At 39.0% G+C, this 272,270-nt stretch overlaps 6 protein-coding genes and 1 long non-coding RNA gene across 7 annotated transcripts; 2 read left to right on the forward strand and 5 right to left on the reverse strand.

Annotated features, from left to right (window-relative positions):
* Window positions 1–5,801: 5,801 nt before the first annotated feature.
* On the reverse strand, window positions 5,802–23,795 carry LOC128358916 (BTB/POZ domain-containing protein 10-like). Its single transcript, XM_053319319.1, has 9 exons — window positions 23,668–23,795; window positions 14,470–14,615; window positions 14,299–14,424; window positions 13,895–14,216; window positions 13,223–13,325; window positions 10,177–10,297; window positions 8,680–8,877; window positions 7,784–7,894; window positions 5,802–7,174 (listed from the first exon to the last, which is right to left on the reverse strand). Exons 1-9 carry the CDS (start codon window positions 23,793–23,795, stop codon window positions 6,645–6,647), a joined length of 1,785 nt encoding a protein of 594 aa, XP_053175294.1. The 3' UTR covers window positions 5,802–6,644.
* A 3,751-nt stretch (window positions 23,796–27,546) lies between these two features.
* On the reverse strand, window positions 27,547–29,447 carry LOC128359492 (parathyroid hormone-like). The gene is made up of 3 exons (XM_053319986.1): window positions 29,437–29,447; window positions 28,639–28,701; window positions 27,547–27,799 (listed from the first exon to the last, which is right to left on the reverse strand). The coding sequence occupies exons 1-3, from the start codon at window positions 29,445–29,447 to the stop codon at window positions 27,547–27,549; spliced, it is 327 nt and encodes a 108-aa protein (XP_053175961.1).
* A 14,642-nt stretch (window positions 29,448–44,089) lies between these two features.
* On the reverse strand, window positions 44,090–44,968 carry LOC128358914 (phosphatidylinositol N-acetylglucosaminyltransferase subunit Y-like). The gene has a single exon (XM_053319317.1). It carries the CDS (start codon window positions 44,927–44,929, stop codon window positions 44,717–44,719), a length of 213 nt encoding a protein of 70 aa, XP_053175292.1. The 5' UTR covers window positions 44,930–44,968; the 3' UTR covers window positions 44,090–44,716.
* Window positions 44,969–45,073: 105 nt separating this feature from the next.
* On the reverse strand, window positions 45,074–47,767 carry LOC128358913 (protein preY, mitochondrial-like). Its single transcript, XM_053319316.1, has 2 exons — window positions 47,521–47,767; window positions 45,074–45,218 (listed from the first exon to the last, which is right to left on the reverse strand). The coding sequence occupies exons 1-2, from the start codon at window positions 47,709–47,711 to the stop codon at window positions 45,074–45,076; spliced, it is 336 nt and encodes a 111-aa protein (XP_053175291.1). The 5' UTR covers window positions 47,712–47,767.
* A 13,091-nt stretch (window positions 47,768–60,858) lies between these two features.
* LOC128358906 (polypeptide N-acetylgalactosaminyltransferase 18-like) lies at window positions 60,859–218,637 on the reverse strand. The gene is made up of 11 exons (XM_053319309.1): window positions 218,388–218,637; window positions 136,002–136,209; window positions 135,669–135,835; window positions 129,616–129,802; window positions 108,226–108,423; window positions 105,089–105,203; window positions 95,194–95,379; window positions 92,796–92,933; window positions 85,801–85,896; window positions 73,408–73,575; window positions 60,859–61,005 (listed from the first exon to the last, which is right to left on the reverse strand). Exons 1-11 carry the CDS (start codon window positions 218,635–218,637, stop codon window positions 60,859–60,861), a joined length of 1,860 nt encoding a protein of 619 aa, XP_053175284.1.
* An 11,627-nt stretch (window positions 218,638–230,264) lies between these two features.
* LOC128359545 (uncharacterized) lies at window positions 230,265–230,722 on the forward strand. The gene is made up of 3 exons (XR_008321437.1): window positions 230,265–230,345; window positions 230,440–230,507; window positions 230,604–230,722. It is a non-coding gene; the product is annotated as an uncharacterized LOC128359545 (long non-coding RNA).
* Window positions 230,723–231,709: 987 nt separating this feature from the next.
* LOC128359493 (uncharacterized) lies at window positions 231,710–240,292 on the forward strand. Its single transcript, XM_053319987.1, has 5 exons — window positions 231,710–231,797; window positions 231,912–233,696; window positions 236,154–236,242; window positions 237,242–237,352; window positions 240,203–240,292. The coding sequence occupies exons 1-5, from the start codon at window positions 231,710–231,712 to the stop codon at window positions 240,290–240,292; spliced, it is 2,163 nt and encodes a 720-aa protein (XP_053175962.1).
* Window positions 240,293–272,270: the final 31,978 nt, after the last annotated feature.

Here is a 272,270-nt window from a genome sequence, read left to right on the forward strand (position 1 = left end):
CAGTCTCAGAAGAGAGAGCGGCGCACCTCGCAAAACCCCCACCCCCACCGAAGTCCACACTGCCGTTTACACGCTGCTCTGATAGGCTAATCAGCATCCAGTAACGTGTTAGACTACGGGGGGGGGTCTGGTTCACAGGGTCTCCACCTGCTCATCTTCCCTCAACGGACACATTGAAGCACCTATACGCCCGGACTGTGTTTTTGGGTCCTCGCTCACTAAACTGATTCTCCTCAATAGGAGGGCTGACTCTGGATCAGTGCTCTGATTCAGCAAAGTATCTCTCTGCCTTTTGTGATATGAATATTTAACAAAAAAAACAAAAACGGAACTGCAACATGTCCTCCATCAGTAAATGGGCTTGATTTGATTTAGCCCCCACCCCTCTCTCTCCCACCCTAGAAAATAGGAACAGGCCCCCTTCTAACTTTATCTAGAGTGGGAGAAGTAAAAATAAAATACCTCTGTTTAATTCTACTGCAAAAATGTATGTGGATTTAAAAAATCTGCAGTTATTGGTGAATTTGATGCAGATGTGCTACAGCTACACATAACTGTCAATGCAAAAATACCTTGTTAGTACAGAGGGCTATAATTTAGATGTGGGGGGGGGGGGGGGGGGGGGGGGGGTTGTAACGGGGACAGAGCTAATCCACATCCCCTCATCACGGAGGGACGGCCACCAGCGTGTGAATGGAGTTCTTCATTTCAGCGCCCCCCCTCCCTCCTAATGATTATCCTCAACATGACCTCTTCACCTCGCCGGCTCGCTGCTGCTCTCAGAACTTTTTTTTCTTTAGTTGAGTTTGATGAGAGGCGGACGAGTCAGGAGGAGCGTCATCAGTCTCACTGTCTGCCTGTATGGAACAAACATGATGCATTGAAAATATACTGTAAGTGTGAAGTATTATAGGAAAGGATTCAACCTGAGAAGCACTGCAAGAAACATATTCAACAGTTTTATATGATGTCCAACTGATATTGTTTTTTTGGGGGCTGATGCTGATCACGATGTCAGGGATTTTTAGAAAAAAAATCTGATATCAATATATCGGCCGATAATCAATGGAGAATATATACATTTTTTTCCAGTGATCCCTCAAAGATATGAAATGAAAGCAGTTAAAATAACATCATAGCACTGAAACATCATTTTACTGGAAATTGAATGATTGTAAGACTTTAAATTTAAAAACAACAAAAAAACGCATGTATGTATATTATATTATATTAATTTCAAATTAAGAAAAAGGATTGAAAATACATTAAATGCTGCCTATGTTACTTTAAGAAATAAACAAAAAACATACTGCAGCCAATACCGATATATGATATCGATTAATATCGGCTGATCAATATATCAGTCGGGTTCTAGTCTAAATTAAATTCAAAGTAATGCTTTTGTGTTGATCCCAGGTGGACTAGCAGTCACTTAGTGGAGGAGTCTAGGGATCCAAATAAAGAATAAATATTGAAATTGAAAGAAAAAAAAAGCTTAAGATTTAAGTTGCATTTCTGAATAGTGCTTGGTAAAGGTCAACACTGCATTTTGGAAGCAAGAAACACAATTAGGCATACCAAAATCTACAGGGAATGCATTAATATATAAGTATTCCAAAAAAAAAGAATTGTGGCCAAATTTTGTGTATTTTGTGTGTGTGTGTGTGTGTGTGTGTGTGTGTGTGTGTGTGTGTGTGTGTGTGTGTTGAAATGTATACTGCAGTTATTCTGAAAGATAAACAACGAGCAATGTTTGGAAAAGACTTTTTTAAAACCAGAACGTCCCACTTTTCTGAAGGTGACACTAGAAGCTTCAGTCTCCTCTAAACATCTGGATCATTTTTCTTTTGTTTTGATAGGAAAAAGAATGTTTAACTCGTTCCTGTAACAGCAGCTCAGAGACTTGAATGTGTTTTAATACACAAGAGGCACAAACTAAGTTAATGTCACTCAAATATATATATATATATATATTTTTTTTTTCCATACGGGCAGCAAATTTTTATCACTTAATTTCTTGACATCAACCTGTAGTACCTGAACATTTGGCATCCCCTTTTTAAAATGAGATTCTGTTCAGTGGGGATGCAAAATGTTGTGAGTCAGAGAGTCACATCTGTATAAATCCCCCCGGTCAATGCACACAGCTGGACCGTAACCTGAAACCAGACTGTTCACATTAAAACACCTGCCAAGCTCAAGCTCCACCCCTCTCGTCGTCCTCCTCCAATCAGGCAGCAGCTGGCGAGGCCCCCCCCCCCCTCATCTGTTCTAGTGGTTTTTCTGTTTCAATGTTTTTATGCTACACACTACAATAAAGTGTTCCCCTTGTTGATATACCCTTCCCCACCTGACAATAATGTATCAAATCTTTAAATATTATCATGTTAAGAGTATACTTTATGCAAATATATATGAGTATGATGAGTGTATTGTATGTATCAGCAGTGAAATATTTTTAAAATAAAATTATTTGTTTCTGTCATCTTCTTTTTCAGTTTTTTCCTTATTTTCCATTTATATCCAAACCTCCACAGTGTTTTCCTCAGTGGGCGAAGGTCTGCTCTTCCTCTGCCTCCCTAACTCCTGATCTACTCCTCCAACCAATCAGAGCAGCCCGGTGGTATTTTTAAATGATGTTGCCATCCAGCTGCAGGAGCTGAAGGAAAAATTTAGGCTCCGCAGCACATCCGCAAGTCTGTGTATTAACACATTAACACACCAGATGCCTAACTGCAGGTCAGCAACAAAGATCTATTTTATTTATAGGTGCTGATATTTCTAATAACTGATGATGTTGCCTTCATATATTATTTAACTTGCAGAAATGGAGAATGGGGTTAAAATATGATGTATACATGTATAATTCATTTTTGTAATGGAGCATCTCAGAAAGCATGGGTGTATACTTTGAACTCATGCCTGTCACAAGAACTTTTATTGGATGATATATTATCTCAGAAAAAATCACAATAAACAATATTATTGTCACTTGAAAATCATTTTATAGCACTGATATAATGATAATAAAACAACATAATAATGCAAGGGGATGTGAGGGCTGGGATTGGAGAGTGGGAGCTACACTTCTGTAAAACCACAGACTGTCATTATGGGCTGGGAAAGAGTTATTCACCTTTAATTCCATAAAATTAAGGAGGAATGGAGGACACTACTTGCTTAGCCAATGTGACATGAATAGTCTCTTAGCTGCTAGTGTGAAGTGTGGCACTACTGAGGTAAAAAATGATCAAGGTCATGTCCATGTATCATATAAGTCCATATATAAACATGATGATATTGATAATTACATTATTGTACGATACATCGATAACATAATTGTTGTGACTGGCCAAGCATTGAATAATAATAGTGGAATACACAGCTGAACTATAAACTCTGACTTAATCGACTTCTAGACTCACAGGAATCCTTCTATCATGATTTCTGTGTGATGTGATGATAAAGCAGTGATGCGTGTAAAGCTGCATCAGTCGGGATGCAAAATATCTGAGCTGAGGAGCTGAGTCACTCCTATCAGATCAGATTAGATACACCATCCATCAGCCGTTTCACTGCTAATCACTGCTCGCAGATGTGTGATCGGTAAGTACTGTGATGCTTGATGAAGTACATGCTGTCACTCTTAAAATGAGAAATTAAACACACACACACATTTCAGTTAAATATAGGAGTTATACAGCTAAATAACTGCCAAAGTGAATCCAATCGACACTAACTGAAAGTGTCAGAGTGCTGAGTCATCTTTACTTAATATTTCACCTGACTGTCATTTAAATCATGATTTTGCAAATATTCATAAGGCAGTGTTCATGTCTGGCTGCTTGTATTTAAGCAATTAAGCTTGCAAAATGTTGGGCGTAACACACGGTAAATCAATCAGAGTGTCATCTCCCATTCCCTTTAATATCCAGGCGTGCTGTCACCTTGGTGGATTGTAAATTTGATGGTGGATTTACCAGGGTTGGTCACGTGACCACATTGACAGTTTCATTGATCATTACTGCGATTGACTGATTCTGATACATAGTGGCACGTCATTGTGACCTTTTTTTAATATGTGGATGTACATCATAATAAAAATTCACATTGTGGTCCTTTTATTAATGATGTTTTGTGCTGCTGCATGCCCGTTTGTGCGTAACAGGCACAGAGAGCCCCTACATCAAAGTAAGGCTATAGCTTTACTTTGATTTGATCAATGTGTGGATGACTCATAAAATCACAACAACTGATTAGTCTACATTTAAGTAATTTAGATTAGATTAGATGATTAGATTTCTTTATTTGTACCCGCAGGGAAATTTGGCTTGCAGTGAGAAACATTCATACAAAACAATACAATAAAAATGAAAACAGTAACATAGCTACACAATTCGTCATCATCCCCATCATCATTCCATGCGTCATAAAGTGCATTATATATGTAGGATGGCTACCCTAAAAGTGCATGGCATAAAGTGCATAAGTGCACTCATCATCAGGCTATAGCCTTACTACAGCCCCTACATCTAAGTAAGGCTATAGCCTTACCTTGATGAGATCAATGAGTGAATGACTCAAAATCACAACAACTGAATCACAAAATCACATATAGCCTTACCCTGATGAGATCAATGTGTGGATGACTCATAAAATCACAACTGATTAGTCTACATCTAAGTAAGGCTATAGCCTTACTACAGCCCCTACATCTAAGTAAGGCTATAGCCTTACTTTGATGAGATCAATGTGTGGATGACTAATAAAATCACAACAACTGATTATGCTACATCTAAGTAAGGCTATAGCCTTACTTTGATGAGATCAATGTGTGGATGAGTGTGTTATATGTGGAATTCGGACCGGACAAACATCTACTGTAGAATAATTTAATACTGAGGAGTGATTTCCACAGTTATATCTGCAGGATCGAGGTGCATTAATGAACGGGCTAACCTGGGCTACAGCCCCAGTGCCTCCACCATGGGTGGGGCTCTAAAAATTGAGAATAATTATGTGGGCAAATGAACACTCGACCGTAATGCACATGATGCTGCACTACAGTGACATCTAGTGGTAAAAGTGATGGGGTTAGGGTTAGGGTTGGCTCATTTGCAAAAAGTGAAATGCAGTTAATGGTACATACAATGGTACAAATAAATGGCACAGAGCCATAGATGACCTTGTATTGAGTTTTTATAGGCAAAATATAGTGTGTCAAGCACTTAGGGATGGGGGGCTCATAAAGTCCTGTAGCAGGGGTGTGGGGTGGGGGGCTCATAAAGTTCTGTAGCCCAGGGGCCTCCAGTGATGTTAATGCGCCCCTGGGCACAGTGTCTGTAGGAGCATATTAAAAACAAAGTCAGAATCAGTCAATGGCAGTAATGATCAATGAAACTGTCAATGTAGTCATGTGACCAATCCTGGTAAATCCGTCATCAAATTTACAATCTGCCAAGGTGACAGCAAACCTGGATATTAAAGGGAATGAGAGATGACACTATGATTGGTTTACCGCGTTATGCCCAAAACACGCCTATGATTAATGAGGGGACTTAAGTCCGACCCTTTTAGACCATACGCCTGGCGCAGTGACCATTTGTCCGTCATTAAAATAGCAAAAGTGGATTTGGATTCACCCAAAAGCCACTTGCATCACGCGCTTGACGCCATGCGTTATAGATCATTAAAATGGGGCCCTTATAGTCACAGTCACAAATCTTTTCCAGTCGAAAGCAGAAAAAAACAACAACAGGATTTCAATAAAGAAGGGATCTGGAATCAGGAAGGTGTTGTGAATAATATTTATTTTAAAAAACAAAACATCGTGTTCAGCATCTCTTCTGACATCCTGTGTGCTCGCAGCAGCAGCAGTGATAGACCTGTGCGGTGTCGAGTCAGGACTCAAAACAAGACATGGAAACATGGAGTCAACGGTAAACTGAAAACTGGAAAATAAAATTAAACAGGAGGAGTGAAACATTGCCTTTATAAACTCTCATTTTCATCTGGTACGCTGGGAAAAAATCCTTAAATTCTCTTACTGGCCCTTTGAATATATAGAATTGACCCCAGCAGCAACACACACAAACACACACACACACACACACACACACACACACACACACTCTCACACGTAACGCACACTTCTTTCTAATATGATTTTTACTTTCCCCTATATAGAATCACACTCTGAGCTCTGCTTTGGTCGGATAAATAAAGACTAAAGTGAACAGAGGAGGGTGAGGAGGCCTGACGATGTGCTTTGTCCGTTCTTCTCTGCTCCGCGCTTCTCGTTTCACTGGGGCGCTGCAGCAGAGGTGCAACGAAAAGGCAAAGTGGTGTTTTGCCACACGGGAGGAGGAGGGGGAGGGGGAGGGGACTGTGGGGGACGAGGAGGGAGGTGGAAGTCTGCGTTCATACTGACAGCAACGAGTGTTTTAAATTTGAGCTGAAAGGTTTGTGTGCTTATTGGCTGTTAGAGGCCAATCATATCTGTGCTTCACTGTCACTGAATTTAGCTCCATGTAATGATGTACAGGAAGGAAGTGCTTGTTGCAGGCAGTGTGGACGCAGCTTCTTCTTCTTCTTTTTTTTTAGAGGGGAGGGGGGGCGGGGGGGGGTTAAGTGTGCAGCCAGTCTCATGCAGAGGGGGACGGTGTGTCAGGGTCTGGCTCATAGTGGTAGGTGGCCTGAGTGTAGCTGCTGCTGCCGTGCTGCTGCTGGTTGTTGTGGACCAGGCTGTGTGAGGCCTGACTCTGGAGGTCCTGAGCCTGCTGGAGGCTGACGGCGTCGTGCGCCTGCTGAGCCTGCTGGTTCAGGCCCTCGTAGCCCTGCGCCAGCTGGAGAGCAGCGCTCTCCGGACTCGCTCCCGCTACTCCCGGCCCCGGCTGGTGGGGGTCGACGGCGCCGGGCTGCGGTGGAGTGTCCAACTCGTCCACCTGCGGCCCCGGAGGGTGCATGTCCACCAGTTGGTCCTGGGGGATGTCCGCGGCCGCCGCTGCCAGGTTGGTCGTGGACTTGGACTTGACGCACTGGAAGTCCACGTGGCGGCTCTTCCCCTCCTCCTTCTCCCAGGACATACGGATGAAAGGGCGCTGCACATAGTTGTAGATGACTTCTGGGCGACCTCCGGGACGCCGCTTCACTTTCTCTTTATAAGTGGGGTATCCTGCAGAGGGAGAGGGGTCAACATCAGCACAAACACACAGGAAACACTGCTCAGGTTTAATATTTCATTAAAAACATCTTCTGAGCAGAAAAACATTTAGTTGGTGTTCCATAGAAGCTTTTTGAGGTTCAGCCATTAAGACTTTTACAGGCTGTTGACATCATTCTGTGTCTGTGTGTGTGTGTGTGTGTGTGTGTGTGTGTGTGTGTGTGTGTAGAATTGTAACCATGCCAAATCTTATTTAACAGCTCGCTGCAGGTTTCACACTGAGGCCCTGAAGGGAATTTCCAGTATTTTTCCAAACAAGTGAAGCTGCTTCCATGACCTAAAGTGTTCCTCCTCCTCCTTCTGTTTATTGTGTTTGCAGCTCAGAGAGACTCTCACAGGCCAGCTCTGTTTTCTTTGCTACTGTGGAGTTGAACAGCTGGACACAAACATCTATAAAAAGTTGTGAAATAATTGAGCTTGGAGCTATATTCTTGTAAAAGGATCCATTTATAAAGATAACTACTTTCCCCCAGAGAATATATCAGACCTCCTGACTTTAGAGATTCAAGGAGCGGGGTTGTTAAAATGCTTCTAACTTCTAACAGCTTTTGGTTTTCGTACCTTCTATTCCCAGCCGGATCTTTTTCAGTCCTCTGTCCTTCAGCACTGATTTGGCCACGTCTCTGTTCTCGATGTACTTGAAGAAGCGGTACAGCTTTGTGCTGTAGATGACTGTTGGGGCAAAAAAGACGCACATTTAATATATTAACCCATCGTCTGACCTTTAAAAAGTGAGCCTTAAAGGATAAAGCGGATAGTATTCTACATTTATGTGGTTAAACACTTCACACATATATCATTTCTTTTTTTATTAACTAAATCATTTAATCTCAAACAGCTAGATGCTATACTTTGTAGCAAACATCACTATAACAGGAAACGGTACATTTGTTGAAGGACTATTTTCAGCGGTGGATGAATACATATTAGCTTAGCTGTAGGCTACATACACACATCATTTAGTATAAGAGTTAATACATACACTATAATGGACTTAAGCAGCTTCACACTCCAGCTTCCTCCCACAGGCTGAAAACATGTAGCTGAGGTTAACTGGTGACTAAATTGCCTGTAAGTGTGAATGTGTGTGTGTGTATGTGAACGGTTGCCCTCTCTACATTTATTATTTATATACAAATACACATTCTACACCTTCACAAACTACAATTTCTCATGATTTCTTTCCCCAGGTTGTGAACATCACTTTACAAACTCAAATCCTTATTGACCCTCATTCAATCCCATAGTCCAGCATCTGCTATTAGCTGTGTAGAAAGTGAGTGTAATCTATAAATAGTCGTTCTTGTGATGTGAGGACTTGGCAAGTGTGAAGCGTTCAGAAGGTGGTCATGTCACAGTAACCTGTTTCCACCTGCTTCATGCTAACTGGAGCGTGTGATGATGAGTATCGGGTCATTGTGGGCGTGGAATTCAAAAACAAAACGGCCGCTTCTTACTCTGCGAGTATTCCTCTCCCATCTGCGGAGGGTACTCTTCGTCCCAGTCCACCACGTCGTCGTCGGTCAGCACCACCACGTGACACTCCCTCTCCCCGCTCTGAGCGCTGGCCACCATCAGCGGCAGCACCATCTCCTCCAGGTAACACTCGAACTGACGCCGCGCCCCGTCGTTGGACAGCTCGTGCATCAGGGCGCCTGAGGAGGAACAAAAGAAGAACTGTTCTCATCCCCTCCTTCAACTGTTACACTTCAAACTAGGAAAAAATACATCATTATTATTACTATTATTATTATTATTATTATTATTGTCTAGAGAGTTAAACTAAATTAAAACTTTACTGAACTTAAACTAACATGAGTACAGCTGTTGTGACATTGTGTGTCTTGTAAATGAACCAAATATGCAATGCAAACCATTCATTAATGAACCCTGACATCAATGCTGGTTCTGCTGTTTTTCCCCCACAGTTAAATACTGATTATTGTGATTAGGTGCAGTTGAGTTTCCTGTAAACAGTAACACCAGCAGTTTACTTCCATAATAATATAATGAAACGTCTTCTTCTGCCTCTGCACACAGCTCTGACTCTAAAACTAATACTTAAGCAGTTCCACAGAGCACCTGTGTGGAGCTGCTTTTACATAATGCATGTGTTTAAGCTGTAATCCTGAACAGTCAACATGGTTCACACATGCTGCTATACTGTGGCTCTATTCTGAACACAGACACTTTTAAAATAAAAGGTCAAACTAAAAACACAAAAACCACACAAAAGCAGGAAGTAGTGACTGATAACCCTTAAACAAGAAACCACATCCCTTTGGTACCACACTGAGAGAAGAAAAGGCTCTGCTGGTTTTGTGCCTGCATAACAAGCATTAATTCTCACTGCCAATCATGACCTACTTAGAGTCCAACACACACACACACAAATACACACACACACACACACACACACACACACACACACGGAGAGTGAGAGTGAGCCTGCTCCTCCCACACACACTCAGACACACAAACAAGTAGCATCAGCATGCATGGTTATATATATATATATATATAATACAACATACACACACGCACACACGCACAGGTGACAAAGTGACACAGTGTGATGTCACAAGCAAACAAGCTACGTCCCACTTCCTCAATAAACCAATCAGGTTGTTTACATTAATAATGTAAAGAGTTGTGTGTGTATACTCACGGTACGCAGTGATGTCAGCGCTCTCTAATAAAGAATAAAACAAGTGGAGTCTATTTCCCCCTTCTCTCTCTCCCTCTCCCTCTCCCTCTCTACCTCTCTCTCTCTCTTTCTCTAGTGTAGCCATACAGTAACAATGAGACTGTCTGTGCTCGCCACTCACCGCGCTCAGCATGTCAACAAAAGTAGGAACTCCATCGGCCAGCGGCTCGGCGTGTCTCGGTAACTGGACAGAGCTGCCGACTGTGTGTGTGTGTGTGTGTGTGTCTGTGTCTGTGTGTGTACTCACTGAGGTCTCTGCACTTGATGGTGCTGTAGCTGAAGGAGATGCAGAGGTAGTCACATGCCTCCCTCAGCTCGGGAATGGAAACGCCGTCAGGGCAGCGGATTATCCCCGACTTGTAGTAATCCTGCCATTTTCAGTGGCGCGCACATGCACACACACACACACAACACACACACACACAACACACAGATGAATAAACAGGCAGGCAGTCATACACAAGCACAGGAGGAAAAACGAGACGCCATTATTGATGCTGCTGCTCTTGCTCAGGCGGCACACACACACAAAGAGAGAGAGAGCGAGAGAGAGGGAGAGGGAGAGAGAGAGTGAGAGAGAGAGAGAGAGAGAAAGAGAAAGTGGGAGATGGATGAGAAAGAAGTGGAGGAGGAGGAGGAGGAGGAGGAGGAGTGGAGGGGAGGGAATGGAGAGTGAACAGAGCATAGAAAGCTAAATCCGGCGACGTCACAGGCGAGAGAGTCTGAGAGCAGGAGCAGGAGGGGGAAGAGGAAGAGGAGGGAGGGAGGGAGAGAGAGTGATGAAAGCAAAAGCTAACAAACGTCACTTTCCCTCCACTGCTCTACTTTCTGTCCCCTCACCCTCACTCTGTGTAGAAACATGTCCGATGAGACGCACGCTCTGGGTGCACTTCCTCCTCGTCCTCTCACTCTCCTGTATAACTGACTTTATTTAATGTTCGCTCAAAGCCAAAGTCCATTATGTCATAACCACAGTAGAGCAAGAACCAGTTTGGGCCACATAACAGTAAAAACTCACTTTCAGGAATATATTGTGGCCTCGCTGGTGGGCGAGTTTTTGTTTTCCTATGAACAACACCTGAAGCTGCTGTTTGGTCACTTCCTGTCAGCGCTAATGAGCGAACACCTTCATAAACAGTCTGTGCAGCTGTTATATCCAAACACTTTCAGTTTAAACTAAACACAATTTGACAGATTAGATTAATGATTTGCAACCAGACTGGTTGTAAACGTTCTCAAACTGGGCCACACGGATACGTTTGAGTGTTTCCATAGCAACCACACATTGGCATACCCCGCTACTTCTGCGCTTACACATTAAGTCCAGTTCTATTCAGAACTACTTGCAACGCGTCAGTCTACAAAAAACCTGCGAAGATGCTGTGTCGTTTCCATGGAAATGGGACTTCTGTACTTCCGTTTTAGTTGACTGGCTTTTAGGGCTTTTTTTGTAGTTAGATGTAATTTGTAGCGTTTACACATGATTGAGGATAGTGATCATTAAGTTACTTACTACAGTTTCATTTCTAGTATTGATGAAATCGATAAAAGAAAAACAAAAACATCCAAAACGCTGCTGTTCAGATCAGCTGATAGTCTGCTGACTTGGTCGACTGTTTTTGCTGTCAGCTGATTGGCTGTTAAAACACAGCTGCAGCTTTTTCTTGCAATGTTTTTTTCTCGTGGTGAAACTTAAGTCTGATGTGTCATGTTGTGCTGATGGTGTGATTAGAAAAAAAAAAATAAGTGAGCAAAACTATAAAAACATCTGACACAACAAGTTCTGTCATTCTTATCCAAAACTGCATTTGAGATAACAGTCTCGTCATGACGTCACGGACGGGCGCAGCGATTGAAGTGTGACTGCATCATGTGATGTATGGAAAGCTCCAGAACAGCTGCTAAATGGATCATGTGGTTTCCAACTCCTCTTCTGAAGGTCAGGAAGTTACTTTGATCTTAAACTGTTTAAGCCAACAAGGTTCTTAAAGTGGCCAGAAAAATAGAGATCTGAACATCTACAGTTCTGTGACGACTGGGCAAACTATTTGTTGGTGAAGATAATGTGATGTGTTCAGAGGCTCCAGAGCAGCCACTACATCAGGGGTGTCAAACTCATTTTAGTTCAGGGGTCACATACAGCCCAATTTGATCTTGAGTGGGCTGGACCAATAAAAAACATTGCATAATAACCTACAAATAATATATAATACATATAATATATGTTATAACCTTACCTTATAATACACATTCTAGGGTTACCCTGGTTAGAGATACTGATTAAATGTGTCCAAGTACAAACAAAGGAGAAATGTGTCTTTCAAATCTGAATCACATTGCAAGTCAATTATCTCATGTTGAAGTCTTTAGAAGAATAACGATATACAATAAGTGAGAATTTAAAAAACTGGAATTACTTTTCTGCAATTTTCACACTTTGCCAAGGTATCCAGTGGGCTGAATTGGACCCTTTGGTGGGCCGGTTCTGGCCTGTGGGCCATATGTTTGACATCCCTGTACTAAATGGATGATTTGAGATTTTTTCTGCCATTTTCCATTATATCAGAGAAAATCACGTCATCATAATTATACGACTAGTTTCTAAAGTTTTAGTTTCTAAATGTAAAAACTACCTCAACTTAGAATGTTTTATGATAAAACTGGATTTGGATCTAGTCACATGCCATTACTGTTCATCCCAGACTTTCAAACCTCATATCAGTTCATTGTAAAATAATATCAAAAATGTTGGACTTTGTTAATCATGTATCCATCAAAATAGTGAAATCAAACTCAAAGTTTGGCTGTCAAAGGCTGTACTTTTTTTTCTTTTAAGACTCTTTCGGGACAGAGACATTCTACAGATGCTGCTGAAGAATCCAAACAGCAGGAGACTGAGCTGACTCTCCCTGTCAACAAAAGCTGCAGGAGAACAACGAGCCAATCAAACCGATAGAGAAGAAGGTGGAAGAGAAGACTGGCAAGAAGGAGGAGGAGGAATGACACAGATAGAGAGACAGATCATGAGTATTACAATAACAGGAATGGAAGGAGAAACGAGAACACTGGAGAGATATGATCTACATTTCAGAAGGTTTTTGAGAGGAAAAGGAGACAGAGACAAGAAGGAAGAGAGGGAAGAAGAAAAAAATAGAAGGTGTAAAAGAGTGGGTGGAGGAGCTGAGAGAACATAGGGTTAGATAGAGAGGATAGAGAGGAAAGGGAGCAAATAAGAGTGCAACACTGGGAACAAGTGAAAAACATGTGATCTGCAGCTGGAGGCCTGGACTCACCAGGATGGCTCTGAAGACGGTGGAGCTGATGCCGTCAGCCACCTCGAACTCTCCTTTTTCATTGGGTCGTGTGAAGTTGTTGTCCCGCCCAGAACCAAACATCCTGAAAACAAACGACAGATGAAGAAAAATCATAAATCAGGTGCCTGATTGGCTGTTATGAAAGCTGATGGAGACATACAGATATCAGGCTGTTCTGATGAGACATTCAGTGTAATAAAACTTTATAAACAAACTCTTGACTGGACCTCTTGTAGAAGGGATTAACAGCCCCGCAGCTGCATTTTACAGGATGACGATCAGGTCGGCTTTAACAGGAAATCTGATGAATGCTTTGGGACGTTTAAAAAAAAGAGGGACGCTCTTCTTTCAGCACAAATACAGCTCAAGCTTTTAGTTTCTGGGCACCTCAGATGGTAGGATGGAATGAAAGGTGACGAGCAAGAAAAAAAAAACATCCATAAAGGAGGAAATCTTTTAATAAATAATACTTTAAAATAGTTGAAATGATAACTGTGCCATTCAGATTACAGATAGGAAGCCAGTCATTTGGATCATTTCATAAAATCACAGATATTAAACTCAGTCTCACTCTGACTCAGTAACAGTGCATCTCTGTGTATCAATGTGGGATATGTGTGTGAAGAGGAGACCCCATCAGTGAATCATTACCTGCCCAGCATGGTGTTGGGTTGAGCTGTGAAGATGGCGGGATCCACCACGAATCTGGTGTTGTCCACAATAAGCGTCACTCTCTCTCCCACTCGCTGCCCGCTGCGGTGAGCCTCTTTGCTGCTGAGGTCGTAAACGTAGATCATGTCGCACGGCCCCTGGCCCAGGATCTTGGGGTGGTGGTCTCCTCCGAAAGGACCCAGGGACCGAGGTATGTGTCCCCCGATCAGAGCTCCTCCGACGTGGGGGTAGGGCAGAGAGACCCTGGGAGGTCGCGGGCTGGAGGATCTGGAGGACGAGCCTCCGTCGCCGCGTTCACGGTCTGTGGGAGAGAAGAGGATTGTGTTAGCTGTTGCGTTCTTGCGTTTATCACTTACTTATTACTAGTGAAGTGAATTCTTTACCGTATTGCCGGGTGGGGGACGTGACGTTCCTGATGCAGGGCGTCAGCTGGCTCTCTCCTCTTTCGTGGGAAGAGTCGCGGGAGCGGTCGCTGGAGCGCCGCCGTTGCTCCCGGTGATGTTCTGCTCCTGCTCTCGTCCCGCCATTGGCACCACCGCTGCCACTGCTGGCACCACCGCCGCCGCCACTGGCACCACCACCACTGGCTCCACCACCACCACTGGCACCAGCTCCGTACAGACTCATGGTGCCGACCTGCTGCTGCTGCTGCTGCTGGTGGTGGTTGCAGTCCAACACTGACAAACCACACTGCTGCTCACTGCTGGACAGATTAAAAGGACACACACAGTCAAATAAAGTGATGAGGATGTTGAAATAAGGTTGCAGATGTTTTTTTATAGTTAGTATTTGTAAAGTAAAAGCATGTCATTCGTTTATGACTATTTCTTGTTCCTTGGTCAACTTGTTTCCACCTGCAGCTGTAATGTTGAAAACAAATGTACTCATAGTGATGTTAAAGTTGTGATGACTTCTTTTGATATAAATAATAATATTGTAAATAAAAAGTGACATTTCTATGCTAAAATGTGTGTGTGGGTGTGATTAGGTTAAGAGCTGCAACTCACAATTATTTTCATTATCGATCAATGTGTCAAATATTTTCTCAATTAATCGATTCATTGTTTGGTCTTTAAAATATCAGAAAATAAATCAAATTGAATGCCTTGTTTAGTCTTGACCAACAAGTCCACATCCCAAAAATATCTTGTTTATTATCAGAGAAGACTTAAGAAAGCAGAAAACTTTCACATTTGGGAGGATTCTGATACATTTTTCTTAACGGATGACTCAAAATGATGAATCGGCAATCAGAAATGTTAATGCAGATTAATCTAACAGCTGGAAAATAACTGATGAATCGTTATTTAATTGCAACAATTTCAAGCTTGCCGCTGTTCCTCCTGCGGTAGAATCTTCTCCCTTTTCTGACTACGGATCAAATCTTGAGCTTTCTTTGTGTGACTGATAATATGAGATGATAAAGTGTAGACACAAAGGGTGAACATTACGAGATGAGGAGTCATAACAAGCTAATATGAGCCATTTAATTGCCTAAACGCGCCAGTGGAGATAGCAGGATCCCCCCTTCCTCCATCTATTATGACTGAAATAAAGAAAACTACTGCTGGACACAGAGATAATCATTTCAAAGCTTTCAGACCAAGACTAGACTAACATAATCAGACACATAAACAAACATCACAGTGATATTTCACTGGTTTACAGTGTTATTGCTTCAGTAAGGCAGTTTCATATGTTCACAACTTTAAATCTGAGTGAGATGAGACTACTAGTAATCTTATGATGAGATAACGTACTTGGTGCATCCACACACACACACACACACCCACACACACACCCACACACACACACACACACACACACACACACACACACACACACACACACACACACACACACACACACACACACACACACCACACACACACACACACACACACACACACACACACAGCACACGGGGCAACGGGTTCGTTTTTTGGGCGCTGAGCTGCAGAACGAGAAAGAGGGGCAGCACAAAGTCTCTGCAGTCACCTCATGTGAACTCCTCCTGGAAGCTCAGTGCTGCAGAAACAGGGCTCACACTCACACTCACACTCACACACACACACACACACACACGGCAGCAGCAGCAGCAGCAGCAACCTCAGCTTGCAGCTACAGACGCAGCAGTGGCTCAACATCCATTAGAGAGTGTATCCATGTGAAACGTCCTGAGTGAGCAGAACTGCCTTTAAAGTACAGGACGACGTACACAAGTGACCTCAGCTGTTTACTTGCTTTGCCATGCTGCTATTTTTTTTTCTTTTTTCTTTTTTTAGATGTTTTTTCTGACTGATGGGTAAAGAAGTGCTCCATCTCGCCTCGGAGCGGCTTGGGCTGTAATTCAGTGTGGGTTTTTTTCCAATCCCTGAGAGAGCTGTTGTTATTATATCTGAGGACTTAAACACATAAACACTAACACTACTTTGTGCATGCACTAATGCACTGGAACCATGCACGCACACATGATGAAATATGGACTAAAATTAGACACATTCTGTTCTGTTACTCTTTTTTAAATGCATATACATATACATATGATTTAGCTACTATATTTTAATACATTAATAAAACACAAGTAACTCAATTGCCTATGTGGCCACAGGTTGTAATTCATTAACATACATAGAGTTATAAGTAATGTGTCCAGTCTGAAATAAGAGTAATGATATATAGAGATGAGTTTGAATGGTATACTATAGCTAAAACCAACACAAAACCACATCAGATATCTATAACAGAATTTGATGTAGGAGTACTGATCTGATAACTATAGTATCAACACTGGTCTAATGTTGTTATTGCCTTTTAAACTGACATGCAGATTCACACATCCAGCAGATACACAGCAGCATTAGCATTCATTCTGTGTCTGTCCACCAGATCCACTCCACTTTTGACAGTCATTGGCCTGACACTTGAGAGAAATGTCAGGCTCTTCAGCTGCTACATGCTGCACTGTGTTCAGCTAGTTGATAACTTTGTCTGCTATTTTGGTTGTGGACAGGTGTGATATAGTCAGTTTTTGGAACTCTTTCGCTGTCTGAGAACTGAAAAGGCAAAAAAACCCAGACTTCCTGTTGTTTTCCTGTCGACTGTGCACCTTTTATCCTCCCAGGTCAAAATGAACCCGGTTTGGTTTGACTGTTTATAAAGCATGAACAGAGGTGGAAAGTAACAAATTACATTTACTCATGTTACTGTAATTGAGTAGTTTTTTTGTGTACAATGGGATCGAACAGAAGCGTTAACTAGCATGATACAACACCTTAACATTCAGAAAGTATTGCAGCCTATGACAACCTTGACTCGTTTTGATGTATAGATTTGCAGTATGACTGTTGGTGAAGAAAAGGATGGTTTATAGAATCCATCATTTATACCACCTTCAATTCAATGGTTGTATTGTTTAACAATGTTTTATGGGATGGTCTGCACTAAATCCCACCAGTTAAAAAGTAACTAAGTAACTCTAAGTACTCTGAGTAAAGCTACTTTTTACTTTTACTTAAGTACATTCTAGTACTTTTCCTTGTACTTAAGTGCAATTTCATCAGAGTAGTGGTACTTTTACTTGAGTAGAATATTTCTGTACTCTTTCCACCTTTGCTAACAACAATGTATTTATTTCCCAGTGAATTTCAGTGCAACTACAATTAATATCATTGTCCTATGTTAATATTATAATGTCAGCTTTTATATAAACTTGTGGAATGTCTGTGTCAATATACTTCAGTCTGAGCAACATGACAAGCAACAAAAAAACAAGCAGCCTCTTTATGTTGAGAGCAGACTTCCTGTAGCTCACTTCAAGTACAGACACTGCAGAGCTTCAGTCATACGCACCATGAAGACTTTTACCTTGATAACAGCTTTAAGTCTCTGCAGCATTAGTGAGTATTCACTCTGATTAACTCTCAACTTCATTCAACAATTCAAACTTATATAATCACTGTTTAATTCATTAAGAGGTATCATTTATCTTCCTGTAACAACTTGTCTCTGCTGTGTGTTTCAGGCTGGATCTCTGTCTCACTTTCTGAGTCTTACATAGTGAAGGTTCAGCCTGGTGAAGATGTTACACTGCAGTGCAACTATCCAAACAAATATCCAGCTGACTCTTTCTGGTGCAGACTTGTCAACAGAACCAAGATGGTCTGTATCTCTGCTATTACCGGTGCTAAGAGTGAACTTAAGTACTGTGATGGTTTTCAAAGTGGAAAATTTGAAATGAGTACCAACACCTCTACTATTTCTCTCAAAATCAAACAAGTGGATTTATCTGACTCTGGACTGTATTACTGTGGAATCTACATCAAAGGACTTCCAGTTTTCCATGAGATACATTTAAATATTGAAGGTAAGATTACTGTTACTGTAAGTCTTGTATTTTGTTTGGTACACACTATTTACTCATTTATGTTTATCCTGTTAATATATTCCATAATTATCCAACTACATATAATGCAACAAAGTGGAAATTTAAACATTACCAAACAAAGATAAAAACAAATCTGTCATATCTAAATGTATCTTCATGCCATTAACCCTGTAAAACCTGAACCATCAAATAATAGCCAGAAAATTCTAATTCTTTGAAACTGTGTTTATTTGACTTTCTGACAAGCACTTTATTTCTTGTTTTTTTAAACAAACAATAATATGAATACAGTGTTTTTAAAGCCCTTCCAGGTCTGCATAAAGATGTATAGATACATGACCTTCTATACCTGCTGTATCTCATTTGATACACACATGTGTAACATGAATTAATATTATAAAATAAACTACAAAATATTTAGTCATTCAAAATGGAATTGTTTAATCTGTGTACTTCATGTATCTGATCTTATATATAAGGTTTCTCACAAAAATGATCACACTGATGATGTAGAGCTTTCTAAAACTCATGTATCAAATATGATTCACTAGGTGTTACAGGGTTAGACCCCACATATGAACCAACTGCTGATGTGGACGACACATCTAAAGGTAAGATTTGCAGATGTGGAAATGCACATAAACATTTGAAAATGAAACATTTCTAACTTTTTATTTTCCATTTCAAGTCACTTATGGTAAAGTTTAGACTGGCTATTTTGTTTGGTACCCACTATTTACTCATTTATGTTTATTCTGTTGATATATGTCATAATTATCCAACTACATATGCAACAAAGTGGAAATTTAAACATTACCAAACAATGATAAAAACAAATCTGTCAAAACTAAATCAAGACTAAATGTATCTTCTAACCCTGTAAAACCTGAACCATCAAATAATAATATGATTCACTAGGTTTGTTAAAGCTGAAGGTTTTGCTTTCCCCGAGTTGGTTGATGCAGAAGAGAGCACCTCTGAAGACAAGAGTTGGTTCAAATCACCTCTTTTATTTAACGCTGTTTGCAAAAAGCGGAGATCACTCTTACATCGAATAAAAGTATTCAAGCCCTTCACCCCGAGAGATCTGCTCTCTTTCCCTTTTGCTTCTCCTTTTGTATCATCCTAATTTCTACACTTCCCTTTCCCTTATTAGGAGATATTTTGCTGTTTAAACTATCACCTATTTCGGTTGCTTTACTCCTTAAAATATTACATTATTCTGCTGCGTATTTTAAGATCTGCACATCCTGTTTTACACATATTTAATATATCTAACAGCTGTGTCGCCCACCTTTTGGTCTCTCCCCACATTGCCTGGCACTTTTCCACACTTCCTTCTATTGTTATCTATAGCGACACAGCTCTGCACCCTGTCTACAAAGCTGAGACTTCTTCTCCACTGACATTTTAATATACATTTCTTCAATGCTTATTCAAAGATTATATAACAGTTCTGTGTGTATAATGGATTAATATTTATGCATAACATAGCAACCCTTCATGTTACAGGGTTATACCCCATCAATGGATCAGCTGCTGATGTGGACGACACATCTAAAGGTAAGATTTGCAGAAGTGGAAATGCACATAAACTTTTTTTCCCCATTTCAAGTCACTGGTAAAGTTTAGACTGATTTAATGATCTTTCTTGTAGAAGAGTCTGCTGGAATAACAAAGCTGACGAGTGTGATCCTGGGCGCACTGACTGTTGTTCTTATAATGGTCATCATTGGTCTGCTGGTTAAAATCAGGAAACTTAAGACAGGTACTTTATGAGAATGATTCAATCTACATTAATTGTATCATTGTGATGAAAAAACTAATTGTAGCCACAATGTGATAACAGTATAACTTTCTACTGACTGATCAGACGTATTGTATCTGTCACTTAGCTACGACTGATGAGCAGTTTTGTGTAGAATCATGACAAGTGAATATTGTTTTTCTCACAAACTCAGCTGTTTGACATGTAAAACTGTACGCACTCTTATTTACAGAAGCTGGACTGTGATCGGCACAACTTTAAGAAGCGGGAGGCCTGCATCAGAGAGAGAAGTGGAAACTCAGGTTTTACATTCTGCCAGCAGATAAACACAAGAAGCAACTGCATCAACCGCTCACAGTCTAACTAATTCTTCTTTAATCTGCTGTTGGACTGTTGTGTGGGGAGTAATACACACCATCAACTTATCAATATATCAAATCATCTAAACAACTTTTATTTAGACTAAATTGTGTTGTGTTGTTGAGTTAACCACCTGATTAAATTCCTTTTTAATTCTTCAATGTATTGTTATTACCTGTTATTACCTGTGCTAAATGCTGTAAATATACTTATTAATATACTTATTAATAAAGCTGATGCATGCTTTTAAAACTCATTTGAAGAGATTTGTCACTGACCCATCAATGTGTAAGCAGTACATGACTCAAGTGAAATGAACCTAACAACCAGAAGTGGAAAGTAACAAATGACATTTACTCACATGTAATTGAGTCGTTTTTTGTGTACTTTTAAAGTAGTTTTGAAGTACTGTACTTGGCTACATTTTAAATCACATAGCTAGCATGATACAATAAGCCTCTGACAACCTCGCAGCTAGCAGGCGGCATTTATATGTCGCCATGAGAGAGCAGGTGTGATACAGTGAGCTTTTGCAGCTCTTTGGGTGTGTCTGAAAACAGTGCAGTGTAATTGTGAGCTGAAAAGGCAAAGCAACTTCCTGTTGTTTTCCTGTCGACTGATCCATTTTGGTTTGACTGTTTATAAAGCATGAACAGAGGTGGAGAGTAAAGTAGTATTTACTCACGTTACTGTGATTGAGTAGTTTTTGTACGTACTTGTACTTTTTGAAATACTTTTAAACATCTGTAAATTTACTTTTACTTAAGTGTGTTTTGTTTCTACTTCGCTATATTTAAAACCACATCCGTTACTGAGTAAAAAATTGCAAAGGGGATCGTACAGAAGTGTTAACTAGCATGATAAAATCATCAAATATTAAAAGGCTGTGCTGCTGATATAAGAAAGAAAAATAATACCAAGCCATTATTATTTCATCACATTGTGATAAATAACATTATGTCACTGTGCTGATTAAAGAATCCATTTCACCTCCACTGCGACAATGTGGCGGCCTATCTGATCAATAACATGGAGCTCGTAAGGCAGAAACACATCCAGGTCTCAGTAATGAAGAGAGCCGTACTCTCCTGAGAGGAGCTGTTATAAAATATGATGATGACCGGCTACTGTAGGCGATGGCACCGGAGAGATGGGAAATGGGAGCGAGAGAGAGACAGAGTGAGATAGAGAGACTTTCTTTTATTATTTTATAAAAAGGGAGTTGGTGACGTGCAAAGAGCGCGAGTGCTGCTTTCTAGCCTGCACAGCACTGACCTAGCTCACTGATGCAGCTTTTATATACTGTTCTACCATAAATACATCAGAACACTTCTTAAACCTCTGAGCTGTTGAGTATTGAATAAGAAATCATTAACTTTGGTCATGTGTTTCCAGGCTGCCTCTCCAGACACTTGCTGACATGACACCAGGCTGGACGTCCGACTAGCTGCTGGGAGGACTGACTGACTGACTGACTGACTGACTGACTGACTGACTAACAGACTGATTGAGTGGCTAATTGGCTCACTGTCTGGTTGGGTAGACCCAGACAGAGCAGACTGAGACGTAGCAGGGACAGCTAACTGATGACAATAAAATAATCAACACCACAGCGGGAGGACTGCGCACCGCCTTGAATTACGCCCCAAGCTTCACCCACTCAAGGTCACAGATTTGTTTTTGTTTGACGGCGTCCCGTCTTCTACAGCAGACATTCACAATAACCTTTATATGAACACAAAGGGAAAAAACATGTTTACAAAAGGACATAATGGTGTCAAATGTAAAAAAAAGAAAAGAAAAAAAAAGTAAAGAAAAAAACAATGCATTTACATTGCTAGTGTTACTCTAAAGAGGCAGTTCAGATGAATCCTTGAGCATTTCCTTTTTTCTGTTTATAACATGTCATCTGCACTGGAAAGCTGCAGGATGTGGAAATGTCCTTGAAGACAGGGTCACCATAGTAGCTGAGGGGGGGGGGGGGGGGGGGGCTGCGCGCACATACAAACATACACACACACTTTTCCTCCTGTGTGTTCAGATGAACCTTCTGACACGGACAAGAAAACCTCCCTCAGTCTGCTTTACAGACCCTGCCTGTGACTGTAACTGCATTCAAGGCTGTGTACAGAGAGGCAGAAAACATCAGTGAGAGCTGCTACAGTGTAGCATGTATGGTTATATAGTGTCTTACTGTCTCATCTTTCCAACTGCTACAATGAAATGATCTACAGATGATAGATTACAATAAGTTGTGTGTATTTACACTTGTGTCTATCGTGGACTAGAGCCTGACATAGCATAAATCCATGTTTCATCTCCAATGAGATTTTAATGCTTGGCAGGAATGGGATCATAAAAAACAAAAGCCAGGTTTTCCAGCCAAACAGGCAGGCAGCCAGTGGCCTGAGCAGCAGTGTGAAGGGAACAAAGGAACTGAGGAGGCGATATTTCACTCAGGGCAAGCAGCTTCTCTCATCTTTCACACGGCTATGCAAATCTTCAGCAGCCAAGATTTTACACTGGTAGGCCAGGAAGAAAAAGAGAGAGAAAGGGGGGCCGAGGGTAACATTTCATTTGCCCAATTTCCTGTTACTAGGAACCACCTCCCTTCATATCATGATTTGTCTTTTCTTGTGCTGAATGGGTCAACAGACGCCTGGACGTAGCTTTAATCTGTTAAATACAAGTCCAAGTTCACCATCACCCATCAGAGACACCATAACTCAAACAAAGATGCAAGGTGCTTTGGCAGTCTATTAAAAGCATGAGGTGCAGAGCCCCAAGGGGTGAGGGTCCCATCTATTATTTAGGGGCTGCTGACACCGACACACTGATGGGGACAGGCAGTGAAGCTGCTCTGTGCGGCAGCCTGGGCTGAAATCCAGTAAAAAGCAGGATAAGAAGGGGAAATACCTCTCTATGATGTTTAAATTAATAGTCAAAGAAATCATGTGAATCAAAGAAAACATGGAAAATGCTCTCTGTGAATAAAATAGTAATTTCTCTTCACGATTGAAATCATTGATCACTATTTACTCCCTGCTGGAATCAGAATCAGAGTTCCATCACGGATAATACAGTCAGTGATTTTCTTTATGGGCTACTACAACAAAGCTTTTTAATGACAGGAAATGATACCAAGAGCTAGATACACAACGCGTTAATGTCTCATACAATGACCCAGCTAAAAAAAAAAAACCTTCGGCGCTTTTGATAAGCTTTAAGTGCACCTACCGGTCGGTATCGGCGGGCCAAGTGAAGACAAAGCAGCAGGGGATGAGCTGCGGGATGACAGTGGCACAAAAGCCTTGCGCTCCTCCGAACAAAGCGGGCTTGCCGGCAGCCTCAGCATCCTCGCTCATTACTTTCCAACTTCATCAGCATCGTTTCACACACTCAACCTCCGGACCTCAACTCGCTAGTAAAAATAAATTAAAAATCCAACGTCACGAACCCAGAAAGCTTCTTTAAAAAAAGAAAGGTGTCTATAAGGCGATGGGGGGATGCGCACACCGGCTAGCCATTCAGAGTCACCGGAGGGACCTTAAACTGTGAATGGCCGCGTGCTTGACTGAATCAGAGCGATGCTGCCTTCACGAGCTCCTCGTAAACGCCCACTTCTTAGTACTTCGTGTACTGTAAGTGCGTGACGTTACCCGTTAATTAAATTACATATACAGTATATAAAAAAACAGATACGTATATCATGAGCTACAGGATATACACAGCGTAATTTACCCCAGCACCAGTTTAAAACGTTGAGGCTATGAAATGAACTGCAGTCCATAACCTTGTTACATATCCTCAGAACGACGGGGGAAAGGGGGTATTTTGTGCCAGGGCATTGGTGCAACACACACACACACACACACACACACACACACACACACACACACACACACACACACACACACACACACACACACACACACACAAAAACACTATCAAAGATATAATAGCGCTCTCGTTTTCACACACTCAATTTCAAGATTCCCCACCTCACTTGAAGGCAGCATCAAAGAGGCACTCCACTGCTCAGTCTACATAACCGCCTGGGTCAATTTAATCCATATAGTTGAACAACAAGCATGCAAAAAAAAAAAAAACTGCTATGACTGTATTTTGGTAATATATATATTTTTATATGCACGTGTGTGACAAAATAGCTCCACATGGCTACCCACATGTCTTTTAGGAGATTAAAATATTAGTAGGTGGTGTGACTGCTAATCAGAGACGAGCTAGAAATCCCTTCAGGAATATCATTCATCTCTCAAATGTTCAAGACTGCAGTTGTAAATGCAATTTGTCATCATTTTATAACTTAACTGAATAGTCACGGGACAGACTATAAGAAGCAATTATTTTAAAGGACTCCTGAACGCCTCTAGTGTCACCTTCCCCTCTTTTACACAAGATGAGACACTAAAACTATACAAGGCTGAGACATAACAGGTGTTTAAATAACTAAATAAATACTGCTATCATACACGGATTAGATTACATTCAGTAACGTCTTAAGAGTACAGCAGAGATCAAGACATTACACAGACAGACACCATCAAAGCATAACGACCCATTTTTTCCCCCAAAGGTCAACTCTGAACTACATTTCATGCTTCAAATGGAATCATGTATAGGTCACCACCGGCATTACCATAGTTTTAACATTAGGGGTAAGGGTCACCAGGCAGTCCGATAATGCACTTGAAGCAGGATTAAGGATAGGAGCATCTGTCTGTACCATACCTCCTGACTACTCTATTTGTCCACTGGACCACAGAGGCTGAAGTTTTGTTCTATAGCTATATCATCTGAAGTTATTTTCTGAATCTTGGTAGATTTGAATCCCATTTCCTGTATTTTATACATGCATTAGAGGACAATGGTGATACAAAATCCATGAAAAATAATTAACTTGGTCATAATGAAAGTATAGTAGCACCTACCTAGACTGGTGAAATCTGGACTGAATTATTTCAGAGAGGACAGAGTCTCATTACAACAGTTTCAGAATGGTGAAAGCTTTATTCTATTTGTGAAAATGCAATAAAGGAAGATTTCATTGTTTTTTTTTTCATATGTAGACCAATTTAGACCATGCAGGAATAGATGAAAAAACAGTGATCATCTGTGGAGATGACATTGTATGTTTAAACAATAATAATAAACAAATTTGAAAGTGTGTGTGTGTGTGTGTGTGTGTGTGTGTGTGTGAAAAGTAGGAAAAGTAGGAGAGACATGCCCCCCTGTCCCCAGTGGAAATTACAACCCAGTATATATGTAACAAAAGTGACAAGAGTCCCCATGTAGGCCTACAGAATCGAATATTTCATTCACCATTATGTTCATACCTTAGTTTTATATTCCTTTTAGTCATTAAAAAAAACATATTTTACCAAGTATAATACACCTCTACTGTCCTGTCACTGTCATTCCATCAATTAACCATCTATTCTTCATATTTGTTGTAGCCCTTGTTTTGCTTTGCAAACTAAAGGCGCTTTTCCACTAGCTATACAGTTCTAGCACTACTCGACTCGGCACCCTGATTTACAACATGGAAGAAGGAAGGCTAACAACATGTCCAGACAAGCCAAACTGTGACCAAATATAGTCACCAAGCTGTTACTGTCTTTAAGTTAATATCTACACCTATACATCCCTCATTATGTTAGTGAGCTACATACAGTGGAACACAAAGTACATGTAATGCTAACGAACTCCTCTCTCTCTGGTTTGTCATACTAGACAAACCAACTTTATAGCCACATTAGAAGACTTCAGTCAGTGTAACAATATTAACTTCCACTCACTTTTTAAACCTAACATGAATAATGTTGTTTTAATGCTGGTGAGAACACTGGAAGAACTATACTGACACATGTAACCTCAACTCTTTTCACTGCTATTGTTAAATGCATTACTGCAACAGTAGCTTTTACAACAAGTGTGTGTATTAACCCGGTAACTGTGTTTCAAACAGGAGGTCACTGGACATTTAGCTTTACAGGGACTTTAAAGCGACTTAAGAGGATGTGAGACTTTTTGGCCAGCCTGTTAAATTAAACCGCTAAACACCTCGACAGCCGTTAACGTTAGGCGGCTAACGTTAGCTTAGCTGGCTCCATAAACGAGAGTTGGATTTTTTTATTTACCTCTTCGCGTTACATTCCGACTTCTTGTTCGGCTGCAGAAACGGGGTAGTGGTACAATCAGCCTGGACACGTAGAAGGCAAAAAACGACAAGAGTTTCCCTGGAAACACTGTAGCTGTTACATGGACTCCTTTGTTTTGGTTGGGAAAGCGGAGGTCACGTTAAACATATCGCGAGAGAAGCTCATATTCTGCGTGCACTATCATACACACAGACACGCGCGCGCACACACACACACACACGTTGACACACATCTTCTGTTTGTACAGGTGAAAGAACAAACCAATATAACCAAGTTTAATTTTTTAAAATTTTAATTGATTTTTTAATTCATTGATAATATACATGCCGAGCCTGCTTATAAAAATATAACGGTAGCCTATGTTTTAAACATACATATACAAATATACAGCTTATTTTTATGTTGTTGAAGTGCATAGCCTACTATTAAGCCTAACTATAGATATCCTTTTTGACGTTAAACAGCCAAACTTCAAGTAAAATAATTAGCTTTATATATAACCTATAACCTACTGTATAAAATGAGAGGTCTATTTGAAGTACAGTAGTGCCCGTTAATGAGGGCATTTTCCGATTATAAACAACATTGTTGGTCCAACTCTTTATCTCCTTCGGTTTAATGAAGGAAATAGCTTAACACGTGGTTTACAACACCACCGTTTTAATAAAAGTGCTAACACTACAGGGAAACACGATTTCCCTTATCTGCTTCATAAATATAATTTACATTTCATAAATAAAACCAAATAAATAAAACGAACAAATCAATTCATAAAATGAAAGTACAGTCTAATAAAAGAAACATTCGGGCATCTAGACACGCTTAAAACAAACATATAAAAATAGAAAGTAGCCTAAAGTTCTATTTAAAAAAAAAAAAAAGATGTTGGAAATGTTGCCGGACAGCTGCGATTGTCAAGTGCGATCAATCATAATCACGACTGTTTAGAGCTGAGGAGCTTCTCCAGCAGGTTTAAGGCGTACTGGATCTCCTCCGGTGTCAGGTCGCTCAGGTCGGGTAAGTCCTCGGGAAGCAGTCTCCTCCTCGTCCGGCCCGCTTCCCCGCTGGCCCGGGCCGGGGCGGTGTGGATGCCCCGGAGCCTCATCTGTAGCCACTCCCGACGCTCCTGCATCTGCTTGTGCTGCCCCAGGTTGTGCATGAGTTGGACCTCACTCACCGTCCTTTTTCTATACACAGAAGAACCATGACATACATTTATTAAAGGACTATATCATTTATGTATAACATGTTGTATAATTATTCAAGATTACAAAAACAGGATGTGGTGATAAGATGAAGAGTTTTACACAATAAAGGTGATCTTAATGGTTGTGAAATAGGAAGGGGATTTACCTCAGAGGACGCCCTTCACAGAGAGTGGATAGGTGTAGGCCCAAAATGCAGAGTGCCATGAGCACCATTGTACAATCCTGACTTCGCATGATGACCTTGATGACCTGTTCAAATGTAAATGATGTTTTCTTGTAAATTAAAACAACTTAATCTATTGCAAAAACATAGGCTTTAAAAATGTCATCACTAAATCTAAATGTCTTACTATGGATTATTTGATGATTTATGACAAAAATCAATTCATTTTTTGGTCTTAACTGTGTGTGTTATCTTTTTCTTAAAAATCCATATAGTCTCTTTATCCAATACACACATATCTCTCAATAGCATCCAAAAAGTATTTAATTAAAATAAATGAAAGGAATAAACTTGAGTTGAGGTGTGTTTTAGCCTAATCTACATCCCTAACTATATAAGGTAGAGTGAGATACGGTGAGAACATACCTCTGGTGGTGTCTCATCCACAGCCTGATAAAAGTAAAAGTTTTTGGAGCAGCGTTATAGAGTAAAGTCTGGTTGCTGCTTCTATCAGTTATGATAAGCACTGGACTCCAAGTCCCTTTTATAGCCCTTGGGCCCAGCCATTGATGAGCTGCCTTCATTATTGCTGTTGATGTCACACCTCCAGCCACTGGTGGGGGGCAGGACAGGAATGACAACACCTCCTCTGAGCTTCAGGCTTTCACCATCGTCATACCAGACCAAACTAATGGCTTTGCATGCTGAACCCAAATACCTTGACACCCACCCCACAGGCAAAAACTCTCACGTACACACACACGTGCGGCAAACTTTTGTAAGAACACCTGCATTTCACTAACAAAATCTATCCATGCTTTAATATATCTGTCTAGTCTATTAGTGCTTAGTGACATTTTGTTGCACCTGTGGTACAGTGTTTCAACAGATCAAAGCTTAGGTAACCCAATAAATGAGCAACCCTATTTCTTGACCCCAAAACTTTACTTTCCCAAGGACTTTTTTTTTCAGAACTACCCCATCACATTTTCAATTTTACATGCTTCTCTTTTACCCCCCCCCCCCCCTCTTTATCTCCATGGACTGGCCAAATCTATTAGTCCACATCTGATGTGACCTTTTTTTTATCTGACTCCCAGCCGGCCTCACAACAATAGCGCCAACATTTGGATGGATTTATGACTCTCATTGACCATTAGCAAGTCTCCCTGGTTACATAGGCACTTTGCTCAAGAATTAACATGTTTTAATGAGTTTGCCTCCCAAAAAAGATCTTTTACATGGACATGACGTCAGAGAAAACATCCTGAATTAAAGAGTAATTGGGAGTTCAAGAGGTGAGTCAGTGGGTGATGCCGTTGCCGTCACAGTCGTCATCATGAGTGGTGTGTGTGCGTGTCAGAACATCTGGACACTACTTGGATATATTTTAAGTGCAATGCTTGTTGCAGTGAGAAAGCATAAGGGTAATTCCACACAAGAACACATTTACCTCTTATCCATTGTAGTAACCAGACATTAGAGTTTGACCAAGACTATTTTTTAAAGGCCAATACCAATATCAATATTTGAGAGTTTTGAAAACATGGTAATAATGTATCGGCAGATAGTCTTTTTTTACATGAACCTAATGAACATTTTAATGAGGTTAAGATATGTAAAAAAAAAAAAGAAAAAGAATTGTAAGTGCTCCCCGGAGGACACGCTGATACCAGTATATTGGTGTGGAAGTATGTTATGTGCAATAAGCTAATACTGATATTCCCCAGGCTCATTGGTACAGCTCTATAGTACTAGGTATGCAGATGCTTTTTTTTCTGCACAGTTTTTATATATATATACATTTGAAAAACAATATTTTCACCAAAAACAATGTCTAATTTATTTAGATAGTTCATGGCCCTTGTTGTGGACTATTTTCCCAATGATTACTGTTGCTGTTGGGTATTCAAATGGCATTTTCAATGCTTAGAGCACAGCAATTGTATTGTGATGGTGATGTGTTTAGGGGTAAATAAAACCTAAGATATCTGCAGGGCTCCATATATACAAGTGGAATGTGGAAAAAATTCTTTGGGATGCATGATTCAAGTAAAGTAACAATTCATGGTTTTAGTAAAAAACATCATAATATTAATTACATTCAATAAGACACTGTTTAACTTGTGAAAGTGGTTTCTGCTACTATAAAAAATATAAAGAGACAAAACTTTTAGAAAATGTCCTGGAGCATGTGACTGTCTTATATTATGTTTTATTATATGATTTTTTAGGTCTCTGGCCTCTCATCCACAATCTATGTTGTAATCTTTAAAGAAGTGATGTGTGGCATACAACACTGCATGTCTCTCAGGCAGGATACTAACTGCTTAACAAACCACATGTTGATAAAAGCTTCCTGTAAGCATTACTGGTCATCTTACACAAAACTGTAATAATTACATTAACTATTGGTTAACCACCACCACCCCAGTTTTCAGCTGCAGGTGTCTCAAGGGTGATGGATCCATGAGACCAAACAGCTCATGTTGTAGAGAAGAACTTATTATGGTCGCACAAGCCACACATTAGGTAACCTAGAGGGTATGGAGTTTTCTAAATGTAGCAGGAGCTGGGAATGGCTATGTCATGACACGAAGGCTCTGTGAACACCACACTCCTTAATCAGTATTGTAACCAATTAGAAGTTTATAGTTGTTGAAAATGAGCCACAGTTGTGGAATGATGTATCTCATCTCACCACTGGGGAGACACACGTGTTATTTTATCTAAGAAAATTACTTATACTTGACCTTCTCTGTAGTGTGTATCCCTGACAGGTCCAAACATATTGATCATCACCCTCGGCATCAGTGGAAAAGGTAGAGTATGACGCTTTGCTGAGCAGCTCAAATATTTATGAGTAACTTTTAGTTTCATCTGAGTGGAGAGGATAACAGAAGCTCCTCTGATATTTTAGTAGGACATGAAAATAGTGATACATTTAAAGAAATGAAGAGTTGGAACTCTGGGCTTTACTTGTGAAATCTTTCAATTTTAGCATTTTGAAGCTGTGAATCAGCCATCAAAGGTTTTAGCATGACAGGAAAGCATCAACGTGATCGAAGTTGTAGCCAGTATTGATTATCCTCTAAAGTCACATTGCACCTGTTAATACATAAACAGATGGCTCAAGTTGACAGCAATTAAAGTTGTTTACATACCAGCTTTACAAGATTTACAGTGATCGCTGGGGCTTTTTAGAGACACTTGCTTTCCCGTGATACTATTACGGACTACGGTGGCCACGGCCTGTTTAGATGACACCCGCTGAACATATCGACCTCTGACCTTAGGTTAGGATCCTAAACCTTGTCATCTTCATTACCTCATGCTGCCTCAATGTGTAGCATGTTACTTATGGCATGCAAAGGCAACAAGGTGCGTGGGAATACAACAAGGCAGATTTCAAGTCAAAGTCGGTAAGTCCACAACAACACAGAAAGACGGCCCTATTACCAGAGAGGCAACATACAAGACTCTATCATTTTTTTAATAAAGATTCATCTTCATACCTAGAGCCACTGCGCTGAGTGGGGCTGTAAACAAAGAAATGTCTGACCGTTAACATAACATTCACATCTATTGCAAGTCAGGTGCATCAGTAAGTCAAGCTGGTCCCCAAAACTTAAGAATAGTCACAGGGGAGAAAATAAGGAGAAGGGGACTGCTATTTCAGGTTAGGCTTTGACTTTTATAGAGGGTGACGGCATGTCCTGAGACGGGTGACAGAGGAGATGAATAACATCGCACACATGCTGCTCTTGTCATGTCACTCGAAAGAAAGTGTGGAGAGAGCACTAGCGCTGGTCTTGACAGATGTAGGTCAGGATTCAGGGTTTTCTTTCAGGATATGATGAAACATTTTAGAGGAAAATTACACATGAAGACTTAAATACACTGATACACCTTATCAGACACAGGTAGGAACATTAGCATTCATTTGCAATTGTGTTTATGGCAACCTGATGACCACAAGTCCAGTTTTCCCTCTCCTTTTAGCTCTGTTTTGAATCTCCTGAGAAACGTATCTGGCTCTTTTGGCCCTAAATGCTCTAGTAATGGCATTTAGCGCACAGTGAGTTTAACAGAGCTTTTTCGCTGACTGAATGAGGTTGATAGGGATGGCGTTTGAAGGACAGAAATCCAAAACAAAGACCTAAAAGAGGATAAAACTCTGTAGAGCTGAGGAGAACTGCAGAGTTAGGTGATAATGATCTGTGGGTTTGTTGGCATCTGCTCTATTGTCAGTATAAAACTAATGGTCAGGTTGAAGTATGATGGGAGAAATACATCTTTAAACACATCTGCACACCTGTATACCTAAACTGCATTTACATCTGAAATGCTTCTTAATACATGTAAAAACTGAGAATAACTTGGGCAAATACATATTTAACAAAATCACAGTTCACATAAATGTAGATTTTCCCACAACATACTTAACAATACTTCAATATGACAATATGTAGGAATCCCTTACAACCCATTGTGATTGGCAGGATTTACAATGTGGGGCAAAGGGTCAACTTTAACAAGTGAGTGAGATCATGTGCCTTTCAAGAAGTTCATTCCTCCCTCCTGACCCTCTTTTCCCAGAACTACAGACAGGCTTGCCCTGCCTCCTAAGGTACTAAGGCACTCATCATTTAACTGCCACCAGACACCACACCAGACCATTACTGCTGCATGAATTCCTCCCACTCAACTAGACTGATTGCTTTGATCAGGCAATTTGCACATTCTACCAATTCAATTGATTTCACCAGAGTGGATCATCAAATGCAAAGAGACACATGGCTTATATAGCAATTTGAGGGGCTAAGTGCTGAAAATGTAGGTTGCTACAAGCCATCAAACTCTCTTCTGGGCTTCACACAGCTTCTTTTTAAGTATTAACTGTAAGTCTAAGGCTAAAATGCATAAACCATCCATCTCAGGAGTTTTGTTCAATTTGCAAACATGCTGTCTGAATGACAAAATTATCAAAACTGAACAACAAAATAAAAATCTTGGGAAAGCTTAAATGAAAATGAATCAATCATTCTGCCCACTACAAGTTTTTGGTGCACCCTACAAGTTTTGGCCAGCTTGTCCGAGCTTTCATCACATACAATCCTTATCACAGGAAATAAATCTTGTGTAAATGGCAGTCCTTTTGTTGAGCTCATGTCAGCAGTGACTAATAGACATTAAGAAGCCTTTATGAACACCAAATTCTCAAGATCAGTGTCAAATTTGAAAAGCAGTCGAATAAGATTAACCCTTAAACAGACCTTACTAGTTATGTCATTTGCACCTCAAGTAAGGAAGGAAGGAAGGAAAGAAGGAAGGAAGGAAAGGACGGAAGAAGGAAGGAAAGGAGGAAGGAAGGGAAGCAAGGGAGGAAGAAGGAAGGAAAGGAAGGAGGGAGGAAGGAAGGAAGGTAGGAAGGAAAGGAGGGAAGAAGGAAGGAAAGGAGGGAGGAAGGGAAGGAAGGGAGGGAGGAAGAAGGAAGGAAAAGAAGGAGGGAGGAAGGAAGGAAGGTAGGAAGGAAAGGAGGGAAGAAGGAAGGAAAGGAGGGAGGAAGGGAAGGAAGGGAGGAAGAAGGAAGGAAAGGAGGGAGGAAGGAAGGAAGGAAGGACAGATGAAGGAAGGAAGAAAGGACAGAAGGAGGGAACATTTACCCTAACAGCTGAACTTAGATCTGAGGAAGGAAGGAAGGAAGAAAGGACAGAAGGAGGGAACATTTACCCTAACAGCTGAACTTAGATCTGAGGAAGGAAGGAAGGAAGGAAGGAAGGAAGGAAGGAGGGAAGGAAGGACAGATGAAGGAAGGAAGGAAGGAAGGAAGGAAGGACAGAGGAAGGACCCGGGAGGACAACACGAAGGTTAAAGAGTCTGTATCTCCTGGTGCACGTTGTCTGTTTAAGGGTTAATCCACCATTTACCTCAAGATTACCAACTACTGGATGGATGAAATTTGGTACAGACATTTATATTCTCTAGATAATGTTTTCCTCTAGCACCACTGTAAGACTGGCAGTTTTGGTTTTGAAAGAAATGTTTGAATCATGGATGTCTCATAAGAGCTGGGTACTGGACCAAAAATGGTATCCATTCAGTCTTATGAGGACTGCTTGGTTGGCGCATACGATAACCAAAAAAAGTTTCTAGTTTCTGGGTTTACTTCTACATTATGCGGCTCACTGCAGCATTATGCGCAGTTGTGTTTCTCCCACTGGCCCCACCCACGAGTTCCTGCTCAGCTCCTGACTTTACATTGTGATGACATCACAGATTTTTAAATTGCTTTTCTCGGCTCGAGAAAAGTTTCATACATATAAAACCTCCCTGGATCAAAAATTCATAACAAATGGTATTGCAGAAAAAACCTTCAGCTTGGTCAGTTTAAACTTAGGGTTCTTCTCAACATGTATTTTCAATTAAAACAAAAGAAATTCAAGAGTCAAAAAGACACTGAGTTCGGTAGAGTTCAATGCAGTGATAGATTTACTAAGTACACCGGGGCTAGTCCATATTTAGTACAGACATTAACATTTCCACAGAATGAAATATGATACACATTTGTGCCATAAAGTATGCTAACATTTGCTAATCTAACATGTTGAATATGGTTAACATTTTACCGGCTAAACTTCAGGATGTTAGCATTGGCATTGTGAGCATGTCTGCATCACAATTTTTGCATTTAGCTTAAAGCCCCGCTGTGCCGAAAAGTCCAGCCTCAAAGAATGGTTGGGATATTGCTAGCATAGTTGCTTTAGCTATTTGATTATCACTTGTTGTATTTTATCACAGTTTTATTAGATGTTTTCATATAATAATAAAATCTGACACAAATGAAATGTTGACTTCATAAGCAAACACACGTCCTTTCCCTCCCTCCTCTATCTCTCTCTGAGCTTTCATGGTTTTGTTATCTAGCTATCGTTCCATGATCACCATAGCGACAGAGAACTACCCACATACGGAAATGAAATGCCCCCAACAGGGTGCATTCATATGAGGGACATTGAGAACAGTGAGATGAGGGGTTCACAGAGATCTCATTACTGCTCCAAACATGATAATGGTTTTTGGAGATAATACAATATCTCTGTAATAGTCCTCAAATGAGCAGCTTTGAGATCATAATGGGGCATGTGTGTACTATCTCCGCATTACCTCCTCTTGTTTGTTTGGTAAAATACCAGTGTGCAGCCAGTTTTCTTCCCCAAAACACAGTGCTGGCTTGACAAGTGAGTTGAAGGGGTCGAATTTTCAGCCCCTGGCAAAGTAGTTCCTGAGTCATATGTACTAAACACTCTATCAACCCCCACGATGTTTTATAGTCATTTAGTGCTGCGGGGCAACAAAGTCTTACTCATAACCTCCTTAAACTCCCAGTGATACCAAAAATAGCTTACAATTCTGAGCCTCCACAACACAATGTCTTTCTACAGTATGGGAAAGATTTTAGGTTTGTTTGTTGCTTTCTGGTTGCCCTTTTCTATTTCTATACAGAGCCAAGGCTAAGAACGTCTACACACAAATGCATTTTTTGTCTTTCAAGTTTTATCTGTTTCACATCTTACTGAACATTTAGACTTGAACCTGAATTATTTGACCAGCTAGTCGCTCACTAGCTCGGATAGGGTCCCAGGATCTGACCAAGAACCACAGTGTTCCCTGTGTGTGTTGTCTCTAATAATGGGATAAAATGTCCCCCACAGCCCCCTAAAAAAGTCTGACTGGTGGATGGTTGATGTTCAGAACTGATTAAATACCTGTAAGTAATTAATTCCACTGCTTTTTATTAAAAAGATTATAACACAATTATTTTTTTTATGGGGTTTATAAATCACAAACCCATTGTTGAACACCTTGTGGAACAGATATCAACTTAATTGTGTCTAACCACTCAAAGGCAAAGATCTTATCTGAAAATCTCCTCTTACACATAAAAAATTACATACATTTTCCTCAAATGTTATGATTACATTAAAGGTGCAGTGTGTAGGATTTAGCAGCATCTAGCGGTTGGATTGCTACAAACTGAAAACAACTCATCTCACACTCCACTTCCAAGCATGTAGGAGGGCCTACAGTGGCCGCAAAACTTGCGAAACACACAAGGCCATCTCTAGTTTATCTGTTCTGGCTACTGTAGAAACATGGTGGTGTAACATGGTGGACTTATTTTCAGGTGATTATACACTAATTAAAACATACTTATGAATGCGATATTCCATTTCTGCAATTCCACTAAATTCTACACCCTGCACCAGCACTCACAAAGCAAAGCTGGGGTAAGTCACAACCACTGCTCATACTTTCATTTCATTCACTTTATCATAGCAAGATCAAGATAAGTCCAAACACTTGCTAGTGGAACCCAGATGCTGCAACACACAACTCATTAATGTCAAAAAGGGGGAAAGGGGTTTATCCTCTCTGGCAGCTCTCAGCAAATTTCATTCAAGTTCATTTATCTGTTTTAGCAGTTAGTGAGATATTCCGCTGTGAGTTAAAAACAATGAAAATACTCCCTGAATTGACAGGATAAAAATTGGACAGCCTACTACTCAGGTAGACAAACACTGCTTACCAATTCAGCATCATTTAGGCTCGCACGTGTTTAGTCATGTCTAATAAAGAGCTGAGTCACAATGTGAGTCTCTGACTACCAGCTTCTGGGCAGGGCAGTGTATACCTTTGCTTAACCTGACCTCTGACCTCACAATTCAAAGACCTAAGACTATAAACTCAAGACAGGCATCACTACAAAAGTTCTAAAATTTAAAGACCCCCTTAAGACATTTTTATGACTCATGCTCTGCTTGGAATCATATGAAATAAATGTGTGTCCGATTCGGTTTTTACACAAAAAGTTCAGTACACTAGTTAAAAATCAAGTCCGTTTTCAGTTTATGTTAAGTGGAGACTTCAAGTTTCCATATCACCTGTGTAAATTTCATCCTGGATCAGGATTGACTTTGAGACTAGTTTTGATGTCACCCAAAGATTTTGGGTGAGCACAGAGAAACGCCTTCATGCAAATGAATGGGAAAACAGCCTTCAAGCATCAAACTCTGCACATACTGTACATCATTCTGCACAATGAACAGGCGGAGGGGGCTTGATTGCTTCATGATTGCTTCTCAGAATGTGAAATCTCTGAGGATTTCACCGTTGGACTTCTGCAGGCAGGAGAAATATAGCACCCTGGATGAATGAAGTGTCAAAAGAAGGAGGAAACCGATAAGAATGGTACCAATCTGCAAGTCACATAATGTCACTCAACACCTGAATTATATGTGCGAACTGACTAACACTGACTTCATGTTTCTATTACATCCTGTTCTCAGCAACAATCAGTCTCAGTGCTGACAAAGACCTCTGAACTGAATGAAAATATGTCTGATAACTGACTCGTATTTGCTTAGATTCATTTTTTTAAAAACACATTTAAAAAGAGCATGTTTTATATGCCTTCTGGGAGGAGATGATGTCCCCAAGTTGGATGGCTCAATCAGGTTATTTAAGATACCGTAAGTACTGCAGGTTTGGGAACAGAAAACATCCCATAGAATTTACTTGTGTTAATACATTAATAAAACTGGTGTTTATTAGAATCCAGCTTCCAGGAATCCTGCACACCTTAAAAACCCATCTCATATCTATAAAAAAAAACAAGACTCCTCAAACTAATAAGGGTAGAGGACATTCTTGTGAAGAATAAGGAGGTACAGGTGCAGCACAGGATTGCTTTTTGTCAAACTAATGGGACAGTTGGACAGAAATGGGTCACAGCATTGCTTAGAATAAATTGCCGGTCAGTCTCTGTGATGAAGATGCTGGTCTGTGATGTGAAGTACATTTATACCTTAGTCCTCGGTAGCCTTCATAATAACCCTAAAAATATTAGGTTAATGTGGAAAAAAATACTTTAAAAATGCTATTGTTCTGGCAAAAATGTTTGGAGTATGGTTGTACTTTCAAGAACGATACTACTGATTTACAAGTATCCATTTACTACATGAAGCAGGGACTTAAGCTCTTATTTAAAAGGAAACATCCTCTGGACAAAAATTTGATGAATATTCAATAATAGTGAGCTTGATGGTTTGTTCTTGATCAGGAAAAAAAGCAATTTGACAAATAATTAATTCCTAAGTCCATTTATTTGCTGTTTTCCTGATGCCTTCAGCCAAATCTCATGACCTTCATCAGCAGTTTTTCAGTTGTCATGGAGATCATCACACAGCCAAAAAATTATTTTAAAATAAATCCCTGCCTGCCAGCTTGTATGATTTAAAAAAAAAAATAGAGGCAGGAAATGATCAAATCTTAATAGTTTGCTCTGTTGGAGGGTTTCACAGCAAACTCGGGGGCCCGTTAAGCCCTTTCTTTGCTCATAGAAATTTAGGAGGTTTTAACTGAAAAACAGACAGAGAGACAGAATGAGTGATGGATGGTGAGAACAGGAGGTATGCTCATGAAGAGGATGGGTTGTGGACAGGGTTTGTGAAAGCAGCTTTTTGCTAGTAAGGCATAAGACTGACTGAGCAGAAGATGTATCAGATGTCTTTATTTTTGTATTTACTTTATTTTTTTTTGTATGTACTTTTAAAGTCAGAGATACTTTGTATTTTCATATGGAAGTCAACTTTACTGACTACAGTCTTATGAATGCCATACGGTCTATTGTTTGTCCTCATTCATGATCCCATTCAGAGTTCTGGCAGGAGCTGATGGTATAGTGCGACATCTAGTGGTCAGCGTGTGAACAGTTGTTGAAACATGAACTGATCATCAAATTAATTAAAAAACCTTTCAGCCGAAACACACGCAACACATTTCCATCAGAGGAAATGACCCTGACATTCAGCAGCTTGGGGGTTCAATGCTTCACGTGTTATGAATTGTTTTTTATTGAAGTGAACTTATGAGAGGAAGAGCATGAAAGCCACCACCTAATAAATGTATATGGGTAATGTCTCTTGAGTCATTCATGGTCGTACTGTATGTAGACAATTGTTTTAATTTGGTAGAAAGTTGCATGTAAAGCTTGTATTTTTTGTTTCGTTTTCAAGAAGTTAAAAATATTCATCTTATTTATAAAAGCTAGTTGTGTCGTTTTAAAACGTGATATCATGTTTATATTGACCAACTACGCAATGAGTGGGTCTATTTGGATAAAACATTGGACACTTTAAATCTTATAAATGTATGTTTGTATTATTTCTCATCTGTATTAAATCTTAATGGCAAAATAAAGGGTTTGCTTATTTTCCCTCAAATGTCTAGGTACTCCTTGACTCTTTAATATTGCGACGTGCTCTCTGTAGTTGTCAGAAATCGCACCTTTCGAGAAGCAGTGAATGCAACATGAACTCGAGGCGGCACAGGCGGTCTCTTTGAAGCTGACTGCTGGCTGAACCAACTTTTTGAGGTAATTATTCAGTTTTTGCATACAATTTTTTGTACAAAGATATATCATATTATAGCATATAAATAGGTCAAAACAAGGTGTTTTATATAACGCTGTAGTCGCATTTATCAACCGCGAAAATATGCAGCAAATTAAGTTAAGCTAAACCTTCATGTTTTGCTAAAGCTATCATTCATATAAGTACTAAAAGCGGTTTCAGCTGAGACTAGCTCGGCTCGTTAAAACATTTAAAAGCTACAAAATGTTGTAAAAATGCACAGAATTGTAAATCCATGCAACTACTTGCACTGCTCTAACTTGATACATTGTTGCCCTTCACATGTCGAAATGTTGCCAGTTTTCTGCTAGAAAAGAGAGGGGTTTCACCATTTTACTGCCACATTCTACACCTCATGACAAGTAAGTGTAATTAAAATCATATTACAGCTATCAAACATGAACTTTTAATAAGTAGACTAAAAAGCACATTTTATGAGGCTATGCTGCTGTTGCGTGTAGAAATAGTAGTCTACTTTAGTCTTTGAAACCTGCATATGCACACACTGGATTTAATCTGGAATTTATACATAATGTGTTATCATAGATATCAATACTATTTTAAAGTCAGTAGAGCTGTAAAAGCTATTTTGCACATGTTCCATGGGGAGTATCTCATCCCATAGTCTTTACCTCACTGAGTTTGTCTGTACAGAGGCAGTGCACATTCACCATGTCTGGCTTTGATGTGAAACCATGAAAATGATCAACTAAATTGTTTCCAAATACAGAAAACAGAGCGAAATGATATTTCAAGTAATCAAATAGATATAAATAGATACTACGGATGAATATTGACACATTTATATAAACAGACAAGTGACAAGTCAAAAGTAAAACCTGACTCAAGTAGAGGGGAAACATATTGAATGTAGTTTTTTTCCCCATTCAGGACACGAGTGGGTCAGTGAAAGGTTTGATGAGTATGAAAGTGATGTGAGTCAGGTGTGACGGCCTTCACAGTCACCAGGTCTTAACTCAGTTGTACATCTATGGGAGATTTTGGAGCTCTCTACCACAATCATTGTCAAAACACCAAATTAGGGAATATGACGCTCATCCCTCCTGTTCCAGAGACTTTTTAGTATAGTCTACGCTAAGCTGGTTCGTAGGCTCGTGGTGGAACTACACCATACTAACACACTTTCTGTTGGTTTTTATTTTTCTTACAAACATGAAAATATAAGTTTGAAGCAAGACAGGTAAGCCACCATGAAAAAGAAATGAAAGCTGTACTAAAAAAGCATCGATTAAATAAGACAGCAGAAGTAGAGTAGAAGTTCCCAACGCAACTTCACCTACTTCCAAGGTGCATAGAAAAGGAAAAAAGTCTAAAAAGGTCAAAGCTCCAGCAACACTTGTAGTATACAGAACAACTTTACTGTTGGTCCAACATTTCAGTACGGTAGTGTGTAAGGTAAGTATACCATATTAAAAGGGCACAGTTTAGATTTAAGCTACTTCTGTACTAACTCAAGTATCACCTCTTAAGTTGCACTTTTCTGGTGTCACCCATGTTTCTTATTGGATACTCCCATTGCCCTTCCTGCCTGTCTAGGATATTGATTGGTCTGAAGTCACATGAACATAAACACAACCCATTTTGGTAGATACTCCATTGGCTGACACATCTGGATATATATATTATTGGTTATTTTTTCAAGCTTTTTGAAATTGTTTTCTACTTTCCAACTACCCTATAAAAAACCCCACATTAGTTAGTACATGATCGCTTTCAATTTATTTGTATTTATTTATTTTGTTTATAAAGTTACAATACGTTGTATTATTAAGTTAGAACTTATGACACATTAACATTTTGCTTTGGCCTCAGTGTTTGTTGGTCTGCTACATATACGTTTACTGTAAGAACAGAAAGGAATAGTTCATTGTTGAGGTTTCCAGGCAACTGGTGGAGACTCCAGCAAGTTACTGAACCTGGCCAAGAAATAGTCTGGTACATAATCCCGAGTGTAAAACTACAAAGTCACAACAAAATATATCATGTTAATTCATGAGTTTTAGACATTAACTTTTCGACAGAGCCAGACCAGCTGTTTCCAGTACTGTATGTATGTAGCATGTAAAAACTGTGCTCCGTCTTCTCTCGGTTGCATAGACTCATGAGTGACTGCGAGGAAGCCGACTTCTGGGAGTCTTGGATTTCACCTGGGAAAACAAAAAGAAAAAAGGAAGCAAAGAACAATAACGGCCAAAAATGTAAAAACAACGCGACAAATGACATCGTCCAGAAGAAGAAGAAGAAAAAGAAAAAATTCAAAGAAGCGATGCAGAGACAGAAAGAGAAGAAGAAAGAGAAGAAGAAGGAGAAGAAGCAAGAGAAGAAAAAGAAAATGGCTCTGGATTTAGATGACAGCTTTGTATCTGAGTGTGGCAGTACCGCAGCCTTACAAGCAAAACCTGAGGCGTTGAACCTGAGAGGCAGCACTGAGAAGATAAAACCTGATCCACTGACTCCAGACTCCAAGAAGAAAACCAAAAGAAAAAAGAAAGTGATGTTTGATTTATCACCCGGCTACATCAAAGTCAAACGTCCTAAATACGTCCCTTCGTCTCTGCAGTCATCCATTGAAAGTGTCCTCTTGGAGAATGACGTTGTGAAAGATGTCGGGAGGTGTTCACCGATCACAGAGACAGGACAGAACCAGGGTCCGCCACAAGCCTCCGACTCTCAGTGCAGCTTTGACAATATAAACAGCCAGGACCTGTTCATCACCCAGAAGACCTTTAGATCCCCCTCCGACTCTTTTAGCGGTGAAGCAAGCTATAAAGCCGTTATTACGACTCCGCATATACTCATGCTGACGGAGGGGTCGCAGAATGAAAATGGGACTCCCAAAGAGAAGAGAGAGTTAAACACGAATCTCACTGAGGAGAAAGACGTGCCATGTCCTTCTCCTTCAAGGCCCAACGTGGAGAACCCTCACCTGGACGAGCCGATTGTGGTGACGTCGTCCCCTGATGTTGTGAAATCCAAGAAGCAGGCATTTTCATGCCTTTCGTACACACACGAGCACCCACCGCTTCCCTTAATATCCACGACGAGCGCCTCCACCCAGACGGAAAACTTCTTCACCACAGAGCTCTCCTCCTATCTCAAATTCCAGCAGAAAAGCACATCAACTCTAATCTCTGTCGACGTGAAACCTTTGGACCTGAGCCTGCCGCAGAGGGCGAAAAAGGACCCAAAGATCTCAGCTACCAAGCTCAAAGGTGACGAAGAGAAGAGCGTTGGCTGGAAACCGTTGTGTCTGCTGAAGGAAGTGAAAAGTGACAGAGGTGCACGGCCGTCCTGTTCTTCGGAGGCGAGGAAGGAGCCGTGCGGTCGACAGCGACGGTCCGTCAGGGCCAAGAGTAAAGGTGAAAGTCCCCCGAGCCCACAGTCGGAGTCTGAGCCCAAGTCTACTGACACCACAACTTCCAGCGAGGACTACGAGCACCTTTGCCGAAGCAACAAGGTGGACCTGAGCCAGGTGACACCACACAGCATCTCCATTTCTTTCTGGAAATTTGGACGTTTGAACCAAGACTTTGACCCTGTTGAATTTATAGAAAAAAATACACATTTGCTTCATCTGATCTTTTTTTCCCCCCTCAAACCACTTATATATCTCAATTAAATTCCATGTCTTAGTGATGTAAGCATAATCTTGACATGAAGGTAATTAAAGGAAAGATTCAGATTCTTTCATTTGTCCTAAAACAACAGTCAAGACCCCAAATGAACATTTAAACAGGTTTTTCTTACTTTGTAGTGGCATAGTCCCTCTTTTTGTTACTATACTTCCACCACAGCTCAACAGGGTAACACTGTCAGAGGAAACACAAAGAGGGAATTTGGTGCTAAAAAGACCTTAAATATGACAGATATCCACTTGATATGACTAACTCAGACATGCTTGAAAAATGTCATATCATGGTTCAGTAAGAAAATGACTTCTGGTTTGTCTTTTAGGTCAGAGCGGTCCAGATGAGGCTCAACGAGTCCTTCTTTTTCAAGACAAAGGGAGAAGGACCGTCGCCCAGAGCGGAGTCCCCGCTCATGAAACTGGCTCAGGGCAGAGACGCGAAAAGTAGGAAGAGACACTAACCTGCAGTTATCATAAGGCAACCACATTCTTCTTAATTTCCCCCCTCACTACACCATTTAAATATATGTAGCATGAGTTCAGTGTTTTAGTAACTCCCGCTGAAGATCAACAGCAGAGATGAACAGCAAGTATGAGATGAGCAAGTTAATATAATTCCAGCCAGTAATGCTGAAGCTCATATTTGAGAGTTGAAGGTTTGATGTTCAGTCCTTGTATGATGCACAGTGGACAGCTGCAGCTCTCATGATGGATGCATCTTTCACTATGAACTCAAACGCTGCCCCAAAATCAACTTCACTGCAATTCAAAAAACACATTCCTTACTGTATGAATGACAACTTTCTATATTTGAAAATTGTTTGAATTTTCCAAGTTTGACTTTTATTTAATGTTATAAGAATAAGGTTCACTTGTACACAGTTTTGTGTATGATGTACTCATTTTAATATGTTTCAGATGTCTTTTTTGTACGTTATAAACTATGACATCAAATTGTAGTTCATGGCAGTATGAAGACATTTGTATCAATTAAACTTTATTTATTATAAAGGGAGTGGTTGAGTTATTGCACCATTATATATAGCACATTTTAAATAAATGACATGTTACATTTTCAGTTGTTCACCCTTATATTTCATTTCCCATGTGACAGTAAATATTCCACCTGAAGCATCTCACTGTATTTATGTCAACTTGCCAACAATTTGTCCAGTAGCCAACTGTAACTCTGTCATTTGCTTTTAAGCTTGTTGAGTACAACTGAAATGGGAAATATTTATTCATAGCTGCTACTTACCATGCAGATTAGTTGTCCTCAAGATGAAAAACTAACAACCACTTAAACATGTATTATATTAAAATCCTAATTAATAAAGTTGACTTATTTTAGTCCTGCCTGGTTTAGCAATTCTGTGCATTTCTATTTGGATCATCCAGAGAGAGAAAGCACTCTCACACACATCGGCACATTTATGAGGATTAATCTGATGTCTTAAAAAAAGAACACAGAGTAACAGCTTCTATTAAATGAAACTATGTAAATAACAGAACGGGCCAGCAGAAACACAATACAGTGTATCACCAATAGATGCTTTAATGGTATCAAAGTGTTTCCATTTATTTAGCTTGAGCAGAAGAGTCGGGATGACCTAGTTGTGCCTGAAGAGCTTGATCCCTATCCAGCTCCACAGGTGGAAGAAGACGTAGACGGGGATGGTGACGGGCAGCAGCAGGCTGTAGAAACACAGACTGTTGCTGCTGGTGCATCCTTGAGGGAAGTTATCGTCCACCGCCGCAGAGTAGAACAAACCGAAGAGAGACACTATGGGGACCAGTCCCACCATCACAGACAGGGAGAACATAGCTGCAGGTGCTACTGTGTTAAATAAATATCAGGTTACGTGTGGCTAAAACGCAGTACAGCTTTTTCCTCTATGGCAACGCAAGCAGGACGTGTTTGCTTTTGTCTTGCTCAGTCTGACAGCAGTTAAACACCACAGGGCTTTCTATTCTTCTGTAGGTTTGGTTGAGGTATCTGCGTCTTTGTGTAGGAGTCTGGCTTCCTGAGGGATCATGTTGGGGATGCCGTCGAGGATGGGGTACGCGATGCCAAGCTCCTCGTTGATCAGCTCATTGGTCTTGGCCTCGTACCTGGAGGAGGACGAGGACAACAGCAGCACAGCTCTTTACATCTCTATAATGAAAAGCCATTTTCCCCACTGTGATGTTTGTTACATAAAAACTGAGGTTATCATTTTTCCTACGATACCTGAATACAACAACTGAGACTGACAATTTCAGCCATGTAATGTAATTAAATATCTGTTATCAAAAGTGGTGTCTGGTCCAATAAACCTGAAGCCTGCAGCGCTCATACACTGAGAATTAAAATTAAATGGACATATTCACAGTCTAGAATGTTTAATTAGGGAGAGAGATTAGATTATTTTAATCATTTTAAAGTAGTAATTGTGTTTTCTTGTGGAATAAAATACACACGAGACCCACATTATTGAAGTATTACATTATCGAGTAATTTCATGTCTTAATACATGTCTGAAGGGGATCTTTAACTTCCTGTTGTCTGAATCTGCACGGTCACAAATATTTGTGTAACACCGGTTCAGTTATGGTGCAAAGTCATGTTTAAAAAGCAGCTTTTTGAACCTGACTTTTACACTCTGCTTCAATGTGTGTACTGTTGTAGACACTGCAGTCATCTAACTTCTGGTAAAACAACAGTTAGATATGAATAACCCTGCAGTTAGCTTCTGATTCAGGGTTAAGGGGAACGTTAAAGGGAAACATAAATGATGATATTTAGTGACTGATTCTCTGTTCTGTTTTTCACTACTTACACTTAGTAAGTCTGGACTACTGTAATTCACTATTCACATCTGAATGATGCAGCAGTGTCTCATCTACAGTTAGTACAGAATACATCAGCAAGGCTTCTTACAAACACTCGATGTAGAGAACACATCACGGTCTGTCCTGGCTGAATTACACTGGCTTTTCATCCATTACAGAATTCAATTTATTAGTTATTAGTAAAATTCAAATTTTACTAATAACTCTCAGATCCATACATGGTCTGGCTCCACTTTACATCTCTGAACTCCTCACATTATTCTGCACCAAGATCCCTCAGATCTGAAAATCAGATGTTGTTACACATTCCAAGATCAGGGCTTAAAACTAAAGGAGACCATGCTTTTATTGCTGTTGCCCCAATACTGTGGAACAAACTGCCCCTTCAGTATCAGATCAGCTGAGTCTGTGCCTCATTTGAAAAAGATTTTAAAAACACATGGGAACAGACATTTCTGTAATATTGTATAATTTCTGCTTTTTGTTGTTTTATTTATAGTTTAATGTTTCATCTATTTATGCTGGATTATTGTTTTTATTGTGTTTATTGTGAGTATGTTATTCTGTCAATGTTGTATTGTATGAAACTTCAGTTTTGAAGGTGCCATAGAAATCAAGTTTGAAAGTGTTAGACACCTTAGTAAAGCCTTACTCCTTACATACTGTTCATATTCTACACCCTTCTAGGTCAATTTTGACCCGGTCTAAGAATCCCCTCATAAAGAGTGTCTATACCAAATTTTGAAACCACAAACCTGTTTAGAAAGCACCAATAGCCGATCTGAATGGTCAATAAATGTGTGATTAAACCTTGATTAATATTTCAGAGAGCAGAGAGTGTCTTTGGTTTGTTTGTTTTTAGGATTTACACCCATCGTTTTTGGATTAGTTTATATCCTATTTTACCTAAGACATTAAAATATGACATAGTAATAAATATTTAAATGTATTTTATTGAAACCGAAAATGACAAGAACCTTATGGAATCTGGATCATAAAAAGAAATCCTCATAACTACTATCTTTTTAAAATTATTGACTATCAATTTAACAACCATACATGTCAATAGATTTGGGTCAAATTTGACCCAGAACAGCTTCAACGGACAAAAATGTGTAGCACCTTTACAAAAGTATAACATTTTAAAATATTTTCATTTCTATGCATTTGGGACCAATTTAGGAAAAGTCATCAGATTTCAGGGTAGATGACATTTGGGGTGTTTTTACAGCTGTCACATTTGACCCAAACAGTGTGTAAGGATTAAACGCACTTTCAGATTTGACCATGTCCACATTAGAAACCACTATACTTAAACCTGTCAAATCTGGACCAGATTAGATTACTAAAGAGACTCCAGTCCAGATAGTCTAATACACTATTAAACTTTAAAGATTGATTGTGCTCGGGACAAAATGATGTATTTAAACTTAAGAGGTGGACAGTGAAGTAGCACTCTGCTCAGCGTTATACACACGGCAGTAAATGAATGATTTGACATGTGAAACCTTTACTTGACCCTGTGTGTGTGTGTGTGTGTGTGTGTGTGTGTGTGTGTGTGTGTGTGTGTGTGAGTGTTTACCTGAGCGGCTTCTTGGACAGCGGACACACCAGGAAGTCCAGGAGGGCGGCGTCAAAGGGCGGCTGCGCTTCGTCCTTCACGTCCGCAAAACTCCGCGCGGACACGGAGGAAGCTGCCGGAGGAGCACACTTCACACTGCGGTGAACACCAACTGTCTGTGTCAGCAGGCGACCCACAACACCCCGAAACATGACCGAACCGGTTCACTTAGCTAGCACAAACTCTCCGACAGAACAGGAAGCGCCTGTGTCTGTGCAACACAAATACAGGTCCCCTTCCGGTGAAGTGGGAACGGCTGTCATTAGTTCCGCATGTTGACTTCTTTAGCGCCTTTACTCATTTTACTAATTCGACGCCGTTGTAATTGAATACTGCTGATTTTTTATAAAAGCTATTATATTGTGTTTGTCATAGTCTTAAATATAACTTAGAAGGTTGTTTCAACAGTTTCCTTATTTGTCCGCATGGTGGCAGCGTTGCACCGCATCTCAGTAAAGGTAACTGTATCTGCAGGCCAGGATATGAAACCAGACTGTAATAAGACTTTTTAAAAATTGCATTAATTTCATGCGGCAGACTTTAAAAGACTCTTCAACCCTTTGCTTTCATTAATAGATTACACCTTTTAAGCAAGGATTATAGAATGTGTTGGTCCATTTTCTCAATAATACAATGAGATACCATATTAATAGTATGAAGAGGAAGAAACTCTTAAAGTTTCATTTTTTGGGCAATTTCACAAAAGCCACTGTTTGAACTGTGGTTTCATTTAAGCCCCATAGACGTCTTGAACATGATTTCCCAGCAGGTTATATCTATACAATATTAAATATTTTCAGAGAGCCCTGTGCCAGCTCCAACAGAATGCATTCCCCCATCCATATGGCTGAAGATATTGCTCTGAGACTTTCTTGGCAGGGCCCCAACTTGTTTTAAAACTGCTTCTAGCTGTAATATATCCCACTGCTTGGTACATGACAGACCTGCTAATATAGTTTTTTTTTCTCCTTTGTGTTTTGTTCTCTTGCTGCCAAGCCTTGAATACAACAGTGTAGCACAATAGCTGTGTACCTTTTTTTTTTGTTGGGTCCGTTTAACTCATGAGAGTTATCCATCATCTCTGACGTATTTTACAGAGCACTGAGGCTGAAATAATACTGAAAGAGGACATGTGCAAGAGTCATGCTTTCGACTTTCTAAAGACATTTCAGATTATCTGGTGCAGACTTAGACATTTTCCCAGTAAAAGTTAGACAACGTTAAGAAATTTCTTCATTAAAGTGACAAGTGCAGGGAATAAAAGAGCTGTCTGGTGCATTCTGAGGAACATCTGGACATAATCAGCCAGCCATTGCAAGTCCTCATGCTCTGATCTAATTTAACACAACAGTGGTCTTGGAGTGCTGGTGAAGTTTCATGGTGGTGAAGAGAAAGATGTTAGAAAGGAACATTATTAATACAAAGAAAGCTTAGGTTGATAGATACATCTCTGATTTTTGAGTTGATTTTCAATACTGAGAGCTGAAGTGAAACATGAACTTTCTGATTCTGCTTCAGATGTAAGAAACCCTAATTTAAGCTTCCTATTGTCCTTGGGTCAATTTTGACCCAGGAAGACGTCATTTCGGAATGAAGTTGGCTAAAAAGGTCTAACAGAATTGGGTGATAATTTGTACCTTATGCTTTATAAACAGTTAAACCAAACCACATGGTCAATGGGAAGACAACAGGAGGGTTAAAACAATCCTCACTTGACAGAAAGAACTGCAAGAAAATATTGGCAAAATGACTACAAAGCCACCATGTTTGATATAGTTTAATACATTTGAATATGAACTGTTTCAATCCATCTAGCAAATAAAAAAGAGTTATAAAGATACATATTTCTGTTTCATTTCTTGCAGTTGTAAAACACATTTGTAACACAACTAAAGTAGCTTATAGTATTTGACTTAATTAAAAAGTAAAAGGCTCATTGTAGACAAAACTAAATCAGAACTTTTACTGTTCTTATTTTTAAGGCAGAAGTAAGTTTGAGAAAAAAATTGTTGCAATGATCTATTTAACGCATTGCTATGCTTATTACAACTTCAAGCTGTTGCGAGCTGTTGAGTAAAGAAATTGTTGTGCAACTTTGTTAAAACTTTTACAATCATTAATTTTAACAATCATTTTTGTACTTGATGCTCTACATGCACCTTCAGTTGTATGTAGTGGAGGAGCGATAAGCAGATAAATAGCACAAATATGAAAATGAAAGTCTCTCCAAATGAACACTCATGTTACTCTGTATTTTTCTGGATGTGTAAATAAGCGTCTGTTTGTTTCCAAGTTCACCATGTCAGGAGATAATGTATCATTGTATTGTTTAAAGCTTGTTTCCGCTGCCCCCAAGTGGCCAAAATAAGCAAATGTGAGTTTAAAATCACCAAGAGTTGAAACTCTAATAGGAAGTTATAACTTATGCTCATTTAACAGATATGAATAGCCCAGTAGCAGGAAATGTTCCACAAGAAACCTTCAAGGACAGACTGTTAAGAGTTATAAAAGCTTGTGGACTGGAGGCTAACTTGAAGGTAACAGACGGAGGGTAACAGGTGACAGAACTGTGCGGCTTTCACATTCCTTATTATAAGTCGTGCTCTCTAAATGATAACCTCCAGCGGTTCTGTATTAGACCAATAAATGAAATGGAAATTAGGTCTATGTAGCACACAGTGTGGGACTGCCAGAATCATGCTGCTGCACATGTTTGATGGATGCTGACTTAAAGATGACTGTGTGAATCACTGCTTTGGTCTGATTGACTGACGTCAATGACACATAGCAGAACGCAGTAACTTAGGACGGTTCTGGTTGGTCGCAGTGTCCTGAGTCATGCGTTTTGAAAGAAAACTTGACTCAGAGTCCGAGCCAAAAAGGCCTCATGCTTCCCCAAGCGACAGCACGGCCCCCTCACCAACAGGCGGCTCGTACTTGGCAGGGAAGTAAGCGGATCCCTGCCAGGGTTGTTACAACACTAATAACTTCGAAGATTTCTGGGCAGGGAAAAGGATCTCTCATAATCTGTCTGCCATCAACACAAATGCTGCTCAGTGCTTCCCCAGCAATGCCTTAAAATTCCTCAGGGCTTCAAAGATGTATGCACAAGGCCTCTTTTCCCAGTTTGGGAGTTTGCGTTATATTTTTCAACCATGATGTGGTTTCTGTATGCATGAAGATCCTCAGAGACAAGTGAGATGATACACACAATTCACAGCAACTTCTTATTTCATGCTTCTCTATAGTTCCCTCCATGTGGGAGAAAGAGGCGTGCTTGGAAAGCAGCAGTGCGGGCGGGTTGTTGTGCGCTCAGCGGCAGCAGAAGCAACCAAACCGAAGAGCTTTTTCCTAGCACACAGTAGTGTCTCCTGACAGGTTTTTCATCAAGCCACCTCCTCACCAGTGATATCTGACAGAGGTTTCATCAATCCCAACACCTCTGCTGGCCTTTTCAGAGTCATTCACCTGTACTCTGAGAACCCACCCGCTGACAGCGACGCCCACAGGAACAGCAAGAGTTCTCGGTGATGACTTCTTTCATTGCTTCAGGCTGGCTATGTTTGTCAGGGTTCGCCCCCCTAAGTTTGTATTGAGGAGACGCCTTCTTGAGTCAAGAAGCAGTGACAGACTCGACAGTATTTCAACTGCATGGTGATGATATGTGATGCTTCTTTTATTCCCCCCTCACGCAGCTGTCATAGTGCACAGACAGGATCCTACATATTTGTAATGATAGAGTAAACTCTTCACACCTTTCTACTGGCTGCCCTGCATAATAGAATTTTCTCACTCATTAGTCTAATTACTACTGACCCATATACTGAGTTTATGATAATGTCTAATTATCCCTCCTCAGTTTCCGCCATATTAACAAAGTAAAAAACCTTCATTTCCTCATTTTATTATCTCATCTTGTTTGCAGGAATCCACTTACAAGTCCATTTCACACCTGCCTGAGGACTCAGCCAGCTGAAGTTATGTTTGCCTAACTGCAATGATACTACTTAAAATTTCATCTCTTCTCTACACACAGAATTAGAATAAAAAATGTTAATATGATGTACTCTTCAGTTCCCTCCATACGGCCGCAGGAGTTTATCCCACGAAACGAAGAGTCTTTTTTTTTGTGTGAAATTGAATGGCGAGTGTGAATTCAATGTCATTTCATTCTGAGTTGAGTTCTGATGGTTTCCTTACTGAGCGTAGGTTTTATCCAATTAGAAACAGGAGATTAGGCTTTTTTTTCCTGCCAGGAGAGCTTTCATTTCCATGCTGAAATATTGCTGATGCAGCATTTGCTGCTTAATCTGATAATCAGATCCCCGAGGACTTCCTTCTGCAGCTTTTTCTGTCTCTCATGCATCCTTAATCCTCCTCTGTCTTGCCCTTTCTTTCTCTTTCTGCACCCTTTATCTTCTCCCCTCTTTCCCCTTTTTCTCCCCCCCTCTCCCCTCTCTCTTCCTCGCACACTTCCGCCCTCTTCCAGTCAACATATTCCCCTGCCAACAAAGATAAAAAAAAAAAAAGCTAAGCTCTCTGCTAATACACCTGATTGATGGACAGGCATGGATCCAATGAAGCGTTGCCCTTCAATTAGGCCTCTGTCGTCACCTGGCAACGGTGTTAACGAAGTGTACCCTTCAATTAAGTCTCAGCGGTTACTCAGCAGAAGCACGAGCCAATGAGACGTGAGCAAAGGTTGACGCTGCATCATTACCGCTCCCTTCAAGGCCCCCAGAGTGCCTCGCTGGCTCTAATCACTCATTCACTCTTTAGGGCTACGTTGTTGGCTAGCGTGTATGTGTGTTTGTGTGTGTGTGTTTATTATCGTGCATGCTCACGGCTCATTTAATGTGCGAGGTTTACAATGACTTTGATGTCATGAGTGTCTCAGAGACTTGTTTATGAGGTGTTCATGGTAACTCCCCCCAACAACGTAGGTGCAGGGTTAAAGCTTTTATGACAAGTCATCCATGGAAATGCTTTATCGCTTTTCGAGACAAAGTGTAAAGCTGTTTTGATGTCCGGGCATATTCATGCATCATCGTAATCCTTTAAAAGAAGGCACTGCGTTAAAGGATGGATTCCTCTTTAGTGAAGACGCACTCTCTCCATAATGGCATCTATTAAAAGAGGAGGAGGCAATGGAGGAAAAGTGAATTAGAGAGAGGGAAGGGAAAGAGGAGTGAGAGAGGAGGAGGGAGGGGACAGTAGAGAGGATAATGACTAAGTGAAGGAGGGAATGAGTGGGACTGAGAGAACAAGAGAGTCCAGCCAGCTCTCAAGTGGACTAACGAGATAGTAGCCGTTGCCTTGAGGGTGATAATTAGTGTATCGTCGGAGGCTGCGAGGCTGCAGAGGCCCACACATCTGCCATCAGTTTCACTGAGCTACAGAGCACAAACTGCACCAGTATGGCTTGATTTCTTTTCTTTGGTCTGAAGTATTTTCACCAGTGTTACACTCATCAGGGTGGAAGATATTCAGGAGCATTCAGAGCGTCATGAGTAGCTTGAACCCTGTAGGCTACTGAAATCAAGACGAGTGACTATGTTTTTAGGGTTTGCACCTTTATTTTTTATTTTTCAATTAGACGCCATCAACTAAGACTGTTTCTATTTCTTTTGGTATGAGTCCAAGTCAGCTCTCAAGAAAAGTCTCAAATGATTTAAAACAAGTCCAAGCTGAAAGCCATATCAAAGTAAGCCTCATGTCAAGTCTCCAGTCAGTTGAAACAGTCTCTCTTTTTTAAAATATATATATTTTTTAAATTGAAGTGAGTCAGGGTCTGGGCACAGTGCATACAACCTTTCAACATAGTGAAGACAAAGCTAAGATGTTCAAGTCTTGTTACAGTTAGTCTCAAGTCAATTGAGACTAGCTGAGTCTTTCTCAAGTCAAGGCTCAAGTTAATTGAGACAAATCAAAGCCAACAGTCAAGTCAAGTTTCAAGTCAGTACAAGTCTTGTCAAGGTAAGTCTCACCTGAGACACGTCCAAATCCCAATCTGGTAAAAGCAAGTCTCAAATCAACTTTTAAAAAATGTTTTCACTTGCGTGTACTGGTCTTTGTTTTTGTTCCTTTTTTTAATGTTGTTCTCGGTCTACACTTGTTCGGTCTTATTATCAGCTTGTCAATCAACCTTGAAGCACTTTGAACTACACCAACCTGTATGAAGTATAAATACATTGAGTCCTTGTCAAATTAGACAACTCAAAGTCACGTCTCAGATCAAGTCACACGTCAATTAAGACAAGTCGAGGCCGAGTCAAGCTTTCTGAAAGTTAGACCAGGTTACAGGTCTTCATAAGCAAATTAAAAACAGCTCTGATTCTTTTTCAGGTCTCTGAATGCCATCAAGATGACACAACTTTTTTCCTTTCAAACAGTGTTCTTTTTTTTTTTTTACATTGCTACGACCAGATCCTTCTAATGCATTGGTGAGCCTTGGCCTTTCTCATTCTCTCCTTTATATTATTATTATATTACTGGATTTTTACCAGTTCAAAACTCGAGACCTGAATAGCATCAAGTCTAAACTAGAATCCAAGTGAAGGCTCAATTCTTCAGTTTTGTGAAGCTTTATAAACTTTTTCTAAAGGTCTTTTAAGGCAGGAATCTTAACGATATGAGCAGTCAAACACATCAATGGACTTTACAGTTAATTATTAATAAAAGCCCAATATTCTTCCCATATCTGAAAACTGACATAACAAGTTTATGAATCAGAACATGTACCCACAAGAAAATGAAAACACTATAAGGCGTATATATTTAAACAGCCAAAAAACAATAATAAAAAAAAACAAATCAAATAACTGAACATGAATTAACATCAATTTCCTCATGCCCCTAGATATAATACTGATAAAATGATACATTCTACTATTAACAGTGATCTGAATATGTACAGTTTAATCAGTAACATGGTGGAATACATTCACCTTTTATAATGAGATCACCATAAATCCATTACATGGAATAGTTTGCCCCCAACAGTGCCTTACCGCCTCTGATCTCATGAATCATACTCAGCATCCACTTCCGTCTCATTCCCTTGTTGTAAAACAGCAAAATAAAAAAGCACAATGTGTATGTATGTGTGTATTTGTGTGTGTGTGTATATGCAAATGACGCCTTTTATGAGACAGTGGGAGAGTAAACAGCAGCATTACTGGGATTGATGTTGAGTGCCATCTCATCCATGTTTCATGACGCCAGGATTCAAGTTCAGCAGAGACCCAAACACTCAGGAAAATGCCTCTGCTCTTATTTGGCGACCTACATCTCAGAAGCAAATACATATAAATAAATAAAAACAGATTTAAGAAAACAAACAAACAGATGCAGCCAAAGCACGCAGGTTAAATCAAATTTCAGTCATTTCAGATGAAGTGAAAATAGGACTTTACAACTTAGCAAATACTTTGTCTACTGTGATTTTAATTTGTATATTTATGAATTGTCAAGTATCAAAATCACTGAAATATGTGCTATCATTGAGTGTTTGCTGAAGTTGGCCAAAAATTGTAAAATGCATCAACTGTGTTTTCCCTCATTACATTAACAGAATCTATCAGTAGGCTGTGCAGTCTCACACAGTGGAGTAAAGTCACACTACTAGTACTTCTGTACACATGTGTGGTACTTGTGAGTACTTTCAGCTCTTTCATCTACAGTAGCTACTTCACTACATTTTACCTTCCTGTTGTCTTCCTGCTACTTTTAAATCCTCCTGGGTCAATTTTGACTGGTTTGACTGTTAAATAAAGTATAAATGATCACCCAAATCTGTGTTAGACCTTTTTAGGAAACTTCATTCCAACTTATTATCACAAGTTTTGCACTTATTTTTGTAAATTAATTATTTAACTAAATTTAAAATCAGAGGAAAATAAATTGATAGATTATGGATTATAACAAGCTGGTGTGGTTTGACTGTTTATAAAGCGTAAAGTGCAAATGATCAATATTATATTATTACACTTGCATGTATGTAGTATGGAATGGTTGCTGTGATTTCTGAGCAATTTGACAAAATAAATAAATATTTCTGACATACAACACAAAACAAAATGGGCCAAATTTGACCCGAGGACAACAGAAGGGTTCAGTAGGAAATGCTGTACATTGGACCGTACCGTTGCCCGTCTTCGTCAGCTGTAGCTTTTATTATTACTTTGCAGTTTAAGATTTCCCATACAAACCATGTGATCAGTGTATAAAATATGATGCACTGCCCAACATTTTAATTAGATAAAATTCACTCTACCTTGATGATAAATTGGTACTGACACATTAAAACATTCATTAGAATCATCTAATAATGTAATATGATGATGTGATAATGTTTACTTTTAATTTTTTAAAGCTGCACCACCCACTATTTTCATATTCACAATTGATCAGATGATTCATGTGTAAGGCTCAGAGTGATGAAGCCAAAGAGGAATATCACCCAGCTCTGCACTTCTTCTCAGCTCAGTGTTTTAGCATCTTCAGCTGATCATTTTGGTTTTAACGGCCAATTTTACTGTGTTTGCTTCACTCTCACCGCTCTCCAGCTGCAGCAGGCAGCTGCTTTCAGCTAAAACGTCCTGATAAAGCCATTCTGCACTATACCTGCTCAGCACCGAACAGCAAAAACTGACGTTAGGGACCATCTGCTGAAGAAAGCTGAGCATCTAGAAGTTGTTTCCATCAGGAAATCAGAACAGAGCTAAAAAGAGAGTTGATATTAGGCTTAAATGTGTGTGGTGACTGTAAATGAATGCAAATGCTGTTAGTTATGCTGCATATGTAAACAGGAAAATGTTTGCTAACAATGCAGACTTTATAAAGTGATGATACAGTATGTCAGTATTAAAAATAAATGCAGTTTCACACTTTTCTAACAATGTGTACTTTTACTGGTTGAATGCAAAAGCTTTACTTATAATAGAGTATTTTAAATGTGTAGAATTCTTAATTTCACCCAGAGAATATTCTTTGTATGCAACAATATATATCTTTATAATCATACATAATGTGGGTTTAGATGATGTGTTTTAGCCTGTTGACCACTGGTTGGACATTCATTATTGGCAGAGGTAAAAAAAGAGACAGTCACACATGGGACACATTTTTGCCATGATCTGTTTTTACTGTTGGTTCTTATAAATATCAAGTTTTAAATACACTAATAAAATAGCTTGGACATTTTCAGCTTCCCATAAATTGAGATACTTGTAAAATTTCAGGATCTACAAACCTGAGCCACAAAAAGAACAGAAGATCAACAGAAGGTTTGGTAACAGATGCTACACAGTAGCCGATAGGAGACACACAGTTCCAGTCCTCCACAAGTCACCACTGCATTATCACTACGTTATGTATACCTCAGTGGGCTGCCATTTGAAAAAAGGCAAACTTTTGAATACATAATAGCCGGATTAATAATGAATAGGTTCATCCTGTTTTCGTGTTGAATTATTGATAGAGATTGTTGAAAGCTGGGACTTTGAATAATTGGGAGATTGATTACAAAGCAGTTATATTTAATTAAAAGCGTTATGACAGTGCGTAACTTTTGGAGACCTGTAAATGTAGGGCACGTTATTTAGCAGTACTATATATGCAAATGTCAAATCAGCAAAAAGCAAAGTTTACTCACACGGCAAACATACATCCAGACGCTCCAACATCTCAGCCGCAAACACCCAGTCTGTATTCATGTAATTATGTGCATGCAAAACAGAGGAATCTGGCACCCGAGGACATGTAATTAATCAATATGGGACATTTTAAGCACAGAAAAAGATGTGAGCAACATAAATAATATTTTGCAGAGAAATTATCATCATGCAAAGTAATTATTTCTCTGCAAAATTATCTTTTTTTGGGCTAAAATTGTCTCAAAATTGAGGCTCAAATGTAACTCCATAAATCAAACCCACACACGTCGAATATTGATTAATTACACGTCTTTCTGTGCCAAAGTCCCTCTACTTTACATGCACATAAATTATATTGTGTAGAGAAATCATTACACAAATATATTAGTCTTTGCCTGATAATGATTTCTCACAAAGTATCTTTTTCCGTGCTGAGATTGTCTGATTGCGCTCAAAATTGAGGCACGAAAATGACTCCATAACTCAGACTCATGTGTAATCTTGATTAATTACAAAACTTTGGGTGTCAAAATTCCTCCCGGGTTGATCCGAGTGAGTAAGAGAGAATGTCTGCATGCTCCTCGTGGTTAGCTGTAGAATGGAAATGTGCAGAAATGCTAGTTTACCTTCTCACAATACCCCCCTCACCCCTTTTATTGAATTTGTGCAAGTTATTACCCAGTGAATACTCATGATTTAGAGTTTTAAGGGAACTCAGCATTTACAGAACAAAGCAAAGTAATAGGGCACAAACACACACACACACACACACACACACACACACACACACACACGCACACACACATACTGGTTTTCCCGCTCAAGGACACAGCAGCACATTTTTTAAAGCAAAACACCATTGGTTGCTTGTCCATTATTAGATCCCATCCATCTGCTATGGATGATAGAACATCCATCTATCATGTTCAATTCATTCTCTTTATGTAACTCATCATCTGATTCTACTCTTTGCACAATTCAGTCGTGACGTCCTACGTTTTCTCTGAATAGCATTTAAATCCTACACAGGAGGGGCTCCACCTTGCTGCAGATGCGTAGGTGGAGAATGACAAGCTGTGGCCCATTTAAGGGGCCGCCTCTGATGTGAGATGTGTCCTTTAGAGCATTGAAGGCTGATCTGTATCTGCACCTCCTCCCAAAAAAATGAGGCAACAGAGGATTCATCATAATGTCACTGGGAGATCTGCCCACTAGCTATTGGTGCATTGGTGCTGTCATAAAGTCAGCAGTATGGAGTTTACCAGCGAGAAGTTGTACTCAGTTAGCCTGAAAGCAGTAAACAGCAGCTGCAAACTCTGGCACTTTGCATCATACAAGAGTTTATGAGCTGTGATTCTTTAAGGATAGTTTTCTATATTACAACTTGGGCTTTACTTTAGTAGTTTTGGCCAACATTTCCTTCGGGAACAAGCTGACAAAGCTTAAAAGGACTCTGATCATGGAGCTGTTTGTGAGACAGTTTACCCAGATCATCTAATGTGTGTGCACATAGATCAAGCACATTGAAGACTCCCTCTGGCTGAACTGTCTATCTGCACTTTTTGAGACTTTTAAAATGTTTATCGGACTAAATGGATCAAACTTTGATCCTAAGAGTGTCACTTTGGGGCGTTATTGACAGAAATATGTATTCATTGTTTTACTTATGCTCCTTCTCTAATGATTCTGTCCAAGAAAACCTCTTTTGGAGCCAGTGGACACCATGTGACCTGCAAATCTGACTGTGGCCACTAGGTCAATGAAAAACTAAGCTTGATTAACTTGGTGCTTTGTTTCTTGCCCTGTTTCATCAGTTAACTCTATTAAGGTTACAATTTCTGCTAGAAATGATGACCAAATCTATAAAAACAATAATCTTATTAAATCTGACTCAGTTTTGAACTTAATTGGTTTTGGTGGTTCATGGTAAACACGTGTACTGTGTATAGATGTAACTTCGATTTTTCTATCATATTATGTATTTTGATTGGAACAGTGAGGAAGAACATAGAGAAGAACATATTCAAGGACAAACAGCTGTATTTCTGTCTGAACACAGCCATGCCCTTTTTTACATCTTAGTAAACACAACTCCGTTACGTGATCATTATCCAACAAGGATGAACTCTCGGTCGTGGATTATGAAAGGAGGACTTCGAGGAGGCCCCTGAAATAGGATTTTTTCATTTTTCAAGCAAGACCTTTTGCTCTATTAAAGCTCCTGCATAGCCATCTTCCACCCACACAGAATTTTTTCAATTATTTTGCCTGATTAGACATCTTCTCAGTACTGTGTGGGCGTATACACACTGTATTGAATTGACGTGTTCCTATTTATTCTACCTGTTATGGCAGAGCAACAACAGCTTTGTTTCTTTTGAATATCTGAGGGGACCTGTGTGGATTGACAGAAATCGAAGGTGGATTTTTCCTTTTCACTCCTTATTTCTCATTAACACAAAATTTGAACCAGCAGATTGTACATCACTGACCCGCTACTCTGAATTAACATCAGTGTCAGTGTGGAGTCTTTGCCTGCTTTTAAAGGACTGATGTACTTGCTTTGAAATCAGTCCTTGGCAGGAGTTCTTGAGGTATGCTTCATTTTCTTCAACACTAACAGTTTCCACTTCACTTTCACTCTTTCAGGTTCGTTTAAGATGTGTCGATGCTGCGAGTTGTGTAATTCGTTGGTGTTACAGGAGCGAGCAGGAAGTCCTGAAATCCTCTTTTGCTCTCTCTCTGAACCCACACATATGTGGCGCGTGCCAGCAGGTTCGACAGCTCTGCTTCTGATCAAATTAATTCCAAAGCACATTCCTAAAATATGTGAAAGATACTGTTTCAGTCACTGAGCCTGTTTAAATCACTCAGTGGTTATCCTCCATTTCACTCTGATACTGAGGTAATCTCCAGCATCGCTCCTGCCTACACTCTGAGTCAAGTGGTATCTCATTGTAATACCTCAAAGCCTGTCTACCTCCATAGATTTTTGTGTTACAATTCATCTAGTTTTGCATCCTAAAATTGTTAGATTTTCCTGGAATGTGGGCAGTCACTCACCTTAATTTCCCCCTCTGCACACAAACGTATTGGAACCGTGCTCACCCAATTTGTTATGGTGATTGTGCGATGAGACTGAGGGAGAGCAGGCGCTATCTTAAACTGCGGCCGGGGACCCACAATACGTCACAGGCCTGCTCCCGCTATAACCAGAGTGGTTACGTGATTTCACAAACCCGTCCCCTGGAACAAGCCGCTATATTTCTCATTTCAATTGCAAAATGGGAAGTTTTAAGAGCCCTGACTCCATCTGTGAGTGTCTCCTCTCTCAGGTCGTTGGTATAAAACGGTTATTAGGTTACTGATGGTCCGTGTCTGATTGAAGCACATCTTTTCCTCTGCAGATTCTCGTTAAAAAATAGGTCTGATATCGAAGCTCATTTTTTGGACGCTTAGTTCGCTGCTTAGGTCAGCATGTTAGTCCTTTTCAAACTAGACTCTAATTCCTTTTACATGCTCCACATCTCAGTGACAGTCGATCCATCATCTGGTTCAATTCGGTTTTTGCAGTTCGCAGCAGCTCGTTCGCTCGAACTGGACTTGTACGTTACGACAGAGGTGTTGCAGTGGCCAAACTGTCTCACTGAGGCAGGACAGTCAGTATGTTAGTGATGGTCCATTTCTGATCGGTGCAGTCCTGAATGGCCAGCTGGAAACTGAACTCTGACTGTCTACTCTCCACCAACTCCAGACAACGCTGAGACTCTGTGTTCTGGATGGAGCCACCCTGAAGAGAGAGCAAGATAGAGAGAAAGAGAGAGAGAGAGAGAGAGAGTTTACAGTTACAAACACATTGTTATGTTATGGGAAAACATTGAATGAGACTGTCGAAGAAGGCTGCTCCACTTGGCATTGTGTTCCCTCCACTGAATCTCTATTGAATCCATTATTTTCAGATACTGGCATGTCTCTGAGTACATTATTGTACTTATTCAATGATCATTCATAGATGAAGACAAAAAGGCTGCTGTAATGGTGTAATCAAACCCAAGCAAATGTTTTTGAGCTGTTATAACATATCTGGAACAAACTTCCAGAAAATTGCAAGTCTGCTGCAACTCATCACATTAGTTTCACTATTTAGTTACCCTTTTACCACTTACTGCTCCACCTGTGGTATGCTGCCACTATGTGAATAACTCCCACACACAAATTCAGAACATGTAGTATTTGTACCATATGTATGGGTGTATTTGATGATTTTTAAGTGATTTACAGTATGGACCAGAACAACCTCAATTCAGTTAAAACACTATTGGCTACAGAGCCCTAATACAAAATTGAGCTGAACATAAAATAAATACATCTAAAGTCTAAATCTAAATATATACATCTACAGTCACACAACAAAGTATGGAGAGGAACATAGCACGTATTAAGTGGTACACCTCCCATTAACTGCACTACACTAAAATGCAGATATAAAACTTAAACAGACCTCTGCCAGCCAATCAATAGTCTGCAATGGTGCAAAAGTCAATAATCTTTGTAACTAAAGTTTCAGTATCTTTCACACCATGCATCCATCCAGCAGCTGGATGTACGCTGTAAAACTTATGAGCCGGTTTACAGTCTAGCTACAAAGGCACATCATCTGTTAGCCAGTATATATTTGACCTTGTGTTTTGAATTTCACAGCCTGTAATCACAAATTAGAACCACATTAAGTAAGTGTACACACATAGCAACACAGTACTTTAAAAGTCCTACTTATGAAAATTGGGAAACCCACAGAAACTCTCACAAACTCAGGGTTTTTGTTAAAGGAGACAAGCTCAAGGCAGTGTCTCATTTTAAATACCTTGGAATCATGCTAGAGTTGAATCTACTGTTTAAAAAGCATGTTAAAAAGGTGACTGACCACTACTGTCAAATTCAACCTGGAGAATTTTAAGCATATAAGACCAAATCTACGAACAGAAGCAGCCTTGATCTTCTCCGACATAGCATACTGTCTTACAAATTGGCAAGTAAGACAGCCCTGAAACCAACAGAAACTAAAAACATTTGACCAAAAGACCAAACTATCATTGCCGTATAGTACAAAAGTACAATTTATTTAATTTTGCAGATGCCTGCCTCATCTTTAAGGTCTTACATCAGCTTGCACCTAGTCCATTAAGCCAGTAAACTGAAGGGGAGATTACCAGAGAAGACTGTCTTATACAATACAGATGTAGCAAGTTTGGGCAAACAGCCTTCTCAGTCAGAGCCAACCGCTACTGGAATTGTGTACCTATTGAATTGTTTTATATATCTCTGTTACTTCTATAATGTATTTATGTATGTTAATTTTATTGTAGTACTTTTTGACATTAGGTCACTAATTTGTGCCTGCCCAGAAAGTACAGATGAAAATGAGCTCATTAGCTAACTCCAGCACTAGTACACTGATGTGAAAACTAAACAGTTGATTAATGTGCACTGTCCTTGGTAAATTAAAACGTAAATAAATAACATAAATGTATACATAACTAAATAAATGATTAAGTGCACAACTTATGGAGCATGCCAACATAATGACAATGCTGAATAAATAATTGGAGAAACATAATGACTGAATATGCTTCAATGAAGAGCAGAGGGGCACAAAGAATGGTTTGATGAGTATAAAACTATGTAAATTATTTGCAAATATCAACATGATTTTAAAGGGCTGGTGTATGGGATTTAGTGGCATCTAGTGGTGAGGTTGCAGATTGCAACCAACTGAATACCCCAAGCTTTACCCTTTCAAGCATGGAGGAGAACTATGGTCGCTGTGGAACTCATGAACAATGAAAAAGGCACTCTTTAGAGCCAGTGTTTGGTTTGTCTGTTCTGGGCTACTGTAGAAACATGGCAGTGCCACATGGTGGCCTTCGTGGGACCCACTTCCAATGTAGATAAAAATGGCTCATTCTAAAGTAACAACAACTCAACAATTCTTAATTTCAGCCAAGTCTGTTCTGCTGAATGCCACTATGTTCTGCACACTGGTCTTTTAGCCCGATCGAACACCTAAAGTACAGAGTTTGTGTCAGTTCTCCAAACAATTAATGAGAGAACATTTTTAGAAAGAATTGTGTCCCTCCTTCAATTTATGACCTGGAGCACTGAAGCTGTACTGGAGGCTCGTAATGAAACAACATCTTATCATGAACCTCATCACAGTTTGATATAAACTTATCTGAAAAATATTTCACTTCTGTCATCCATCACCCTCCAAATAAATATTTGCCTCCAACTGCTGACAGAACTCTAATAGAAACACATGCTCCATCAGCTTGAAATAAGGAAATGTGTTCACTTAGAATCTCTTTTTATGAAGTGGCTTATTTAACAAAAAAATTATGTTATTGAGTATGTTTGGTGAAAGATTCAGGAGATGTGTTTTATTATTAAACCGGACTGCAAATAAAATAATTAGTTGGAAAACATTATCAAGCTTTAATAGTTTTTACCATTGTGGGGATAAAATACTAATGTAGACCAGCCTGGTTAAGATCTTATGTGCATTTTGGAATTGTTCATTATTTGTACAAACATTAGGGATATGATGTCTACATGGAGCATGAGAAACCAGGTTATTCATATCCCTGTATCCAAGATTCTGATCATCTGTGCCCTGTTATGTCTTGACTCCTCAACATCTCAGCCACTATATGTTCTGTATCATCAAAGAACATTGCAATAGCATCCTGGTTTCTATAGGGGTACTCCAGATTCTGAAACCAGGATTTCCATGAGCAAACCATGAGTCATAATCCGGATACTAGTGCTCAAATGAATGCATTCATTATGTCTTTCCCTTAAACAGTAAATACATGTTACATACAATATGGTCAGGACACATTAGATAATATTAATGATTGTCTTGCAATATATTCGCTTTGGTTTCATTGCAAAGTTAATTAATTTTGTTCACATGGATTCAATGGATGCTCAGTATTTATTATGCACTATTGTATTGTATTTAGATGTTTTGGCAATCTGATATGTGTTCCAATAAAGCAGATTAAAGTTAAATGTATTGAGATAAAGAGAGAGCCACATGGTGTATGAATGTACAACATGTGTGTGCATTAGTGTGTGTGCCGTATTTGTTCAAAACAATGTCACTTTGAATAAAAGGCTTGCTTTACTGTTTTTCAATATAAGCCCCTACCTCTCCATTGTGTGTGTGTGTGTGTGTGTGTGTGTATACATCTTAGTTTCTTGAACAATAGGCCGGCACCTAAAGTAGGTCCTTGGTTATATGGCAAGAACAGTGATATGTTATAATGAGCCGGAGCCCTGGCAGAGGAGACTAAATCCATTTGAATCAAACTTGCTGTGTGCTTTAGGAGGACTTCTCTGCTTTAAAATCAATATGCTTTAGATTTCACACACACACACACACACACACACACACACACACACACACACACACACACACACACACAGTTGTGCTTCTATTGCTTCAGAGGTCATTACATTGACTTCCATTACTTTCCTGGAGCTTTATCCTAATCTCTGCGATAACAACTATGTGCCTAACCCTAATCCTTACTTTAACCTTAACATAACCCTAAACTAAACTTAACTTTAAACCAAGTCTTAGACCTAAAATCAATTATTTAAATTGAGGGGAATTGCTTTTTATTGCCATTAGGGAGGTGAGTCTCCACAACATGGCTGTGTGATAACATGCTGAATACCCGAGAATACACAGGCTGAATCTTTTTGCTCTTCTGAGTTCTATTTGAGAGTGGTTGACTACAATACAAATACAATAAAAAACAGACGTGAGCACAACAGTAACACAGTCACGTTCTCCTTATGGCTTTCACTTTCTGGAAAGGATGTCGATTCTCTAAGCTTGATGATTGCGTGCGCTGCTGCCTCTGCACGGAGCACTTTGCCCACATGGGGGCTGGCCGGCATGTGTATGTGTGATTGCTTGATAGAACAAAGTGTCCACACACTGGTGTCACACTAACACGTACAGTACATTCACACATCGGAAGGACAGAGAAGGACAGAGACAGGGGGAAGGAAAGGGTTTATATCTGCAACTGTGAGAGACACATATTGGTTTTTTGGACAGATATTGGACAGTTAACCTCTTATTAACATTGATCGCAGGCTAATCAGTGAAATACTAGACCATGCTGTGTTAGGAACTGAGTTAAATCTTATTGGATTTCTAATGATTGACCGATTGAACCCTACTTACAAAGATCAAGTCTTTATAAGAAACACTTTCATGTGAGGCAGGTATATTATGCCTCTCAAAATCCAATCAGCAAGTAAATTATCTTTTCAAAGAAGGATGAAAGGACCTCACTGACAGGGACATAAATGTGTGTTTCAGCAGTGAAATTTCTGGAGGCTCTGTCACTCTGAACATGTGCTCCTTAAGAATTGATTTATGGTGGATCAGAAAAGTGTTTTAGTTGTTATGAACGGCGTGAAAAGGCGTCTGTCATAGAGAATGGGGGATGTGATTTTGTGCAAATATGGAAATAATGCACATTTGCAACAGTCTTTCTGGCAGGCATTCATAGTGTTGCGCTCTGTTGTTCACATGAAAAGCAAATGAAATATTTGTGATCAATCATGACATGAACTCAGTGTGATGTGTTTTCTGTTTCGGAAAGTTACAGAAATGGCCTTACACAGCCTCCCATATCTGATAACAAAAATGTAAGTTGGAGGAGGGGGTTTCCGAAACTATTCAACTATCTGAGTTTTCTAGCCTCTTTACACTTGACAAACATGGACTGAATATAAATAAATATAAAGACAGACATAAGTAGGTGTCACTCATTGGTTTGCATTGGAGCTGGTTTGAAGTCCATGGTTACAGCTTATTTTAGGGCACCATCTTTTCCATATGGAGCTAGGACCTTCCAAATAAGGAGTGAGGGGTGTAACACACCCTGCTACCTCGGGCTTCGCATTTGGGCTACTTAGGCTAAATTGAGTCAGCAGAGCAGGTATCATAATCAAGTAACAGTAAACTTAGTGAAATATCGGGGAGAACAGCAGGTGAGCCAACTGTCAATCGTAGCTGTCAATCAACGGCCACATGGCAGACATCAAAACTACTATAAGTACTATAAGTCTTCAAATCTTATTAGTGGAGCAGTCATTTCTAAAACGACCACCAGCAGAGGGCCTACATTTTGTGATTGACACCAAATTCACTTGATCTAGTGTCTAGTGTCTACTGGTGACATTGTAGTTTAAGTTACTTACACACTGGCTTCAGCCTCAAGCCATGCTGCTTATGACCATACATTCCTTCCCCACTCTCTACATGCACTGAGGAATTCACCCTAGTAAAAAACTTGATGTAACATAGCCAGAAAACTACTAGGTGTGTTTATAAGCCACCGTCAGCTAACACATTCCTCATATACATTTTAAAAGGTGATAATATTCTTCCATATTAATTTATAGCCATTGCCTTTTACAGCCTTTTTTTACTGCACTGCACAAAATCCTCCACAATCCTTGTAACGTCCATCAGAAACAGCATGTTTTACTGGGTTTGACATTTTCAACTTTTACGCTGCCGGCAGCAGTGGGCTGCAAATGGGACATTATTGCTGTAGGGACTTGTCAGAGTGGACATCACTGATGGCTCTCACTGCATATTGTACAGCAGAGGCCGACTTAGGATCCATTAAAGTAATCGCAATGATCTTTCTTACCTCCTGCGCTGGAAACCCAGTCAATTGGCTTTCTCTAAGTGTACGACCTCCTGAGTGACTTCCAACAGTGTGCTTAAAAGTCTGTGCTTTACCTCTTGCCTCCCCTGTGGAGTACAGCTCAGACTACACAAGCTGATTTAGAGCACATGCAATCACACACACATTCTCATCCCCTCCATTTTCTCTCTCTTTATATTTTTTGGGCATTTTTTTGCCTTTAGTAGAGAGTTGATAGTGGAGAAGCAGACAAGCAGACAAGCTGGAGTTGAACTAGTGATGTTATGTGGCATGAGCTGTAATCATTTAGCTACCGGGGTGCTCCGTCATTCCCTCCATTTTCAATACACACAGACAAATATTTGGGATATGTCCAGCACCTTTTCCTCAATTCAGCAGTGAGCCTTCTTGTCATTCTGCCGAGTGCAGAGTTGGACCGCACTATTGATTCCCCGCTATTAAGGCGGGAACACTAGTTAATCAGCCGGTCAGACGGCCAGTCAGCCAGAAAGCCATCAGACAGCCAGTCAGCTGGTTGGTGACAGACAATATGTCAGCCAGATGCTCAATCACTAAGTCATTCACCTCAAAGGTTGTGGTGAATAATAGCACCGCATGAAGACGAAGGGTGTAGAATACTGGAGCGGCAAGCATGAAGTGCTTGTGCAAATGCATTTCTTGCTGAGATACACCCATTTGAACTTCACAGAAGTGGAGCAGCAACAGTGAGGCACACCCTCTCCGCACCAACTGAGGCGTCACAGATTCCTTCCATTTGCCACGATTAAATTATGAGTGACTAATCTCTATTTTTTCTCCATATGCAGATAATAACTAAACAACAAAGCAAAACACAACCGCCCCACAATTGGCATGGTTCGGTATACAGCATCACGGATCAGTGGGGTATATAAATATGCTGTGTGCTTTGTTTCTAGAATTTACTTAACATTTAGTTACAGCACTTCTTATTGTTGCATTATTCATGGATATTTGGGCACTATTGGCCCCACATGGCTGTGTGTTTTGTCACTTTGTGAAAACAGCTAGCAACTGTTAGTAGTAGATGGCACTGAAATGCACCACTGATGAAGCTACACCAACAGGCCAGCAGCATCTTTAATGCCAAGACAGACCCAACAGAAAAAGTGAAGATATTGAGCTGCTCACAGTGAGGAACTAGAGCATTACCAACCTTTTCTGGTTGGTTTTCCCGTCCACAAACCTCACACAAAGACAAACTGACAAAGTTGGTGACAAGCCAGTGAACATAGTGGAAATAGATTTTTTTTTTTGTTAGTGGAGACTAAAGGCGAGCTACAAGGAGAATTAATATTCGACCCATTTTCGTCATTCATATCACTGAATGATAATGTCACACATTGCTGCTGAATGTGTTAATTGCAACAACACATTTGCCATAATAATAATAATAATAATAATATGGTGTTTTCCACTTTGTTCCGCTGCCCCAGAGAGCCAGGCAGCTTGAACATGATATTATTACTTCAATAGCTGAGTACACTTCAGCATCCACATCAGATAAACAGCAGTCATCTCATCACAAATGTTAAACCCAGAGGGCACATAGAGCCTCCAATAGCCCCCACGTTTAACTGTCACCAACAGTCCACCATAACTGCTGGGTTTAAAGTACACTAAGGTCTGGTTCAAACAAAGTGTCATCCTTGAAGAACGTTATGTTTATTTTGAACAAATAGTGCTTTCTCCATAAATGTGACAGTTGACATTAATCTTTTCACTGATGCCAGCTAACAGGCATATCATTGTAACCGCAGGCTTGCTGTCAGGAGGACGTTGTTGTGAAATGTCAAAAGCAGCATTTTAAATTGTTATTTGAATCACCTTGTCTACTTTGAGCTCTGCAACGAAAAACTGAATTAATGGCGAAAATTCAACCCTAGTTTGGTGTTTCATTGTTTCCACCCACATTGAAAAGCCAGAATCTAGATTTATAGCATACACTCTTTCAGACTGAGCACCACCAACCAATGGATTTGGGATTTCACATGGCAGTCCCAAATCCCCCAAAATACCTCAGCAGTATTTACATATTAATACAATATTTGTTCAATAACCAATACCATCCCAGCTACTGTAAATATTTTCCTCCACATGCTTTTTATTGACTTTAAAGATGACATATATTAATACTCTTATGAATTATGTGCTCTTTGAGCTGAGTTCAGCTTCTCTGTGTGAAAAGACAGCAATGCAAAATACCTCTCATAAAAGGTAATTGGCAAACTTCAAGAATTCATGAGGTAGGAAATATAAGATTTATTCTGCAGGGAAAGCACTTCTGAGATATTAAACTTCAAAGATTTGACAAACCAGTTGGAAAACCAGTTATGTATCTACTTTATATTTGAACCTAGAGGGTTCTTTTGATATAACACTGCACAAGCAGAAAGTAATATTTGCCGATCACAAATACATCAATAATTTGATAACACAGTCAGGTGGAACATTCTAATTAAATGTTTCAATTAAATGTTTCAGAAATGTTATTGACATAAGCAACATCTTTATTTGCAGACTCTGAGGAAAACAGGAGCTTTTAGAAAGTAGTTGCTGATCAGGGAGGTTATTATTTCTCATTATAATGAACTGAACATGACCCAACACTAGTGAAAAACTACACTGAGATGTCCCATAAAAAACTGTAATTTAAATAGCACCTATCCTGTGCTAGAAAGGCATAATCATCTAAATGATACATAAGAAAACAATAAGATACAACAGCAGAGCAGCACAGGAGTATGTAAGCCAAGTAACCTAGTCCTCATTAGCTGTTTTGTTCAGTGTTGCCTTTCACCTCACAGTTTGGATTTATACTGATCAATACCAAGAATTGCTGTTTCTCTTGATGTCGTAACTTTGATTGCATCTCCCAGGTAGCCCGAGAAGTCGACCTGCCGCCAGTGATAGGCTTCGGCTTTGCTCTTGTGTCTGTGGCGAACCTAATGAACGGTGGCGATGTGCTGAGCATTTGCGAAATGAAACTTTTTTATTGAGCTGCCTTTAATTTAAGTGGCATCCATAAAGGCACAAATAAAAGTAGTCCAGCAAAGTAAACATCCGATGTGGGAAAATCCACTTTTATCACAAAACACTACCTTCTATACGAGAAAATACCACCTGCTGTCGGGCAGATTTTTGTGAGGCAATTTCTTCCTTTTGCTCTCTTCTCTTCCACCACTCTTCCTCGTTCTCTGTCTATTGATGGCTGGTCCCTCAGGGTCACACTCAGTTCAATATTGTAAAAGATCTACTTATCAATAATTCACGTATACTGACTGCCCGCTTCACATGAAATGCTACCTCCCTCTGCCTCTCTGTCTCTTCTTCACTTCATTTCTCTCCAGTGCTGCCTCTCTCCCATCACTCTCCTTTTCTTTACCTTATTCTCCTCCTCTGTTGTTCTCTCCATCTAATCGCTCACCTGCTGTTTTCCTTTTTAGCTCTCACATCTTGTATCTTTCGGTTTTCTTCTGCCTGTCTCTCTACACCTTTCTTCTTTGTATATTTTCACCCTATGTGTGTCATTTTTCTGCCTCCTTACATTTCACTTCTCTCTATCTGTCTTTTTTGAGGTAGGGAGAACCTCTGACTTCAAAAACCATAAAGCTTTGTGTCAGCTCCTCGACCTACACTCATCATGGTCTGCCTACACCGACATCCTCAATTCTACGAAGACTGGAAATGAACACCCAAAAAATACAAACACACACATGTGTAAGAAATCTTCAAGTGAAATATTTTTTCCTGCTTTTGAATGGAATCTGATCCTGTCTTTATTGATCCATGTGACTGTTTTGATTGGTAGTTGATTGGCTAATTAATTACTGCAACTATCAGTATTAGTGTCAACATTTTTATTAGTGCTTTACAAAACTGAAATGAAAGTTGGGCGTGGGGTCGCTGAGTTTTACAAATATGTCACCTCCATGGATCAAAACCTTCATAATAGAGAGAGTTATAATTGATATTTGCAGTTTTATAGAGTCTCTTTTATAATGGTTGTGAAAAAATTCCCAATACATGGTTTTAAAAATGAGTGAAAAATGAGAGAAAAAGAGAGCGATAACATGAGCCAACGAGTGTTGGCTGAAAAGCACAGATCTTTTTTTTTTTTTGTAAAATCTGTCTCACTCTGAAACATTGATGGAAATTATTCCCTGATTTCAAAACACCATCTATACACAAAGTAGCTTTTAGACATGCACATTTTAATGATATTGTTCTAAAAGGTTTATATTATACCAATTTGATTCTGAATGTTGTTTTTATCACTTATTAAAAGCAGGTTACAAATTGGTCACAGATCACAGCACAGATACTTATTTAGAGTATCACTGATGATTATTTTAATGCATCATTAGTGAAAGAGAAGAAACAGTGTAGCACAAGCCAGAGGTCAGTACTTTGCTTCTACTTGGTATGCACATTATAACAACTTGGCCGAAAGCATGTTCTTTCCAGTTTAACTTTAACAAGTCTGACCCAAGAAATGTGATCAAAATGTTGAACTTGCACTCGAGAGTTTAAAAACCAGTGTCAAACTTCTCTGTTTTACTTGACCAAGCAAAATAGCTCCTTGCCAAATGGTCACCACTCACCCTATTTCTAATTGGGTAGGTACATTTTGTCAAAGTAATGCTGCTGCCAAAGTTGCCTTATACCTCAGTTCCTAGGAAAATCCCTAATAACCCTATGGACAGACATCTGTCTTTAACCTCTACCCATAAAGGATCAATGTCAGTTCTGTATTCTTTTATTTCAAACTTAAGCTGCTCCCCCTTCAACTATTACAATACAACTGCATGGGAACAAGAATTTAATTTTTTAGATGATATTCGGGTCTTGGCCCATACCAAGATACATTTCTCCTCTATGTGCGCATCATGCACATTTACAATTCAAAGTAGTACGTTGTACTCATATTTCCCAAACAAAACTCACTAGAATTACCTCGGAGCTGGATCCTATCTTTGATAGATGTAAACATGCCCCTACCTCACTCTAACAGGAAAAATGTAACTTTGGCAGGATGTATTGTTCCATGTTGACATTCAATAAATAAACCTTGGAAAGAGAAGAAAGTGTTGAACTTAATGTATTTCATTTCACTTTGCTCCATCCATCCTGAATCTCTTATGCTTTCAACATTTCATCTGCTCTTTTAGAGAAAGCTGGTAGTTCAACCTCAGGCCTTATTTGACTTCTCCCCCAAACTTTTTATGAAGAAAATTGAGTTCTCTCTTCAAAACCCCCATGGGTATGTGCCTAATGGGTTTCATCTCTTTGACTTCTGACATAAGTTGGAAGTGAGATTTCTGATTCTGGCCAGTACTAATTAGAGGAAGAATGTGCTGCCAGTGTGCCCAGTAGCTACAGATACTGGAGAGCTGAGGGATGGTGAGGTATTGGTCTCTGAGGACAGTCCACGATGGGCGAGAGAAAAAGAGGAAGGGTCTATATCATAGTTATAATTTATTCAGTCTGAAGTCTGTGACAAAACCAGCACACACTCGCACACACACACACACACACACACACACACACGCACACACACACACACACACACACACACACACACACACACACACACACACACATCCACATCACTTTTGGAGACATTACATAGACTTATATTTATATCCTGGAGGCTAACCCTAACCATCATCATAATTACCTAACCTTAACCCTCACCCTAACCTTAACTTAATTCTAATGCACTGACCTAAAATCAGCTTATTCCTAACTAGGGACAAGGCTTTTGTCCCCAACTGGACAAACCATCCCTAATTAACTGGCCCTAAGTCTGAAATTTGTCCTCAAAAGTACCCTATGACAGAGAATACACACACAGAAGTGAAAAACTGCACACACACAGAGCAGAAATGCCTTGGGCATGAATACAGTAATGTGTCTCCTTTATACTAATTATCCAGCTCCCCCAACTTATCTGTCACATTTTAAGACAACATTAAAAGTGTGAAGATTAAAAATAAGACAGAGGGTTGTTAAAAGTCAGAAACTGTGGATGTGTGAAAGCTCATTATCCAACTGGAGTAGATATTACATTAAACAGTGGAAGAATGATCCATGCTCTAAAAACCAGACGAGGTGCCTCTTAAGTGTCTGAAACAAAATGGAGAGGAAGACATGTGAAACCTACTCAGTTCTAAAAAAAAGCACTAAAACCATGAAGCTTTGGTCCAGCAGACAGGAAACAGCAGGAAGTTAAAGCCACATACAGAATAGCAATTAGCAAACCACTGAGATAAAAGGCTACATCTAAACGGAGAATGTGAAATAGCCAACACCTGTGCACTGCTGGAGTTTGTTGTCTTTGTTTATTGAGCTTTCTGGATGTGATCGTGCAAACTGCCTTCCTTTGTTTGGCTGTTCTCTTTTTTTTTTACCTGGCTGAATGTCCAAGTGAGCTTCATGTGCTTGGTAGCTGCGTAGCTGCACTCCAGAAGTCTTGGTCTGCTGTTCACGTCCACCAGACACTTGTTGTCGTCGTCATCAATCGTCGGACTCAGCACTCCCAGGTGAAGCTGCTGGGAGCTGGTGAAGTACACGTTCTGCTGGGAAACAGAAAGAGGAGGTGAGGAGTTGGGATATTTCATGCACGTTTGTGATGACATACCCTTAAAACAAAAAAGCAAGCATAACACAACCACATAACTTTTAGATGTGTCAGACTGAATGTATTACCATGGTTACCAAATGATCTTGCATGATACAGTATATAATTAACTCAGCTTGTATCTATTAATTATGAAATTGCCTGAATACACACTAAAGAAGGGTGTCTTGCCCAAAACTTCTTCTGCGTAGCAAAATTAAAAAGTCAAATTGGACTGCTGTCCAAGAGAGAAGAAAAGGCCATGATCAACAGATCCTCCTGGAGAATCCAACGTAATCAATATTTCCAGTCGAGAATGAAGTAATGATGAAGTTATCTCAGTTGTTTCCTCTAGGAAGGTAGATTCCTTCACCATGAGAGAGTCAGTCACAACCCGTCTCCTCTGGTAAAAAAGTTTTCAAAACTCAAAGTGCATTTACACCACAGGTTAATAATCCGTCAGTGGCAACCTTTTGTCAGCTAGTGGAAAGAACCTAACCTCTTAGAGTCAGAGAGAAAAGCTTTATCTGAATAATGAGAACTTCGGCACAGGCCATGCAGATACAGTAAAGGTGGAACCATAGTGGTCCAGGATAAATCTTCATAAATAAAAGAAACTGAAGAAATTGAGATGTGCACATTCCTCTACACCCAGACTCCACTTTAGTTTGGTTATGAAATCAGGATTAACTTGAAACAGGCCTTATGAGAATGGACAAATCAGTGGGGAAGAATATAAATAAATTATTCAAAACAACCCAAAGCGACCTGTCATATACACACTTTCTGAAATCCATGAGGACTTGTTACATGCCCCCATGCCAACCAATCGTTTCTTAAAAAGGATCTTTAACTGAGCCACTCTCAGTGTGTTGACTCATATATCAAAGACTTGGTATATGCATTGCCCTCATATCTCAAAGACACTCCGGACTTTTTGAATAAGTTGAAAGAGTGTCACGTGGACTCTAATGACCTTCTATGTACTATGGATGTCTCTAGCTTGTACCAGTGTTTCCTCTGGGATTTCTTTCAGCAGCAGTGCTTTGAAGTTATTTGACTATTTTCAGATGACTTTGGACCATCATTATTACATATTACAATATTTGGACAAAAAAAAGGACAGGTTATAGTTTTTCACTGGACACTCATACATTATCAACAAATATGCTCACTGAGTAAAGTAAACACTATGTCCTGACATCCTAATTCAGAACAGGATAAGAATGGATTAATATTTCAATATGAATTCATATTTTATTTCAAGAACAACAACAGGAATGTCTATAATAGCAAAGTCACTCAGCTGGCATACTAGCAAACTAAGAACAGTTAAGCTACATACATCATTTGCTATTGGTTGTGGGCAAAACATGTTTATGCCTTTTGAACAGCTGATTTGATAGTACTTATTGACTCTTTACTCACAAAGGTTTGATTACACTTACAATAACAAGTGTAGTTGTCATCAACTTGCTGCTCAAAGTGGAGAAAGTATGCATGGTTTGCGTTTGTCATGATTATTATGTACAATGTGAAATTTCAGTGAGAGGTCTTTCAACTGATTACCTAGTGAAGTCTAGGAGACCCACTTACTTTTGTTCTCAGATCCCAAGTGGGTATCGTCCAAGTGGGTATCGTCCTTAGCATGATTGTATACACTGTTATTCTATGATTAAGGATGATCAATTCATCCATCCAAAGTCTGGTGTTCACATTATGGTTAGAGGCAGAGTCACATGTAACTAAATATGTGGTTAACCTGCTAAAATGCCCATCTAATTTCTATTATGTTGGGAAAACAAGAGTTAAAAGGTAGGGTATGTGAAGACAAGTGCTCTATTTGTTAATCGTGATGATACATTATCAGTGGCTAGACATTTTAACTATAGTACATGGGCATTTAGTCAGTGAACAATCCTTCTCCAAATGGAGGCGTATTGAGTACACTTCCTTGGTATTCTCATTTCTGATGGGATGAAAGAGGAGTGTTTTGTGTGTTTTAGTAATCTACATCATGATACTCCTGCCTGGAATGGTTGCGTCTCCCCTTGCTGGGATGTACTTGTTGTACCAGTGGGGGGGTCATCTATAATTAACCCCACTTGTGTCTATTGATTGTGAGATTGCCAGAATACACGCTGAAGAAGGGCGTCTTGCCCGAAATGTCCGTGTGGCTATATTAAAAAGTCAAATTAGAGTGCTGTCCAAGTCTGTTTTTTATGATTAACTACACTGAGGATCCAGCATCCAGCCTTCAAGGTCTAATTGTGAGTTCATCTCCTTGTATCTTGTTTTTCTATGATAAAGTATCTGTCATTTAGTTTGGTTTTATGATTGCTTCCTTGGCGGTTCACAACCAGCAAATGATAGTATTGCTGTTCATCGTATGAATTCATGTTTTATATATGAATTCACAAACCTACAGGAACTGTCATCATGAAACCTTGTGGTTGGTCCATTTTGCTTTGACACAACAAAACTGATAAACAGCTTTCACACCAGCTCAAACAAACCAAACCATACAAATTTAGTTGGAACCATTTGGTTTGGTTCTAACTGAATTTGTATGGTGAACTATCCAAAGTACCTCAAAACCACTAATCCACTTCATACAGTTCATAATGAGATTTTTGCTTGTTGTTGTTGTTGGTTTTTACATTTTCCATTAATAGCAATACTAATGTATGATAAAAATGATTATACAGATACGATTAGTAACATTGATAGCACAGTGACACAGATGGACCTTTCTGTGCATTTTATCATTGCTTTAAGTTTGGAAGACTGTCATCATATCGCACTTCCTTTGTATTTTCTACATCTTCTTTTATCATTTCATTTAGAATGTATGTGTACTTTTCTTATTGTTTATGCATCTTTCATATATTCACACTGTGTGTTTTACAGAAATGTCCCAAAAAGGTTTCTCTCTTCACTGAGACAACAGATTCTTTTATATTTTATAATAATGCAACTTTGCAAATATCAAGCTGAAGCCTGTATTGATGGTGGTTTCTGTCATTAGCAGCTGAGAGTCCTGAATATAGGCTATTTTTTAGTTGTTTCTTTTTTTATCTCACCTGCAAAACTTGCTAAGTCAACATTCACTTTTAATGTTGGGAAAAATAAACAGCCTACCTGTAGCTGATCTAATTAAACAGAAATACAAAAGAAGGAAAAAAACCTGGAAACATTTAGTGGTGAGAGATAAAGAAGGGAGAAGAGAGGTCAGGGAAAGAAGCGTACGTTCTGGCTAAATACTAGCTGAGCAAATTTTACATACCTGAAAAAGCAAAGAAGAAAGAAAACACAAAGACATGGTAATGAATGCAAATGTTGGCCCAGTTTTGAAGCCTGGTGAGGTAAATCAAATACACCTTAAGTAGTTTAAGAATTTCAAACCATAAACTCAGACATGCATTTCCACGACTCTGACAGAACAGAGAGAGACGAGACAAAGAATCACAGAAAGCCTGACATAAGTGCAGCAAATGAGCCGGATCAAGTTCGACATGAAATCCAAACAGGCAGAAAAAAGTTGAGATCAAGGAGTACTGGAGGAGAAAGCGAAGGAGCGGCATTGCTTAGAACAAACGGAAACACTGGCTGGGTCCTCTGATGTGTGACTGTGTGTGTGTGTGTGACTCTGTGTGTGTGTGTACAAGCTCTGAGGAGGTAATTGATTAGAATGATGACCGTCTTACAGGAACAGGACATTTCTAGGTAGAGGCCATTATCACACAGAGAAAGAGCCACAGAGCTTTTAAGCCTCTGTTTTAAAACACCCAGAGACAGACAACAGAGCAGGAGGTGTGTAACATGCACGCACCTACGAGTATGAGCACGTTGAGTGTGTGTGTGACACTTCACAGCGAGGATATGTTTGTTTGCTCGTGCGCTAATAAGAGGGGTTAAACTTGCATCTGTCAATAGATTGACGCTCGACTCCCAACAGAGGGCTTAATACTATCTCTCCTGTCACGGCTTCTTAAGAACCTCTAATAGAAGGATTAGCACAGTTGTGTGTTAGACAGATAGCAATCTCTCCTGACAGATTTAACAAGCGTGGACAGAAGAAAGCCAGTAAAGCTAGGCCGATTTTCTGGTGTTTAATGCGCACGCTTAGCAGATGACATTTCGATCTCAACAAAATCTTCGTGAAGTTAAAAAAAAAACAAACAAACAAAAAAACCCACAACTTGCTATTTAGTGATCTAATCTGTCATTTCAAATGCTGTGTGACATTTTTGATATAACAACTGTCAGCACCAGACGCATACCATATGAATTATTCTGCATGTTGAGAGGAGTCTTCTAACAGGATGGGAACATAGTTGGACTGTCGGCAGCAGCTTTCATGTGAAACAAGACTCAAAGTTCAGAACCCCCTGAGGCTGCAGCATTCGCTATAATAATTATGATATCTTCAAAGATTTGTCTCATGGGGAGAAAGAATGAAAAGAAAATGTCATTGCATTCTGCTCATTAGATTTTGATGTGTTTTTTTTTTGTACAATTGGAAAATTTGGCCTGAAAGCAGTGTTGGCTAAAATGTCAGGGCTTCACTGAGAACTGACAGTAAGTGATATTCTTTGAAACACATTACATGTCAATCTGACCTGTCACTGTTGGCAAAGTGCTAAAAGGATGGACAGACTGGCTAAAGATAATTGATAATATGTGGGAGGAATACACATTAAAGAAGGGTGTGTGGAGGTAAGCAAAAACAGGAGTTTTCAGAGGGTGTTAAAGGACAGATTCACAATTTTTTCAAGTGTGTCTTCAAACAACAGTCAGGTGTCCATAAGAAACATCCCCTTTAAATGTCCTTTCAATGTAAGTGAAAAATCCACAGTGTGTCCACACAGTCATTTAAAAGTTTATGTGAAGCTTCTATTGAGTCTTCAGCAGTGTGAGTTAGTCATATCAAGTGATATCTGACACATTTACAGTCTTTTTAGCATCATTTCCTCTTAGTGTTTCCCTGTTGAGATGTGGTGGAAGTATAGTCACAAAAAGAAGAACTTTGGCACTAAGACTGTAATGTTGAAACATATTGACTCGATTGGACTCATTTGGGACGCTGAATTGTAATTAGCTTCAGATAAACTTTTTTTTTTTTAATATATTTTTACACAGTCTCACTTATATTGTAAATGTGAGAGGAATAATTATGGTAAGAAAAAACTATTTTAATGTTCATTTGAGCTCCTGGCTATTGTTTTAACATCCTTTAAGTTCTTCTTGAACCCTAGGAGCGTCAGATAAGAAAACACTTTATTTCTGCAGGGCAGTTACAAAAAACACATTCTTCCTTTGCCGTTCAACTTATCATGATTCCCATGTATGAAACTTGTCTTTCATAATCACTCACTGAGTATCTTTTTACTGTCTTTACTAGGCCTGTCACAATAATTATGTTATAGACATATTGTATAATAACATAATTATCATCATATCTATATATGGGCTTATCATATGATACATGGACATGAACTTGATCACAGTATTGTCACACTTCACATTAGCAGCTAAGAGGCTATTCATGTCACATTGGCTAAGCAAGTAGTGTCCTCCATTCCACACTGTGTATGTCCTGAGAGGAGACTGTAGAAGTGAGCGGCGCCGCTTATATGGAATTAAAGGTGAATAACTCTTTCCTGACCCATAATGACAGTCTGTGTTTTTACAGAAGTGTAGCTCCCACTCTCCAATCCCAGCCCCCACATCCCCTTGCATTATTATATTATATTATCATTATATCAGTGGTATAAAATGATCATCAAATGACAAAAATATTGTTTATCGTGATTATTTCTGAGGCAATATATCGTCCAAAAGAAGTTATCATGACAGGTCTAGTCTTTAACTTGATATACTATAATTGTCTGTGGTCTCAACAAGCACCTCAAACAAAGCAGCTACAATTTTTCAAGATATGAGGATTCATAACAAGAGAGACAATTTAACATACAGTGCTGTCCCCACTGGCCTTTTGTGATTCATAGCCTTTGTGAGAATCATCATTAAATTACAGCTGACATTTAAAATATGACAATTATTATTTATAAAATGATCATTGCAAAGAAATATGAACTGTTCTGTCCTTTCCTAATAAGTCTTTCAAAGATAATGACACAATTAACCCCTGATGATGCTGAGCTATAATACACGCAGATTTGTTTGCTACCTGGACACATTGTGAAAGTGTTGTAACTGAGGCAGCTTATTACTGACAGCAGGGGATGTCGTTAGACAGGCTAATCACTGGTGTTTCCCTCAGACATCTGCTCTGGTGGCAGGAAGACAACACAAACACACACAAGCAACACACACCAGCTGCAAAGTTGTCTCAGTACATAATGGAGAGGTTCTTTCAGACGAGTGCAGCAGGAAAGAGGTAGAGGAGGAGAGTTTAAGAGGGAAAGCAAACAATGAGGTTACCTACAGAAAAGCTGTTATTTATAGATCATGTAATGAACTGACAAAAAAAATGTTTTCCAGTTTCTAATACACACACACACACACACACACACACACACACACACACACACACACACACACACACAAAGAGGGAGAGAGCTCATTACAGTATCTAACACTGATCAGATTGCTCCCAGTTTTAATAGGCTTACAGACACAGTCATTTTCAAAATGGATTACTTTAGTGAAACAACAACCATTACAATGTCTCCATTTTATATCCATCGCCTTTTAATGACCCGCAAAATTAACCAGCGGGTTCCTCTATCTTCTCCTGCTTTTGACGTCGCTTACATTTCTTTTTTGTTTTTTTCTGTGAAAGTAGAAGCTTGTTGGAAAAATTCACACCTTGCAAGAATTTATATAAAAAAATAAAATGGTGTTTTATCCCACTGGGAGGTTGTGAATGCATTTTCTTTCCCCCTGATGAATAGATACCAACAACACACTCTCAAAAATCGATTTTCTTTTAGAAGGTCCAGTAATTGGGTTTCTTTGATAAACACACATACATAAACACTCATACTATTTGCCAACAGTTTAAATCTGGTAATTGGGTTGAGTTTTTTTTTGTATCAAACCAACTCCCCTTTGAAATACTAATATTATTTTTGTATATATCATTTCAACATTAATTTCCCTCATTATTTGACACTTTGGCTATGTTTAATATGAACATCCCACATTGTAACATTATATACGACTGGAAATAAGGGAAAACATAATAGGCCCACTTTAAAGTAAGAAAAAATCCCTGTTAAAAAACAAGCCTTTTCTCTTTTCCAAGTTGCAAGGCTGTGTTTCAAAGTTTAATCTTCGATTAAACTCCATCTACTTGGTGCTGTTACTCTTTATCAAGCCCTGGCTGTATTTTCCAGCCTCTAACAAACATCAAAATCTGCTACATTTCCTGCAGCTTGTTCATTTTTGCTTGAACCTACTTAAATTCAATATCCTGATAATTTTTGCTGTGTAGACACCCACACATCCTAACACACACACACATACATACATACACACTCACACACACAACTGTGCTGAGTAAATACCCTCAAAGGTCTAGTTTTCAGACTTTTTTGATCCAGCCACAAACCAATCTTCATAGCAAAGCTAAACCCAATCTCGGAGCCCACTGGCTATGTCTGACAACGATTAGCTTCTGGGGCAACATCTAATAAGACTTCATTTTCCATGTGCTAGTCTTTGTTTATAGTCTGATTAGCAACTTGAGACGCTTCAAACGATATTTCAGCTAATCCCTAAAACAGATGTATGCATAAGAATACAGATAAATACACATACTGTTTACCTGCATGTGACCAAAACTCGCTCAAACGGGATTGGTCAATTCTATTTGGACTACAAACAGACTACAAACAGCAGCCAGAAGGCTTCTCGTACCAAAATCTTGACCTGTTGCCTACAGATACATTTATATGCAGGTATCTGTTTATAGAGATTAGGCCATATCGATATTGAGGCACACATCAGATTTGTATTACCTGCTTAATTTCCACTGCAATTTCTCACTATTTTGTCAAATAAATGTCATCAAAACATCCTGCAGGGCTGAAGTTAGCCTCTGATTCAACAGCCACACTGATTTTAGAAAATGGTTTCCTGTGGTTTCTTACAGTGGGAGATGTATACACAGCCAGAATGCACATTGGTCATGATAGAAGAGAAACAACTTGCTGGAAAACTATAGACACTGTCGCTAGCTGACAGCTGTAGCTAGTTGACAGCTGTAGCTAGTTGACAAGATGCATTTGATTCTAATGAGAAATGGCTGCTAGTATAGCACTAATAATGCTAACACAAACTTCACCAGTAAGTTAGCTCTGGTGGTGAAAAACTGAAGGCCAAAGCACAGCAGCTTCGGGGCAAGTGGGTCAGAAATCTACTTGCCCCGAAGTCAATTTTTGTACTTTTCCCTATACAAACTGAAGCAACAAACACTGTTGATGGGTATGATCCACCCTGTAAAACCAAAACATAGAGCTTAAAGATGCTAAAAGGTTCTGTAGAGCTGAAGGGAACTGTAGAACCTCCCTTTTCACATGACACATGGTCATTTGATCCACTGCTCTTATGAAAACATTGATTAGTGCAGCTTTAAATAAAGAATCAATACTTATTCCTCCCACGAGTGCATGCTTGAAAAACTCACTTTATTGCAACAACTATTTTTTGATATTCTATGTATGAGTCATGAGTCTTTAAATCCATACTGTATGAGCACTGCCAAAACTTCTAAAGTCCTCAGTCTCTTACACTTAAGGTGACACATTTGCACAATTTCTAACTCCAAGTGGGAGATCAGAGTCTCCAGTCATCAGGACCTTCAGGTGAACATTTTTTTCATTTGACGGGTAAAACGGATGTGACATGAATGCACCATGAGGTCGGCAGCTGTGGTCATTTACCGGCATATATAAAAAAGTGCTTAGTTGAACGCCTGCCAACGAATTCCTTCCTCCCTGTGATATCTTTCTCAATCTCAGTTTGTTAAAGTGTCTTTCTCTCTTTCTGCCCATCTTGCATCTCCTCCCAGGCTTCGCTCCCCTCGTCCGTGTCGAGTGGCCGCCAAGGAAATTGAGGAACGTTATGCATCGTTGACATTCAACACTTCATCAGGTATTCAAAGCCATATCCATCCATCCCGTCGGACACACAGGCACACACACTGAAATGGAGCGAATCTGTTCAGAAAGAGGAGGACTCAAGGTAATCTGAAAGATTGGATGAATCAGAATAAAAGGATCTATACAGGGAATAAGATGGACTGGTGGGAGTAACAGAATTACAAAAGATACTCCACATGAATAAAGAATAAAGAGTGAAAAGTGATAAAGGCATGACAGAGGACCAGAGGAATATTTGAGGCTTTGATGTTTATTATGAAACAGTTCCTGCTGCTTTTTGCTTTACATCCTCAGGCTGATCTTTCAGAACTTTTACACATGGCGTCTTTGGCGGTCGCCAATGAGCCCAAGATCAATATACACTGGATTTGATAGTGAAAATGAGGTTAGTGTTGTTTTACCATGTGTCAGTTTGATCAGGATTAGACACCAAAGTCTAACATTTCTTATGGTGAATGCTCAGAGTAGCCATTTATGTGTACATATGAGAATATCCATTAACTGCAAAGATTATGGATCTATCTATTATATACTAACTTTCACTAATCCCTCGATGATTACAGCAGCAGGTACAGGACAGATAATAACTTCAATTTCCTTTTAACGTGCAGCGTAATGTATGATTCTAAAAGCCCAAATACCTCCAGTGTATAAAGTGATTAGTTCCCCTTGCTGATCCTGTACTGTGTAATGATATTCTGCTGCTATCTTGACTTATCCTAGTAAAGCCAAGAAATATCACTGTTATCTGGAGACGTTTTACAGTGCAGTGGGTAAATTATGGCCTGCTAAAAGTCTTTTTTCTTTTCGGTAAGCCGGAATTCCTCCACAAATACAAGCGAACAAATTATCTGTTCATTTGTTCTGCCTTTAATACCACTGAATAACTCCATTGCCAGATAAATCTTGCTCCGCTTCCACTAACTGGAGAAGCACATGCTCAGCTTTGAACATAGTCGTGTTAGAGTTACATCAAAACAACTTTTCGCAAATTAGAATCATACAGGCCAAATTAATAATACTGCATCATTCTATGTCCCTGAGGAGGGATGTAAAATTGGCCCACAGGCTTCAATTTGGGCAGTTCTGGCTGGTACTGAGGGCAATCTGCTCTGCCACAGGCTGAATACATTTACCTGCTATCTGTCTTCCCCATCCCCAGTGTCCATGTTGTAAATGTGAAAACTTTTCACAGAGTGCCTCTCAAGCCAAAACAACACAGTATTAAGCTTTTTATTTTCAGGTAAAAAAAGCTCAAGACCATTTCCCCATCTCTATTTCATGTTTTGAAATAAATAAAGACAGTAAGGGAGATGAAAATGTACCATTACAACTCAATTTCTGTACCAGCACCTGCTGATTATGATGTCTCCAGGAGAGTGAAGATGTGAAAGGGAAAAGACAGGAGAGACAGAGAAACGCTAGCACAGCTGTTTCAGCAGCTGATCCTGTATTGCTGAGTATGACCCAGATAAAAAGTTTGATGTTTCAGATGTTAAGGCGCTGGTCAAAGCTATTAACTTTACTGACAATGGAGGCAAGGCTTGGAGTGGCCCGAGATGTAGTTGAGTCTGGTTGTGATTATGCTGACCTCTTTATGGCATCCATGATATAATGACAGTAAAACATTAATTTTTAATCTGCTAAGCTGAAGTGGTGAGAAGTGGAAACATACAGTCCCACTCCCTTGGTGTTTGAAGTGTTTTCATTGCCTCCATTAAAGAGGGCAACAAGTGCAGCCTTTACTGCCCTTTAGAATCAAATAGCCTTAAATCTGCAGAGGGCTGATAGAGTTGTTGATTGGCCTGGGTGACTCAAGGATTAGTTTGCAGATATTTCAGCTGCAAAGGCCAAACACTTTCACTCTACAAGCTAAACAGCACATGCCAAACCGGTGTTATTACTGCATAGTGATAGATTGACTTTTTGCTAACGTTCTCCCTCTAATTAGCCAGCTTAGTCATTATGGAAATGTGACTTTTTCATTTATGTAAATTACCAGCCCCCATAACTCGATTTTGCTGATGCCCCTATATGCATGCTGACACCACAATTTACAATCTGCTTTTACTACCTACTACAAACAGTCCAATTCCCTATATACTTGGGAATGTTTTAAGCTGCACTAATATTTTCATATTAACAAGTAAAAACATTATGTGTAATGTGAAAGAGGTCATTTATAGCGACAAACCTACAGAGAATTACCACTCCCCCCTTCAGCTCTACAATACCTTTTATCTCATTATTTTGGCGTCTGGACGGCAACTCTGCTCTTATCAAAATCATTTCCAGCAGCAGGAAGCTGTTTCTTTTAGCCAAAATGCTCTAATAAATCCACTGTACATTATACCTGCCTAGCACCAAAGAGCAGACAGACAAAGTTAGAGACTAATTGGTGAACAGAGTGATGAATTTTGCAAGTTTATTTTCCTCAGGAGATGATGGAGACCTAAATTCATCAGGTGGATAGACACATGACTTCAGATGTATGCTAATGTTGTTCTGTGTTTGTGGATATATAAATAAACTCGGCATGTTAGATATAACAGGTTGCTTCCATTAATTATGAGCAATTAAATCAAATCAATTTTGTTGTTTTAAAATTGTTTTACAGGCATGAAAGGGTCAAACAAAAGTATTTTACTATAGAAATGCAAATATTTGACAAAAGATTCTGAATTTTGTTTCCCACCTTGGTAATTATCTGATGACCCATTAGTTTAGGCAAAACCATGACATTAAGTTATGTTCTCAACAAATAATTTTATGTTACAATAATTTTCGGCTTTAAGTTTAGAAGTGGGACAACTGTATGTGTTTTAGTCTCACACAGACACTTTTTGTTGACTAGAGAATAAAGCGATATCATTCACACATTTCTCTTAATATCATGCAACCTTATGCAACGTTTGCTCACTCTAAATCCTTCATTTAAAATAACAAAGATGGCAAGGCAGTCCGATTACCTCCTGCTGATAACCTCGCCTGTGTGATCCTTTTTTCCATGTGTTTGCAGAGAACAAAGCAGAATAAAATGAGAGCCCACTGACCTGTGGTGTCATACCATGACAGAGATACATGATAGGAACATTGTCAGTGTCCGGTCCCTGGTCCAAACACAGGTCATCTCTGAGACTGTTCTTCAACTGGAAAAATGAGGGTGAGATAAAAAGGGGGTAAGAGGTGAGGAAGGAGTAGGAAAGAGAAAAAATTAAAATGAAAAAGTATACAATGTATCCAATTATAATAAAACTCTCTGTAGATGTGTTTTAACAAGCATTATATGTCAAATTATTGTAGGATACATCAGAAATAGGAAGAAGAAATTGTTCACATACAAATTTTACATACGTATTTTGTGTGTTGCTGGAGGATTCCACTAGAGGGCACATCAGACAACTAAAGATATAAATAGAACTTTCCGATTTGCATCATGTAAACAAAAATTAAGGCAACACTCGATGAAGTTACTATTTTGTTGATTGTGATATTATGTCACTTATGAAAAAAGTGACAGGGGCTTCATCAGTATGTAAGGTGCTTAAATGAAGACAAGACAATTCGAAAACCAGTATTGTCGAATGTCCGCCAGGATGTTTGATGATTTTCCCTGTTGGATTAGCACACTGATTATACAACACAACACACAGTGAACCAGTCAGTTCAGCAGAGTGGCAACAGGCATCAGCTACTAAGCCTCTCCAGCCATAATGCCCCTATCGTTAACGTACTTAAGTTCTGCTTTAGTCATCACATTTTCAGCACTAATAAACAAATTTATCTCCTCACTTAACACAATTTTAGGCTGTCAGAGTTCAGCAGCCTTTGGTCAAAGGGACGCCTCTAGGCTTACTTCAGGCACACTCGCATCGAGTCAAGGATGTAGTTAAAATGCCGCTGTTGGTTAGGGCATATCAAAGTTAGAAAATATCATCAAAAGGAGAATGCTGATCTGCTTTTGACCCACACTGAATCTTCCTCAGGGCATGTGTACAAAGAGGAATGAACCAGAGTGGAATGTCACATTCCACTCTGGTTGATTCCTCTTTCTGGCATTTCCACTATATCCCTGGCTTTGTGCGAGTGTGCCTAAAGTAAGTCCAGGGGCTTCCCCTAGTCTATAGTGGACCGGTGTAACTTCTAGTGCACGTTGCATTCACCTAGCATTTACAATTTTATAACTGTGAGCACCTGGCATGTTTTAATGTTGCTCTGCACCCTTTGATTTGATCACAAAAACTCGGGAAAGAAAATGTAGTATAGTAATATTAGCTTGCCTTCTGAGAACGAGATCAAAAAGTCTGGTATCAGTCACATGTCTTTGCATTCAGTTGGGAGCTGGTTGTTTTAAGACTGTTTTAAGACTTAAAATTGTGAAGCTATCCTTTAATGCTAACCTAGACTGAACCCGTCCTTTAAGACTAGAGTCTGAAGACTGGAGCTTTGCTAGCTGCTACACACACTATCAACACAAGCTAACTAATTCACTGTTGTATTTCTTTTGTTTTACAGATACATATACAGAAATTTAGAAACAACATGGAGAGTTTGGGGAAATTGGTCAGCTTAAGAGGTGTTGTTAAGTTTATTTTTTTACTTTGGCAGTTTGGACGGAGCCAAACTAGCTGTTCCTCTGTGCCCTTTGTTTAGCTAGTTTAGCTAGCCTACACACATTCTGACTCCAGCTGTATAGGCTACTTAACACACAGACATTAGATTGATATTGATATTATCATTACACTTTGGGGGAAAAAAGCCAAGTTCAAAATGTGGTAGTATTTCTTTCAGCCAATTACAAATACATGTGGTTTTATTCTCTAGATGTGATGTGTGAAGCACATTATCGGTTTACGACAGATCTGTCTTTCTCTCCCTATTTGCATCTCTCTCTCTCCCCTCTAGCCTCTGTCTTTCTCTCTCTGTCTCTGCATTATTAATTAGCCCATTATGATGGAGTGGTGCACTACAGAGCTCTGGTTGTGTGGCTGAATTGAAGACAAATGGAGCCACTGCAGGCTAATTACTGCTTGCCAGGAGAAAGTAATACAAACACTTTGTACTAACCTTCGCCTTCTTTTTTGGCAGCTGCAAAGTAATATTTCACAAAGGAAAATCATCTGTACTTTTTGGACTGCATGTTACACTTTTAATTTGGCTATATTTCACGTTGGAGACTAATTATACAATATATGTAAATTAGCACGTGTGATCAATATACTTCAGTTTGTCCTTGTTCTTTGAAAACGTTAGTTTATTCCTGCTTTTTTTTGGTGCCTCCATCTTACTTATTTTTATACTGTCTAGTTCTCAGATCTCAAGAAGTTACATGGTTAGTACAATATGATCATAATTGATAATATGTAGGAATAGAAGATATCCCTTCCCAATGCATCTGCATAATGTATCTGAAGCAAATATGAAGCTCCAGTAGATATATTTCAATGTTACAGAGTTTTTGTGCCAAAGTTCCTCTTTTTGTTACTATACTTCCACCACAGCTCAACAGGGGAACACAAAGAGGGAATTTGATACTAAAAAGAAGTGTGGCAGACAGCCACTTGATTATGACTAACTCAGACTGCTGAAGCCTCGTATAAGCTATACAGATTAAAATGTTTAATTTAAATTTTAAATGCATTTTTGCCGTTGGCCCACATCACTTACATTGAAAATGAATTTGAAAGGGATCTTAGTAGCTAGTATGAACAGGAGGAAGGATTACATATGGGTACCTAACATACTTGAACATTTTTAGACACACTTGAAAAATTGTGAACATGTCTTTTAATGTCAAAGCCTGACTCTTTACAGAGTCACAGAGTGTTCGCATTTAAATGCATAAAATTGCATTATGAAGTCAAAAAACGCAACCTCAGAAAAAACTTTCCACCACAAATAATTATAGATTTGAAGAACACAGACGGAGAAGGCGGAGGTTCTTATTTAGGAACATTGTAGCATACTGTTCAAGTTTCTAGTAGGGGTCATGAGTTGATGCTTGAGTTTGGGGAGAACTTTAGAAGATTAAAACATTATAATGTCCTTTTTTTTCAAACTACACAGAAACACACATTACTTTCGGGTCAAGACATAATCTTAATGATCAGACCCAGTCAGCTCAGATTTGAAACAGCTCCAGTGGAGAGTTGGCCTCCAAAATCTTACAATATGCAGCTTTAACTGCAGCTAAAGTGTTGTAATAATGGAGAGCTTCAATATTATAGTTGCCTTAAAATGTTTGTACCGGTTGTGGTAAAAGTTCAGCTTACATTTTATGCTTTTATTTTATACACATTCAGACGCAGACATCCTAAGCCTTAAAAAAGTGATGATTTGAACACAAATGTCTTTTTATCCACTCAACCTTAACCATTCTTAATAAATGTTTCTCAAAAACCAAACATTTTTAAAGATGAATGAAAAGGGTTACTGGCTGACTCTTTTGGGTCCAATGTGATACTAAACAGATTTCTAAAGGTGCATGATTTGGAGTTTACCATGAATGAGGAGGCCTTCATTTTCTATTAATCTATTCTACATACAGCTTTTTTATCCATCTGTGTAGTTGGTCTCATCGAAATGCCCACTCATCCCACTTGCTTCGTAGATAAATCACTGACTACATTTCTACCTCAGTACTTGCTGCATCCCACCGCCTCCCAGGGCTCCTCTGCAGTCACATCACATACAGTCCTGCGGGGGTTTCAGCTCGGCCTGAGCTTAGCTTTCTATTTCACAATATCTCACGTTGCTGTCACACCTATTACACCGGTTCAATCATCTGGTATTTTACTGATCCCCAGAGGGTATTTCTCTTTCCTTCTGCCCGATTTTGCAGAGAGTTCAGAGGTCAGGCTCAGCTATACTGCAGCAGCCCCAGTTCTGGTAGGGATTCAGTGCATTGCTCAAAGGCAAAAAGCAAGTTGATTGTATGACAGATGGAATAATATGCATTGGTACATTATTCCACCCATGAGCGTTGTGTATTTTCTCATGTTTTATGTTCATAATGTCACCATAACACCATCAATTCTAAGAGTTGTTGTAGTAACCAGAGGGGTCCAGCAGGGGGAATGTAGAGCTACATTAAGGGACTACTCCACTAGGGATACTCCACTTTTCAGGTTTGGGTCCCTCTCATAATAAAGGTCCATATTCACGAGTGTGTTTGGTGTATATCTGCTCAGGAATTTATTTGTATTACTGTAACTTTGTGTATTGCGAAGTAATGAAGTTAACTACATGGCGATGAATAAACTAGCCATGTTAACCTCTTGTAATGCTAACAGCATTGTTGTCTATGGAGTTGTGCAATGGGAAACCCAAGGACTCACTGACATGTGGCCAAGAGGAGTCAGGGATCAAACCACCGACCTCCTGATTAAGTTGCTTTAACCAAGGGGAACACAATTCATCCACAGAGTCTGACCACAACCAATAGACTAAAGGCTTGAAAACACCTTGTTTTCAAGCCAAAAGTTTGTGTTGGGTTTGGGTTGTATACTTTGTATACATGGTGGATGTTTAATATGGCGTTTCTGGTATTTTTCAGTAATTCTACCATTTATAGCGATAAATGAATAATTATTTCTGCATCACAAAAATCTATTCCTGACTGTGTGGATACATTTTCGACAGCATTTAAACATTTATATTAGGAAAAAAAATATAGAGAATATAATTGAACTGTTATAGAAGTTATAAAGTTATAACACAGGAAAATGACAAACATCTAAATAATTAAAAACCTTTCTCTCTGGTGTCTGGGTGGATTTGTTATGATCTCAGTGAGTCTTGGTGAAAGATGGTGAAACAGTTTAAGCCTGTGACAGTGAGTGATTGCGTTTCATCAGAAACTGCTTGCCAGATCTTGATGTAGTATTTCCCCTTTGTTCCATGTCTAGCTTGCATGAGCGCTGCATTTCTCCAGCTTTCGTTTCATGTTAAAAAAGAGATGAGTGAAGAAACAGCATCCACAGATGGTATCACACCACAACACTTGTTGCTCTCACTCCAAACCGCTAACTCCTGTGAGGCTTTGTTTTTTGTCAAATATGTACCCTTCATATCTACATCTCTCAGATGTCACTGCAGCAACGCTTTCATCTCATGTTCTCGCAGCGGAGTCCCCGCACATGCTCAGTAGTGTCAACAAATAACTCCATCCGGCTCGCACAGTGATTGAAGTGTTTATCGAACAACAAACAAGACGTGGTACGGAGGCTGTTTTCAGAGCTCGAGACTCAATTGCTTCTGCTAATGTCTGCGTGGAACCGTACCAACCTTTTTTTTTTAACCCCTCATCAATTTATAATCTCTTTTTCTTCTCTTCAATGACAGACTTGACTCATGCAGAGTCAATAAAGCTGAAAGAATAAAACCTTTTCAACCTGCAGGATGATGATTTTCAGACTGTTGCAGTCTAGCTCGCGTAAGACAGAAGCCTGAAACTACACCTGCACTCAAGCTGGGAGTTTAAAAGGTTAAGAAGAGACCACAAAGATCAAAGATCATAATCAAAAATGGAAATATATTATTAACACTTGGACACGGCCTAGAAGTAGTCATTTTTCTTCCTCTATCAGCAGGAGCAGTCAGAGCGGTGGGATAATTCTGCTCAGCTTTCAACAGATTACGGTCATTTTTCAATTATGCAAAATCCTCTGACAGCCGTTAGCTGAAGAGAAGAATAGTCATGTGGAAATTAAGTGCTGTAAAAAGGTTTAGTCTTTTCAGTACCCTGCTGCTGTGATTTGAAGTGAGCTCTTAGCACAGGGAACCATACGGTATATCACAAGTTGTGCGTGCAATTAGGCTCTGGTGTTAATGGAAAAGTAAAGGTGGGAGAGCTTGAAATAGCTGGAAAAGTAAAGTTTTAATGTAGATGTTTGTCATATTTGTCTGCTTATAAAAGAGGATTATAACCTCAAGATTTGTGCTTGGTTTCAGTTTGTGCCAGTAAACCGCAGACAGCTCTGGAAATAGCCACACTATGAAACTCTTCATATAAAACCTAAAAGAAAAAATCCACTTAATGCCTCACATCCAAGGTGAATTAGGGTACAGTCTACAGAGGCAGAGGAAAATATAGTTCCAACCTGAAAAAAAAAATGAAGTAGCTGTAGATGTAATGGAAAAGTTGCAGTTTTACAGCTTGAAATACTTGTTTTTTTTAGAGCTTTAATGGAACAGTTTAATCATGTTTCAGTTTAATTTAGGTGCTTTCAACATAACTCTGAACACATTACTTTTGGTTGGTTAATATGATTCAGATTTTGGAGGGAAATCACAAACAACCCTGGAAAAAAAAGAGGAACACAGGAAACCTGAAATATAGAGATTAGCCTCAGTGTTAATGGAAGCTTTAAAGTACTACTGCTTGAAATATTTAAGAGTTCATTTTAATGGAAATGTTGAGTCATTTCCATTAACTCATTATTATGCCATTTCAATGCTTGGCATTTGGTTGGTAACCATGGACAACCCTGGAAATGGCCACACAATAAAATTCTACAAAATAAAACCCAATCTAAATGGGTAATGTCAGAAAGAACGAAAAAATATATATGTAAAATAAATGTAGAAATATAGTGCCAACCAAAAGAAAAATGGGAAATCCCAACATTCAGAAATATGACAGCAACACTTTTGTTCCTTTATCTAAATAAAAACACCTTAATTATGGGAGCAAACCATCAAGGGTCTTAAATATGGCTGCCTTTTGACACATGGGAAAAAAACATTCACACACCACAACAAAGGCACATTAATTTTTGATGAAGCAAAAGGAGTGTCTTGTCCCTATTTCATAATGAATTCAAACACTCCTGAATACTTTATGCTGTGCTTTGAATAGTTTCTGTACGTGTAGTCACCAGTGGGGACTGAGTGTGGAAGTTTACAGTGTAGTGTGTTAACTGGGATCCAAACTTTACAGGGTTTTTTTTAAATATCTCACGAAAAGCAGTGTACTTTAATTTAAGAACACATATTTCCGAGTAGCAATAAATGACTTGAGTCAACTTAGGGAGGAAATTGAGCTCACCACTCCATAAGCAACCGTGTTGCTGTAGGATCGGAGCTCAGGGTAGATGTTAGAGAGGAACCAGCTGAACGGTCGGCACTGGAGTCTGGATCGCAGGGCCTTTCTCCCAGAAATGTCCCCGATGTTTATTCCTGAGTTCTAGAGAAGGAAATAAATACAAACACATCAGAGTTTACTTTCTGGTTTTACAATCAGCTTCATCCTCCTAATCTTCCAGTGTTGCATGAAATCAAACATGACTGAAAGGAATTGCTTCGAGCTTACAATAGAAAAAAAAAACGTCAACGCCCTGCAGTGAGAATTAATGAGCTGGATTGTTCACTATTTTCTGACATTTCATAGAAAATAATAAATTATATATATAGATCATGATAAATTATTTAAGCCATATAGCACAAGACACTGAATATCAGCATGGTTGTGATTCGGTCAGAGGGCCTGGACTTTATCTAACTGTAGATGATTATTGTATTTATCTCATAACGAGTTTGGAGGGCAGAGGAAAAAGTGGTAATGCTTGTAAGACAACATTTCTATTTTGTAGAAAATGCAGTTGAGTACATAACATATTTGTACTGAATTGTGTGTATACATAGAGGCTGTAGATAAATGTAAAATTAAAACTTCTGATGCTAAAGTCACTTTACAAAGAGAAACCCTGAAGCGCTCAGTCATTTACCGTTTTTTTAGTCCGTGTAAAGTAAGAATAAATATGTTTTCTGAGTTTGACATACCAAAGAAAAGTGTGTTGTTAAAGCTGCAGTTGGTAAGTCTTTAAGTAACTTTTTGTAAGTATTACATATTTGCTAAGACTGTTACGATGTAAAGACAGCATTACATGAAACTAGTAACCTGTAAAAAAAACAGGCTCATTTAGCCCCACCTACTGCTCCTACTGCAAATTGCCAGAATCCACCGCGACCAGACAAAAAGAACCAACCAGAGCCAGGATTGTGGTTAATGGAGTGTCTGACAGCTGTCAATCACTGCTCACGCACACAGCCCCCTCCCCTTTCCTCCTCACAGCCCCTCCCCCTTCCTCCACACAGGCCCCTCCCCCTTCCTCCTCAGCTCGGTCAAGCTCATATCTCAGAGTTTCTAAGTAAGGTATAGCCATGTGAAAGTCACTGTAAAGCGTTTTATATCTAGCTGTGTGGAGTGTAGTTGTATTCATGCGCCATGTTGTTTACCTGGCCTCTTCAGTCACGTGCAGGTCACGTGCACATCCATTGTCACGTGCCGTCGGGCGCACGTCAGCCTCCTCTGGGGGAGGGATCTGAAATTTGTACTCCTTCAAATTTGATGCTAAGTCCTCTCTCTCCTCAAAGTTACCAACTGCAGCTTTTACCACCCTGCCAAATTTGAATGATTAAAAATAATAAAAATAAAAATAATCGCCAAACATATGAAATTAGGCTTCAAAGGTGTAAAAATCAGCCTCTTTCTCTGCTCCCAAACGCTGTGGGAGTGCCTGCTGAGTTCGCTGAAACCCCGCCCCCTACCAAGTGTCACCTGTCAATCAAAGTCACCACCTCTACCAGAATTATGGACGCTATGTCTGAGAGCTTTCTGCTGCTAACTCAGCTGCTAGCTTGGCTACTAGCTCAGCGGCTAACTGGCTAACTGTAGACTGTAGTAGTAGTAGTGTGCGATGAATGTATTTCTACCTCTACAGCAGCAGGGGCGGGTTTATGCAAATCACCACTAAATCCTGAACACAGAAATCTTGAAACACAGTTTGTGAAGCCTAGCTCCACAATTCAAATCTAAATGGTTGAAATGCTTTTTACACCTTTTTTAGAAATACATTTATGACCTATTTAATGTGTTTAGAAGAAAATGTCTGAATTCACTTTATACAGTCTTTAAGTTAAGCTGAGACTGGTTATTCTTGCCTCACAGAGTTAAATATAACTAAAAACAGACACAGTGTCTTATACAGTATGTCTATTCTATATTATTAGAGTTGAATACAAACACATATTGTGAAAATAGTAGCCTTCTTATCTCAAATATTTGAGGGTGAACATACCCTTATTTTCCTTTTTTTCCAAGAGAGAGATGAGAAGATTAATACCAATGTCAGACATGAGAGTGGTACTAATCTTGCCCAATCATACCTCTGATCGGTACTAATCTCCAATCATGCTTCTCAAAATGTTAAACCATTCCTTTATAAACTCACTCACAATCTTGCTCGAGTATAATTAAACCTTCAATGTTTACAGCTAATTCTCCCATTGACCTTCATGCTGGCACTTCTCATGGTTGCTAGGAGATTTGTGCAACAGCTTCTGCACACCAATAAGCATATGCATAATTACGCACACACATACACCCACCCACACGTGGAGAACTGTCATAATATCAAACTCTCGTGTGTGTAGTGTCTGTTTACCTGCAGTGGAACATTCCAGGCCATGTAGACGTGACTCTTGTACTGGTCCATCCAGACCTCAGCCACCCTCAGAGCGTTACGGCGTACATGAGCCGTCAGATTCTCTGTGTACGGTTTGTGGGCTCGTTCGATGTGAGCAATCCTGGAGCAGGGCAGGACCTCCACGCTGCCGCCACACTGCCATACCTTGGTTACACAAACACAAAAACACACACACATAAGTAACTGCAGGGACTTACAGGTATGGATATTATTAGAACCTGTCAGATAGATGCCAGTCAAACCTGAATACTTAAAATAGAGGATTAAATCACTGCTGCAACTGAACCCGCTTGATAGAATTAGCATGAATAGAAAGGTATCACAAGAAAACACTGAACATGTCCAATCAGGTGCTTGTTATTTCTACCACTTTGCAGTCTGTTGACAGTGAAAACTGTCAAATATATCACAGTCTGCACAGGCCTTGCTCACATCATGACAGGTCCATCAAATATGGATATGGTTCACCACAAGTGTGCATTTTTCTGGCATTCATTTTTCAGTTGTGTATGTTAGGCCTGTTACTTTTATCTGAACTATATAAGAGGTGTAAGAGCATGTTACAGGTAAATACGCTCCACCAAACATTCAACTACAGAAACTTCTCAACATGTATTTTTTCAATTGAAACAAAAGAACTTCAAAAGTCACAAAGACATTGAGTCAGACAGAGTTCAAAGAGATAATAGATTTACTGTGCATCAAAAGTTTGATACAAGCAAACTGAGCACTGCATCCATGGATAACAGGCACTGAATAACAAAACAAAACCTCCTCCTTATATACCTGTCTGAGCTCTATTTGCCTTGTTTCCTCCTATCCTTCACATGTTTAGGGATTTTACACGGTTATTTCCAGAATCTTGTCTATGAGTCCCGGTGCTTAGCATGAGATTTAGACTCTATTATATCCAAACCTTTCTCAAATTACCATTGTATTGACTGAGTTTCAATAATTGGTCATTTCGATTCAACATTATTTCTGGTCCTGAGGTAGATTTCAATTTTTAAAAATGGAACAAGGTCTTTGTTCATCATAATACTGTTTATATTTTGTCAACATGTGTTTTTAACAGATATCTTTCTCTTCATTACAGATTGATCCTTTGATCCTTAAACTGTCCTCAGCACACATCAATGGACTTTACAACTGCTTTCATTTCCTATTTTAACTGCCATGAATATGATTTGTCATTATTTGATGTTTTGTTAAATATATTACTTTTTTCCTATTTATTTTCATGGATATTGATTTTGTTTTTGTAACACTGTGTAGGATCTTATCTTGTATTCCATGTTGGGCATTTAAAATCATTCCCTATGTACTATATAGTGCACCACATTTACCCTCAGCCAGTTTATTTGAGTGTCTGAATGCTGAGTGTGTAAATATCTCCACTATATTTTGCCTTCAAATATTCTACCATGGGACAAAAATAAGTAGTGTCCATTGCATGTACAATATTTTCTGCTAACAATCCCACAATACAATCCACATTTTAAAGATGTGAAAACTACCATCACATGATTCTACAGCTGATGGTGATGACACAAAATGATGATGATTAGTTAGTGTCTGAAATCTTGATTTGCTGCTCACTATTGAGTGAAGTGTTTAGTGTGATTTTGGATACAGACAGCGATGCGAATCTGTGCTTAGAAGTTTAAAACTTTAAGTTTATGAGGAGAGACATTCCTTTTCGTTTTTAGGAATGATATTTTTGTGGGAAATTATATTTTTGGTTCTCAAGATTTACTTTCAGATGGACTCATTCCCTTGTGGTTGTGTGCAGCCGGTGAGCTACATTTATTTGTGTTATGTTGTGTAATGCATATGGGTTTATTTTTGTGTGTGTGTGATAAGAACATGTCCTTATATTGCACATTGTGTATTTAAACAGTTCGATGGTGGCTTATGATGGTGGCTTATGATGGCAATGAAGTGAGAAGGAAATTAAAGCCATCTGTAACCGAAGACAGTGGTCCTGTGTATTTCCTGGAGGGGGTGATACTTAGTCTTCAAATTAAATCTTTCACCCCAACTCATTTACAGTGCTTACAATGAAACTTCCAGTTTCTTTTCAGCACTAATTGCTATTTCAATTTCTTTCACAAAAAGTGTTTTGACTGCCAATTCCAACCCTCACCTCTTTCCGGAAAATGTAGCCTTTTCCAGTTGCCACTACTATGTTTAGTAAATAGATGCCTTTGCCATGGCAACACAAATTTCTGACTTTCAAGAGGTAAACCAATGCAAATTTCAAGCCCCTAAGGAGCTGAGTGTACCGACCAAACAAGTGCTGGAGAATGCTGACTTGAATGGAAACGCCCGCTTTCTCTCTATTCCAGTCTTTCACTTTGTTTGTGTGCGCTATAATCTCTCCTGCCGGCCAGACTCTTTCCCTCCATCCTTCCAAAGCGAAGAGCTACCGCAAAACAGCAGTGAAACTGTAGAACTGGCCCAGCGCCCAGGCAGGAGCACAAACTCCAGCCAAATTCGGAGATAATACACGCTTCCTTCAGAAATACCTCAACATTCTCTATAAAGGATTTAAAAACACGGGGTGGGAGTTTAAGGAGCTATTCTTCGAGTATAACAATCTATGTCTGAGCATGTGGGTGTGCAGAGCGAGATAGAGACTGAGACGAGAAAAAAGTAGGAAAGAAAATAGGAAAGATTCAGAAAACAGTGTGAAATATAAAACAGGGAAGGTGAAGGGATGAAAGAGAAGGGAGATAAAGTTAGAAGTATAGAGGGAAGATAAAGAAAGTGGAATAGAGGGAGAGAGAAAATAACAGCTCTTCCGTTGTCCTCTCCTTAAGTCTTTTCTTTCTTATTTTCCATATTTTTTCTCTTATAAAAAGCCTTCTCTTGTGGGATAAAACAGGGCTATGTGGCAGCTAGTACCCAGCAAACATCATGGAACATCATTTTGACACTAGGCAGTCACGGTTCATGTATGTGTGTTGGCACACTATGTCTGGGACTTGTGTCTGCCTGATTTGTAAGTGTGTCAACCAGACAAAACGCAGCACATTTACTTCCCTAATTGTCTCTCAGTCTGTCGTCTCCACTTTAACGCGGAACAAATCTGACTTGTGGACTTGTGGTTTTAAAAGTTTTAATGAGAAAATGAGAGGCGAAAGACAACAACAAATGAAGTTGTGAATAATAAATCACGCGGAGGACGACCGCCCGTTGTGATAAAAAAAGACAGCATTAGACAATGAGCATTAAATATGCACAATATTACGCCACGGCGCAAATGAAGCTTCATAAAAAACAATCTTTATCACAATGGGAGTGTGCAGGCCAGAGATATGGAGCGCTTCTGTAGAAAGTGGAGAAAAAAACACACACACACACAAAAAAAATCGCTGATAACAAAAGATGCCTGTTCGGTGTGAAGGAGATAGAAATAGAACAAACTGACTTAAACCACGGGGGTTAAACTCAACACATGATGAATTAGTTAGAGTAAGGGTAATGCCCTTGAGACACGTTTGCAGAACTGATTCTGTCAAAATATCACTGCTGAGTTACATAATCATCGATCTGCAAAAAGGGTCTTTCGCAGTGCAGTCTGCTTCTTTGGCAAAAAATGGAAATATTGACTTTTTCCTGTCAGCCTTGATGTGTTTGTAGTCAAAGTATGTGGTATGAAATCACTAACAACAATGACGTGTGTGTTTGTGTGTGTAGGCAGGGTTGTCAGAGCTACATTTGATGTCAGGTTCTGACTTCTAATATTCCGTGGCACTAGAAGTGTTGGCTGTAGAAATGAAATGTCAGTACTCTGGCAGATATTTCTGCTAACCTTTTTGTTCCCTTTCAACCGTTTAAAAAACCTGACAGACAGACAGATGGAAACGGGTAAACCTGTCCAGCTCCAGCCCGCCCTGTTGTACGAACAACCACACAGTGAGCTCCACAGTAGCTCTGAAGAGCCTCTCCACTGAAAAAGAGTTCATTTCAGTTCAGTGTTTGTTGTCATAGCTGCAGAGGGTAACTGATTTGCAGCGCTGAGCGTGATTGCTGGCCCCTCTTTCGGTGAATAGGCTAAAATGTAATGCGGGAGGAGCGGCCGACAGCTGGAGGCAGCATCTGATACGGGCCAGAAAAACACGACCTGATGAGGTCGCGGTGGCGATGGTGAGATCTCCTCCCGCAGACAGACCGTCTGTTCGTGGCCTTGCTACTTATGCTTCACTGAATGCGCCATCCAAGTCTCCTCTGTGCTTATGTCAACAGGTGTTCAAGCAATTTGTCTCTACAGTAGGGGCTTATGCAGAATAATTATATGCCAAAAGAGCTATATAATGGAAAGCAATCTCTATGGACGTTGCAGAGGCACTCATGGTCCCCACACTGCAAGCAGCTATGGGGAAAACCATTATTAGACTCATAATACTTGGCTGTATAGGTTTGACATTCAAGCCTCATATGGAGAAAGTCAAGGCCGAGCCCCACACAAAGAGCTTTTTATGAGCCAAAGAAAGACACATTACTGCCAATGACCCAAACTGTGCAAAAACAACAGGACGTTACAAGCCTTTGGCACATTTAGCAATTTATATTCATGACATTGTATGTTTATGATATCAGCTCAAAGCCATTTTAAAAAGAATATTTAGTGTGCCATAATTGAATCATGAGTATCCTTTGCTTGTTTGAGCTGAATCCAGCACCTCCTGCTGGCAGTGCAACATGACTGACCGAAAGTACAGTAAACTGTGGGCTGCACTCGCCACTCTACATCTGTCGCCGTGGAAACTGATAGATGCTTTGCTTGTTCCGCGCTTTAGTAATATTACCTGCTGTTTCCCTGTACATCAGCTTGTGATATTACACTAGTGGTATGATGTTTTTAAATCAATACCTTAGTATGGAATCAAATAAGTCTTGTTACATATTATGATGATCTATATTTTACTTTACTGTGCATTCTGCTTTTGTAGTGGGATGAAAAAGCACCCTGAGTAGGTAAAATGCAAGATGCAAGGATCAGCTTCATGCTTTCATTTTAAAAAGTGTCTGATCATGTGGTCATTACTATACTCAGTACGAGCTGCCCTTTCAAAAGCAAGAAAGCTTCTGAAGAACATTTTAGATGTAGTTAATAAGTTTACACCATAGAGACAGTGGCAGACTTGTGAGACAGTGCTAGATTTGTGTGACTGTGAGATAGGTTGCTAGAAGATATTAAACTTCTTCAGACTTCAAAGGTCCACTTGGTCCTGAGGAGCTGAGACCTTACCTGGAACTACATTCTACTAATCAGGTCACTTGGTGTTAGGGTTAGGGTTAGGGTCCAAAACCTGAGTGAACCTTAACAGAACAAAGAATATGAATCAGCTCTGAACATATTTTACGTCAAAATTACAACGGGTACAACGGCCTGTTTTGAGACGCCAGGAGAGTGTAAACTGTGAAGTGAAGAGGAAAATGGAGATATTCTTTGTTGATATGAGGAATAAGTTAAAGCAAACTGAGAATGAGGAGTTAAAACTGACTTTGGGTAGGTTTTACATGGTTCCGTTTGAGATCGGGTCCAACAATTCAAACCTGTGAAGACCTCTCCTCAAGTGCATAAATAAAATAGCTCAGTATCCAAGAGAGTGGCTACACCTTTAACCATTTTGGCTTTGGCTCCTACTTCATCAATTGGATTAAGATTCTATATAACACACTTTCGGCGTCAACCTAAAAGGATGCAAATTAACCACATTACTTACTTTTTGCACATTTCATAGAAACTTTGGCAGTGTTTCTTGCCGCTCCAATAACTGGTCGAAGTCTGAGATTCTGCTACTGAACCATTTTGACTGGGGTGCTGAGGTTGGGGACCCACCCTATAACCACACAACTCAACCCATTAAATACCTTGGAAACCATGTCTAAACAAATCCAAATGATATGTTAGAGTTCAATTTTAACCTATGACTACATAGCATCAAAAAAGACCTGGAGAGATGATATAAACTCCCACTCTCTTTCCCTGACAGCATCCACCATCAATATCCCCTGAAAATAAAACTATTTGCCATGACCCCTGTTCATCCACAACTGGGCTGGTTCTCCTCTCTAAATTCAATAGTGAATATATTTGGCTGAAAAGGCAAAAGGCCCAGGATCAAAATAACTACGGTCCAAACAACATGGCTTGATGCACCAAATTTTGACCACTACTTCCTTTCCCAACAACTTTAGTATATCTGACACTTGATAAACAACTTAATTTCTGCTTGGCTTGATATTGAACAGACCATCTGTAAGGATCTCCCCATTCAGCATATTACATTCATAGACAAATCAGTTAAAACCCACAGCTGTTTCAAATTTAACACCATAAATACCACTTTCACTGCCCAGTGGAACGCAAATGACACACTTAACCTTAAATTATCCCGTTCTACTGACCTAACACTATATTTAAAATCAGTGGTGAATCCATCAACTTCACTGCCTGGAAATGGAGAGGAGTAACCAGCCTGGGACAGTTCTCTTATCCATTTGACTTTCTTAAACAAACTTACTGTCGCTACCAGTACATACAGTTGAAAAAGACCATTAACAAGAAAACTGATGTCCATAACTCCCACATAGATCTACAAACACCTTTATTACTATGACAATATTGTTACAATACCAATAGACAAATGGACTTGAATATACATCAATCAGACATCAATTGGAAAACCATATGCAACACCACATTCTACATGTCATACAACTCAAAGATTCAGCTAATTCAATGCCAGGTCCAACACAGAGTACACATCACCATTCACAAGATGTACCAAATGGGCTCCACAGATAGCAACACCTGCACACACCATCCCACTGCAATAGACTCTCCTTCTCCCCTGGCATAGCTCTGTTAGACGATCTCTCCTGACTTACAATCCCACAACACCTGGCCGCTGTCCTAACCTAACAGCGGCCAAGAAAACCACCTTACTCAATTGGAAAGACAGAACAAAATTATCAGTCAACCATTGGCTCAATCTGTTAATAGACCACAAAATCCTATAAAAGCTCACATCAATTTGATCCCGTTCCATAACACCTGGTCTTCTTTCCTGGCAGTTCATCCAGAGCTGATTCCTTTCTATATAACTTCTCTCACTCAGAACCAGCCCCAGAATGACAACTCAAAATAACTCACAATGTGCTTGCTCAACACTGCTTATCGTGACTGCTACACCCCTTCCCTGTCCCCCCTCCACAACACACACACACACACACACACACACACACACACACACACACACACACACACACACACACACACACACACACACACACACACACACACACTCACAGATGCAACCTATTTAAATTTTTTATTTATTTATGATTTTGTTTGTTATGTGCTGTTCGTGTTGTTGTTCTGTAAATACTTTTTTTTCTCTCTTGTAAGTACTTCTGTTATCCACCCGTGGTAAAGGATAAAAATAAAAATGTAAAAAAAAAGAAAGAAAATAGAGTAATGAAACGAAATAAAAATAATAATAATGATATATATTTTTTAATAATGTAATGAATGGATGTGCTCCTGGGAGAGATTTGAACAACATTGAAAATATATGAAATGGCAGTATTGACAGAAGCAGCTTTGTGGGTATATGAATTGTATAGATGCCTAAAATCTACATTAGGATATGCTTAAAGGAGAATGTCTATGAGTTTACACATCAAAGTACTTTCAGGTATTAAATGCTACTGCATATGTGAAAAAAGTTGTATAAAGCATTTTGTAGTTCCAGAGGGAACTGTGTGAAGGGGTCTGAAGTCTGAAGAAGAAAGAAATGACCGGACCTTTGTAGCCTGTTCTTCACCTGTGCTTGAGTCTAGCAGTTCCAGGCAGTATAATTTGGCATTAGTAAAAAAAATATTACATAATAATTGGCAATCATTTGAATAATTAAGTAATAACTCGCAATAATTTAGCATATTATGTACCAAATCTCTGACTGGTGGAATAAAAAATACAATAAAAGAATATATATTTTAAGTGCAATGCTAAATATGTGGAGTACTTTTATTATACACATGTGTGTTGGTATACGTGCATACATGCACATGTACAATAGCAATCAAAAGTTTGGATATATCTTCTCATTCACTTGAAAGAGATGCTGTGTGTCCAAACTCTTGACTGTACTGTATGTATACTGGTGGATATTCTTACTGATTTGTTGTTTGATTTCCATACTACAGATCTTTTGTGTTGGATTAAAATCAATAAAATAAGAATCATAAAAAAAGCACTGAGACATTCTATTAAAATACTTGTCTGGTGATAGAAATGAAAAAACACAGGTGGTCATGTCTGAGCATTAGAGTAGATTTTTGCATCTGATAGAGTGGAAGTGTATTTGTTTCACAAGACAGACTGGTGACAGATATTAAAACACTTCAGGTTGTAGCTTTCCTCAATTATGCAACAGCTGTGCTACAGATTAGGAGTAGCAGAACATGACAAGTCAGCAGATACTGGTGGATTTTATTATTGTCTTCCACTTCACACTAGCTGGTATGGAACACTTCTTAATATGGTGAAGCCTTTACACTAAACACCACAGCCAGTGTAGTCGATGCCACTGTGTATATGTGTCTGCATGGGTTCAGATCGCTGTAGATAGAATTACTTCATTTTCACAAGCATTATTAGTGAGATATCAGTGATATATTACATTTGAGGAGAGTATTTGCTCATCTGTCAGGTGTAAGTCACAAAAACAGTAAACTGTTTACATACAGCCTAGCTCCATGCAAGCTTCATTCTCCTCTGCCAAAAACTCATCTTCAGTCTCCATGAATGTGCCTCCTTCAATTTTTTCTTTTATTGTAGAGGATTACAAGACTGGAATAGGGGAAGCTGTTGTGTGTGGTAGCAACAGCAATCAACCACTCACAACTGGATATAATAAGAGAAAAGCCAATGATAGTAGGGCTGCACTGCAGTGTGAGTTTTTCTTTTTAAAGAAGATAGAGAATACAGCACAATAATCACCTTCTATAGGCTCACTTTGTCCACAGCTGTCCACTAAATCTGAACCTGACATGGTCAAGCCTGAGAGAATTACACACATTTTCCACTGTGATGTGCTCTTAACCCGGTGGCTCGGATCAGCATCGGCCAGGTCTGGTGTTATCATTAAACCTGCGCTTCACTGACACTAGACTGTAAATCACTCTGCACTAAGCCTGAGTCAACAGTTTCTCTCGGATTTCTCCTGTGCCCCTTCAGTCTTGAAGCTGTTCTAACACTTGTGTCCTCATGGGACTGATTTGCAGTCTTAAGAGCCCTCTGCCTCTTGAGATCCAATAATAAAGTCCCTGCAGTAACTGTTAACATTATATCTGCAGTTAAATTGGCTGAAAATGAAACCTGTTCAATCTAAATACTGCCAGGAAGTGCAGCAAAACATGAAAATTAAACTTGTCATATGGTAATACATGTCACAATCTATTAAAAAAAAAGAAGCAGTGATTTAATTGGATTAAGCTATAATGTTATCTGGCACAGCATTACGTTAGTAGTAATCAGCTCAGTTTGAGTGAGTCAGACTGAATGAATAATGTGGATGACTGATAAAGCCCCAGTTCTGTCAGAGGAAAGGTCATTCTTCTTTTCCTATATGCTGGACACGTCTTCTATTCAGAGTACAGTATTTCTATTTGGACAGACATGACTGCTGATGCATCCATCCATACAGGACACTAATTAAACTGTGTTACGGGTATTTTTAGTGTACGCTTGAGTTCAGACAAATACAGTATACTGATGTCATGTGGTTGCCATGGGTGTGCGGTTAATGAGATACAGGTTCTCAAACTGACTCACCCTGATACCCAGCTCCACGTTTTCTCCTCCATAAATTTCCATGCCTTCGTCTAGCAGGCCAATCTCCTCAAAGTACTTCCTGTCGACCACGAAGCAGCCGATCAGAGCGGGGCTCCTAAAATACACGATGAAAAGACAAAAGAGAGAAAGAGCAAAAAAAGATATAGATTTTGTATTTGAATTAAATGTAATTATGGGGTTTAAATGCAAAATTCTCCTCAAAACATGCAAGCAGAAATATGCCTGATCCAAAAGCATCAAAGGCCCTGAAAGTCTATTTTTTTCAAGTATGCTGCACATTCAGTGCTCTAAACATAGGCTTTTATGATAAACCTATGCAGTACATTAGACTTCCAAATAATCCAGCTGTCAAAATGATGCCTTCACCTAACACAATAAATTCGGGACATTTGGAGGAAATCCAGGGGAAAAAGCAAACAGATCTTTCATCAACATCAAACTGAATCAACAGGAGTGAAAAATAACTCCTATTAGTATGCTGTCAGTCCCACACATCTCCTCTTATCAATATGAAATACAGCACTGCTGCAAAAACAAGCTTGTTTGGGGGAATTTCTCCTCCTTGTGGATGCACAAACTGGCAAACCGCCAAAAACTCTGAAGCCCAAAATGCTAATAGAAATGGGCCGTCCCACCTCTGGCTTTGAAGACATTCTTTTCTCTACAATCTGCATGTAGCTGCATGATACAATCATAATTAATACATGGAATATTGGTTATGTATTTAATACATATTCATTCATATCTCAATAGTATCACATTTATGGTGTTGCTGCATCATATCAAACACCATGCTGACCTGCATTGCTTGCTCTGCTGCTAATTAGCTTTCCCAGTTACTTAACAATAAGGTTTGCGTCTCCAGAGTTCATGGTTCCCTAAGTGTCTACTTTTGACGGAATGAAAGATGAAACCAGCCTTTAAATTGAATATTTCTACAGATTGTGCTGCTCCACTCTCATCTAATACACTAGAAGTATGTGAAGTTGTTTGCTCAGGCTGTGCCCATGGCAAGCACAGTATGTGGAAATATTGGATTGAAATGTGTGTGGGTATGTTAAATATCTGTGGGATCATGTGGATAAAAATATCATGTTTTGAAACCCCCCCCCCCCCCCATCAGGTTGGGAATGCTGTGTGACAGATCAAGTAAAGTGCTGATGGATGATATTCTCACAAATGGGGCTAGCAAACCTGGAGAGAGGTAAATGTACCAAGCTGTGAAATATATAACATATTGTACACTATTTGTTTCTTAAAACCCTAACCAAATAACACAAATGAACACGTTCTAATAAGTATTCATACCTACAGTACAATGGCCTCTGCGTGTGTGTTGTGTGTGTAATCATATCATATCTTATCTTATATTTCCTTTACATACATTAAGGAACACCAAGCTTTCGACCTGACCTGAGCTGGTCTGTTCCTTTGGCAACCAGGAATATTTTGAAGTCTTTTATCTCATGTGCAATTCATATTTTAAACACTTCCAAGTGATCAATACGCAAAATGTACACAGGAACTGATATGCACTTATAATTTATACTTTAAATATTTGTATGTATTTTAAGAATGATTTTATGGAGTTTATGAATTCTATGGATCTTTCTATGGAATTTCTGTCTCCTGTATGTCTGTTATTGGTGAGCCAAAGGCAATTTACCACCATGGTGGACAATAAAGTTCTATTCTATTCTATTCTATTGGAGACACGCTCACTCTTGGTACCAAGGTTGCAGTGCGCTAATGGATTGGCATCACCAAACCCTCCGCTTCACTTCTCCTCCCACAGGATTACACAGTGCCTCTCCAGTATGCCAAACCAGCATTGTGAGATAATAACCTCATTGTATCCCAGGAAAATACCAGTTTGCTGGTGTGACATTGCAGCACGTGTCATGCACGGACACCAGAATAGAGCCCAGTGTCTATTCCCCTCTAAAAGACAAGGCCACAACATTTAGCCAATAATGCAGGGCTCATTATAGCTGATATTGTTCATTAGTGGTGCAAATTCGATTTGCACAAATTGAATTTGCAATTATTTGAATGACCAAAACCAATTAACTAGTGAACGTGGGATTTAAGTTAATAATAAGCAGACGGTTTCACTTTTCATCACCTTTGAACAATATATCAAACAGTAAGACTATGGGAAAAGAATGTTAATAATTTTTTCTTACTTAATCGAAGAATGTGAAATGATATGAAACCTACATATTTACATCAGAAATTAGTATTGTTTTTAACAAAATACCTTGAAAGTCATCAAACACTGACAACACCTTGAAAGAGTGTTGGTGAGCAAAGCCAGTGACAAAGTGCACTTGAGAAAAAGTATTTAAAATGTTAAAATGAATAATTGGGACTATCCATCTTCCTCCATTACAATATTGGACAGGATACGTCCTCTTGTCTTTGTCTGAATCTATAAACACTGCACCATTGATTCGCTTGCCATGAGCCACAATAACAGACGTATTATCCTCCTGCAGATATTGGTGAGTAGGCAATTTTGCTCTTGTTGCTGGGCTGTTTTATTGTAGTAGCCTCTGCAGTGTCTCCAAGCAGCCTTTATCTGTCATATTGGCAATGTTTTCCTGGCCAACAGTATTGAAGATCTGTACTATTATATCCAGAGTATGTGCACTGACTGTACACACTGTGGGTCGCATCAAAAGTGATGTGATGTGTAATAGTGGAAAAAAAAATACCTGCTTCCCTTCTTCAGTATGTTGAAGAGTAGACGTGTTGCACTTAACACTGTGCTGCATCCCTGAGGTTTTACATGGGTTGGAATATATTGACACGACACTTACCAGAATTTACATGCATAATTATTCATGGGGATTAGTGTTCAAGAAATTATAATGTAAAAATAATGAGCTTAGTAAGTGATCTTATCAAACCTACTTCAATATGCTTCTAGTCAAATTATTAATAATTAAAACTGCGCTGGCAGATTATTTTGCTGGTGTCTGACTTTTTTTCATGGTAACAACACATTTTCTTCAATGACATTAAACTGTCTAACTGGTTTCTTTATCAGTTCTTATCCCTTTTGTTGAGCTAAAAAAAAAAAAAAAAAAAAGTCTTGAAGTTCTCATTGTTACCTGATAGGGGCAGTGTGGTTTCGTTGAGTCCACCAGGACTTTGGTGGGTTGAGGTATCGACACCACAGCTCCCAGTCGAAACCCTGAGCAGACAGTGGGTACTCTTCGATCTCGAAGGTGTCGTATTTGATGTTGTCAAAAGAGGGAGATACTACCCGTGTCCGGTCCTCCTTTATTCGCTGAAGAATAGGTTCTGCCCTATAGGACGAGACGGCACAGACAAAACATGTTGAAGCAGAGACAACATATGAATCCACTGGTTAGTGGTACATTATTGGCTCCTGGGCTCAATGCATAGATAATGCCCCTACAAATCATTATAATCTTAAGGTACATGCTACAAAATAATATACCATTTTAACAAGAAACTACCTCCTAAACTAAACCTGATTCCAGTGGATAAAAAAAGACATTGCCATCCATTGAAAACTACAACATACAGTATAGTCTATAATAAAGTGGGAGCACAGGCAGCTAATGATCGAGGAGGGACATCTGGATGACTTTGGTTCCTACAAAAGGTTTTTCTTTTGTAGTGGGTTAATTTCCCCAAGCACTGAATCCCAAAACCAACATAATCAATGTCTTTCATGTTAGCAACAAATCAAATGTTGTGTAATCTAAAAGGGGTGACCCCACAGAATTATCACCCAACTCTACAGCGTCCTACCAGGTTTTGGGTCTGTTTTAGCTATTTGTTTTGTTGGCTGTAGGGTTCAACTTGTTTCCATAAGCTCTTTTCAGAAAAAATCAAAAAGCAACAAAAAAAACCCTCATTGTGTTCTACCTGCTTAGCACGGTAAATAGCAGACAAAGTTAAAGCTGTTGAAAGAGGAAAATTAAGTGTTGGTGGGTACCAGACAAGAACTAAAAGGAGAGTTCACATACTCTCTTTTTAGCTCTTGCATTCATTAGGTAGTTGGATACATGTCACATGATACAATTGCTAATATTGCTTAATGTCTGCTGACTTAAAACTGCACCAGTCAATACAGTATGTCTTATACTGTTATGTACCCTAACCCATAAGATAACCCTAACCCTAACCCTAACCATGCATGTACAATACAGTATGTATTATAAACATACTGTATTGACTGGTATAGTACATAGTGGTATGGTACGTGGTACATACAGAACTGGGTGTTACTTTTGATCCATTGGATCAAAAGTAGCACCCAGTTTTGCAGTTCTCCTCAGATCGATGGGGCTTGTTAGTGGCTTTTAGTTCATTGTTTTGTTTCTCCACCAGGCAAACTCAGTTCTTATCAACCTCTCTTCCAGCCACAGGAGACAGCTGTTTTCAGCACCACTTAACCACGTTACATGATCAAAGCTGCAAGACTGACAAAGTTAGGGACCTGAACATATACATCGTGGAGCATTTAACAGATAACAAGTCGAATATTTGTGTTGTGTTTACTGGATGTGTAAATAGGTCATTTTGCAAACACATTAAATGCTGGGAATATGGTCACTGCCAGCTCTCCTTATCAACTACTCAACAACTCCAATGGAACTTTAATTCAAGACACGGAGTGCAAACATTTAATTCTTAAGACCTCTGCATTTTGACTATATTTAAATGGATACAACAGTAAAACTAAACCAAATCTCTGAGAGTGCAACAACTGTATTCCTTTCTATTAAATATTGATGGCTGTTATAATACAGCAATGCTAATTAAAGAAACAAGAGCAAGACAAGAGGGAATCAAAAATGCCAAGAGCACAATCACCTGAATAAAAGAATGTAGCAAACAGTAGGGATTGAAATAAGAAAGCAAAGGGGACTGTCAGTCCAGGCTGGAAGTAAGGAAATAAATCTGCAGTCCTGACTAGATTAGGAAGACGAGGAGTGAGGATGGAGCTGAATCAAGGACTGAAGGAGTGGTGGACAGTGCTCCCTGGGGAAGCTAGAGTAGGATCAGTTTGCAAAGTGTGCTAGCAAAGTGTAAAGTCCTGGAGAGATCGTACTGCACCCCACTTAGAATCGTAAGCCATTCCCAACGTTCTGAATTTAGTCTGAGAGGAACTGGTTGAAGTGGATGTATTCAATGCTACTTCAGGGCAAGATTGACTGCAGCCATAGAGAGTTGAGAGGGCCTACAGAGACCCCAGATGGAAAGCCAGAGCCTGGACTACCAACTAAGCACAGCCCTTGATCAGGTAATATAGGATTCAGTGAATGCTGAATACCAAAAACCTGCTGGGCTGTGGCTGTGGTGATGGCCTTGCTTGTCAGATGGTTTTTAAGATTCACACAGGGCTTGTTAACAGTCTGGGCAGTAATCGCAAGGGTGCTGTCCATACAGATGTTTTACCGAAGGCGGGTGAGCCGAAGGAGAGGAACACTTCATTCAAAGAGATTGAAGCAGGTGGGCAGATGGAGATTAAACCACGGATAACAGCTCCACAAAGAGACTTTGGACTTTAGTTCTGGGTGTGCGTGTTCAAAACATGTGCTTTAGAGTTACTTCATCTGCTGTCATAGTGCCAAAACTGTGTTGAGTCATCCTCCGATTTTTAGTAGAACTCGAATGCAAAGTTCCTTGGGTGGTTTTGAGATGTAGAGGATTAAAGCTGTCATCCTTGATATACAGTAAAATTATCTTTTATTGGTCAAAATAACACACTTCTCTAATCTGATGTTAACATCCTAGCACAAAGGGGTTTTCAGATACAGACTTATGATTCTGATTTCTGAGAACTCATTTCACTTGGGTTAATAAGGTTCTGTCTGTTGAGGCTTTATAGAAAGCAATGATTTTGTTGAGAAAAGTATACAGTTTAGTCATACTTAGTTTTAATGTACATAATTGATGTATTCATTGCTGAATGTCCAAGAAGTCATTACACCCAAAAACGCAGACAGCAGCTTATAATTTTGATTCCACGACATTTATTATAATATATGTATGTTGTTATGTTTTTTTTATATATTAGCTCTTTTTGAGGTCAGACAAAGGTTCAGGATTAGACAAACATCATTAACTTGAAATGTACACACCATTGAAAATGCCAAGGTAATTCTCAGTGTTGTCTTTTATATTTTGTGACCTTTACAATGCTAAAAAAGCTCATGGTCAGTCCTGAAATGTTCTTCAAATGACTGGTAAAACAAAAAATCCAATGTCTGGTTAATGAGAATGATAAGAGAACTGACATTGTTGCACTCTGACGAAGACGACTATTCATCTGGTTGAAAATGATTCTATTGATCTGGAAAAGATACGGCAGGCGACGGTTGAAAGAAAAAATTAGAATCTTCACATTCTTAATCTTGTGGGACAAACTTCCGGAGGCTGTTGTTTAAATGCAAACTACCCTTGACTGTCCCATGGGAGAGAAACATAAACGAGGTACGGTGCCTCGCAATCATTCATGTTTCATCAGTTCAGCCCCCACAGAGGTATGCTATGGTAACATCACAAAGAGCCAACATCAGAGAGTAGGAGGGAGTCTTTTATCCTGCACACTGATTGTTCGTTAAGAGGTGAACCTCGCCTCTGGCTTACTTCTTTTAGTTCTATACACATAAACAGTGGAGCTGTATATTAATACATACAGTGAGCCCACCGAGGAAAGCACAGAAATTCAGTTATTGGAGTGAAATTAAAATTGGGTAACAATCCAATTAGTGAGACCTCCACATCAAAGACGGCTCTACCAGTCAAGGTAAAGGTTGCAATGTTCACACAGTGAGACATCATGGCAACCTAGAGGAAACTATTTTCTCACAGTTGGATACTAAAACATGTTATATGCTCTGAAACACACTGTGGGAGATATCGGACAAGAGGAAGTGTAGCCTTGGTGAATGGCAATGATGTAATACCTACTAATGGCAGGGTTGTAATGGCTATTTATTTTACTGATGTAATTACACATTTGTTTCAGTAGTTTCATTTTCTGTATTTGATGTTTTTCTACACAACTCTCCAGGAATGTGGCATCACAATAGTTTGCAGCATGGACACAGCTGCTATACCTTGAAGTCTGTCTGTTTGTATGGACATCACATGATGTAACGCTACATTATATGGACAATATATTTGAACCCAAGCATTTCTATCATTTGTGCCCCATATATAGATTTTTTCTACTCCTTACACCGAAATTAATAGATTTTTGGTATTAATCAGAACAGCTTTAATTTGTACAGTAGTAATCTGTGTCCTAACACCCATGTTGGAAACCACTGTTCCAGATGCCAGCACTAACCTATAGTCAATGTGCATTGGCTAATGTTAACAATTTGTGAAAATGCCAACTTTATTTTCAAAAAACAATGATTATGTTGTTTGTGTCTGTGCTTGTTTACACTGTAGTTGCCATGCTGGCTACACGGATTAAGAGAGGCATAGTAGTCTGTATACATGGCTCCTATTTATGCAGATTCCCACGCATATTGAGATATACAGTATACTTCATCATGTAATTATATTATTTTAGATGTTCTCCATGTCCAGTGAGATGTATAGAGCAGCATACATACAGTAGGTGGTGATGATGAAACCCCCGTAATTACTTGTTTGCCTCAGAATAGCCAACATAGCAGATAATTGCAATGTATGGTAGAGACAATTATGTAGATCGAGCAGTCAGTGCTTTGTTGGTAATTATACAGCAATTTCTCAATTTCTACAAAAAAAAAAAAAAATGAGTGAGAGGGTGGGCGGGATTCAAAGAACAAGACGGGAGAAGAAAAAACAAGAGCTAGCAGGAGTGAGAGGAAAGTGTTAGCAGAGGACGACAACGGAAAATGGAAATGGTAAACATGCATACAGTTTCACATTACTACGAAATCATGTGTGTTACATAGAGTACTCAAGTTAAACCATGAGATATTTAAACACTAATACAAATTTCTAAAGCCTGAAGAGAGAGGAAAAAGTAGACCAAAAGAAAGTGTTTATCTCCAGCTGAGCTCTTTTGTGTCTCTGCCAAGAATGATTTCATTAGTCATAGACCAATAGCCCCTCTGTGGTAATATGTGGGAGTTTTGTGTGGGTTCTCTCTCTGTGCGAGTGTGTGTCTGTGGTCTTGTGTGTGTGTAGAGGTGAGAGCGAGAGAGAAAGAGAGAGAGAGCTCGGGATGGAGTGGGTGGAGGAGCAGGAAGGGGTTAAGAAGCTGGTAAGTGTCTCTTGTCTAATCTGGAACACAGCAGCAACAAATGTTATTTTGGATCCAACCCAGACATTGTAATGAAGTGTGTGTGTGTGTGTGTGTGTGTGTGTGTGTGTGTGTGTGTGTGTGTGTGTGTGTGTGTGTGTGTGTGTGTGTGTGTGTGTGTGTGTGTGTGTGTGTATATATAGAGTGAGAAAACAAGACAGCTCGCACATTGTGTTACTTACCTGTGTGAATCGGTATTATATTAGTGTGTGCTGTCATTCAGGTGTGTGTGTGTGTGTGTGTGTGTGTGTGTGTGTGATATTTTTGAAGCTGTCAGAATGATTAACAGGTACATGGCGCTGCTGTTGTATCACTGTGTCTCAAAGAAGAGACCTTGAGGTGATGAAGTATCTGCATCTCACAGAAAGAGACATTCAATTTTACTGACATTAAAGTTCTACTTGTGTCAACATAGCTGTCTTGATATAGCATGGTGCTGCTATATGAACCTCATCTTTTAAAAGGTTAGGAGCTGAAGTTCGAATAAACATACATTTCCTCATCACGATGCAAATGAATTCAGGAGGAAGCTCAAAACTCTTATCTAATATTGTGTACTGTCAGGGGGAAATATATTATTGTAGAAGAATGTAAAAAAAACAACCTCTAGTAAAGAAACTGTACACTTCAGTGGGACACATGTAGCCTAGCTTAGCTTGAACAATGATGTGAACAAATTAAATGTGAGTTAATTACTTTTCAGATTAAGTTTTGACACAATGGATAATATAACAAGCTTTTAAAATACAACACATTGTTAAAGATGAAACCAGTGGTTTCTTACAAAAAGCAGTGTGTAGTCAGGCTCACATTTCAGATGTCTATGAGTTGTTAACAGCTCCACCAAATAGTGATTTTTTTCCCTCTAAACTTCTCACATAGTTTAATTTTAGTAAATGTTCAAATGACCCAATATTTCAGCAAAAATCAAAGATTAGAGAAAAAGTCCAAAAACTGCATCACCCCTCACATTTATCTGCTGACCCTTTGGAGGGGCTCAAGCACTGGACTAAACTAGCTAACTATAAAGTAGTGTAAACTAGCTAACTGTATATAAAGTAGTGTAAACTAGCTAACTGTACATAAAGTAGTATAAACTAGCTAACTGTATATAAAGTAGTATAAACTAGCTAACTGTATATAAAGTAGTGTAAACTAGCTAACTGTATATAAAGTAATGTAAACTAGCTAACTGTATATAAAGTAGTGTAAACTAGCTAACTATATATAAAGTAGTGTAAACTAGCTAACTGTATATAAAGTAGTGTAAACTAGCTAACTGTATATAAAGTAGTGTAAACTAGCTCCACCTCCAGCAGCTACAACAGTAACATGCTGCTCTAACACTGATGCTTCACTATTAATAATCTAATGATGTCATATATAATAATATATCACTACTTTTACTGTAATACTGCATACTACATCACTCATAATACTGCAGTACTTTTACTGTAATACTGCATACTACATCACTCATAATACTGCAGGACTTTTACTGTAATACTGTATACTACATCACTCATAATACTGCAGTACTTTTACTGTAATACTGCATACTACATCACTCATAATACTGCAGTACTTTTACTGTACTACTGCATACTACATCACTCATAATACTGCAGTACTTTTACTGTAATACTGCATACTACATCACTCATAATACTGCAGTACTTTTACTTTAATACTGTAATAATGTAAAAATGTGATAGTGAAAATGTGAAAGCAGAGGAGCACACATTTTATATTCTCATGATATTGCCAGTTTTTTGCAGATCAGCGGGGAACACCTACTAACCTAAAATCATATGACTCATTGCTGTTTTTAGCTTTTTATGCCAATGCATTAGAATAAGATTTGTGACAAATGAGAGGGGAAAGAAATTGCTGCAGTGTAAATGAAAAAGCCATTTTCACATATGTCTGGAGACACATTTAGCACACAACAGGAGATTGTCCATGTCAGAAATGTTCTCATCTATTGGAAATGCTCTGTTTGGTTTAGGCGAGGGGTGCAAAAGTCAGGACATGATGCAAACACTATACGCTGTGTTTGTATTTCGACTTTTTTAATCTTTTCATCAGACATAAAACAGCTTTTATTTTTGGCAGGGTAAAGTCTGTTTAATTTCTGGTCCTACTAATTTGGACATTTGCATTCACACATACAGTTCCTCTAGATAATGTCTGGATCACTTCAAGGGTGCAGTGCTGGCTATAGTCTCCAAAATGGTGGCTGAAATAGATTTGGCCCATTCTATTTCTTGTACGGAGGGACTGAAGGGTTGATTAAGCTACATGAGTCACACTGTACTCTACAGTACACTGGGCTGTCCACTGTGATTTTAAACAGTAATTACTTCAGCGACACAGTCAATTAATCAAAAATGAACACAGCCTGTCCAGTTGCTGTTCAACACAATGTCAGCTTTGATGAAAGCAGCTGCTCTTGGCATTCAGTGAATGTTGCTGCTTAGCAAGATGTTCATGTAATGTTTTTTTCTCAGCTTCTTTTCTTCAGTTTCATGGGTGAAAAAAACAACACACACCTGAGCCCACTCCCAAGGCAAACAAGCTGAAAACCAATGGAACATAATAACAGCAGATGAGACCTGGACTTATTGTACAATCCTGGAGAATGAGCCATTAACTCATTCTGTTTTATTTCTAATTCTCTGAACAGCATTGTGCATCAATTGTAACTTTTCCTTGTGTCAAGTAAAATCAAACACCTCAGGCAGTGTGTTGTTCTGGTTTTCTGTTGCTGGGACCACCAGATGCCACACATCACCCAAAAAAAGCACTGTATGTGTATGTGACACAGATTTAAATAGATCAGCTGTAAAATGCATTACACTGGATTTCTCTTTATATCTTGTTCTCAAACAATTCCAGCATTCAGTTTATTTTCATAATTATATCACCGTCCCAAATGCGTGCTGCTTTCAGCTTGCACTTCCTGGTTGGATTTGTTTAAATTTGCAGTAACAGATTTTTTGGTGCTGTTCGTATTCAACTGCAGAGGAGACTGACTGCTGTGAGCTGTCTTTATGTAGCTTAGCACTGCACACACTGCAGTTGTGTGTGGCACTCAATGGTCAACATGGCTTAATTCAGTGTTGTTTGTATTGAAATACTCTTGTTACGTTCTGTCAGCCAGTTCAGTTTGAAATGTTAAGTGTCATGTTGTGATTTATTTTAATTATGTTATATTTTAACAATTAAGTGAATGCACTGCCTTCAAAATGTTTGGAACAGTAAACAGTTTATTGGTAAAATGTACTTATGTAAGTATACATTATTTTCAGGAGAAAATGTTAGCGGTGTTAACGGTGGGTTAACATATTACTACATTTAACAGAGCTGATCATTTATGATTTCTCATAAACAGAAAGTAACTCTTACTGTGAACATTTAACATAATTCATTTATTCACTTTACGTGGAGGTAAAATGAATAAATGTGATGTTTCCCAGATAATGTTCTTCTGCCTTAATGTCGCAGTTTATACATTTTCATAACTGAGTTCTACTGAGTAGGGCTGGGTATTGTTTAAAAAATGACAATACTAGTACTGATCCAAGTACCCTTAAATTAATACTGATACTGATTGAGTACTCAATTTGCTACCTTTTACATATTTTGTGTACTAACTTTTATCTGGTGTAGCAGGTGTGTAGTGTAGACACACTTTAGAGCGTTTAGGTTGCATCTTGGCTGCTGAATTGCTAAGTGCACTAACTGAAATTCACCGCGACTTCACCACCACAAACGGGTTCTAGCTGCTGTGACAGTGGGCCAATCACATGTTGCAATAAATCGAAGAATGCTTGCATTGATTGGCTGTGAGCAGGTCCATGCAGATAGTCACATTATCTAGCTCTGGTTGCAAAAAGGATGGATTGCAGGTATCGTTTGACAGGAGACGTTTCAATACTACTTTGTATCGATTTATTTCAGTCGATACCTTAAAAGGTATCAAGTAGCTATACCCATCCCTACTACTGAGTGAATCGTGATGCTGAATTTAGCAGAAGACCTTGTTACGCTCTGTGCCTCAACCTGTTTAAACTTTAAAAAAACAACCTTAAAACACTTAAAAATCACAAATTTTAGATTGGACTAAGTGAACAGGAAACGTTAGTGTTATTGTAATGTGAGATCCCGAGATCTGTGACAATAGCATGATTCTCATGCTAAATGCATCTCTTCTAATTTGTTTCAATGTTTTTTCATCTATGCTGTTGAATTTACTTGCTGTGCTTGTTTGTTCTTGTTTTATTGCTTCACATATAAAACACTTTGAATTGCATTTTGTGTATGAAAGATGGCTAATGCTAAATACATTCATGAGTTATTTATGAACTTTCTTTGTTCTTACACATAATTTCAATACTTGCCCAAACCAAACACCTCAAGCTTTTATGTTGTTGCTGATGTCATCACTGATGTCATGGATTATACCAAGAATGGTGGTTCAATTGTCATGGGATTGACTTTTAATTTGATTCAAAAAGGTAATTGCTAAATGATGAGAAATATCAAAAGGTTTGTTTGTATTGAAGTTTATTAATACAAATAACATTATGTTATTTACCTGGAGGAGATTAAATGTGGTTCTGCCTAAACTGATTATTGAGTCAATTTAAGGGCTTCAAGGGAGGATTTTTCTCAGTTAAGACAGGTTTGCAATTATCTTTGACCTTTGTTACACATTTAATACAGTTGCACTGTGTAAATGAATCATCCTTTTTTTTAGTAAATAAAAGTCTCCTACCACCTTCCACATCCTTCCTTACAGGCTTCCTTACAAGGTTAATATTGGTTTAAACTGACAAATACATCACAAAAAGATCTGTGAGCTTTAAGTTTATGAAACTCTGAAGGTAACAGCTATGAGAGATAATAGACTATAGACTCAACTCATTTTAGTGCTTTAGTGCAGGTTGTTGTATTAATATTCTGCGTTGAATGGTACTAATGGAGAAGTTACATGTTGTGTGTCAAAGTGGAAAAATGTGTCTTTTTATCAAGTCTTGATCGCATTATAATGATCAGATCTCCATTTCATACATGGATAAAGAGTGTTTTTGTGATGCAGGTTGTTGCCCAGAGTAACGACAGTCAAATAGAATAAGATCAGGACAGCAGGTTTAATTAGGCCTTCCTGGACCACGGCAAACTCAATTATTTAACAAAACCTCTCAAACACCTCTCATATTCTTTTTACACCAGGGAATCTGGAATTAAATCACTTCATTTCCAGCCTGTCACACAATCAACTTACTTCGTGACCCAAAATACTTAAAAATATGTCACAGCTGCCTCTTTGGCTCTCTGCAGCTGAACATTTGCACCTGTTTGAATGATGAGTTTAGAAGAAAATGGGTTACAGCTACACCCGTTCTTATTGGTCCTCAAAGAGAATGATCCCTTCATTAAATACGTTGTGTTAAAATTCTTTGCCATGGATCACAGATAAACTGAGACTATGTAGTTTGTGTGTGAAACCAGAAAAATCAAGGCAGTCATTGCAAGAAGATATCATGAGAAGAGAAGATAGACTGTTGGTGTGCATATGGAAAAGGTAAGCAGAAATCAATTTTCAGCCAGTTCACGATTGTTCGTTATTTATCTTTATTTTTAATCAGACTGTAAAAAGATTACCATCAGTATGTGCATGGCTTGGTTCTTCTTCGCCACATTGACTGTTTTTATAAGTACAACAGGGGTATTTTGGTGTATTTTACAAGATGAAGTGAGCATGTATGTTTGTGTTATTTGTCGCAAGCAGTCTTTGCAATACAAGCAGCTGTCACTAGCTAATGACTCAGTTTTGTTGCAAGGTAAAAAAAATAAAGTATGAGCAGGTTTTTACCATTGACTTAAATATGGAAGTCATGACAGCTTCCCAAAACCAAAGCCAAAAACTCTTGATTTCCCCCTGGTGGCTGGCTGCAGTATAGGTCATATGTCCCACACCAGTGGATGGGACATGAGCCAAACTGGAAAAAAACTGGGTACTGGGTAGAATCAATTTTATATTTTAAGTAGTTGTTTTGAATGTTCAAATGCTAATTTGTCTTAAAAATGTGTTTTTGATCATATAAAAAGGGGGTTTGACCTCATGACTGAGAGCTGTAAAACCTCTCTCAAACCTTTACAGCTGAGAGGATGCGTCAAAAATACAGGAACCAGTGTGCTGTAATGTTTTATCAGTTTCTCTTAAAACTGTATTTCTCATATTTGTGTTGTTTGCAAGTATTTACCAGAGTAAAACATAACCATTGCCTATAAATATTAAGACAACATCTCTCGTTTGTCTTGTATTATGTGTCCACCCATGACACCAAGCTGGCTGTAGACTTTGTGGAAACTGCGCTGTTGCTCACGCTGGTGCTGGCAAAGCTTGCCTCCACCACCCTTTCTGGAAGAGGCAGGGTCGCAACACATCTCACATGTCTTGCCTTGGGCCCACTCTGTATAGCGGTTTCACACTGCACTCCCTGTTTAAGCTTAGCATGCTGCTCGCTAATCCATGGATCATCTTGGAGTGGAGCCACCAATGTTAAACAAAACTGTTTTTCCATTTGTGGCAATAAATGGTTTGATCTATGACGTGTGTTTCTGACTGAATCAAATTTACTTGGATCATTTACTGGTGTAATTTTGCTACTGTGAAATTAGTTGGACCAACCGACTTAAATTATGTCGGACCCAACAAGGTGAATCAGCCCTAATAAATTATATTGACCCAACCCAACCCAAGTACATTAAGTTGGAACAATGGAATTGCTTACTGCTGAAAGAAAGCCATTTAATCTGTGGAAATACTTTCCATGATTTAACTAAGTTCATTCAAATTTGTTACTTTTTTAGTGTGATTGACAGTTTTTTATGTTTCCATCTCTTAGCTAGAGGATGAAGCTCCAACTAACAATAAACAACAAAGCAATAAACAACATCACAAGCTCAAGAATGTCAATGTGTTGCTGTCTTGGCATCATTTATTTCTATTTGTACTGCCCAGCAATATCGTAGCACAAGTGTCCTAATGAACCAACATGTTGTTTTTTACTCAGCCATCCATTCCACTCCATCACAGTCAGATGATCTCTTCGCAGGTCCTCAGTGTCATTCCCAGAGTCTCACGATGGTCTGCTTGTAGCTCCTCCAGGCTCTCTCAATGTGTTGAGTTTGGCAGCCCATTTCAGCATTGACATATGCCATAATGTTGTTGACTGTGTTATGCCTGTAGCCATCTCATCACTCACTATAGTGGGACCTGTCTGAACATAGTGCAGAGTCAGTGGCATCAACTCTCATCTGGTCCACCTCTCAACCAGTCAGACAACAGGCAATGTCTTATGTCTTCTGTCCTTTTATGCCCAGCATCCCAAATACCTACTTTTTCCTTTTCCTGGTCCACTCACCAAACATTCTTCCATATCTGTTCTGTCAAAATATTCAAATAGAACACATATTAGAGATGTAATTATTCCTGTGATGTATGAGTAATATATGGTAATCATCATCAATACTTGCAATACAAGCAATATTTGCTTTACTTGAATGAGTTATGAAAGTTATCCCCATACGTACAGATTCACCCCCACCACCGCATCCACGATAACTGGAATCATTTTTATTACAATCTTTTCCAATTTGCTGTGGACATTCATGGCCCCATGAGGAAGAACTTTATTATTTTCACTGGCAAGGAGTGCATCTCCTTACCTGTTTGTCATATAGTGACAAAACCTAAAGATACATTTCCTCCTGGACAATACATTTGTCATAATAACCTACCAAGTCTATCATTTTAGGTTTTCCACCCTTTCAAATGTTTTTTAAAATGACATTTTCTCTTACTCCTACTGTTCATCTGTTGCACTAGAAAGAATAATACAAAGAGAAACAAACATATTTTCCCTCTTACTTGGAGTGCAATCTATTCACCCAGATAGTTTTGGTGTGAAATGTTTTGGAGATATGTACCAGTCTGTCATCACTCCAAAACAATGGAGCTGAATGGCACTAGGTTTGTGGCAGGAATTTCCACAGAAATCTTAGCTGTATCATGTTTGTTTTCTTTTGTGCCTGAAGTGGCTTTCATCAATAACCACAAACTTTGTCATTTTCTTCTTTCCCTTCTCTCGATTGCCTCAACACAGAGACATCTCACAGCTTTTTGGCCATCTTTGACAGTGTAGTTGTGCTCACAGCAATATCATCTGTCATCATGTCGATTGGTCTAAATCATAGGTCTTGTGCAAACCTGAAAATCTGTGACATGGTGAAAATGTTGGAGCCTTATGTTGACAATACTTTAGCATTATGGATAACACTTTGTACCCAGACTTTGTATTTGGCTGTCTGACATTGTTATTTGGGTGCTGGGGATATATTACATCTGTAGGTTTTGAATCCTTCAAATTAACAAGCTGTTCAGAGTCATTGCACCTGGTGATGTCACAAGGGGGGCATAAGCAATGAATTACCTTTGATTAAACAATTAGCTGTGGTTTTTAGAGCCAGGAACACTGCCTACATAATTTACTGCCCAGTTTGTAAAACTTTTTTTGCTCTTGTCTGTGGAGTAGCCAGGCATGGAAGGAAATAATTAGAGTGTGTGTGTGTGTGTGTGTGCGTGTGTGTGTGTGTGTGTGTGTGTGTGTGTGTGTGTGTGTATGTGTGTGTGTGTGTGTGTGTGTGTGTGTGTGTGTGTGTGTGTGCATTAAAGTGTGCTGCAGCCACCACAAAGAGTACAAGGGAAGAAAAATGCTACAAAATAACTAATTAAAACTAAACTAGTTCCTTGGCAAAAAACACAAGATGTTCCACGCTTCAAGGAAGTCATATAAATAGCTGTTTTCAACTGATTTCATTGTTGAGAAGTTGCATAATATGTCCCCTTTAAGAGTCATTTGACTAGATCTGAAAAAATCTTAAAATCAACTCTTCTCCTAGGGTTAGTTAAAAGTCTAACAGCAGTGTAGGTGTATTACAAAGAGTTCTACATATTTGTGACTGGAATGGAAGCTAAAAACTACAAATCATTATATACAGTAGGTTAAAATTTGGCCCGTTTCTGGTTTTCACAGATATTTGTAGAAAAGTGATACTTTATTCGATTGAAGTACACTTTTAATACCTTTATTTAGGGTATTTTTTTTAGCAAGTTTACAATGTACTGACTGCAACAACTACCTTACAAGCACCTGTATGCAACATTGAGGACTGCATTAGACATTTTTTCAATACTATAATGTGCTCATATATTAATGTTTTTTACTATACTAAAATGAACTAAATATGAAAAATAGATGTGACACCTGGGTGTAATGTAGGTTTTCAGTGAGAGTAAAGATGTATAGTCCAGCCAATGCCTAAAAAGCTACGCCACTAGCCACTGCCTTTGCACTTTCAATTAAATGAAGACAACTTTTGGGTGTCTGAAATAATTAATAAAATTGACTAGACTTAAAAAAAGAATTGATATGGCTTTCATAATTATAATTATGCTTGCCTAATGACAGAAAGTACGACTATTACTTTAATGAGGTTTCACTCTCTCCCCACTTATCTCTACACCGAGCCTACATTGGGAAATTCTGTACTAAATCCCATCACTTGGCTGCTGTGATGGATTATGTTACCATTTCTTGAGAATGTTATCAGTAATCTGGCACAGATTTAGTAAGCTGCCCAGCTATGTCTGTTCTCACCAAGTGTGTTATCCTCATCCTGGATACCTACTTCATCCTGCTGTCTGTGACTCTGCTTTCATCAAGAAAAAAAATGTATTAACAGGTATCAAAGACAATACATTCATAAACATATCTATCAGTCCTGCTGCTGCACATGCTGCCTCGTAGTTCTTCAGCAACTGAATGGACCTGAACTGATGGAAGAACTAAAGGAACATTGATTTACTGAACCTGCAGCCTGTTATTTACTCAGTTACATCATACTCACCCATGTCTACTTTCAATCAGACAAAGCCTGGTGAGGCTTTGTGTAACTGAATCAATTCGACTACAATGGAGACTACAGTGGTTTACTGTGAGTCATAAATGAATGAGACAGAATAGTGTGTCTATGTGTTCATTGTTATTGCCAATCAATATTACCAACGTTATCCATTGACTTTATATAAATATGGACACTGCGTCACCACTTCCTGCTGCTATGTAAAAGTGAGGTCAACACATCTCCTTTGTTTTTCGGGGAGCTGTCATTATGTCCACATTTATATACATATAATTTATACACACACAATGTTACATTATGAATATGACAATAATTCAGAGATAAAACAAAACTGGCTCTTACCCTTCATCTGGTTCCACAGCGGAGAAGCTGAATAAATGTCAGGAACAAACTTTTTGAAGGCCAGCAGATGAATATCAGCTCCAACAAAGAAAATGTCTTGCGAGTTACATTCACCAAAAACATAACAAAACATGATCTCATATCTTCAGCATATGATCATATGAAGGATATTTCTATGTACAATACAATTGTAACATGAAATGTTCAATTAACAAAAAAACTTCGACAATCTTCACTTCCTTCAGAGACAACAAGTGGCAATACGGACAATGCAATTAAAACCCACATTGTAGTCAGAGGGTAGATAATAGTTGAGAGTTTTAACTGGATGCTCATTTTTGTAACTCCACAAACCTGGGTAATGAATGAATCTACCAGATCATGCAAAGTCTCGAAACATGGCAACAAATTAGCAACACAAAGGCCATCATCTGAAATTGTCATTGTGTGTGATGATGATGATGGTGGTTGATGGTGTTCATCTGAACTTGGAGCAGCTAACATTACTAGTACCACTGATGACGGTGAAGGGTATTGTGGTGAACTTGATCACCCTCCGAGTGAGTAAGACTGGATTAACGACCAAGTCGAAGTTCCTTTTAGTTTTCTTTATTACCAATTATCAATTAGAACCCTGCCTAGGTCAGTGGAGACAGACCTTTGTCAATTTGAGGCTGAAGTGTCCCTGTCCAATGGAGCCTCATTCTGTCTCTGTTGTTTTCTCTGTGTAAGATCTTTTATACTAAAGTTACGCCCCAGAATGTACACATCATCTTAAACATGAGTACTCTGCTTTTCATCTATATAAGGGCACAATATATGCTTGTTTATATTCCCAGCTCCAATGCCTTTACTGTTTGACAACCTCTAGATATTAATTACCATTATACTGGATGGAACCAGATTTCACATGAAGACACTGACTGTTATATAAACTATACTTTAAGGCCTACACACAGAGACAGAACTTTAGCTTAGAAATACAATGATAGAAATACATAGAAATACATAGATCTGTAGCAGAAAATACACTACAGTATCAATCCACAAACAAGAAATATGGACCAATCTCAGGCTACTGGTAAGTTAGCTACCCTGTTGGCACATATTTAACTGACTTTAATTCTAGTTAGCATTTGCTGCTATTGTTTGTCTCCTAATTGATCCCAAGTCAGCTCATGAAGGGTTTTCCCTGGATTTTTAGATGGCTTATAGGTGCTGTGTCGCTGGTGAATGTGAGGCAGGGGGGTCAGCTGTGCATAAGTAAGTAAGTGAGTGAGTGGGAAAGGCAGAAAGAGAGAATGTGTGTTTGCATGTTTACACATGCATGCGTATGTCTCAGCAGCTTCTCTTTAATCAATAAGGTAAGTCTGAAGAGAGGGCTGCTTTCTGGAACATTAGAGAAGGCAGAGCTACCAGACTGTTTCTTTTTGGATATAAGTTCCTATTTGACTTGGTACTATTTGTGCGAAGCTGTGAATCCACAGACCAAAAGACAACATTTTTTTTAGCTTGAGTGCTAAATATTAATTTAAATAAAAGCATATTTCCCATTCAAATTTTCCTAGAACAAGCACACACACACACACACACACACACACACACACACACACACACACACACACACACACACACACACACAGCTAAGCAGCCAGCAATACAGAGACTCTCATACAATTTCTTAATTGAGTGTAACAATCTCATCAAGAAGAAAAAGAAAAATACATTCAACAATACAGTCATTGTAATGTAATTTAAAACTGTATCAACAATTCTCCTCTCATTGTCTGCACTAGGTCTCTCTGGTGGTATGGTGTGGCTACCGTAGAATCTGTAATGTCATTAAAAAGTAACCTCTGGACAAAAGATGACAACCTGGTACTGAGCTTTGTTTACAGCTTTTGTTTATTGTCTGATGTGTGGGTTGGACCTCAGTGGGTATAGAGGAAGTGTTGACACTGCTGGTCACACCTCAGGTTCTACCAAGACAGGTCTGAAGAAATTCAGTTACTTAACTCCAACCCACAAGAAATAAACAAAGTACAATAGCGAGTGTGACTCTTCTGAGCCAAACTAAGCTGTGTAGTATACACAGATCAGCCGAAACATTAAAATCACTCACAGGCAAAATGAGTCTGCAAAACAGCAGGTCTTGTGGGGTCTTCCCAGTATGCAGTGGTCAGTACCTACCAAAAGTGGTCCAAGGAAGGACGACTGGTGAACCAGCTACAGGGTCATGGGTTATTATTGATGTGAGGCTAGCAAGGCTATCAAGTTTTTTAAGAAGCCATGCATCCAGAAGGGAAGAACAGATAATGGCAGTCAGAAAAACTCAGATGCAGATGCCAGGGATTCTCCTCCACCCTCAGGATCCTCTAACCCAAAACATCTGCTCTACGCATGGCCCAGAGACACTCCGATGCAACTGTTACAGATTTATCAGCAAGAGATGAACCTGCATGTCGGCGTGTATTACTCTCATCCCTGCTCATGACAAAGGAACAGGTAAGAGTAGATGTTTTTCTTCTAAATGGTACAAGGAGTAGTCTTGGCTGGAACATAGCATCAAACAAGACACTGTATTCTGTCAGCTTTGTTGCCACTTCTACAAGAAATCTGATAGGCTTTGGAGTTTGGGATTGGGACTGGGGACACCCTGGGCAAATATGTATAAAACATATATATAAACTAATAGATGACATGTTGTTGCTATGGCCAGGCACAAGCCATTCCTTGAGATTAAAAGGGTTGGGAAAGGATATTTTTCCTATCAAGTCATGAGAGTAAAAAAAATGCACATGCAGCTGACTTTATTGAGAAATTGGGCACATATGGTTATCATAGACATTGTGCACCAAGCAAGATATTCCAGTAAGAGGCCAGTGGGAAAACCTAGAAAGTATTAACAGAGGACATTTTTGAGATATGCTTAAATTGCAAATGTGCTTATGATCCTGACATAAGAAGGCGTCTTGACGAACTGACGAAAAGCAAGGTTGATGAGTTCTGATATACAAAATGAGCTCCTTGAAACTTCAGCATCACTGCTTCTGAGAAAGATGAAAGCTGAGTAGCACTCACAGGATGACACTATTTTAGCTGAGAAATGTATAAGATACCTACATAATGGAGTGATTGAACAGAGAGCAGTGGGATATGTGGTAATGTGATCTGACATCAGGAGGAATATTAAATAAGGTTTTGGAGATGTTGGGACCATTGCAGCTTGACCCTGAATTGTGTGAGGAGCTCAGTTATGATGGCGCCTCTGTCATGGTTAGCAGTTTAGGTGGGGCATAAATGATACTGAAAGGTATATTCCCCTGCACAGTGTACATACATACTCATACACTGCTATAATCTAATGCTTGGCTCTGCATCCAACATATCTCCCACCATCACTATGTATTTTTGGAGTTCTTAACTGACTCCATCAGTTCATGACAGGAGTGAACAGGTATGCACAACTTCTAAAGATCCAGATAGAACAAACCTTGCCTCAAACTTGAACACGCCACAGTTGATCGGTCCATAGATGGAGCTCATTGGTTAGAGATTTAACTTTGTAAGATGCTATATTATAGACACTGGTGGAGTTGGCTGAAAGCTCTCACCAGAACAAAATGATGCACAGTTTCTCTTGCAACAAATACAAACTAAGAGATTTTTACCCTTGTGGTATTTTCTAAGTAATATGGCGACAGTTATTTTCATGGATGTAACTGAGGGTATAAGAGACTTGACCGACATTTAGATATAACTTAAGACAGATGGTGATTTTGAGAAAATCATTAGGTTTAAAGATAATGTGATGAGAAAGAACAATGAACTCAACTGGGATATTGTAACCTCCTGTAAATGTAAACTGACTTCTAGGTTTATTTACTCTTATGTCATGTGTTCTATTTTGGACAAACAGTTTATGGAATGGAGGAACCATTTCCAGAGGGATTCACATGGAATGATGTTGCTGGCATTGGACTTATTTGGCCAAATCGAGGTCTGGACTGTGGTCACCAAGTACACATTATGGACTCTTAGTTGAAGACCCTGAACTGACTGTGTTTGTACAGCAGATAAAAAGAAAAGTAAGCGGAGGTCATTCTTTGTCCTTCACTGTCCAAGGTTCTTGATTCCTGTCCCAAAGATATTTTTCCAAACATGAACTGTTTACTTGTTTACTTTGGGCTTATCTTCCAATAACAGGCTTCACAGTTGAGCTCCTGTTTTCTTCTCTTAACCAGATCAAAACAAGCAACAGTACAACTATGCTCACAGGCTGACCGAACAGGTTATCTATTCTTTCATTTGGAAAGGGAACTGACAGGCACTTCGGATTATGATGACATGATTTCATTGTCCAGGGACCAGGACCAAGCACTGCTGTCTTGTACTGTGAAGCTGTGATATGTAGCTTATGTTGCTCTAGTTTGCCAACACATGCACGCACTCACACATTTTTGGGGTCAGACTCCACAGAGGTTATATACCTGGACAACCTGAACTGAAGAAGCCCCTTGGATGAGAGGCAAAATGTCTACAAGTATCTACAACCAAGTCCTGTTGTCTTTGATTCAACACTCCTTGGATATGATTGAAAGCATTGTAATATTTGTTTATACATTTTCTGTGTATTGTATTGTTTAGTCATGCATTGATGAATGAACTTTGAACCTTAAAGTTCACCCCAGTTAATTTTCTATGGGACAAGAGGACATTATGGCATTATATCTGTGCCTCAATCCTGAGTGTGTGATGGTACATTTTGAGCACAGAAAAATTGTTTTTGCAAATACATAAACCATATTTTGTTGAGAAATTATGATCATGCAGAGAATAATTTAATCTAAGCATACAGAAATTGATTCTGCGCTCAGTACATTTGTGTGTGTTTGCTATTGTTAATATAAAAGGACAATGACAACCTCTTTTCCTCTCTCTCAACATCTCTGCTGTATTTGCTCACACAACATGACAGAGCGTTACAGTGTGTCACGATTCCAGCTGATCATTAGAGTAGGTTATTTCTGATGCAGTCTCCTATCTGATTGCTTTTCTGGTATAAATACGTTGCTGGGGAAAATAGGGAAGCACTGAGAGAATGGTACCCACAAACAACTTATTTATACAGTTTATTCAGTTTTATGAACCCTTATGAAATTCAGCTAGTAAGTTGGACATTCAGGCCATCATTAGCCCTAGGTGAAAAAACTCTCATGGGGAGACAGGGCATCAGAAAAACACAGTCATCCACCAAAACAACGGAACCATACTTAACTTTTGTTGCAATGCGCTGGTTTGGTCAATCACATACACACAAGCACACATGCTGATGACAACATGAATACTGGGACTACCTTGGGAGTATCATGATGAAAGATAGCTGCCACCACAATAGTTAACTACGTATGTATGTATGTATGTATGTATGTATGTATGTATGTATGTATGTACTGTATGTATGTATGTATGTATAGATACATGTCTCCTACTTCATTGAAAAGTATATTCTTAGTTTATGTGCACTGGAGGTTTAAGTTTCTGCATCACACTTCTTGCATACTGGACCATAACTGCCTCACTGTGAAACTAGCTGTGATGCCACACATCTTGCCTGTAGGTACCCACCTTACACTGAGGTACCCACCTTAAACTGAGGTTTAAGGTGAGCACAGACACCGTTATCTTTCAGCAAATGAATGTCGAAACAAACTACTAGTTTCAAACTCTGCAAAAAACAGCTGTGGGTGTGTGGGATAAGTTTCTCCATTTTCACCTTTGTTTTTTAGGTCTTGTGTGTAGCTGCCTGACCTAGCTTTAACTTTCTACTGCACACAAAGCTAAAGTTACACAATATAAACCAAAGCTAATTGCTCACCATCCAGTGTTGAACTCCACATGTGCGTCAAACAGAGCGACAACGGGAGCTGAAGCAGCCCTCCACCCGCTGACTCTGGACCTGATCAGTCCTTCCTGCTTGTCGTGGTGAACCACCTTGATGAACCCCGGGCCATGCTGAGCATTGGTTTCATCCACAAAGCTCTGCAAGTGATCTTTCAGCTCCACTGGAGAGAGAGCACACACACACACAAACACAAACGTTTAGATGTTAAAGAAAACTCACTGAAGCCAAGTTGGAGCATTGATCTTATCGACACATCTCCACAGAAACTCCTCAAGCCCAACTGGATGAAGGAAAGGAAATCTGAGTGTATGAGTGTGTGTGCATGCAATGAATGCTTGTATGTGATGTGTGGGAAATATTTTGATCCATTTCTAACAAACATATTTTAATGTCGCTTTTGAAGAAACACATTTTGACCAGTCCTCCTATTGGCTGATCACATTTTACTTGCACATATATTTAACTGTGAACACTCAATTATTATCCATGTGTTGTAGCAATAATACACATTTAAATTTTATGAACCCCCTGGCAGAGCTGGGGATATAAAACTATAATTAAATAAACATAAGCCTATATTGAATGGACTAACATGCAAAATATACAAATGAAAAAAGGATGCAGTGCTGAGTAGATGAGCCAATGAAAACATCTCTGCAAGATCTTGTGAAAGTTTACAATTGGCAGTCAGGGCAAAACTTTAACTTTAGTACTGTAGCTACATATCAGACACATATTGCCATAATTTGTGTGCTTGGTATGGAACTGTGTTGTTTGGTCTGTTATGATTCAAAGAAATCTGATTGTATATATATAGCAACAGATGGCAACAGTTTGGAGAAGGTCTTTTCTTGTATCAACATTAGAATGCCGTCATGCACAACTGTAGGTCCACAAAGAAGTAGTTTTCCCAGTTTGCTGTGGAAGAACCTACTTGACACGCACAGAGATTTGAATTCAACACCATCCAACACCTAGGATGAACTCCAAAGCCAACTGCGAACCAGACCTTATCAACCAACATCAGCGTTGATTCTCAGTAATAGTGCAACCAGGTTACAAATTCTGTTTGAAAGTCTTTGAAGAAGAGCGGAGGCTGTTATGGAAGCAGATCATCCAGGTTCACCGTTTTGGAATGTGGTGTTGAAAAATCAGATATGCATACATGCATGCATATTTGTTCTACTTGGTGTAAGTGTGGACCTCCTGTCTGATCACTAAGCCGGCTCCCCCTGTGCTCTGTTGTAAAGCTATGCCCCCACATTACAGCAACAAAGCTGTTAAATATATTATCATAATTGGTAGGAAATATGTTCCACTACAAAGCTACAAAAATAAAAGCCAGATTGGGATTTAACATATTATTAACACTATTGAATTATGGAAGACAGGCAACACTTGACAAGGTGACCTACAGAAGAAGAAAAGATTAAAAGGAGTGAAACACAAATATAAATATATAAAAAGAGATGAACACAAATATGAAAAGTTTACAGCCATGGTAGTGCTTCTATACTTTGACACAGTAGAGAGTTTTTAAGCTGAATGTGAATGTTAGTATGCTAACACACTCACATTATTAATGCTAATAGGCTATGCTACTCTTTACCACGTTGCTAGTTTAACATGTTACCATGTGCTAACATTTGCTAATTAGCACTTAATGCAAAAAACAGCTATGGCTCATGAGAATTCATAAGTTTTGCAAGTAGTGTTTAGTCATAAACTAAAGTTTCGAATACGTTACTATTTAAGCTAATGTTAACGCTAATGGAAAAATGAGGGGATCTGCATCTAGCGGTGGAACAATCAACTAAACTACTGAATGACCAGCTCTGCCCATCCCAAGACACTGCTGCTAGCATGGAAAATAGCAAAAAAAGTAAAATAACAGATAGATAATAATAGAAAAAGATTAGAAAGAACTTACAAAATGTTCATCCCAGATTTTTTAACATTTGTAACTGAACTCTGACTCATTATTTTTGTGTAGGCTGATGCTCCCACGTAAAATGAGAGGTCTGAAGTTTCATATTCTAACATAAAAACCTGCCCAATGTTGGGTAACCAATCAACAGATATGGTACACACACATCCTTTGATTATATTACAATGCTTTTTTCTTGCTTTTTGCTTCCATCCTTCTTTATGAGTGATTTTATATGCTTTATGAACATATCCAGGTAGACAGATAGCCATGCACAAACTGCTTCAGACACACATTCCCCCAGACTTCCCACAATGTAACGGCAAACATCTTCATTTCCTCGTTGTGATTTCCCTGTGTTGTAATCCTGCCCGGAGGCTCTGGCTGCTGCCTTCCCCTCTCTATTCATTATTACCATCAGCCCGGATTCTCTAGTCTCTCTGTTTTCCTTTAATGAGCCACAGTTTCCTGCTGACCTGAAAGAAAGATGGGCTCATTTAAAGCTGGGGTTGGAAATATTTGAAGAGCACTTTTTTTGTGTCACACATTGATGTGAGATCACTTCCAAAACATCAAAAATCAAGTCATTAAATCAAGCGCACCTTCAGTTGCCTGAGTAATTTCTCAGACGTCAGGACCACACTGTGAAGTACGCTTTTCACTCAAATATAGCTGACTGTCTGAACAACAAGAGCTGTGTTTGCTGTCATCCCACTGCAAATGTTTGAGGGATGTGATGTGAGAACCGCTGGGCTCAATTTGACAATGTAAGATAGTTAGAAAACGCCTGTATCTCACTGCCTGAGGAAATCAAATAACATTTACATGTAAATACCTTTTGTACATCTTCTTGTTGACAATTCATCAGATCAGTTTTCATGCTTTGTGCATAATTTAGAGCTACCATAGAATTAATTCATCAGGAAAGAGAGTTTTTACTGGATGAAATTTGCGTGTTGCTGAATGTGGTAATTTGAGGGGTGTTAATGAATATGCTCATGATCAAATCTAAGAGTTTGGTGAATGTGAGTGAGAATGTTCTGCTGTCCTCTACTATCATACTGAATATATTTGCATGGCATTACTCACTGTCCAATCAGTGACAGATTAAATGATCATTTTAAAAAGGTGTTTCTTGCAGCCTTAATTTGTAGCCTTAAATTGCAATAAAATGTAATTCATAATGTAATGTAATGTAATTGTGACACTAATGCAGGTTTACATGGTTCAGTGGTCTTTGATCAGCACTTTAAGGATTTATCACAGAACCCCTGATATCTCAGCTAATTTGCTATTCTGGTGGCAAAGTGTAATGGGCATGACTGAATTTCTACTTTTGTCCTCATGTAGCCACAGTTGACCCTCATTTGTCATAATTACACCATGTAAGATGAATAAGTAACAGTAATGGTCACACGCTTTCATTGAGTTATCTTCCATCAATTACCTTCATTATGAATTACCACCATGCAATTATTATTCTCAGCATGCCCAAAGCATTTAATCATATTTCCCACAGTATTGTTGAGTCGCACAATTGTAATGCATTAAGAGGGAATAACTTGAGGTAAACGTTGAATCTGTTTTCCCCTGTAGCTGCTCCACTAATCAACATTCAACCCTGTGCAGCTACTGTAGCGTAACTAAACTCTGATATACTGTATTATTGAAGAACAGAGGAGCAGTGAGAGACCCATAAAATCTGCAGGCGACGGTAGCAGAGACATACTTCTTATAATGGTAATTATAGATTTGGTTGCAGTGAAATATATTCCATACTGTGTGATGCAATTATTGACACCGGTCCTCCTTGCACCCGGGTTTGAACCAAGACTACTTTAATAAGTTTGAATCTGTTTTCATACATCAGTGACGCAGTTAATGCCCACACATGTCTGGAGCTTGTGTGCCGTCTAATGCGGAATATAAAATAAATGGGACATTAAATACAGACAGTGCAGGCAGTAGTTCATCTACAGGAGTCAGTACTTGATAATTGGACTCTGGATATTTTCCCTATTATGTGAGGAGAAGCTGTTGAAGTCATGTGGATTAAAAACACTTATAATTGAGCTGTTATTTTGTTTCAGTATTGTCAGAACAGCCAACAGCATTTTTTCTGTTGGTCCTAGAGAGTTTGGTGCCAAAGTTCAACCGTCATATGGACAGAGATTGGATTCTTCTTTATTAGAAGCTCCATCTGTATTGTATTGCTTATCTTCTTCTGCTAACACTATGTAATCATGTATTCAAAGGCATGTGGGCTGGCAGGAAGAGATGTGACCCTTTGTGCAAATTCAGTAACAAGAGTGCAAAGGTGGAGCTCAAAGCTGAAGGTTGTCCATATAATCTACTGCAACAACATGTTCATAAAAAAAAAGAAAAGAAATGTGTCTCCCACACCATCAATATAGTAGTTTATTTAAGGGAAGAGTGTGGCTAGCAGTAAGTTAGCTTCAGTTAGCACAAAGACTGGAAACAAAAGGAAACCTCTAAAGCTCCCTAATTAACATGCGACACACACTAGTTTGTTTTAGCCTTGCAAAAACATAAGTGTGTACACGGATTGTGGTTTTACAGTGGATTCTGTGTGTATTGTGACCTTTTCTTGGCTGGACCTCGTCACTTTTAGAGTCTTGTCACTGTAAGACTGCAGTGTATTTTATTTATATTTCTAGCAGGATATGCATATGAACAAATAATGAAACAGAACTAAAAACGTACATAGTGTTTTTTAAACATATCTGTTGGGGTATAGTTACTTTACAGTTACAGGGGCTTATCATATATGTTGAAAATATTCCTCAAGTAATATTTTATTTATAAATCTGACCTGATCCAGAATTAACTTAATTTTAATATATGATATAACATGTACTGTAGCATACATTGGGTTACTCAACTACAACAGTGTGTTAGTGTAATATTACAAGGGCTCTATGCTTGTCCCTGCTATATGGAGCCTCCTACATCTGGATTACCACACACATCCCAGCAGAGTGGATCAGCACAAACATGAGATTCTGACCAGATTGTTAAAATAGAATCAGAAGGTGAATAATGTATTTAGCACTTGGTGTAAAGCATCCATATGGTTTGTATAAATACAGAGTCCCCAAGCTCCTCAACTTTGCAGATAGAAATAGCAGAGTATCTTTCTTGTAGCTCATTTATAACTCCATGGTAACAGGTCTTTGGTTGGTTGTTGAAAAATGTTTGTGAACAATGGGTTAAAAGCACACTCTCACAATTTTTCAAGTGTGTTTTAAAGCATTAGTCAAGAGTCCATACGAACAGTGAAAGAGGTTTTCCTCACTGTAATAATTCCGCCTCAGTCATACTGACTATTAAAATCCCCTTTAAATGTAAATGATGGGAGACAAAATCAAACAGTCATTTTCTGCATTTAAAGGTTTATTTGATCTTATTTGATGAGGCTTCAGCAGTCTGAGTTAGTCATATCAAGTGGAAATATTAGCTTCAGATAAGCTTTTTTTTGCACATAAGGAGGACTGTGAATTTTGGCCCCCATCACTTAAATGTATTACCAAGGGATCTTCTAATGGTCAGTATGAACAGGAGGAATGATTACAGCAAGAAAAACATGTTTCAATGTTAGTTTAGGCACCTGACTTAAAAAAAAGTGAAGTTGTCCTTTAAATTTGGTATAAAACTGTATATCACTTTAAGTATATATTGTTTTACTCAAAAGCAAACCTTCCATGAACTACTGAATTACTTACAAGAACCAAAACATTAAATTTAGAATGCAGAAAATCAATCAGTGGCCAAATACATATTGATCTTACTGTAAAACTCCTCCTGAAAAGCTATGGCTAAGGAATAGTTGCTATCAAGAAAAAATACTGCTGCCAAAGAGGGAAATCAAAATGGGATACGCCTTTTAATACCACCTTCAATTGCTCCCTGTGGATGTATGCACATATAAAAGAGTGTGAGGCTAGAAGCTTTAAATTCATGTCCTGGTAGCTCAGTAAACTTGAAACAGCATCTGTCCACCTGTCTGTAGTTGGTGTCAGCCAAAGAAAGGCATGGATATTAAAAAAATGAAACTAACAGGAAGGTTAATAATGCTTACAGCTGCTACTGTGGTCATCCACCAGTATGATCTCTTTGAGCAGATGTGACGGAGTCCTCTGGATGGCCGTGTGCACAGAGCGTAGCAACACCGACAGGGCCTCGTTGACAAAGATGAAGATGACGCTGAGCTGAGGAAGGTCTGATGAATACGACATGTTTCTGCATCTGGAGGGGGGAAACCACATACTCATCACTCCCAAATGTCTTTCTTATCTTAAGAGATAGATTCACCAAAATCCGCTGACTAAAACAACAACCCATTAACACAGAGGAATGTTACATCCTGATGACTTCATTCGTTAACAGCGATGACATTGATCGACTGACTGACCCGTCTGGTCGTAAATCCGGGATTGGCCGAGTGAGGGAGATGCGGTCGCTAAGGTAGCCGTTGTAGCCATAGTAACGGAACTTCTTGAGGGCGACCCTTCGACTCTCTGGGCCCAGGTCGTGACCCCAGTGGTCAAACAGTGTGGAGGCGGGGTCTGAGGCGGAGTCTGATGAGGATGCAGTGTTTTCACCATCCTTCAGTGGGGTATCTATGGAGGAAAGAGAGAAGGAAGGGGGAAAGGTTGGAGTAAACTTTTTTTTTTGAAGGAATAAATTGCTATTTTTTCAATAGACCCCCCCCCCCCCCCCCAGCCACATCACTACAAGCCCATTGTGCTGCTCACATGTTGTGGCAGCAACACACTGTGGAGAAATCTAATGACAAATGAACTTCCATCAGCTCCATTCATGGGGCTTTGCAGGAAAAATGACTGTGACCGAGCACTAAGTATGCTGCGTGGTTATCAAACAAAACCTGTTTACTGAGAGCTGAACGAATAATTTCAGCGGCAACTGAGAAAAGGCTGCGACACAAATGTGATGCAAAAAAGGATGGGGATTTTCATTGTCATTAGAAATAACTCATTCTGACAGCAGTGACGGTTGATGTGTGCAGAGGTGGACACAAATCTCCTAACATGCCCAAGGTAACATTTTGTATATCATCACTGTGCTGTCCTGTTCTACATGTGCAGTATCTGAACCGCTTCTCATGCAGGATGGAAAACAATGAGAATAACAACTCATGTTTCAGGCCTGTTTGGAAAAAAAACAAACAAACCTCAAATGCAGAAAACAATAAAAAGCTGACTTGCAGTTTAAAAAAAATATTCATTAAGTCATGCAAACAGACCAAGAATTGCTGTACTCATTCTGGCTTGTGATAATGTGAAACACGGATGTAAAATGATGCTCTGCAGCCTCCCTGTCACTTGCTTTCTGAATGGCAGATTTAGGGCAAAGCAGCAGCAGAATTTGAATGCAGTGGTCTGTTGTTTGTCCGAGTCACTAGAAGGTGTTAGATCACGGGGGAGAATGAAATATTCATAAGACTGAGGCATGCTGAAATCCCTGACCACAGTATACAAGTATTGAAAAAGGTAGAAAGTGTATAAATAAAAAGAGCACAAGCCAGAAAAATAAAGCTAACAATTTAAAGTTTCAGATTCCATATAAACTTTTGATTCCTATATTCACTATCTAGACAAAAGTCTGGCCTGAAAACAACATCAGAAAAGCTTGTTTCAAGTCTGTCTTACAACAATATACAGGGGCGAAAATCTTGCTGTAATCATTCCCTCTCGTTCATACTGATATAATAATGGCAGTCCACAGTCCTTATGTGCAAAAATGTATTTGAAAGTTTATCTGAAGCTAATATGAAGCTTCTATCATCCAAATGAGTCAAATCAAGTAGATATGTTTCAACGTTACTTCGTGTTTTTAGTGCCAAAGTTTTTGTTACTATACTTCTACCACAGCTCAACAGGGAAACGATGTCAGATATCACTTGATATGACTAACTCAGACTGCTGAAGACTCATATAAGCTTCACATCTACTTTTAAATGACTGTGTGGACACATTGTGGATTTTGTCCTCCATTGAAAGCATATTTGAAGGAGATCTTTTAATAGTCCGTATGAACAGGAGGAATAATTTTAGTGAATGTTTATACAACACATTTTTTCCACTCTAATATCCGTATTAGCAGTTGGAACCAAAACGCTACAGTATGTACACTGAAGAATCATGGTGAAATTTGTTTTGTCTTGCCTCCAGCAGTCAGTAACATTTTTGTTTTGTATGTGGTTAGCAGGCTGTTGGGAGATGCTCTGTGTATGAACTACTAATGAGACTGGTGTGACAGTGGATTGTGGTGCAAGAAACTGTGCCATCCTTTTGTTTGACCTGCAGCAAACACTGTCACTCATGCTAGTACAGCAGTAGTAGAATCCAGTCACAATGAGCAACTGTCAATTTGAGCAAAAATCTATAACTAATGAATTATTTTCCATCTGGTTAATCCATCAGTATTCTGTCCCTTACCGAAGGACTGTGGAGTGTCTCCTGTCTTTCCTGGGCTGAGTGTTTTTTTTAAATTAGTGGAAGATGGAAGTGCTGCATGGCTCTGATGACTCATGTGACAAGTGCTCTTTAGTGGGGCAGGTGGATGTACAAAAAAAACAACAACATATTTGTCTGTAAGTGGTGCAAAAAAACATGGAAAAAAATAAGGCACTCAGTATACAGGTTAAATACTATTGTGAATTGATTCTCCAAGTGTACAGGTGACCAAGCAGACCAACATGTGCTGACTCAAAGTCTTCATCACAGTGTGACAAACATACAACCAGCCTGAATTTGTGGGTGGCATTCCGCCCAACACATAAAGCCTTGTACATAACTAATAGAGGGCGCTAAAACAATAGCATGGACCCCAAATATGCATAAGAAGGAAATACGAATCTACAATAAGGCATGATAACAATAAGTGATTTACATTAAGTTAATATATATTAAGTCTTGAAAATAACCAACAAATACTCATAAACAACAACATACAAAAAAAGGCCATGCCCCAAAACGTATCAAACTTCAATTTATTAATTTTTTGTTTAATTTACATACATCTGCTGATAATTTCCCATTCCCACTTGAATGGGAAAAAAAGTTTTGGATACTACTTCAATGAAGCAAGGTCCTTTACTGTTTGAAGAACAGAACTTCCCTCTTTGGCAATAACATGCTTAATGCCATTGGGGGTGAAATATCCCCCCCACCCCCCAAGTCCCCTCATAGCCTCATAATAGGCCCCCTAAAAGCACCGCAAATGATTCTGTGTTATACCAAATGGACTGTGATGCAGGACTTTTAAATTGCCTCATTTGGGTTTCCTTTTTTGTACTGAAACTTGACAGAAAGACGAATGCTGGTTGAAAAAGCCATTTAAATTCACTGATGCTTTTAGTTAATGCACTGTGCTTTTTAGTGCTGGGGAGCAGCAGGATGTAGACTGTGTACTTTAAAAGGTTTCAGAAATTCTTAAGAGCATAAAGGAGAGATGCATCACAGTGTAGCTACACATGTGTAGGTTTCTTGATTTTCGAGGTGAGAACAAGGAGTATTGTGTCCTGGCCTGCACTGTGTCCGACGTATTTCATTATTAATGTAGTCAGGCCCAGATACCCTTTCCAGTGCGGCTGAAGGACTGAGCTTACCTCTGTAAGAGAAGTCAGGGGGAATCAAGTGGAACAGTGGTGAGGGTGTGTGAGTGTGTGCATGTGTGTGTACGATATGGTAACTACAGTCATGTGTACAGTGCAGTTGCAACACGGGACAATGTCCTCAGTGAATGTGAATGAGTTTTTGTCTTAATTTGTGCTACAACCTCAAAATTAGAACTAATGAGCAAATAACTAAACACAATAGCAGACACACAAAATATTCATATGATTCAACATTAAAGTATATACAGTATATAGATGTGTGTGTGTGTGTGTGTGTTGGTTTTGTTAGTATAAGGTTGTGTGAAAGCTTACACTATATGAATGCAAATAACTGTGTGTTTTGCGTATCCTCTGGCAGTCTTAATTATATCTTATACTGCACATAAATAAATGTATAATGTATAGCCAGACATTTTATAATAGTACTTTTTTGCATCATAATTAATCAAGAAAATGTCCTTGTAGGTATGAATGTGCTCTGAATGAATGTGCAAACTTCATGACAGCTGGTTCATTCTAATGCTCACAGTTCATTTAAAATCTTGCAATAAACCACTCAGTGACAGTAACCCTAACCCTCCCACTGCTATATGATGGGGTATGATTTTTGTACCTACACTAGTTTCCTTTAAAGTAGCAACATTCAATATTTTTTAGTTGTATTTGCTCAAACCCACACAATATCCCTCCACTCTGCTGTCTCCTTCCACTCTACCATATATTTTCGGCTAAAAAGCTAAGGTACCCATAACTGTCCACCAAATGACAGACAATGTTAGCGTCTAGCAGTGGGAAGGTGAGAGCACTAGTAGAGCAATTTGAAACTAAAGAGCTTCGTGTTTTTCTCAGGAATAGTTGAGAAACAACTGAAAGAAGAAAGAATATTAGACTTAAAGTTGCCATTTCGTTGCCAGATGTCAAGAAGCTAATGCTAAAACGTTAGCCACTTTCTAAGACAATAAAATGTCAATCTTTTGTTTACAGCAATGAAGGCTGCTTTAGGAATAAACTGAAGATATTTTCCTTCTTTTCTTAGTTTAGCTATTATTTAACGTCACCTATTATTGATGTGTTTGTGTGTTTGTTGTCTTTACCTCAGTTTTAAAATGAGTTCAACATTTTGACTAATGTGCTAACATCAAGTATTGCTAGCAATCCCATGCTAATCCCATTCAAACCAAAAATTGTTACATTTCTGTGTAAAGATTTAACAAATCAATATGTTTATTTTTGAGCTTTGGGGTTATTGGTGGGCATTTTCCCCCCTTTACATTAGACTAACAGATTCCCACTGATTCAGTCTTAATGCTGAGCTGGGTTTACAATAATCCTGATCTCAAACACATACTTATTGCACAGACGTGAGATTGATATTTATCTTCTCATCTCTCTCTCAGAAAGAATAAAGTAAATGTATTTTGTTGAAATATTCATATAAATGATTTGATCATACTCCTCATATAAATGTAAATTTGGACTACTGAATCCACATTAATGTTGATTTTTGTCCTGATTGTGGCTTTACAGGAAAACTTATGGAGTGGCCACAATGAAAATAGGTCATCTAGTTATGGATATGTCCTGCATAAAAGTGAATTGTACTTTGATAGCAGTGTTAGAGGAGAGTCAGTAGAATACCATGGGTATAATAAGCATCCTAATCTGGCAGGTAGAGTGATAATGTGATACATTGCTCTCCACCAAAACGCTAGACAAACTGACTAAATGATCAATTCCTCTCTCTTGATCCTCAACTCCTCATTTAAATGTATTAAATATTTCACAGATAAAAAAAAGGGCAGAATGAAAAAAGAGGAGATGGGCTCATCTTTTACTGGGGATGGGTCATGATTTTCAAATAGTCATTAAATTATTAAAAAACTCAATAGTTTATGTGACTATCTTCTCGTCTTAAAATATATATATTTTCCTTTGTTCGGCAATGACAAAAGTGTGCAGTATGTTCAATTTGTCTCCTTTCTGCTTGAGTTCAGTATATTATTTGCTACAGTGCTATGAGATAGGCTAGATACTACTGTACAAACAGAAGAAACAAGCAAAGACAACTATAGCCATCAAAAAGTTATGTGTGGTACAACAACTATACACTGTTGTTAGGGAGCACCCAGCAGAAGGTGTGGGCCTATCCACAGATCAACTATCAATGGCTTTCTTCCATAAATCATTCACTGATGAAGAGAGCCATTGACTTGCTACCCATCAGCTTTGTCGAAGGCAAGGATTTTTAAGCTTAAAGTGACAGTCTGTGCCCATGGGAAAAGGGATGTTGTGTTTGCTTATGGCCTCAGAGACCTAGGTACCGATATACAAACTGTGTACACATGTTGAAATACTTCTACATTTTTGCTTATAACTCCCAAATGACCACCACTAAAGTACATATTCTATGCAGTGTATTTTTACTGTATCTTTACATATGTTTTATCAATGTTATCAAGTTTTTCATGTAAAGCATGTGGTGTATGTCTTTTTGTTGTTGTTGTTGTAAAGCACTTTGAGCTGCATTTCTTGTATGAAAGGTGCTATACAAATAAGGTTATTATTATTATTATTGTCATTATTATTATTATCATTATGGATTCTAGCTCATTCAGACAAGTCTTGCATCACTAAAGAACATCAGAAGTGATGAAGGTTCCCAGTGACTATACTGAACAGTATTTTTACTAGAAATGCCCACCTAACTTCATATAATATCTGTTTGCTATGATTTACAGTGTTTCATTATATGCAGCTCACAAACCACCAGCAGTTGCTCACATTTACTTTTCCCCCTCCTCTGACCCTAATCTGACAGACCTGCTAGTAGTGGACACACGCAGAGGACCTGGGGGTCAGAGGTCAACCCACACAAGCACTGCTCACTGCTCAGTCTGGCATCATCCAGGACTGCATTGTGAAGGTAAACAGTGTTACTTTGTCCTGTGATACCCTTGTCAGGGATAGGAAGTTGGCTGCCTGTCAATGTCTGCTCAGCTGTGATTACACACACAGACATGCATGCACGCGCACACACACACACACACACACACAGAGACACAGACAAAGCACAAATAGAAAGACAATGCGCAGAGAGAATGAGGCGGACAATCCTGACAAGAAATTCCTAAAATAAATTCCTGATATAGTCAAAGACACAATATACACAATTACTGCATTGAAAGGATGTTTAAAAAAAACACTCAGATGAATATTATAAAAAATCATCATCATTATCACAAACCCCGGGAAATGCAGAACATAAGGTGCAAAAGACAGAATGAGCAAAGTCAAAATCTGGAAGCAGAGGGAGACAATGAGAAAGAGCCAGAGGAGTTTGGAAAGTGACAAAATGAAAAGGGCTGACAGGATGTGGAGCGAGGTATGAGGGGAGTAATGAGAAGGAGGAGAGGCAGAGAGAGTGATGAAGAGAACAAGAGAATAAAGGGGTTGTGACAGAAGGTATTCATCCCTGGGCATCTGTAAACTAGGCGACCCTGAGCTCTGTCACATCAGCTCCCTGAGACAAACTCTTTTATTAGCTTAGACATCAGGACAGCTCCCGGTCCACACACACACACACACACACACACACACACACACACACACACACACACACACACACACACACACACACACACACACACACACACTCACTCAACATCCTTCTGTGGACCTGAAAGGCGTCAGGCCTGGACTCCCTACAACCTAATGGATTAGGAACGGGCCGCTCTGCTGGGTGACAAAGTGTCTTACCTTGTCCTCCACTCACTTTATGCAGTATTGGCGTGCTGTTGGCTCAGCAGGCTGGATGCTGCATGCTGCGGATCAGCTCACAACAAGATGGCTGCAGTTAAGACCACAGTCAGAGCCTGAGATCTGATTCAATCTAGGCTGAGACCAGAACTATCCTAGACTAGAACACAGTGTGTAAGAAGCGTTCTGTTGACAGAAATGTATAGGAGCGCTGTACTAAACCACAAAGGTGTCAACTAACAAAAAGGTTTAAGACAATTACACCCATCACACACAGAGATCATTGTTTTCCTTGTTTGTGCTGTGGAGGAAGTAAACGAGTGTGGACCGGGGCTGGAAATGCTTTTCACTTTCACTGAAATGAAATTGTATCTGCCTTCATGACCGCGGTAGGAATTTACAAGTGAAAAATGCAGAAAAGAAGTCAGAGGTTAAATGTGTGATGTTTTTTCAATAAACATTCAAATCATGTCCATCTGCATGTGAAGAGCTGGGTAAAGTCAAGTCAAGTCAATTTCTATTTATATAGCACCATATCACAACAGAAGCTGCAGGTTGGAGAGCACTCTTTAAAGCTAAATGTTACATACATACATGAATCCATACCTGAAGTACCGACTCCACTGGTTTGAGTTTCAGTATTAGCAATATATATATTAATGCTGTATGTATGGCCAAAAATATGTTGTATGGAGATATTTTATATTCTGTTCTATTTCTATGTGAAATATGCTTTACTTTCTTCTCTTTATTCTAGGAACACATACAGTATGTGGTTTTTTTGAGTAATGTAATCCCATGTGGGTTGCATATTTTTATTGGCATTACACTGTATGTATATATATATATATATAGAAAGATATTCATTCTGGCCCTGATATTTGGTAGTGGATTGAAAAAACAAATGCAGTGTTATCGCCTACCTCCTAGTTGATGAGGTCTACAGCTCGCCTGGAAAGGATGTGTAAAGAATCTGGAACAAGACGTAATCTTTTTGTGTTAAGGACATTGATTAATCGCCTGCTTTCGAGTAGTTTTTCCATGCGATGCCTGCCTTCATCTTAATAAAGGTTGGTGGATTGTGAAAATACCAGGAACAAGCATGAAGGATGATGATGGAAGTAAGTTTTCAGGCGAGCAGCATGGCATTAAAAGAGTGAGCGGAGCCCTGTACACTCCAGTACACAGGAGTAATACCAGTGTGTTGAATAGAAGTTGCAGTAAGAGGAGTTTGACAAGTTTTGAGTGTAGCAGCAGTTTGGAGTCGAGTTCCTGAACAAGCTTAAGGACTTTGCTTTAAGTTCAGTTGACCTCACCTGGTCAGCTGATGCTTTCACTGCAGACTAACCTCTATCTGGCAGCATCACAGTTAACCCTGTCCTCTGCATGGCCTTCTACCCCTCTGGGAACATTTCAGAAGTGCAGCGAAGTGTACTCTGGTCAAGCAATCCATAACAGCAGTCCAATCAAATCCAAACAAGTGCCTTTAGTCTACCATAATTACTGCAGTAGCAGCTTAACTAAACAGTCAATCAATCTCAATCAATCTTTATTTGTATAGCGCCAAATCACAACAAAGTTATCTCAAGGCACTTTACACATAGAGCAGGTTCTAAACTGAACTCTTCAGGTTTTAACTTTAAAGAGATCCAACATTCTCACATGAGCAAGCACTTGGCGACAGTGGCAAGAAAAAACTCCCTTTTAACAGGAAGAAACCTCAGGCAGAACCAGACTAAACTCAAATTTAGCTGACTTGGTAATTTTCCTGGATTTCTGTGCTTCTAGTGTGGGTCAGTAGGCTACGTAGTTAAATGGTCTCTTTACTGTATGTGTCTGTTTAATGCAGAAATTCGATCGGGAGTTGTTTTATTTTGAAAATTGAGAGGATGCTCTATGCTGTTTCTGTCTCTGACTTCCAGTCCAGCTTGATTTGCTCTGTTGAAGCTTGACGCGAATAGATTTGGCATGTATGTATAGTGCAGCGGAGCAGAGAGCCGCTTCTGAAGCGAGCCGCGGCACCCGGTGGGATCACAGTCATTGACTCGAGTGGCAGCGAGCGGCTCTGGAGGCCGCGTCCGAGCCGGAATGCGGAGCATCTTCACCCAGTGGAATCAAGGGGTTACAAATAATACAATCCATCATATGTGCTGCATTTTCAGTGTGGTGAACGATGTAGACTGCAGCTTAAAGAGCATGCATTTGAACAAAAATATGGCCATATGGTAGAGTTTTTTTTAGACATGCTTTAAAAAGTTGAAGCTTGGTAATATCTGTTTGAATTCACAAATAACAGCTTGTGTCAGGGCTGAAAACTCAGTAAGTGCAGCTTCAAGAACATTCAAACAACTTTCAAGTTTATCCACAGCTGCTGCATCATTTCTGCATACGTGAGCATTTCTATTTCCATTTACATGCCATGTTAAAAAAAAAATGCTGTGCTTGTTTGGTTTGATGTAAAACCTGCCTACCCCCCACCCATCCCCACCTACCCCCACCCTTCACACCTGCATATCACTGTCTGTCAAACTCTTGCTGGGTAACAGCTCGATAGGTAGCAGCTCGGCTCGGCTGTCAGTCGAGTTTTGATTGACAGCTGACGGGATGACGGGGAGGTGAAGTTCTGGATGACAATTTTACAGCAGGAGAGAAGAGTCTGAATTTTGATAGGAGGAAAAGGAACCAAAATAATTTCAAAGTCTGAACTGAACTGTGAAGGAAATTCAAGAAAATCAAAGCTGCATACAATCTGGGTAGGAGATGCATATTTGTGCCAGATTTGTTCTAAATGAAGCTTCTGACTGCCAATCGTTCAACCAAATGCTTATCGGTGAGACATTTTCCACTGGGCGGCTTCAAATAACTCACAGATACGATAAAAGCGGTCATCAAAGAAATGATGGAGATGTCTTTTGAGGACAGGGTCGGCTTTTATAAATATGCACAGCGAAGAACTGTTGGCTGGAGGGGAAAAGCTCAGGGGCTGTGACGATGATTCAGAGCTGGATCTTGTTTAGGGAGCAAGAATTCCTGCTCGGCTGTCTGTGAGTCAGCGTAACAGATGCTTCCAGCGCCTACTACTTCTTTAAAAAAAACAAAAAAAAAAACCTTTTCACCTTTTTGTAATGACATTGGCCTCAATTCTGCCTGTTTAAAAAAATCCCCTATGCACAATATTCCCATGTTCAAGCACATCATGAAGAAATTGAATGTCGGCGCTGAGAGAGGATTGGAGTTTTTGTGTGGAAATCAGATCCTGTTTGCAATCAGCTCTTATTTTTTTGGTGAGTGAAAGCGTGTTTACTGATATATCAGCTGTGTGTTTGTATTCTCTGTATTAAATCACACGGTAAAATCAGGAAACTTCTGTTGATACAGTCCCATCGATTTACACATGGGATATAAAGATATGCATAAACAGCTTAAACTGATCAAGACCTTAAATGGGACACGAGCCCGATTTGCAAAACACTCTGAGTGGGTGTAAAAACACTCAATTAGACCTCCACGCCTCCTCCGTGTACTTTCAAGTTGCTCATCAGCCCCACATTGAAGCTTTGCTGTGGCTGCTGCTTCGCATGAACCTATCCCAGCAGGCTTTGCACTTGTAACACAAACACACACCCACTCACACCCGAGGATTTGAAAGAATTTGTTTTCGTGGAGAGAATCTCATTTGCTCTGCAAGCCCCGCAACATTATCTCCCTCCGAAAGCTTTTTGTGTTCCAATATTTAAAGAGGCATGAGGGAAAACACAACACAAGCAATTCATTTGCCTTTTGTACTAACTCCAAACCCCTTCAAATCACACAACGGCTCCTTTTCATATCATACTGAGTGATGACTCACAAAAAAAAGTGCCTTTGCAATTGTTTGCTATGCGTTTGGTTGCGTTGCCATGAGCATGCTCGTGCAAGAGTCATTTGCTGCTACCAACCGAGGCAAAAAGTGCACCCATCTGCACATCCCTGAAGTAAAGGGAGACTAGTTGCAAGTTTTCTGCTGCTTAGGGTGTGTGTGTGAGAGAGAGAGAGAGAGAGAGAGAGATAGAGAGATAGAGAGAGAGACAGAGATCAGGGCCCTGCAGTCTTGTGTGAAAGTTCACACATGATTCATTTAATCAAGCGGTGAGCAGATGGTGATCCCTGCTTTCCTCCTCTCCCCTCAGGTATGAATAATGTGTTTAATGGATGACAGCTGGACAAGTCAAATCTGTCCTTACAGTGTAAGCAGAGAGACAGAGAGAGACAGAGACACACAGGAACGTGTTACAGCTGATGTACACCAGGCACAGATGTGTGTGGGTGAGGTGGAGCAGGGTGAACCCGGTCTCCATCACTGTGCATATTGAGTTTTGCCCAGTGATAATACAGCTGGGTATGCAGGGTTTGGAAATATAGTTTATATTAACTGAGACTGAATAATTAACTAGATCCTTTTAACTACAGGATCATGGATACACATGGATTTCATTGATTTACTTTAATGTTGCAATTTGAAAAAAACTCCCACCACATTATGTTGCATTGCCTTTCGTAAGAATCTATATATATATTTTTTTTTACGCAGTTCTATATAGTTTTTATTGGTTGAAGGGCTGCATGGCTGTGCACTGAGGAAAAACATAATTACCTGTGTAAAAATAGACAGCTTATGTCTATTTTTACACAGGTAATTATGTTTTTCCTATGACAGAGTAGCAGCTTCAGTTGCATTTTTTCCATTAGCCATTTTCCAAAGTATAAAAAAACTTCTTAGTACTTGATTGTACTAGGGGTCATTTAGTATATACTGTATGTAGTTGTGAAGATCAGAAAACAGTGCTGGGGGTATTGTAAGAAGTGAGACAATGTTTCATCTGTGCTGCGTCTCAAATCTCCTACTCCTGTACTTCTACTTCATATTTTGAGTGCTTTAGTGCATTCACACTGAGAAGTATGGAGAAATGCAGTGCACTATGAATACCTGGATAGTGCTCTCAAAACGGTCAAAAAGTTGAGTGTGGAACTATCAACACCTCTCGCCCTCAATGGTTGCCATCTTGGCTACGTAGCAGAAGAGAAGGCACCACTTTTCAAACAGGAAATAGCGGACGAGGACGTTGTAACTACGGTGAACATTGCCACATTATACAAATGCAAGTTATACACGTATTTTTTGCACTAAGCATCTTTATACTGCTGTCACATATAAGCCTTCAGTAGGTTTATGGGGTTAATTTGGCAGTCAATAAGGATTCAGTACTGTGAACGGTAACGTGAATGCTAATGCTAGCTTGCTAACTAGCTAATCCTCATTTCCGGTAAGTGCGCAATGGCCGTGTTTAATTTGAGACACTAACCTGATGACATGTGCGCACTACACAAGTAAGTACATAGTGTACACAGTGTACTAATAGAAGTGTACTAACAGAATTGTGAGTTGATACACAGTGCTAGCATTATTAGTCTTTCTGGTTTTGTTAAACTGCCTTATTGATGATCTTGAAACTTTCAATCAAAGGTTACGTAAATGAATTTGCTCTATTCTGAAGTGACGTCTGGATCAATGCAGAGCTACAATCCTAATGTGATATACATTGGAGGGAGTGTGGCACTACTGGTGAACAGTGGTTACTTGCAAAATAATGCAATCAAAAAGAGTTTGCTCATCTCTCCCACTGGCTCCATCAGTAATGGATTTCAAAAAGACATTTTTCAATTAAAACACTTATATCAGGCATGTCCAAACTATTCCATAATGGCTTCATGTGCCTGCAGGTTTTTGTTCGAACCAATCAAGAGCAGACATGATTCAACCAATCAGCTGTCTGAAGACTGAGATCAGTTGATTAAATGAGTGGAGCCTGGTGTGATCCTGTATGAAAAACCTGCAGCCAAATGAACGCTTTATGGAGCAGCTTGGACACCTCTGGTTTATATAATGCCAATATTTTCTAATAAATGTCATTGTTTTACATTACACCCATGTGGCAGATTTATTAAAGTGAGTCTATGCAAAGCTTAACAGTTACATAACATCTATCTTAAGTTTGCAAATCACAGCCACCAAACACTACAGGTTGTTTAGCTTTTTATATAATAAAGGTAGATTCTGTTACTTACAGTAGTCTCACTATGAACAGACTATAGCATTCTGTGCTACTATTACTACTACTGTATTCTATACTGTCAGGCATTGCTATAGCATGGTAGAAGATGAAATAAAATGGACAGATCTGACATGATAAGAATTCCTTTGACAGCTTAAAACCATTCATAGCATTTAGTGGTTTATCTTTCCCTGAAGTATGGAACACCACGTCTTGTTGTGAGTTTCAATACAAGCATCAACATTATTGATAGAAAGATAGCTCTTTAAGGCCGATCCGCCTCTCTCCCACACTGTCTACTGCAAACGGCATACTTTCGTCGTCTACATGCGTGGATGTATTTGACGTTGTGCACTCTGCTACTGTAGGCATGCACACACACACACACACACACACACACACACAGACACACTGAAAGCCAACAGCAGAGCCACAGAGCTCAGAGAGACAGGGACACACATGTAAGACATTGAACGGCTGAATGAGAGGAACGGAGCATCACTCGGAGCTGATTTCACTGCTGTCAATGAAGAATGACGTCTGTTGGCTACTGTGGGAATAACACAAATTTGTTTAAGCAGATTACAATAAATAAATAAATAAACCCCCACGAGAGACAGAATCTGGAGCTGCAACAGAAAAGAATATTTACCATTAAAAAAAAACTGCTCTGTGATTTAACACGCATGTAATTAAGCAATCAACAGAGAATAGTAAATACTGCTTCATTTGTGAGATGTGTGGTATTGTGAGTTGATGACACATGGTTATCCTCTACATAATAACACCACACACTTCTATAATAGTTTCAGTATCATTGATAGTGATAATAATCGTGCAGCAGTGTCTGATCAAAAGCGAATTTTATTCCACGCACTTATTTTCTTAAATGATAAATGTCTGACGTTGTCCTTGAGAAGGCACACACACTCATTGTCTCACTTTGTTTATTTAACCTTGTTCTATCAAGGTAACTGTGCTCAATTCAGTTATATTCAGACTTGGGGCATTTTCAAGCCTGCGTCATTTAGTCTGGTTGAATTAGAGTCTGGTTTGTTTTCTTCCTTGATGCAATTTGTTAGAGCAGAGATGCAGACACAGCGATCATACTAATATTACAGATCAAAACAACAGAGCAGAGACTCTTTATTGGAAGTGGTTTCAGGCCGAGAAGACATTCAGGAGCATTTTGTGACATCTTGCTGACTCAGCAGTAAGTTTGACCTTAGTGGCTCCTGTAGCTAGCTGGGGAGGCTCAAAGATACAGATGTGGCCTTCCTCAGCTGCCACTATATTGCAGCATGTTTTCTGCTCACAGTAGAGAAGAAAAAGTCCAAAATCTTTCACTTCAGAGTTTAAGAAAACGGATGTGTAAAGAAGTTTTTCCTCCAGGGTTATTCAGACTTTCTTATCATGAATGTGTGAGTGAACCTGTGGCTTCAACACTGACATCAAACCTGAATACAGACGCAGTCACACATACAAGCCGAGAACAAACACGGCAAACAAACACCTACCCAATGATCTCCAATCTCTCTAACACTCAAAGAATAAACAGAATTTGTTTTTTCTTTTTTTTACATCTCTCTCATACAAAAACACACAAACACACAAACACACAAACACACAGCTCATCTTTTTACACTTTGTGCATCATTTTTGTAAACAGTGTGAGAAATGGCAGGTCAGTGTTTGTGAAAATACAAACACCAAAAAATAGGATTGTGAAGCTTGTTGAATATATCATTTAAAAAATGTACTGAGTCATTTTTTTTATTCATCGTAGTAGCCATATGAATACTACTACTAATAATAACAATTTTTGTATAGCACCTTTCAAAACGGTTGATACAAAGTGCTTCACAGAGCAGAGACAGAGCGGAGACAAGAAAATTAATATCCCAACACTATAAGACAATAGAATATACTTACAAAATAATTATAGTATATAATTATTTTTTATTTGCATCAGTAAATTGTCACCTTAGTTTTTGATGTCTATGATTAGCTTTTGTCTGTATTTCTTTACTCTTAAGTTTTTATGTCATATGGCTTTTTTTTGGTTCCTCCTGCACATTCATCTTTTGTTAGTTATATATTATTCTATTTCTTTTTTGTATTAAGCTTTTTTTAACTTTTATGTACAATCAATTAAATCTAAATCTAACAGTATAGTAATAACAACTTGAAAACATTCAATTTCAATAAACGTCTGTATTACACATTTTGTGAACCCAAACTGCTGAAAAATTGATTGACAGCTCAGTCAGTTATGACAGTAGAAGAACTCCTCCTCGCTAAAAGTAGTGATGTAATGCATTTTGGTCCATTTTTAACCTGTAACAGCAGAAAAAAGTCTATAGGATTTCACCAGTGACGTTTCGAGCCTTCTGCTCTTCTTCGGAATAAACCAAAATGCATTGATTTTAATTTTCAATTTAATTTTGTGTGAAAATAGAAGAATAACTAAGTGGAAAATACACAAGGGTAACCAACTCCTCCACCTGAAGATTCCCCAGTGTTACAGCAATGTTACAAGCGACATTGCCTTTGTGACTTCTATGAAAAGTGTCTTATTCAAACATGAGACCAACTTATAAAACTGCCATCACATTCACATAATGAAGTGTGTATCAGAGAGGGGCTTTTCATCTGTTGACTTTCCCCCAAAAAAGCCGAGCGAAGGGAACGATACACCACAACGCTTTCTGCCTGCAATTTTCCTTGTGCAAGCGGACTTATCTAAATTTGTATTCCCTCGCTTTGATAACCCTCACCTCGTTGTTTACCGAGTGGAATAATGCAGTGTGTTTTTCCTCTCTCGTTGTCTCCTCCGCACGCAGCTTGACAGGCTGCAGATTAAAGATCACAGAGGCAGATTCCATTATCCAGCCATTTCCCTCTTTTACCACAATAACAACCTTTTAAGAGCATCAACCGTCATTTTCTTCCCATCTCGCTGTCCTCGTAGTGTGATGGCCTCTGCAAATGGCTGTCATTCTTTCTCTCTCTCTCTGTGTGTGTGTGTGTGTGTGTGTGTGTGTGTGTGTGTGTGTGTAGAGGACGGATTGCTTCCCTCTGCATCTAAGCCAAAAACATTAGCCACCATGGATCTCAGGAGATATAGTGACATATGTGCACATACACATTCATACACATGGAGGGAAAAGTTGCACACACACACACACACACACACACACACACACAGAGCCGTGGACAGCATGCATGATGGGAGGGTAATCTATGTCTTGATCGCAGCTTGACTGCAGTCTGGATTCCAAGTCTTCCACTTGCAGAAATCAATACAGATTGAGTGGGTCTTCCTGTAAGTCCATATGCCTTCTCTGCTGCAACAGACGGCTCCACTGCTCCGCTAATTACATTACAGCACTACTGATAAGGTTTCATTGTCTCGTACAAGCAGATGAGCGGGACAATGTGATTGCTGTAAAAAGGCTTTTCGTGGAAAAGGGGGGGAAGGGGGTGTAAAAAAAAAGAAGAGAAAAGATCTTCTGAAGTTCTTCCATCTCATTCTGCTTCATTTATTCCTTCTACTAGAGAACAACGGCATCCCTCTCATGGTGAGATGAAAGAATGACAAGTTAGTGACTGCAAAACATGCACACATGAGGTGTAAAGCATTTTCCAATTAAAGGAATTTTTTGAAAGCTTTTTTTCCCTCCTTAATCTGCTGTAATGTAGCTCCTGCTGAAACATTATATGAGAGCTGTTGATCACAGACAGAGATCACTGAATATATAAACCAGTTTGAGATCAGGCAGGAACATAGACAGTAAGAGTGAAGTCAATTTACATGATGAGAGGGAAGGGATGAATGAAACAAAGTGTGTGTTTTAATGGTTAGATAATGTTTAGCTCAGGGTTTTCCCACTGGGTATCAGCAACATAATGTAGTATGCAGTATTAAAGTAAAAGTACTGCAGTATTATGAGTGATGTAGTATGCAGTATTAAAGTAAAAGTACTGCAGTATTATGAGTGATGTAGTATGCAGTATTAAAGTAAAAGTACTGCAGTATTATGAGTGATGTAGTATGCAGTATTACAGTAAAAGTACTGCAGTATTATGAGTGATGTAGTATGCAGTATTACAGTAAAAGTACTGCAGTAGTATGAGTGATGTAGTATGCAGTATTATGAGTGATGTAGTATGCAGTATTACAGTAAAAGTAGTGCAGTATTATGAGTGATGTAGTATGCAGTACTACAGTAAAAGTAGTGCAGTATTATGAGTGATGTAGTATGCAGTACTACAGTAAAAGTAGTGCAGTATTATGAGTGATGTAGTATGCAGTATTACAGTAAAAGTACTGGGAGCTGTGGTTTTGTACAGTCTGATGGCTGATGGTATGAAAGAGCCGCCCAAGCGCTTTGAAGCATGTGTCTGGATGAGTCTGTGGCTTTAAGTCAAAGTTGAAGGAGATTGTCTGGGTAATCTTTTATTGAATGTTCATCTTCATTGTCACTTCCTTATGTGTATATAACATAATATGGTTCAAAGGACTGTGCAGCTCATTCTTAGCTAAGCAGGACAAAGTGCTTCACATTGGCTCTCACTCCATTATTCAGTGTCTTGCTCAAGGACAAGACCTCGGTTCACATCTGAATCCTGCGTGTGTTTCGGTTGAGGTATCATAAGCACTTTGGTTGAGGTGAGTGTAAGATTGTGGTGTGGCATAAATGTTAACACATATGTCAAATCACTGCTGATTTTTATTTGTATCAAACCAAGACTACGATCTTTCTCTAACCTTAACTGAGCCAGCAGATTTTGTACTGCAAGAACTGATATTTCGGTGGGATAAATATGTCAGTCAAACATTTAGTATCAACATTTTTCGAACTTGTAAATATGTTAATTGTTGACAGCATTATGATTCCAGCAAATTGCCAAAAAGAGTAACTATGTAATCTGTGCAAAATACAGATAGACTCCAATATTGCTGTAAAGAGTGCAAAACTTTTCTTTTTCTTTGTCAGAATGGACCCAGTTTGGTTTGACCGAAGGTATAAATTATCACTCAATTCTGTCAGACCTTCTTAGCCAACTTCATTCCAACTTATTACCACAAGTTTTACATATTTATTAAGAAATGATGGTCAATAGGCCTCATTTAAATGAAAATATTTTTTGAGTTAGCACTTGGATATGAACATATTTAAATATTGTGGAATATTGAATGAATGAGACAGAGCAGATGTTATTCTAAGAACTTTAAGGTGGTAATTATATGTCATGTATCAGACACACAGTATTGTTCCTAGTAAATATGTCTTAATCTGTGTATGAGACAGATTTTGCATGTTGATGAAACACATTCAAACACAGTTGAGCAAAGTTACTTCTCATCAAAAAGCCACTAACAAAACAACCTCCCCTAAATATACCTTGCATTGTTTCCTCTGTGACCTCTTACACAACAATACTTCATGCTGAAACAAATACATAAACTAGATTCAGAGAAATGTTATCTTTATGCAAATTAATTACTTCCCCCAGAACAATGCTGTCTGGCATCCCTCACTTGAAATATACATCAGCGTGCGGTTGCTGTATTGCAGTTTAAAATATGCAACAAAACAGATTGGAAAGGGTTTTCTTTCCCTCCGAACAAGACATTTGCATTTGTGGCGGACTGTTTGCTCTAACAATATTCTTGACTTCTGGGGGCATAATCAGAGGAACAGAAGGCCATGCATGTTGTCTAAAAAGAAGAGACCCTGGAGACACTGTGAGGAAAAAACCTGTTACTGGTGCTTCGGAAAAGCCAATTAGTACACAGCAGGTTTGTTGTGAAGAGAGAAAAGAAGGTGAGAAATAAGGAAGGAAGAAAAAGAGAGAAGATGACTTAAAACCTTTCTATACAAACCATATCATATCTGCTCTATATGCAGGAAAGAACTGAGCTGTCATTGCCAACAATCAAGTGGAATCTGCTGTAAATGAAGACACATTAAAGTCACTGAGGTTTAGTATTGTTGGCTAATTTCCCAATCCGCGGCAGATGAAGTTCATAAAGATTAAAGAGGTAATTGTAACTTAGGGAAAGTGGCAATAGCAGTGACAAAACTTGGCGAACAACAACAGAAAGAACAAAGGCAAAAGGCAACAAAGCTGGCTGGTGGAATCAAAGGATTTAGAAGCTGTTCGACTGTCACAAAGGTGCAGGAATCCTCTAAAAAGCTCAGCCTTACCGAGCCCCTGAAACCATTCATACGGTAAGAGCTGACCACAAAGTACTGGCACAGATACCGCATGTATACAAAGACAGCAAACCTGAGGGAGGAAATGGAGAAGCTTCATCTCAAACCACCATTAAACAACCTTTTAGACTCAAGACTAAAGATACTTTACAGACTATAGGAGAAAGACTATGAGAGAAATGTTAATGTGTTGACTTCTAAGTGTAGAAGTAGTTATCAACCCCCTGAGGGCCCCACGATAAATCCGTGGGGTTGCCAGATGATTAATATGATTTTTCATTTTGAAATACTACATAGTTTCTCTCTTTGTATGCCTCTAAATGAAACAATCCAGGAACTCAAAGACAAACACAAATCCTATTTTCACATCAAACGCACAGTGATGCAATTTTGTGTGGCAAATAATCAGCGAGGTCTGCGGAACCTGGTGAGAAAATGAATACTATGATTGTCCATTGTAATAGAGCCACCAACTGTCTATCATTAGTACAATTGGCAGGACTGTATCTCCTCACCTGCATGGAAGTCCTCATGTGCTGAGATACGAATGAAAAAAGGGATCGACTCTTAAAATGTTGCTTTATAGCACAACTAGTGGTCAGAAACTCCACTGTGCTCCTTTAACCCCTTTGTAGTATGGTTATGTAAATAAATCTTAAAGGACTTCACCATATATTTAGGCCTGTCACAATAATTAGGTTATTGACTTATTGTACTATGAAGTAATTATCAACATCATCATATCAAGATATGGACTTATCATATAATACATGGACATTACCTTGATCATTTTTGACCTCAGCATTACCTAACGTCACATTAGCAGCTAAGAGGCTATTCATGTCACATTGTCTAAGCAAGTAGTGTCCACTCTCCAATCCCACCCCCCCCCCCGCCCCCCTTGCATTATCATTATATCAGTGGTATAAAATGATCTTCAAATGACATGATAATATCGTTTATCGCGATTATTCCTGAGACAATATATATCGTCCAACAAAAGTAGTTATTATGACAGGGCTACATATAAACTGTCTCAAAGTAGAGATATATAACCATTGACTGAAGCTTGTGAGTAGACACTACTTCAAAAATGAATCTACATTTGATTGTTTTGCTCTCCACCTGATTTTCACACTTCTAATGTAATATAGGCAGGTCCTAACAGCTGAGCTGGCAATAATAACAGTACGATGAAAAAAATCCAACCAGTTCAGTCAGTATGGCTCTGCACATTGTTGAAGCTGAAGCCAACGCAGCACTTTGTACATTTTGCCACCTTGCCCTTTTGTCCTAAGAACCTGCCAAAAATAATTTCTGTTTTAAGTATTCAGCCATCTTTTCAAACTCTGTTGCACGTCTTGGTTTATTAAGTCCACAATGAGCTTATTCCTGGTTGGTTCCTACAAATATAAGTGTACTAATTTAGTAATATAAGTCACAGCTCCAGGGTGAGACTTAAAATTCTCACATGGGTGTCTAACAATAAGGTTGTAAGAACCTAAACTAACTATGTTAAAGTCTCTTCTGTTAGAAATTTGTCCGAGAGCTGTTTCATTGATTTGTGCAGCCTGAGTGTAACCAGGAACCAACTGGCAGCTTCTCAGACTCTCACGCTGACTTGAAATAAGCTTATATATCCACTTCTTGGGTGTTATTGTATTGCAGTACAATGCACAGTCAGGAGTTTAAGTCTATGGGCTGAAATTAATATCCTTTTCACAAACAGGCATGCCGTTTCCTGGTAAATGAAAATATTTCTCCTTTAACTTTGTCGTTCAATCACGTAAATATCCAGAGAGGCTGTTTGTGTGTGTGTGTGTGTGTGTGTGTGTGTGTGTGTGTGTGTGTGTGCAGCGTCGGCTCCAAGCTAATATCCATCACAGCGTCTCATAGTCATGCTAATCCCACTGATAGGGTGCCAACATGAGTCACACCCACTCTCATTTCAGCTGCCACACACATGCAAGACTAGGACATAAATTAAAAAGGTAGTATATGACAGTTCCTGGGAGCTATAAAAGGCTTGAAGGGCTGTAAGTTAAGCTGCTCATATCTCCATGGCACCAAATGACCATATTAAATCTATAGGGGGGGGGGGGGGGGGGGGGTGATCAGTACCCGCGAGTCAGTGTGTGGCACAGACTCAAAAAACATAAAAAAATTAATTAAATTCCAAAAATATTGTCTCTGTACGTTCTTGAAATTATAATGAGCTCAAACTTTTTCCCAAATTGAAACATTTTTCAAGTCACGCAGATTTATATTCACCTCAATTAACATCCCTGAGAGGTAATTCATATCTATTAGCAATCACTTCTATCTTTGCATCTTTATACAAATATGAAATCACACCACTTTTAACATCACTTTATGGTTGCAAGTGGAGTGTGTGTTTTTGGAGTGTAAAAACACCAGAGAACAGAGATGTCTTATTAATGTCAGCAGTCAAACTCTCCCACTTAAACTTTCATTTATATCCTATTAAAATATGTATGACAAGTTCTGAAATGGGACTTCCAGTTTATGGAGCAAGCTGCTACTAAAAAAACTAAGTTTGCAAAAGTAACTGGAAGCTGGAACTGAGTTACTTGCTGCAGTACACATTATTCAAGATAACACTCAAAATGGTAGTTGTTCTACTTTCTCAGCCAATAGAGTTTGTTTATCATTTATTTGATGAGTGGATTTGATACTGGATTTAGATTTGATAAAATGCTACCAAACCCCAAGAGGAGCAGACTATAGAACCATAACTATAAATATATAGTTTTAAAGATGGTTATAACTCTAAGTGGATAGTGGAGTGAAGGATATTGTTGGGATCACTATAAAAACCATTTGATGAACGATATAAACTATGACAGCAAATCAAAATCCTTCCCTTAAACCATACTGCACTACAAAATCTGCTTCCAGCCTGACGTTTCCAGTAAAACTTAAAAACGTGCAAATATCATTTTAATTTTGGAAACTGACTTTATTTAATTATATATATTTTTTATGTTAATGCAGTTTTGCTCCCCTCTCACCACAGACTGACCTGCTGTAAATTGGAGCAGATGATTTCTTTAGATAGGTATGTCTCTCTTTATTATACAAAGATGCTGGAACTTTGTTCTCTATTATAATGTGAAAAACAACAAAGTTAATGAATCTTTTATTTTTCAGATCTGTGCTCATACTGTGTGTTTCTGCTACAGCTCAATAAAAGCTGATCATGTGTGCGCTTTCGCTTCAACATCTGTTGCTGCAACTAGTGTCCCAAAATACTTCAACACATTGAATCACCACTCGTCTGTGAAGAGGCCCATCATAACAATAATTACATTATCGACTTAACGTACAATAACGTAATTATCACCCTGTCTATATATGGACTAATCGTATGACACAGGGACATGGCCTTAATTTTTTTTTTTACCTCAATATTGCTACATTTGACATTAGCAGCTAAGAGTCTATTCATGTCACATTGGCTAAGCAAGTAGTTGCCTCCAGCATATTGCCCATTCTCTAATCCCAACCCCCCCTTGCATTATTATGCTATATTATCATTATATCAGTGGTATAAAATGATCTGTAGATGACATTAATATTGTTTATAGCAATTATTTCTGAGACAATATATCGTCCAATGAAAGTACGTATTGTGACAGGACTAATAGTGTGGATGCTGCAATATAGTTAATGTTCTTAGTGTGGAAAGCCCTTTATAAGCTTTGCTCTCAAGCCAGCTGATAAAGCAACACTGCAATACTTACAATGTGTACCTTTAGGCATTCTGCTCTCTTTAGATAGCACACTCTGAGCTACATATATGACCTTTTTATGTGTGTCAATATCAAGTTGCTGTGCATAAAGACACTTATACATGAGGTGGAATTTCAGTGTTGTTGCACGCCTTAGTGTTTGCAGACAGACTTGGATAAAGGTTATAAAGACACTTTGCTCCTTTGGAATTTGCAGTGTCTTTTCTTTTTGCCTGTGTGCTTTCACTGAAAATGCCATGGTGTGTTCCAGGCTTTGTAACATCACTGTGATCTCAGCCTGCTGTGATCTGAATATCACTATCACTCGGCCTCTTCTGTTTTTTGGTGCTCCGGGTTAAGTTTCCTCACGTGGCGCTGACGCTGGCTGCTTTAGTTTTCACTCGCATGCTAGCTATGACATTAGCTGCCACGCCATCTAAACAAAACATCTGCCAAGTCTTTTCAAAATGCAGAGCTATGCATGAGTCCTAGGTCTATTCCCTAGGTTGGAAATTATTATTTTTTTTTTTTCTACAGTTAAGCATAGGCAGTAATGCTTGAACCATTGTGGCTTTTAAGAAATGTAATAAAAAGACACCCAGCGACGGAGACTTTCTCATGTCCTGGCTGTTGCTGAATCATAGTGTTATTTCTTAGAGCTGAGTGCATGAAGGGGGATGCAGAGTTTGTGAAGGACATTCTGTCTGCTTGTGTTGTTTCCCTCGGTGCTGTAAGTGGTCGCTAAAAGGGGAATGCTAGGCTGCAATATAATGCACAATGACAAGGTGACTGTTATTGGCCTTCAGAAAATAAAATCTCCTCATTACTAAACAAACTCCGCTGCTTCTCTGACCGAACAGCCCTTTTTCTTTTCTTTCTTCCCGTCACAGCTCATCCTCCAGGCTGTCGGTCGGTTTGTGCGGATGTTCGTCTTCTGCTCTGATCACCAGTCTGAAGTAGAGGTATACTTCTGTCTAACTTTTGTCAATGATTTCCCAGGGAGGCTATGTAATTCCCTCGGTACCCACAGTGGGGTTTTTTTCTTCTTCTAACTGTTCAGAAAAAAAAAGAGTCTTGTCTACTCAAATAGTCTTGTCACTTGTCCCTGTCTTTCCTCATTCTCTTTCGCTCTGATTCATCTGCATGAGAGACAGAAGGGAATATCTGACAGCCACTGCGGGTCAGTGGACCGGTACTCTGCTCTGTCTGTCTGAGTGTGTTGTGTGTTATGTATGTGTGTGAGAGAGAGAGAGACAGAGAGAGACAGAGAGAGAGAGAGAGGGACAAGAAGCGAGCTGTGGGCTGGTGAGAGGAAAAATGCTGGAGGCAGCACAATGTCCTTGGCTGATACTACCCGAAAACAAGCAGACAGCTTTCGTTTAGAAACTCTGGAGCTTAATATGTTGTTCAACATCTTGTCTCTACCGAGTTAACATTCACAACTTCAAGAAAAGTCCACTAAATTAAATTACATAAATCACTTTGAAAGTTTAGCTTTTCAGGAAGTTTATGTTATCCAATGTGGTGGATTGTGAGAGGACAGACACTGAAGGCTAATCAAATGAATTGAGATGAAATGTAATACAAAGATAATGTATTCATAGTGTATAAATGTCACATTTATTAAAGGATAATTGACATCTGTAATATTAACATTGTGTCACTGTGCTGTCATTGCAAATGGAGGGAGCTGCAGGACAATCAGGTTTTAAAGTGTATGTAGATTTTGATTATTCTAACCAATAGAAATGATAGTCACAGCTTGGTCATATTTGCTTTTCTCTTGCAATCCAGCATCCACTCGTACAAATAAAGCATGATTAAGACTTTTTTATGGTTATGTTTAGGCACTCACACCATTTAATTAAGATTAAGATTATTAATGTGTTAAATTTCTTTTCTTTAACCACACCTCTACCTGCGCGGGCTTGTGACTCTATTGCAGTCAGTTTTGCAACACTGATTGTATTCTATGAAGCTGTTATCGACAGATTTACCTGCTTTATCTAATTTGATACACACATTTTCTACAAGAATTTACCATAAAATAAGCTACAAAATATTTAGTAATTCAACACTGCATTGGTTTATCTGTGAATAACATGTATCTGATCGTGTACATCAGGTTTTTCAGGACAAATATGATCACACTGATGATGTAGAGGTCCCTAAAAGTCATGTATCAAATATGATTCACTTGGCATTATAAAGTTTAACTATACCTACAAAGTGATAAAACGAGGCCATATGATTATTTACTTTATTTATTTACATATGTATTTGAGTTGCATGCATTTAAAAATGACTGAAATATAATGAAGTAACCTAAACTAAATATACTTGTATCCAGGTTCATTTGTAGGTGTCTGAGTTAAGTATATGTACATATTCATCATGTTTGTATCCAGATGTGTGTGTGTGTGTGTGTGTGTGTGTGTGTGTGTGTGTGTGTGTGTGTGTGTGTGTGTGTGTATATATATATATATATGACGAGGAGGTTAATACATAAGTGTATAATTATGTTCACATGTAAGTATATTATTTTCCTTATTGAAATTATTGGCAAAAACAAAATGCAGAAAAACTAACAAAAAATGTTAAGTTTACTTTATTAACAATAAAACGAAACCACAACCAAAGTGCGTTTGTCACTAAACGGGCAGGAAGACTTTTCAAAGTAGGAAACAATGCGGTGGTTGTAACTTTTAGGAATCTTTTAGCGTTTCAACAGCTGCGGTCCCTGCTCCAACAGCATATTTCATTTTAATACCTTGAATGTTCAGACTCCTGGAAACCCAACAGAAGCAGAAGCACACAGTCGCTGCACTGTGATGGTGAATCAATACAAAACTGAATATAATGAATAACAAAAGAGGGAATGGGAGAGCAGGAGAGCGTTCATAGCTGTTCCCCAGAGGCCTGAGATTCACTCGCTGTTTCCATGAAGTAATTTGGAAGCAAAAAAAAAAGAAAAAAGAATCAGACTCTCTTTGATTCCAGTTTTCAAGACGGTGTTATGTAGGTTCCTTTTCATTTATCATATGAATATCACACGACAACACTGAAAAAACAAAATACTCACAGATCACTTTTAGTCACACAAGAAGAACTCTACAAAACTTCTCGAACTTACTCTACAACCACTTCAGTCCAATACCAGTTGTGCCCTTGCTATGATGACAAAACTTAATATAATTTAATTCAATATATAACTACACAGAACATGAGTTGGTGATCATAACACCTTTGTTACACCAGCAATGAAAAATACTATTCAGTATTCAGTATTCATCGTATAGTGCTTAGTCTCTCTGCTCTACTGCACAATGACAGGAGAGGGTCGGGGCAGCTGCAGTGATATTAAATCATTTAGATAATGTGTTGACCTGGGGGGAGCACAGACACAGATGACCTCAGCAGTACCGATAGCAGAAGCAGTGGATGTGACTGGACAGTCAATACGCACTGCTCTCGCACACACGTTCCGCACACGCAACACACATATCTCCTGAGAGAAAGGGAGACAGAGACTCATGCAATCGGGCAGTCTCCCAGAGGGATTCATATTTTATTCATATCTGGTGCTGGGATGCATTTACTGCTCCTCTCTGAGGGGAGGAGGACTCAGTTGGGAGAGGTTGGTTTATTTAGGAACAACACAGACTGGGTCTAGTTTAGCTGGTTTTGGGTAGTGGAAAATGATTTTTTAGGTGTTAAAAGCTTTGACTTTTTGTTCATTTCTTGAGATATTTGGGATTAAAAATGGTTCACAGTGTATTATGTGGATTATCCTGAGTTACCAGGAAAGAGATGAAAACCTATCAATCAATTTGTCCATCTGTTCGTCAGTCTACCACTTTTAGTCCACACTGAAGTCTCTCAACAGCAATTGGATGGATTGCCATGACAACTTGTACAGACAGTCATGGTCCACAGAAGATTGTACTGTACTTATATAGCACTTTACACTTTTCTTTTTGACCACTCAAAGGCGCCTTTACATTATACGTCACATTCACATATTCATACACTGGTGACATTGGCTACCACACAGGGTGCCAACCTGCTCATCAGGAGGGAACTAACATTTCACACACACATATTCACACACTGTTGGCACAGCAATGTGGGGTTAAGTATCTTGCTGAAGGAAACATCGACATGTGGACTGCAGGAGCCAGGAATCGAACCGCCGACAGATTGGTAAAAAGTTTGGTCCCCAGACGATGAATCTGAAGGACTCTGTCCGAATCTGACTGAAAGATCTCTTCAACCATTGTATGGATTGCCATGTGATTTGGAATGAATTATTTGATCTCCAGTCTTTTTATTTCACACCATTAATAGATCAATTTTTATTTGACCAATACTTTACCTTTAAAACTAATGACATTCATATCAGCAGCAACTGTACCTTCTGTTCAGTGCTACTTTGTTACCATGCTAAACTAAGATTGTAAGTGAGCATTTAGCTCAAAGCACCACTGTGTCTAAGTACAGCCTTACAGAGCTGCTACCATGACTGATGTCTTGTTTGAATGTCACTCAATATTGTGAGCATAAATATAATTTAATTCACCTGCACTGTGAAGGCAGAAATATCAGACAGATATGACTTTACATGAGCAAATAATACTAATACTACAGTACGTACATTGTTATGTACCTCAAGAGGTAAGGTAACTTTAACATACTGCATCGTGTTTGCTTTTGAAGCTGCCTGTCAAACAGAATAAGGTATTAAGTATAAAGAGCTATAAAGTAGGTATAAATTAGGGTAGTGTGTCTTCTTACAGAGCGGAGGGAGTCTAGAGGGGATGTGAAAGGATTTAAACGTGGGCTGAAAAAGTTTACCCATATGAAACATACACTAATTAAAATCCTTTTGAGCAGTAGTTGTGGTCGGTTCATTTGTTTGGGGGAATCCTGTTTGCACCCATAAGGAATTTGCTTCTTAACCCGCTTACTTAGTTGACCTGGATCAGAACCAGGTCAGAAAAATCTGGCTAAGCTCATACTCCTTAAAAAGCCTGCCTCACTGCCTTATTAAAATTTAGCATCCGAACATATTGTACTACTGTCTCTTTTGGTTTCCACCATCTGCAGAGCTTCAGACTCACACAGTGTTATGAATTGGTGAGCAAGGACATGATCCCCCCCCCCCCTACAACTCTCTGACTTAATTAAGACAAGTGTAACTCTCATAATGAGTGATGTACAACATGTGTGCGCATAGAAGAAGAGCATTACAGGCTCCGTGATGCTGCACATCATGGCAAATGAAGCACGGGACTTACAAACCTTCTGCATCTGTAAACTCAAACACAATCCTTTCTCTCCCAGCTCTTCTGACAGGCCTGGTGGTATATTTATGATCCCAGTCTTGGCTCCATCAGCACATTTCCAGAGCTGAGTGTATCTCCAGCAGCTACAACCTGCTGCTCCTGACATCCAGGATTCATTACACTGGAAATAATTATAGCCTGTAACATCAGGAAATTTGCCCGAAGAGCCAAGAAGATAATACAAATATATATAAGCTAGTTTTAAAGCTGCACTATGAAACGTTTTATAAATAAATAACTGATCAAATCATTCACCCAAAGAGAATTATCAGCAACTCTGCAGTTCCCCTCAGCTCTGCGGGAAGCATTTTAGCTAATGATTCTCCTCAAAATAGCACATTCAAAAAGCTAGCAGCTAGCTCTTGAGTGACGGCTATCAAAATCAACCAAAAATGACATTTGATTCCTTCTATAAAACGATTTGTTTGCACCATTTTATGTCCATAAGAGGGCAAACCAATACAACGAGAGACATAACTACTTGTTTATCTTGAGAATAAAGAACTACATATCTATAAAGTACAAGATAAGTCATATGCTGTAAACCTCTCTCTCTCTCTCTAACTGGATTTTTATTGGATAGCCTATTTTTTGTACAGGCAAGGTAATATTCATTCTGGTTACCAAAATCAGAAGTATTTCCAAATGGGGCTTTTTAGATTGTCGGAGTGCAAATCACTCTCATTCAGGTCTTGCCATCATTACCATTGTTGAATTATTCGCTCTGTTCAGCTGAACCATATGTTTCATTTTCAATCAGTGAAAGTGTCATCGTATAACTCCTGTCCCTCATACAGTGCATTCAGTGGAGCGGCCAAGGCCCACGCGAGAACAGCCACGGTGGTACTGCTAATATTCAGTTATTTTTCACAATTAAATATCTTTTTTCCCCAATTTAGAATATTCGTTGACAGCCTTATAGTGAATAAAGTGGAGCACATAGTAAAATGGTTGAGATGTTCTGGCACAAAAAAAAGAAATTGGGGCCAGTCACTTATACTGTGAATGCTGGGTAAAAAGAAAGAGGGGGAGAAAACCTCTCTTACCAAACTAGTACTAGAGTTTGCAATAATTGGGAAGTTGGGAATTCTGTAACTTTATTCCATGATAGTTATTGTAATGAGGCTACACGATGGAAACAACAAACGTCTTCTGGTGAGGAATGGTATGTTCACTGCTTGTTTTACTTTTGTAATAAAACCATAAACAAGTGCGACATGCTAAAATGAGTGTAGTGGCAGTAGTAACAGTCAAAAAGTCAGAGAACTGACTCAGTGACATAGCAACCAACCTGATTATCCACAATGAGCTACTAGCTGGTTAACGCATCATCAGTGTCTAACAGTTACATATTTATGAATTTTAATTTGTAGGAGGAAGTTTGTCATATTTCTTCTTTCAAAGTTATATACTGTAGTCTCATTTTAAAGGCCATGATACAGCCAAAAACATGTCTTTGAAGTTTTTTGCTGAAAATATGACTCATATGCATTCTTACATCCCTCTTTCTTTAGTCCTTAGACTGTTCCAGAGCTGATACCATGGTTATCGTGATAGTTAACCCCACCATGAAAATAACCAACATGGCTGCAAACAGAAATGCAAGACTTCAAACACAAGTTTGATCCAGAATCCGACCCTGAACAAGGAGGTGAGTCGCATTTCGAAAGTTCAAACATTGTGAATACAGCAGGACATTTCCAAAAGGTCAATTTTTTACACTTACTCAATGTGAGTGTTGGTACATCAGCTAACATGTACTGTAGCTAGGTAGCCCATGCTAACATTCATTTTCTCCTCTGCTAGCTTTGGTGAATAATTATGAAGTGAAATACAGTTAGGCACTACGTCAGATATTTTGACATGCCACTGTGCGTGTGAACATAGCTGTGGGTTTCTGATGGATGGGACAGATTGCGGTTGGGGGGAGAAGACTCAGGCTAGAATTTGGACTGGATTATGACTGCCTGACTGGGCTGCTTTGCCTAAAGCTGAGAGTGGCTTATGGGTAGGGTAATGGGAGATAGAGCTAACAGCAGGGCCATGGATCAGTGTTTTTTAAGTAATAATTAGGGATGAAAATGTGGACTGCATGAGTTCAAAGCTACTAGAAAATGAGGATACTGAGGCTTGATAGTGTTTGCAATTTGTACTTGCCAATACAGAGGGTATGAAGTTGGGTTCTTTTGCAGCATGAAGCAAAGTGAACATTCAAAGAGAAACTCTATTAATAATATACTGTGCCATAAATGCTGACATGAGTCTGCACTGTCATAAATCTTAAAGACAATCAGACAGGAAGCAATGTTTAGGCTACCAGACATATAATCCATCTATAATTGGATTGACTGATAAATTCTATCAAGTCAGTCCATCCCATTGCAGATGGTTTTTTCTTTTTTTTTTCTTAAATAGACCCACATAGGAAGAAAATAATATAATAAAAAAAAATAAAATCTGATTTTGTGAAATTATTTTATCTTTCTGTCTACACAGGCGATGTTTGCTCTAATGGAGTGGTTCTCATGGTAACAAAGATTATATTTTGTCTCATAGTTACAGAACTGAGGCCACATCACAGAAACAATCTTGTTTCATAGGATGAGGTGACATTTTGAATTAGGGTCTGTTTCTTTAGCAGGCACTTGTCAGATCATGGGGAAGAAAAAGAAAAAAAACAGAACTTCCTCTGATGGTACTTCACCTTCCCAAAGTGTGACAAGTGCCCTGGGGAAGAGAAAGAGCAGGAATTCAAAATGTCACAGCACTTCTAAAGCTAAGAAACACAAGGTTTTGTTCAAACGTAGACGGTGTTCTTTGTCAGCCTGCCCCAGGAAAATAAAGGTTAAAACTGAGACAGAGTCTTGAGTCCTGATAATGTATGGGGCCCGTCCCGTTTCATTCTGGCCAGTGTCTTATAGCCTCGGCCCTCACCATCCAGCCATCTGTCAGCCATGACCTACCGGTGGCATGAACATGGCAGCACGCCAAAGACTGCAAGTGGGAGGAGGGGAGAGGAAGGGGGGCTGGAGACACAGGAGCAGAGGAAGGAAGAGAGGAAAAGAAATGTAGGGAAAGAGATGAGGCTAGGAGAAAACAGAACGAAATTGAGGATGACTAGATGAGACAGAGGGTAAAAGAGGATAGTGAGAAGGATAAAGAAATGAGGGAAGAGGAGAGATCAGAGTACAGATGTAATCCCCCCTGCACCCCCACCCAACCCTTCCAGTGCACCAATCTGTTGACTCTGAAAGGTTTTCACATTTACATGAGCTGAACCTGATGAAAGCTCCAGGGTTTTAGGACACGCTCTAACAGTGAACTCAATCATTACGAAAGGTTATCAAAAAGCCTTTTCCAACACCATCAATGAACTACTGCCACATAATGCCTGTTATTACTGAACATGTGTAACAGTACATACACTTAATGTGCCATTTTTAGAATCTGAAATAGTGAATGTGCTGGGGTTTTTTACACACATTAACAATAAAAGAGCAATCTAATTAATCTCCATGAATCACTCAAGAATCAATAAAAGTGGTTAAAACAGAGAGCAGCTAATCATTGATAATCTATATAAACCCATTACAAATGCAGTAGTTTGCCAATATTATTCATTGCAAAAGGAAATGCATTCTGTAAATGATAAATAAAGATGGCTGTACTTATACTGCAAATGGGCAACAGAAGCACACAAACTAACCAACAAGGACAAGTCTTAACTATCAGGTCAAGTTCAAATTGGACAATAGAAGTCAGATTGCTTATTTCCTCTCTTTATGTGTGTAGTTTTAGGGATGAATTTGATCACATCACCAAAAAGAATTCCAGATTCAGTACAGAGGAGGAAAGTCTCCTCCTCAGTTTCCATCGCTGATAACCCTGACAGCCCAGTCCCCAAAGATGTGATTCTGTATTGTTTCCAAGCAACATGGATGAAACACATATAATACACATATAATACACTTACATCCGATAATACCAGGCAACCTTATCTAACCTGGAAGGCTCAGCATGTTTTGTGAAAGTGGAGTGTTTTTTTTTTCAAACTTGCATCCAGAATCTTTCAAGAGGTGGAAAATCTGATCCACCTGTGATGGAGTTTACCTGCTGTGAGTGTTATACCTTCAGAGAGGAAAATATGGCACTGTAGGGCTCTGCCAGAGGAGAACTTATCTGTCCATAATGACATTTGAAATGATACTGACATTCAGGCTGTCAGAAGTCTATCAGTATCACTGCAGAGCAGACATCCACCTGCAGCTGTTACTCTATAAACAGTAACAAGCTGTTCTTTAAAATGTGCTGACAAGGTTGTAGGTCTTTATTATAACAGACCCAAGCTGTGAAACTTCAGGGGTCTCTCAAGTATACAGAAGTTTGTTAGAATCACATCATCCTGCATTTCAGTAAAGAGTTTCAGGAACTGGAATACCCTGTTGTGTCTCCTTGGAAATATGTCTGAGTAATTTTGCTGGATTTATGTAAAGAACTGTTTTTTCTCAGCCTGTGGGTTGTGACCTGTAAAAGGGTCACACAATAAATCTGAGAGGTTGCAAAATAATTAATGAAATAAGAAAGAGAAAATAAACAAAAGATCTGTTGTTGGTTGCCCAAGCAAGAAAGGTGAGATGCATACAGTGGTTGAGGAGGGATCGGGATTAGGAGAGCTCAGTAGCATTTCAAGACCTTGCTATGACAGAGCCAAAGGAAGAGGTACGAGCAGGGGTAGAGAAAGTATGTACCAGTAGACTAAAGAGTAATGATGTGTTAGCAGGGCACGTGGGCCTGATGGGATTAAGGACCACAAGATTACCACTTAAGATAACTTGACCAACCCCAGATAAAGATCCTGATTTGGTTAGTTTAAAACACCCTCCCCAGGCTATGCATCTTCTTCTTCTGGGGTCTGGCAGAAACACTGGCTTGCACATTGCCAATAAAAGACAGGAGCATATTCTCAGTTGTGGTCTAAAGGCTTCTGCTGGGACATCATGACCAGGTGCTGAGGGTATGTCTGCACAAGGTCTTCAATGAGGAATTGGGTTTGTCTAGCATCCATGATCCTCAAGTGTGCTTTTTTGCCACTAATCAGGAATGGCACCTTAAGGTTGAACTACAGAGACAGCTCAAATTTCCAAACACTATCACAGAGACCATACTTGGGCGGTGGTCATATTGTAATTGATGGTCCACTGAGAAGACCAGTTGAAGAACGAAACCAATATGCAGACCTGTTAGCCGAGTGGTTGACTACAGAGGCTTTTCTTTCACAGGACTGCACAGAAAGAAAAAACAAAGGGTAACCGTGGGCCCAGTTGGCTGATGTTGAAAGACTTAAAAGACCAGATGACCCCAGGATACATCACTGATCAGTGATTTGTCCAAGTTCATCAAATTTACAAGCTGAGTTATCAAACTTGACTCGGTCAGCAGACTCCTTTTCTGTCTTCGAAAATCACTTAAAGACCTTCCTTTTTTCCTCAGTACTTACATATCCAACATGCTCTTTCCCTAACTCTTGATGCTTCACTCGCAGTTTGTCAAAAAAATTAATAAAGTGCATGCAAGGCATTTATTCTTAACGGCTTCTGGATTGTACTTCATTTGCACATCACTTTGAACAAAAGTGTTCTGGCCTCAAACAAGTATTCAAATGACACACCTGAATCCTGTGACAAAGGGTTACAAGTACACAGTGTTGTATTTCAAACCATTCAGATTAATGATATGAAAGTGATCGTCATTAAAAGTGGGCAGACCTAAGGCGAATTCCAATCACCTTCCACCATCCATGTCCAACATAAGTTGACAGACATACAGTACACAGACACACATGTATTGACAGGTTAGAAGACCATAAGGAAGACAAGCAGGTACATACACACACACACACACACACACACACACACACACACACACACACACACACACCAACACACACTTCCCGTGTTTGAGTAGCCCTCTGTCTCTTCCTTTTTCAGGCTTCTGTTCCCCTTCGGTGACATGACACCCTGCCTTGGATTGCCAGACAATCTCTCATTCTATCAATCAGCTGTAATGCCTTCAAGACAAAACCTGTCTGTTCAGCGTCTCACTGGCTTCAGTCTCCCTCTCACTTCTCCTTTCTTGCGTCTTACTTTTCTTCCTTGCACTGCCAAGTTGATGTCAACATAAAGTTTCTTTTCTTCCCTCTCCTCTTTCTTCTTGTACTTCATTTGTCTGCCTTTCGTTTTGCCCCTGCTTTGTCTTTTGGAAGAAAATGCTTTCACATATAAAAGGAACTTGTTTCATTGTGTGGGAGTGACAAAGTCGTCTTTGACCCTTTACTTGATAAATCAGCTTAATGCATTTGTATGCATCATAAAATAAGAACATACTCTGATCATATTCTAGAACAAATCTAGTTCAACATCACTGTGACACTACAGCTTGATTCTGTACATCGCAGCAAACTTGGTTAAAAACAACAAGAACAACCTGTGCTAAGACTTGATTCACACAAATTACAAAAGGTGAGTGCAACTCATTCTACATATCTTAAGCAAATCTCTCCACAACATTAGAGTGCCTGTACGGTCTTAACTTCATTTCATGTGCGCAGGGGTAGCTGAGGTAGCTATTATGGCTAATTAACCTCTTTTGCCCCTTCTCCAGAGTGGGGGCCCTGAAGCAAGAGGAGTAAGCCCAGCAGAGAAAAACCTGGCCTTGGCAGATGGCAACCCACAACCCCCCCGAGGTGGGATGGAGGGAGGGGGAGATAGAAGTATGGGGATTAGAGGAACAGGCATAAAAATGCATTACTTTCATAATGTATGAAGAGATGGCGATTTAAGATGTCTTTCATACAAATTGTTTGTATGAAAGTTTGAAGTATAATGACTGATTAGCATATTGCTGGTAAATTGTTTTATTCTTTTCATAATAAATAGAGTGGATAAAGAACCAATATTGTCTTTGTTACAGGGGATAATAGGGTGATAGAGAATATGTAGAGAAGGAAAGATGCTGTAGGTTAATGAAGATGGTACAAAAAGTATTTCTAAATGTTTATGCAAAGGTTTGACACGATGGAAATTAGTTAGCCAACATTTTTCGTTACTACCGCATTACATCATTGTAAGCAATGTTGCAAAAAAAATGAGCATGCCTGTTTCATGCCAACACCACCACACAGGTCATTATTTTATCTGAGTCTTTGACACAGTTTCCACATGTGATCTGTAACTGGACAGTTGATCAAATAATGACATCTTATTACAGGCCTTGGCATTTACACCTGGTATCAATGAGAGTGCAAATTGTGTAAGAGCTAACGCATATGGCACACCCTTGGTCAAGGGAAGTGATACAGAATACACTTAAGGGACTGAGTGTGCAAGGTTACCAACAGCAGACGTAAAATGTAATAAAATATCATATAATGTTATGTGGTGCCAGCGTAGAGTGTAGAATATTGTTGTGATGTGTCTTCCAAAAATTATGCTAAATAGATTCTACTTAGCCTATTTTTAGTTTTTTTTCTCCAGATTTCTTTAGTGAAGAAAGTGGTCACAGAGTGTATAGATCTAGAAGTAGTCTGATCAATTTGATTGTGCTCCAAAAGCAATGTGATTTGCCTGCTGTATTGTGTGTTTTTCCTTATTAAGACATCAAAGATATGATGATGCAGATTGCGCTGTAATATCAGGTGTAAATAGAGTCTTAAGTTCCATTTCTTCTGCTATATATAAAGACAGGCTTACTGGGCATCAACATTGCCATGCAAAATGCAGCTGAAAACCAAATGGTGTTGTGTGATGTGCAATGTTGGTGATTCATGTGGTCCTATATATAGCCTATACAACAACCTTAGGGCATACACTGAGGAATATTGTTGGAATCTGAAAAGGAACTGGGTGGTTTGTGCAACACACCAGGGACACAAAAGAGATCTCACAATGTATACTGGAGCAACAAACAAAGAGCTGTTGATTTTATGAAGAAGCAATTCTGATAAAAACACATTATGTGTGTGTGTGTGTGTGTGTGTGTGTGTGTGTGTGTGTGTGTGTGTGTGTGTGTGTAAGTGTGTGTGTGAGGGGTCTGCAGACAAAACACAGCACAGCAGAAGCAGATAATTCTCATGTCGGCATATTACGGTCTGACCAATGAAATGTAGCCAAGGTAATGTGTGGAAGCCACAAGGATACAGACTCCTCTGTGTGTTTGTGTGAGTGTGTGTGTGTGTGTGGTGCGGGGCTTCACTTATTACCTTGTCACAAACCACATTAGGTTTGTCTACACACACTTACACACTCACAAAGCGAGTGATGTATTTGTGGTTGGATTAGTTAAGACAGGTGGTATATGGAGAATGCTTATTTATGCAGACTACACATGTTTGAGATCCAGCGAGTAATTGCAGTGTGTGTCTGAGACTATTTTTATTTCTCTATGAGGATGTGTGTGTGTGTGTGTGTGTGTGTGTGTGTGTGTGTGTGTGTGCTTTTGGGGATTGTATTTTTTAACAGGTGTGACTGCTTGCTCGTGTGTGCGTTTGTGTGTGTGTGTACTGTAGGTATAGCATTAATCCAGTGTTGGTTTAGCTCTGAGAGTTCCAGTCAGGGGCAGAGCGATAAATCATTATAAGAGTGTCTTTTCTTCTTGACTTTATTTGAAGAAAGGACAGCTTGGGCACATCATTCATATTTTCTGTAAATGAAAATCGACATTTCATCCCTCTGACACGACCTTGGGGTTCGCCATGGTTGCTGAGTGGTTACTAAGTCTTTGCTCTGCTGTGCTCGACTCAGTCTCCTGTAGAAGTCGTGCTGTCGGAAGGAACGATTTTCTCTTCAGTTAAAAGGAGTAGTTTGACATTTCCAGAAATGTACGGTTTACTTTCTTACAAAGAGTTAGACAAGAAAATTGGTACCACTCTCATGTCTGTCCATTACCTACAGCCAGGATATGGTTAGCTTAGCATAAAGACTAGAAGCTAGCAGAAACAGGTAGCTTAGTCGTGTCGAGTAAATGTGGTGGACTACTTGACTTCTCACGAGTCTTGTCTTATCTCTGCAAGGTTGCCAAGTTCTTAATGCTTCAGCATGTTCAAAAACTAGTTGTTAACTTCATCTGTCCATCATTTGGTGCTTGGCAGATTGTGAACAGTAGGTATACCATAACTGCTTCTGCAAATGAGGCAGATGGGAGTGAGTTTGTTTGGCCTGAAAATCAAAATGAACTGGTTGTTTGATTGGAACCTTTCGCATTATGCACAACCAATTGATACATTATTAATATGAAAATATGATATTGTATAAATGTTGCATCTTTGATTTATCTTGAGCAAGTTCAAGCATGCAGACGTTTCATCTGAAGTCAATTTGGGAAAAGTTCAGCAATTTAACTCCCTCCCACTGAGACAGATTATGGCAGTTAGACACTATATGATGCAATAAATATCAGAAAAACTGAAAGGTTTAATTGAAAACTCTTTCATAGAACCTGCTGTGCACATGGTCAACTCCTCTATAACCTAGGGCAAGACTACATGGGTCTTTGTGGAATATTAAGGTGCTCAAATAAATACTTCTAACATGAGGTAATGAAAGGCTCTCTTTAGAATTATCTTCAATCAAATGTGCCGTTTCAATCAAAACTGTTGCAGTGAATGTAGTTGCTCACGATGTTGTGCGGCTATAATTAGTCCAGAAATGTGTTAAATAATTCTGTTTGCATGTTACAGTACATCCTCTTTCCCTGCTGTGGCCTCTCTTTCTCTGTCTCTCTCTCACACACACATACACGCAAAATCACAAAGGCAGACACACGATACCATGGTCACTTTTGGGGACATAATATAGACTTACATTAATTTCCTGGAGACTCCTTCTAACCCTAACCCTAACCACTCATCCAAAAACATACTCACCGTTTTTGTCTCTTATTGGACAAGCCGTCCCCAATTAACTGGTCCTGAGTTTGAAATCAGTCCCCAAAAGTAGCATATGAAAGATTGCACACATACACACACACACATTCATCAGTATATGAAGCTGCTTTACATCAGTCACATCAGACTCATCATAATTGTAGATGAAAGAAGCAGTGGGGGAAAAAAACAACATGAGGCCTTGAGAACAGCTTCAATACTTCTTGTTATAGATTCCCACATTTTTCTTACAGATGATTACCTCATCTGATGTTTTGATGGTGGAGAGCGCCGTCTAACATGTCTAACTCCAGAATTTCACGTAGGTGTTCAGCTGGGTTGAGATCTGGTGACTGTGAGGACCAGTGTATATTATAAGTCTGTGAGCGCATTGCATCATCAGAGGAAGGAGTGTTTTCCCCTCCCCATCTGTCCCGAGGCTTTTAGAGGCTCATTCTACACTATAAATGACCTCACTGCCACTAAATGAAGCGAATGCCTCTTCACTTAAAAATTTGAGTTGGGTCAGATTTTAAGGGCATGAGCAAACTTTGCCAATGGCCTTGCGCTACAGTTCAAAATTACATATTTAATTTTTGGGAAACTGCTGTGAGAAAGGATGATTGCTCGAGTAAGTTGATTTTCTTAGCTTGTGTGTACTTGTGTGTCTGTACACGTATGTGTTTATGTGCTTCGCAACTGTCTGTGAGGTTGTGATTTCCATATTTTCCCTCTGAAACAGCACTCCTCACTTTACTGCAGTGCATTCAGTCTGAGACAATGACAGCACTGAAGTGATGGGGGAGAAAAAACTTGAATGGAAATATGCAGAGGCACAGAACAGAGACGGAGGGATACTGGGTCAGTATTTGTTTATCTGCTCAGGGATTAAGATTACAGTCAATAATCTGGACTGCACAGATGGACACGCACACACAGATGTGAACGGATATTTTTGCACTTTCAACCTACGGGGAGCTGGAAGCAAAGGCTAGGGAAACAGAACAGCATTCCTTTGTGATTTCATTCCATTAAAAGTACACAGTCATCACACCTCCAAGGACAGCAACATGTGATATCCAATTCTGAATGAGTTACAAGTACATAATTGCACATAGAATATACTGTACAATAGCCGTTCTCACAGTAGGCCTTTTCATTTGCCATGTGAGGTACCAATGTATTATTGATGACTTCAATTTTTTATATATTTTTCCTATTGGAAATAAATTGATGTGTAAAGCCAGCACAACAGTGAACTCATCCTTACAAGTATTGTATGTATCCTAAGTCTGATAAATTGTATTCCTACATGTGTTGTAGACCTTGTGTTGTCCAAAATCTATTAAAAACACTTCAGTGAACCAAACCACTGCATTGGGGGATATGTTCCTTAGCCTTGCAGACACAGTTACAGTAGTTTTTTTTAGAAATAGTTCCAAAGAGTAATAACAACAATCAAATGCTCAGTCTCAGGAACGTGGTTTCATTTACAGAGCTTTGCCAGCTTCTTTGCTACATAACACAACCTCTCAAGTTTGTCGTGAAATTCTTTGAGAAATTTACAATGTAGCATAAGGTCAAGATGTTGACTGAACTCTGCTCACTGGTGTTTTGTCATTTACAGTCCCCATTTATCCAGCACAAAGTCAAGAGGTTGTGATATCTCTAGCTCTGATTAAGCTAATGTTAACATTGGCTTTACACACTGACTGGACTCTGCTCGCTGGGGTTTGTTATTTACAGTGCACAGCTATCCAGCTAACTGCTAGCTGCCTGTCACAAATTGGCAAGACAGAGTGACCCAGACAGTTTAAGTAAACGTATACTCACTCGGCTTGTTTTTGTGAGCGGCATAAAAACGATACACACACTTGTAAATCTTTCACAAAACCATCTTTGGCCAAAAATGAAGGGGCGGCTACAGCTCAGATGTATTTATTTGTAGTTTCGCCACTCAGAAGATTAACATTAAACAGCTACAGCTGAGAAAATGTATTGGTGACAGTTTTCATTATAGTGGGTAAAATCAACAGTCGCCCAGTCTCCTATTGCTGTAGCTCTTTCAAACACTGTGAATTCCTTAAGTTAATTATAATTGTGGGTCTTGTGATTTGAAACCCCATTAAAAAAAGCAATTAATGATTCAGTCAAAGCAGCAATTAATTATGAATGTTTTCATTCATGTTTGACAAGTCAAAATGTCTTCTCTAATAATACTCCCTATAGAACACTCTAGACAGCAAAAACTATTATACTACTATTATTGTTTTACTTTATTGTATTGCTTTGTATTGTACTGCTTTTGCTTTGTCTTTAAAATCACTTTTTAAACTGTTTTTAAAAGCTATATAAATAAAGTTATTATTCCTAAAGCTTTACCAGAGAGGCTACAAATGTACTGTGTGTAATTAAGCATGTCCTTCTAAAAAAGGAAGGAAAAATGTTTATCCCTGTGGGAAAACACTGTAATAACAAAAATGATAGCTAATTTCATGGCACCCTGCCTATGACATTATGAGCTATCTTGAGTTCAAAGTTGACATTTTGCCCATTACAGGAAAGTAAAAAAAAAAAAGATTCACCCTCCCCAGAAAATTGTGCTGTTATATATCATGTGTTCAAGCAGATGATCAGAGGCTTTTCAAACACATCAGGGTTCAAGTGAAAGGATGGATGGATTTAACAAGCAACATCACCTTCCTTAGGCTTTGCCACAAGAGGGGGAAAAACACTGCTGTTATCATTCATGTTACTATCTTCAGGATGTTACCAACTAAAAGCCCCTTTCACTGCTGTAACACGGTAATCCGCTTACCACATTCTTTGAAGTAAACCATTAGACTGTAATGGATTACAGTGCCTTTCCCCAATTTCAAAGCAGATTACTGTAAATCCATTACATTTAATCTGTTATTCCTCTACCTTGGGCGGACGATTAAATACTGTAGGTGAACCGTGTCTTGTGTGGTCACTGGAAAGCACAGCGGTCGTGAAAACCTCATGACAACAACCTTTGATGACGTAAAATCTCCTTCTTCCTCCATGTGCTCATTAACCAAGAAATAGTCAATCTTTGCCCGAGGCGATTGCTTCTGAATTCCTAAGTGAAGAATTGCGGACTTCCATCAGACAGCTATTTATTTCCTTTGTCTGTTTGTCTGTTCTCTTGTTTTCCACTCATGTGCTTCCCTGTAGAGTACTGTGCACAATAACAATGTGATGGCAATAACAAATAAAATATAGAATAGTCTCAGATATCACATCCTCCGGCTACATGATGTAGATATTGATAGCAAAATATCAAAAGGTAGCCCTTGGAGAAATAAAGCATCAGAACTTCCAATAACATCAGCCTGAGTCATATTTCGTTAGCCAGTCACAGAATACCTAGAGGGAGCTAAACCTTTATTAACATTGCTTTTTGTCTTTATTACTGTCTCTAACCCCCCCATTTCTGTCCTTTGGTCTTTGTCATACCTGATGTATTCTTTCTGCCATTACTGATTTTCTTAAACTGAAGCTATCTCAATCAATATTCACTTTTCTTATTTTTAAAGCTGCACTGATCAATATTTTGATCAATTTTTCCATAAAGAGTCTTTCAGCTCATTGTTTTGGTTGCACAGCAAGCACCTTAAGTGTTTTGGTGAAATTGTTAACTCTGTTTCCAGGCGCAGCCAACAGCTGTTTTCAGCATTCAATGTTCTGATCATGTGCAAGTTACCTGCCCGACACTGACAGCACCATCCATGGTGAGCCACTAACTGGTAGACATTAAACAATTAAACCAAGCCAGATATTTTTTGGGGGGCCGGGTGGAGACCAAAATGGAGCTAAAAGGAGAGTGACTATTGGACTTACATTCTTCAGATCACCAAAAACCTGACTCTAATTGAATGTTCATGTTGCTGATGGATGAGTAAACACAAAGATGTTTGCCAAAAGTCTGTTTCTTTAAACTTGTTTAAAAGTTCTCTCACAAAGTGGCTATACTGTAAAAACCACCATTTTCAAAACCTCTTGGCTCAAAATGAAATGATTGACAAAATGAAGAAAGCTGGAAAGACTGTTTTTGATCATGGGACAATAAAAGAAATCCTGAAAAGTATAACCTTGGATCAGGCCATGGTTAATCTTTTCCTGTAGTAAATCAGTATGAATTATACATTCAATTTAAGAAATATTTGTAATGAATTGAAGGCATGTATTGACCTCTGATACAACAAAATGTATAGGGCTAATCTTAGCCGCTACTATAAATCATATGGAGGTGGAGGAACAGCGAATTAATTATAAAGACATGTACGTGCACATGTTAAGTTGTATGTGTGGACTTATTCAGTCATCAAGTCTTTCTACACTGAGCTCCCAGCAAACATGTCCTCTTCAATCTTCCCTCTACAGTATTTACCCTGTCATCTCTCACTCTCTTCCCTCCATTTCCTCTGTCAAATCATCATCTCACTCCCTTTAAATCACACCCAGCCTACATTTTCTTCCTCAGCTTCTGTCATTCCCTCCCTCGTTTATCTCCCGCAGAGAAGGACGCAGAACCCTTGCGTCTGGTAAAGGTTCATGACCTCAGTTTCCTGTCAAGAGTCATCTCCTCTTGAGTTATATGGAAGCGGAATCCTTGGCAGCTGATGTGCTGGACATGATCTGAGGGACCCCTGCCAAGCCTATCCATGCCTCTGAGCACTCTAGCTGCACAAACACTCACATAAACACACTTGTCATCAGTGATGATCTTTTCCATAACATACACTCAGCAGATCCAACCAACAAGAACTAATTCTGTACTACGGAGATGCAGCTAGCACAGATAATGTTCTCTGCGGCAGATTCCTTATATAATGCATCAACAAAAGTGTAAAAACACTGAAACTAACTCAAAGTGAGCCCAAAATGATGCAATCATTCACATCTCACTAGACTGTAGGGATGTAGCTGGAGGACAGGCTAAACATGTTAAACATGTTTACACACAGTACACAGTAAACAACAAATTATATAATTTGTTTTGATTTCAGAATATCTCCATTAAATTCCAAATTATTTATTTGATTCTTGAGAGATTTTGTTTGTTTATGCTGCATATTGTGTGTTAACATGTTTAGCCTGTCCTCCAGCTACATTCCTACTGTCTATTCAGATGTGAGTGACTGCATCACTTTGGGTCTCAGTGTTTCTACACTGATGTGTTATATAAGCAATCTGCTTCAAAGAACACTACCTGTGCTAGCTGCACCTTCCTGCATGGGGTCATGTGTAAATGGGAGCGAGGATCAATATTGAGGAAAATCTGTACCGCCAATTTCCCACATCAAGACCTAGTAACATTTCAGGAAAAATGCTGGTATTACTGTGTTGTGAATGACAGCAGTGACATTGCAGGGAAGGGTTGGTCCGTCTCATGAAAGATGATGTCACATTTATTGATACTTGGCCAGTTGTGAAGATAATGACAAAACTGCTGGTAACATCTGACTGATGTTTCCCTTAATAGTAGTGTCGACAACTTAGCTGCTTAAGCTAACATTAACTTTAGCTTCCCAGATAGAGCGGCCAAGTTGCTTGACAGCATTCCATTCTGGAGGTCAACATTAAAAACGTAGGGTTATAACTGCTAAGGTGACATAAGGTTATAAGGGTAAAATGATCTGATGTGCTGCTATTCATCATGTACACAACTGCTGCTACCAAGCAAGCTAACGGTCTAACTTAGAAGGTAGAAAAAGACTCCACTTTCTTGGTCTTTTATGAACAGCAAAAAGACACAACACACTCCTTAAAGCCAACACAGAACTAAAGCAAACTATGGCCAAACACACACATAGAGAGCAAGCATATTAACCAGGGTAAAGCTCAGATTTCTTTAATAAGGTGCAGTTGGGTTAATTTAGTTGCCGCTTAAATCAACAGTCAAACAGCTTAAAATTGTTTTGGCTAAGCTCTTTAATACTGTTACTTATGTAAAGTTACAATTGATCTTAAAATTGATGTGTAGCTCAATAATAGTGAAATGAAAGTAGTACCATATTAATCTATCTAAAATAAATAAATAAATAAAAGCCTGGTCAAGAGCAACAGCTAATGCCTATAATGCTCACAAGACTTTGTTGTGGTCTGGTAAAACTGCACGAATCATAAAAGTGTTGGGTGAAAAATGTTCAATATCCCCAGAGGGATTAAACACTCCAGCACACAGGCTATAATTATATGCATCAAGTCATTTATAAGCAGACTGGCTCTTTTCAATAAAGACACTCAGTTTCTCAAGTGTACATAAGCACTCACCAGTCACTAATTGTAAGGAACACTGGAATGTAAAGAGAAGGAACTAACAAAATAAGAAATGTCAAGCTTGATTTTAATGTATGTTAAAAACCACACAGAGGTAATTACATGATTCCCTGGTTAGCAGAGTATCGTTTCAGGTTAATTTTGACTATTAAAATCTGGTTCTAGTTTTTTTTTTAACACTTAGAGGATAGTGACATGGTCAGTTTCCTTCTGCTTTTGAGGGAGCTCTCAAAGAATCCCAGCAGCAATGAGCTAATCTCCCCTTCACATACACACACGCATGAACAATAACCCAGGTGTTTGTGGTGGGGGGGATTACACGGCAGAAAACAAAATCATCGAGTGGATGAATGAAACAGAGACAGGTTTTGCTAGATCCTTGGAGGGAAGGCCCTGTTGTTACTTTAATCTAAAGGGTTTTTTTCAGACTAAACACATCAGGCTCAGCTCTACATGATCACACTTGGATCACCTGCTTTCTGTAGAAGTCAGAGTAAAGAAAAGTCAAGGGATCACCAGAGTAATAAGAATCATCCTCTGGGGAAGACCATAATTTAATGACAATCCATCCAATATTTGTGGAGACATTTCCAAAGACAGATGAATAGATTTATTTGCCAATGAACAATGTCATTTGTAACGCCTGAACTAACGTGCTACAAATATCCCAAATAAACTGAATACTAACAACTTCCATCTTAGCAGCTTGACGCTAATATGAAGAGATAAATGTAAGCCTTCAGAGAGAAAGTAATTCAATTCATCTCAAGAATGAAGTGACTCATCTATCTGTGAAGTCGGTGGAGAAAATACCAATGTCAATGTACAAAAGATGTGCAATTATCATATATATAAAAGGACCTAATTTTAAGCTTAAGGATTGTGCTTAAAGGGGATTTTGGCTTCACTTGAAATTTCACACTGACTGATTTACATAATAAAGGCTCCACAGCTGTACCTGAGTGAAGGGAAGTTAGTCTGTATGTTTCCTAGTCAAAAAGTTTGTTATGAAATCTTGGAAAAGTAAAAAGGAAGGTAGTTACATTTTGATTCAACAGGAGGCGATCAGGCTATCAGGCTGTCTGCTCAGCGGGACTGAGATTTAAAAAAACAGTCTGAGCTGAGAAACTAGTTGAGCCCAGTGGTGGTTATCAAATCTCCGAATGCCAAGTCAATACTGCTGCAGAAAGTTCTTCTTGAGGTGTTTGGAGGAAGGGGTCGGTGGGTGGCTGAAAAGTCTCAAAAGCACAGTGGAACATCTTTATTGTCTGAGATGGACTGTGTGTTTGATGTTGCTCCATCAATTAAGACACAGCTGTTGATTTCCATCATCTATTTCAAGCTGGGCTGTACAACCGATCACAGTGCTGTTTGAACATGATGTGTTGGGGCTCCTATTCATTCTCACTTGCCAGATCACTGTCCAGTTGGCAAATAAAATAACATCATACTCATCTTTTCTTGGCACTTGTTCGTTTTGGGCCCAAACTTCTGTCACTGGACTCACAGGAACCAAAGCACACACATTGAAAAAGAGTATTTTAGACTTTGGACTTCACCAGAAATTACAATGCGATGGTATTTGGGTGGCATATTTTATATTTGGGCCAAAACGAGTCATTACTGAACTAGGTTAAATCTTGGCCACAGTACATTGATAGATGAGTAACAGTCAGTCCGTGATGTTTCATTTATCAACAACTTGGCAGATAAAAAAAGCTGTTTGACTACCTTGGAAATGGAGAAATATTGTTTCTGTGCACCAAATTACATCACTTGATATCCCCGAACTTCTGCCACACTAACTTAAATTCACAAACATACAGTTTTTCTAGGAGAGATAAATTACACAAGCAGCCCAGGCAAATAAAGAAGACTATTTTATGAGTGTTTATGATTTATTTCATCATCTTGATAAAAATCTATACTGCCACAACTTTAAAGTGCACCACTATTATAAGACCGGATATACTAAATAAATCACAGCATGCTGACAACCCTATTTTTCATCACAGCTAGACATGCAAAATTGCAAAAGTATTGATTTAAAAAGGAGGCAATCTCTCAACAAGATGCTAGCAATGTTTGCATATTGGGCAGTGTTCAAAATACTCAACATAGGGAAAAAGCACTGATGTCAAAGTGTGCAGAATCAGCATTGCCTGAATCATAACAGTCTAAATCTAAACCTTTTTAAGATGCCAGAACAAATATTTTAATCTTACCAAAGCTGCATTAAAGTTGAGGTGTTCAAGTTGAAGTTACAGCCGAAGTAGCTACTTGAGGCTATTTAAAGTTACATCTCAGGTTTTGCTTTGGTTTTGTTACAGCTGCAACAAAACATACTTATGACCACACCCATCATCAGTGGTGCTGGGTAAGACATGGGGGTGTGGAGGTCTCCTATGTTGAAATAACATGAGAGGTTTTCCTGTTCTGTCCGTTCTGTCGACACTGCAAGAATGCTGTATAAGTAACAAAGGTAAAACATGTGACAAGTAAAAGTAACTGGTTTTTACTGCTAAGGAATAAAGTCATGTAATGGCCTCAGCTTTCTAACAGAACCCTGCACTGATGATGGTGCTTTTTTTCTTACTGGAAGTGGAACTGCATATAACCTCGGGACTTATAATGCGTTGCAAAATGTCAACGAATGCAGAAGCTTCACAAATGGAACGTCAACCAATTTTCCCTGATTTTTGTGTAGTTTTTCAAGGTTGGAGGTTTTCTGTAGGACCACATAGTGTGATAATTTAAAAAAGAGAGAGAGAGAGAAGCAGCGGAGTCTTACTGTCCAACTATCAAAAATATTCTATCACCACAGTGTGAAAGCAAACAGGCGACAACAAGGACAGACACGGCCTGTGCAGTTCATCTGCAACTCGCTTGTTTTTTATAAGAGGGGGAAAAAATCTCATTTGTTGTTACGGTATGAATTTCACCCAAGCATGAAATCCACAGCCCATCGCTGACAATGCAGTATACATTAACCAGTATGAATATTAATTTGTATGGAAACAAGATACAGTGCAGCGACACACTTCAACACATCAAACAACATTAGCATCCTCCAAGTCGTGCGTATCGCATTATTGTCTTGCTGTCTTCGCAGTGTAGAAATCCATTTTTAGAGGCAGAGCGAAAAACATGGAGATGAGCTCGAGCGGTGACCCATGACTGAGTATGAGAAGAGCATAAACATCAAGAACAGAGCCCCATCATCATGGTTGACCTACGGGAGGAATATAATTATCTTTTAAATGATCTTGTTACATTTCAATCGGGAGAAATCCAACCGAAAAGACACACAGCAGACTGGGAACTTGACTGTGTATGTCAACATGATAAGAACACTTTACTGAGGCTTAAACCATTACTGTATACCATTCATTTTATAATGTAACTCTACTGACATCACTGTATCTTACTCTCTGGTGCATAGATTGACCTAATGTTAGTATTTAGAGGTGGTACTGGTACTCTCTCATTTTTTGACCTCTTCAACACATCACTGAAGATAACATAAAAACCTGACATTCTACTTGTTTGAACATTTGTTACACCACGAGAGCTGAACTTGGCGAAGTGTTGCTGCTAGCATTGCTGCAGGAAAGCTGCACTGCCGCTGCCGCTGGCAGTCCTGACAGGGAACACACATGCCTGCTGTGCTGATTAAATGGTAGAAGAAGTTTGGCAAGAACAAGTTTGCAACTTATTTATTGCATCACTGTCTTTGGAGTGTTCCACATTTAATGATTTTACATTTTGTTATGCTACATTAGTTTAATATAAAAAATGTAAACTGTGCTGATTCATGGCAACTGCAGAATAATACCTCGCTGATTGCTTTCTGCAATTTTGCCCCCCTGTGAGTCAGTAGTTTTTGCTCTACAGCAAAGAAAGCTGAGCTATTTATTAGGATGAGTGGTTGAGCTCTGCACTTTTTGTTGTACTCAAATGATTCTTTTTTATCTTAAATATGTCTATTGCATTGAATAAACATGTTACGAAAGATTAAACTGTAAAGTGTGTTTGTCTGTGTATGTGTGCTGTAGCTGCTACTTATTTATACTTTAGAAAAAATAATCTTAACTCAAGGTCCTCTTATTCCAGCTTTCAGACTTTTAAGGTCCTCATAAAGTTGGCTGAATTTAACAGCCAATTTCAATTTGCTGAAGAAGACCGTGAGATGTGGTTGAAAGCTCTGAAACAAGAGGCTTTGAGATAATGGAATTCATTAATCCAATTAGCAGTAAAGTCAAAGGAGGAATGAATACACGTCTTTGCTTATTAGTCACAGATAGACACAAACTTTCTTCTATAGCTACAATCCTAATTCCACTTGAGTTGAATGACTAAGGACTGTATCACTATATCATGAAGAACAACAGACACACTTGGAAATGTAATATTCTTTCTGCAGGGCCACCTACTGTAGTTAATGACTGAACCATTGTGCCAGCAATATGAAGGAGTTCGGACTTGAAGAATAAGAAAAAAGAAAAAAAGAATTCACAATGGACGGCCACAAACCAAGGTCGTACTATTTATTTTACATACTGTGTCCCTCTTGACGGGCCTTTGTGTATGTGACGGCAAAATCCTGTTTCAAAAATCATTTCAAAAATCAGTGTGTGAGATATAAAGGGAGCATTAAGAGGATTCATATTTCCAGTGAGAATTTCATACAGGAGATCATATTTCCTCCATAAAAGGGAAATATGTCACTAAGCAGGATTTAGCTTCTCATTTCCTCTGGTTAGCATGGAGTGATTAGTGTCAGACAGACACTGGGATTGTCAAGATGTGTTCAGTTTGTTCATATAATGTGCCCTTCAATATGAGACTGATCAAATGTATTATTTTGCTGTCTTAAATTTAGGTTAGCTCAATATTAAATCAATAGGAGGTCAGTTATTCATACAAAAAAAGCATCAAAACAATATCAGTAAAGTATTTTTTTCATGCTGAAGGGATTCCTCATTCAGTGATGGTCAAACTGACTTCAAAGAAAGAAGGCAAGACTAATTTAGGGCTAGGTTTTAAAACTTGACAGTATCAGTACCCTTCAAGTGACCAATAGAGCACTCTTTTCTATAATGTTACCACTCCTCCCCATCCAAATGATTTTCTCACAAATATATTTTATGGGAAGTGTTCAAATTGTTGAAATATTTAATAAGAAACTGTAAAAAGCCGCACAATGAAGTACTACAGGCTATATGGGTTGTAGCTGCTGCATAGTGAGCCAATAACACATTGCATTCAATTGAAGAACGCTTGCAGTGATTGGCTTTTTCTAGATCTGGGTACAAAAATGGTTGAATGCAGATATCGTCTGAGTGGAGAAGTTTTGAAACTCTTTGGTACCGGGTTGTTTTGTTTGATACATTAAAAGGTATGGAATAACGACGCCCTGCCCCTGTATCATTCTGTGCTTGGGTACATCGAACTGCGGCAAAGACCTTACCACAATTTTCAGCACCATCCACTCCAATACAACATTGAATCACATTACATTACACATTACAAATAAATGAACTCATGAGTGAAATCATTACAGAGCAAAGTGGAAATTAAATTGGGGATATGTTATACACATTTAAAGTGGAGGGCACTAAAGACGCTACTGGATGCAAACAGTGTGCAAACTTTTAGGGAGACTTTTAGAGAGATGGCAACTAGTAAACAATGTAATGCCAATATTCTAACTAAACTGTTTTTTTCACAGTTGAAAGATATTAGTTTTAGTAAAGAAAACGCTCTTAGCCAGTGTTATGATAGGATGTCACGTCTGGCATACATGGAAGGATACAGAACATCTTACAGGAAGAATTACAGAGAAGTGCCTACGCACTGTTTAAGTAGTACAAGGTAATAGTACATGCCATGTCATCTAAGAACACATCAATGACCTTTTTCAGTCAATGTAACTTCAGTAAATAGACTTCAGTACTTCAAGAAATCTACTGTAGATGCACTCTACAATTGTGAGAAGCTGAAATGGTTGTTTGACTAACAGTGGACTGTCCACAGTGACAGTGATCATGACAACATTCCCCCGAAGGCACCCAAACCAGTGGAACAGAGGTGCGAATTGAGGCCACAGGGCCTATGAAAGGACATTACCAAGCACTGCTTCCAGTTCATTGCCTGTATGGCACATCAAATATTGAATTTGCTGTATCCCCCAAACACTCCACTCCAAGCACAAGCCAATGACCTCTACATTTGTGTCACACTGGCCCAAAGTGCCCTGATGTGTGTGGAGGAACTGAGATGCGACAGCCAGTTTGACACATTGGGAGAAATTCACAACAGAGAGAGACCACATAACTTGAAGTCCCTCCACAGAAACAGCAAAAAGAAATTAGTCATTTGGGAGACTATGTGGTGGGTACAACAGTTGGTCAGAAAGAAGTGGGAGAGAAGATAGTGTGTAAAAGGCTGTATTTCAGTACCATGGATGCTGAAGTGGGAGAAATATCAGTGAGATTTAGTAAAAGAAATAGCAAACTAGTAGAAGCCCTGTGTGCCCTACTCTAGGGAAGTAAATATTTCATAGATGCATTCAAAGTGAGAAGCTGAGTTTGCTGTGGCACTGTGGTTTCTGCTGGATGAAATAGCCCAATCAGATAAAATAAATCATCCTTGAAAACTGTTTCGAAAAGGGCCAGGTATTTTCGAAAAATACTTGGCAGGTGATTGGATGAACCATCTATCTATCTATCGTCTTAACTTGTGAGGTAGCTGGATTCGTGAAATCACAAGATCATGCAAAAATCCTCATAGGACGCAGATTGGTGGTTCTTTCACAAGCACATAACTTGAAGCCTGACAAGATGGATTCTCATGTTTTCATGATGTCGGGATCCCCGAATCAAGCTCTCTGACCAGGTAATGCAGTCTACACCTTTGCTGCCTCCTCCTTTGAGGGTTTTGCTGGCTGTAATCTGCCCTATGCTTGATATCACTGCTGACATCCACTAGCAAGGCCCCTCAATTTTTCTTACTGTCTCTCTGCTATTGGAGAGCTTGCTCACAAGCAAACATTAAGGATGTTTTTCTACAGGACTGGAGGCAACCTGAGCCTCTTAAGATGTGACATTATTAAGATACTTTTGAGGCTTTTTTAAAATCTTTGTTGTTAATTTATCTGCTTTTTGACACCTTCATATAACCTTTTAAGGTTTAGATAATTGAGGTCAACATAAAGACAACGGAGAACATAATCACATTTTCGATCACTACAGTAGTACTGTCCAGATCGTCTATTTTGTGTCCTGTTATGCTCTTTTATGTCACTAGATGGTAGTATTTTGCCATGATCCCGTTGGGGACTGGGGTTTGAGGGTACATGTGCCATTTTGACTCATAAAGCATACCGCTGCTGAAAAGATGTGACACGTTGTATTCACATACTACTATGTTCAACTTTTTCCAGCTGTGTTCCAACATAATCTGTTCATCAGGGACCATGCTTGGGGTCTGAAACTCCAACACTACTTTTTATTACCGTTGCTGGGCCGCACTGTAGCTACTAGTGCACCCCCACTAATTTAAGATGCACCCTAAATCATTTTTTTCCTGGAACCTGTAGGTAGGTGTATTTTTTCTGTTTGGACAGAGTCAAGCTTGCCAGTTCCCCATTTCCCCCCAGTCTTTATCCTACGCTAGCCTAAACATACCCAGCTCTGTACTAATCCATCGTCAGCATGGTGTTTTGAGCCATGCTCACAATGCTAACCTGTTGAGAATTGTAACTAACAAAGTTTGTGTATTTGTAACACACTGAATGAAGGCGATTTTCATTCAGGTGCCAGATGATTTTATTGTACTGAAAATAAAACTACAATTCAGTCCAGAATGAGTATTTTCTCCAGTTTGTGCTATTTAGCTACTGGCCAAACTTCCTTCTACCATAAAGGATCACAGCGCCAATCACTAACATATTAAAGCCGCTACCGCCCCCTACTTGCAAAAATCGCCCAACAACTACTTGGGGTGGAATCAGTTGAGTTTTCCCCCGTTTAAAAATGACACAAATCATTTTAAATAGTAATAACCAGAAAAATAATGACACAAACGAATACAATATGAATTCTGCAAATAATCTTAGCCCCTATAATGTCCAGGGTGCCACAAAATACTAGCTTTATGCTAGCTTCCTCTTGTAGCTGGGCAGGAAAATTCCTTACTTCAATCAAAGGTAAGCTATTATCCTATAATGCCTCTTTAAATAAGAATATTCATCCCGCCTGCTGGGGTCATATCTATCTGTCAATCATCCCATTATCTTCCTGATTAGATTCCACATGAGAGCAAAGTTAAGATGGAGATATTAGCTGGTATAAAAAAATTACGGCGCAGGGTGAGATGTGTGCATGTTGAAGTAATGTAATGAAGAATGTGGATGTAGCAGAGATTTGTGATGGTTTGGTAGATAGAGAGAAATGCTGAGCCTATTATTAAGAAACCGCTCTAGAGGAATATATTTATTTCTCGTTCTTTTTAAGAGAAAGAGCTAAAGAGATTCAATTCTCAAAGAACTGGATCATGCATTAAACACATCACTGTTTGTCTTTTCCTCATCTACTAAGCTGTAAAGTACATGAGTATACTGGATTGTCCATTCACCCAGAAGAGATCTCTGTTGGTGAAGTTTGCACAGCTGAATCATATGACTTAAGTTCCCTCCACTGGCACTTTATTAAATCTGAAAGACTTGAATGACCTAAAATGCCCTTTTAAATCACATTGCAGTCATAACAGGCCAATTCCTTACGCATAAACCACTGTGGTTCCGCACAATCTACTGTCTGTCAGGTGGAGGAAATAGAGGCCATGGCAGATTCCACTAACAGGCAGCTATACGGGCAAGTAGTCAGACAGATTATCATCAGGAGAGTTTGACCTTAGCAGCAGGCACGCCAGATGAAAAGATGGAGAGATGGATGATGCCCTCACATTGATTTCGGTCTTAGATAGATAAGAATCTCTTTAGGGGGAAAAAGACAGCACCATCTGTGGAGATGATTGAGACGATGACTTAGCCATCTTTCATTTTTATGAACACGTCCTCATATTTCAATCCAATGACAAGTGAGATTTCCCTATTCTTCATTGCTGTTTGAGCTTGTACAGAGACAGCAGTGTTTCAGCACGTATTCCAATTATTCTCAGGAGCAAATACGATAAGACTTTCAGATGAGTTCTGATTAAAAAAAACAAGCAACCAGTAATTTGTGAGTAAAATATAGCCCCAGAATGTTCAAACTGAAAAAAAGAAAAGTCTGTAATTTATTAATAAATGTAAAACTAAACCAAACTCAAAAAAGCCCAAATGGACTATTTTAGAAGTTACAGTACCACACCAAGAAGTAGTTCCAGGACATCACCGCCTAAAAAACCACAAATTGGAACAAACAGGAATGTAAAAAATTTTTTACATTCCTGTTATAATAAATAATAAATATATAACATGTTAATCAGTGGGCTATAAAGGTACTGGTACTCACATTTTCTTTACCTTACCCTCAGTCTTTGTGCTAAGCTAACCGTAACTTGGCTGTAACTTAATACTTAGACAGAATGGTACTAATCCTCTATTTTAACTTTTGGAAAGAAAGTGAATGAGATTTATCCAAAATGTCAAACCTTTAGTTGGGGCAGAGGAACAAACTGTAAACACCACATCTGATATATTATCACATATATTGATATATATGTCAGCAAACATGCTTATTGACATGTTCAGCAGACACAGAGCAACATCAGCAGTCATTTGGAGCCGTGTTTCTTCTGTGCTAGAGAAACCAGATCTATTCACTCTACTTCTATATCTGTTTTAGTCTCCACCATCTCCAAAGGGAATTACCTAAGCTCTGTAGCTGCTACATGTTCCGGTCTTCGCTAACTTCATCCACCACCGCCCATCTTACCTGTGGCGTACCACAAGGGTCAGTCTTCGGTCCATTATTGTTAAATGTTCCTAAATGTTATTAAATCTACTGATTAGTGCAGCTTTGACCTACATTTCAACAATTAAGAATTTCCCCCCCACCCCCCTTTCATATTCAGCATATTTTTATATTTCTAAGGTGTCGGCATGATAAACATTACAGTGGAGTGAAGCCCTGTGGAGTTGGGAAATTTTAGAAGGTAAAATCCAAGTTAAGCTGCTAATTTCAAAGAAGTTAAAAGGCGTCACGGTGGCTCAGTTAGCTCAGGCGTCTATGTAAATGTGGCATCCTGGGTACAAATCAATGTCTCTCTCTCTCCCTCTCTCTCTGGTACCTTTGCTGTCTCTCTCTACTGGGAAAGCAAACTTTGACCTTGAAGTTAAAAGACTGTATTAAACCACGGAAAAAAATCAGAATCCCAACCAGGCAAAAAGACAAAATACAACAGAAATTTTCTTTAAAAAAAAAATCGAATATTTTTCTTACTGCAAACCAAGCATCAAAAGGCTTGGATTTCAAGTTCTCAAATAATTGCTTCAAAGAATATTGAGAAAATAGTGTAGTGTTTATCCGGTCTATTAAGGCAACGAGAAAACAAAGAAGAGGCAGAGGAGCGTGTGTTTCCTCAAGGCACAACGGCTAAACATTAAAGCAACAGCAGTTCATTACTGAGCTAAAGCAATGCAGTTTTCTAACCTGGAATAAAATACAGACCAAACGAGTTCTGGGAATATTACAGCTTTTGTGCTCAAACCACACACACATTCACACACAATCACGTGCATTACAGAGGCGAAATAAAGACACCCTGCTGTTCACATCTCATAGTCAGCCACAGGGAAGTGTGGGAGTGCGAGTGTGAGTGTGTGTCTGTGTGTGTGTGTTTGTGTGTGCGTTCTTCTCGGCTGAGCAGGCAGGATTTTTTCTCCCCGAAGACTCCAAACACCACTGATCGACTTCTTTCTCCTGTTGCTGCTTCAAACACATGCCCACGAAAACACACTCGCATGCATAAGTGCACTGCAGGTGTGTGCTCACATGCTTCACGTGAGCAATCAAGACTGTACGCACACATATACACACTAACCTCTTTCACATATCCCCCCCCCCCCCAAGGATTTTTAGACATTAATATGGTCAAAAGAAGGGAAAACAACTCTGTTTACTCAGATTTGGAGGGTGAGAGAGTGTGTCTGTGTGTGTGTGTGTGTGTGAGAGAGAGAGAGAGCGAAAGAAAGAGAAAGAGGGGCTTATTGTTCTGTAATCTGCTCTTGGAATCCTTGGGGAAGTGGAATTGCAACACCTGATTATCTCCGAGCCCGAGCATCAACAAGAAAGGTAATTCTCCAGAGACAGATTGAAACCCTTTCTCCCACTCTCCCTTTCTTTCAATTTCTCCATTCTCCCTTTTTTTGCTCTTTATCTCCTCCCTTGATCGCTCCGACACACACACTCATTCTCTTGTCCTCTACAAACACGCACACACACACACACACACCACTCCTTTCTATACCGCCTCCTTTCTTTCCACATCCTTGTTTCTCTCAATCGGTTTATCCTCCTGATGCCTCCTCCTACCATTCTTTCCCAATTACCCCCCCACCTCAATCCCTCGTGTCTTTCTCCCTTCAACTTCAACTTCTCCTTCCACTTCTCTTTCATCATTCCATTTGAAAGGCCGGGTGGTTTGACGATGATTGCTGCTGAGAATTTTCCATCACTGAAGTAATTCTGCAATCTATGCCGCTCTCTCGTTCTCTCATACTTCCGCAAGTTGCAATCAGAGGAAATAAGCGGAATGTCTGCGAACAAGTAAAAAAAAAAAGCTTGGAAATAAATGTTTTCATGCTTTTTCCACACGTGAAATTCTACCTTGTAAAGTAGCCAATCGACTCCAGGTAAGCAGAGCTATTCATTGCTGTGCCGTGACCTATGCTGCGCCGTTCACCTTCAACAAAATTAAATTTCACTTCAACCTCGGATTCAATTTGCCACTCTCGGCTCATACCCCCACCTCGCACCTCGGGAAGCTGCAGCGATCCCGAATCCATGTGTGCAGAGAGATTGTATTGTAACCCTTAAAGTGAGTGACAGCTAGTCAAGCTGGAATGGGCAAAGCTGCTAGAATGGGTAGAGCGGTGCCGCTACGGCAACAATAGCCTTTACATAGACTCACCTCGCTTCATTTCAGTTATGTTACATTCAGTCATCACCCCCTGTCTAAGGATTACGTGTTTCTATGAAAGTCGCAGCAATGTGTGAGCAAACAGGTTTGCTGAGATCATTCATAATTCAGATTCATAATTCACATAATTTACTACTGTAGAACTAAGCAAACTCACTATGAGTTCTCTAACAGGGCCTGTATGCTGTTTAAGAACAATAATGCATAAAACAACAGCAGACTTTATTTTAGACAACTTTGACAAAACTTTAAATCCTAAATTGAAGCTTGACCTCTTGCCCCGGATCCTCAGGAGCTCCACAAAAGCTCCAAGTACACTGTGTATCACTTGGTTTTCGGTAATTTGATGAATTACATTACATTTCCTTGGCAGACACCATTCTCCACCCACTGGGGGCAAGTTTCTTGCTCAAGAACACCTGTGTTCATGTTGAACAGCCAAGCCTACGATTAATCATCACTGCCACACCTGAGCCACAGCTGCCCCTTTTTAAGTTTAACACCAAAAGCCCCATTTGCACTGGATTTATTACCTCTAGGGGAGGTAGGGTGATTTTAACATTATCTACCCCAGTCAGTCTAGAGGGTGTAGAAATGAAATAATTACTGAGAGCAATAATCTCCTATGTTTTGTTTTGTTTTGTTTTTTTGGCAAACTCACTATTCCCTCTGTAGCGATATCCAATTTAAAAGTTTGTTTTTTTCTGCAGGAAAAGCTGATTTTCCATCTGATGCATTTTTACCAGCTCAGTGTGAAATTTGACTTATGTGGAAATGAAGGAGGTCAAAAATATTTTTGCATATCTGATGGACGGAAACATATTAATACCAAAATATAGGCATATTTGGGATTCCATACGACAATGGAGAAAAAATTAAGCCTTCAAGAGACCCTATTAAGATAATCAAATAAGCTGTTGTCATTTCAGCTCCAGGCGTATTCTCTTTTGGCTAGTCTTGTCCATGTCTATTACAGACCACATGCCATCCAAATATCATCTGAACAATGGAATTACTGAGGAGCACTGTGAATATGTTCTATTCTCCATCTCCCCCTGAAATGGTTTTGAAATGCTTGAAATTTGAATGGAGCTTTGACCACCATCTTAATTATTAATCGTGTGCACTGTGTCAAAAGCTAGATTTTAGATTTTTAGATAAAATTGTTGTTTTCATGGTGTCCTGTGGTGTGACTGTCAAGTTTCTGTTGGCAAAAACAATAACAAAACAAAAAAATGACTGACTTTCCTTTTATTCTCAGTGGGGAATAAAAGGAATGATAGCATAGCAACTATGGCAACTACCATAGCAACGATAGGAAGCCTGAAAAAAATCTTACAAATAACTGACAACAAACTAAATATCATAGGGATTCACTAAATGAAGAAACTAAAATGTATATCTCTAACCAGAAATGTTAGAGAAATCTCTCACCAAAAAAGGAATATCAGCCTTTTTTTTTTGTTGTGTGTTGTTGTTATTAGACAGGCTAATATAAAGGAATAAGCAAAAATAAAAACAACCCAAAACCCAACATAGGCATCTCACAATTTTAGAGCCTATAAATGTTGTGAAACTCAATTTTGTGCTGTGGACGTAGCTATTACACATTTTGATGCAACTGTGTTGGGGTTCTGGGAGTCTGAGCCAGTAATGAAGCAGGCATGTACAGATATGCAGTCCAGTTGGAACCCAACAACAAAGATTCGCCCCAAATCCCAACAACAGGTCAATCTGGCCATGTTAAAAGCAGCACCTTTCCTCTGGGATTTACATTGTCTTATTTAGTTTTCATGCAAGGGCTGCCTGTTTGTCATCCATTCAGTATAATGTACAGATTTGAAAGAAAACTGGTCTAAAATGCATGTATTCAATCTGAAAAAACATGTGAATATGAGTCAGTAAGGTTTCACTAAAACCTTATTGACGTCTGAATATATAAAACTGAGTCTCTAGAAACTTGCTCTTCATGTCAAGTAAGTAAACAAGAAGCACTGAAGCTGTCTAATAAGCCTATAATCACCATGATATATTGAACATAACCAGCTATGCTGAAGAGGTAATTAATTTAGCTAATTAAAGCACTAATTAGAAAATGTTTTGATGCCTGCACATATCTCTTTGGTGGTATCTAGATGAGCTTCGTAACCTGAAGTACTAAGGAGTCAATGTAGTTTCATGGAAATTAGTGTTTCCTCATTAAAATCTGATGCAGTTCCAGTTATTTCTGCTGAATGTGAACATTGAGTCCCCTCTGTGGGTATAAAAACACAAACAGGCATGGGATCAAACGGGATCAGAACACAACATCAATCAGGGAATGCTCAGAACACTTCTTTCTGGAAATGACTGGTATAAAGAATCCACATGTAAAGTAGAAGTGAGAGTGTTCCCAGGTCTGGCTGTCCCAACAGTCTGCCATTTGTCTGGCTGTGAGGCAGCTGCTTTGTACCACCGAAAGCTCTCCATATTGGAACAGAAGAGCCTCAGGGCACAAACCACTTCACTAGAGCACAGTGAGAGAGTCAACACCTGTGGGAGATCCTTTAAACCTGGGTTGCCCTGAGTCACACGCACCAGTCTCATTACACATACTAAGAAATTGTAATGTTGAGAGGTTCTTACATGCAGTTATCTTTATTTACCACATACACAACTATGCAGACATTGGCTGTACGCTAGCTATGGACGCACCGCCCATGCATTTGTGAACTCCAGTACTTTTTATGTTCCTTCTCTCTCATATTTCCTCTCATTTCTGTACATTTGTGAAGTACCAGTCAAAGGTTTGGGAACACCATCCCGTTCTCATGAGTGAGAAAGTGTGTCCAAACTTTTGACTGGTAGTGTATATTCATAAAGTCCCAGAATTTTGGGGGTTGACACATGTTCAATTTGTGTGGACATGTCCTTGCCTCTGTCTGTGACACCTCGGGCAAATTTGCATCTAATCACACTAAATTACATCTTTCCATCTGACTTTGTATGAAATTGCGCCGCCAGTAAAATTCACCTAGCATTGGGTGTGACTTTGTTTATCCATTTAAAACAAATCAAACATACATTTTATTTTAGTCACAATATTAACCTTGCTAACAGTGTGTTTCCAGAGATGGTACTGTTGGTTAGTTAATCCACCACTTTGATTGAAACAGATTGTTTTAAGAGCAGAGCTTTGTCTCTGTGTTCAACTCAAAAATCAATGAATAAATCCTCTCTGTCAAAAATGTATTATTATGGCTACAAAAATGGCCTACAGGCAATAACTTTAGCAGAATTTGAGGTTTCACTTTTTGTAGTTTATATAAAAAACTAAAGCCCAGCCAGCGTTTCACTTTAGTCAAGACAGTTTGACTTTATAGGACACAGCTGTTTTGATGAGAGAGGAAGTGTTATGTGTCCTTCTCTGAATTCATTTGAGAAAAACTGCCTCAATCCTCAGCCTCCTCCGACAGGCTGAGGATGAGCCACCATAAAAATACTGTATACTGTACATTAAAAAACTGAGATGTAGGCAATCCTTCACACCAAAGGCATTCAATAATCAAACGTGTCTTTGAAATGTGATGGCACAGAGAAGGCTGGGGGGAGGTGAGGGAGGGAGGTGGGGTTGCTGAGCCTTCAGGCCACTGTCTATGTTGTAAAAACACCAAAGCAGTCATGAATACACTTGACTGTAACACCACACACTGGCTATAGTAGAACCCAGCTGGTACGTCAGCCGTCGCTACCATCTGTAGATATTAGCAAAGACAAATGGTATTAATTGACAAGTAGCACTATGAACAAGACACTACATTAAAGAAACGTTTGACTGTGATGGACTGTATCATATAAAATGTTTCTTGAGGGTTTGTGTGAATCATACACAAAATGTGTGAATATGTCCTACCATTGTAGCATAAACAGAAACTTTTAAAAATCTGCTATCAGGGTCTATTTTTGGACTACAATGTATCTGTGCCTGCAAGGCCACACATTTTCATGAGCTTTCAACCGTCTAGCATGTAGTCCTGTTGTGAGAAAAAAAGACAAGCAATGACAAAACAACAATCTTCATCTTCACGTCTTCCTTCAATCTTTATTAAGACAATGCGACATTGTTCCTAAAGCCAAGAACAATCTTTTATGCTTACCTTGTAAGGCAGCAGAGAAAGTTATAAAATGCTATGGTCTGCAACAGATCCATCTCTATGACAACAGACTAGAGCAAACACATCTGTTGATGAAGACCATGTGGTGTAGTTGAAAGCTCCTGAAATAGCTGGTAAGAGGAACTTAAATTGAGATTGTTTTGTCCAATGTGTTAGGTTGTTTAGAACCAGTGTCACCAGGAACCAGTGATATGCTAAATTTTCACTAGGGCTATTGCGGTGAAAGAAATTTTGGGTGTCTCAACAGCACGGTATGAGGTCTGATATGGTGATTGCACCTTTACTTTGCAGGTTAAATAGCAACCTACTCTGCCATGTGCTGATCCAGGGAGAGTTCAAACATATAACCACGACAAAAAAGCCTGGATGGTAGCTGCAGGAGGAGGAGCAAGAACTGAAATATTTCAACAACACCTGGATGGATTACAATGAAATGTTGTGCAGACATTCGTGGTCCTCAGAGGATCAATCCTGTTAACTCTTACCCATAAACCTCATCTGTACTGAGGTTACCAGCAATGTTAGCGTGCTTACACACTAAACTAAGATAGCGATCATGCTAAACATTATATCCGTGACATATTAGCATTGTCATTGAGAACATACTAGCATTCTAATGTTAGCATTTAGCTCAAATCACTGCTGCGTGCCACACAGATGGCTACATAGTACTCCTGTAGACAGTGATATGTGCCATTGTTTGACTTTGAAATATTATTTATCTCTGTGTACACTCTATATTGCACAAGGCTCACCTTGGACCCCAGGGTCTGGTAGAAACATTAAGAGTGGTCTGTGGTTTACTGAAGAGAAATAGAAAGAAAGAAACATTCTGCAGATTACTGCTTTACAAAACAGAATTCTAAATGTTTTTGATGTGAGATAATAAAAGCTTAAAGTCAGCCACAGAGAAACAGCAGCCACAGAGAAGCAGCAGCAAAGCCCCTTTTTCTCTGCAGAGCAACCTGAGGGGGAAATGCATCAGTTTCGGATTCAGGCACCAGAGGTGACCAGTGACCAAAGGGCAGATTTGTGTCATGGTACATTTCATTTTGCAACAGAACCCTGTAGTTTCAGAAATATAAAAATCAACCCCTTTCAGAATTAATCTTCAGTATAATAGCAGGGAAGGTGTCCTGCTGGCTGTGTTGGTGGCTCTGTGGCTTCAGACACTGTCCGTCTCACGCTCTGCATGATCACATAGAGCACTCTGCTGCTCAGGAGGCTGTCTGGATTTCATTCTTAAGTTTCAAGCTGTCACTTCATCTGAGTCGCTGATATGTGACACCAGATTTATTTGAGCAACTGAAGTTAGCTTACAGCCACAATTACGAGAGGGTGCAACTATGATCCTGTTTAAGCTTAAAAATCTGGCTTAAGTAGATGAGTGTTTTTTTAATATATATATAAAAGTAAGTCATGGGTGAAATACCATAAAATATCAAATGAAGTAACCCACAGAGAGATTGAAGAACAGCCTCAGGTTACATTTCACCAAGTTTCCATAATTGGACAACAGTAGTTATAGTGCAGAAAGTTGTCTGCATATTCCCTCACTCTCTGTGTGAAGACTTTATCTCAGCATGGAGGGAAATCTGTGTGTGAAGGTCTTCCCCAAGAGCATCAGAAGTGACAGCACAATCACAGTCTTGGGAGTGCAGGACGGAAAGGCAGAATTATAGGAACAGCAGGTGGCAGTGAATAAAGAGAATGAATTAGGTGGTGCACTACTCAAACAGGTGGAATTTGATGATCTGTGGTAAAACCATTTTTTAGTGGGGTAAATTTGGTACTGTGCATTTAGTTTCCTATATGCTTTGAAACACACATGCAGTATACTTGTATCATAAAACACAATACTCATCTAAAACTAGACGCACACAACACCTCTAAAACTATATGTATTTATAGATTGGAGCTGGAAACACATCTACTGACATACTACACACACACACACACACACACACACTTTGTTCCACAAGACGTCCACCTCAAATCAGCCCACTTGATCCAAAGTCAAAGACAATAATTATACAGAGGCACATGGATTAAATGAGGCAATTAACTAGCACATGGAAATCCAAAGACAGCAATCTAATCCTCACTAAATTACCACTGAGAAACCAATACAAAACCTCTTCGCTAACCCAAACCACATCAACACACTACAGTTTACAAGATACCCTCAAAATTTGATTTATTTTTAAAGTTATTTATCCCTGACTTCAAGGCTCCAAGATTAACATAGATACTTAAACCTTAATGATTCCAGAGCTGCTTCACTCACACTGTTATGTCTGGACATATCGCTTCAGTCAGGGCCATTTACAGCTCCTGTTCAATTCCATCAGGACATCAGGTTAGAATTTCATTATGAATACACAATGCTATGCTGTAAGTAAGAGGAATAAGGGGTTTTTTTATTATTAGATGATACAATACAGATCTGAACTGTCAAATCATGTGAAAATTACAGGTGGGTGGCATAACAACCTGAGTTTGGTTCAGTTCCAGAGCATTTTCTACAGTCTAATGGTCCACTGTGGGGTTTCTACAGGGGAATGCTGGCAATGTGAAGACCCACGATAAGACAATGTCATCTGTAGTATCAGTAGATGAGTCTGACACTGCCTCTTCTCCATTTTAAGACATCTGTACTGTGATACTGGACCACAGTTACCTGCCGATTCATTTCAGGGGCTTGACGAAGAATGCACTGGTGTACATTGGAGGGTTTGATAGTTTTGTGTGACCAAGTAGCTTTAATGCAATGTGTGCTGAAACCATTTGGTATCCATATTACTGGAACCTGGGACAGCATTGACAATAACCACTTTTGCATGCTGTCATGAGTTAAGGTATTGTCAGACTACCAAACTTCACACTCTACAATTGCAAAGTTCTAGCTTGAGAAAGAGGCTTTATAAAACTGGGGAGTGTGAATGAGTTCACATGTTGCTGAAAACTGTGAGATGGAGAGAAATTGTGTTTGTTCAAGTTAAGTTAATTGCGTTAAAGCCTGATTATATGTTTACCTATGACTGCACAGTATATCCAAGAATTGGTCTCAAACACTTGAACCACTACATTGGTAGTATTGTATTATTAGATTTTTGTATTGTATTGTCTTATTTTATATCATTCTATTAGTGTTGTATTATAATATAGTACTGTAGTGTTAAGCCTGTCACAATAATTACTTTTGTTAGATGATATATTGTGTATGTATATATTGTCATATAATCACGATAAACGATATTATTGTAATTTGAAGATCATTTTATACCATTGATATAATGATAATATAATAGTATAATAATGCAAGGGGGGCAGGGGGTGGGATTGGAGAGTGGGCACTATGCCTCTGTAAAAATGCAGACTGCCATTATGGGCCGGGATAGAGTTACTTACCTTTAATGCCATATAAGCGGATCATGTCAATAATTATGTTATTGTATGATAAGTCGATAACCTAATTACTGTGACAGGCCTATGTCCTGTATTATAGTATTGTATTGTATGTGTCACTGTCTATATTTACAGTGGAGAGACTTACGGTATTAATGACATCTGTCCAACCTGCAGTAGTAGAGTGTTCATATGCATGAACTATACAGTCAATATAAACTGACTGGATGCTAGAACTGAAATCTGGGGAATAAAAATAGTCCTGTTTATTTTTTGATGACTGGATTTAATTATTAATACGATAACAAGCAACCAGGCAGTTTTGAAACAACTAATGTGGAATTCTACATTTTTTTGGAGAAACTCACAAAAGCAAATTCTAAATAATTGACACTTCATGTTTCCTGTTCATGGATCAGAGCCTGCGTATCCCAGTGGAAGTTGTGGCTATTGAGAAGGTTAATATTTTGGCATAGAGCTAATTAGATCCTCCTCCAGTGGCTGAATTTAATTCAAGCACATAACCAGTATCATGTTCAGTTTCTAACTTTATAACAAACCACAAAGACACGGAGATGCATAGTGGCGACTTACAGCAGCGTTTAATGAGGTATCTGTATTTCTGTATCTATGATAAACATGGATGTAAACAATGCAGGTTTCAGAAAAGGGTCCACACAAGCTATTTTGGTGAGATATACACTGAATATAAACATATATGAAAGCTGGAAAGCTGATAAAGTCAGCTTGAGTTCACAGCTACACAACATACTGTTCTCGCTGCAACGTTCAAATAATGTAATATTTTCATTATGGCAGTGACTGAAAAACTCACTGATTGACATATATCTTGTTTGGTGTCAGAATGATAAAATGGGATTTTACTTGGCTTACATGGTAACCTGATGGTATGATAAACACTCCAGGAAGTCGCTGTTCCGGGCCAGGAAATAGTCCAACCCATAACCTCCTGTAATACCTCAACTTATTGCTTTATTGTGAAATTCTGACTAGTAAACGCGATATGTGAATCACATTAGATCAGCTGCAAACACAATGCTGGATTGACAATAAATAGCTCTTACATTTCTAGATCATCATAGGTAAGCTTATATCCAGACTGAAAATAAAGTTTGGGGTTTTTTTGTTTCATGATGTTGCATTGCATGTTGTTATAGCCATATAGTGATGTCATATTTGTTTTATATTTGGAGGTAACGGATTGTAGCATAAGTGCGCTGAGAGTTGGGTAGCTCATATAAATTGTCAAACGAATAAAACCCTAAGTGCGTCTCTTGGGCTGCCGACTTTTCCTCAAGGCTACTTCTTGGCTATTTATTTATTTATTACATTTTATGAAACCCTGTAAGTACACCAGTTGGTAGGGTGCCAACTTGATATCTATTGCTTAGCCTATATGTTATAAATAGCCTGATATTGCTTTTATGCAACTCATAAGTGCATGCGTTTGGGGGAAAACGGACCCTGCCCGCTACTGCTGCAGTTCATATAGCATTTCACTCTGCATCCACCTGTAGGCTCTGATTGGACCTTCCCTAGGGGTGACAACTTCTTATTGGTCTTCTCTATTCCTTGCTGTGCTGAGGTTGCTGTTCCCTTGATGCAAAAAAATCTGTGTTCTGTGTTCTTTAGCCTCATGTTTTCAGTGTAGCCTACATATTTTCATTGAAAATGCACAGATTTAAAAAAAAAAAAAAAAAAAAAAAGAGTATCTGAAGTTATGTTCCCTGCTGCCAGATGACACTTCTTATCTCAGACAAGCAAAACACAGACAATCTTTTGGTTATAGAAATAGTGAAGAGCAAAATGGTTAGAAAATGCAAAGTAGTTGCTGATTATGCACACTTATAAGTATAAAACAATAATTAGTACATCTCCTCTCAGTTAAATCTGCACCATGTCATTGACTCTTCATGCTTCTTTCTTCACTACAATTTGGGCATGCACACTTATTTTCCTTTAGCCCATCAAGTGCTTTGAGAAATGCTGCTTAAAGCAGAGACCTGACACCAGATGTGTCAGGCAGCCCCCCCAGATGACAACTTTATGAGGCTTACCGCCTGTGATAGTCTTCCCAAAGCCTCGCTGGAGGAATTTAGCTGTGGGGCAGCGCTGAGGAAAAGCCTCCCTGCAGTGTCATAATGCAGCCTCAGGGAAATGCATTGTGGGATTTAGAAGACAGTGAGTGACAGTGGCAACTTTACTAAGTGTTGGATTCCATGTTGGACATGTTGGGTGTGAAATGTGAACAGGCTCCTTCATGAGAAAGTCCTCTCCTGCGAATGATGACGTGTATACAGTCGGGTTAAGACTGTATGAGAACTTGTGTGTGTATGTGCACAAACACACACACATTTAAAAGTAGACAGGCTCACAAAAGGCTATGTGCCTTTTTGAGTCTCTGTACTAAGCACACATATACCTCCTTATACACTTCCCGCTTATGGGATGAGACAAGTCTATGCATGAGTGGCTGAATTAGCAGCTTGCACTTTACTGCTTTTGGGATTTGGAAGATGTGTGTGCATGTGTGTGTATGTGTGTGGTTGTCATGTCTTGTGTGTTCGTGTGCATGAGTTGTTCACATTCCAAGGCTGCATATATGTCAAGTCAATGCCACAAACTACCCTACAGAGTCTCTGCAGTGATGGTTAAGTCCATTATGAAATCTCCTGTGAGAGTGTGTGTGTGTGTGTGTGTGTGTGTGTGTGTGTGTGTGTGTGTGTGTGTGTGTGTGTGTGTGGGTTCATGTGTGTAAAGTGATGGGGGGGGGGGGGGGGGGGGGGTATTGACCGGCATTCGAACAGTTCCCTTCTTTAATGAACCACCCTGCTCGTGGCTCTCACAGGACCATTAAAGGAGTGTAGTCTCCTGCTTTGCATTTCCAACCAAAGTACCTGCACTTATGGACTCTTTATGTGTTTAACATGGACGACTAAAAGGAGAAGCTAAAAGTAGGACTGACTGGAGGGATGTGTACTCTGCTAATGCGGTTCAACATGTTATTCAATCACTACAAGCCCTGTGTGCATTTCTAATGGTTTAAATCAGATTCCCTTACACAACTAAAAGCAATACAAGACGCTTACAGTTGAAAAAAAACCTCACTGTTTTTGTAAGAGAACTGAACGCTAAATCTTTTTTGAGTTCAGTAAATCTGCACTAATCAATACTTTTGATGACTGATGGATTAGATGTCTATGTATAATATGTGTAACCGTTGTTTGTAATTTGTAATGTCATTATTGTCTTTTAGAATATATTTCAGTTATTTTTGTGTTATTTTAAAAGATAACTTTTATTGTAAACAGCCACTTTTATTTTGAAATCCAGTTGTGCTGTCCTGGTGTACATGAGAAGGGAGAAATGAGCAGATAAAGATGCACATTTGCTGCAAGCTAAGATACATGCTAAATATCAACCTATTTAAGGAGCCTCAAAGGACCAAGGATAATTCCCTTGTTTGCAGCACACAGCCATTGAGGTAACTTATGTTTTTTTCTTTGTATTACTTTGATAAGCTGTTTTCCACATGCTCTAAATGCTTTTATTTTTTTCTACTTTAAGCTTAGCTTGTTTTGTTTTTTTACGGGCTGCAAATTTGCTGTTCGGTTCTGTCTCACTGCTCTTAACAGTCTCACAAACACTGTATGCTAGCTGTCTAGCACCAAACAACACACAGACAAAGTTAGCAACTAGCTTGTGAACACAGTGGAGCCAAAACAGAGCAAAAAAGAAGCGCAAGAGAGGGTTGCCTGGTGGACAGAAACACAACTCCAGATGAATGTCGCTCCTTGCCTGCTGGAGTGCTAGCAAACACATTAGCCATATCTACTTGTTAGGGTGATAATACATGAATATATGTGAATACGAATATTATAACATACTGTAGATATTTAAAAACAAATACCAACACACAACAATGTGGACATTTCCATTTGATTCTTGCTGACAACTACAGATAGTGGAAAACCAGGTCATCCAGAATTCATACAGTAGAATCACAGACCTGCTGTATGTCTAAGTGACAGCGTTGACAGCATTTGAGTCAGGTGAAAAGGGTCTTGTGTCATAAGGAGTGACAGTGGTGATAGTGGTGGTTCATTTGTGAAGTGGTCATGTTCAAGCTAAGACAGAATGTTACGCTGCTCTACAACCTCACTGATATGATTAGTTCACCAATTATTCATGACGGCTTTTATTGCACAATTGACTGTGTGAATATAAATTAATACCGTAATGTGAGAGACTTCATCACCTTAAGAGCAAGAAACTTTTGTTCACACTGAGTAGGTGTGACCAACTGAGCGAGAAGGATGAATGTGGACTTTGGCAATTTCCGACACAAACTGATGATGGCTAACTAGCCCGTGCACGCTAGCTGGAGTGAGCAAATTAGATCGTGAAAGTTTAATCTCAGCAAATCTGGCTGGACTTATGCTGTCTGGAATGAGCTTTGACACCATCTGAACTGAACTGAAATAACATAAAATCAACTGGAGAATGGTGGTATATTTTTGTCAGCTGCATCCACAAAGCCTTTTTGAATAAATGTAATGTCTTTTTTTTTAATATTACAAATATGGTATTTGTGTAGAAGTGGTTTGACTGCAGAGACAAAATGCCAAGAGGCTGTTAGTGTGGCTCCCCCTAATAACACTCAGATCATTTCCTATCCAAGATTTGATCTAGGAAAATAACTTCGAGAAACCATTATGCAATCATCTGTGCAAGCCCAAAACTATATAAATATTGTTTGTGCTTCTGTTTGTGCTTCTTCTAAAAAAGAAACAAGCAGTTGGGGATTTCTTGACATTTTTAAAAGCTCTGAGGAAAACAAAAAGGAATAGTTTAGGATTTAGGCCCAGATGAAACATAATGAGTTTGTCTTAATAATACATGCAGTTCTATTCAAAGTTTTAACAATCAGGTGACCAATTATCTCGCTTTACATGGAACAGCATTTTTATTCCTTGTCTTGCATCCCACACATTGAGAGGATGTCCAAAATTTTGATTGGCTCTAGTTTTTAAAAGTCAAACCACAGTAGGACAGATGCTTTTCTGAAAATCAGGCTTTTATCCAGAGGCTGTGAAGAAAGCAGGGAATGCTGTCATCATGGTGCTGTGAATGTCAATCAAACTTCCCACACGAGGATCAAGTGCAGGTTAACTTGTGACTGTCTTTGCTGCCTCCACTACCGCCAATGAGGACAATTGCAATGCAGTCAGATTTAGGTGGAATATGATGGAAGCTATGGCAAAGAAAAGAAAATGCAGCTTCAACAAAGACCGGAAAACTACTTAGAACGGGGGTGAAGGCGATTCTCTTTTTTGCCAGTTATTTTTCAATTTCACACTGGGGGAAATAGAACATGAAGCGGCACAACACATGTGAGTCACAAGAAATGTGTGGCTGAAAAAGAGATACGCCCATCTGTGGATGCATTCTTACTGAAACTCAAAAATGATTGAAAGACAGTCAAGGTAACAGCAACTGAAATAGCTAACATTTACTACATTGTGATTGTGCAGGACTCCCAATCATACAGGTCAGCAGACTGTGGTAGTAAGCTAGCACCACTCATTTTTCCAGACTTGGAGATTGCTAAAAAAAATGTCACGTGGTCTTAAAAACCGTTATAGATATGCTTGCACCTGCTTCTATGGTGAATTCTTTGAGAGACTTAAAAACACCAATGGTTCAGCTCCACAGTGACAAAAACACACACATGCCTTTTGTTTCAATGGCTTCAGATGCTTCTTATCATGAGAATAGAACATTTCTCAGACTGCCTATCCAACTGTCTGTTAGACCAGAGTTGGGTTTCAAAAGATCTGTGAAACTGAACTGTGACTGGATATCATTTTTAAGCATATTCTGCCGATAATGCAAGTGTATATTATGATGAAAAAAAAATGTGTTTTCTAGAGGCTAAAAGCAGACAAGAGTGATATTATAAAGGCAACTGATGATGAAATAATGAAAATGTCCCCATCTTGGGACTAATAAAGGAATATCTTATCTCATCTGTATGGCCTACTAACCCTAATATGCTGGAGACAGGTTGGACATTGACACGAAGTCCATAGAGAACAAAATATTCAGTCATTTTTCATCATCCTCCAAATGTACAGAATAATTGCAAGCAGCAGAATAGGATTATCACGTTGTTGAGGCCAACAAGATAGGATATGGCCCACTGTCAATTAGCTACATGACAGCTGGACAGCTATCAAGAGCCATAACTTGTCACCGGGAGAGGATCAGTGCCCAAAGTCACTGTGGCAGCTATACTTAAAAAGAATCAGGAGAGTGATGGGCAACTGCTCGAGCTACAGGTCTACCTGTCCTCCTCAATAATGTAATGAAAATCGTCCATGATGTGCTGCTGTTGAAGGGAGAGGATGGGACCTTCTGTGAGCTATATGACATTATGTTACCTCTCAAGGCAAAAGGTCCAACAATGACAGATGGATTTCTTCCTTGGTATGAAGACCAGTGCTATCCTTCAATTGTTTTCAGGCCAAAAGACAGCAGCAATCAAACATGACTCTTCCAATTACTACGAATGTTGCAAGCTCAGCAAGTTCACATTCTCCCATATCTCTGTGATGCTGTGGAAGTCCTCCAGATAAGGGGGAAACTGGACATGGGTGAAGTGTATGAAGAACACTGTGTGATTTAGCCACATCATCGGGAAACTGTGGAGAGAAGAGCTCCTGTTGTGGGGAAGTGGTCAGCCTTGCTTCAGGACACAAAGACACCAAATATGACTCCTTTCTCTTCAGCAGTCCCCATTACAAATGCTGTAGAGAGTGTTTTCCCTCAGCGGCAATGGGCGGTGGGACTGACCATTGCAACCGGTGCTCTGTGGAGCTTATCAATTGTGAAATTCAAGTGTGAAATTAAAGTATAAAAACTTTACATAGAGCTATAAGAAATTTTACACTTAGGCACTCAAGGACGAGGCCTCGTTGGAAGCTGTACACTCAAACAAAAAGTCAAAGTCAAAAAGAAAATCTAAGGAACTTTGTTCAGAATATAGAATAATGTGGGCCTCTAGTGTGGCGCTAAACTTTAATATGGGGCTATTCTTGTGTTGCAGTTGTTGAGGTGATGGACAAAACTGAAGAAACGTATTTGAATTTTATAGTTTTGGTTCCTGCCGACTGGTTTTTAATTTGTATTAACCCTTTGATGCATAAGATGGGTCAAAAGTGACCCGACAGAGTTTTAATCGTAAATATCTTTGCAATAAATTAATTTCACAATTCAGAATTCCAGGAATTCCTCAACTAACTTGTTTTTGATCATCACAAATTCTTATTTTCATTTTTAATTTTTTACTTTTTTAATAAAAATCATTTTTGTACGACTACCCTTCTAAAGCGCAACATGGGTCAAAAATGACCCGTATTCATTTCCTATGTTATTTCATGCATGGCTGTGTTTCTTTGCTATGTAATTTAAAATATATTAATTTAATCATTTAATATTTCAAAGTATTCATTACATATCTTGTTTTTGATTACCATAAATCATTTTTTTTTCATTTTCTCTGTTTACATGTTGGAACTAAAATAGGTTTTGTATCACTACATCAAGTTTACACACATGGGTCAAAAGTGACCCATGTCACTTTCATTCATAAAATGGTTGCAGTTAGGAACATTTTTACTGTGGACAACTTTTCACTTGTCAGAACTAAACAACTGGACAACTTTTCACATTCCACTCAGAACAAAACAGGCTGCTTTTTTCACATCTGATTCATGTAAGTAGAAGTACAGCTCCGAATTTGGATTCTGTGGCAACATGACGATGGTGAGCTATGTCCCGAAAAAGGGGAAGGCTGTTGTGCTACTAAGCACCATGCATAATGACACAGCAGTAGATGACCATAGTGTCAAAAGGAAGCCAGAAGTGATCCAGTCCTACAACCACACGAAATCTGGAGTGGACACAATGGATCAAATGGTTTGCACGTACACCTGCAAGCGGAGAACACGGAGGTGGCCCATGGTGCTCTGGCACAATATGCTGGATGTTGCCACCCTCAACGCCTTCACCAACTACACTGCACACCAACCTGGTTACATGGGTGGTGTGACTAATGCATGGCGGCTCTTCATAAAGGAGCTGGGCAAAGAGCTGGTCATGCCACACATGAGGAGGCGCATGGAGGGCATGCCCCACCTCCAAACCCATATCACAGAGGCAATGGGAAGATGTGGGTTAACCAGGGCAACCACCACCCAGCCACAGGAGGGCCAAGTGAAGAGGAAGAGGTGCAAGATCTGCCCAGCTAGCAAAGATCGAAAGCTAGCATTAATCTGGTGTTCTAAGTGCACCAGCCCTGTGTGCAAGGAGGACAAACATGTCGTTGTCGTTTGTGAGGCATGTAGGCGCTAGATCATAGCTGTCAAACTCAAGGCCCAGGGGCCAAATCCGGCCTGTGGTGTAATTTTATTTACCCCCCCAGCCAGATAATATCTAATGTCTATCAGAACTGGCCCGCCAATATGTCACATGCACCATTTAGTTAGTATAATTCAGATTGGTTCAGTTAGTTCCCCGAATAGTTCAGATTCTATATGTGTGTAACATTAAGGGTGAGTTCATATTTAGGCCTATTCAAATGAATTAATATTATTGCAATAGCTAATAAGCTAAAGCTTTAGGACATTTTCAGATTCAATATGTGTAAAAGTTCATAATAAATATTGAATATTTCCCGCCCTCGACTTGGACCCAGTTTTTTTATTTCGGCCCACTGGGTGTTTGAGTTTGACAGACCTGTACTATATTGCATCTTACTCATAAGAGTTTATTTGATCAGTTTTCTTTTCTTTTATTCATTCATTTTATATGTTCAGCATTCACCACAGTTCACTGCAGTAACACTTCAGATGCACTAACAGTTCAAAACCAGTGTTATCGGTTGTATGGTGTATGCTACATGTGAGTGTGACAAAGTGACAAATGAACATTTCAAATATTAACTGTTATTCTTTGGTCCAAATCACTGCTAAAATAATGTTTTTTGACACAATCATTATTATAGTATGTCATTTTTAAAGAAAAATATCACACCTGCATACACAGGTCATTTTCGACCCATGTGTGTAAACTTGATGTAATAATACAAAAGCTATTTTAGTTCATTAATTAAAAAAGGAGAAACAAAAATAATGATTTATGGTTTTCAAAGACAATATATTTAATGAATATTTTGAATATTAAATTATGAAATAAGTTGATTTCCAAAAATATAGCAAAGAAACACTCAACCATGCATGAAATAACACTGTATGTCAATACGGGTCATTTTTGACCCATGTTGTCCCTTAGAGGGGGTTTGCATAGCTTGTGCATCTAAGGGTTAAGCTGGTTTTTATTATCATTTAATATTTTATTTTTGCCTCATTTTTAATGAATTGCAGTAGTTGGATTTGGGTTGGGAGGATGAATTGAATGACTTGAAATGAATAATGCCTTCTGTTTTGGTTTCACTTCAGTATATGGTTCTACTAAAAAGTCTGAATACCTTTAATAATATGGTGTTGGTAGGTGCAATCATGGTATGTTTTCATTTTTGAAGTATAGGAGCAGGAAGACCACTGAGTGAAATCCTGTGTAATTTATGGATGGACAAAGTGTAGATGAACACTTTTATGCACAATGTTGCTCCATCTAAATGTATCACTTTTCTTTTTTGGATATACTACCCTGTGCTCAGCCTCGATTTTATATGCCATATATCCTTTTTAAAGCACCGGTAATATACCCGAAAGAACAGAAGCCATGACTTGAATCCTATGTCAGCAACCTGTCTGATCTGTTTTACTGTACACAGTTTATTCAGATCCAGTGTTGATGCAACACTGTACTTATAACAGTAGAAAAAAGGGAATATGTGAGGGCAAGCAGACTATTGCATAAGAGCATAAAAACTGCAAAACTTTAGCTTCCTTTTACACTTACTGTATTGACTTAGCATGGGAGTTGGGGAAGTTGTATAAATAAAGTGTAAAAGTAACGAGTTTATCGTTTTAATATCAGATTGTGAAAGTAGGATCAGTGCTTTTTACCTTGTAACTGTATATGTTAGAAAGGAATATTCTTTCTGTTCCTTATCATGGTTCATGTCCAAATAAGATGGATGCTCTGGGTTTTGGGATGACCACAACACGGTAAGGGGACAAGAGTCATGTATGGTTTGGGGCCCTTTGTTTCTGTGTATGTCTTGTGGTTATTTGCCATTGCCTGTAATCATATAAACTGATATGTTCAACCAATCACAGATAATTTCTTTGTTACTTCAGAAACTATAACAGATCAAGTTTGTTCTTTGATTGTTGAGATGAGCCAATGCCAATTTTGTGTGTTGTGTCTCATTATTGTAGTGTAATCATTTTCTAATCTTAAACTCAGCAGTGTATAATTTCATAGGCATGTTTGTATTTCCACAACAGGAGCAGAATAGAAATGTTTGTTTTTCTAAAGTTGCAGACATAATATCAAAATTTTAGACTAGCTCTCACCATTGGTAATGTGTCCATCATTATCTCACACAAACACACTCTTTGTCCCACATTTCGTTTGCTGGGATCTGGTCACGATGCCTTTCATCCTTGAGTGAGTGGCCTTCTGTGACGGTATGACTATGAATTTTTAAAAGACTAGTCAGCCGTTGTGACCTCATCCCCACTTCCAGACATTGTCTCAGCTAAAACGATTTCCAGTTCAAAGAGGTCCTTATGCTTTTCAGCCATATCCCTGAAGAACCAACCTGCTCAGAGTCAACAGAGTTAAGATCTCTCTTCTTGTGTGAGTGCAGCTGAGCCACAAACTCCTAAGCAGTATCATAGGGGTTATTTATGAGAACTAAAACTGTTGTCATCTGTGTGAGCTTCCAGGCCGGTGATGGTGATGATACTAATGTGACGTGTAGCTTGATCCATCCTGTATCTTATTCATGTGGAGAATCTCTTTGACACTGCAGCAATGCTCTGACTCAGTCTGACACGCATCTCTGAGGACTTTTGCTGAACATCTCCTATTATATTACTCACACTGATATCAAATCTGATCTAAAATGTGCATACCTGCCTGTTTACTGCTGTATCATATTGTGCGAGGTGTTATATTTGACTGTGTGTTTGTAATAAATAATACCGTCCGATTGGAACTGATGAAGGAATACTGGCATGTGAGGTCTGACATTACAACCAAGCAGCAAATGTCACTGAACCAACACACGGCCTCATGTTATTTTACACTAGTTGGCTACTTATCTGTACTTTCTTATGTTCAAGTTATGTTATGTTCTTATGTTCAAATGCAGGGCTGTGCAGAAAGCTTTAGAGGGGCCAGATGCTCAGAGTTAAAAACATAGAACAAGATTTTAAAACTCCATTCCTCAACAACATTTATAGGATACCCTGTTGAATTATAGCAACCCATATTCAAACAGCATGTAACCACATCATACTTCATCATTATCCTCCACCTGATGAAATTACTCTTTATATTTCAGTGTCTGTCTTGCATCTCAAACATAGAGGAGAAGCGACCTCTTCTGCCTCCATGGATGAGCCTCCTCTGCACTACAATGTGTCTAAAGAAGGACGACTCAGGAAAAGTCATCCATCACACTGGGTGGTTACCTTCTGCCTGTTAATCTCTGTCTCTAGTGGCCACCATAGACAGGCTGAGTCAATAAAATCAAAAGTATAACAATGGCTTCATTGAAGGACTATTGTTGCCTTGGACCAAACCTCCCACACAGCACATACTTCCAGGATGTGTTGCCCTCTAAAGCTCTACTGATCAAGTTATGTTGAAATGATTAGCCCAGAGGTCTCGTTAACAGATTGTTTTTCCATCATCGATGGAATTTTTTAAACTTTTTTATGTAACTTCAAGTTGTTCATACCTCTGGCCAGTTGGTGGCGAGCGTGCATATTGATGAGCTATTACCTAGTCTTGTGTCTCGCGGCCATGACCTCGTTGTCTAGGTGGCTTTAGCCATTGCTACATATTATAACAAAAGGTCTCAACAGCTGAGTGTCCAGAGTTTCGTTAAACAGCCAGATAACTGTGTCTGCATTGATAAACGAGATGAAAAAAAATGACTGATGTGGTGGAGGACATGAGCAACAACTGATGGCCAGAGAGGACTTGATGAATGAGGCGGAAACAACATTCAGTGAGGCTTTACGTGCCACCAAGTTCTGTGGCATCACGCTCACACAGTTCAATTTTGCATATTGGGTAGGCTAAAACTATTTTAAAAATTCCCTCAGGAGCATGTGGGCATCATTCCTGACCTCCACACTTGACTTAACACATCTCACTATCCAGTTGCCGACCACATATTGAAGAGCTGAGGACCGGATGTTTTGTAGTGAATTTTTACGATCCTGTCCATCGAAATGGTGGACGATGAGAAAGTCTAATGCAACCACTGGTTAAGACAGGGTTGAGGTCATGGGTACGGGTGTCAGCGTATAGCAGCTTATCCATGATGCAAACTGAACACTGCCCAACAGAAGGAAAGTGAATTCTCTGTGTTTCAGACTGCACAGACCTGGACAACACCAGCTTAAAATTATACGACAATCTTACACCATGGTGCTGTTGCTGAATTGACAGTGATAGTAAACTATTTCTCAGATTCACTTTTTTTTGGTCCAGCCAAAAAAAAATATACACTTTCCAGGTCAATTTTCTAGGTCACAAGATGTAGACAGGTGTGGCAAGAAGTTAATTTTGGATCTTGCCTTAAAATATCTTCAACAGAAAGAGACTGAGGGCAAGCTCTCCTGAAGCATAACTTAATCATCTGTGCTCTGCTGTCAAGGATCAACCACACGGAGGAGGTGCAACAAAGCCGTCCAGCTTTAATCTGAGGAAAGTGACACTTCTGGAATTGCGAGTGTCACACCTCCTTCATCTCACTGACAAGTACGAGAATATAGAATAGGGTTCATGGCCAAATGATATCACCTTCCCTGGCACCTTTCCTTTCAAATTTTCAGTGGTATGAGAATGCAGATGCAAGCAAGGGGGACAGGATGTCAGTGTTGATAATCCAGTATTGTTTTGAACGTCCACCTGCATCAGTGTTTTCTTTCTTTCTTTGCTCTTCCGCTGAATTGCATTATTTTGTATCATCCTCAGGCATCTAAGTGTGTAACTGGCAGTAGGCAACAGGATTGATGTCTTTGTTCCGATGTCCCAGTGTGCACCTGTGTGTTACCGTGTCAAGGCAGCCCCGAACCGACTGATGTCAGGATGTTTGCAGTGACGGTATTCTTCACGCAACGATACACGGCCTCTATAGGCGGTGACATCAACATCAGATCTCACACCACCGCCATGCATCTTTGATGACGCGCCAGACATGCAACTTACACTGTGACGGGCACACACACACACACACACAGTCTCAGAAGTCCACCATGTACACTCCTCCTCTTCAGCAGACTGTCAACATGGATCAACTTGCATTGACTCATAAAGAGACTACTAAAAATAAGACTTGTGTTTGGCAGGATAGGAACAAATAATGCAGAACACGGATCAAAACACAACATCACATGTGAGGAGGCTGATTCTCTGAAGATGCAGATGAGACGTTGTAGCCAAGACTTCATTTTTATCTCTTAGAAATAAGTATTCTTTCTGCTTTTAATTTCGTGTAGCTCACACTTATGCAGTCACGCAACGTGGGAATGAATGGTTGTAAACAAATGTTAAAATATGCACTGTTTCATGACCTGAATCTCTTCCTCGCTGAGTCTCGGCCTCACCATAGCCAGCAATGTAACATGGCACCAGCCAGAGGGGCCACCTGATATGTTCAGCAGAGCCAGGACATCTCATCTCTGCTTAGCTAACCAAATGGAAAATCCAACCTAAATCTGAATATGTACATGTTGTCCATTTCTTTGAAAAAAATTTTTTTATTATTCTTTCCTACATTTAATAGGTTTTTTTATCACAAAGATTGTTTTTTTTAATGTTTCTTAAAACCTGATGATTAGTGACTTGTCTTTTATTTTGATGCCTTTGTGAAGGCAAAAAAAAATCCTCTATAGATAAATAATATGATTATAACAATAAACAAAATACACTTTTCTTCATTCTTAACTTATTCCTCTGTTACAAGTGCATTACTCTTTATTATTATGTAGCATTTTGAATGACTTCTGCTGGATGAAATGTGCTGTATTAATACATTTTGACAGTTTAATTGATATGCATAAATACAGACAAATATATAAATCAACCAATAAACTGAAAATTGATTTAAGAAATGATTTGAAGTGAAATCATTATGAACTGTTGTATAATTTTTCTTGTTTTCATAAAGTATAGTATGCCCTCAGAAGTAAGTTTTTATTTCATAATGGAATTAATAATACTTAATAATACTTTTCTTTCATGACAGTGGCGTTCTCACCGCCTCTTTATATTTAAGCCATTTGCAGCTTATTTGAGTAAACTCAACTACCAAATACAGCCAGCTGACTAGCTAGGCAGATTTGTGAGATTGGATTTTTACTCTGCACCAAAACCAGTGTTAACAGCAGCAGCTAATTCAGAGTTATCTCTGGAGGAGTTTTGATTCCAAATGTGTTCCTCAGAAAAAGACATAAAACTCTGTAGGAAGAAAAAATACAATTTTCTTTTTAGTTGTTGCCAACAGAAGCGAGCTAGTTAAGTGTAAATTGTTGAACCTTCTGAGAAAGGCTAAGGATGTGATGGACTGAAAGCTGAAAGAGTGGCTGGCCTGACAAGTGAAATTACATTAAAAGCATAATTACAAAAAGGTTAGTCATGATTGAATAAAAACATGTGAAAAAGTGAAGTTTGAACTTCCATGTACATCCATGTAATGGAATAAACTTGAAAAATCTATTCAAATGAGTATTTTTTTTCCTGATGCTGTATTTCTTAATTTCATATAGGCCTACAAACAACACTTTGAGATTCAGCTTCATGGCCTCAGATTTAAAGTTTTGTCTTCTCATAAAGTGATACAACATTGAGCATTAACAGGTGACATCAGCATGGACTTCTGAAGGTACAGGAACATTTAATATGCTCATATAACCCTCATTCAAACATCTCACCACCCGCTCCATCAGCCTCCACTTCACTGTCAATGAGAGTAGAGTCACTAATAATGTTTTTATTTTAATCTAAGAGCAGTTTTGTATTTTCTGTGCTCCCTACCTGTAACGTTAAATTATTCTCATTCAAAGCTGCATGTCGACTTCACAGTCTGGTCTTTTTGTATCAGTGACAAAGCATAAACACATAAACACATCAGCCCCTGGCTGATAATGTAATCTGGCACCGGCTCCGAGGACCAAGCAGAGTGGAGGAGAGGAGTGTGCCAAGCACTCCGGAGGCTAAATTTACTCACCCGCTCTAACCCCGGAGCCTATGCAGATTCTATTAGCACTTCTGAACAGTTCAGTACACCATCAGTCTGCCGTTCTCCATGTGAATGATGAGCATGGTTTGTGTAGGTGGAAAATGGGAAGCCGCACCTCGCATAGCTAAAAGGATCCAAAGCGTTAGAGCGTACTGATGGCAGCGTAGCTCTATTATAACATGATGCAGCATGTTCAGGTATAAGTGCAAGTTTGCATCCTTTCAGATTTGCAGTTGACCGTTTCCTACACTCAACCAGATAATGTTCTCTTTCCATGTTTACCACTTGTAAGACAGTGATGCTGAATCACAGGGACAATAGCACTTTAAAATTCCCATCCAGAGTGGAAACAGAGTGCCCCCTGTTGTAAGCTGCCACTATGACCCAACAGCTGGCTTTGTTCACATTTTGAATTTATTGTAGATTTTACTTCCCCTCATTACCTCAGCGACTCATACAAGGGCAAAAACAATGCAGGTAGTCAAAGTGTTTGAAAGCAATAACAGCTTGGTTCACCAGCTGTGAGAACATCCAAAAAGTGTCTGTTTTCATTTGAAACAGTAAAAACACTGATTATTTTCCATCTGGGCACATTGAGAATAATTAAATTAATTAGGACTAGGGGTTTAATAAGTACATGAAAGGCTCTGCTGCTGTCTGTTTGATGAATGGAATGATGAAATGTATGTCATTTGCATATATATTTAACATACTTGAAATTACTGCTGAAGTATTGTCAAATCCTGTCAAGCACCCGCACCATCACACTGATAGCAAAATAAAAGCATGTTTAAAGGTTTGTTTCGCTCAAATTATGATGCAAAGCCATATCATTTTTCGCATCTGAAAGATAGCACATGCACTATAAGTGTGTGTATGTATCTGTGCATCTGAAATGATGTTTTTTCCCTCTAAACAGCATTCATTTAGCCTCTCATCCTCGTGCGCTCATCTGAAACTGAAAAAATTAATCCCGGATCAACAGTCTTTCTCAGAAGATGTTTGATAAATTACAGCCCTTATCTTTACAGAGGAACGGCGTTCTCTGCAGTCTGTTGGGCATTAGAGAAGAGCTCTCACCAAAGAGCGATCTGGTGTTAATCATCTCACGCGGCACCGGAGTGCATATTTCTCCTAAATCCTTACGTACAGCAAGTGAATCACGCACTGTCCCATTTAGCTGAGGATAAAGGAAGAGTTTGTCCCACTTCTTAATGTGTGTTGACTCGCTGACGTACAGCTCGGAGGAGCATAATTAAAACACAGAGGACTAAGGAGGGGGATACTATCAGTCCTCTGTGTGTTGCTGCAACATTTTTATCAATGAACAACACGGTAAACAGATGATCCGTGCTCGTGTGATGTCTTGAGGAAGATGTTTGTGGATTCTGAGTGACGTGGAAAAGTTTGGCAGGTCCAACGCTGACCTGATTAGCTGTTAGACAATTGACCTAATCTGATTTCTGAATTTAGGTTGGACTTTAAGAGTTGGACAGAAAGGGCTGTAAAATGGGTCGATGATGCAAATACAAGCATCAGTATTCAAATAGGACACAACTGTGACACCACTCACAACAAAACCCTCATTAAATATTCTGATGAGTTGACCATCATAGTAAATAATGTGTGAATGTTAATATGATCGCTAACAACAATAAAGCTCCTCTATGAACATGCTGTGTGTGTGTGTGTGTGTGTGTGTGTGTGTGTGTGTGTGTGTGTGTGTGTGTGTGTGTGTGGCCCTGCAGTGACCTTCTCACGCCTTCCTCATGTTACAAAGTCTTTCTCTTTTGTCTTGTCTCACACTTTAAGCTTTGTGCAGTACAGAACTGAAATGCTTGGTGATAAATTGATGATCTGATTACTAACATTTGATGCAGATTAATTTTCTGTCAATCATTTAAATCTTTTTGGCAAAACTGCCAGAAATTCTCTTTTTTTCTAACTTCCTGGGTCATCCCATATATCAAACTAAATATATTTGAATTCAGACATGATGTTGTTGATTGCAGCCATTACACTGTTTATTCCTACATTAGGAATTTGAATGCTTGTTCACTATTGAACTCATTTATTTGACTGTGGTATCACTATAATATCCTTTTATGTGGACTAAAATACATTTTGGGGATGAGCTGTCTTCTGACAGTTTAAGATTAATCGTTTTTCATTTTCCAAAAAAAAAAGGAGATTTCACTTTATCATCACTCATATTAAATGCACTTTTTTACTTTTTGTATAAGGTGAAGCTGTTATAAAACTCTCAGTAACCTAATATATTGATTTCTTTTTAAATAGTGCTCACTTTAAATAGTGTGTGTTATATATAAGTTTCAATGCCACAAATATTCACATTTTTTGTGATTTAAAACAAAAAAATGTAAAAGCTCACTTTTAGAGACAGAGAATGACGGAATGTTCTGCTTGATAAAAGACTTTAAAAGACTGTCAATTGCATGCTTTTTGACTAATTTATTAATTTCCACTAATCCTTCCAGGACTAATAAGGCTGGTGAGGATCATAATCAGACGCTGCTTTGGATCAAACTTTCATCATATTAAACACCACACCGTGCTGACCTTTAATGTGCTCGTTGACGACGCTCTCCAGCCGGTCCAGCCTCTCTATAATCCTCAGGGTTTCCCCTTTACTGTCCTCCTCCAACTTTCTCTCCGCCTCTCCTCCACCGACGCTCTCCGCAACTTTGGGACCGCTGTTGGCCACATAGTTGGTGATCCAGCCGACGTACAGCAGACACACGATGTTGGTCATGCCGCTCAGGATTACGCATGTCGACACCAAAGTTTTAGTTCTCCTTGTGCACAGCATCGCGACATCCCTCCATGGGCTTCTTCTTCTGGTTCCCTGACGCGTGCAGGCAGGCAGGCAGGTGGAAGGATAGATGGATGGATGGAGAAAAGACGCACTAGAGAAATGTGTCCAAATCAAACTACCAGTGATGCGATGCTGTGTGGAGTCAGTCCGCCTCTGCGCGCTCTCAGGTCCCGGCTGAGGTTTTGCTAAATCCTCCGGAGGCTTTTTAAAGCTTTATGCTGCCGTAATAATAGTATTTCTGATAATGATACTAAAGCAGGAGAATCCCCGCTGAGCAGCCAGCGACTCAAGCTGCGCTCAGCCGCTGCAAAGCTGTCAGACGCAGCGCTGCAAGCCCACCCCCCACCCCCCTCCTTCCTCCTCCCCACCGGCCTGTAGTCCTCATACAGCCCAATAGGAGGGGAGAAGGCGGGCTCTTGCTTGCCTCTGCCCCCCCTCACAGCTGGAGTACACAGAGGAGGGTGGAGGGGAGGAGGGCAATAAAGTGCATCGACCCAGGAACGGCACAGTTAAGTCATTGAAATAAAAGCGTTGCATTTATGTCTTATGTGAGGGTCCGTTCATGTATGTTTGTGATGCTTACACTATGTGAACACGTTTGATTGTGATATGAAAGTGTGTTCAACCACTGTAGATTCTGTTATGGTAGAACTGATGTACAGCACCTGTAAGCGCACAATTACAATACAAAATTAAAACTGCAAGCAGTGATGAACGGGCCCTCGCGCCCCCATGCACCGCCCCGTACTCGCATGTCGGTGCGTGTTGCAGTCACATGGCAGACACAGCGGGCACGTAGACGTCTTGGCACCTGGGCTTGTAATGAATGTTGTGTGATGGGGCTAAGTCACATTGCATGTGTCCACTAGGTGGCGCTAGAGATCACCCACCAATTATATGTCATGTTGCAGTGTATGATGTGGAGAACACATCCTGTAAATTTCATATAAATCGGATAATGTTTGTCATATGAGGCTGACTTCCTGTGTCCAGTAGGTGGCGCTGTGTATTTGACACAGTATTGATGCATAGATGTGTTCAGGGCGGGACCCTCTCCATGCATGATGAATTTGGTGTAGACAGGACAATGTCTGTAGGAGTTATAAGGACTTCCTGCCTCATGGCGAAGCATCGAAATTGTCCGCACAGCCACGCCCAACAGGAAGAAGTCATAAAAAAGATTTTGATAAGTGGCGTTATGTCTTAGCTGAGTCAATTTCAGGTGTAAATACTTAAGATTATGAGAGTAATTAGTGAAAGAATGAAGCAAGTGACTTCCTGTTGCCAGTAGGTGGCACTATGACTGTCACTAAATATGAGACTGTACATGTGTTCAGAGCAGGACGCTGAACACGCATATTAAATTTGGAAAAGCTCAGACCATGTGGAGTCAAGTTATGAGGGTTTGAAATTTCATGGCGAGACATCGAAATTCGCCATGTCACCATGGCAACCAGGAATGACGGACGAAAAAGCTTTTGATAACTTTTCATCTCCAATGTCTCAAGATGATTTTGTGTGAATTTGAAGTGGATGGGATGAAATCCCTAGGACTAGTTTGTTCAAGTATGATGCGTGGAAATGACCAAAACACTCACCAAAATTGAGCATTTTTCCCAAGATGGCCGACTTCCTGTTGGACTTAGGGTATGGGTCTAAATTGCGTTTTTGTGCGTCTGGAGATGATACATAAACCTGCCGAATTTCATTCTTCTATGTCAATCGGGAAGGCTGAGGTTCAATTTTGAAATATTCAAGGGGGCGCTATTGAGCCGTTTAGTCACGCCCATCCCATTGAAGTACATAGGATGTTAAATGAACCCACTCCAGATGTGTGTGTTGAGTTTCGTTACCGTAAAGGCATCCTTTGCCTCTGAAAACTGTAATCGTATTTTCATGGCGTTGAATGCGTTGTCATGGCAACAGTATTTGATGATGGGTCATGAGTTGCAGAATGTAGCATCACCAAGGTCTTATGTCTCAGCTGAGTCAATTTCAGGTGTAAATACTTAAGATTATGGGAGTAATTAATGATCAAATGCCGCAAGTGACTTCCTGTTGCCAGTAGGGGGCGCTATGATTGTCACTAAATATGAGACTGTACATGTGTTCAGACCAGGACACTGAACAAGCATATGAAATTTGGAAAAGCTGAGACCATGTGGAGTCAAGTTATGAGGGTTTGAAATTTCATGGCGAAGCATCGAAATTCGCCGCGTCACCACGGCAACCAGGAATGATGTGGGAAAAAGCTTTTGATAACTTTTCATCTCCAATGTCTCAAGATGACTCTGTGTGAATTTGAAGTGGATGGGAAGAAAACTCTAGGAGTAGTTTGTTCAAATATGATGCCACAATTTGCATTAAAATCAATATTTTGATTCAAAATGGCCGACTTCCTGTTGGTGTTAGGGTATGTGTCCAAGAGACTTTTTGGTGCGTCTTGACATGTTGAACATGTGTACCAAGTTTCGTTGCTCTATGTCAATCTGTGGCGAGGGGCTCGATTTTCTTGATTTTGCAGGTGGCGCTAGAGAGCCATTTTAGCACGCCCGTTTATGCAAACCATAAAATATCAAATTTTTCGCCGGGTCTGGCTTGCGTGGAAACTTTGGTGACTTTTGGGGCACGTTCAGGGGGGCAAAAAGAGCGTTGTTTTGGGAGAAAAATAAAAAACGGAATAATAATAATTAAAACTGCAAGCAGTGATGAACGGGCCCTCGCGCCTCCATGGACCGCGCCGTACGTGCATGTAGGTGCATGCTGCAGGCACACAGCGGACACGTAGACGTTTTGGCACCTGGGCTCCTAATGAACGTTGTGTGATGCGGCAGAGACACATTGCATGTGTCCACTAGGTGGCGCTACAGATCACTCACCAGTCATGTCATGTTGCAGTGTGTGATGTTGACAAGACATGCTGTAAATGTCATATAAATTGTATAATGTTTGTCATATGAGGCTGGATCCTGTGTCCAGTAGGTGGCGTTGTGTATTTGACACAGTATTGATGCATAGATGTGTTCAGGGCGGGACTTTCAACATACATGATGAATTTGGTGTAGACGGGACAATGTGTGTAGGAGTTATAGGGACTTCCTGCTTCATGGCGAAGCATTGGAATTGTCCGCACAGCTACGTTCAACAGGAAGTAGTTATAGAAAAGGTTTTGATAATTGGCGTTATGTGTTAGGTGAGTCAATGCCAGGTGAGAATATGTAAGAGTATGGGAGTAATGAATGACACAATGAAGCAAGTGACTTCCTGTTGCCAGTAGGTGGTGCAAGGATTGTCAGTAAATATGAGATTGTACATGTGTACAGAGCAGGGGGCTGAACAAGCATGTTCAATGTGGAATATGTCAGACTATGTGTAGTCAAGTTATGAGAGGTTGAAATTGTAGGGAATGCACAAAGTAACAAATAGATATCAATTATACGTCATGGTGCAGTGTATGATGTGGGAATGACATCTTGTATATGTTATAAATATATATGAGATAATGATTGTGATAATGTAAGTTTATGAGTGGCAGAAGAAATAGATACAGTGTTTAGTGTCTCAATATAAACTTTATTTATTATATATGAATCAAAACCAATCTTTAAAAAACAATAAAATAGAGCAATCAAAGTAAGTGTTCACATAAGTAAATGTAAGTAGCAAATGAATAAAAAAGAAATAAAGAAATACAAAGTAAATCACTAGACATCAGTTCGGTCAGTGTCGTCAGGGTTGTTGTCTGCAAGCATAGAAACACATATAGAAATACACAATTATCAACATAACCAAAGGTAATCATACTTTACAGCTACTACTTTAACATATATGGTTTATTGTGTTTAGAAAAACAATGACTTACAACATTATAACAACATGTTAAAGACAAATGAGTATGAAAAGATTGCTTTATAATGAACAACATGTGATGTGTTGTAAGTTCACTTTATGTATTGTTTTTGTAACGAACAATAAACACTATAAATATTATGATTACATAATATAACTGTGTAGTGTTACAGGCAACATATGAACAATTCCTGATACGTACACAAGTAATAGTAATACATATTGATTATCAATAGAAAATTACATGATCAAAGTACAGTAATGCTGATGTCATGATATTATAAGTAGTGTGTTTTGATAACCTGAACTTTATTTGTAGGAGAAATGATGATCATGTACTTAACCATACAATTCTGTTGTTGCCTGGAGTTGTTTAGAGGAAATTAGCTACAGTGGAGTGGCATGTATGTGTGTATAATGAGTATCATGGTGCAGTCAAGTAAGACTTTATATAATGTATTATGTGTTGCCACAGTAGATAAATGTATTAGTATGTAGTTATTCAACATTGTTTCTATTGTTTTGTGAGCGTGTGGTGGCATGTGTAGTCAGGAGATAACCCTGTTGATGTGTAAATAAATGTTTGTAATACAATACTAGAGGATATCAGCATAATGATAAAATGTTGGGTAAATGATGTAGTGTGGTGGCAGATAACGAGGTATATAGAGGTTGTGCTGTAGTGGCTTTTATAGCTGCACTTTATGGATATATGTGTTGTTAAAGAACCATTTCAAGTGACACCAAGGTTGTGTGGTTGAGTATATGATTGTATTATATGGTAGAGTAATGTTCTGGTAGTACAAATAATTATGTAAATGGAAAATAATGTTTGACAAATTGACACTTCAAACACCATAGATATAACTTACCGTTTTGGCCAGGAGGGGTGAAATGACAATCTGTAAAAACAGTATTTATGAGAATGAATCTTCTAATGGAAACTGTATACGTTGATTTTATAACAAACACATTGAGGAAGTGCATAACAAACATTAAATACTGTCATCACACAAATTATATTATAAAAACTGTAAATGGTACATTGAAATTATAATGTAAGTGTTTATATTGATATAAATTTTGTATTTGAAATTGCTTCCTCATAGTTTACAAATATGACAACATACATTTTAAACATGTTTTATCTATTGACATAATTAAACAAGTTATAAACTGACAATGTTAATTATCATAAGTATTTGAAGTGATACAACAAAATATGTATAAACACTTACCAGATTGGGACATTGCTATTGTTATTTCAAGGCGTTCCACCTTTTGTTTTTCTTTTGCTAGTTGATTTTTTAGATGAAGGTTTTGTTGTTTCATTGCTCGGTGTGAGCGTATGTACCGCGCCAGAATGCGGAATATTTGGACAAACATGTCCGTGATCTTGTTATATACTGGAGCTCTTTCATAGCCCCGATCCTGCAGTTGTAACTGAAACAATAAAATATATATTATGAGTTTCTTACACATCATAATACAAATGGTGCAAGTATTCATTAAACTGTAAAAAGTATCGTAAGACATTATGACATGGGAAATTGTCTTTTACATACACAAAGACATGGTAAATTACATAAGGTATGAATGATATCTACTGAAATGAATGATTTATATATATAAGAGAATTACTGGAAGATAAAGTTTTGTAACAAATAGTGCTCACTATCATCTGTTATACTTACACAAATGAATTGGCATTGCTGCTGGAGAGCGTCCACTTCTGGCTCTCCGACAGATGGAATTTTTGCTGGTGAGCGTGCCATCTAAAAATCATTCCAGAAAAATACATAGATATTAAGTATGTTCAATATTTTTGTGTATAATTAAAAATAGTTATTACAAAATGCTGTACAACAGTTTCTGTGCGCGCGTCACGTAAATTGACCAATGAAATATTAACATCAAATTCAGTCTTGTGGCGCGTGTTTTATTTCGTATTTTTTATTTGAGCCAAAAATTGAAATATGAAAAAGCAGATATGTTTTCGTTTTTTGTGTTAGATTTAAAAAGAAAAAACTACATAATTAGTCACTTTGTTGTGTTTTTATTTCTGATGGGCAATCGAAAATAGTAAGAACTAATGATACACGGATATAATATTTATTGCTGAAGTCCATTAGCTTATCAATAGATGTAACATTAAATTCAAGACATTGTGTAATTGCGAGAACATTATTTTACTAACTCAGCACACTATCTACTTTCCTCATAAATGCGGTGTGATGTTTAAGGGAAAATGAATTGCTGTGAGAGTTTTAATAGGATATATTGCCTTTACATTTGTACTACAGATAGAATTGTGTGAGTGTACGTAGGGCGCAACGCAACAACAAAGTGAAAATGTAGATAAACATGCTGAGGTTGACTTACCTTAAAAATGATTCACAGAAGTGCAAGTTGTTGACTTTGTCTTCCGAAGAGTGAAGATAGTGAATAGCGGGTGTTTCAGTTTATTTATGTACACGGACTGCGGGTGGTGAGTGAGTGAACGGTGTACCAATGAGCTTTGAGTAGGTGGGACCTGTGAATTAGAAAAGCCAATCACAGCAGTGGTTATTGTTGCCAACAACCAATGATGTCCCCAGCATTATTCCAGCCAGTGAAAGCAGTACACAGTTATGTCAGTATGTTGTGAAATTGATGTAATGTATATAATTTGGCTGACTACATATTACTACTTGTATGTTTTTACTATTTATTATTACGTACTAAAGTTTACACGAACTTCTAAAGTGGTGGCAGGTACCATCCTTGATCACAAATATATTAGAATAAAATGTATAATTTTAAACCCGGTGTTCAAGATTGATATATACGAATGCCATTCATTAGGTTTGCCTTGATTTTATATGTTATGTCTTTTCCCAAATTCATGTCTTTGTGTAGCATTGTGGTTTGAATATATGTACCCTTGTTTGTAGTTATAGTCAGTGTGCCATGCATTGGCAACAGGAAGTCAGTTGCCTCATTCAGCCATGAATTATTACTCTTATAATCTTCAGTATGTATATCTGAAATAGACTCAGAAGAGATAATAGAGCAGTTCTGTGAATGTTTTTATGACTGAATTCTGTTGTGACTGGCTGTGCATAAAATGTTAGTGTTCATCATAAAGCATGATGTATGTATAACGCATACAGACATTGTTTCATTTACACCCAATTCATTCTAATCTACAGAGTTCTGTTCCAAACACATCAATGCATTAATATTGTAGCGAATACAATGAGCCACTTGGTAGACATAGGAGGTCAGTTTCATATGATAAACATTAGTTGATTTATATGAGATGTAGGAATGTGTTTGACACATTATACACTGCAATGCAAGTTATGAGTACTGCTTGTGTGTTTTTTTGTGGCTGCCATGACATTTTGAAACATGTATGAATTGACTGCAGATATGGTGTGCTTTTACATTATGTATATTATGCTAGTTCTTTGTTATTATTTTACAGTGTTACACATTGCAGCACGCCTGTTGTATCATAACATACATTATAACATCATGTATGTAATAATTTAGAGTACATTGATTATTTGTTGTGAGTTTTCAAATGAGCAGCTTCATTTAACAATCTCATAATGTGATAATTATAAATAGTAACATCATTTCACAGCACTAATGCAGAATACAGCATATGCATTTCAGACATATTCATGCAGATGTGTAATTGCTTGATATTTTCTTGGTGTATTTAAAGTGTACCATTCATGTTTATGAAGTTTGCAGTTCACTGTAGTTTTTTAAGTGTTTAGTGTGCGTAGGTGACACCATAATGACTTAGATAAGTCAATTGTATGTTGTATTTAAACATCATCAGCAACAGTAGTATTAAATCTGCCTGTATGTTTGTAGTGTTTAAATTATAAATCATTCTGAGGATTTTGTTTGTGTGTTTACTGAACTACCTGTCTGAGCATAAAAAGCTACAGGAAGAGGTTCAGAATGTTCTGGATGTTTTGGGGGAAGCCTGTTGTATTGTTCAGGGACACGTATGAATGATGTAGAATTTGAATTTGTAAGGGCTCTAAGGAGATGTATGTGTTCTTTTCATAAAGGATCCTGAGCTATTTTGCAGGGGTTTTGTTTACTTCACACCTTCCTGACTTTGGAGACAGGCATTTGCCTGTCAATAGCTTGGAATTTTTTGGGTGCAGCCTGTGTCTTTGTTCAAGGACAGGTGTGAATGCTCCTGAATTTGAATCTGTAAGTGCTCTGGGGGGATGCATGTGTTCCTTTTAGTATGATAAGTAGAGAGCAGAATAGAATCAATGCAAGTAAGCAGTGAGAGTCAGACAAGCCTTATTTTTATCACATTGAAAGTAAACATGATTAAAAATGGAGCAAAGACAAAGTTTTTATCAATAAAGTGATTATGAATAAAACTATGATAGTTGTGTGCTTATTACTGATGGTATATACTCTTATGGTACTAAAAAAGCAATCAAGCCTGCAAAAGAATCATATTTTGTATATCTTTCAGACAAACTATGTATATGTACAGAAATTCTGCACCCAAGTAGACCCAATGTTGCAACAGTACTGCATTTCCCTGAGAAGTTACTGATATGTAAATATTGTAAAGTATTTAAGTTCTACATCAGAAACGTTTTAAAACAATATGTGAGGGGTTAAAAAAGTCATGCTTCTTTCTTATATATCTGGGTCTTATAGGGTTCAGTGCATTATAAATGTCCAAGTTGTACTTTGTTCATCTTTGACAATAATTACACACATGACTAAATTTCATGTGCTATTTCAAATGCCATCATCTATATCAGTATTTGAAACTTTCTGTATCTTTGTACTTCTTGAATTTGGAAGTGATTTGGATTTATTTGTTGAGTTTTCCTCCTGGATAGATGTGGAGAAGTGGTGAATAAGTTAAATATATAATAAAAACTTCATGTCAACAATGTCCCTTTCTCTGGTTAAGTCATAATAATCACTACATGTACTAATTACATTAAAAAACAATGTATGTATGTATGTATTAAGCATAGACTGTGTTTTCTTGTGTTTTAGAAAAGATGTATTTATTTAAAGATTGTATAGGGTTAAATTCCTTTATGACATGAACTTTGGGAGAGACGGAGGAGTGACACATGCAGCAGGAGGCTGTTGCTTGCTGAGTGGGTGGAGTCACGTTACCTGATGGAGGTATGTGATTGGTTACATGTAAATCATTCAATCTTCCAGGCGAGCATAGGGTATAAAAAGCGTGTGAAAACGCAAGTGTAGTCTGTTGCTGAGTGGTTGGACTGCTGCCGTACCGGGAGCCGTTTGCTGAGACCGCTTGCCTTGCTGACTGCTAATTCTTTCCGAATTACCAGGACTACCACTGTGTTTTTCATCTCTGCACTTTATTCAAAGTATTTACACATTGTATTGGTTTTTACAAGCTTTTGCTGCCTTTGTAACAGCTTTTCTTCAGGTTTTTTTTCCTGCGGTCTAGAGGACTTTTTTCGAGTGCATAGTAAGTGTTTCTTAATTGATTATCTTACAATTTAACATTGTAGTAATATGTGTCTTACAAAGGCGTAGTTTTTGTGGGTAGGAACGACATGCATTATGGGTTATCGTGTAGTTTACTGACTGGTCTGCTCACACCGATCAGGCTACAGAAACAAGCAATCATTTTCAGTTGGGAGCTAGCTAGATAATCGTTTACACACCACTCAAAGAAAGATTTCCAGTTGAAGACTGGCTAACCTTAAATACTGTTGTAGAATTAATTGGTGGAAATTAGTCGTTACCCTGTATGATTCATCACTTGACATGACGCTAACTAATCGACTGATGCACTCCAATTACTTTGTAGTTGTTGCGACTACGATCTTGAGACATTAGATGGCGTTGTTCTGCTCATTCTCCATATTATATCTTTAATTGAATGGTCCATGTGCAATTGCTAATGTTTTAGCTGCTGAACGTGCAAGCGGTCATTTTGTTATTCTAGTCATTCAGAGGTTCATTTGTTAATTCAAGGCTATTAAGTAGTAGCTACGCATCGCTTACTGTGATATTGCTCTTTAGCATTAGATTACAGTTGTATTGTGGATCATTACAGGAGCTTGGTTTGGTATGGATGGATTTTCTTCATGTTATACAGGTCACTTTAGTTTGTAGTTTTACATTCTTTATCCAATGCTCAATAGCAGCTGCAGTGTGGATGTGTGTGTGTGTGTGTGTGTGTGTGTGAGATCAGTATATACATCACTGGAGGCACGTATGCATTGGGTGCTGTTCAGGGGTTGCGCACCCACACGCATACATATACACACAGAGTGAGCTACCCTGAAAGCAGTGTTCTGTCGTTTTCTGATACGTTTTGTGTAATGAGCATGTATTTATATATGAAGTTTGTGTCAATGTTCACAAAGAAACAAATTCGTTTTTGCTGTATTTTATTAGTCTATGCTTAAATGCATTCTTGCAGTGTATGAAACATATATTGATGTTTAAAGCAGTGTAACATGTCACATATAAATTACTAAGAATCTTGTTTAGCTTATTGCATTAGAGTTAAGTGTAAATACAATGTGTTACTTTTTCATTAATGCGTTTTAAACTATCATTTCAGATGCCTCGCAAGAAGTCCTTCCGCCGTTCGCAGGCGGCCAGGAGGAGGGTGGAGGTCCAGCGCATCACCATGATTGGTCCTCAGCATGAGCCTTCCTGTGGCACCATTGCACGTATGTAGCCAAGTATTATTTTAATTAAGGTTTTCTTTGAATGTATGGAAAGTGTCAATTGTTTTGTTGTATATTGGAATGTTTGTGTATGTTTGGATATGTAATAATTATTGTTGTGTTTATCTAGGTCGTGGCAGTGGCTGGCGTCACAAGGTGAAGGAATGGCCAACTTCTCTGCTGACAGGCCGTCAGCACAAGTTGGTCATTCCAGCTGTGTCTCCTGGCAAGAAGGTATGATATTCATATTTCAAATGATTTGCTCTGAAAATCATTAATTCCTAAAACATATTTTCTGACACTAAAAAACATTTTTTTGTGTTGTTTCAGTTGGTGCTTCTTGTCGGTGACTCGCATCTGCGAAGCCTCGCAGATGAGATCGTGGCAATGCCTGAGGGGTGCCTGTCGTTTGCTTTCCTGTCGGTGCCGGGGGCCTGTGCAGCTCAGTTGCGGACCGAGGTGCTGAACGCTGTAGTACCTCGGGTCCCTGACTTGGTCTGTGTCATGGCTCCCAGCAACAACTTGACTGCGAGCCGTACAGTGGACGAGGGTCGAGCTGACTTCGCCAGGTACCTGGAGAGTGTCTGCTCACGCTGGCCTAAGGTAAGCTATATTTTCTCATTCTAATGATTATTCTTGCTGTTTTGATGTCTGCTTTTATAATAATGTTTATACTTTGAGTAGTCAGCTATAGGAGGGAGAGAGGCTGCTGCTGAAGGCAAACTGCTTCAGCAGGGGTAGTTCCATGTGTCTGTGTTTTACATTTGTGCTGAGTTTACTAATCAATTTTTTGTTTTACACTGAGTATGTGCTGAACACTATAGTGGCTACTTGCAGAGAGTAAAGGAGCACTGGAGTACAAAAAGCTAAGCCAGTGCAATATAAAGCATCAGTAACTGAGAGCTGTGCATGTTTTTGTGTAGCTACAAAACATGTTACATGAACTATGTTGACGGAATTTATATTAGCAGCAGCTTGTACCACAAATTCATGTGATTGTAAAAATACATGTACTTTTGTAATTACAATTTGATTGGATTTTATTTCTCTAGGTGATCGTCATGGATTTCGTGCCGCTGTTGGTGGTCGATGAGGAGCTCCAGGGCCACTTTCGTATCGCCTTCTGCCAAGTCGCTGCAAGCATGGGTATGTTTATAAAACACAAAAAAATTGCCTTAATGAAAATTTTGTTGTGTTAAATGTAGGCATTTTATATGTGTATATTTTTTTGTTGTTGTAGGTGTCCCGTACATCCATCTTGCAGATGACTTCCCCACGCGGCGTGTGGACATGTGGTGCAGAGACGGTGTAAGTAGAATGTTGTGATATGTATATATTTTAGGATTTCACATGAGTGTCAAATATGTGTTTGTACATTCATTTAACATGTGTTTGTTTATACAGGTCCACTTGAGTGACGACTGCGGGATGCCTATCCTTGCTCAGTTGCTGTGGATGGCTGCCTACCACCAGCTGGCGACGCCGCCACCAGAGTCTCGGGTGCCCCGCACCACGTCCCCCGGGTCAGCGGTGCCGAGACGCCTTCCACAAGTGGTCGTCAAGGGTGAGATTGTCGCACGGCGTCAGTCAGACCCCTTCGACTGGGCGCTTGTGGAGGGGCGTGGGAAGGTAATGTTGTTGAAACATCATGACAAAAATTAACATTTGCCATAATCATACTGTTTTTGTTAAATGGAAATATTTATCTTTACAGAGGAAGTGCTCCAGGGAGGATGAATCATGTGATGCGGCCCAACGTGGGATTCCCATTCTACGGGTTAGTCTATTTGTCTTATGCTTTAAAGTAATTGTTGATATTTTTAGTGATCATGTGTGTTCTATGCCAACATGACTTGTGAGTAATAGACTGTCTACATTTTTCTTTTTGTCTTGAAGGAGTGTTTCATCCCACTGAACCCAATTCGATTCAGCCCTGCTGTGATGGATGCGTTGGACAGGGCCGCTCCATCCACTCTGTCCAGCCCTGTGTGCACTGCGCCACCTGGCAAGAAGGTAATTTATATACAAAGTATACGTGTTGGTGAAAGTTTCATACTGAAGTTTACTATAGTAATACATTGTAAATTAATTGAAAGGTGTACATTAGATGTTAATTAATGTTTCCATATTCATGTTTTCTTTTAGAAACCGCGCATGGATTGTCAGCCCAAAGCAGCCACTTCCAAGAGGAGACAGGCTCGGCATCAGGTTAGTAGTACTTTAATGCAACATTTGATTATTTGTCATGACATTTTTGTTTGTATTATGTGCTGAATGAAACATTGAAAAATATGTGGCTGTAGTTGGGGAATAATTTTTTATCTCCTGTTCTAGGTGAAGGCTGTTGTCGAGGCTGTTCCTGTGGAAGTGGTGGTGACGCACAGAGAGGTTCCTGTTTCTTGCGTCACAGGTATTATTCACTTTAATAGTCATGATTGTATTTCCCTGATTAGCATTAACTGAAGCTATTGATGAATAGCACTTTAGGTTCGAAATTATGTGTGTTAACTATGTCATCTGTGTCCTCAGAGTCATCAACCCCCAGCCCTGTGGACCTGCTCGTGACTCAGACGGATGCTCCCACTGCATGTGTCACAGGTACTATTCATCAGTCCTAATGCTTGTATTTTCTTGATTAGCATTAACTTAAGTTATTGATGGACAGCACTTGTTTGAAAATGTGTTTAATAACTATGTCACATGTGTTCTCAGAGTCATCGCCTTCCAGCATGATGGAGGAAGACTTCCCTAGATGCATCAAATGTAAGACAGATTTTGATTCTTCTTGTTCAGGTTCAGTGAGTTCTAACAGTGTTATTGATAAGAACCAACACTGTACACCTGCAGAGGTTCAATGGATTAGGGGGAGCTTTCATCAGGGCAATAAAAGATTTAAGTACCCAGGGCGTCAGTGTATGGCCATTGCTTTAGCAAGCTTGGCTAAACACACAGTCAAGAGTGTATTTTCGTGGCAATCATGTGTTTTGGATAAAGTTCTTCATCTAGGTGATGAGTTGTACACATTTTTGCGTGATAACAACAGGATCGGTGGTACGTCTGAGATCTTGTGTGTTCCTGAATTGCCAACCCAGTACGTTTTTGACAATCAGCAGTTTACATTTGACTATGGTAGTGACTATGTAAGTGGTGTGGTCAATGTAGTTGCTGGAGAATTTGTTGAGAATGGTTGTTACACCTCTCTCCTAGACGGATTGGAGAGGATGCTTGGTAAGTATAGCACGTGCTTACTGACCCTGGGTGGTACTACATGTGCACTTATTAGCCAGAACAATAGATATGCTCTTGTCGATTCGCACGCACGCAGCCGTGCTGGACTGGTCAGTGGTGTTGAGGGCCTCAGTATAGTTGCATATTTTACTCGTGTTAGGGACGTGCACAAGTATGTATGCAATTTGGCCACCTCACTGAATTCAAGTCACAAAGCATTTGAGATAGCTGGTGTGCGTGTGTTTCACGTAGAGCTTGATGATGTTCCTGCTGATGATGCACAGGTTGTTGTTGTTAATGATGAGGCTCCTGATGATGTTGTGGCTGTTAGTGGGGATGGTCCTGCTGATGTTATGATGGGTAGTGGTGAGGATCTTGTTCATGACACAGATGTTGTGTGTGTTAGTGGGGGTGGTCCTGCTGATGTTATGATGGGTAGTGGTGAGGATCCTGTTTATGATACAGATGTTGTGTGTGTTAGTGGGGATGGTCCTGCTGATGTTATGATGGGTAGTGGTGAGGATCCTATTTATGATACAGATGTTGTGTGTGTTAGTGGGGATGGTCCTGCTGATGTTATGATGGGTAGTGGTGAGGATCCTGTTAATGATACAGATGTTGTGTTTGTTAGTGGGGATGGTCCTAATGATGTTGTAGTTGGTAGTGTTGATGAAGCAGATGTTGTGTTTGTTTGTGATGAAATTTGCAAACAGCTGCAATTTGATCCCCTCAGTAAGGAGATTGCCCAGTCAGTTTGTAAACGGGTAAATGTTGAGTTTGACATGGTTGATAAGGTAGTGTTTCCAGGAATAGGGTTGTTAGGGTCTCCTTGTAAAAAGGAGAACATAGTGGCTGATGGGAACTGTTTCTTTAGGGCAGTGTCTCTAGCTGTTAGTGGAACACAGAAAAGTCATAGAAAGATTAGACTTGCTGTTGTGAAGCATCTAGAGAAGAATGCATCACAATACAATAGTCTTTTGAGAAGTGAGTATTCTTCGGTGGCAGATTATATCAGGGAGTCAAAAATGCGTTATGTTGGCACTTGGGCAACAGAGGTGGAGATTCAGGCAGCTGCAGATTGTTTAGGGGTAAATATTTTTACATTGTGTGATGGTAGATGGTTAGAATATAGCTGTAAGTTTAATGGTTTGTCTACACAAGGGATTTATTTGGAAAATAGTAATGGTAACCATTATGAAACAGTTGTTTGTGTTTATGACCTGGAACTGCAGAGATGTCATGGTTTGTGTAATGTGAGTAGTTCTGATTGTAAAGTTTATGACATGAGACGACGTCATAGTGTAGAGAGTTGTTTTTTGGAAAGTCCACCATGTAAGAGAGTGAAAACACTTGATTGTGCAGGTGTGAATAGTAATAGCTGTTCTAAGTATTTGAGAAGTAAGAGGACATTTAAAATGAAAATGAAATATCAAGATAGTGTACTGACTAGGGAGAAGGTTAAGGAACATTGTAAAAAGAAATATAATGATGATGCTTTGCATAGGGAAAAAATAATAAAAAACCTTAAAAGGAAATACAATGAGGATGTGTTATACAGAGAGAAAGTTAAGAAAGACATTAGAGGGAAATATCAAGAGGACACGTTGCATAGGGAAAAATGTAAAGAAAATATGAACAGGAAATATTGTGAGAATTTGTTGTATCGGGAAAAAGTAAAAAAAAATTGTGAAAGGAGATATATGCAGCATAGAGAGAATGTTAAGAAAAAGAGTATACAGAAATATCTAGAAAATGTGTTGCATAGGGAGAGTGTTAAAGCTGGCAACACATTAAGGAGGCAGAACACAAAAGACAAAATGAAGCACTTTGATTTTGTTATGGAGCACTTCTTAGATAAAGTCAAGGATGGTCCTGATTTTGTATGTTGTGTTTGTCATAGATTGATGTTTAAACACCAAGTTGTGACTTGTAAAAAAGACAATTACAGTAAAAGTAAAGCTTTAAGTGCGTTAGCACATAAATGTATAACTGAGGACTACCTTCATAAGTGTAGTAAATACTGTGTAATGCCATGTCCATTGTTACATAGAAGTCATCTGTGGATTTGCTTCACGTGTCATTCAAAGCTAAATAAAGGTGTACTACCACCTGAGAGTTCAATTAATAATTTGAAACTTGATCCTGTTCCACCAGAGTTGTTGTGTTTGAATAGTTTAGAGCAGCATTTAATTGCGTTGCACATTCCGTTTATGAAGATGTTGGCTCTGCCTAAAGGAGGTCAGAATGGAGTGCATGGTCCTGTGACATGTGTTCCTGCTAACATAGTGCAGACAAGTAATTTGTTGCCCCGTTCAAATATGGAGGGATCTTTGTTGCGCGTGAAGCTGAAGCGTAAATTAACATATAAGGGGCATTATGAGTATCAATTTGTGGATACTATGCGTGTTAGGAATGCTTTGAATTATTTAAAAGAAACAAATGTGTTTTATAAAGACATTGAATTTAATGAAGAGTGGATTAATGAGTTTGTTAGGGAAGAAGATGTTGACGTTGTAAAGGAGCAGGCTGCTAGTGATGCAGAAGGTGGCGCAGCATGTACAGATGATGTTGAAGATGAACTTTTGCATGACAGACAACGACACTGTATGTTTCAAGACACCTGTTTTATGCCAGTAGACATAGGCCAAGAAACACTGGACCAGTATTTTGAGGGGGTTTTGAATCTGGCGCCTGCAGAAGGTAACAATCCTGTAAAGTTACTTTCTGATAAGGATAATGAGGCTAAATGTTTTCCTGTGTTGTTTCCTCAAGGTCAAAGTGCGTTTCATGATAGTAGGCCTACTCCTTTGACGTTGTCGCGTTATTTAAATAATAGGATTTTGAATGCTGATGGTAGATTTGCGCGCAATGTTGAATATATCTTTTACGGCCAGTACATGTCTGAGGTTCAGCAGGTTATATCGAATGTGTCGATAGCCTTGCGAAAAGGAAAAGGTCGTCCTTCCCAGAAAGTAGCTGGTCGTAATCTTAAGGATTTTGTAAATGATGAGCAGGCTATGAAGCAGTTGTTGGAGTTTAATGATGGATACCGATTCCTTAAACCAATTCGGGGTACCCCATCTTTTTGGCAGGAAGCACAGCGTGGGTTGGTTGCTTGCGTGAGACAGTTAGGTCTGCCTACTTGGTTTTGTTCCTTCTCTTCTGCAGATTTACGTTGGAAAAATTTACTCGGTAGTATTCTTAAACAGGAAGGTAGGACTCAGACAGCTGAGGAGTTAGAATGGGCAGATAGGTGCGACCTTCTGCGTCGTAATCCAGTCACTGCAGCAAGAATGTTTGATTTCCGCTGGCATGTGTTTTTGAAGGAGGTCCTTATGTCCCCCTCTCAACCAATTGGCAAAATTGTTGATTACTTTTATCGGGTAGAATTTCAACAGCGTGGTTCACCACATGTACATTGCTTGTTTTGGATTGAAAACGCACCTAAAATTGATGAAAACAGTGACAAAGAGGTAATTGAGTTTATTGATAAATATGTGACATGTGAGTTACCAACGCAAGATGACACATTATTGGAGATTGTCACATCTGTTCAACAACATTCAAAACGTCACTCCAAGTCTTGTAAAAAGAATAAAAAGGTTTGTCGTTTCAATTTTCCAAGAGTACCTTCAAATCAAACTTTTATTTCCCGTAGCCCAGCAACACAAGATGCTAGGTGTAAATGTAAACCATTGGATCAGTGTACATGTGGTAAACGAGTAGATAAGACCAAGGAACGTATGAAACGTGAGGATGCAGAAGAGATTGTGACAAAAATCAAGAATGCTTTGTTAGATGAGCGCAATGCTAATGTGAGTTTTGAGGCTATGTTGCACTCCTTAGGTATTAATCAGAGTATTTTTGAGGAGGCTTATAATTGCATAGCTAAAAAGACGACCATAGTGTTGAAAAGGCAGGTTAATGCAGTGTGGGTTAACCAGTATAATAAACCGTTGCTGAAATGTTGGAATGCAAATTTAGATATACAGTATATTGTTGACCCATTTGCCTGTATAGTCTATATTATATCTTACATTTCTAAGGATGAGAGAGAGCTCGGTTTGTTGCTGGGTAATGCCCAAAAGGAAGCATCAAAGGAAGACAATGTTAGTGCTAAAGATGCATTGAAAAGTTTGGGAAGTGTGTATTTACACAACCGAGATGTGTGTGCTCAGGAGGCTGTGTATAGGTTGAGTGGTATGCATTTGAAAGAATGCTCAAGGAAGGTTGTGTTTGTGCCCACTGGAGACAATATAGTTAGGATGAGTTTGCCTATTAGTGTGTTGAAGAGAAAGGCTGATTCTCCAGATTGCACAGCTGAACACATTTGGATGACTAGTATAATTGATCGCTATAAGAACAGGCCAAATGATAGTACATTTGAGGACATGTGTATTGCAACGTTTGCATCTGAGTATCGCATTTTAAGTAAAAATGAACACTGCAAGCATCGTATACAGTTAAATAATAATTGTGGATTTGTTGTAAAAAGAACTCTTTCACAACCAGCAGTGATTCGATATGCACGTTTTTCAGAAACTAAAACGCCAGAATTATTTCATCAAAGTATACTGCAATTGTTCTTTCCATACCGCATAGATGAGCAGTTAAAACCTCATAAAACTTACACACAGTTCTATAAAAATGGTATTGTTAGGTTGAGTGATGGCTTCCAGCATCTAGTGAAGGACATTGTAGATCTCAATAGAAGCCAGTTTGAAATTAATGCTGATGAGATCGATGCAATTCAAGAAAGGATTGGGGAAGAGGGTGTGGTTGAAGATGCGTGGGGTGAGTTGTGTTCCGAGCAGGAGGTAGAGCGTTTAGAGTGTGTACAGGAAAAGGAAGACAGAAAGACAGAGCAGGTAGTAGAGGATGATGATGCTGTCAATATTCCAGACTTGGCTGTGAGTACGGAGAAGGTAATGCATTTAGAAAAGAGGAGTAACATTATGTGTAGGACTGATGGCTTGGCTCTTATTAGGTCTTTAAATGCCACTCAACAGTCTGTTTTTTATCAGGTGAGGCAGTGGTGTTTAGAAAAGGCTAGAGGGAAGAACCCAGAACCTTTTCATGTTTTTGTTACAGGTGGTGCAGGGACAGGAAAGAGCCATTTAATTAAAGCCATTCAGTATGAGGCTATGAGGTTGTTGTCAACAGTTTGTCGTCAACCTGACAATATTTGTGTGTTGTTAACAGCTCCTACAGGGATTGCTGCGTACAATTTGAACGCAACAACCATTCATAGCACATTTAGCATTGGCAGAGATGTTCGTCTTCCCTACGTACCTTTGGGTGAGGAAAAGGTGAACTCTTTGCGTGCTAAATATAGTGATCTTCAAATTTTGATTATTGATGAAATATCAATGGTTGATCACAGACTGTTGACGTATGTTCATAGCAGGTTGAGACAGATTAAACAGACTGGTGATTTGGCTCCGTTTGGGAATGTGTGTGTTATCGCTGTTGGAGATTTTTTCCAGTTGCCTCCAGTTAGAGGGAAACCTCTTTATGAAGAGGAACTCGGACTCAACCTTTGGTCAAGCCTTTTTAAGGTGGTAGAGTTGACAGAAATCGTCAGGCAAAAAGATTGTGAGTTTGCAGCATTGTTAAATAGAGTCAGAACTCGATCGAAAGAAACCGCAATGTCAGCTAGTGATATTGGAATGTTGAAGCGTTGTGAAACTGGTGAAGTCAGCTCAGCTTTACACATTTTTCCAACTAATAGGCAAGTAAATGAGCACAACCGTAGCCAGTTAATGAAAAGATGTCCTGATTTTGATGAAATTAATGCTCAGGACTATGAAATGGATAAAAAAACAGGTAAATTAGTGTTGAGACATAGCTCTTACACTAATGCCTATAACACATGCTTACCTGAACAGTTGCTGTTAGGTAAGGGTGCACGTGTCATGTTGAGTAAAAACGTAGATGTTTTGGATGGGCTTGTCAATGGTGTTTGTGGTGTAGTCACAGACATAGTGTATTTAAAGAATAAAGACTTTCCTCATACAATAAATGTTAAGTTTGATGATGGTAATGTAGGTGCACAGAGGAGAAAACAGACTGCAAGCAGCTGTTTAGATGGGTCTATAGCTATAAAGCCAGAGGAGGAGAAAATATCAAAAAAAGGTGGTTTTCGTCGTCAATTTCCTTTTAGACTTGCATGGGCGTGTACTGTACATAAGGTACAGGGTCTCACTGTTGATAGTGCATTTGTGTCTCTTAAGAAAGTGTTTTGTGCAGGACAGGCGTATGTGGCCTTAAGTCGTGTTAGAAGTTTGTCAGGGTTGGTAATTCAAGATTTTGATGATAAGGCCATTTATTGTAAGAATGATATAAAGGATACAATGCAGAACATGCCCCAATATGTGACAACAAAAAACAAATTGGATACAGATACATTTAACATTTTTTTGATGAATGTACAAAATCTGACTAAACATGTATCAGATTTGGCTTCATGTACACAGCATTTACAGCTTAACTGTATTGCTGTGACAGAAACATGGCTACCTGCTACATCTACAGAAGCAGTAAACATCGAGGGCTTCACTTTTCACAGTAGTCCTCGAAGTTTATCTTATAACAGTGACCATCCAGCACTGATTGCACTGCAAGGACAACAACATGGTGGTGTTGGCTTGTACAGTGCAGACAATTTGGCCTCTAATATTATCACAATGCCACCATTCAATTTAGAATGTATAGTTTATCATTGGCTAGAATATAATCTATTAGTAGCAGTTATTTATCGGCCACCGTCATATCCCATGTCTCTGTTTAAGGAACACTTAGGCAAATTACTTGATTGGCTACATCCTAAAAGTAACAATATTGCAGTCATGGGAGATTTTAATGACGATCTCTTGAAATCATCAAGTCTCTGCAAACTTCTAACAGACAAAGGGTTTGTTCAGTTAGTAACGCAGGTGACAACAGAGCAAGGGACTTTGATAGATCATGTTTATGTTAAAACATCAGATTATGAAGTTGAGTGTGAGGTTGTGCCTGCATATTTTAGTGATCATGAGGCAATTGTTTGCTGTTTTACATGTAAAAATGTATAAATAGGAAGAGTTGTCACTGGGGATTAATTTGAATCACTTTACAATTTAAATAAATCATGAATTATATTAATATATTATTATGATTTCCAAATCATGAACGTGTATAATATGAAATGACACATTTAACTTTTGGTGTGCATTACATAATGTTTGCATGCTTTTATTAATGTTGTATATTGTGTATGTGTAAGTATTATGTTTTGTTGTGCATGTGAAAATAAAATAAAAAAGGTTTTTTTTCCTTACATTACAACAGCATACATGTATTAAGAAATATTGAGGCCATTAAACCATTTATTAAAAATTGCACTAGTTTTGTAGTTTTCCACAATTGCTTTATAAATTGTAGTAGTCATTTTGATCATCGTTTATCATTTGATCAGTCATTTTTGAAGTAAATTTCTACAACTTGCTGTTGTAATCTAGGTTTTGCTTTACCTTATCATGTTCTCCCAAAAAGCAAAAGGCACTGGTAATGGTACTCCTGGTTGAAACTGGGATGGGGTTCAATTCCCTGCGGTGCCCAGCTGATTGGTTTGATATACACATGAAAGGCTATATTGTTATGAATTAGTTTCTTCTCTGTAATATGTGTGTGTGTGTACAGCTATGTGTACAGCTTATATCCAAATTACAGACTGTTTAAGCTTTAAACAGGCAGTCTTGCTTCCAGCTCCTGTTGACTGTTTACTCTTCTTTCAGACCCGCTTCTCTGTGTTTGCTGATGACCTCTGCCTGACCCCAGACCATCTCTACCTGGTTGATTCAACCACTCTCTCAGCTCTGCAATAAAAAAATTCCAAACCAGTGACAGCCTCATGCCTCGATTTTCTGCACATTCCTTGACACACCTCACCCCTTAACATCCAGAATTCACAATATAGCATCATCAAAATGTAAAAACTGTCCTGACAAAATTACATACAATTTTTGATCACTTGAACACAGGTTTTAAGATGACAGTGAATATTAAAACAGGTGACATGGGTTGGTGGAGTTTATTAATACACATTGTGGCAATGGCAATAAATACTGCTAAATACAAAATATGAGCCAATGATTAAAAATAGTTATTAATAAATAAATTGTGCATATGACTTCTTGCTCGCAGTTGGTGTTTGCTTGAATGGTGATACATAAACATATCTAAAACAAGAACCTGATAACACCATAATAATGTTGAATGTGTTGTCATGGCAATAGTCTTTGACAATGGCTCATAAACTGCAGAATGTAGCATCACCAAAGTCTTTTGTCTTCAGCTTTGTCAATTTCAGGTGTAAATACTTATGATTATGGGAGTAATTAGTGAAAGAATGAAGCAAGTGACTTCCTGTTGCCAGTAGGTGGCGCTATGACTGTCAGTAAATATCAGACTGTACATGTGTTCAGAATAGGACGCTGAACAAGCATATTAAATTTGGAAAAGCTCAGACCATGTGGAGTCAAGTTATGAGGGTTTGAAATTTCATGGCGAAGCATCGTAATTCGCCGCTTCACCACGGCAACCAGGAATGGCGGGGCAAAAAGCTTTTGATAACTTTTCATCTCCAATGTCTCAAGATGACTCTGTGTGAATTTGAAGAGGATGGGATGAAATCCCTAGGAGTAGTTCTTTAAAATATGATGCATGGAAATGACCAAAAAATGCACCAAAATTGAGCATTTTTCCCAAGATGGCCGACTTCCTTTTGGACTTAGGGTATGGGTCCAAATGGCGTTTTTGTGCGTCTGGAGATGATACATAAACCTACCGAATTTCATTCTTCTATGTCAATCAGGAAGGCTGAGGTTCAATTTTGAAATATTCAAGGGGGCGCTATTGAGCCATTTAGTCACGCCCATCCCATTGAAGTATATAGGATGTTAAATGACCCCACTCCAGACGTGTGTGTTGAGTTTCGTTACCGTGGAGGCATCCTTTGCCTCTGAAAACTGTAATCGTATTTTCATGGCGTTGAATGCGTTGTCATGGCAACAGTATTTGATGATGGGTCATGAGTTGCAGAATGTAGCATCACCAAGGTCTTATGTCTCAGCTGAGTGAATTTCAGGTGGAAATACTTAAGATTATGGGAGTAATTAATGAACAAATTACGCAAGTGACTTCCTGTTGCCAGTAGGTGGCGCTATGACTGTCACTAAATATGAGACTGTACATGTGTTCAGACCGGGACGCTGAACAAGCATATTAAATTTGGAAATGCTCAGACCATGTGGAGTCAAGTTATGAGGGTTTGAAATTTCATGGCGAAGCATCGAAATTCGCCGCGTCACCACGGCAACCAGGAATGACGGCCGAAAAAGCTTTTGATAACTTTTCATCTCCAATGTCTCAAGATGACTCTGTGTGAATTTGAAGTGGATGGGATGAAATCTGTAGGACTAGTTTGTTCAAATATGATGCCAGATTCAGCATTAAAATCAATAATTTGATTCAAAATGGCCGACTTCCTGTTGGAGTTAGGGTATGTGTCCAAGAGACTTTTTGGTGCGTCCTGACATGTTGAACATGTGTACCAAGTTTCGTTTCTCTATGTCAATCTGTGGCGAGGGGCTCGATTTTCTTGATTTTGTAGGGGGCGCTAGAGAGCCATCTTGCCACGCCCGTTTATGCAAACCATAAAATATCAAATTTTTCGCCAGGTCTGGCTTGCGTGGAAACTTTGGTGACTTTTAAGGCACGTTCAGGGGGGCAAAAAGGCCGTTACTTTGTCAGAAGAAAAAAAAAATGAATAATCCGGACAGATACAATAGGGCTTCGCGCTGGTCAGCGCTCGGGCCCTAATAATCCGGGCAATTACAATAGGGCTTCGCGCTGGTCAGCGCTCGGGCCCTAAAAATAGGAACTTAAAGGATAAGTTCACAATTTTTTCAAGACAGTCTTAAAACAACACTGAAGATGTTTTTTCATCATCTCTCATGTTCATACTGGCCGTTAAAAAATCCCTCCCTTAAATGAATCATGGCAATACAATATAGGCAATCTAGCCAAATGCCCAGGGGCCTTTGAGTATAGGGGCCCTCAGCACTAGGGATGGATACACTGCAAAAAGGCACCAGCTCAATAAGTTATCCTGGCTTGTTTCTATCATTTAAATCAACTCAACATAATGAGTTAAGAAATTTTAACGTAGTTCTTTGTATTCCAATTTACAATGGTAACTGCATCTCTCATGAACTGGCCGTGACCCTTGGTGTGGTAGCAATATTAATGCGCCGTAAAAAATAGTGCTTGAAATTTCGTCTTGATCTGATATGGGACCAATAATTATCATATAAAGATCTGGAACTCCACCCGGTCGCAGCTGCCAATTAACAGAAGAAGAGGAACATTTGTTGTCGAGCTGATAGAGGACGATTAAAGAGAAGGGGCGGAGGACTACTTTTTGTCAGCAAAATCAGGACCCGGCCGGTAGCTCGGATCTTTTTTTTTCATTCTCTGCAGCTGCAGGTGCAGGGGAGAAATTGGTGGGGGGAAGGCTAACATCCAGTGAATTAAGGTAAGTGTTTGATTTAGCTTTTCTTTTTAATTCAACACAATTGTAAATTGGCTATGGATAGTCGAATTTCACACGTTCTAACATTTCTAAAAAACAAAATAGTTAAATAACAGCTTTTAGCCGGAAGTAATGTTGGTTAATTTGAGCTAACATTCCATAGTCTTGTTTCTAACAATACTTTTTAAACTTTCAGTAGTAATGCGTAATAATGAGTAGTTAGCAAGAGTTGTATGGCATTCAAGCCTTTGGAAGCACATTCATGGCGCTTGGTAGAAGTTTTGTTTGGAACTGGTGCTTTGTTTCTAATGTTTTGTCGAGGTAACTGCTGGACGAGGCTTTCTCTTCCTCCTTTACTCCCTGTCTTGCTCCTTCTCTATACATATAGTGTTGAATTATGAAAATGGGTGTAATATACTCCTAAACCTTGAATATCCGGAGGCCATGAAATACTCATTTGAGTTCATTCAGAGAGTTGTGATGGAAGTCAAAGCAGAGCAAGCCTCTGTGAGAATACACGGCTTACAAAACAGGATCCTGAGATATACCTGTAAACTTTAACAGGGTTTCCCTCTGTCTCTCACACTCACACACGCTTTAACGTGCACTGATAAGATGAGCCTTTATTGTGAGTGGAGAAATTAGTCTTGGGCAAGATTGTTGTTCAATAAATGTATTTGAACAGATAGTCTATTCAGTGTGATCTTTAGGAAACTTGCCATTATGAGTTGGAGTTAAGGTAACTTGAAAATGCAATTGGTGTGAATATACAGTATATAGTTAGTTAAACTGAAAAATGTAAGGGTGTGTAATTATATGTTCTATTGACAAGACATAGCACGTTTTCTTAAATGGGTGATGTATTAGTTAGTAGTTTAAATTCAAATTATCAAGTTCAAATGCTACAAAATCATGAGTTAAGTAACTAGTCGACACAGGGCTTGACTCTTGCTAATGATGTTGATAATTATGATCACTGTCAGAAACCTAATACGTCCAGATCCAAATATGGAGTTAAGAGTTACTGACAGTATAGTGTTATCTAATAAACAAAAAGAATTTCAAAGAAAGTCTCATGATTGACTATTTTATTTATTTTTGACTGGGAAAGTGATTATTGTTGAGCAGGTTGTATCAACAAGTGTGTGTGGGTAAAATAAGGAAAAATGACAGAAAATGGACAGTGCAGATGTGTAACCAAAAGCTTAGCAGGGCTGCCAAAAGAAAGAAGGGGGACACAAGCTTTGGCAGTACCCAGGAGCCCCTGGTGGTATTAAACCAGCCTTGCATTCAATGTTGTTCCAGGTGATGGAGAACAAAATCCAAAATCCTAATTCTGTGATATATTCTGATAGTTAATTTGGCATTATTAGCAGGGAGAATGATTACAGCAAGAAAAACCTATTTCAGTGTGTATTTGGCTTCCTGAACTTTGTTTTAAAGAGAATGTGAAAATCTGTGAACCTGTCCCTTATGCTTTATTCAACACATCCTCTCAGCAAATGGATTAGGGTTTTTCCATGAAGTCTAGCCCCAGACCACCTTTTACATTTTAAATTACTTTTTTTAATCCCAGATTTTATTTTGAACATATCAGGCTACAGCATCATTAGATTTATTCAAATATATTTTTAATATTTGGATTTAGGGTTTGATCGACTAAAGTTGTGGAGTTTAAGCCCTTCAGCAGTTTTACTGATTTATAGTTTTACTGCTGTTATAAGTGACAGCAGTCGTAAGTGTTCAAGTGTTTGGTTCAAAAAAAAAAAAAAAAGGGGAGGTATCATTTTGATATGTTAAACATTTTTCCAAGCGGCCACTCACAGTATTGCAGTTAAAATCCCCCTGTGGCCCTATAAGCATTTTTCCTATAGACCACCACTGTAAAAGAGAGTATTGACAGGACATCTGAAACAGCAAACAATGTCAATTGTTTATAATTAATTTTTTGATCTATGGAGGTTTTATATTTGTAAAATGTTCCTCGAGCCGCAAAAAATGATATTAAAAAATCTATGACATCATCACAATGTAAAGTCTATGGGCCAAGTAGTAACTTGTGGGCGGGGCCAGCAGGAGAAACAGTACTGTGGATATTCAATGGGCTAAAAAGAAATTAAAAAATAAACCCAGCAATACTTACTGGACTGAACGGGCGCCATTTTTGGTCCGGTATCCAGCTATAGTCTATTGAGTTTTTCTTCAGTTAAACCAGAAGAAGCCACGTTTTCATTCAATTTTTTGCACACTTGTTACACTGGTTGGAATAAATCACATTGTTTTAGTCACTGAACAAATCTAATTTGAGGCAAAAATAGTCTGGCTCTTATCACCTTCCTTAATGCTTAAATTAACTGCACCATTTAAAAAACTAATGTGAAACTAATGTATTGTCTTCTATAGTTCAAAAACAATGGTATTAATGCTGGCGAGGAAGTGATATACACACACACACACACACACACAATACAATTTATCCCTCATTCCCACCTCAATACATTTTTGTACAGTCCCTAAAACTGCTGATATTCTTGCTTTTTACCGAGGTGTACGTGTTGACATCAGCTGTAGTTTGAGTGTAATAATTCACATACTTACCTGTGTACTGTGTGTGTACAATTATTAGTTTCTCTTCAAAATTTGTTAAGGTGATCCGAGTGTATAGCTGACCTAACCTGAATTGCATCTCGTGGATATGTAGCGTTAATTTCTGAGGACGTGTACAACCAACCAGCACGACGTATAGCCATGATGTGAGTAGTTAATCAGCGGTCTAAGTGTCAGTGTGGGAATCTTAATGTGTTTGGACATACTATATAAAGGCTGCCTGACTTTAAAAGCTAGCAGGCAGTTTGTCCAAAAGCCTCTCATCTGCATTACTTTCCCGCCTCCTTGGTTTCTTATGAACACATACACACACATACACACAGTTACACATCTGATCGCTGGCCACCTAGAGTGCCTACCTGAGAGCTAAAGTCACTTCAGAGCTTCACACCACCAACAGATGGATCTCACAGTTAAAGCCTCTGGGCTGCCGCTTTCATCTTTGTCTTTCATCCAGCGCTTTGCCAATAACACACACACACACACACACACACACAGAGAGATACACACGTACACACATGTGGTGGCGAATCGAAAACTTTCCACTCACCTAAGAGCACTCTGGCAGATACAGCCGACTTGCCTACGGTATAAATAATGCATTAGATCTGAAATATTAAGGCTCTGTGCTGTATGCTGCTTTCAATCTTGTCTGACTGACTGTCTGTCTGTCTATCTATCAGTCTGTTTGTCTCACTTCTATGTTTCTTTTCTCTCTCATTTTGGCCCATAAAGGAAGTAAAAATAGTGAATGTGTTTTTCAGAATGTGCAGCATGAGGAGATCTCTTTTCTTGAAAAGGGGGCAAGTCATTGTCATCCTGTAACTCATGCACAGAGTTGTGGAAGTGAACCTAATGAGCAGCTTCAAGGCAATCAGACGGAATATCAAAGAGAGATTTTCCATGGCTCGGTTTTATCAAAAAGACTTGTTCATTCAGTCTAAAGTTGAGTTACCCCTTGTTCACACATGCAGACTCAAAGTGGGAGTCTCTCTGTTTTGCTTCTCATGAGACCAAAAATCACAGATGCGTTTCATGTTAAAGATAGTGTGTGGAGTTTCTTCTGTAGACAAAAAGTTATGTTTTCATGCACCTTTTCCCTCGCGTGCTGTGCTGATGAACGGCGTTTGCACCATTTGGCCCGGTGGTTCAATGGAAAGAAAAGAACACTGTGCTGTATTGATCAGACCCGTCCCAATGTGGTTCTACATAGTTGTCATCATCAACTGCGTCAAGTTTGTTTCTCTTCCAAGAAAATGTTCAGTTCAAGTAAGCCTCACTGCTCTGTCCATTCAGTTTCTTTTAACATCGTTTGAACCACTTCAAGCCAGTAGTGGACTGATGCTGACACGCTTTAACAAAGCTAAACAGACTCAGACAGAAGTTAAAGTCTAGAAATAAGAAGCATTCAGATGTTTCAAACAGTTTTGCCTTTAGCAGCAGTAACTCTGCAGATAACAGACACATTGGAGCAGAGAAGCAGAGTGAATTCAGAACTACAAACCAGTGAGTCCACTGTAACCATCAATCAAGTTTTACAACATGAACAGTTGGCAGAGGACAAAAAAAGGCAGTCCAAATTTATTTAGCAGGTTTATTTTATCTATCTTCATTTTCTGCTCTCATCAGAATTTCTAATAGGCTGCCTAAAACACTCAAAGTCTGTCATTAACTCAGACCTTGCAGAACTTAATTACAGAGGGATTCAATGAAGGAAGAAAAAAAACATCCAAATTAAAATATGTCTCGTGCTGTATTTATTCATGTACTACCTAGTTTGAATTTTGATTTCACACTCATCATACAGAGTCGTATGTGAAAAATTTGACAGCAATAAACAGCTATAGCTTACTAATTCACATTTAGTGTTTGTTGATACTACTGGTTTGTGTGTTGACTCTATTATATTGTCATTTTTGAGACTTACGCCTACTTTCTTGTTGTAGTTGTACAATGGATGCTTTACTCCTCCTTCATATTTGCAAAGCTGTTTTTCTGAAAAAAACTTGGAAGCTGCATTGTTCTCATCCAGCCTTGATTTTCCACACCTTTGTCGGACCATTGCTACTTTTCTTGGGCCTGTCATTGCCACCAGTGAAACAGTGTGAAAGTATATGTATCATGTCACTTGACATATGGCGCTTTTCCACTATACAGTTCTAGCACTACTCGGCTCGACTCAGTACCAGGAACAACCTTTTCCATTACTATAGTACCTACTCAATGTGGGCGGGTCGTCATAGTATGAAACTGCAGTGACTTCGTTTTATACGTGACACAAACACATAAACAATGGAGGACATGGAGGCGATGGTGTACTTGCTGCTGTATGTGGCTTTCTGTCACACACAAAGCTAGAAAATTGAGCTGTATTGCTGTAACGCTGTTGCCAGTATTTAAAAATGCCGGGTTTGATTCTTGTGTGGGACGGCTCATGACTCTTCCAGTGAAGACTCTCTGACCAATCAGTGGCCGGCGTCACATTTAGTATCGGCTCGGCTCGCTTGGAACCTCAGCAGAGCAGGTTCTAAAAAAGTACCAGGTACCAGGTACTATCCCTCATGGAAACGCAAAAAAAAACCGAGTAGGGTCGAGCCGAGTACTGCTAGAACTGTATAGTGGAAAAGCGCCAATACTAAGCAAACAAGGACCCATGCTTAAAAACATTGCCTCTAGTGGTCAAAAACTCTAAGCAGGTAATTTACATACTTTTTAAAAATGTCCTCCCTCACTATACCAGCTCACAACAAAGTCATCCATTTGAAAACAACTTTACCCCAATTGAAACTAGCATGAAATTAGCGAAAATCTGAACCATTCTCAACTTCCAACTTTATATTTAATGGGCTGTGCCAGGGTCTTATTTTGAAGGTAAATTTACAATGAATGGTGTCCTGTTGGGAGGGCGTGAAAGATACAAACTTCATGCAGATGTCCCCTGCTGCCTGGAAGCTCCAACCAATCAAAAACAGAAGCACATATATTTTTCTGCTTAAATGGGTTAACCCCCCCCTTCACAGTCACACAGTGCTTTACCAATTTCCTGTGATATAACTGTAACAAGCTACCTGGACTTGAATAAGAAAAAGGATGCATGGAAACACACTGCTCAGGAAATTGACTACTTTATTGTATAGTGTCAAGAGGTAAAAAAAAACCCTAAAAAAAACCTTGGAGCTGATGTGAATCACGTGCTGAATGCTAAACACAAAAGCAGGCTACAGGCTAATGAGAGGCAAGATGTGGCCTGCCACTTTGAGTCTGGATGTGAAACAGGGAGGTTGTGCCCTCGGTACACTGCTCTGTGATTATGCAGCGGTTGTGAGATTTCAAATTAGTTTGTTTAGAAAAAAAAACACACACACACACACACACACAGATACTACCACCTGTACAGTCACTTTGTTTCATGTGGATTTGGTATTTCCAGTCTAATGAGATTGTGTTTAAAGCAGCAATATCTAAGAGAGGAAATGACTGCTGAAACTAAGGTCATGGCAAGTGCTCCGTGCATGTGGATCTCTCCAGTCATGACACACTCCACCATCAGAAGACTTATAGAAGGCCATCAGGGGAGTAAGCTTTTGATATTGGTGGACGCCGTCTCTCTGAGTTGCTCAGACAATATCGAGCTGATTATGTGGGGCCATGCCTGGCTGAAACAAGGGCTTAATTAAATCAGTTTGTGGATGGATCAATTGAAAAGCCCTCTGTGTTGACAAGTGTTTGCTCTGACAGAAAGGATGAGCCCCCGCACTGCAAGCTAATCGCACAATCAGCTCAGATGAATGGCCAAGTAGAGCCGTGCAGTCCAGGTTGGACAATGGTCCAAAATGCCAGCTTTATTTTAAGAGCTTAACTTTTGCCTCATTAGTTTTGGCTTATCTTTTAAGACTTGCTGTGCAATGCGGACTTGATGTGAAATTGAAATAAATGTAGGAATGCTTTAGACAACCCTGTTGCATGTCTATCCAAAATTCCCCGGGCATCTCGTACCCAGTGCAGTTTTACAAAAAGACCTTTCATTATAATTTGCGAAGGTAAACTTAACATTTAGGTTAGATAAAAAGCCTTTCCTTTCTAAATGGTCGTGCTGCTACCTGAAAAGTGAAAGGCAAGACATTCTCCAAGAAGATGTTGGAGCTGAAAGAGAAGGTCCTGGACGGTGAACTTGTCAAAAGCCTCGGGGCAAGAGCAGCTGTCAAATAATATTTGATAGAGTCCTTACACCGGCAGAGGTGTTTATCGAGGCTCTCTGTAGAGGAAGGAATGTAGAAATAGCTTTGTCATTACCAATGAAAAGTCAAGGTGAAGAGAGGAGATTTATACTTTCATATAAAGACTGTCTAACCCTGTTTATAGCAAAACACTGAATCACCTTCAAGGAAATTCAGAGGAAAAGGTCATGAAGAACACATCGGCGGCCCCTCACGTTGGATGTTTTTATTGAGCTGTGCACACAGGAACAAATAAATCTGATGTGAAACACTTTGTTTGGTTGTCTAAATGTGTGTTGATCACATTTTCCTTCATTAACCAGTAATAAAATGTCAACAGGAGCCACAAAACTTGAAATGTCTTAATTATTTTTGCCTGTGTCCATACAATGATGATTAATCAAGGATCTGTTTAATCATTAAACTACTCAGTCCATGATCACTCACTCCAATTCTGAATACTGTGATCAATTCAAGTTCCCATTTCTCCATCTGTGATCCCTTAAGCCATATGGGCTCTAATAAAGGTTCAGAGTTTTTACAGGTAGTCATAGACCATGAAACTAATTTTCCCAAAATGTTATGGCAATCCATTTAATAGTTCTGTGACAGAGTGGGTATATCCTTCTTTGATTAATTTCTTTTAAGTCTTCAGTTTCTTGAGTTATAGATTAGTTATAGCTAACTCACATGGTGAGTGTGGTAGCCCTCCAATCTATCAGGCATCTGCCTGTTGGGCCTGTTTAAGGGGAGAGTTGCTGGTTCATGGAAAGAGCAGAAAAGAGAGAGGATATCTGTGTAGCTATTTGCTTGTGTTCAAGTATGTTGAGTTTTTGTGAAGAAAATCATATTAAGCTGTCATTTATTTGTTTTTATTTCGTTTTTGGAGACACGATTTTGGATACTGTTGTTTTTGTAAGCTATTGCACAGATCTTTGACTCTGCCTCCTATCACCATCATTGATACCCTGGTAGTGGACCAAATGACTGGCCAACAGTGCCATCTCTGGAGCCAAGCTGCCCTCATTGGGTAGTAATGAACAGATATCATCTCACCATTGTCACAGTAAACTTCAGTTGACAAGATGATTCTGATTGACCATATTCTTTGATATTTGGGTTGATAAAATACTAAAACAATTTACAAAAGGGCAGCAGATTTGTGCCACTTCAGTCTGTATTTGATCTGCAGTAATAGAATGTTTGTATGCACATATATACATATACTGTACATGTGTATACAATGGCTGAACATGGTTATTATTGTCAAGGTAGTATTTTCTAAAAATCGACCTTTTAAAATGACTTAGTTTACCATTTGTTAATCAATGCAACAGCAGCACTGTCATTCACCTTGGCAAAAGATTCTACACCCACAGCGAAGGGAAAAGCCACTGCCAATAGGAACAAACAGACTGCATGAAATGGTTGACAGTGGTCCAAATCTGTTTGCCAAAGGCAACTGGACAGCTGGGTAGCTGCTGTTAAGCCTGGTCTTATGGAATGGTAGAGGTTGAGATTGTTACACTGTGGCTGCCCATTGTAAATAATGTTCTGTGTTAATAAGAGTTTAACTCGTGGTCATTTACGTACAGGCTTAAGGTATCCATACATTTTATGCACAGTACCAGTCAAAAGTTAGGACACACCTTCCCATTCCCTTGAATAAAGAAACAAACTTTTCACTGGTACTGTACATAGATTTTCTTCTCTCTCTCTCTCTCTCTCTCTCTCTCTCTCTCTCTCTCTCTCTCTCTCTCTCTCTCTCTCTCTCTCTCTCTCTCTCTCTCTCTCTCTCTCTCTCTCTCTCTCTCTCTCTCTCTCTCTCTCTCTCTCTCTCTCTCTCTCTCTCTCTCTCTCTCTCTCTCTCTCTCTCTCTCTCTCTCTCTCTCTCTCTCTAATTATTTTAATAAAAAAAAGCCTTACTTTGTTAAACAGGTGGGCACTTTGGCAAAACAGGGACTATTTTCAGATGTGGACTAATACACATTTTGGTGTGTTTTTTTTCTATTTACAGCAGCAGGATGGTCCATGTGAGATTGACTCAAAGTAAGATACAGTGTGTATGTTCATTATGATGGAGGAACATGTCACTCAGTGCTACAACTGTGGCTAATTGATGTGGTTTTTATAGGTTTTGGACAACAATGGAGCTCTATGGCACAGAGGAAAAAGCAATATCAGGCTTGGACTACAAGTGCCATTCTTGTTAACAGGATCAATCCATTGTCGTTTTTGGTCTTTTCATGGGATTTGTTGATAAAATGTCATCAACCTTATTTTCCTACTTAGTCATGTTAAGTTAAATGGTGACATTTGAGAACCCTTTTCTGGTAGATGCATAACTACGTTTTACCCTTTGGTCAATCAATGAGACTTCTAACAGGTAGGAACCATTCAGCAATTACAAAAAAGTGTCATTGTAAAAATGATTGCTTTGCTATAGTATTTCTTACGGCAGTAGTGGATAACTTGGGTGTAGTGAAGTTGCACTGCACTACTCACCAGAACAAAGGATTTGTATGCATGCTATGATATATTCTTTACTCATGAGTGAAAAGCAATAGAATACCTGAGGACACCTGCCATGGTATGGATGATAATAACAGTAAAATAGAGGATCACTTATGGAGAGCCCAGTGAGTTACCTGTCAGCTCTTCCAGTTAACTAGCCATCACAGAGCTCATGCTAATGTCATACTACGAGCTCCAACATGGACCAACTGTTTCAAGTCCTTCTAATGTTTTTGGAAAAAGTCTTCTTCACCAGGACAGTTTGACAGGATTTGTGGTTAATGATGAACACACACTGTTGGAAGACCAAAGCTGCTGTAATCATTTGATCCACGCTGTCATGTGTTGTTTGATTGGTGGAGGATGACTCCTTGTGTTCCATTAATAGGTTTTATAACAAATCTACAAGCTGTTAACCCTGATTACCACTAGTAGACATTCTGACCTACACTAATGAGTGTCATTCAGTTACAGAGTACAGGGTTAAAGAGTCCTGGAGCACTTGAGTCTATTTTTAAAAATGAATCAATCTATTCATCTCTGTATGTCTTCATCTCCACATATGGAGAAATATGGCCCATGTTCACCATTAATCTCTTAAATGGTTCCTACAGTTGATGTTAAATATATCCAACAAAACATTCTGACTGCTGCTTGAGTGACAAGCTCTTAAATTAAATTCAGCTCTGAAATTATCTGTGTATTCTTTTTACAATTTATACATTTCAAATTGAAACATCATTCAAATAAACTGAAGACATTTGCCAAAGCACTTTTATCTAAAGTGATGACAGCTGTACTTTTGTTAATGTGAAGACCTTTTCTAAAATTGGACCCTTGGGAATTGCAAGGGACATTGTTTTATAAGAGTTGAGTCTCTGCCAGATACTGTAGAGTCATTTGTAGAGCTGAAAGTTCTGCAATCAGTCGGAGGCGCTAATGAAAGGGAAATCTCTTGATTTGTATTTGAGCTGACTGATGTTGGCCTGCTGCTATATTTGACTTCCTGGCATAGAGACATTATAGAAATAGCAGCAGTGGAAAAAGGGTGGAAATTAGTCTCTACATGCTCCTATTTATTTCTACCATTTTATCTTTTTTTTTAATACATCAAAACTAGTTTGATATCAATTAGTTGCAAACTTTGTGTGATCTGAGGTATTGTGTACAGATAGAAAAGTCATTGCATGCAGCCACATCATGGATGATTTCATCCAGATGTTTTTATATTTATAGACATGGGGACAATGTTCAAGGCCACTTCATTATAGAATTTGAGCTGCATTTCGCACTTGTGGATCAAATGTACCTGTACTATTTTCATATGCACATTTTCATTCATTTACAGAATTAGCCTTCTACTTTGTTGGTTATCCTAACAAACCTTTTTTCTCCTAAATTGAACTGCAAATCACCATTTAGCATGAAAGATACATGATAGATAAACACTATACTCATTTATCAGAGTTGTAGTTTAAGTTAATTGGACATTTTGGGTATTACACTTGTCCACTTCATTGCACAATTAGATGAGATTAAGACCCCTCTCACATATGCCCTTTTAAAACTAACTTCAACTAGTCAAGAAATAGTATATAAACTACACATTGTTCACCTGTAACTGAGCTAACCGTCTCCTGGCTATAGCTTCATTAAAGTTAATTGACAAAATGAGAAATGTGCTGATCTTGTCTTGCAAAAGAGTGAAAATGTATATTCCACAAAATGTCTGACTAATGCTTTAAGTTAGTGGGACTTTGTTTCAGCATGTCTTGAGCACATTTAAACTCAGTGATAAACATGCTAACAGGCTATACAGCAAAGCTAACAGTTTTGCAAAGCTGCACATACCCACAAATGTGCATCCAGCTGAAGGCAAATAGCAGGGGATGGAAGGCAAGCAGACTGATGAAATGTCATTAATTTTGCAGGTATTTGGTCATAATACATCTTTCAACCTGATAATGGCACCAGAGGAAAAGTCAGTGAAGTGATAGCAATTCATCCTGTGGGGAGCTTAAATATTTGTTTTTCCCTCTGGCACCGTTGCACAAGAAAGGTTTATTCCGCTAGAGCCCATTAGAGTTAGACAGATGACTTTCATGCCTGTCACGCCATCAATGTGTACGTGTATACATTTATCTGTGCATGTGTCTGTGTGTGGTGATGTTGTAGGGCAAGGGGGGACAAGGTATTATGGCTTTCTGAATGTGCATTAGTATGTCTGTCCTTCATGCTTCTCCCCACTAAAGCTGCAGTGTGTTTACCTGTTCTCCTCCTCTGCCTGTTCCTCCTCACCTTTCAAAAATCAGCCCTGATTTGCTGGCTACAGTGGATGTAATATGACAAGCGGCACAGCGGTGGCCATCGTCGCCTTTCACCTAATGATGAATCCGGCTTCCATTAGTATTGCTGTCGTCACCACTTTTTCTCCGAAAAAACAATACAGTACGAGTGAGCTGGCAGACTGTAAGACAAGCCTTGTAGCTCTGCATTAACTGGTTGCCATATCATCCCTGCACCCTGTGACAGCCAAGTATAAAAATAGAGTATTTGAAATAAGATGCTTTAGGGCAGCGCACCGCAGGGATCTCTCTTCCAGCTTCCATTCCCTCTGCAGTGGGTCCACCTAGACCTCACCATCTCTGAGCTTGTACCTCAACACAACCCTTAGTACCTTCATACTGGCATGTACCATCATGTATTTTTCACACACACAACTATTCTTGACCGCTAGACCTATATACTTTCATGCTCATGAAAGTTCACATGCTCATTTCTCTTCTTGTGAACTTTCAACATATTTTTCAAGACATCATTTCTGTACTGCCTACCGTCTATCCATAAAATTGATTGAGGCCAGTAGCATCTGCCTGGGCACTAAGAGGACACCTCAGACCAGTAGATCAATTTACCGCCAGATTGGATGTCAACGTAGTCCATACTACTCAGATGACATTTGGTGTCTGTAATACATCACCCATTTTACCACTTCAAGATGAAGGTCTCATATATTCAAGACTGAATGTCATGCAGCTATTCCCAAAAGATAATGTCCTCAACAGAAAAACAACAGCACTTGTCATTTGTTCATAAACTTTAAACAAAGTGAAGCCTCTTGGGTTGTGTGAATAATAAACCTTTGTCAGTGGCAGAAGTAATTATAGTGCCACAATGCCTCTTTGGTTTGACTCAAGGCCACAGATCCTACCAACTGTCACCATTATGTTAAATCATGACAGTCTTTTCTTAAACTTAACTAAGTCGTTTTACTTGCCTTATCTTTAACCTTCATCAATAATTTTTTTGGTCACTAGGGGGCATCACAAAAGGCTATCAACAACAAGCTGTACTCCACTATGTTCAACAGGTAGTTAGTTGCTAACTTTGTCTGGCAATGCAAAATGGTTATATTGGAGCTTTCTTGCAGAAAACAACAGTATACAAATGAGAAGATGATCTACTACTACTACTATTACTACTACCACTACTACCACTACCACTACTACTACTACTCAGAGCTGAGGGAAAATGCAGAGTCAGGTGATAATCCTTCATGGCTTTGCGCTTTTATTCAGTACACACACTCATCTGACCCAATGTTCAATAAATCAATTAATTGCCTAATTCTGCCTAAAGGGCAGCTGGTTGTGAAGCACTGAAACACAGTATAAAAAGATAAGTACACAATTTAAAACAATTAAAAAAATAAAATAAAATAAAAAGGTTTTTGTGCTGAAATCACATTTTCCTCAAAGTTTACAGAGTTAATAGTTTTAATAAAGAGAGTCAGAAGGTAAGATGGGAAGGACTGGAGGTAGAGGATAGATGGTCTGTTTTTTACAGCTGATCACTCAACAGAACAGACCTTTCTGTTGAGCAGTAGCATACCAACAAATGGAGAATATAAGAACAGCTTCAATAAAAGATCAATAAAACGGTGACATCAAAGTCCTGTCCACATGAAACAAAGCAGCTTTGTGAAACAAAAAATATGCTGCTAGGTATTCTTTTAGATCATGTTGGTATTACTGTCAAAGGTAATACCAACTTTAGACTCAAAATATTTTACCTCACCATTTATCACAGTTTCCAGAGGTGGTGATGACTACATGGGGCTGTTGCAGTGATGGTATTTAGGGTGGCTAAACAGTGCTATATGCGGTCACATGGGATATTACTTTTTTTTCTTTTTACATAAAAGGTGTTAGTCCATTTATGTGTCAGCCGAATGGAGCTGCAGCACTGACAAACATGGAAAACACTTTAAATCATGTTGTGGGGGGAAACAACGTTTGCCCACAGCTAGATTACCTTTAAACCTCAGATTTATGAATGCAGTCTGGCTGGACACACCTTAAGATTGTATGATTGGTGGAAAACTACTTTACTTCACTTGTCCATAGTGCGGTGTTGCAATATTATGTTATTGTAGCAGCTCGATGACTGAAATCAACGCATTCTTGTTTTTTCTTATTTTTTCCCCATTTAGTTTAGATCTATCATTACAAAATATTGGATATAAATTAGACACTCAAACATGTATGAATCACACCACTCATTAGGAAGTTGTTATGGAAGGCTGGACTGTTAAAATTACCTATTTTATTTTTTAGGTGGGTTTATGCCTTGTTGGGCATGCCAGTATAAGTATGAGTATGAGAACATGTCTAACAACATCAAGTAACGTGATGAGAACATACCTTTCTAATCAAGAAGGCCCAACAAAACATGTTCTCCTTGAGGTCACTGAAACTAAACTCTCCCAACCAGTTAGAGTCCATCTCTTGACGGTACATCACTGAAAGCAGCAGCATCTTCCTTCAAAATCTGGTTCGTCACATGCCAAAGCTAAGCTCTGGCCTATTGTCTGAACCACTGAGCGGGTGATTGGCTGTCAAATGGCTTCCGTGAAAGGAACTACATGACGCCAACGATGGCAGATTGCTGTCAGTCTAGTACACCAAAGGAAACCTGTTCAGGAAACTTCCTCCTGGGAGGATTAGTGATTACAGTCCCGTCCCCTGGGTATGGGATGGTAATCTACTTCCTCCTGAGAGCTGTCAACTTATTTAACGGGTCCAGCTCACACTCCACCGCCATCCGCGGACCACCCTGGGAACTGACAGGAAACTCAAAACTGTTGCTGGACTCCTGCTAGTCCATCCAATTTATTTCAAGTGATGTTGGCACAGTTTTCAACAGTCATAATGGGACCGGAACCAGGGCCTACATTGCTCAGAATGCCCTTGTTTCATGGTACTATTGATATAATATATAAGATCCACTGTCAATCATATGTCCTCCAAGTATTTAGTTGATACATATGTTTATTGGCACCCTGTATGTTGGTGTTGATTGTGTTACTTTGTACCTTGCCTCTGCAAATTGTGTGGTTATACAGTAAGTGTAATCCTTCAGATGCCATTTTTGGTTGCGAAAATTGGTTGCGAAAATAAAAAATAAAAGTCTTCCTATGATTTTGAATCAGAGATGCTTTTGTGCTTCACTAAATATGGGTCCAGTCATTGTTGGTATAGCTGCATAGGCAGGCAAAATCTCAAAAAAGAGGGAATTTCATGATACATTGTTAGTAAATTTTAATCTCATTCTCTATTCAGCTGTCAAAACGTATATGGGAAAAAAATTGGTAAAGCTACAGAGGCTTGTGTTACAGTACAGCTTCATTCCCAAAGAGAAGAAAAAGATGATTCAACACCTCTTTTTACTGTATGTCATTTTAATTAGACACAGTGAAATATGCCTCCACCTTGCACATCTATCAACAAAAGCAACCTGCTGTATGAAACCCACTATGGATTGTCTCTTCCATCTTTTTCATCAGTTCAGAGAGACTTCTATTCTGAAAACAGAGACAAAGTTGTCTCAATATCATTTTCCTGACATACAACATGAATATTGCTGTGAATAATTGTTCTCTTAACCACTGTTTCCAAGGTCAGGAATGAATTTGAACTCCAAAGTAAACTACCTTATAGTCTAATGAAAGATCTTTTAAAGTCTTCTCATGAATAACTGCAACAGGTTCATGCTTGTTCTCTGAAGGTTGAAATATATTTTGGAGGTTGCCTCAAAAAATGTTGCTTGAAATAGTAAAAATGCATATATGCTATCAAAATTCATGTTCACATTAAGTATTCACAAAAATCTGAGAGAAAACTAACAATAATAACTATTAGAAAACCCAGATCAATAAGCTGATTTTGCTGTTTAGACAATTTCTCAAGAAGTGAGACACATCAAGTTTTGATTGACACCCGCACCAGCTACTAGTTTCTGGCTAACTACCATTGCGATTAGGTTTTCATGGTGCAGAGCCACGCTTGCTTCTAATTTACTGAGCCTCGCTTGCAATATAGTAAATAAGCATTTTTTACATATACCATTACAACCAAAGGAGGCAGATGAAAAAATGAGACACACCAAGCAAAATAGAGCAGGAGAGTCAGAGGAAATTGCTAACTGCTAAACTAAAGTATCTAGTAGATCTGACAACTGACTTAAGAGAAAGTCACTAAAAGGAGTAGAGAGTTAAGATTGCTTGAGCAGAACTAGTGTATGTTTTAATGTACAGATGTAGATCCTAACAGTGACACCAGTGATAAAAGAAACTGCAGTAGTTTTTGCCTTCAATTCTACAACCTAACATTTGACATATTCACAGAGACAATCTAGTTTCCATGCATAATTGTCATGATCTCTGCAGTCATCATGAGAAGAGAAGATCTTTGGGAAGACAGACATCAGCGTGCACATGGAAAAGGTAAGCAAAAATCCATAATCGTGTATCTAAATGCAAACAAAATAATATGCTTGATTATTATCAGCAGTTTGTCAATCACTTTCAGCAACATTTGGTGGTGTTTTTAATCAGATGTTTTGAGTATATATTTAAAATGTGGTTTTAATTTAAGTCGACTTAACACTAGGACCGCCAACAATAGAACACGCTCCAGAAGGTCAATGTTAACGTTCACTGTCCTAATGACTGGGATAAGATCACACCCGAAGCCAGGGCTAGCAGCTATTGAATAGTAAAACAAAGCAAAGCAAGGCAATAAAATTAAGGATGACATCAGTATGGGTTGACGTTAGCATTTTTGTGCCTCAGCATAGTGAAAAACAGGTTGCATCTACTATTATTAATCACTGGTTTAATGCACTACCTAGCGAACATGCTAATCAAATCAAAACACACTCTAGTATGCAAGTTCATGCTTGATCTGGCTAACATGCTAAATGCAGTATTCAGATCCTTTCCTTTATTAAAACTACTACTAACCACACTAAAAATACTCCAGTTCAAGTAAAAGTCTTTCATTCAAAATCTTAAGTATGAAAGTATAAAAGTATGTCAGAGTTGTCAGCAAAAAGTACTAAAGTATGAAGATTAGTCAGTGTTTTAGAATTCATTTTTCTGCTGCATTAATGTGTATGTTGCATTTAAGGTTTTTCGAGAGCCATGTCTTGAACAGATTGTACTTCTATATCCAATGTGTCCCTAACAGCAATATCAAATAAACCAAACTAATATTTGTGTACCATTGTATTTGTAGGTGAATTCAAGAGAAACACAACCATCCATTTACGAAGTTCTTCTCCGAGCTGGACACTCCCTCTGAAAACCTGATCAGGTGGAGTTCTAGCGACCCATAACACAAATATGATGACAATGGAAAAGTAATAGAGAAACTGTTCAACTATAGCTTTCATATATTTCTCTTCAGCTTTAAATTGTACACATTAAAAAGGGGCAGTTCAACCTAAAACACAATTTAAAAAATGCTTATTCATAGTTAGCCTTATTCAGGGTGTCCAGGTATTTGATAGAATGAATCTTGATGAAGGGGAATGTATGAGGTACTCAAGGTGCCAAAAATGCTCTTAGAATCTGATCTAAATGTTTTTTGTTGACTTTTCACCCCTGAATACACAATTAACATACTTGGTGCATCTGTACACAGTGACATTGAGGATTCAATTTCATTTTTGAGCTCCCTTGATTTACTGAAAGTTTAAGGGTTCCTCCCATGCATTTTGAAGGACCATCCAGCTTATAGACTATTTGACCTTCTGCCTTCTGGCAAGAGATACCACTCGATTACAGCAAAGACTGAAAGACAGAATGTGCAATAGTTTCTTCCCACAGGTCATTAGAATTATAAATATGAATTAATCATTGCTGCTTTTATGTCTGTTTTTTAAATTAAGCATGTATGTGTATGTCGTTGTTTTATCTTTATTCCACTTTAGCACAAGGATCCCGAGTAACACAATTTTGTGTCTCTATTTGTAATTATTATATATATGGGTGGAATGACAAAACTTGAACTTGAACTATGTGTCCTTCCAGTATTTCAGTGTTGTTTGATTCTTCATATACAGTATGATACATTTTCTTATAAAGCATGACATGATAAAAGGAAAACCAAATAGTTTTAATAGATTTAGATAATTTACTAAATACAATGATTAACCAGGCAATATCTATATGTGCATTAGTGACTTGTATATCTGAAATGTGTAAACAACAAACAACAAAATTCCCAAAGGGTTCACATACTTTTACAAACCACTGTATCCACCACTACTACAACCTCTAAATGCTCTGTATGTTGTGACTCCCTGTGAATCTAGTTAAAAGTTGTATCAGATGTATGAAACTCACTCTGCCGGTCGGTTGAGGTGGTGTTCCTAATGTTTTTTGGGGTGGGGGGATTTTTGCGTATTCTCTCTGATCTGCAGAGTCACACATGAATGCATCCTCAAAGGTCTTTGTGTCTACTATAACGAAGAACCAGAGAAGCTGGTGAAGGAACACACGGTATGTTCATTTGCCTTTATGTTCACTAAGGGTTAGGGTTATGATGATCTCAGTTGGGATGGGCTAACCCTTCATAACACTGGATTGCAGAGCTCAGAAATAAATCTGTGAAATAATTTAATATCAGATGGTCATAATTTTGTGAGTTAAGTTGATGATAGCTGTTTTACAGTACTACTGTAAAATGATATGGTATGGAAATGGAATGTACAGCAGTGAAAAACCATTTCCCCACACACTGATGACTTAAAGAAGTCGAACGGCCATGACATAGACAATATTTGGAATCTGGGTCATTTGACATGAAGGTGCAAAGCTGCTGATGACCCAGAGTATGTTGGAATCATTCTGGATGGGGTGGAAGTGTTGAGTGATTTGAGAAATGTACCTTTTTTTTGTGGCAATATTGCCTGCTGTTGTGTATATTCTAAACCTGAGCTACACTTCAAAGCTCTGCAGAGGATCAACATGGAACTTATCCATAATCAGTCCTTAAAGGCCAATCCTTTTTATTTATTTATTATTACTCAGTTATGTTTTGAATTTGATTGCTATCATCAAAATGATGTTTGAGACTGCACACTGGTGCCTTGCAAACAGGTTTAGAAAAATGTCACTGTGGAATGATCAAGTTTTGTGTTAACGTCTGTGATTCTGTGACTCAACCAGCACATTAGACTGCAGGTACAAAGACAGGTTACCAAATCTCAACAGCACAACACCTTAGTGTTCAGATCATCTCAGACTGTTTTGGGTTGTTTTTTTTAAACGATGTACGAAGATCTTTTCTGCTGGCACTTTGAAAAGCACTGTGCTGTATTATTTGATCAGTTTCTCATAAAAAATTGAGACAAACTGTTTTTCATTTTGCCGTGTTTGCAAGCAAACATGTAAAACATTGTTTCACTATCATTGCCCATTTCAGCAAACAATTTTATGGCAATTTCTCCTATTTGCCGTGTATTATGTTTCCACTCTTGATGCCTAGCAGGCTGTAGACTTTGATGAAACTTGAATTGCAGTTACTGTTCGCTGTAAACATTCTAATGTTGTTCTCATGTGTAAAGGGACTGTGAAATATTAGAGGGGAACAGACTTGGATTTTTGTTTTTAAAGTACTGTCAGCACTATGCAAAATAAAGAAGCAGTGTGCTGCATCATTGTTTCAGTTTCTCTTAAAAAGGAAAACTGCAACTTTTTTGGGAAACCTGTTACACCTGGTTTATTTCCCTTTAAAAAAATTGTGACAAACTATTTTAAATTTTTGTGTTGGTTGCAAACAACTGTCAGTATACTGTTACACTATCATTGCCAGTTTTGGGGAATACAATACATTACAATACAATTTTATTGCAAAATATCTGTGTCTTATGTTTCCACCCTTAACATCAAGCAGGCTGGACTGTTAAGTGTCAGATGCAATCAAATATAATTCTTTGAATTAACTTAAATCATGGACAGAATTTTTACATAATCAAAAGGCTTTCTTTCAGCACTTAACAATTCTGCTGGGCCAAATTAAGTTACTTGGGTTGCATCAACTTAATTTACGAGTGTAATTCTTGTAACCCTATTAAATAAAGTATCTTAAGTTGGAGCAGCAGAATTCCTTAATACTGACAGAAAGTCATTTTCATCACGTGGAAATTTTTTCCATGATTTTTTAAAGTTCACCAACAAGTTGAATCATACACTTCTAGAGATGAAAAACCATGAATGACATTCCCATAAACAATGCACATAAGTCTGTGTCAGTTAGTCCAGCAGCTGACATTTATTTCAACTGAGACAAAAAGAGGTACATAACATGTACAGCATTTTTAGTTTACAGCTACAAAATGAATTGAAATGTCCACACAGCACAATGTGGGCTAGTTTTAATATAATGAACTTAATGTAATGAATTGTTCAATAGATTAACCAATATAATTTTAAATAATAAGTAAAGTGCTCTGACAACTCAGTGCTCTCTGAAGTAGTGCTGTAAGATAAAAATAAAACACTTGGCCAAAATAGAGCCTCTAAAAGAAAAAAACACAGCACATATGTGAGCCATGAAATTAAAATGTTTCAAATTGAACAGTTTTTTCAAAACCCTATACTACACATAACCCTGCTCTCTGAGGTAGTGCTGTAAGGTAATAAAATATAACACTTGGCCAAAATAGAGCGATATGTACATAAATCGATTCCCCCCCCCCACCCCTAGAATCTGCAGTGGTGGACAGGAACAGCACCTCTGTACTATGCATCATACAGGTTTACTTTTCAGATACATTCATTTGAATAGAACAAGGTAACAAAAATGGACAATATGTGTTTTATGTAGAAGGGGAGAAAAGTGAGGGGGGAAAAGTGGTCACAGCCTTCTGTTAACACACACACACACGCACACACACACACACACTCAAATCACATCTCTAGAGTGCAGAATCTCAAATGTATGCTGCCGAGAGCCCTCGTCCTCCATTTGCATGATGGTATTCACTATAATGAATTTCATTCGGAGTGTGTCACAACTGGCTGAGCTCAATGTTGGTCCCACTGGCTTTGCCTTTCCTCTCCTTTCACTCTCCCTGCAGAGGAACTGTCTCATCCGAACGCAACCCTCCTCCCCACAGTCCTCATGCTTTGTGAGAAACGCTGCACATGGGACTCTGTTTTCTCTCCTTTTATCACCATCTATGTCACACGCAAAACTCTTTCCTTTCTCTGACTTTATCCTCAGTCGGACATCTTACCCAGAGTCCTTTTTGTCTGGGTTCCCTAGGCTCTGACACTGGCAGTCGTTATGAGTCAGATGAGATGCATTTTAGAAAGGTTGACTGAGTTAACTATAAAACTCTCTGTCTTCCAATCTGTCTTATTCTGCTCTTGTCACTCCTAAAACTCTGCCTCACCCCTTTTTATTGCTGTTCCTTCACATCACCATCATGGGACTATCACTCACACACACTCACAATAATGTGACTCATGAAGCTCCTACAACTGAAGCTTAGAACTGAGTGTTTACATTGAGACAAAGAGGACTACGATAATTAATCTGAAAATATGTATTTGCTTGCATATAAACTAGCAAGTTGAGGAGTGTACTCTATACTATATATATCAATACTATATATCAGGGGGGCCAAACATGCGGCCCGTGGGCCAGAACCGGCCCGCAGAGGGGTGCAATCCAGCCCATTTTCCTTCCTGTGTTCTTTTCCTACATTCCATCTGTCCTTCCTCCCTACCTTCCTTCCTTCTGTTCTTCCTCCCAATCTTCCTTCCATCTGTCCTTCCTCCCTTCCTTCCTTCCATCTGTTCTTCCTCCCTTTCTTCCTTCTGTTCTTCCTTCTTTCCTTTTGCCTGTCTTTTTTTCCTTCCCTTCTTCCTTCCTTCCTTTTGTCTGTCTTTTTTTCCTTACGTCCTACGTCCCTACCTTCCTTCCTTCCATCCTACCTCCCTACCTGCCTTCCTTCCTTCCGTCCTACCTCCCTACCTACCTTCCTTCCTTCTGTCCTACCTCCCTACCTACCTTCCTTCCTTCCGTCCTACCTACCTTCCTTCCTACCACCCTACCTACCTTCCTTCCTTCTGTCCGACCTCCCTACCTACCTTCCTTCCTTCCTTCCGTCCTACCTCCCTACCTACCTCCCTTCCTTCCTTCCTTCCTTCCTTCCTTCCATCCTACCTCCCTACCTACCTTCCTTCCTTCCGCCCTACCTCCCTACCTACCTCCCTTCCAATGATCCGGCCCACATGAGATCAAATTGGTCTGTATATGGCCCTTGAATGACAATGAGTTTGACACCTCTGCTATATATCAATAATTTTGGCTGACCAACGGAGACACTACCCCAAAAAACCCACTGTATACTTCCTCCTGGTAGCGGCTAGTGCCTCTTTAAACAAACAAACAGTAAACAGTATGAGAACACAGACAAATCTTTCCATTTGTTCTTTTTTGGCAGCAATATTTGTGACTGCCATGCACTTGGACACTCACACATGTATTGGATGTTGCATTACCTTGACAACTGGAAAAGGTTAGCCATCATCTCCCTTCGACCTGACTGCAATAGGAAATAAAAAAGTCTGAGCCTTGGAGCAACCCCATTCCAGTCCTAGAGGAACTAAAGCTCAATGATCTGCAGCATTTTTTCACTTTCCTAATCAGTGCATGGCTCTGTCACACTTAGTTCCACCATATATAAAATTGGCCAAACCGCATGTACCACCACTTTTTACATGGAGCGACTGAAACCAAGTAGTTTCACTTTATCACTGAATTAGGATTACAACACACACTTTTTATTTTCTTTGACAGTATTAAAAGCCATTAGATTTTAATTTCACAGCTCTGAGTTGATACCAAAAGCACTAAAATGTGCGCTTAATAAAACATAATCCATGAAACTATATATACTGTATCTGAACATTTTAGAGGGGATTTCTTTTGAGTAATTATTGCATCTTGGGTCACTACATGCAGAATAAGACAAATTGCTATTTTTTCCACTGTATCTACATTAAAAGGGACATGCAACTGATTTTATACATGAAGACTAGTTAATTAATCATATAGAGTGCTACTTAGACTTGAGTAGACATTAATTAATTAATTACAGTGCTCAAATGATAAGGATGTGACCGTTTTTTCGTTTCTCTATTTGCCAGATTGGGATATTGTTTCACATGTTGAAAGGTAATCATATGACCATCTTCATAAAAAGTTCCTCAGATACAAGAATCCTGCTTTAGCTCACTGGTCCCACAAGAATATTTTTAGAGTTTTTTTGTCTATTATAATTAGAGTTAAACCATACTGAAGCATCAGCATGGTTTAACTCTAATGAGGGTTGAGACTTTTAACATAACTGTGTGAAAATTCTTACACTGGGTTGTGAACCGGCAAAGACCAATCTGTCTTCGACTACAATCTTTGGCAGAGTCTAACTTTTAAAGAGAGTACGATTGAAAAGAGGTTTTTATCCCTTGCCATATAATTGATTCAACACATTTATTACATTCTTTATGAGCTGTGCAAAAAGAGTGAGTGGTAACATATAAGTTATGTAATTGACCTTCAGTAACATAATCATTATTATTAAATGAATCATACCCAATAGTGATTTATTCTGTTTACTCCATTTATGTGAAAGGGACTTTATGTTTTGTATGTTAGGTTGGAGATTAGAAAACATTATGTTCCTAATGTTGCCCAAAAGTTTAATATCTAGGTATACATACCTGAGGGGGCCCAACTGAATGGCTATCCATTGCCAAGTGATTCACTTGAGGTTTTGGATATGAGAATTGCCTCCGACATGGTCCAGTTAATTTTGTAGCCAGATATGAGCCAGTTGTCAGGACAGTAGTTTGTAGATTGCATGAGACCCATGTACAAGAACTATTTAAGCTTCTGATGGCCTGCTAGGACCCCTTTAATACGCAAGTTGTTTCAGTTTGCAATAGCTAAAGGCTCAAAGCCAAAATGCAGAGATAAGGGAAGAGAGTGGGTATTGTTCTCTTTGTGCATAGAGGATATGCTTCCATTACACAATATTGGACCCATAGGGTGCATGTATAATTATTTAATCCATGCTAGGTATGATGGCCCAAAACCAAATTTCTTTAATGTGCAGAATAAGAAACCCCATTCAACCCTATGGAAGGCCTTCTCTGCATCTAGTGAGGCCACAGCAGGGTCTGGGTTTACCCATATCATAGGTAAAATAGGTATCTGTAGATGACTGGCCCTTGACAATGCCTAAATGGTCTGGGTGTATTACTGGGGGAAGTATATTGTCCAATCTGTTTGACCGTATTTTGGCAAGTACCTTTCCATTTACATTTCCTAATGATATTGATCTACAGTATATCTGCCTCTGGGGAGTTTTCCCTTTTTGTGTATTATTTTAATCTAACTTTTCCTCATACTTGCAGGGAATAGGCCCCTTCCTAATGCATTATGAAATACAGTCAAAAACCTAGGGGCAAGTATATCACTGAATGTTTTATAAAAAAATCCAATTGGTAAAAGAGTGAGTAAAGTTTTATTTTATGATCTTCAACCAACTTCAGGAGTTGGTCAGCTACCATTTTTCAAGGATTTTAGACAGGAAAGGTAGCTTTGAGATTGGTCTGTAATTTTCAATTTTATAACTGGGCTGTGTTGAGAGAGGATTATTTATTTATTTATTTATTATTAAGGAAAGGCTGGACTCTTGTGATATTAAAATAATCAGGTACTGTCCCAGAAGTGAGAGAATGATTAATAATGGAGAGCAATCTGAAACCTAATACAGTAAGGACAGATAGAAGAAATGTAGTGGGGATCATATCAGCTGGAGGAGATACGCATGTGGACTAGAGTGTTTTAAAAAGGACTGGAAAGACATTTCTATTTAAATTCATTTGTCATCAACTATCTTTTACTTTTCTATATTCCCTTGAATACAGTCTGATACAGTCATTGATCCAGGGAGTTGTGTTAATAATGAGACAGACTTGTAAATAAATGTGGCAGAAAAATAAAGAAGAGATTTACAAAAATCATTAAACTGACAAGACCGCTGATTGTTCATTAAAGATGTTGGAGTGGATGTTATGCTTCTGAGTTATTGTAGTATATAGTAAGTGTACATCAAAGATAATACATTTATGGTCAGACACAAACTCAATCTTAGTCAAAGAGCTAAGAGACAGATCCAGAGTTAAAACTAAGTCAAGGATGTGTCCATGGTTATTAGGTCCAGAGACATGCTGCACAAGGTTAAAAGAAATGCAATTGTTTAAAAAAAATCTAAAGCAATTGAATTAAATAGATTATAAATATGGATGTTAAAATCACGTACTATAACAGCATTGTCAAATTTAACCACAATAGAGGACACTTACTCTGAGAAATCATCAACTAAACCGACATTTGAATTGGGTGGTCCATTAACATTAACATAAACTGGGTTGTCATGGATCATTTTTCAAAGACAGAATTTCAAAACTGTTTAAAGAGCCAAAGCTAACTGGAATACAGGTAAAATTATTCTTAGAAGTTGTTCGGCCATGATGTCTTGTGAATCTAAGAGCATTAAGAAAATTATAGCTGGGTGAGCAGTTCCATAAAGTGGGAGCATGACCCTCTGTGTCCAACAGACTGTCCACGAGGCACATGATGCCTTCTGAGTATTTCCATCCATTGATGTGTTATATATCATTATATAACCCTAACCCTCCTGCCAGCACCGGGATTAAAAAAAGTCTTACTTCTGCGAGCCACCACGTGCCTGACCATAAATCTGGCGATGACAAACACAAAGGTTTGGCACCATACTTGAGAGTACACACCTTACCACCTGGGGGGGGGGGCTGTTGCAGACACAGGCAAGGTGTGGTCCATGGTAAACACTGGCACAAAGGGGATTATCCAGTATATCTTTTGAGGGGATCAGAGGCAACAAGGGAGATAAAGGAGAAGCCTGAAATTCCCCATCTAGAAAAAGGGAAGTCACACATGCTGAGGATGTTGACTTTATTACCCAATTTGATGTCATGGTAAGGAAGTATGAGATGATGCTTGAAACTGATGCCTGAAGTCACTGTCAGCTAAGTTAGCTAGCTCAGTTAGCTAGCTTACGTGCTAAAACCAAGCTAGTGTGCTGGGTCAAGCCCCCAAACGTTACAAGTGTGAGCTCAGCTTGTTTCTCTGTTATTAACAATCCAGACATCAGATGACAAAACTCGTTTGTCCAATCAGGAGCCATGGACAAATAGCTCTTTTGGGTGGATGCCATTCATTTCAAATCTCATTGTGTTCTTATTATTCCAAGTTGTTTGATCTGATTGTTGAATATAATGAAGCTTAAGATGTTTCAGCTGTTGCTCTAAATTAATCAAATTTATACGCTCCTTCCTCTTTTGGTGTGAGCGATGTTGAATTAGTTGCCCCCCTCAATACTGCCTTATAAATGCATCCCAAACAGGACCAGGGTCAAAGACAAAACCATTGTTATGTATCCAGTATTATTCTATAACAAAAGTACATAATAAAAGTACAGGAAGCGTGGATTACTGAATTGGCAACGCCTCGTTTTCTCCTCATTATCTAAACTGGTTATTATTAGATCAACTGGTGCATGACCAGAGAGAGCAATATTCCCTATTGAAGCATTCTAGATCTGATTAAAAAGGCTCTTGGACACAATAGAGTCAAATCTGGAGAGTGAAAACTTTCTCTCAGGGATGAAGCATATGCGGCTCAGCTCAACCATGCTTATATCACTGACTGTCCCCTGCTCATCCCCATATTTGTCCAATTGGACACCCCTAACCTGATTGAAGTTTCATCCAAGAATAATGTTACAGTTCCCAATGGTTCTTACTTTGTTGCAAATTTCATGGAAGAAGTTGGGAGAGAATATTAGAGCATATGTATTTATGATGGCGACTTTCTGACTGTCTTAACTGTACATTAAAGGCTATACATCTACTCTCCTGGTCAGTTTAAGTACTACTAGGTTTAAGTATCTTCTAATAAGAATACTTGATTACATTTGATCTTTACATTTGATCCTTTATTAAAAAAAATGGTCAGTTTCTTCCATATTTAAGTGAGTCTTACTTGTAAAACTCTTCAAGTCACTGTGATTAGCAGTGAATAATTAACACTGAGAAAGGTAAATGTAAATAAGTATATCAGTTGTTTATGTCTTAAGCTTATTTCTACCAAATTTCTCTTTAACAGAAATAACCAAACATCATACTGAAATCAGTTTTAAATAAGGAAAAGTTATTATTAAAATTAATTTTAAAAAACCCTGTTGCAGACCTGATGATAAGTTTGGGAGTGGAGAAGCCCCAAGCTATATGACTGTTTCACTCAAAAGAGCAACAAATACGTAAGTGTGGTACCTTAATGCAGTGTTCAGACTCCAATCTGCAGGTTCGTCTGTTGATCCTCTGTGAAGAGCACGGCAGGTAAACAGGTGTCCAAAGATGGTGTAGTCTCTGTGGCTTCAACTTTCTCTCTGCGTTGGGTGGAGACCAGACAACAGGCAGGTGTGATGGTTTTACTGCTCTCTCACCTAAAAACAGAACAAATTGCTCTTTTGGAGGATGCTTTTAATTTCAAAACTCATTGTGCTCATATTATTACTTATTGTAAGTTGATCACTTATATTAGCTTGCATTAAAAAGATACTAAATGTGATTTTACTCTTGAGTCTCTGTGCTTACTTTAAATGAACTGTAACACCATTATTATGACAATTCAACTCTTTTAAAGTTACACACTGTGGTTAGCAATCAGTTTTATAATAGTAAAAATTGCTATTATTCACTTTTTAATAATGCAACATGAAATAAGAAATTACATTTAATCTTTTTATTACTTTGGTGTTGACTCACATAAACGATATATGAGGTGCTGTAGGATTAATCTAATTGCAATCAGCCTGTGTGTAACGGCAAAAGAGACTGATTCAATTAAATTTATAAAAATGTGCGTGTGAGAACATTAATGGTCATCAACGCACCATGATCAGAGATACTTCACACACTGCACTCTGTGTCTCTTTGTAGTCAGTGAAGCATGTGCAGTGCATGGTCACATGACTTTCCGGTGTGCAGACCACAGACCAGGTGGAAAAGAATGCAAACGAGCAGGATGACACTTAACTGTTGGCCAAAAAAAAACAAACCCTGTTATCTGCCGATATTTGGTTTCAGGCTTTGTGACATTAAGCAGATCCCATACAGCCATATATTCTCCCTCGAGTGTGATCCTCTGGGAAATATAATGTTTGTTTAGGGCATCATGTCTTTGGCCAACTAGTATGTTATGGAGTCACTGATTTCTTGATATCTCTGTGAAGACTTCATATGGCGTAACACCTGCAAACACACTTGTAATCTTTGTTTATTAGCGTTTCATTGTCATCCATTCATCATGTTTTTCTCTGTGGCCTTTCAGGTGTTGATATAAATTTGTTGTACTGCCACGTGACGTTGTGACTTTCATTTAGCATGTTTAACAAATGACGAGCTGTTGTTGTCGTCGGTAGAGTTCATGGTGAGCCAAGATAGACAGCGATCGAGTGATGTTAGGGTTAGTGACCCTAACCCTAACCCCTCATTAAAATATTCTATGCACTGCTGCAGCACATATGGTCCGTCCGTCTGGTCCATGTCATTTAAAAACTCTAAAGACCGACCACATGAAAAACATAACCGCGTTAAGCGGCTCATACGTTGTCCACAAAACGGGCAAAACATCACTCGATCGCTGTCCATCTTGGCTCACCATGAACTCTACCGACGACAACAACAGCTCGTATTGGCTGCTCCCCGTTATCACTTCCGGTTCCGGTTGATGGTTGATATTTGTACATTTGTTTCGGGACTTGTAAAAGTGTTTCGCCGCTTGTACATTTGTTTTGCCGTTTGTAAAAGTGTTTCGTGTCTTGTTAATTTGTTTTCTGAAATATAAATTTGTTTCAGGACTTGTAAATGTGTTATGGTAATGTCATTTTGTTTTATGATATGTAAAAATGTTTTCCAAAATGTAAATTTGTCTCAAGCTTTGTAAAAGTGTTTCACATGTTATAATCTTGGTTTGCACCTCCCGGCCACCGTAAAACACACCCTCTTTTTATTTTTTGACCAATGAATGACCAGTATTACTGTCAATCACCCACACCACTTCCTGTTAAGACCATGAACTCTTCAAAATAAAATAAACAGTTTTAACTTTACATCCCTGCGTTTTTAACCTTTTATGCAATAGCTTTTTAACCCCGTTTTAGCCACATGTCTGAAATATTTTTTTAACTTATTTAAACAAAACATTTATCTTAACATTTGTATGACAATGTATGATATATATATTCTAATCTGGTTACATATGGGGGATGATGTAAAGTAAGAGAAATTCAAAAGTTATCAAATAAAAGTCCAAAAAGAGGATTCTTAAGTAATTAATTAATATGTAAATTAATATTCAATTTTGATTATGTGTGCCAAAACGAAGTCGAGGGTCTGCTTAAAACTATAAGTGGGTATATTTGTATATTATTTATGTTAATGTATGTTTAAGCTGTTAAAAA

The sequence above is a fragment of the Scomber japonicus genome, chromosome 5, assembly GCF_027409825.1.
Source record: "Scomber japonicus isolate fScoJap1 chromosome 5, fScoJap1.pri, whole genome shotgun sequence".
In the NCBI taxonomy this organism is placed as follows: domain Eukaryota; kingdom Metazoa; phylum Chordata; class Actinopteri; order Scombriformes; family Scombridae; genus Scomber; species Scomber japonicus.

Excerpts from the sequence above, each read along its gene's own strand:
- LOC128358916 (XM_053319319.1), bottom strand. The coding sequence starts at position 23,795 with ATGAGCGAGGATGCTGAGGCTGCCGGCAAGCCCGCTTTGTTCGGAGGA. Across the intron at positions 14,425-14,469 it reads TGCCAGTGGCGGCGGCGGTG|GAGCAGAACATCACCGGGAG; the intron begins GTGCCAGCAGTG and ends GGACGAGAGCAG. Across the intron at positions 8,878-10,176 it reads CATCAAGTGCAGAGACCTCA|GCGCCCTGATGCACGAGCTG; the intron begins GTGAGTACACAC and ends GTTCCTCCTCAG.
- LOC128359492 (XM_053319986.1), bottom strand. Across the intron at positions 27,800-28,638 it reads GACGATGGTGAAAGCCTGAA|AAAAAGGACGGTGAGTGAGG; the intron begins GCTCAGAGGAGG and ends TTCTGTGTATAG.
- LOC128358914 (XM_053319317.1), bottom strand. The coding sequence starts at position 44,929 with ATGTTCTCCCTGTCTGTGATGGTGGGACTGGTCCCCATAGTGTCTCTC.
- LOC128358913 (XM_053319316.1), bottom strand. The coding sequence starts at position 47,711 with ATGTTTCGGGGTGTTGTGGGTCGCCTGCTGACACAGACAGTTGGTGTT. Across the intron at positions 45,219-47,520 it reads CTGTCCAAGAAGCCGCTCAG|GTACGAGGCCAAGACCAATG; the intron begins GTAAACACTCAC and ends GTCCTCCTCCAG.
- LOC128358906 (XM_053319309.1), bottom strand. The coding sequence starts at position 218,637 with ATGCTGTGCACAAGGAGAACTAAAACTTTGGTGTCGACATGCGTAATC. Across the intron at positions 95,380-105,088 it reads ACGTGGAGCTGGGTATCAGG|GTATGGCAGTGTGGCGGCAG; the intron begins GTGAGTCAGTTT and ends TGTGTAACCAAG. Across the intron at positions 85,897-92,795 it reads ACACGGTTGCTTATGGAGTG|TTGAAGAACAGTCTCAGAGA; the intron begins GTGAGCTCAATT and ends TCATTTTTCCAG.
- LOC128359493 (XM_053319987.1), top strand. The coding sequence starts at position 231,710 with ATGTCATCTGTGTCCTCAGAGTCATCAACCCCCAGCCCTGTGGACCTG. Across the intron at positions 233,697-236,153 it reads TAATGTGAGTAGTTCTGATT|ATAAGACCAAGGAACGTATG; the intron begins GTAAAGTTTATG and ends GTAAACGAGTAG. Across the intron at positions 236,243-237,241 it reads TAGATGAGCGCAATGCTAAT|GAGGTAGAGCGTTTAGAGTG; the intron begins GTGAGTTTTGAG and ends TGTTCCGAGCAG.